Here is a 287,837-nt window from a genome sequence, read left to right on the forward strand (position 1 = left end):
AGCTAGCCATATATTCCAAACAAGTAGGCCATATATTCCATATAAGCTTGATTTTGGATCCACACTCCTTAATGCAGCCGTCCTCCAACAGCGATTATAAATAGAAAACTACCTACCCAACAAATATATAAATCATTTGAAGTCATTCTCAACGATACTTGAATAGCAAATTACAAAGTATTGAGGGAATATTTTATCTCGCAAGAATACTCTCGATTTTCTGTTTCACGTCGAACTTCAAGCAAGATTGGTGTATCTTTCACTGACCGGTCTTTCGCACTTTCTCATCATTTCATCCCAGCCATGATATATCAGCTTCGGTCTTGAGATCTTCTGATATTTCCCCACGTCATGGGTCCTTTTTCCCCCTGACCAGTTAATTCCTCTGATCAAGACGTCCCAGAAGATGGATTAGGATGCTTAAGGCGATGAGTAATACACCCAGACCAAAGGTTAGACCGACCGATAATGCTTAAATACAACCCAGTCATTCATTTTCGGCAGGTGGATAAAGTATTTATGAGAAACATTTACATCTCTCTCTGCTATGATCATGGTATCGGGAAAATACTCGTTGCACAATAGAAATTCATTAAAAATATCAGCACAGTGTCAGTGTATGAAAATCTTGCGGTTAGATCCAAAGTGCAAACAGTTTTATACTGCATGTATTCTACCCGCAAGAAATCAATGAACATCTGAACTAACAAAATAACACCTCCATGGATCCTCCACAGGACTCCATACATCACTGTGATATTTTCCGCCTCTGTCGTTTACTCGTTCGCTTGTGTTGATATTAAAGGCCAAGTTAAACATTAAGGAGGAATTTCGACCGGGAACCACGGTTCACCATAGTTGGACTAAATTTTGATCGAACGCACACTAGTCAGCATCGGTTGAACTAGCTTAATCGACTATGGCCATTAATCACCGGTCGGCTATATTAAATTGAAAGTGAGGTAAAATCTTCTTTTCTTAGAACTCCCGAATACAAAGAAAAGCAAGGACATAAAGTTAAGTACAAATAGATACCAGTCTGCTCTGATGAATAATTTATAATTTGTGATTAATCATACCATAATATTTGAAGCCACATTTGTATAACATTTGAAAGTGAAGCTTGGCACTCATAACTAGTCTGGCACCATCCCATTCAACAGTTCACAATTTATAAAATACATTCAGGGAACACGATCAAAAATGGCTTCCTCATGAATAGGCCATTACCATGTTGCGGCCATCTTGATTTTTTCTCATTCACATCAACGTAACCAAAGCGAGGCTGGAAGGAAAAAATAGTCTGGTTCGTTTTTGCACAACAAAAATCATTCAGTAGGCCTTCTGGGTGCAGGGGAACATGACTGAAATGGTGGCAGCATGATAAAGGTCTAAGGTCCATTATATGACGACCAATATTTACGTAAGCCTACTAATATTTTGACTACTTCAACGTGTTGTTACAGGCAAGTTTACATTAGTTTCCTTTCTAGTGATGCGTCACAAATCTTATAATGAATTTCAATTCTTTATTGAGCAAAGACATTTACTGGAGCTGGGTTTGAACCTACGACCTCCGGACAAGGGCGGATCCAGGGGGGGCAATGTGACATCGCAATAAAGGCAGGCAATGAGTACACCACCATCTTTTCCTCAAAAAAACACTGGTTAAAGTGGTCAGAAATTGCCTCAGATCGCACCACAGAGCATCTAGAATCGACCAAATATTTTTTGGGCCCCCCAAAAATTGTGTTCTGGATCCGCCCTTGCCTCCGGATTGCCGTTCCGGTGCTCTACCAACTGAGCTATGTAGCCCTGGTTATTGATACATTGTAGTGTTGATTTTTAGCAATCAGCATAAATAGAATTCACGCCATTTAGAAATCACCCCTGTGGTGAATTTAATTATTAGGAATACTGTTATTGTTACGTTTTAATTGACTTTGTGGTTGATTTAGCAACTTCAATGGGCGTTGGGACATGGTATTAATGGAGGTTCGTCATGCACGCAGGATATCATGCACATAATAAGAACTCGGCTGTTAAAATTCAATACGCATCCGTGAACGACGACGTCTCGCTCGGCGCTTTTGTGCGTTGTGTTGCTCTTGGGCATTCGCTGCGTTTTAATTTCAACAGTGAAGAGAAAATCATATTTCAGGGGAGCACTGCCGCGTATCCTTTGAAAAGGACGGCTAGCCGCTAACATTGAGTGTCCAAAGAAAATACCTGCTGGCCGGCTGCGTGGTCACTGACGTCATTCTGACATTGTCATTGCATTTAGGTGTCAAGCCGCTTTGGAGAATTATGCTGTTAATGAAAACACGGCGCTGTTTTCACAAACGGCTTCGCCCGTCCGACTGACAGGCACAGTATGGATTTAGCTGCAATTTGGAAAAAGCCCTCAGCGTTGTTTTTCTTCGCCGTGGCTTTTCATAAGTTGTATTATCGCATCTGGGTTATCCACGAATACTAATTGTAGCGTAGAAAACGTATTAAACAAATTCAGTTTGTGAAAAATCGTCCACAAATTGACCGATTCAGCACACGTTGTTGTTCTCTTAAATATAATTCCAAAAATGATAAACTTAATTTTATTTGTTAGATGAAACGGTCTTCTTCCACAAAATATTAATATTATCCGCAAAATAATGACAATCATGCACGGTTGAATAACATGTTGAAAGATTACTTAGGCCAAAAAAAAAGGTCTCCGGTTTCTGGTATGCGCGCGCGTCGCCGTAGCCATGCGCGTCGGCAAAATGAAAAAGTTTTTTTTCAATGAAAGATGATGTCTCAAAACCGCCAAACTCACTGGTTTGACTGGAATCCTGCTGCTGCACAATTTTAACGTGTTTTTAGATTGGGTTATGGTCGAGAATAAGCTTTATGTGGCCTCTCTGGACTCCCATATATTTGCACTAAGTTTAGTCGGGCACCATTTGCAGTCATCAGCACACATTTGAAGCAAAAAATCAGGTAAAAAAAAAAAAAAAAGCCGCGTCGCCGCATCAGCTCCATACCAGAAACCGGAGACTTTTTTGGGGGGGCCTTATCATTAGATTCTTTATTACAATCATCATCATCATTATCATACACTGTAGATTCATCCGCCAACTGTATTCATAATTAGAATAAGAAGTTAATCTGTACAGTTAGTACAAAATAAAAGTACAGTTCATAAATTCTGTTTCAGAATATATTTTGTGAAATCTAGGGTCAGTATGCTTAGATTTTCCCACCATTTTCCTCGACTTGCCGGTTGTAGTACACCGATTTATGATTTCTTCTTTTTTTCATCTGATTTCCGTTCAGAAAGTGATGGTATACCTGAGGCCCGACAGATAGCATCACGATTTGGTCCGAGACCGACGCTAAAACACAGCTTTTCCACCTACAGTCGGCCCGGCTATTAATTTCAACTCCCTACAGTCAGAGACGCGCTTGCGATCTTCTTAAAAGTTCCTCTCTTTAAGAAGCATGGCCGCGGGCCCCGGGGCTCTCCTTGAGAGAGGCCGCCCGAGTCGGCGAGTTACATGCTCACTCGATGGAACAGTTTTGCAGTGTGTTGTTGCCTCGCACATTTCCTTCAAAATACGGAAATGGAATTTATAATATCGAGTAGGATTTTGCGCCTAGCAAGTGTCCGTTCTGCTGGTTGTGTCATAATGCTTTTAAGAACCATTTTGAGATGTTGCCTGATGTATCAGAAAGAATTCATTTATGGTCTTCATTTTCCGGGAATCTGTCGACGATATGAAGACGAAACTCAAATACATGTGCCATTACAGCCAAAATGATATGGAATAGTAAGACAGCACTTTAAAAGACTAACTAGAATGAAAGTTTGAATAAGCTTTGGCAGTTGAACACCTACTTCATCAGATGTAATGCAGGGGTGCATACCTATGTTCCCCAACCCTAATCCTAACCCTTTTGGGGAACATAGGTATTGGGGAACATCGTAGACCCCCAATGAAGAGGGGCACCATACAAGGTTTATATAGGGGTACAGGTAAAGTCAAAACAGAGGGTAGTGATCAATCAATTATCAATGGTGTAGTGTGACTAAATAGTCAAGCACTCGCAATGTGTTACCCATATACAGATATGAGATATATTATAAATTAACATTATCCCAGCAAAATAATTGAATTTTTTTTCCAAAATCGAACACTGTATTCGTATTAATTGTCCTGCTATTTTTTGTTTTATTCAAACTAAGATGACACGAAAATTGTTGTCTCCCAAGTGAAAGCCATCTCTATAAGGTATATACAATTGTGCTGACATATGTAAATTTATCCCAGCTAAGAGACCCCCCTTTAAAAAAAAAAAAATAATCACACACTTTATTCGTATAAATTCTACTTTTTTTCCCAACACAACTAAGATGACAAGAAAATATTCTCTTCTAAGTGAACGCGATCTCTACGAAGTATATAAAAATGTGTTGAAATGTGTTAACTCGCTACAAATAAAAATATGGCCCTAAATGATTAACAGTTTACGATACACATAGCAAGTGAGAGTGTACGATGTTTTGTATTCCAATCAAGCCGTCGTTATTTAAACAATTAAACGGCGGCCATTCATTGCTCCCTAGAGTTGTGTGCTCATACGAAGAGCCGCGACATTTTGTAGCACTTATAAGCTGCGCAATGAAGACAAGCCGTGTCGCTCGGATGTGGGCCGAGTGGTCACAGCCCGGAGACAAATCGCTGAATATTTCAAGATGTGAAGAACCCTCGACCGGCTATACTGAATTAACGCAGGAGGGTTCCCGTGGGTTGCTGCGCCAAGCAACTGTCCCATAAGGCCTTCAACACTGACCAATAACACGAGATGACTTGGCCGAACTATTTTAAGACCTGCAGTTTAACATTGAAATCGTCCTCAGCGACGTTTTGTCACCGTTCGGTGTCTGCTGAATTGAAGTCGTGTAGCAATCAACCGACAGATAAATATCGTTTAACCTGTTTCATCTTTCACAAGTCATACAAGAATGAATATTTCATTTTCTAACGCTGAAATCAAGCCCAATTCAAAACATGATTCAGCAACTTTTAATTTGAAATCGAGATCCTAGAATGTTGTTTTTCTCGAAATATACAGCTGAAGCTGAGCTGAAAGGTTAGTTGTTCAGCATCCTTCTTTAGATTTTGAGCACGGTTCTTACTTCAAACGAACAAAATGCACTAATTACAAATGATGGACCATACCAATAAGGTACAACTCATCATGGAACGAATTTAAACGGAGATCACACATAAATTACTTCAATATGAGTATTTATTTATAAGCAACAACTTCGTTAACAATTGGGAACAGTGCATATCAGTCTAGCCTTATCCCCTTAATCAACTAAAATTCATTGAAATAATCATATGAGTGTAAAACGTAACTCTTACCCTAAACCCTGACCCTAACCCCAACCATATCCTAATCTAAAAACACGCACAGAAATTGCTAGCTGAATAAAACTGCACATGAAACAAGTCACTACTATATCACTCGACAAAAGATGTAAAACAATCAAGTACATTATGATGATTGGTATAATTAATGCGATACGTGATTGCACATTTGATGTGACTTCATGATTTTAATTCTCCGTTTATTTAAAGAAGACATTTTATTGTTCTGTACGGAGAGAGAACAAAACTAGCCGCGAGAAATTCCCTCAGATAGGCCTTTTAGGTATTAAAGTTTAATATTCGGTATACCTACAAGCTGGTAAAGTATTCTGGCGACAGGGCGATAAGAAGGCTTTAGTGAATTCCAGAAGGCCCTCTAAAGAGATTACCCATTCGCTATTTTGGCTGCTTTCTTTTCGATCCTTAAGGCTAGAAATTTAATCCGACAGAGAAAATAGATGCAAGATATCCTCAACAGGATTTAAATAATCTCGTGTTGCCCTGGCAACGGGTGTATTTTGTGACGACATGGCTATCTCTGGAGAACGTGTGCGATTTTAATAAGATTTTTTTTCAGCCATAGGTGGTTGACTTTTATGAAAGGGGCAATCACTGATACAAATACTGTGAAGAACCGATTCAATAATCATATTGCATTATATGTGATGGTATTAAAACACAGTCGAGGGGGGAACATAATTAAAAGATTCGACGGCATTCAAAAAATAGGATCAAGTATTTTGGTGCGTCGTACAGAATATGAATTGATGTCAATGTCAAATACGAAGCGTTCCTTGGGCATGTTAATTGTAAAGAGTAGAATATGCATTCGATTAATTCATGCTTACTTAAATAATAAATAGATAATTAATGTTTATGAGTGCAAAGGTAAGAATAATTTTATGAGGTGACACTTGGAAAGGAACATTCCATGTGTCACCGAATGAAATTATTCTTTCCATTGCACGAATGTGAAACATTCATTATTTGTTTTATGCAACACCTGATTAAATCCTCATCATCTGATTGGTCAGTACACCGTAGTGTGACGGTCCAAATTCGACAAAAAATATTGCCAGTCAAATACTCTGACACAATACTGATATAATAATAAAGTTTGTCATTTATACTTAATACATTTCGGCCTTCTTTTAAGTCAAAACGGTTTACAGTTCAACTAATTCAAGGCCAATCACACTTTTGTTAACGTCATAGATAAAAAACTGTTGACCTTTTTAGCCTTTTGTATAAATAATTCCTCACAGTGTGTACATCTTGTAAACAGCTATTCGTTCAATTATAGTCGCTGCTTATGGCTTCTTGTCATCAAACACTGAAGACGAAAAAAAAGTAGTTTCTCTGGATTCAACGTGCACGCCTGACAAGTGACGCCGATACAGAACCGACTAAAGACAGTATAGGGTCTAGGCCCGACATGAAATCGTGATCTACGGATGACAGCAAAGCCAGAAATCACAATCCGCTTGGATTAGTTACTAATTGCGAGGAGTAGCCCGATCCAAATTGCAATTACTGTTTACTCCGATCGGTTTGGGGCCAGTGTTTGTACAATGCGAGGGAGACGACGAACGTTCCATGTTTGTATTTTTTGCTTAAGATTCTCTGAATGTCCTTCCTACAGTGAAAGTTTGTACCTGCATTCTTCTGCATGTATTTTTTTCCATCTTCATCTGTCCACATTTGAGAAATAAGAAACCTTATAGCTTAATCAGAAGTAAAATGCTTTAGTAAACTGACTTTAGGATCGAACTACTTTAGTCAAAAGTTTTTCCGCAAAGTTGCTGGTAAAGCCTTTGTTTTGTTCCCTTTTTTTCTTTCTCCTCCCTCTTCTTTTGTTCTATCCCAAATGACGTCATAATGAATCATGTGATGTTATATAGATTTTGTTGTGTAGATTTTGAAGATTATCGCCGTATTTCACAACATGCTAAATTCAAAACAAATTTGTAGGTCATACCAATTTGCACAAAACATGTTTACAAAGTTAATTGTATTTTCGAAAACACATATTATAAGGGTAAGTCCGATCATAATGAAACTTGCTGGGTAGATAAATAATGTTATGAATTTTCAAATGTAAATGACGTCACGATGACGTCATCACTATCGTGACGTTATTACTTAATTAAAAACATATTTTTAACTGATATTACCTGCCCATACTCCCACAAAAAACATGAACCCACAAATAATCAGAATGCGGAAAAGTCCTAGTTCTGTTCATCGAACAGACACAGACCCCTAGTTTGATCCTAAAAGCTTTTTTTCATACGAAGATATGACGATTTCGCAGAATACCGAATTTCAAATGCACAAGCGATGTGTATTTTTTGTGTGTGAATGTTTTTTTCAAGTCTGTTTCCTAAAATACCTTTCGCAGAACTGATATAACGCAGTGATGGATGGGACCGGTTTTCAGCAAGCGTTTGTCGTTTCTCTCAATTTGGTTAACTTGAAGAATTTTTGAATAAAGATTTTTTTCGGTAGAATTTCCATAGGCTTTTTTTAACACGAGAATAGATCTTAAAAACTTTTACCATTCCCCCAAATTGTTGTTGTTGTTGTTGTTGTTGTAGTAGTAGTTGTTGTTGTAGTTGTTGTTTTAGTTGTTATTGTTGTTGCTGTGTTATTTGTTTCGTATTTTTGGCGGGAGGGATATGACTAGTGTTCGTTTTATTTGTCGTTAGCATTTTATTTCCACCTTACTTTATCGAATTATGACGTTTTGTTTAACAGGTGCGATTGGTTTTAATCGTTGGAATCAACACGTCTCGCATCACTGATTAATTATTAATGACTTAACGCACTCGCAGCGCCAAGTTATCTCTCCGAGGAGCAGTTCGCTTGAAGTGTTTTTCCACCCATATCTGATATTTATCAAAGTTCCTCACGCTAACACCGCCTGAGGCAGCCAGCTATCACTTCCACTTCTTGATATACAAAATCTGACTCCCATATCCTTGAACACCAGGACAGAAAAACCGATCGACCTCAGTCGAACCATTTAGCGATCAATAAGCAAATAATTACCGCAGTTATCATAGGGCACGCCGCGCTACAAGATGGCGTCGATTTAGCTAGCTGCGCCGCGAGACTCGTCCCTAGCAACCAACCGTGACGTCACTAGCCTTGGTATTCATAATGTCGCCTCTGCGCAGCATGCAGCGATGATGGGCTTAGCCGAAACCATGAGTCGTTGTACGTGCTTGCTCATCAGCGCGCTGTTAAGATGTAACTTGAAGAACAAAGCAACAGGACCGCTTGGCTTCGGTTTCTAGACAAGTGGATGAGTTGATACCGGTTAAGCAGACCTACTTAAAGGAAGCCACTGAGTGATGTCTCCGTCAGGGAAATGCCTTCATTAGAATAAACCAGTATCACTGTAACAACTATAGTGAAATTGCACCAAATATCATGACTGTAATTTTGCATGCACTGAATGGCAGTGTTTATAAATCCTAATGGTATTTCACAATGAACATCAAAAATTCAGCACACCATTCAGAGACGCAGAGCGTGCAGCTCTGCGTGTATCCGGCTACACGTATCAGCCAGCATGCCTTGTGTTAATCTGCTTGAGGAGAGCTTTCAATATTCTCAATACAGATCAGCCTGACCTCCGTGGTATTTGTCGGTTGTCGCCATCACACGTTTTTTACTTCGCATCTCCTTTGGGGCCTAGCCGAGCGTGTTAATGCTACGTGACTGTGAATTTATCCTCCCTCATTTAGGAGCTCGACCTACGCATTATAAAGTCTGTTTCGATTCTGACAACTCGCATGGAGGTGGGCAAATTCTCAATGCCGTGCATTCAAAGTAAATGGCATTAATTTTAAGCTGCAATGTCCTTTCGGGTCACATGGAGGCCCAAATATGACATGTGTAATGCATTAGAAAGAAAACAATATTTCTCAAATTGAATGTATGCATTTTTAAAGAATTGATGAATACGTTGCATTTATAAATTGTTATAAACATTCTTTGTAGGCAAACCCAGATTGTATTCCGACATGTTATGAAAAACGAAATTGCTAGCATGCTAATATCTATGCGATATTAGCTTCTAGCTGAAAAAGGCTAAAATATACATTATTGACAAACAGAATTCCCTACAAAACTCTTTTCATATTTTAAAAAGATTTTTGTTTTAAGCATATGCTGATCATTCAAACGTGCCACTTCTCTAAACAAAAGGAAATTATATTCTCTGCATTGATAAAATGTTTCTACTACTGACATTTAAAGTTTTCTCAGCTGTAATTGTCCATGTTCTTAAAACAACAAGAGCTGCAGTTAACGGTGTCCAACGAAGCGTTGTTATTCCTGGAGCCGTGAATGCGCCACAACAGTGTCACAGTAATTTGCAAGGCTGCGCGAATGTCTGTGATGATAAACACGTTATGACCAACGCTCCACACAGTTAACGCACAAACGCCCAGCGTATTAAAGCATGGTCATCCAACCAAGCGACAAAACCTACATCTAGCCTGCAAACAACATCTTTCCTACAAAACTGCCATTATAATCACAACGTGTGACGTTTTAATTAAAGTAACACAAGTGCAATCTTTCATGATCTATGCTTATCTAATTTATTCCAGCATTTGGCAAACCCAGCATTTCAGGGTTATGTCTTCTGAGTTCAACGCTGGAACATTTATGGATTAGCTGTTGTCAGTTGCAAGTATCTGGGGTGTTCAAAACCCGTGAATTTGTGGCTGTGAATTATTGAGATGGCGAAGCGGGGTCGGCGCCTCATTCAGGGGTAGGATGCAGGTGTCGAAGCCACCTGCTACTAAGAAAGACCCGGACTTTCGTCTCTCCACAAGGTTATCAAATTCACTTCGTGCTGACCATCGGTAGCTGAAATAGGACTTCCGTTTACATCAAATGACCTTTAGAGCGCCCTCACCGAGCACACGGAGCAGAAAGCGCCCTCAACGAGGTCAGGTCTTGTTATTTCAATCCATTGACGATGAAAGGTCACAGTGTCTACGCATGCGTATCACAGATGAGTAAAAACATGTCCTATGCAAAAAATACATAAACGTGCCTTCGTAAATGTTCAGATTGAAACTAAACAATTCATACAAATCTCGATCTATTTTGTTTTCTGCATGAGGTAAATTATTGTCCTTACGAATTTTCTAACAGTAACCCCTGATGGTTCAAACTACCAAGCTATAGCATGCAATGGTTAAAAAAAAAATTGTATAAATATGAAAGAAAGTTGGTGAGTTTAAAAAAATACCACAGATGTTGAAGAGAACGCACTAAATTATCTGATTATTTCTTTTATGCGTAACCCAATTCCGCCAGCATATACAACCATAACAAATTTGCTACAGCGGTCAATCACATCTCGCGAAAAATAAACACACTAAGAACTCACAGCATCAATTGGAGCGCCTTAATAATGCTTTGACAGGACTATATGTCTTCACAAAATCTGTTTATTTGTGACCCAGAAACCGTGACTCTTATTTCAGCTACAGTAAGAATTATTAGCAAGATTACTTGTGGTAGAATTGTCATGAAAAATGTTACACGTCACTTTCTAAACAAAAGTCTTCCCATCATGCGGCCAAAGTCTAACTGCTTTTTTTTTCTTGAAAATATATTTTCATCTTTGAAATAAATCGTAAAGAAATACAAACTTAGTTGGTTATAAATGTCCAGTGTCTTATTTTAATCTTGGTAACTTCAATAATATGTTTTTTTAAATGTAACGATACAATTCATTTTGATGAAAATCTCAAAAACAACGTCAATCTATAACTTTAATATAGAGTAACGATATCCTAAAAGATAAGACTTTTACATCTACAGAAATCAAAATACTCAACTTATTCAATAAGCTTTAAAAACATCGCAATATCGTATTGTTTTGCCTGGTTTCAAATTTCCTTTTCATATCAAATAAAAGCAGAATTTCATTCCATACGTGGGCTCACTGGGACCACATCAGATTAGGTTTTTCCATGCGTTCTGACGGCTGTTCGATGAACTGAATTTTCATGAGTCATGTTAAAAAGGTTTTCATGTTCGAAACAAGGATTAGAATTTAAAAACAAAATTAAGGGGAAATGGTATTTCTGACAGAATGTGGTATTAAATGGATAGATTACCCTCGTCACAACTGGAATGGAAGCAGAAAGCTTGTTAGTACGTGGCTTAAAATCCACACTGCTCTGCCTTTTTTCAGGGAAATTGCTCAGAATGCGATGTGCAGTTATAGGTCAAAGTCTAACTTTGGATTGACTGCCGTGAAAAGTGCACAGTACTGCAAATATGGCGCTTCCTTACTGATATGCTGTAGTCTATATCTATTTAGTTGCACCTCTATACATACGTAGCTCTCGTCCAGTGCAAGTATATTTTTGCAGTGGTTTGAAAATATATCAACCAAATATTGTGACTAATTTTGTTTTCGGTCGGAACTCCATGGTAGAATTTCATTGAGTTCGTGGAAATTTAAGTGAAAAATCTCTTCGAATTATAAACATTTTGCCAAATATTTGGTGGACTAGCTTATTTTATTAACGATAAATAAAAGGTCAAAACTAGAGGTTTTTTTTTCTAGGATCGAACATTTTATGCCGAAATATATACTCTTTTCTTGTAAACATTTTCGCGTTTTTGTAGTCAAAATCTAGAATGTTATCCATGGCCTTTTAGTATGTCAGACTTGTACATTTTTAGCCTCAATTTGAAGTAGAAAAAGACACATTGAATATATGACTATTGTGAACTTGTTATTGTTCTCGACTAGTTCATGAATAATAATAATAAATTAAAATTTGTATTGCTTGGTCTTCATCAGAATAAACGCACATTACATGATGTACCATAGAAATTAATATGAAACTACAAAGAATGAAAATAAATTTAATGCAATGTTTAAAAAGGGGATAAAAAGTAAGTACATTCCATGCACGTCTAAAATTACTGAACTATTCTGAAGATGGTACACCAAATAGTCGTCGGGAAACAACATCAGACGGAATGGGTGATGTAGGCTATCAACTGGACGGGCTGATATCGTACTCGTATTTCAAGTGTATAACGCTTGGGTATTATTTATGTTATTACTGCATACAGCTTCCTAAAATGCGTACCACGTGGTGTGTCAATCAAAGTCCCCTCGTAGAAAATGAGTGCTGTGGAGAGGGCATACATGTACACTGCATGCACTCTTCATGTCTACAAGCTCATATAGTAAGCAATACGCCAGACAATTTCGGCATACTGATTGTGCAGATATGCTGCACGTTACCGTATTTAGAAGCACTTTGGGTCGTGGCACTTGCAAATTGTGGTCTACATAAAGCACTGAAAGAAATGTGTATAAATCCAAAGACAAATAACGAATATATTTAGCAACTGACAAATATCTAACAATTGGGTGCTTGGTTTTACTCCGTGTCGAAGCAATTCAACTGTTAAATTCATTATGCTGTAATAAAGGAGAATACTTTATTGGTGTTTTTTTATAAGGATAATTAATGGTAGTATTTTCTGTGGTATTTTTTTTTTAAATCGCTTTATACCAATAAAAGGAATCATCTGGAATTTAGTTTAAGGAAGAGTATAGGCACAAAGAATGAATATGATTGGTTATGAGAACACTTGCCTAATTCTGATTGACTAACATAAATAACAAACTCTCCTTTACAATTTTTTGGGCGATACCTCGACCTGTGACCGAAATTCAAAAAGTAGGCTACCCCTACACCAAAAAAGAAAAAGAAAAAGAAAAGAGAAACACCTCATAAGCTTATAAAATATAACTAGTTATGTTTCAAATCATCACTTCTATGAGAAAATTCAATCTAAATTTTTAAATACAAGAAACAAACGCCACACATTTTGATTGGTTTACTGCCCTACGTCTATACACAACTTGCCTACTAGTGTTGGATACCAGTACCCAGAATGCAATGCGAATATTATTAAAAAAAGGTTTATTGCACCACAATTAAATACTATCCTAGCCATGGACCTCCAGACCTACATGTACGTCAGAGATTCCCGCACAGTGAGCCGACTACTCGGTAAATCATGTAAGCCATACCCTTGTCTTAACCACACTCTTGACACGAGTGTTCTCCACTAATACAACACCCCCGGTCACACGCAGTGAACAGTGGGCATTCATCACGCGGCACAAGGGCATCCATAAATTTCCTCCTGGTTTCATTAAGGTATCATATACATGACAAATATCTGCCTTACCCGCCTAAGTGGAACCAATCTGGTATAGAATTTTTAATATTTATAGCCCAACATAATCCATTTTGATCCATGTCATCGAAATTTTGTTTTTAAGGTTTAATAGAAGTAGTATTATATAATTGCATTTTTTTTTCAAAGCATAACATCAGTTCATTAGGCACAATGATCTTCGATACATATTTATTCAGGAAAATACTATTTCTTCAGCTATTATTTAAGAAAAAACCAGAAAAATTATATTTTATTAGTTTGTAGAGCTACCAGTTTGTTATATTTTTTGTTAAACTTGTGAATAAAACTGGTTACCCTTTTGAATTAGACTTTGTGAATTAGACTGGATTATATACATGATATTTGTCATGTATATGATACCTATCTCATTACTGACCGACTGCACTTGCGAATTAGACTGGTTAGTTATCTCACTGACTGATTCGCTCGTACGCCCGCCCTGCAAACAGGGCGCTGGGATACTCTGATGATCTTACAGAGTCTTGTGAAGGAAATGGCCGATGACCCATGTACAAAGCATCTGACTGCAGCTGCTCAAGACCGCAGTTAGACAATGTGCGCAAATGCTATACGAAAACTTCCCATAGAAATGCGCACATTCCATATCGGATGTGATTTCTGTTTCATTGCGGACCATGTTGACAAAATTTTGAACGTCGCATAATGCAATCCGACCGTTCGTGATTCGAAACGGAGCCTGAGCAAGTGACGGGAATTGTAAATTTACAACACAGATAAGTTTTACAGAATTTCCTACATTATTACGCTTTTCAACGAGAAAAAAACTCTAAACTGGAATAAAAGAGTCATGAATCACTCTTAACGGCCGTTTCAAACCTTGCAGAGTCACCTTGATGACGCGCAGGTCACTGGTCACGCAAAATCCAACCAATCAGAGCATGATTTCATCAGAGTATTCCAGCTTCCTATTTGCAGGGCGGGGGGTACGAGCGAAACTGACTATACTTGCGAGTTAGACTGGTTACCTATCGCACTGACTGACTGCACTTGCGTATTAGAAAGTTAGCCTACTTATCTCACTGACTAACTGTAACCTGTGAATCAGACTGATTATCATTATCTATCTCATTGACTGACTTTCACTCATGTTACAGTGGTTACATATTTCCATTACGCTACCACGACAGGTTATTCTACAAACATTGTAGCCATTCTTGATCAATTGAACAGAAGTTTGTGTGCTTTGAAACCACCTTTACGAGACTTTCATTTATTATCTTGTTTATTCCATTCAAACCAACTCATTGTCTTTACTATCTCGGAAGGCCATACAGTCAAGCGCAGGAGCCTGTGTCACGTGTCACACCTGCACGAAATTACCAGCGATTTCCAAAGATGAAACTCTTCATCAGAAATCATAATCGAGATGAGCCGGGTGGAAGGTCGGCCATACGCCACTGCCCGAGATAATTGTCGTGTATAGAAGATTAGCAAATGGTTTCTGAGTTAATGTATTCCTTTGCAGCGCTGTTGATAGCTCAATTTCCCAGTGGGAAGAAACGAAGAGCTACAAATTCACTGGACAGATAATTTGACCAGAAAAATCTAGTTTCATTGTGTAATATATCTAATTGGAAAGCGTGACTTAATTTATGATCACTTCATTAATAAAACAACGATCCAAATTGAATCTTTTCCCCTAGGCGCCATAAACCAAAAAGTATGGACATGTAACATTAAAATGTTAACTGGTAATTAGTACAAATAAGTTCACAGCGATCTTAGATGTGACACTGATGAAAGCTTATTATGTATGAAACATTTGGTCCATTTGCAGTTCCTTCAAATATATTGCACTGTAAGGTACACGCACGTACAGTCAATGAATATGAAGTCAATAAAACGAGACGAGACAAGCCTAGTAAAGCTGGTCCCAGAGTGCACTAAATTCTGTTCAATTGATTCAGAATCGCTATTCACTGGAATTCGTTTCATACATCAGCAGGTGTACACAATGGGCCGGTTTTAGCCCCATATGGGGTAATCCTATACAATAGCACTGCCCGGCTATCTCCACCATGCCAGCCAACAAGCAGACTAAGTCATAAGTTACAGTGAATCAGTCGGGGAGTCAGTCAGTCAGTCAGTGAGATAGGAACAACGAGGACACAATAGTATAAGACCTTTATCATACTGCATCATTTCAGTCCGGTTCCCTTATCCAATAACAGCACTGAATTGTGTTTTCGTTCAAAAAGGAACCAGACTATTTTCCTTCCAGCCTCGCTTTGGTTACGTTGATTTGAATGGGAAAGCATTAAGATGGCCGCAACATGACAATAGCCCTGTACGACCGGCATAAATTATCTTTATCGGGTTGATAAAAAAAATTGCACACAACACTCGCTTTTCAAAATATCGTTGCGACTTTTTTTTAAAGATTGGTTGGTTTTTTTGTTTAGTTTCGAAGACATTATGCCAAGTCTTCGGTTACCCGTCTTTATCACTCATTCACGCTTCGTTGGCTTTCCTCATCTTCGAATAAAACACGGGGGTTTGCATATCGATTGGCCGGTCGGAGCATCTAGCAAGCAGACAAGATAAGACTAGCGGTGTCTTTGTTCCTATTCCATCTGGCAAACTCAGCCCGAGGAGAACTGGTTGCTAAAATGGGACTACTAGGGTAACGGATGTTTGACGTATGGTAAAAAAAAAATACCCGGGTCACTTCAAATCGCAGGAGATTGAGCGTTATAAGATATGTATCTGGGACAAATACTTTTATTGGAGAGATACACTGAAAACGAATAAAACTGCTCCAAACTGCTTACTGAGTGGATTAACATGAACTAAACAAATAAGATAGTTTAATATCTCTACAAGCTTCACGAAGTTTGCGTCAAGATCGAAAAAAAAAACACGACAGAAATTGTGTTTTCACAGCAGATGAGAAGTAAAAGAATTTCAGCATTTCAAAAAGTGAGAGGACAGGTCGATCTTTCTTATTTTGCCGTGAGAAAGATCCCGCCAGTGTCAAAACGTCAGCCTTTATGCAACATTTGCTTTTGGTGTGATTTTCAGAAATCGATGGATTTGGGGTTAGTGTTTTACAGCAAATCTTGCTACACTGAACTGTTTAAAACTTTGTGTTCATAGATGCTGGGGAAAAAAGAAGAAAACAATGATGTTCTTGAAGTCTGGTTCCCTGACTCTATTTCAGACGAAATGGAGCAATTCACAGACGTCGGGGACTTTTCAGGTCTGGGTACCAGACTGGATTGCACGATTGCAAACAATATACTAATTAACTTGGGGCATCATTTGAAAAAAAGTAAATGTTTTCCAAAACGATGGTCGGCCGAACATCGTTGGAAATTGCTACAAAAATTTCCACTTTTCTTGAAAATGACCGCACGCCAGGTGCCATGATTTCACAGGATGCTTGAGATTAGTATTATTCACTTACAGTCAAGTAAAGTATTTCATAATAATTTGGTAGTTTTGTTTTTTGATGTTTCAAATGTTGTAGGCCTGTATTACCTTTAAACACGACAACAAAGACTGTTTCCAATTCATGATATACTTGAAATAGGTTGAACTGCACAAAAATATTTGGATATTACGAATAAGTTTTACAAATACCATGTCGCGATATCAGTGTACTTTCCAGTCAACTTTTATTTTTTAACGAAATGGTCTTTAAGACATCGGTGTATCAGAAATGTTTAACTTTCAACTGTTTCGTAAAATGACCAAACAGTCGTCGGGCGATTAGAAACCGCAGATGGTAATTCCGTTCTAACGCTTCGGGAATTTTTATATGAAACGCTTCGAGGGCGATATCGCCCACTGCCCTTTACACAATTAACTCAGTTTCTATAAGGAAACAAAAAAGGAATATGGATGGATTATGTGCAACATAGCTGTGTTCAAAGGGCAAAATATGGGACATAACATACGCTTGGATGAAATATTGGGAAATGCTTGCACCAACAAAATGAATTGCTTTTTTGAGCCTGTTTTGGTAGTTAATTCGCTTCAGATTTGGTCTCACGAAGCATAACTCCAAGGTTTTGTGTGTGAATGACCAAATGTAGTGTTGGTTCAGCGATTATACATTTCACTCCCAATTAATAAGCAAGATGACAATTTCTTTGAATACGTTAAGCTGAAAGAAAGCAGGCAAAACTGTGCTGGAATTGTGACCAATTAAGTAATAATTTAGAACTATATTAAATATAGCTCGATAACTCAAACAGGGAATAAAGGATGTCACAGTTATGTGTGCAGCCTTAGCACCATTTTATAATCATAAACGACCTAAAGTAATAGGTTGTAAAGTCTAAACAGCTACAATTTAAAAAAATATATTGAAAAGTTGGTTGAGGTTAAGGTTTTCTATGACTTGGTATGCCTAGATTAAGGCATTAATTTGTAGATCCTTTGTCCCCATATAACCAAATCTTAACCCCCATCGATACCATTTTATGGTGAATCACAAAAGCATGAAAAATATTGTCATGTTCAAAACTCTTTTTATAAAAAAAAATACAGGGTAATGACCCCTGAATCTAATTCACGTACTGGAATATATTAATTCTTTACAGTTGCGAGGTGCTTTCCAAATTTGGCTCCATGAAAATTTAACTTACAAAAACCTGAAATGCTTACCTAATACAGATGAGGTACGATAACTCTACTGACCAAACAAAGACCCATTTTGAGAATGCATAAAACAGGTTCATTATTGATTTGGGAATTGGCTCTAGAATATAAACACTTTTTAGAAAGCGAAATAAGAATTGTTTTAGCGAAGCAGGGTCATACGATATTTAGCCTTTCGGTAAAAAGATGTCTTTCAACTAACAGGTTAAATATAAGTTCTTCTACATAGTACGGCAGATAGGTGCAGGGATTGTGCCTTTGATGATACAAGCATGGAATTTGGAACATAGTCAGAGTTATCATGAGAAACATATTTGGCTCTAGGGCCATCGCAGATTTGTCCTTTGAAAAAATATAGGTAGAACAACAAGCAATGGCAGCCATTTTGAGAATTTTGAAAATTGCTTGTAATTTTACCTATATTTTTTTCAAAGGACAAATCAGCGGAGGCCCTATAGCCAAATATCTTTCTTAAGACATACTCTGACTGTGTGTTACATGCCATGCTTGAATCATCATAGGCACAATTCCCCCAAATATTTCCCCTATCTGCCCCAACATGAAGCTGAATTTGAAAAACGAGGAAAAGAAACTTATCAAAAATATCCGAATCCCCATTTTATCAACTTCGAGGAAATGTTTCAGCGAAGATTCAAATTTAGTAATGTATCGCGTGCTTAAATTAAAGTAAGTCTTATTAGTATGATGATATTTTAAAAATGGAAATAACGGCGAATATTATAACATGTCGCCGCAATTATTTAGGTACGACGAAGCACTAGCACGGTACAGCTCAACATGTATACGCTCGTGACTGCATAATTAGTGGTACGTGTCGTCACAGCATTCAGGGAATATAAACTGTATATGATACAGAAATATCATATCACTGTTATGTATGTCACTATAGTGAATACCGCAAATACCAAATATTGGCCTTTCGCACGCCGCGATTTTATTATGTCAAACTTGCTTTTCTGTGCATCAAACGCCCACGTATGGATAAGAGTGCAGCGTGTGCGTGGCTCACGATCGCTGGGCTTATGCAAAACGCGTATTGAATGCATGCAAAGTGATACATACATGTAGAATTTATAAATCACTTTATTTATGACAACTATGAACTTCCACGTCTGTCATAGAGCTACATATTGGTTCTGTTCGGAATTGGTTTTAAAATGGACTTTTACGAATGAAACAGTGAAAATGAATCTATGTTTGAAAGAACTGAACATGAATGTCTTCGAAAGCAAATGTATTATTGGTGCCTAGATATTACGTAAATGTAATAAGTGTATAGGGCCTGAGGGTTTATGTTACTCGCTTACAGAAACATGTTAGAAATGTGGTCATTTTATTATTGAAGAGCTACATTGTTTGTTCAATCTGTTTCAAACTGATTTCATTTACTTTCTGTTTATAAATGTAAGCTCAATATATAATAATGCGTGAGATTTTGGCTGTAGTGATCTAGTACTTGTCTTCTTTCGTTTCGAGTCGGTTGCGTTCGGTTTCATTCGGTTTCATTCGGTGTTCATTCGAAACCATTGTGTATTTTAGGAAGTGTCAAGCAAGCAACGCATCTTTTTTATTTTAAACCGCTTGGCAATAACAAAAAGACACAAATCGATATTTAAACAAATTGCCCTGCTGATTTTCTTGAATATTTTATTTCATGAATTAAAAGGGTACGATATTAAATTCGCATAAGGAAATTTTATAAGGCAGTCACATGCATAGGAACGCTTACATCTAACAATCAATTATACAATTTCTAAGTTGACCTATATCAAGGTTGTACACACACCACGTCCATGCAATCGATTTTTCACAAAGGAAGAGCATGCCGTATGCCTTCCGAGGTAATTTCGTTAAAAACCGACGTTCTGCCGCGATAAGCTGAAAGTCACTGAGTGTACATATGTTGCCCTTTTCGGAACATATGTTTGTCTGAAGTATTTGATGCAAAATGTCATTAGCGGTCGGGCTTTTTGTGTAGTGGTTCGCCGGCTGTACATGGAAAGCTAAGTGCATGGTATAGGTACGGGCCGCCATGTACATGGGCCGTGTTGTCTCGAGGGCCCTTGATAATTCGACAGTCAACTTAACTGCTGCGGCGGAACCGCGGTATGTAAGGTAACGCCGCATAGCGCAATTTGCAATTGGTCACAATCGGGCGCTGAATGTTGCACACACATACATGAACAATTACATTTATGCAGAACTAGCTGTATCGTGAATACATTCTCATAAAATCTACATAATGCAAATTAGTAATGCAGTATCATTCTTAAAAGGCCGATAAAATTAAAATAAAAAAAAGGAATGCAAACACTAAAAACGCTTGCTCCTAAAATAATTGTACGGAAAAACTCGACACACATTTCAAAGAATCATACAGTTATTTTTTTTTAATAAATAGATCCATGGTCAAACCCTCAAAATCAAATTGGCGTTCATATCGCATTGGTGAAATAAATATACATTGTAATTTTAATTGGGTATATAGCCCGTAGTGTTTATCGGCAATTTTTCCCAAGTTGACATTTTTGTATTTTTTGGCTCAAAAGAGAGTGTTTTTTTCTTTGGTGTACTAAAATGCATTTAAAATCCCCAAGAACAGCAGATCGTCATGACGAAAATGTTTAATTATACCATTCAAAGCTGAACATGATTCAATATATTTTGTCTTCTAAGTAATTAATCATTTTATATTTGTTTACATTATTTTCACCCCGTGTTATAATATCCGATTACATTCAAGTGTTCATTTTCTCAGAAGAGAAAATAATTATCAGTACAATAAAAACACAGCATGTAAAACAGTCATGTTTCCTTATTCGGTATAGGACCCGGTATGGACCTTGTTCAAACCCTGGTACCAGACTACAGGTGCATTTGTATCAGCGCCAGGGTCATATTCTATCTGGTTATAGCCGTGTTTCCCTGCAGGCGAAATCTACTATTAACATCTGCATTTGAAAGGACGCCGCCCGAGAGCTATTATGGAGATACAGCCATTGCCCGCGCACCAGGCGGTAATGTGGCCCTTGATTGAGGACGATATGAGATTAATTTGGTAGCAGCGGCATGCAGTATGCGTATATTAATACCCGCATTTATGCAGAGAATTTCCCTGAAGGCTATAACTGCCCTGTAGAATATTACAACAGTTGTAAATATAAGCAGATTGTTTATCATCAACTGTTAATTAATATTGTTAATTACTGTTATCCTTAATATGTATTCACCTCATCATCAGAATTCTTCGCTTTTATTAAAACAGTTCGGCGCTGAAATACTGCTGAACCACGTAACACAAATATTTATGCATCCATATTTTGTGAAATGCTTGTAGAAGGATATCTAAACCCCTAAAATATAGCATTCCACAGCATAATATTTCATTTTGATTTCTAAGAGAAACTGCGGATTTGTTTTTGTATGCATTATACTACTGTCTACCATAAGATACAATATTTGCTCAGTCCTGTACTACTAATATGGATACACTTTTATTTAGATTCGCTGCGGTAATAATACTGGTATGCGAAATATAATCGCACGTCAGATTATAATCGGCGATCGAGGTGGGAATGGTTGTAATAGAGTTGGCAAATTGCCAGTCATTTCTTGATTGTGCTAACAATGATAACAGAAACGATAACAATAGTGCTGATGATCTGACGATCATATTGATATCACGAAGATAGTTAAATAGTATTCCTTCCCCGTTATACACTGCCAGCAGTGTAAAACAACTGCACACAAAGTATCGCAGGCAGAATTTCATTAAACAGCCGCCTAATCTTAATCAAAGCAGCAGCTGCCAGCCACGTCAATACACGAATCTTGCAGTCAAGTTGACTAGCATTGACAGCAGTACAGTGGAATCATGGTCGTTATTTTCGCGCATCTAAGTAGATTTGTAATAACAGTCTGCGTTCAATGCCAGTGAAGATGCCAAATTAAAAATACCAAATCTCCACTAAGGATGCTCCCGTCAACACATTGTTGGCTGGCTTATTCTTTTTGTCCAACAGTTTTACTTGTTCCTAAAATGCCTAGTCCTTTCTGTTAGGAATAAAAGCCCTTCATTAGAAGTAAAATGTAACAGGCGCAGTATTTAATGGAACGGTAGTGAACGCTTGCCGTGCCAAGATACACAACCGATGTGTGCTCACGTTCTGTGCGCGACCTCTTACCATTGTGCGGTTGTCTATTTATAGCTGAAACCAATATCGGTCACAAAGTGGGCGAAACGATATTAATTTTGACAGGGCTGTAAAAAGATCGCGATCATATTTTATGAAAGACACCCCTGTCGGTTTCACTCGAATTCCAATACGGTGGGAAATCATCAATAGAAGCAATGTAACATTAAAAACTGACAAAATGCTACCAACTTCGAAAATACGGAACTGACGTTTCTTAAGATGAAATTGAAATAAAAAATAATGTTTGTGTTTGTGATGAACACATTTAACTTGAGTATTTTACACACACGTGTGCATGCCTTGAAATATCACAAGAACTGAATATTTGCTGGCGAGAAACCTTACAACATTCTGGAGTTTTTTTAAGGCTTTAAGACAGCTACAACCGAACAGCAAAAGGCGTTATTCACAAGTCGGCCATATTGAATTGATAGCGAGGTAAAATCTGATTTTTTTTTTAACTTGCGAATAGAAATGAAATCAAAAACATAGAATCATTAATGAATTAACACCAGTTTGCTCTGATGAATAATTAAAAAAATGTGATTTAACATACCGTAATGTTTCAAACCACAATAAAAAATGGAAGTGAGGCTTGGTGCGCGTATTAGTCTGGCACCATCCCATTCAACAGTTTAAAATTTATACAAAGCATTCAGGGGACACAATCAAAAATGGCATCCTCCTGAAATAGGTCTTTTATTTACAACTAAAATGTAAACAAAAAGAAATCGGTATGCCCATCAAGTTTGACTCAATTTTCTTATAGGTGCGTTGTATATAGGCGCGATTTATGTGTTGTGAGTACTATTCCTCACGAAAGTAAAGAAAACCTGTCAATTTTTTTAAGCCTTTGCTTCACTTGAGTATGCAAATTCCTTTCGTAATTATTAAAGTTTGGCTCCAACGTGGTATCCGTGTAACCTCGTGTTTGGCCTTGTAATACTTTTCAAGATGAATAAGAGAGGATCGATAAGATAAAAATGACTTCTAGTTGATTTGTGTGCTCTTACGCGGATCGATTGCATTTAGCTGTCACATTCGAGGTGTGTTTTATGTTGATTCATTAACAATGAATGCACAAGAGATCCCTGTTGAACAAAAACACAGCTCAAAGATGGCTGCCGTGCAAGCAATCTATAGTCATGTCGTGACTATTTAGGCCTGCTGGCATGGCTGAAGGCTAGCTGCCTATGGCATAATAGGTCTTAGATTTCTCACCATGTAAAAAAATGTAAGCACTCATCTTGTTGCCTGTTCTAAGACCCCTCTTTTAAGATATTAAAGATATGCCTAGGGCCTAAAAAGTATATTATTTAAAACTAAATAAATTGAGAAGAAGGGCCTAGCTAGGCCTGTAAGTAACATTCTTGCCGATAGAAACACGGTTTGGTCTTCGGTATAATTTGACTGTGTTTAAAAAGGAGATTGGGTCATTGGAAAAAAGTTAAAAGAAGACTGCCGCGGGTTGCAGACGTCATTTTGGAATGATGAAAACACTTGAAGGACCGAAGAGAAAGCGGGCCCGTAACTACACCACCGCTGTGTTAGTGCTTAATGTTATTAGATCACAAGTTCAAGTTTAAGTTGTTGGGTCTAGGCGGTTATAAGAGGGGGTAGGCCTATTTTCGAGCGGAGAGATTCAACCGCTCTTTAAGCACAGACTAGGATTGATGCTATGCTGAAAACAAAGTAGCCCTAGGCCCAAGTACAGGTACATGATCATGTTATAAAGTGATTATGGTTAAGATCTCCGACTCTCTCATTACACTAGGCAGTGGCAGTTTTCCTTATGTGGTCGAATACTCCCCGTTACAGTTAGTTCTACATGTTCTAGGCCCCTCCTATAGGCCTATATCAACACAATAATCCTACTTAGGAATTATTCTAATTTCTGTTCTTCAAATCTTTGAGCACTTACCGAAAAATGAAAAGAGTCGACTGCATCTGACGAAGCTATTTATCCAGCGAAATTGTGCGAGTTGCTTCATTATTCCTGCCGCACCAAGTCCGGGCTCTACAAAAACTATAAAATCCAAGGGTAGAACTGAGTATAAATCCAAGCAGAATGTGGTCTTTAGGTAGTGTCTCCTGATTCGATGTCGGTCCGTGATCAGAATTCCGTCCTTCATGTAGCCGCGAAAGAAGCGTAGAAAAATGTCAGTGATGAAAAATGCATCACCAACGTAGGTGAGGACCCAAAGTGCGACGAGTTTGGAGTCAAACGCGAACATGAAGAGGTCTAGGCTAAAGGAGAAGACCGCACTGACTATGACCAGGGTGTCCCAGACCTGCATCCTGTTGGTGTGGGGGGAGAGGAACCATTTCTGGGGCTGATCGTCCAGGGATGGCGATGCACGAAGCCCCGTCCTCTCACCGGCCAAGGGTTCCTCAACTTCCAGAGTCACCGATTCCGACGGAGTTCCCGACATCTTGCTTGCCGGGACGGTCGCTCGAAATTCAAGAAAAGATGAGGTTGTGTAACTCTGGCGTGCTGATGCTGCACGAGACCGTCCTCATCTCAGTCGGAATGCCTTCTGTTTGCCATCAATAACTGGGAAAGGCTTGTTTGAACTCTGTCAGTGTACATTCCATCGTCTGATTCTTAACGGTGAGTGTACTGTCACTGGCTCGCAGGTAGACTAGAGACACACAACCGAAGCTGTTGCTGGTGATCTGCAAGTGACGCGCTGATGATGTTTAAAGATTCGTGACGCTTTACTTTCAAATAAACGCGCTGCGTGCGCGTCCTGTTTTGGGATGGAAGCGTCACGCGCCCATTTTGCCGATTAAAACAAAGGCGCGTTGCTACTTCGACGCGCGCGCGGTGTGATTACACAGTCAAATTGTCGCACACACTCACATTACATCGAATTTATTTTTGCCACCCACTAGCATCGCGTAGAAAAAGACAATTTGCCGCCCACACGACTGTTCTGCAACACACGTTCGGTGCAGTGTCTCCGTGAGCACGGTTTATCTCCAATAGGTGTGCTACCGCTTGCCCATAATATATCAGATCCCTCACTCTGGAGATATTTGCGGCTGTAGTCTGACGAATTATGCTTCAGTCGTGCTTCGATCGCCACGAAATAAAAAAAAAACCGTCTAGCTTCTACAACGCTGATCCGGCGGCCGCGGGTCCAGCCTCTGCGCTGTGCAGCGCCCAGCAAATTGCTCACATGCCACACGACGCACGGATGGAGACAAAAAAAAATCCTGAAATTCCGGCAATGGTGGAACATCCCTGTAGGGGTGTCCACAACCGCGTTCCCTGAGGGGATCAAAATGAATGGAATTTATAATGGTATTGACAAAACATTTCGTGGATGGCTTTAAAGCGATCAGAAATTCACAATCGCCTTTGAAAAAAAAAATATCCCCAGTAAACCTGCTGGATAGATTCACCTTCCCAAACCGCTGATCCAATTTCGGTATTTTCTCAGCGCTTGTTTGACTTTTTATGTTTTCATTTTGAGCTTAGGGCTTCGGGTGACAGTACTATAAATCTTGTGGAGGGGATTTCGTCGCCCAAAATAAACGCCATTTAATTGTCTACATATTTAATAGACTCGGTGAACGAAGCTTTAAATTAGGAATGTGCGCATTTGTTAGATATTGATGTAGGTCTAAATCCAAAAAACAAAATATGCATTTTAAGTAAATGTATTTGCGATGATATATAATTTTGCTGAACTCAATATTGGGCAGGAAAAGCAATGCATGTCAGCTAAAGAATAAATATTTGGAAATACATGTTATCTGCAATGAACGTTGGAATGAATTATTTTATTATAAACTTTAAAATCATAATAATGAACAATATACTCTGATGCAAACATTTCAATATTTCAGAAAACCATATACAAGGAATATTGACACAAATTTATTGCACTTGCAACAACTCTATTAAACTGTTCTGTTTGCATGGGATGAAACAGCCAATGCCTAATTGTATTTTTTTTTCAATTTTCTATTCAAATTAAAAAAAAACTGTGAGAATAATGCGAAGTGCTTCGAGGGGTGATCGTACTATTTCGACCTCATAATGACAGAGCGTGATCCAGCTGGATTTTTTGTTATTAGACACAAAAGACTAAAGACAACTCTTTTGTAATGGAGTTTCGTAAAGGATTGTTCTGAATTCGTCCATTGTTTGCAGCTATTTTGCAGTTAGTACGTCAACCATGCATGTATGCACATTATTCTGGTATCAACCACAGTGTGGCAAAATGCTTATGGAATATTTATTTGACTAAATATATAACCAAATAAAGCAAGCGTCGAGTTTTAGGAGCGTTGTCAATCGAATTCGGTATTTGACCTATAGCTTTTTAATGTGTAAATTTTATTTTGTCTTCATTGTTACATAATATTATCTAGTTGCTATTTTATAAAGGGCATTTACAGGCCAACTTAAATAGCAACTACATTGGCTGACTAGACTCGACCTGAGACAAAATGACGTCAGTCTTTGTTTACATGCGCAGTTTCCTATGGGAGCTTGGTGGCTATCGTCCCAGTGTACAAAAAGCACGATGTCATAATGTCTTAATTTATTGTGAATTTTGTTTTTAGGATATTCTCAACAACAACAAAAGTCTTACAAAATTGACAGTTTTACGGGAATTTACTAGCTGACTTTTTGGTTCCAACAATATTGTGTAAATTGATCTCCAGTGTATTGTAATGAATGCAACAAAACTTAACCATGACTCGCTCGGGTGTGTAAAGAAAATTATAGAAAGAAAAAAAAATAATTTGAAATTTGAGGCTTCATGATAATGGTTAATAACTAAAACAATACAAAAATATCCCTTACCTTTCTAAGAATATCTACCAATGTTTAATGCAAATTATCAAGTTGACTAATTTTGCTGGTTTAACTGAAAACAATAATTGAGCGTAGAATGTTGACCTATGCTTGTTTTTATAACCATCAGATCAGATACTATATACACAGATGCAGTTTACCTACCTGCATTTTTATTACATGCAAAATGAACGCGTGTTGCCGGCTGATTTGCAATATGATGTATGCATGCTATATTATGCATGACGTTTCTAGTGCAGTGCAGGACTGCGTGACATTATAATGTGATGCATGAATGATCACAGCCAGAATGATAGGAATTTCAGGGCAAGGATAAACAGGGGAATTTTTCTCTTTTGTATTTGATTTGAAAAGAAGACAAATTGCAAAATGTACATGTAACAAAATGCAGTCCAGAACTACAATCGCAATGACATGACATATATTTTGTTTTTTTTTGTTCCCTTTGTTCCAGAAGGGCAGTTTAGTGTTAAAGTTGTATCTATGTCAATGACTGACTGACTGACTGTTACCTTTGGCCGGGCAGTTGTATCGTATAGGATTACCCAATGATACAATGGAAAGGGCTAAATCTTAGCCATTGTATAACCAGCTTTATATTAGGCTTGTTCTAGCATTACAAAAGTTCGCTTTTTGAATGAGACATCGAACGAAAATAATCGTTCCAGGGTTAGTTTGGAATAATCGAACTTTGAAAATTGCGAGTAATTTGAAGCCTGATAATAATTAAGTTCTCGCAAGCTAGACTGGTTCCCGCCCCTTATCAGCATCGATAATGAGGGACCGGGACCCAGTCTGTTCGCAGGGCAGACCTAAATGTTTTCACGCAAAAACACTCAAAATTTAAAGCCTTTCCCCGATCCCCCAGATAGTCCTAAATGACAGAATTTAAAATAAAAATGGCTTTTACTGTTTCAGGTAAAACAAACAAATTGGAATTTCCTTAGGAGAAAAATTTCACAGTTGTTTAAGAGCATGTTCGGTACACCTTTAAAAAGTATTAATGTCAGCAATGTAAACTGCAGCCACATTGCGGTCTATTCAATAATTGAAAAAAGCTAAGGTTTCGTTGATAGAGTCACAATCGACGCAAGTCGTTATAACGAGCATTGTCGTGCCCAATTAGAAAAACGTGTTCGACACTTTCTAAATACACCAGCTGAATGAGACGATCGCGTAAACAAACAGCGCGTCTGTTTGCCCTTGCGATTTGGTTTGGGAATGAACAATGCGAAGACATGACGAACGATGGCGAGTCAATCGTAATAAGGGAAACGGCTGAAATTAATTGGTTTGGCTTAGTACATACAGTAGATGCCAAGTCGTCCATTTGTAATTGTTTTGCCGAGTTGATGATCATTCAGTAAATGGCAATTAGAATATAAATTTATGATTTGTTTTTGGAAGACATGGGGACAAAATTCATTTTTCGAACCATTGCTACGTCCCCGGCGTCTGTTTCATGTCTGTTTCAGATTAATTTAGGAGCCTTGTAGTTTCAAACAAAATATAAAAACTTCGATTTTTGGGAAAAAAAAAAAAAAAGGTTTCGTAGTTTTGCAGCAACTTTTAAGTCTGTGTGAAGCCGGGGTCCGCTAAATTACGCGCCTAAAAGCCCTGAAACCGAACTGGATCCGAGTTTTCATAATCATTTTCCCTGGAATATTACTACTGTTAAGTGCGGTGAATATAACATTATATAAACAGATCAACTTTTAGGAAAGTCTCTTAGCGATGTCGTTTCAAACTGTACATGTTTCTTTGTAATAGGCTAGTTGTACAATATTTATAATAATTGCTTTACAATCATGCAGTAATCCCATGTGCTTTTATTATATTTCATTGTGTTGTATTGTATTTGTAATGTATTGTTGTATTGTATTTGTAGTCATTTTGTAGTGTCATGTTATATTCGAGTTGCAACTTCCCCAAAATTAATAGAAATTCGACTCTCCCCCCCCAAAAAAAACAACAACAACAAACAAACAAACAAACAAACAACGTATGGTAGGCCTCGGCCTACTCAATCACCTGCAGTAAAAAAGAAATTACAAAAAGCTTGCTAATTGTGATTACAACAGATGATTTTAATGATTCGCGTATTTTGATGATGTTTGCTTGTTGGTTTATCTAACTAATGTTTCCTCTTTTCCTCGCTTTGAACCAGTACGGATGTTCGTTCGTCCTCTGGTCAGTTTGTTGTCTTGTTTATTTTTTGACACCCCTTCAATAATCAATGGATATCTTCGCTTCTTGATAGACTAGCTCATATCTTTATCTGCTATCTCGTGTCTTGCTTTAAGTAGTATCTCTCTCTCAGAGAGCAGTCGATCTGTAATCTAGGTATATCCAGAAGAACCTTTGGCCATCATCAACAGAATTCATTACGAGTCAGTCTGGGCTTTGCTCTGCACTTCACGGCCCACGTCAACTCTGTTTACTTTGGACTCGTCTTCTGTAGCTCGCGGTGTCGTGCCGGTCGAGCCACTAATATCGTGGGATCGTCCTCCTGTTCTCTTCTTGTGGTTAATTGTAAGCAATCCTGTGACGGTTTGCCCAGTTGATGGGCATTCCAGAGTGCTATAATATCCTGACTAGGAGGGGACATACTACAGACTCCGTCCAGTTACTTCACCGCGACGCAGGGCAATAGTGCACATATACCACTAGAAACGGGCAACTACAGGGCGAGTAAAAAAACGAAACCCAAATGGCAGGACCAATTATTTAATAAAGTTCTGCATGTAGCACTTTCAAAATCTAGGATATGAAAGCCCAATTAACAAGCTCTCTTTCAGTACAAGAATCATTCAAATCACTTAGGTACTTTTTAAGTTACGGAATTTTGAACACAACCACCGTTTTAATGTTCTGTTCACGGATCACAAAAAAAAGGTAAGTGTTCTTTCAGAAAATCGAAAACACTTCACATAGGGATGTACATGTATGTGAATTGTTTTCGTTTTGCTGAAAGAACACTTTTTGTGATCCGTGGACAGAACTTTTAAACTGTGTTTATGTGATTACAATTCCGTAACTTGAGAAGTACATGAGTGTTTTGAATGATTCTTGTACTAAAAGAAAGCTTATCAATTAGGCTTTCATTTCTAGATTTTGATAGTGCTATATGCAGAACTTCAGATAAACACTCAAGTTGCGTTAACTTCCAATTCCAATGGTTCCATTACTACTTAATAATAATAATGTCTTATATAGCGCACCGTCTACCAACAATCAGGTACTCAAGGCGCTGGAAATTTAATGGCAGTGGGCGTGGTTTAAACTGAGTGACGTCACACTAACGAACCGGATTGGTCCCTGGGAGACGCGCAGTCTAAATCTAGGCATCATTCATTGCTCAGTTACTTCAACATGTGGGATATCTACCAATCACGAAAATGCTCAGTCATTATTACTCCGGCATCCGATGTACGTGATGAACGATACGCATTAGGCGTACTAGATAGGCTCGCTTTGATGAGGCAATGTACTACGGGAAATTATACATTAGGCAGCAATACATACATATTGGATAATTTCATGCCTTCGCATGGGTGTCTAGCTAGCATGCATATTACTGCTATATGCATGCTGGGCGAGTCAAAAAAAAAAAAGCGGAACCCAAACCCCAAAAATTATATTTCATATTCAAAAAAAAAAAATGTAGCACCAAACATGATAATGACTGGAAAGCCAATTTCATAAGCTACTTTTAGATGAAAAAAAAATACTGAAATTGCTCAATCCGTTCAAAGAATATCACCATTTAAACACAATGACCCTAAAACCTCTTTCGTCCAAAAATGCGGTTTCAAGAATCGACGTCACAATTGTCTTTAAATATCACCAGCGATAAAACCTCAGTTTAAAAGTTAAACATTAAAGTCCTTTTGAAGGCCTGTCCTTTTTTTCAAAACAGGTTGATTTTATAAATCATATTGTTAGCCCAACCTGGGTTGTTAATAAAAATATTGTGTACTACAGTTGGTGACAGTTGTTGAAACAAGTATTCTGTGTCAGTTTCTTTGTTGTTCCAAACAGTCAGAATACACAATAACTTTTTTTTTGGACGAAACAGGTGTTAGGGTCATTGCGTTTAAATGGTGATATTCTTTGAACGGATTGAGCAATTTCAGTATTTTTTTTCATCTAAAGGTAGCTTTATTATGTTTGGTGCTACATGTTTTGTTTTAAATATATATGAAATATATTTTTGGGGGTTTGGGTTCCGCTTTTTTTTGACTCGCCCAGTATATCAAAACCTCAATGTCATTCGTATAGGCTGTGGGTTCATTCCTGGGCCGCATTTGGGCAGGGACTGGGTTCATTCCTGGGCCGCATTTGGGCAGGGACTGAAAACCCAATCCATATATTGCCCAGGCGGGAATCGAACCCGGGTCACAGCGGTGGAAGGCGAGGATAGTACCGCTACGCCAACCCAACTCCCATGTACTGTATGTAACAAACTGGTGCACAGATATTTTCACGACGGTAGGCATTATAAAGTACGGTTATATCAATGACATGGATTGTACAGTTAGAATGTTAATAGAGGAGAGGATTTTACTACGATATCCTCACAATAAGCTCAAATAAATAATCTGACAAACTCATGATCCAGTGTCGTTCAGATTAAATTTAGCTCTTAGTAAAGTCTTAATGAAATCGTGAATCATGCACTTTGCATTAGTAATTACACACTTACATGACTCATAGGCGGTAACATCCATTTAATTAATGAATTAATTAGACGCAATTCTAGGAAACAATTTACATTTTCTTGAGACAAACAAAAACAAAGACATTAAAAGGTATTTCTTTTGAGAAATGATACTTTTATAAAGTATCTATCTCCAAATACATTTATTATACCAAACCCAACCAAAGTACAGGCAATGTATCAAAGTGCACTTCACATAAATAACCAAATACCACTATTTACAAATCAATCTATGATACACTTTTAAAATATAAAACAAATCCTTCAAATACTTCACACTAAATTTTGGATGTCGTCTTTGATATTTGATTAAAAAAAACGTGGATAGTACCTCTTGCATGGGTTAAAATTCAAATAGCAAATTTTGATGTAATTTACATTCGAATTTGGAATGAATAGTGGACGGACTGATACTTTCATAGATTAAATATATGTCAAGATATATCAAAATACTAATGACGCTCAATGACAAACTATCAATGAAAAGTAGTAGTAGCAGTAGTAGTAGTAGTAGTAGTAGTAGTAGTAGTAGTAGTAGTAGTAGAACATGAAGTAGTACAGGGTGTAGCAAAAAGAAGGAACCCACTTTTGGCAGGAATTTTAACCTACTTAACTTATTCGAACTGTATTTTTTTTTTAAATGTAGTGAAGTATAGCTCTTCAACCAAACGTGGTGAAAAAAAATCTTTAAAAAATCGCAAGAATAGCGTTATTATGCTAACGTGAATAGAAGTCACCAAAATCACTATTGTCCACATTAAGTCTGGTGTACAATGTAGTGTTTTTCGTCTTCAAATCAGGCTCCGGAGCTCAGTCAAGCAGATGGAATAAAGCCGTCCGTGGACAAAAAGGTTTAGCGAATGACATTTTTAAATTACCATATCTCAGTGACAAAATATGCATTTGCAATCATTTTGTCATCACTTATGCTTTAAGATCAATATTTTAATACCATTCAATTAAATTTTTGAAATATGCTCAACAAGTACCGGTAGGTCAAAATTGCTGACAAAAGTGGGTTTCCTTTTTTATTCACCACGTTGTTGTTGTGGTTTGTTTGTTGTTGTTTGTTGCTGTTTGTTGTTGTTTGTTGCTGTTTGTTGTTGGTTGTTGCTGTTTGTTGTTGGTTGTTGTTGTTATTGTTGCTGTTGTTGCAGTGATGATTTAAACCCAACAGCTGTGGTAATTTCTTGGCAACATGTATACATGTGCAATTACACCCATGTTTTTGAAAATGTGCAATTTTCATGATACGGATGGTGAACAAGCAATATCTTCAGCTATAAAACCATTTGAGAAAAAAAGTAATACTAAAATGTTGGTAGATTGTGGTAAAAATCTATAGGTATAGGGATAAATTACTGGGGAGACATTACTGACCAGTGCCCCCGCCCAAAAAGTATTGGAGGATAGTCCCCCCCCCCCCCACTGAAATTTATGTTGGTATCTACATGTATGTGGGAATGTGCACCACTATAAGATTAATTTTTTTCCGGCTACATAGCACCAGAGCACAGTTCAAAGAAAAAGACTGATGATTCAGGCACAAACTTCACGTTATAATGCATTTGGCCAATTTTATTAACCCTAACTCCCTAGACCTTTTTGCTAGGATGTAGCCTCAATCCTGCAAAATCCTCCAACTGGCCTCATGGAAAAATAGCATATTGCCTCAATCCTGCCAATTCCTCCATTATTTCTTGAATATGGTCAGTGGAGGGGTGACCACTGCCTGAATCCTGCAAAATCCTGCGGCAGTGACTGTCAATATGTTGAGGCTTGGCCAGTGACATCCTGGAGCAGTACGGAGGATTTCAAGCATAATCCAGGCCTATATTCATGCATGACTGAGCAAAAACAAAAGGTCCGGCCCAAGACCTTGACAAAGTGCATCATACAAAATCAGTAACGCACTTTTGAAATGTAACCTCAATCCTCCAAATTCCTCCACTTTGGCGTTATCCTCAGCACTTGCTCACAATAATGCAATGCACAACAATTCAGCGCAGAATTGAATAAAACTGGCCTAAAGAACCACTATCTTATTTCTTATTTACGAAGAAAACTTATTTTTGAAGAATACATTTCTGTTATGGTTTAACTGTTTGCTTGGCAGCACCACAACACTGACCAATGTTTTTCTAGAAGTAACAAAACACACCGCACGTATAAACTACAGTTCAGAACCAATACATACAAAATATTTCAGGTAATTTGTGACACAGTTAAATATTTATATAATTATAAATTAAATCATTTGAACTCAGTACAAAGTCAAACATTTTCAAATATGAGGAAGTATTATAGCCCTATAATTAATATTTTAACTGGCACTCAATCGTAGCTGGAAAGCATTTTGATAATTCAACAGAGTCTTACAAGTGAAAAAGACAGTTGTCTTCGAAATACTTCAATCGCACAGGACACACGAGTAATGTCAAGACTTGCCGTTCACAAGTTGCCAAATGTAAAAATTCGCTTGAGAAAAACAGTTGAGTCTTGTCCGAGTCATAATGTGAACAGGATGTTCCCATCGTGTAAAGACTATTTATAGAGACTGACACATACCAGTTTTCTTAACCAGTTTGCGCCGGGATTATTTCGCCTGGACCCAGGCGTGGGATTGTTTTTCACGAACCTCAAGCCAAATGGGTTCAGACTGTCATCTGTGATTGGCACACCCTGATATTTGCAGCCTCGCTCGCTGCGAGCGGGTCGCTGACAGATATTTCCGGCCTGGCTCGTTACGTGTTTATCCGTTATCCGTTCCGAATATCGCAAAACCTGTGCCTGTATACACGTCATCCAACATGAACAGCTTAACCAATTGACGACGAGATTATTTTTGGCCGAAAACACAACTTTTGATAAAGACAATCAGCCAAAAATATAAAAATGAAAGTCCAACACCACAAATACTGACTCTTGAGAGTCATTTGTACAATATTTGTACGGTACTTCTCACCGTAACTTCATATTTTGCAACACCCAAGCCCTGCCACGGAGCGATATTTGCTACAGCGACAGGCCATGAACAGCGGCCAAGTTCAACACACGGTGTGTACACAAACAAATGGGAACCACTAATGTGTATACACGTCCACTGCCAGAGATTCAGGGAAAGCTTGATAATTTAACCCGTCACCTGCCTCAGCGAATGTACATTGCGAGATCGTGTTTACACATATCCTCCAGCTTTAACTGGTTAAAAGTGCTTTTGAATATCACACCAAATCTGAATACTTTATCACACAAAGAGTTGAATACATATATTTACAAGTGGATAGAAGCATAATTTAAAAAACAATCGCTGAAACTGGCAACAAAATTGGACAGTATACAAATAATGCATGTTTATGAGTGCAATGGTAAGAATAATTTCATAAGGTGACAGGTGGAATGTTCCGTCCGTCACCAAAAAAGATTTTTTTCAAACTTTCACTCCGGAGGTAAAACACTGAGTATACAGTGTTTATACATTGGTGAAGGGCAAAAAACCTAATTTGATTTACATCACCCCGACGCAAAATTCCATCTTTTGAATAGTTAATGCAGTACCCGCTGCTATGTACATCAGATTCGAACCAGCCAACCGATCCTGTTAGCTCGGTGGTCGAGTGGTAAGACATCTGCACTACAAAGCAGGAGGTCGTGGGTTCGAGTCCCACCCGAGTGATTTTTTCCAACTTTCACTCAGGAGGTAACACACTGAGTGTACAGTGTTTATACGTCGGTGAAGGACAAAACCTAATTTGAATTACATCACCCCGACGCAAAATTCCATCTTATGAATAGAAATTATTTTTCCACTGCATGAATGATTCATGAAATATTCATTGTTTGTTTTATACAACACCTGAATAAAATTCTCGTCATCTGATTGGTCAGAATCACCAGTCATGTGACCATGGAATCGAACTTCTATTTTTGCAGTGTGGCCGGGCCCCGGATGGGATGAATAATTCATTGACATGTGATCAACGACCCACCAATTAGATGACTGGGATTTATTCAGGCATTGAATAAGACTTGATATTTGATTCACATACCAAACGCTGCATTACATCAGTTCCAAGGATTCGCAGAGGAGGCACCGTTACTTGGATTAAGTTTATCAATGGAATCTGTATAAGTAAAAAATAAAACAAAATTTAACAATAACCAAAATCATATCTTCTTCGACATTGTTTTGACTTCCAATGCAGTAGCATAGCGAGAAATTGTCAGCTACATTTCGTGAAAGTTTCCGACCTCAGAAGAAATTAGAAGGGTAGAAGACTGGAGACAATCTGACACTAGATGGCGCTCTTCATGGTAGAAATTTGCACACTTTTTTTTTTAAAGCTTGTTTCACAATTTACTGTTTACTTAATATTTCAATTCTTATCTTAAGTAGCTGCTTAGCCACAATCTATTTAAGTGCTTTTCTTTTCCCTTTTTTTCACCTTTTTCCATCCTTTTATTCAAAATTCTCCAATTCTTTTTTTATTATTTGGGGCAATTATTCCAAAACTAACTTACCTGCGACTAAAGACGCTTGACTGGCTCCGGATCTACGAACAGACAGCTCTGCAGCACTGTGCAACAGAAATTTAAACATTATTGTCACAATATACCTGAAGTCCAAATATTTTTTTCCGGCAATATTATTTCAATATTTTACTTTTTCAGTTTTTTAAGCACAGCTTGTAATATATTGTTTGTTTTAAAAAGAGATAAATCTGATGACCGAAATCTGCCCATGGTGCTTTGCATTTCCCACGATGCTTTGCACTTCCCCCAAAGCTTTGCATTTCCTAAATGCATTTCTTGAGAAACTTTGCATTTCCAATAATACTTTGTATTTCCCATAATGCTTTGCATTTCCCATAATGCTTTGCATTTCCCATAATGCTTTGCATTTCCCATAATGCTTAGTATTTCCCGAGATGCTTTGCATTTCCCACGATGCTTTGCATTTCCCACGATGCTTTGCATTTCCCGCGATGATGTGCATTTCCCACAATGCTTTGCATTCCCCAAGTTGCTTGCATTTCTGCAAATGCTTTGCATTTTACAATGCTTTGAATTTCCCAAGATGCTTTGCATTTCCCAGGATGCTTTGCATTTCCCACAATGCTTTGCCTTTCCCATAATGCTTTGCATTTCCCACAATACTTTGCATTTCCCATGAACCTTTTTTCCCCTTGCTATTTTGTAGAAGTGATTAACCATCCTTAGATAGGAAGGACGGTATGAATGAAGCCGGGCAAGGAACCAGACTATTCCAGTCAACCTACCTGAGTTCCCTGACTTCTCTCCTTGATTTCCTTACAGGCGTCACGCCCGGTCTAGTCTCCAGACTTCTGTCAAAGTCGTCATTTCCTGAGACGAAAAAAACAAATGGACGTATAATTGTTGTATAGGTTTGAAAGACAACCAACAGATATAACAAATATTGACTTATTTAACTTGAGGTATAATAAAAACTAGCCTTAAATTGTTTCAACTATACCACTTGAAGCAGTCAATATTTGTAACTATATGGATGTTCTTGTAACATAGTGACCAACCTGTCCCATTGGGGCCACTAGAGGGCGCCCCATCAGTCAGCACCTGACGTAATTTCTTTTTGAGTTCCCTGCTGGTTTTCTTGTAGTAGTAAAGATCCTTCTCTAGATCAGCAATCTGCTTGTCATGGGCACTGTGTAGACCAAGAAAATGCAAATTGCAAGTCAATCGCAAGTCCATCACAAGTCAATCACAAATCAATCACAAGTCAATCGCAAGTCAATTACAAGTCCATCATAAGTCCATCACAAGTCAATCGCAAGTCAATCACATGTCAATCCAAAGTCAATCACAAGTCCATCACAAGTCAATCACAAGTCCATCACAAGTCAATCACAAGTCAATCACAAGTCAGTCACAAATCAATCACAAGTCAATCGCAAGTCAATTACAAGTCCATCATAAGTCCATCACAAGTCAATCGCAAGTCAATCACATGTCAATCCCAAGTCAATCACAAGTCCATCACAAGTCAATCACAAGTCCATCACAAGTCAATCACAAGTCAATCACAAGTCAGTCACAAATCAATCACAAGTCAAACACAGTCAATCACAAGTTTGTCAATGTCTTTGTTCAAGGGGCGCTAGTCAGAAGCCATATACCCGCATATGCCATGTAGCCAGGGATCATGCCCAAAGTCATGATGCTAGCAACATTAGCAATGCTGCAAACCTGAGAAATAGCAAACGGGGATCACTCAAAGAGGATACAGCTTTTTGGTTAAAAATGTTCAAATAAACCACAAAGCAAAACTGACCAAGACAGAAACAAATAGGGCTGGATAGCTCAGTTGGTAGAGCACCGGAACGGCAATCCGGAGGTCACAGGTTCAAACCCCGCTCCAGTCAATTCCTTTGTTCAACTTTGAAAATTATAATAATCTACCCAGTCAGTTTCTCTTTATACTTTATTTAAAGGGGAAAAAAGCAATAAATTTACACAGCCATAATTTCAGCTCAGCTGTCGCACTGTGTTATTGGGTTTTGTTAGATAAACTGGTGATGACATAATTACCGGCTTAGCTGTGAATTATCACATTCCCTAGACGCTAAGTGGCAAATGATGATGGGCGCAGGTGTGTACATGGTTTATGGTAATTATTCTGTCACATTGTGTTCATGTTATAACAGACCATAAGCTATGAGGATCAGATGACCATACAATTCTAATTACAACCATACACGAACCTCTTGGGCATAAACTAGCCAAATTCTTAATTTTGTTATCAAATACAGTAAAAAAAAAATGGATTGATCATCCCTTAACCCTCCGGCGCAGAATCTAGCCCTTTTGGGGACCCAATTTGGTTAATTACCTTAATTAAAAAAAAAATTTCAAACCAATTCTTATGATCTTCCATCTAATCCTAGCAAGAGACACCCTCTACGGATATATGCAGTCACCTTTAGTGTGTGACCCCGGGTCAGGCATATCTGAGCATGACAACCTGGGCTAAGGACCGATGCAATTTCTGCCCACCCGGGGACCCATCATATACACGTGCACAAACAAGGTCACTTGCGAGTAGACAGTGCACGGCTTGACCACAGACTATGTATACAAATACACCTCCTTAGTCTACAGACATAGCAAGATTGTGTTCATGTGGATACAGTGTGTGTAGCCTCAAACCGGGGCGCTAAATATTTGGGTCCCCGGGGGACCCCTTACTGTAAGTGTGTTACTAAATGGGCTTTCTGCGTCGGAGGGTTAAAGGTAATATACAACATTTGCAAAGATAAAAAAACATAACTACCAAATTATTATGAAATACCTTACTTTGATTATAAGTGAATAATATATCCCGCGGCTGCATGAGGAGTCGTCATGAAACTTTAGCAACTGATGGTTTTCCCTTTTATTCCTTGGGGAAATAATAGCCATCTATCGCTCTTCAACATTCAAACACGATGTAACTATGGGTCGTTTGATGTTCGGGAATTGAAAGTGGCCCAAATAGCATTTAATACAACGGGTAGATTTTTGTGTGAATCTGTTGACTCTTCTCAACAACGATGTTCGGTACGTTTTGTACATTAAAACCGGGAGCCAAGGATGATGTTCAGTATAGCCGAATGTTCGGTACAGCGGTGTTCGGTATAGCAGCGTTCCACTGTACATGGGTTCGAATTCTGACCTTGGGAACATGGAGCTTGTGCTCTTCAGCAAGGCACTTTACCATTATTACTTCGTCCTTCGGATGGGACGTAAAGCCGTAGGTCCCGTGTGTTGTGTCATGCACGTTAGAGAACCCAGTAACACTTACGCTAAAACAAGGGGTTTGCTTTTGTGTTTCTAGCAGTGGCTGCAATATGTGCCGCAGCACCTTGTAAACCCTTATAAGGTGCTACATAATGGGTCTCTCATATTTCTCATTAAAGGGAATATACATCATTTGCTTTTGCTGTAATTTTCAGAAATGGATGTAATTGGGGGGTTGGAAATATATAGCAAATATAGTTACACTGACTTTTTTGAGGTTTTGGGTTCGAAAATGCTATAAAAACCAAGAAAAACAATCATTTTCCTGTAGTCTGGTTCCCTGGCTCCATTTAAGAAGAAACAGAGCAGTTTACATACATTGGGGAATTGTAAGGACAGGGAACCAGTCTAGCTGGTTTGTACCTGTTCATAGGTGTAATCGATTGCAAACAAGTGCGATGGTCAACTGGGGCCAGTTTTTGAAAAAAAAAGCCATTTTTTTCCCAACGCTGGTCGGCCGATCAGCGTTGGAAATCGATACAAAAATACCACTTTTCTTGAAAATGACAGTATACCGGGTGCCATGATTTTACAGGATGCTTTACACTGTCATTCACTAACAGTCCAGCAAGGTATTTCAAAGTGATTTGGTAGTTTTATTTTTTGATGTTTGCAAATGTTGTATTTTCCCTTCAATTACCTGTCTTTTATACAAGACATAATTTCCAGCGCCTTGAGTACCTAATTGTTAGTAGATACGTGTGCTATATAAGACTCCGGTAGTATTATAAATAGATTACCTTATATTACCACCATCGCCGTCGGCCTGCTGCCTGATCAACATCTGAACTCGCTGCTCGTGTTGTTTCTGCTGAGACATCAGTTTGCGATCCAGTTCCAACCTGGATCGCTGCAGCGTGTTCTCTAGCTCCCGTAACAGCCGCGATTGCTCGTCGACTTTCATCTAAAAGGTCGAAAGGCACATATTGTGACCCATTAGCACTTGTATTAGGTTGGGGTAATTTTTATTCCTAAATACCTGAGACAGTTTAGCCATTACTATTGGTCAAGAGCCCGTCATGTGGGTAGTATACAAATATTGAGTGGCTCAGCGTGGAATGGGAGGCATATTATCGCAAGGTAAAATCTGGACTTTTCCATTTCACGAGGCAAAGCCGAGTGAACTGGAAAAGTCCAGATTTTACCGAGCGATAATATTCCTCCCATTTCACAATTTAAAGCCACTCAATATTTGTTTTATATAACTGACATATAGATCCTTGTCATTTGATACATTTGAACTCTTTTTCAATACGAAACTGGAGGAAAATCTATTTCTCTAGTCCAAACCACCCCTTCACGAAAATGTTTGAACCCAACGCTGTAGCGCTGGCTCTTTGGAACAATACGCGCTACGCGCAACACTGAACGTGCACACCAGCATGCATTTGCACACAAATACCGCGTCATGATCTTAACTGTTGAATAGTATTTCCCATTCCCCATGGGCGGATAGTACTTTTTGAGCCGCGGCGTGAATGGGAGCAATAACGAATGTCATGTGATGTGAGTTCCACCAATCAAATGACTAGGATCTGTATGTCAGTTATATAATTTTAAACAATTGATAAAACACCGGCTGGCTGGTTTTAACTCTTTTCCAGTATCACATGAAATTTTGACTCCTATGAAATCTAGTGCCTTTTACCCTTTTATTGGTTGAACGTTCACAATCTTCACTAAGGCATGTGCAATACTACCAGTGAATCTGTATTTCATAGTCCTAAATTCACACTACACCGGCACAGCTGCGCTCTGCGCCACATTGCGCAGTATAAAGTGCCACACATGTCAATCTCCATATAAGGAGATTTTCAGCACTACTCTCAAGAGGCACATACCATAAAAATAGCTACAGGGGTGTTTAAAAAACTTTAAGTAAAATTGTTAAACAAAATCGTTGGAAATATAATCTTTTACTTGTTTTGATTTTTGACCTAAAGGTATTTATGAATGGGAATAAAATAAAATATGTACTTGGCCGGTAGTAAACAAGTATGTTTAAAACCAGCCAAGCACATATTTATTCCTTTATTAAATATACCACACGTGTAACAAAGTCCTGCTGGCAATCATGTAGCAATGTTTCCCATTATGCCTTGCTTTGAATTCCTACCTCCATCTCGGTAATGGTAAGATCCTTCTTCTTGTCCGTCTCACGGAGGTCGACGACCTTTTCAAAGTATTTTATGAGGAGACTAGTAGCATCTGCTGCAGATAGTGACTGCAACCTTCCTGATAATGCCTCATCAATCTGTGAGCACAAACAGGGGAATATACAGATATTGACTGGTTATGAGTGGTATAGTAAAACTACTGCCTTCTGAGGCAACCTTCCTGATAATGCCTCATCAATCTGTGAGCACAAACAGGGGAATATATAGTTAGTATAGTAAAACTACAGCCTCCTGAGGCAAACTTCCTGATAATGCCTCATTAATCTATAAGCCCAAACAAGGGAATATTCAGATATTGACTGGCTATGAGTGGTATAGTAAAACTATAGCCTCCTGAGGCAACCTTCCTGATAATGCCCCATCAATCTATGAGCACAAACAGATATTTACTGCCTTGAGTGGTATAGTAACAACCTTCCTGATAATGCCTCATCAATCTATGAGCACAAACAAGGGAATATACAGATATTGACTGCCTTGAATGGTATAGTAAAACTAAAGCCTCCTCAGGCAACCCTCCTGACAATGCCTCATCAATCTATTTGCACAGTTAACACACAAATATTGACTGCTTTGAGTGGTATAGTAAAACTATACCCCTATTCCAACTATACCACCCCTCCTGACTTACTGTTGTGAGGCCGGCTTTGCGCAGTTCTTGTTGTCGGCTTGCAATGACTTCATTTTTGAAATCGATGGCCGCATCTAATGCTTCGATGCCTTCATCCATCTCTATCAACCTACACAACCAAAATGAAACAACCACAATTTAGAAAACTGACATCATTTGTTTTTTGATAAAATGTCTTTAAAGGTAGGGTAGATCATTCGTTATTTGTGCCTTTTTTGGCATTTGAAGCACCAAAAGTGCTTAAGATCTAAAGATGGGTGCTTAACAACTAACCACATGAATTTAAGCTCAGTAAATGCTGTATATTCCAAGACAACAATATTCTTGGATCTCGGTTTCAATTCAAAATGTGCCGATCATGTTTTGAATTGCGTCCGAAATCAGCGTCTGGGACACATTCTCATTTAGCCGATTGAAGCTATGCGATGTAACGCACTGAACTGAAGAATAATAGCAACTGCAAGGGCAGTTGCGTTGTTGGGTCAACTCTTCACTGACCCATTCAAGGATTCGCTACATTACAAACCAACTGCTAACCCATTTTTTTTTTAAAAATGTGTCACATGACACATCTTTGGAAATGGCATTCTTTTACTGTTTCTTCAAAATGACAGCATGCCAGAAGGAATAACTTCACAGAGAGTAATACCGTTAATATCTTTAAACCAAGTAAGCTTTTCAACAATAATTTCTTCAGTTACGTTTTGGATAGCTGCAAATGATCTACTCTAATCATAATACGTAAAAATCTCTCTAAAACGGTGCGCAATAAACACGTAAATTACATTTGCGACCATTTTCAAGAGGTCCAGTGGAAGGAACACACCGCGTGCATGTACTGGTTCGCGCACACTGCGCGAAGTACACGGGATTACTTTAAACCGAATATGAACAACCCTTGGCATCTTCACGTGGGTCAGGCTTACGAGCAAACGTTCCTTCCAGTGGTCCCCCAACTCTCTCGTTGTAACCGTTGAGGGGTACACGTGCAAAGAGTCTATTCCTGAACTGAGTACATAGATTATTAAATTTTGCAAATATTTTATACCTTCTTTCTTCTGTTGGGGATAGAATAGCTCCCTGTCCTAGCTTGGAGTCCAGAATTTCTCGTTGCTTAACAAGACGATCTCTGCAAACAGTTGAAACAAAAAATACTCTTTAACAATGGAGCACTGTTGTCTAATGGTAACAGTGTTTGATTCATGTGTGACTGTGCGTGGGTTTGAACTGTGTTTGTGTTCTTGGGCAAGACACTTTACTTCAATTGTCTCTCTCCACCCAGAAGAAGAAATGGGTACCTTAGAAGAAGGATGCCCTGTAACTCTCAACATTAAAGTACGGTTCTGAGTCAAAGCTGAAGTCAAGGTTTCAGAAATGGCATGAGAGGAATTGGTCTGGCACCTATCTCATTTGTGTGTCTTAATATGTGTTTGGATATCCCTACTGACTACCCTGTATATCTCAACATTAAAATATGTTACTGGGCGGAAGCTCATGCCGAGGTTTCAGAAATGGCATAAGTGGTACTGGTCTAGTACCTATCTCATTTGAGTGTCTTGATATGTGCTTTGATATCACAACTGAGTCTGACTGCCCTGTAAGTCTAAACATTAAAGTATGGTTCTGGGCCAAAGCTGAGGCCAAGGTTTCAGAAAAGGCACGAGAGTAATTGGTCTGGTACCTATCTCGTTTGAGTGTCTTGATATGTGCTGTGATATCACCACTAACTGCCTCCACGCTGACCCTCAAATCTTCATGCTTTGCTGCTAGCTGTTTATCGACGCTCTCAATTCTAGACGACAACCCTTTCAAATCCTGCAGAAAGAAATAACAGACTTGGTCATAACACAAAAAATGTAACCATCATACCTCTGGCAATAAATATTCCATGAAATATTCTGGTCAATATAACCGCCTGGAAGTAATATACAAATGTTGACCGCTTTTGACATGGTATAGTACACTATACCACTTTGCCAACTATAGAGTCAAAAACTGCCTTTGGCGATAACTATTTCAATGTAAATGGGCCTTTTTCACGAGTTGGCCATATTGAATTGAAAGTCAGGTAAAATCTTAAATTTTGGAACTTGCGAAGAAAATGAAAGCAACTTAATTTATAATAAATTTTAGTCTGCTTCAATGAATTATTTAAAAATTTGTAATTAAATATTGCCTAATGTTTAAAACCCCAATTAAAAAAAAAATGACAGTAAAATAAGGCTGCATTGTGCCTGCATAAATTCGCCATCCCATTCAACAGTTAACAATTAATGAAATACATTCAGGGAACTCAGCAAATATGACCAACTCGTGAATCAGGCCCATTCTGGTCACTATAACCTCCTGGAAGTAATATACAAATATTAACCGCTTTTGGAGTGGTATAGTAAACTATACCATTACATCTAATGTAGTGCCCAACTATGCCTTTGGCAGTAAATGTTTCAGTTTATATTGAGGTCAAAATACAATCACCTACAGGTCATATACAAAATATTGACCGCTTCCTGAGTGGTATAGTAAACTATACCATTATACCAACTGTAGCGCCCTCAAAGAGCTGTTGGCAATAAATATTTCAGTTTATATTCTGGTCAATATAACAGCATAAAAGTAATATATGAATATTGACCGCTTTAGAAGTGTTATAGTAAACTATAGTATGATAAACTATACCACTATACCAACTACAGTGCTTGAAACTGCCCGAGTACTCAATGGTTTTCTTGATTTTTCAGTGAATAAATTCAACATTATAGAATGTTATTTAGTTCCTTAATTCTCATTATCATCCTGTGATGTTTGAGTGAATATTGACCGAACTTGAAACTTGAAAATTAAAAAAACAAATATGTTTCTCTTTCAAACAATTGCGCCAAAAGGCTTGAACGCCATTAAAAAAGTTACATGAAAATACAAAAAAGGCAAAACTGTAGAAATATAAATTTACATACATTATTAATTTTCAAGTTTTTGAGAAATCTCAACTCAAGATACCTTTGTCAATGTCTGGCTGGAACGTAATCTCCTTATCTCCAGTTCTCCTTTCTCCCTAAGAAGATGTTCTTTTTTGGCGACAATTTCCTCTCGTTTCGCAAGCTCCTAAATACGAACAAACAAAAGTACTTTTCAAACTACTTGACAAATTCTCGTGATTTTTGTATTTGTGTGAAGTATTGTTTTTGGTCGGTACGCCTTAATGCTGGATCATCCAATACACCATCCTGAAAGCGATATACTAGTTATTGATTTTTCCCCGTGCCTTTCTAAACAAAACTCTTACTTCTTCTAACTCCTTGACTTTGCGTTTGCGTTCCAGAACCTTGTCCACTTCATGATCCATCCAGCGTTTCTGCTCATCTAATTTAGCGTGATCGTCGCCATGAGCACTACCCTGACGTAGCTTACGCTGGGCAACTACAACCTAGAAGACAGAAATGAACATTGACGAGTAAATAGTGAGTCACAGAATGCGCGAGTTACAATACTCAGTGAGTACAGACTGAGTAATGTGACCCATGAGTAACTCATCACATTGACGAATACAAAGTGAGTCACACAAGAGTTGAGTTACAATACTCAGTGAAACAGACCAAGTAATGCGAGTTTACAATACTTACATAAAAACGTCGGTGAAGGGCAAAAACCTAATTTGATTAATGTGAGTTTCTTATGACTAATTCATAACATTGACAGGTACAATGTGAGTCACACAAGGAGTGAGTTACAACACTCATTGAGTACAGACTGAGTGACAGGACTCATGAGTAACTCATCACATTGCCAAGTACAAAGTTAGTCACACAAGAGTTGAGTTGCAGTACTCGGTGAGTACACACTGAGTAATGCGAGTAATACTCATGAGTCACTCATCATATTGACAATTACAAAGTCATTCCACAGTGGGTGAGATACGAAACTCAGTGAGTACAGACTGAGTAACGTGACTCATGAGTAACTTACCTCTTCAGTTTTTCTCTTGAGTATCTTCTGCTGTTGCTCCATTCTAATCTCCAACTCACGGATCCTCTGTTGGTCTTTTTGCATTTCTTTCTGTGTACGAAGAAAAAAAAGATGATTTCAGCTCAAAACATTACATGTCAAATATGCATAACCATAACTTATATTCACAGTTAGAGCACTCTGCTCCAAATAAACTGATGTGTAACTGTCATTTCAAATTGGGAGCGTGGGATATTTGGGTACTATATCCCTCGTGCTGCAAACCAACTGGGCAATAGTATGTTTCTAGTGCCCAGGATATCTATTTCCACCTCTAGTTTCACCGGATGAATTGGAACATATTGCGTTTGGGAGTGTGGGATATTTGGGTACTATAACCCTCGTGCTGCAAACCAACTGGGCAATAGTATGTTTCTAGTGCCTGGGATATCTATTTCCACCGGATGAATTGGAACACAGTGCGTTTGGGAGCGTGGGATATTTGGGTACTATATCCCTATTGCTGCAAACCAACAGGGCAATAGTATGTTTCTAGTGCCCGGGATGTCTATTTTTACCTCTTGTTTCACCTGATGCATTGGAACATAGTGCGTTTGGGATTGTAGGATATTTGGGTACTATTTCCCTCATGATGCCACCCATTGGGCAATAGTATGTTTCTAGTGCGCGGGATACCTCATGAATATGCATGAGGTTCAATAATCGCATATTACTGACCTCTAGTTTGAGTTTCCTGTCTGCTTCATCCTTCAGTCGCTGCTGCAGTAATTCCTGATGTTGCTTCATTCTGCCGACCGCCAGCTCCAAATCCAAAGCTTTCTTATCACTCTGATTCTGAACCTTCAACAATTTCTCCGTATCCTGAAAAAACAAAAAACCCAAGACAATGTTTTAGAAAATAAGACAATAGTGCCATTCACTCCATGCATTAACAGCCGATTGCATTTTTTTGCCAAAGGTTGTATAATATCTTTAACCCCATGCGCACGGGAAGCGTTCGTGGCCGCGGCCGCTAATCCTCATTGGAATGCAGTTGCCAGCTGTGGTATGCTGTGGCACACGGCTAGTGGGTAGTTCCACAGCTGCTGCTTTTGTGCAGTCCCGCTACCACACAAAGGCTGTGCAGTCATGCGGGCCACTTGCTCTATGTGTGGAGGAATGTCCCCATTATAACCCGTGCTTAAGGGGTTAAGAACGGTGAATGCTACTTACGTGTTGTTTACGTTGTAGTTCTTTCATTCTGTTCTTCGCTTTGTCCATTTTTCGGCGGTACTCTTCGCCGAGTTTATCCTTATCCTGTGTCTCGTGTTGTTCTTTGGCTCCTAGGCGATGCAATGCTTCTTGGGCCTCGTGTAGCTCCGTCTTGGCACTCTGGGCCTCCTGCAAACAAATCATGAAACAAATTAACAGTGCAGTCGTGAAATTTCATTGCTTGAGAAGCGTTTCTTTCAGAAGTTCTTGTATAAATGGTGGATCGACCCATGTGAGGCCCCTTGGTCTGTTAGATGTCCAACACATGCATGACAGTAAAGATGTGCATTATGTTTGTGTTCTTAGGCAAGACACTTTACTACAATTGAATCTCTCCATACACTGATCTCCATACTTTATTCAAAATACTTTATTTCAAGCAATGGGGAATTTTTGTATCAATTTCAAAAGATGGTCGGCCAACCAATGTTTTTTTAAATACTGCCCCCGATTTGATTGCAATTGGTTACACGGGTGCAAGCCAGCTAGTCTGGTTCCCTGACCAGACCATTTCCAGAATTTTACTGGGGAGACTGCCAGATGGGACTTGAATGCACCTTCGCCACACACTTCACCAAAAAAATACAGTTCTGTGAAGATTCAGAATAAAATTACATTACTTCCAATTAATCAGAACAGTTTTCTGTTTTGTAAACCTTACCGTTTCAAGCTGCTTGATTCTCTCCGTGTATTTCTTGTTAGTTGTCTCCGCTTCTCGGCCCGTCTTGACCAACTCACGGATTAGTTCCTCCTTCAACCTGGAGAAAAGCAGACACAATGAAGTTGTGATGAACAATACTTGCGGTGATCACGGACCTGTGCGGATTAATGTTGTTCAAACCCGTCCTGAAACCGAAACCGACTCGACCCGAAACCAACTTCGGGTCGGTGGGTTTTTCCATCATTTCATTGGGGTCGGATCATTTTCAGTTTTGCATTTGCTTTTTTTGGGTCGGGTCGGTTCTGTCGAGCCATCTTTTCAATACTGAAAAAAAAATATAATAAACCACAAAAAAAAATCAAAACAGTTGGGAAATTCACGAGGTACAATATTGCCGAGTTACTGTGCCTGGTACGACCAACGTCAACCCACTGCGCAAATGTGCATGTGGTTTGCGGTCTATCACGCACAGTCTATAATGTGTAGGCCCACCAGGAGAACACGCTGTAAAGTCTTAACAATACCAGACGATATGATTCAGTTACTGAGAGACAAAGATTTTCTCGCGGGTAAGTTCAGGCACAAAAAGTGGACACAGTTCCCCAAGCTAGATATTTGAGGTTTTCTGAGTCGATTCGGTTTAATAATAATAATAACGGGTTCTTATATTATAGCGCTTTTAACTAAGATCAAAGCGCCTTTATTATTACCCCTGATCATTGGGCCAATTAAACATTCTAAATACCATCTCAGCTCCCTGGGGAGCATACAGCTCGATGCTGCATGTTAGGCGCAAGGAAGCTAAATCAATCACATAACAATCTCTGCCCTCACAGGTACCCATTTACTCCTGGGTGGAGAGAAGCAAAGACTGACAAAGTACCTTGCCCAAGGGCACACGCACCATGACCCCTGGCTGGAATTGAGTCAGATTTTGCTTGAATTTTTGTCCGAATTTGTGGAGTTCAGATTGATTTCGGTTCGGATTCGGTTTATATCTATACTGTTACGAGTCAGTTTGGCCTGGTCAGCCCGACCTGATGAACAACATTAATCATAATACAGCAAAGGTCACATATCTTCTAGACACTAACAACCAATCGGATTTGAGGATCACTGAGACATTGCCTGTCCTCAGATACCTGTCATATGAGGACAGGTGGTCAGTCTACTGCCATGTCACCTGATATTCAGAGCTAAATCTCTCATCTTTTGTTAAGCTTCTTGAACTCGGAGTTTGAACTCTCTGACTTTGTGCTTATAATCTACCAATCAGATTTCAGGATCACTGAGGATGTTGCCTGTCCTCAGATACCTGTCATATGAGGACAGGTGGCCAGTCTACTGCCATCTCACCTGATATTCAAAGCTAAATCTCTCATCTTCTGTTAAGCTTCTTGAACTCGGAGTTTGAACTCTCTGACTTTGTGCTTATAATCTACCAATCAGATTTCAGGATCACTGAGGACGTTGCCTGTCCTCAGATACCTGTCATATGAGGACAGGTGGCCAGTCTACTGCCATCTCACCTGATATTTAGAGCTAAATCTCTCATCTTCTGTTGAGCTTCTTGCACTCGTAGTTTGGACTCTCTGACTTTGTGCTGGTGGTCCACGGTGCTGGATCGCAGCGCTTGCATCTCGTGGGATGTCACGTGGGGAAGATCCTTCAGATCGGACACGGCTGACGCTTTGGTCATAGTCCCTCCAAACTCTGTAACGAGACGAGGTAAGACTAGTAAAGCTGGTGCACAACATTCTATTCAATCGATTCAGAATGGCTATTCACTGGTAGTCTGTTCATGCATCTGGTCTGCACAATGGGCCAGATTGCGCCCATTCATTAGCGTTATGGTGATCCTATACAACAGCACTGCCCAGCTCACGAGTGACGATCAGTCAGTCAGTCAGTCAGTCAGGTAGGTACAAAGAGGACAATAGGCTAGCCCTCTGGGACCAGCACAAGACAATTGCAGCAATGAACATCATTCCAAAATTTGATTTCATAACTTAAAATTTAGTATAATTTGAACTATCTCTGTGTTAAAGGGATTGTGAATTTCACACTGGAAATATTGTTGTGCAAATTTCCATTCTTCTGAAATGTATGAAAACTTTGAGACATCCCTTTTGGTTACAATTTTTTGTACACATTCAGAATGCTCCATTTTTTCCCCTGACAACTGAGGCCGCTGTTGCTGTGATGTCATTATAAGGCACACACTCTTCACTTTAGAGTTTTTTGTTGAAATTGTAAACCCAGAAGTATTTGCTCTAAGTTTGACTAAATGATATGTACTGAAACAACAACGAATTTTAAAAACATAAAACTTGTCCCTGCAAAAGAAAAATTAGAATTAGGCAACTTTTAGTACCGAGGTAACACTGAAGTTCTACCTTAAATGATGTCCCAGTTTTGCTCATGAATATGGAAATTCGCATTAGCATAAAAACCAAAAAGTTACCAAAACCGCTCGAAATGGCAATGTGAAAATTGAATTATAAAGATGAATGGAACACAATGTGCTTTTTCAATGACTGTCTTAAAAGATTATTGTTTCTTTGGCCGTTTCATTGAGATCATGACTTACTATTGTTGCTGTCATTATTGGACAACCGACTCGCCGATTCACTCTTTTTAGAATCCGACTTCTTCCTGGAGAGGCGAGATTTACTCCAAGTATGGCCCAAGACCCTGCAAAGAAGACGACAAAAGACACATTATTCGATGTTTTGGGCGCTGTTCATAATACAAATACGTAGAATGTATGGGCTCTGTATACTCTAGTACTTTTTGTAGAGTACGCATACTCGAAATGACGGTACTCGTACTCGGGCAGCAAAGTACTCGTACTCGACATGTTGAAATTGTACTCGATCATCAAAGTACTCGTACTCAAATAGCAGTACTCAAAAAAAAAGAAGTATAGCTTGACATACCAAGGCCTTATTTTATTGATACTTTATGCTTGAAATTGTTGATTGGCTTGCGGAGAAATCAAAGTTTCCTGATTTTCCACTGTGTACGTCCGGACAAACACATTCAACAGCTAGCTGTGAGTCGGTCTGTATATCGGTCTGACTGGGCCTGGGCCAATTACGCACAATGAACCAACTGCCGTATGGCCGTATTCGGAAAAAGAAGTACTCGTACTCAAAATACAAGTACTCATACTCGTAAGTACAAGTACTCGTACTCGGAGACCTGTACTTGTACTCAAAACTCGTACTCGATAACCTAAGTACTCGGCATTACTCGGTACGTGGAAAAAAGTACTCGACTACAACACTGCTAAAAAGTCGTCAAAAAGCACCTTCTATTGTTTGGGCATGCTATGAGAAATGAACTAAATTGAACATACCCTGACTTGTCGTCGTTTTCATCATTGCTACTGTCACTCATCTCCCACAACATGACTTCATCTTGCTCTTCAAGACGCTTGAGGATGAGATGGCTTCTGGCTCGGAAGCCTTGGACGATTCGCTCCAAGGAGAACTACAGAGAAGACAACAGAGAATAAGAATTTTCAGCTGGGTTGGGGAAGTGGTCTCGTTGCTTGCAAGTTTCGTACAATGGAATCCCTTCAATGAAAATTCAAGAAATAGAGGGCGCTGTTAAGAAATAGAGGGCGCTGTTCAAGATGGAAGATTGCTCTCATTTTCCCTGTGTTACTTGAGTTTTTAATCCAATTTTATCACCTTTCCTGTGAGCCATCCATCAATTTTTTAACAACTGCTGTCCTTTTGAGGAGTCATAGATCAAAGTAGAATGTATTTTGACAGGAATCTACAAATCCCAGCCCCGATTTTTGAGATTTTTGTGATTGATATTATTATTATTATTAATGGAAATGGCATGCACTGATCATGCTTGTAATGTTATGTAAGGGGACATTGGTGTTTCTGCATGCTACAGGGGGAGTAAAAAAACCGCAGGACCAGTTTTTGAATGAAGTTTTGCCTGTAACACTTTCAAAATCTAGGATAAGAAAGCCCAAGCTTTCTTTTAGTACAAGAATAATTCAAATCACTCATGTACTTTTCAAGTTACAGCACTTCAAGTTACGGCCTTTGAACGCAAACACCGTTAATCCGTTATACAGTTCATTTCCCGGATCACATGTTCTTTCAGCAAAATGAAAACAATTCACACACATAAGAGTTGTTTTCGTTTTCCTGAGAGAACATGAACTTTAAAATGGTGTCTGTGTTCGAAATGCCGTAACTAGAAAAGTACATGAGTGATTTGAATGATTCTTGTACTAAAAGAAAGCTTAATGACTGGGCTTTCATGTCCTAGATTTTGAAAGTGCTACAGGCTAAACTTCATTCAATAATTAGTCCTGCGATTTGGGATGGGTTTTTACTCACCCTGCATTTGGTAAGGTATAAACATTAGGGATATGAGTTGCTACATTATGACATGCAGAATTTATACATTTAAATGAAAACACTTATTTATAGTTACGCCCATTGTTCAATGTTCCGTCCTTCACAAGTCAATCAAAATGTATCTAGTGTCAAATCAAGTCACACGTTAAACTGTGGTAAAAGCATTACTTAGTTATTGTTCATCCATGTAGCTTGCATTATGTCACTTTGTACTCTGGATTGGAATTATACATTGTACATGTACACTCTTCTTTTCTGGAAGTTGTTTTCGCGAACTTCTTCAGACACATTCTTAACCACTTCTCGCCGGAGGCCGTGACAACACGCACTGGCTGTTTTTGTACCCAGGCATGGCTGACGGGTTAAGACGTCAAGATTGCCTCGACTTGCCTCTGGGTGACGTCTTAACACGCTAATCCCTCATGCCTTTTGTACACACACACAAAACTTGTCTGTGTAGTCTGTGGAGGCGGACCGTGTGTTGACCATTGTGTGGGCCGTTGTGCACGGCCTACTTTTGTACAATTACGCTCAGTGCACACCCTGGAGTATTGATACATATATATGAGGTTTCGGCAAGAAATATTGTACAAATACTGTTGAGATTACTCTTGTGAATCAGTACTTGTGGCATTTGGCTGTACATCAGAAGTTGGCTGGGAAATTTTGCCTTCAAAATTTTTGGCAAGGGCAGCAACAACAAGCAAAGCTTTGTCTAAACATTTATTAGGCACAAAAAGCTTCCAGAAAGTGTCAGAGATCGGTAAGAGATTGGTTAAGTTGAATACAAAGTACACGTGTTGTTCCTCAGTTTAAATGACTTTGCCATAAAGGAAAGCTGGGAGATGAGAGATAGGGGATGTGGGTGGGGATAAAGAGGGGTTGGGCAATATGGTTGAGGTTTAAGATGGGGGTGGGGTAGGGATTGGGGTGCATGGGGTTGGAATGGGGTAGGAGTGGGGGTGTGTGGGATAGGGTGGGGTTGGGGTAGGGTACCCTAGGAGAGGGGTTGGGGTATGGATGAAATTGTTTCTGCATTCAATAGAGGCCATTGAACAATAGAGGACAATAGGGTCCCCAATTTGGATTCGTGTATGAAACATATGGGAGGTCTTCCTAAAAAAGTACAGTAGGCCTACAAACAAAAGAGGGACAATAGGGGGTATCAGATTGCAGGCAAATACACACTTGCATGGGTTTGGATGAGGTTGGGTTGGGTTGGGGTGGGTTGGGGTGGTGTTGGGATGGGGTTGGGATGGGATGGGATGGGGTTGGGTTGGGGGGAGGGGGAGAATGCGCTGGGGGACTGGGTTTAAGAGGATGGAAAAACTCCAGCGGGCTGACAAAGAATTTTAACAGGACGGTTCCCGCAAAGCCACTCATAGAGAGCTTGTATGGTTTTACATGCAATTAATTCATTAATATTCCATTCTGTCTTCAAATATAGGATAGTAAACATGGTAAATATGGGAATGATGAACAAATAAATGTAAAAACAAATTAAGCAAATATGCCAACAAGCTTTTTTTTTATCTAAAAAAGGTATTTTCCACTCCACCTTGCCGCACACGATGAATTAAACTTGTGAAGCAGACTCTGATAATGGAGAAAAGGTTTTTTAAATTTGGAATGATAACAATTAGCACACTGTTTAAACGTGAATGCCATGATGTCCATGCAATTTGCCATGACGATGAAGCTGAATTATTCATGCCATGCAGACGTTCTTTAGCAGGCACGAACATACCAAAGTGTTCAGAAATTGATTGTAGACGTGAGCGGTGGAAACGGAGACGCGGCTCGTGATAGAAGGACCGGATGAAAAGACGGAAGTCTGCTGACTAGAAAACTAACGAAGTAGAGGAGAAATTACAGGTAAAGTTAACGAGGACGTACATCAGACATGGAACATGGACACAGACATGGAACATTGGACTAGGACAAAGTTTGATTAAAGCTACAGTCCATCATTTGCAGCAATCCAAAAAGTAACTGACGTAATTATTGTTGAAAAACATACTTGGTTGATAATTAGTAAGAGGACTAAACTCCCTGTGAAATTCTTCTTTCTGGCAAGCTGTCATTTTGAAGAAATCAACTAAAGAAAGCCTTTCCAACGTTGCGTCTAAGACGCATCGTAGAACATTTCTGTTAGCAGTTCGTTTTTTTTATTCGGCGAAGCACGCGGAAGCGTTGACACGATGCACACACGAGGGTGGTTGCTATAATTCGTCGGATCAGTGCGGGACATCGCGTAGCTGCAAATCAGCTCAGTGAGAACGTGTCTCGGACGCTGAATTCAGGCCCAATTCAAAACATTTTTAAGCAACTTTTGATTTGAAATCGAGATCCTAGAATGTTGTTTTTCTCGAAATATACAGCTGAAGCTGAGCTGAAACTTCATCAGGTTAGTTGTTCAGCACCTTTCTTTAGATTTTGAGCACTTTTGTTGCTTCAAACGAACAAAGTGCACAAATTACAAATGATGGACTGTACCTTTAAAAGTAATATACAATATTTGGAAACATTCAAACACAAAACTGCCAAATTGTTATGAAATATTCCACTAGACTGTAAGTGAATATTAGTTTCACGCATCCTGTGAAATCATGGCACCTGGTGTGCTGTCATTTTCAAGAAAAGTGGAATTAATGCATCAATTTCCAACGATGGTCGGCCCACCATTCGTTGGATATCATTTTTTAAAATTGTGCTTTTGCTATTGCTATTTTGACAGTTTCAAGTTTGATTGTTTGCAAATGGTGTCTATTAGCTCCAATTAAGATAGAGAATAAAAAGAAAAGTAACGTTAAAACTAGGAACAAACCTGTAAAATGTAACATACCAAACACTGGAAAAGAAACAAAAAGCGAGCAGAAAGAAGCCTTACAAGTTAAAGATGCTTTCCAAAACATTGATTTTCTCTTAAAGGGAAGATACACCACCAAAAGACGAAATGATCAAATTTTGACGAAATACCTTACTAGGGAATGACTGTTTAAAGCATCCTGTAAAATGGTGGTTCCTGGTGTAATGACATTTTCAAGAAAAACTGTGTTTTTCCAATGCTGGTCGGCCGACCAGCGTTGGAGAAAACTGGCTATTTTTCAAAAACTGCTCCTAATTTTTCTTATTTAGTTATTCTGCATTTTCTTTGCAATTGATTACACACCTGTGAAGGGGTACAAGCCTGCTAGACTGATTCTCTGGCCTAACAATTCCCCAAAGTCTATACGTTGCTTCAGCATCTACAAACCCAAAACGTGAAACATGTCATTTTAAAAATATTTGCTATATCATACTTATCTCCAAATCCATTTATTTCTGAAAATTGCAGCAAAAGCAAATGTTGTGCATTCCCTTTAACAAAATATGACCCTTGAGGGTTTTATTTAGTTATTTTTTTTGTTTTGTTTTTTAAAGGGCTACTTATACTTTTTCAATACAACTGATGAAGATAAATATTCCATTTCTTACCAATGGCGGACTGGTATGCAACTTCCTAGACTGCGGCCTCTCTCCATGGATAGTCTCTCCTCCAGCCGCTGATTTAGCTCTCATCAATCCAGTCAGATGGGCTGGCACTGACATGGGTCTCCTACGGCCTGTCAGAGGCGCTTCAAAGTTGTCACCTGCTGGTGCAGAGTCTATCACCTACAGAATAAGAGTGAAGTCTGTGAACTTTTTGTAGCCCTACAAAGGTGTCTGCTAAACTATAGTATAAGTCTCTGGTGTGCACTTATAAAGGTGATCTTATACAGTGTTTACCTTTCTATGCACATGTCCTATAAAGGTGTCAGCTTCACGCATACGAGTGTATACCAATTTGTGCACCTATCTGTGTAGTTCCTATAAAGGCGTCAACTCTACTATAGTGTACTCATTCTTCTCCACCTGTAGTTCCTAGGTGTCTGCTTTACTGCAGTGCAAACCCATTTGTGCTCCTGAAGTACCTATGAAGGTGTCAGCTACAATACAGTGTATACTTTTTGTGCAACTGTGGTTCCTATAAAGGTGTCTACATTACTACATACCTTTTCCATGCACCTGTAATTCTTATTAAGGTGTCTGCTATACTACAGTATACATATTTTTGGCGCACTTATAAAGGTGTTCTGCAATGTATACCTTTTGGTGCGCCTGTAGTTTCTATTAAGGTGTTTGTATAGTACAGTCTATACCACAGTACATATTTTGTGCACCTATAAAGGTGTCAGCTATACTACAATGTATACCTTTTGGTGCGCCTGTAGTTTCTATTAAGGTGTTTGTATAGTACAGTGTATACCACAGTACATATTTTGAGCACCTATAAAGGTGTCAGCTATACTACAATGTATACCTTTTCATGCGCCTGTAGTTTCTATTAAGGTGTTTGTATAGTACAGTACATATTTTGAGCACCTATAAAGGTGTCAGTTATACTACAATGTATACCTTTTGGTGCGCCTGTAGTTTCTATTAAGGTGTTTGAATAGTACAGTCTATACCACAGTACATATTTTGTGCACCTATAAAGGTGTCAGCTATACTACAATGTATACATTTTGGTGCGCCTGTAGTTTCTATTGAGGTGTTTGTATAGTACAGTCTATACCACAGTACATATTTTGTGCACCTATAAAGGTGTCAGTTATACTACAATGTATACCTTTTGGTGCGCCTGTAGTTTATATTAAGGTGTTTGTATAGTACAGTCTATACCACAGTACATATTTTGTGCACCTATAAAGGTGTCAGCTATACTACAATGTATACCTTTTGGTGCGCCTGTAGTTTCTATTAAGGTGTTTGTATAGTACAGTGTATACCACAGTACATATTTTGTGCACCTATATAGGTGTCAGCTATACTATAATGTATACCTTTTGGTGTGCCTGTAAGTCCTGTATGATAGTCTGTTGTTCTATCAGTTCCTCTTCTTGGTGATGGAGTCTTGCCATAGCAGTCTCTAGTCCATTTGCTGTTTCTTCATTTGATTTTTCCTGGAACGTTACAATTACAATCAATGATTGAAATCATCAATAAAATATGGCCTTTGATCATTCAAACTTTCTTTCCGTAGTATGGACAAAACACAATTGTAACTCCAGAAACATCTAACAAAAGCAAATCATATTTTGCGGGGACGATTTGGTTCAGTGGTTGTGTCCAACATATGCAATGGTATACCAGTTCATATTCTGATGGGAGACATGGTGCTTGTGTTCTTGGGCAAGCTTCTTTACCACAATTGCCTCTCTCCACCCAGGGGAATACGATAGCACTATCTCGAACTCCTACAGAAAACAGTTTCCAACTCATGTGCAATGATACATGGGTTCGAACCCTTACAGGAAGCATGTGCTTGTGTTCTCGTGTAAGACACTTTACTACAATTGCCTCTCTCCACCCAGGAGTATAAATGGGTACCTGTGAGGGTAAAGACCAATTGCGCTGATCTAAAGCTGCTGCAGAAACTGGTCTCATGGCCTGATAAACAGGGGTAATAATTGCAAAGCGCTTTGAAACTTTGAAACTGGCTTCTACCTTCCTCAAACTTGTAATATCGTCAAACAAAATCTCTGTCTGATTTTGAAGAATTTGTAAGGGTTTAAGGTGTATGAAGAATACCAGTTGCTTGATTCGTGCCAGCAGTTCGTTGTTCTCTTTCGTCTTCGCACTGAAAATTTCTTCATCACTGGCCAGATCATCAAGTGCCTAATAAGACGAAAATGACAAATACACACAGAAATAGAAAAATAATGTTGGGAAAACATCTTGGATATTACGGATACTTTGGTGTAATTTTTAATAGGGGTTTTGACCAATATTGACCCATGTAAAAGCATGGCTCATAATGCATGTTTTCATAGGAAGGTAAAATGATCTTGAATTTTTCTTGAGTAAAAAAAAAGTGTACAATTTTAGGAAAACAGTTAATTTCAGTGAAAAAGTACAAAAATTACCAGAAGACATCATTTTTTTCTCCAAATGTGGAATATGTTGACATTAATTCATAAAAAAGGGTTTTTAATAGTCTTTTTAAAATATGATTACAACAAGAAATGAATATATAATACCAATATTTCAAAAAACTGTTAAAATTTTTTTTTCTATACCTTTTTTAGTTTCTGTTGCAAGTCTTCAATAGTCGCCTGTTGATCGCCGAGCATCGCGGTTTTCCCATCGTCGTTATTAGCGTCCTGAGCCTCCTGGGCTAAATCCAACCAATTCCTGATGGCCGTTACTTCATCGTCCGTCAGTCCCTCGTTATCCTGAAGAACGTTGAGTAATTTCACGGCTTCCTCCGTGCAGACTTGGTAGTGAGCGGACTGGGTTTGTATCCTTCAATTCAAGACAAAATAGCATATTTTTGTAAAGTAGAGCTCATTTGACGCTCAGGCACTCTTTTCTCTTTTTGTTTTGCTCTTTTTATCGGCTCTAAGCGCCAACAAAAGAAGGCGCTTTTCTGCCAGTTTTGAAAGCTCTTTGGACGGGGCTCTGAGCATGTGCACACTGGTTTGCGCGCCAAGTACGCATGACTTCCTGAATGTGCCAAAGCTATCAGCCAAGCTATTCGTGTGAGCGTCAGGCATTGTCTGCGCGCGAATGCATTCAAATCAAACTTGCGATGGTCTCCTAGACTAATCCCCACCCCAATAACTTTAGATCATTCGAAATCCGCAGTGGATGGACCAGGAACCAGTCTAGGTCTACCCCAACTCTCCTTTTCTGGCCGTTGAAATTTCGATGTTTGATGTAATTTCGTTTAATTTATTATTTTACAGGGATCATGTAACTACACACAAACTAATAAAGTTAAAGGGAATATACATCATTTGTTTTTGCTGTAATTTTCAGAAATGGATGGAATTGGGGGGTTGGAAATATATAGCAAATATAGTTACACTGACTATTTTGAGGTTTTGGGTTCGAAAATGCTATAAAAACCAAAAAAAAAACCAATCATTTTCCTGTAGTCTGGTTCCCTGGCTCCACTTAGGAAGAAACAGAGCAGTTTACATATATTGGGGAATTGTAAGGTCAGGGAACCCGTCTAGCTGGCTTGTACCCGTTCATAGGTGTGTAATCGATTGCAAACAAGTGCGATGGCCAATGGGGGCCAGTATTTGAAAAAAAGCCAGTTTTCTCCAACGCTGATCGGCCGATCAGCGTTGGAAATTGATACAAAATACCACTTTTCTTGAAAATGACAGTATACCAGGTGCCATGATTTTACAGGATGCTTTACACTGTCATTCACTAACAGTCCAGCAAGGTATTTCAAAATGATTTGGTAGTTTTATTTTTTGATGTTTGCAAATGTTGTATTTTCCCTTTAATACAAATCAAGTAAAACGACAAACAAAGATAGGAAACAATTAAGCTGGCAAAGAAACTAAGATAAACAGAAAAATAACACAAGCATAATAGTACCAATAACTTGCAAATAACAATCACAAGGGGGGGGGGGGGAATGAGCATTACCTGATAATACTTCCTTCTAGATCCTTGACTCTCTGTGAATCCACTCCGTCCTGGTGAAAAAAAAAACAGAAAAAGTTGCTGGATAACGGCCAACTCCAACATCCATCAAAATTATCCATAGATATTTACAAACATGATTATTGCCCTTACATAGTTGCGGTCTGATTTCGCAGATTGGTGGCGCTGTAACTCCTCTCGCAACGCCTCTATCTCTGTCTGCATGGCCGCGATACGACACGAATTCACATCGCGATTGATAATCGGCTTATTCTTGATGTTACGTGCCTACGAGAAAAGATAACAAATAGCAAATAATATTCCAATTATTCGAAATATTTTCACCTGTATAGACTGTTTGCACTGCGGCCATGTTGAGGTGTGTGCTTTTGTTCAGCAGGGGTACGTATGTGTACACCTGTTGTGCTTTCATTGTTAATGAATTAACATAACAAAAAATAATCTCCAAGATGGCACCCTAATGCAATCAATCTATTGTACAGTCAACAGTTTGACAATCTCACTTTTACCAGTTGCCCTATGCTAGGGGTGTACATTTACGGTTAATACGGGAACCGGCTACCCGATTAAAAAAAAATCGGGTACCCGATCTTAAGTTAGGGTTAAAGACAAGTTGTATAAGACACCAAAATCTAACTTCAGTCTTACAAGACTATATCTTACCCTGTTGGCGTACTTGAGAGCGTTCAGCGTTTCGTCAAAACTGACCGCGGACGGACTGATGCACGTGATCATACACGTCTTAGCGTTGCCTCCAAGTGAGTCCTTCAAGATTCTCGTAATCTTGGAGTCGCGGTACGGGATGTGTGCGCCTCGTCGTTTGGGATCGCTCAGCGCACTGATCACGTTACCCAGGGATAGGAGACCACTGTTAATATGGACAGATTCTGTAGTAAACGATAAAAAACACAAAATGTAGATGGAAATCAATTTCCAAAAAGTTAATAGTCGGTGACGGAAAAGTAAAAAGTCATGTGCAGTGCAGTAGTCTACTAAACATGACAGCAAAAATGAAACGGAAAGTTATTTTGTTTTGTGCATTACCTTTGAATCTTTCGCCAGCGTTGCCAGTTTTGTGAGCGCGCTCAGAGCCGGCCAGATCCACAAAGTGGAATTTGGCGGCCATGGTGTGTACGCTGGCTTCTGATTGGTCGTCGTCTGCCACCGGTTCCCCGTTTGCAACATTAGCTGGGTCCTCCCATCTTTGTTCTGGTAACATCAAAGAAAAAACACAAAATATGTCCTCATCTTTAGCCCAACCAAGTTTCAAGACTATCTCTACAGTCTGTTAAGTTCTGAATATGCAGGGAAATGCATTACTAGATATTTAAGCAATACAGTCTTTGGAAAATTTGAAAGTGGTATATTGCTTCATTAAAAGGACTCGGACAGTGCAGAGAATATTAAACCTAACTTTCTCAAGTCCTCCAAAATCCTCTTTGCAAACAAAGGAGGATTTTTGCAGGATTGGGGCTATATGGCAAAAATGCGCGGCTGATGAGGATGCACTGTGTCAAGGTCTTGAGCCAGACATTGTGTTGTTTATGCTCAGCCGTGCGTAAATTTAGGCGTAGAGTATACTTGAAATCCTCCGCACTGCTCCAGGATGTCACTGGCTCTGCCTCAACATATTGACAGTGATTGCTGGAGGATTTTGCAGGATTGAGGCAGTGGTCACCCCTCAAAAGACCGCATTCAAGAAATCACAGATGATTCTGCAGGATTGAGGCAGTATGCAAAGGAGGCAGTGGGAGTATTCTGCAGGATTGAGGTTGCATCCTAGCAAAAATACCTAAGGAGTAAGGGTTAATTGAAAACCACAACATATGTCCTTATCGTTAGCCCAACCAAGTTTCAAGACTATCTCTGCCTTCTGTTAAGTTCTGAAGAGGCACGTACATGATTTGCTAGATTTTAGCAGAACAGCGTTGGACAGTTTAAAAGTGGTATACTTCCTTATTAAAAGCCACACAAAGGACACAGACGGTGACTTACGTAATGCTATAGTGAAGATAGAGTGTGATCGACTTGAGACTTCGTTCATGTTTGTAGCTCCGGTGTGCCGATGAGCTGAACCAATCGCCAGGCAGTTCAAGACTTCGTCAAGACTATCACAGGCGACCTCAGTCGCACCAATGACAACTGCATAATGACATCACATGACAATGACACATCATAATGACGAACCTTGGTGACAATTATCACACTGACAATGACACATTTAAATGAAAATGCCACATCATAATAATGGCACCACAGGGTGGAGATGACAAATGGGGCAATTCCACGGTTACTCACGTTACATTTTTGATGTACTTTTGAGTTTCCTTGGGCTGTAATTACCTTCCTGAAAAGGTTTAATAACTGTTATCCTCATGGTAGATAGAGTAGACCTAGACCTACCTACCAGTGTTGTAGGTCTCGAGACCGGTCTCGGTCTCGAGACCGGTCTCGAGACCACTTTTTGCTGGTCTCGGTCTCGGTCTCGGTCTCGGAAGCTGTGGTCTCGGTCTTGGTCTCGGTCTCGGTCCCCTTTGGTCTCGATATTTTGGCTGGTCTCGGGTCGAGACCGGCAATATGTAGCTTTTACAGCTTGATCGATTACTTTGTGTTCACTTCGTTCAGTACCGTTGTTATTTAAAACATTTGCTAGCCCGTAGATCAAGCTTGTTATATATCGCGGTCGATTTGGACTCGACTGCACGTTGGGAAGTCCCCAAAGTACATGTAAAGCTGCAGCAGTACCAGTCACTGAACGATTTGGAACAAGTTCGGCATTTATCTGTTGAGTCGGCCACATAAAGCAAAGTATAAACTTGTAACAATTTATGCAATAAGGGTCAACCATTTTCGGGGATTGTGTAGTTTAGCCCACCCCTGTGGGCGTAATCACTTGCATTTTGTATTCTGATAATAAATGAGGTGCTTCAAATTAGTGATATTTTCGACCCCACACAATGTTCTCTTTAATTTGGGACAGTATTTTGAAGAAAAAGTGAATTTTTCTACCTGATTTTCCAGCTTTGAACTCACACACTCTTACCAGTTACCACTCACTGTTGCCATGAGAGTGTATGATGAGACCCCATTTTCTGGCTGCTCATTTTGAAGTACCCCATTATTCCTCAAAAATTAAAATCCCGTTCAGAAAAAAATTAAAAATCCATATCTGGCACATTCTGGCTACCACCTTGCAACTTGTGGGTCTACATGTACAAGTCCACATTCTATGACACAAATTTAAAAATTAATTCAACATTTTCTAGCTCCCATTTTTAAAATCAAGTACACAAGTCTTGTTAGAAGTTAAGTCCTAAATTTATTTTAGGAAAAAAGAGGCAATGTAAAATTAAAATTGCATCTTTTATATCCGTTAGAAGTCATAGCTGAAACCAAGGGGTGACTGTGGAGTTTAGGATCCGAGTTCCTATAACAGATGAAACATCTACCTTTAACTTTTTACTTTTGTCACGATTGGGTGCAGACAACATGTCAAAGCCCATATTTCTTAAGTGTAACTACTTTTTGCTCAAGTAAGGTGTCATGTATCAATTTGTCAACACTGCCACTGGTCAAAATTTTGGTCTGTATTCTTTGTGAATAGAAAGGTTACATTTTTCAACTATAATAACGTGTCTTGTTTTTTTTATTTCGACTATTGTTATTTATTATCAGCGGTCTCGGTCTCGGTCTCGGACCATATTGGTCTCGGTCTCGGTCCGACTTGAAGGGGCTGGTCTCGGTCTCGGTCTCGAATCTTCAGGTCTCGGTCTTGGTCTCGGTCTCGGACTATCCGGTCTCGACTACAACACTGCTACCTACGCACCAAAGATGACATCCAGAAAAATGTGTTATGTATGATAAACAAGACGCGCAAAATCGGTTATGTTACAACTACGCTAGTGAACTATTTGTGACCAACCTACTGCGGCTGGTCGCGCAACGATTTAGCTGGTTATCAACAGCAATTTCTATAGCATAGTGCAGAGGGGACCAACTATCTACGAAAATGGCGGAAACCGAAACTGAAGCGCTAAATTTCATTTTTCATTGCACAGTTTTTCCATGTTAGTTTACGATTATGTCACTTTTGTCATCATTGTACAATAATACTGGCGATAATGTAAGATGTCCTAAACTATACAAAATCACTATTATTGTGTAAATAAAGAGAAACAACAAGTGTTGAATAATTGCGCGACCGCCATTTTTTGACGGTCGTTGACATGACAATAATTCCACTAGAGTCGTTCGCAGTTCAACTTCAGCGCGTATGCGCTAGGTACGTCACGAACCAACCACTAGATAACCTTGGTCCTTGATCCAACTCGCCCCATGATGACAATTGTTAGTTTTGTTTCAAGCCGTTACTTACCAGTGTTTCCGTGCTCATCTTCCCTGATATGCATCTCTTTGCTGCTAGTCTCCAAATCCAGCAGGTCTTTGAGCTCCTCCTTATAGATCTCAATGTACGACACGTTCAGGTTGTATTCCACGTTGTGGTTTTCCTGATGCAAAGAAATTGTAAACAGATTATTTGTTCACAAAAGTTTGTAAACAGGTACGACATATAGATGGGCTCCACGCACAAGTACCCCCTCAACGGTAAGAAAGGGAGAGTTGGGGGAGACTACTGGGAGAGATATTTGAGCGCGTTGCTCAAAACGCCCGCCACTCATGTGAAGATGCTACGGGTTTGTGAACATTCAGAATAAAATAAGTCGTAAATACTTCGCGCAATACCTGTGAACCTCTTTGAATGTGTTCTACATAACCCCCGAGGACCGGCACACAAAGGGAGAACAACAAATCCTTTCAGTCCTCGGGAGTCGGGTCTTTTGTTGGAAACGGTCCCCTGTAGTAAATTTGTGTGCTTAGTCAATGGGAGAGTGTTGTAATACAGGGACAAAATGAAACACAAAGCATTGTCCTCGAGAGTATAGTAAAACAAGAGAGGGTACACATGGTGTGTCTCTCCTAGTGGGGCTTTTGAATGGTTTTCGAATGGTTTTCGAAACTGTATGCGTTCGTGGGAGAATCTTAGACATATGTACCTTAATGATGTTGTACATTTGTTGCACAGCTCTGGGGATGATGCCTTGTTCATCTTCGGTCAAGGCAGCCGCCGTATGTCCCCCGACAGTGTAGGTTTTGCCAGAACCCTACATAAGCAAGCACGTGTATAACTGTTATCTGTGAAAGTCTTCATTGTCTAATGGGTGAGTGTGGCCTAGTGGTTAGGGTTCGTTACTCGTAATCAGAGGGTCAGGGGTTTGAATCCAGCTGCTGGTCATGTTGTGTCCTTGGGCAAGCCACTTCACCCCACTTGCCCCTCTCCACCCAATAGTATAAATGGGTACCGGCAAAAGCAGACTCATGATCAGGGGGTCAGGGGTTTGAATCCAGCTGCTGGTCATATGTTGCGTTCTTGGGCAAGCCACTTAACCCCTACTTGCCTCTCTCCACCCAGGAGTATAAATGGGTACCGGCATAAGCTGGGGAGTAACCTGCGATGGACCGGCACCCAATCCAGGGGGAACAGAAATATTCTCAGTCGTTTCATGCCACAGAAACTGGAGATAAACGCCGGCCTGACGGTCCATATTGGCTCGTGACAGACTTTATTTCTCAATAGGTTTTTACAGGCTTTCAAACCACAGTGCTAAGAGTATTTTCGAGGAAAACTTAGGTGCAAGAAAATTACAATAAGAACTTACTGTTTGTCCATATGCAAAGATTGTTGCATTGTAACCTTCAAAGAAACTGGCCACTAAACTGCTCACACAGATGTTATACACTTCTTCCTGTTAAGAACAAGAAATGGGGTTGATTGACTTGTGATTGACTTATGACTGACTTGTGATTGACTTGTGATTGACTTGTGATTGACTTGTGATTGACTTGTGACTGACTTGTGATTGACTTGTGATTGACTTGTGATTGACTTGTGATTGACTTGTGACTGACTTGTGATTGCCTTGTGACTGACTTGTGATTGCCTTGTGATTGACTTGTGACTGACTTGTGATTGCCTTGTGACTGACTTGTGATTGACTTGTGATTGACTTGTGACTGACTTGTGATTGCCTTGTGATTGACTTGTGATTGACTTGTGATTGACTTGTGACTGACTTGTGATTGCCTTGTGATGGACTTGTGATTGACTTGTGATTGACTTGTGATTGACTTGTGATTGACTTGTGATTGACTTGTGATTGCCTTGTGATTGACTTGTGATTGACTTGTGACTGGCTTGAGATTGACTTGTGATTGACTTGTGATTGACTTGTGATCGACTTGTGACTGACTTGTGACTGACTTGTGATTGACTTGTGATTGACTTGTGATTGACTTGTGACTGACTTGTGATTGACTTGTGATTGACTTGTGACTGACTTGTGACTGACTTGTGATTGACTTGTGATTGACTTGTGATTGACTTGTGATAGACTTGTGATTGACTTGTGATTGACTTGTGATTGACTTGTGATTGACTTGTGATTGACTTGTGATTGACTTGTGATTGACTTGTGATTGACTTGTGATTGACTTGTGATTGACTTATGATTGACTTGTGATTGATTTGTGATTGACATGTGATTGACTTGTGATTGACTTGTGATTGACTTGTGATTGACTTGTGACTGACTTGCGATTACCTAATACTCGATTTGTGATTGGCATACAATAAATCTCAAACCTGGTTTATCTTTGAAGACAAAACATGGTCAAACGTGAATGCGCGATCCCTTCCGACAATCACTTGATTGGAGTTAAGAATCACGCGCACACAACTCTCGTGATGATGCAGCTTCTCTTGAGGAAGAAATGGGCGGATCTAAACAAAAAAGAAAACAAATTTGGGACGAAAAAAAAAAAGCTTTTAATTTCAGATATGCTAATAACATTCTTTGCAAGATATTTGCCAAGCTATGAAGAAGACAGACCCCAAAAAGTGAGTTACATTAACATGAACCCTCCTTTGCAAACATACATTCTGCGCCAAGTTGTCCTTTCAATCAAAATCAGTCAAGAGACTATTCTCAACAGTTAAGAGCTCCCAGTCTACATAAAGCAGGATTGGCTGGCTGTGACTGTGTATGTAACTTGATGCAGCTATGCTTTGACTGTAGGTGATTGATAAGCCAGCTGTGCCTACCAGTCACCTGCTTTTGTCTGTTGACTGAGTTTGACTAGTCACAGTGCTTGCTTGAAATATGATCTGACTGTTGGTGACTAGCCTGTGTAAAAGGCATGGCAGGGAAGAGGATTGATTTTTGACTGTCTGTGACTGTTCAGACAGCAGGAGGGTTTAATGCTGCTACCAAGCGCTTCATTGCAAAACAAAATACGAATATGTCGGTATGAATTTAAAATCCATATTGAACTCGCTTTCATTATCACTCGGGTGAAAAATTGTCTGGTAGTTTATAAAAGTTGAATTGAGATCTCAAACTTGGCTGGCGACATACTGATGACCAACTTTGATTGAATGAAGGATGTTTGGACTGCTCTAGTTGACTTTTGGGACCGGAGCATGGAGCATGGTTCCATCACTGGTTACCAACAGCAGCCCATCGTAAAGCACCGTGGGAACCAGCGCCTGATTTCATGAAACTCATCGTAACTTACGATGCATTGCAGCATGTCGTATCCCTACAATGCAGTTCTGCGATCCATTTCACAAAACACATTGTTTTATGTACATGTAGTCAGCGTACAGTAAATAGTTGTCTGATATTCAACAAAGAGATGTTGCATCTGATTCTCCTCTCAAAACTTTGTAAAACGTAAAAAAGAAATGGTGGATGTGTAATGTAATTTTAAAGGAAAACAAGCTCTCAGTGGACTGTAAAGCAACTTTGGAATTTCAACAGCAATTTTCCACGCTAATTCATAATTATTCAATGCAATTTCTATTTACAACTTTATACACAATGTCTCAGTTTTCGTTTATGTAATTTTACGGCATAAAACTGGCTAAGAAAAGGACGCTTCTTATTTTGCGATGACCACTAGACACGTCGTAATTTGCGACGTGTTTTAAACCGTTGTCAAGGAACTTTGTGAAATCGGGTGCAGAAACATTCGGTTTTGCGATCATGTTTTGATCAGCGCTTGCACTTTGCTTTTATGCACAGGTGCAAGTGATATAACAAATCAACTGCTAACATTAGTCAACTAATGGTCCTCATCTGAACTTGTTCTCTTCGAGTGCATACTCACCCTAACGGCCACACGGACTGGTACTTCCTGCATTGTTGCCGTTTCAGTGACAAAAGCAGCCAGATTCTACAAAATTACTAAGGATATGGCACCTAGACCATCTCATCATTTTCCCATATAGTTTGTTCTGAAAAGAAAAGAAAATTAAATAAAATAAAATTTATAAAATTTCAATTAAGGGAATGTACAACATTTGCTTTTGCTGCAATTTTCAGAAATAAATGGATTTGGAGGATTAGGCCTAGTTTGTTATAGAAAATATTGTTAAACTGACGGAAAAAATTCCGTACTCGGACGTCACTTTTTTCAATTAATTTTCTAGCGCCAAAAGTTACATCTTTTTATGGTTATTCCTCCACTTTCCCTCCTCTGCTCTCACCCTCTCCTTTCCTCAATTTCTATATCAGTCAGTTACTTCATCGGGATTCGAACCTCTGACGCTTGCTTGATACACGAGACTCTTAACCGCTAGGCCGCGCACGATCGCTGTTGCAATAATCAATCTTTGGACGTATTTGAAGTATCCATTGAAATAAACTAAATATTCATGAGAAAATAAATATTCATAATGACGTATTGCACTATCATTGGCAGGCTCATGCGACGTCATGGTTGTTGATGTCACGTGTATAACGTTCCGCTGTCAATTCAGCCACTACAATCAGTTTTGACCGGCTGCTTCAAGTTAGTTCTCCACGACGTATGCATCCAAAATGTGCTCTAAAAACACATTTTGAGTAAATTTTTTCACCTTTACACAGCTTCCTGGATTTCTCTTGGTTCAAATGACAAGGTGAGGTGACAATTAATATGTTTGGCAGCAGATAAATTGGCATCCGAGTATGGAACTTTTCCCAAACTGACTTGTTTCACGTTTTGGGCTTGTTGTAGATGCAGGAGAAACCAGGAAAACCAATTATGTTCTGAGCATCACCGAATTTGTAAATGCGATAACAAAACTAGAAATTGGACGACAGAGGGCGTTATTGCATAGTTTCGGTGGATTCCTAATTTCGTGCACAACTCCATATAGCAAAAAACACGAACGGTAAATGTTCAATTTTCGGGTCCTAATAATATCACGGCGTCCTTTGACATATCCTGCCGACTACGCCAAATTGTAACGGGCAAGAATACTGCTGAATTTGTCTAAACAGGAACTTGAGTGAGATATGAGGATCTTCGGTCCGTGTTGTGTGAATTGAAAAAAATACGACGAGCCAAGAAAGTTGGTTGCGCGAATACTGGGCAGCTGCAGTGTGAACTTGGGGCATGCACCGCACGATCTTTCCCTACACAGTGTTTCCAAAACGATCACTAAAGTAAAAGTTGTGGAAAGATTTCCATATACTATATAGTATATATACGAAGTTCACTCAACCATAGAGCAAGGACAGACAACACCCTGTGTACAAACCCTATGACTGTATGAGATTGGTTGGACTGAAAAATTATAAGTGTTTTCATGGTTTTCTAAGAAAATGCTTGTATTTTCTCACTGCTCAAATTGACTTTGATGACATGAAATTGCTATCTGGGGCTTGTTAGTCAATACAGAGGAAAATTAGTGAACTTCGTAAATGGAAATCTTTCCACCATGAAAAATTTAGAACGTTTACCTCGGCATCGGTGTCGATATCAACAAAATGTGTCAAAGGTTGCACAAAGGGCGCCCTCTATATCATTCTAAAATTTAGACTGACACAGAGGGCGCTCTTTCGGTCAGTTTAATTTTCATCAGGTTCATTTGAGGGCGCACTACACAAATAGTGGTCCCCACTTAAGAATTTTTGTCAACAGGGAAAAAAAGGTATTTCTTGGCTCGTCCACTGAACGAGTGCTCTGGTTTTGTTCAGGAGTTAGGCCGGTTGTCAGTAGACTTTAACTTAAATTAAGCCGGTTTTTTTTTCTGTACGCTGGTGACCAAGCTTTGTGTAGCGCGCCCTCTTTTGAAAGATCATTTAAGTACTACGGGCTTAATTTCGGTTTGTTTTTTTCGCGCAAATTACATTGTTATGGTTATATCATTTTAATTAAATAACCATTTCTCCCGAAATACAATACCATTGTGTTATATGTGACGACAAATATATAAGTAAAATTTCAGCTTGTTACAATAGTTATTTCGTGAGTTATCGTCCGGAAACCAAGTCCGTTGTTTTCATTCCATTAAAGTTGACTTCAATTCGGCCGGGTTGCGTTTTTCGTTAATACAACACTACATTTTTATTATTTTTGTCAAATGACCATTTTTCCTGAAATTCAACAGAAATGTGTTACATAGCACCAAAAAAAAAAAAATTAATGACAACCTTAATTTCCATCCATGTATAATGTTTGGGGAATTTGTACTGAACACATGTCCAAAAGTTGAGATATAGACCTCCATAAAGTTCGGGATTTGACCTCATTATCGCGTTCGCTGCGGACTGACTGGGTATGCGCGGGGTGGCAGGTAATTCTGTCCCCCCTGGTAAATGTGTCCCCCCGGACAGATTTACTGGGTCGTGACCCTGTAAATCTGTCCGGGGGACACTTTTACCTAGGTAAACCTGTCCCCCTCTAGGTAAATCTGTCCCCCTGCACGACGTTAAATGTGTCCCCCCTGGTAAATGTGTCCCGTGCAACGTCACAAGTCTAGCACCCAGACTGTATATTAGTAAAGTTATTAACTTTTTTTGCGCGGCGCCTTGCTAAATTCGGGAATGGTGCTTACGTCAAAGCACAACTCCCGTTTTGATGACGACTTCGGGAGCGAGCGAATTGCATGGTGGGCAAAAAAAGACTTGAAATGCACATTTATATTAAGCCGCATGGTAGCAAAAATAAAGACAAAATGGAACTCGAACGAGCAAGGAACACGGACCAAGGAGTTCGTTCTTAATTATTCCTCCATGAACACACACACACACACACCCATGCATGACGCTGGGAACACAAATCAGAATGCTTGCAAGACCATGCGGGAAGTGTTACATAACACATTCTTGGATGTCCCTCACTGCGCTATTAATAGGCTTGGTAATACAGCCCGAGGAAAAGTAAGCTCAGCGGACACATCACATCAGCATGTATCGTGCTCATGTAACGTGCTCTGTAACGTGCTCAACTGTCCGCCGAATCCTACTGAGGGCGTGCGCGCTAGCCGTATAGGTTGAGTATTACTACGCGTGCCTTTTCTGCTTTCTTGCAGAAACATAGATCGGTTGATTAACATCTAAACGTTAATTTCATTTTGATAATCATTGAGGAAGGGTGGAAAAATCTAAAAATGTATACCCTGTGCGCTGAATTCATTATAATAACATCAATATAACAACTTATGCGTGCAAAACCAGGGGGGACAGAATTACCTGGAGGGGGACAGAATTAACGGGACAGGGGGGACACTTTTACCTAGGTAATTCTGTCCCCCCGGACACTTTTACCGGGGGACAGAATTACCGTCCACACGGGCCAAGGCCCTCCGAGGGGCAGTCAAGTGAAAAATAATACACACAGAGAGAAACTCGGCACAAAGTTGTAGCGTATATCGCATTTTTCTCCCCAATATTAGGGTGGCTACAGACTTCAAACTTGCTGGAGGTTGTTGCCACAATAACAAACTTTCCATCCATGTATAATGTTTGGGGATTTTGCAATGAATGAACACACGTCCAAAAGTTGAGATATAGACCTCCAGATTTGCGCGGGCCAAGGCCCTCCGAGGAGCAGTCAAGTGAAAAATAGTATATACACAGATAAAAACTCGGCAGCAAACTGTAGCGTATATCGCATTTTCTCCACGAGATTTGGGTCTACAGACTTTAAACTTGCTGGACGTTTTGCCACAATAACAAGCTTTTTATCCATGTATAATGTTTGGGGAATTTGTACTGAACACATATCCAAGGTTGAGATATACACCTCCAGGTATGCGTGGACCCAAGGCCCCGCCTCCGAGGGGCAGTCAAGTGAAAAATAGTATACACAGATAAAAACTCGGCACAAAGTTGTAGCGTATATCGCATTTCCTCCACGAGATTTGGGTCTACAGACTTCAAACTTGCTGGAGGTTGTTGCCACAAGTTTTTTGTGTACGTTGGTGACCACGTTTTGTGTAGCGCGCCCTCTTTTGAAAGAACATTTTAGTTGGCTTCTTCGCTCGTTCTCCCGCCCTGCAAACATGACGCTGGGATACTCTGATGAATTCACGCTCTGATTGGTTGGATTTTGCGTGACCTGTGACCTGCGCGTCATCCCGGTCATGACTCTGAACGGTTTGAAACGGCCGTTAAGACTGATTCATTACTCTTTTATTCCAGTTTAGAGATGTTTTTTTTTCATTGAAAAGCGTTATAATGTAGGAAATTCTGTAAAACTTATCTGTGTTGCAAATTTACAATTCCCGTCACTTGCTCGGGCTCCGTTTCGAATCACGAACGGTCAGATCGCATTATGCGGCGCTCAAAATTTGTCCACATGGTCCGCAATGAAAGAGAAATAGTGCATCCGGTATGGAACGTGTGCATTTCTATGGGAAGTTTTCGGATAGCATTTGCGCACATTGTCTAATACTGCGGTCTTAACTGCAGCTGCAGCCAGATGCTTTATACATAGGTCATAGGCCACTTCCTTCACAAGATTCTGTGAAGCTCATCAGAGTATCCCAGCGTCCTGTTTGCAGGGCGGGGGGTACGAGCGAAGTGCATTTGGCAAAATGGGACATCGATCTTATCGCTGTATTCTGATTCCAAATTATTTACTTTAAATTGTTAGCTTCTTAAACGTAGTTTAGACTTTCATTAGAGAAACAAAGACATATATACAATATTCTTTTCTGTAATCTTTTTCATTTATTAGATGCATGTACATGCAAATGTAATTAGTGACAAACACAAGTTATAATGTACTACATAATAAAAGCTAACAAGATATACAATCTCAATCACTTTCTCTGTTTTCATTCAAAAACAAAACACGAGAAGTTTTCCCAGCTAAAAAATTTGTTGTACAAAAAGGTTCTTATCTGTGCATGACTATCGACTATCAACCAGGTTTTATATGCAAGCAAAATGCTGGGCACCAGTTGAAAGTGATATAAATAATAGTACAATTTTCATTGGCGACCACTTTTTAATGCGCAGAATAACAGAAAAAAGCATAGGAAATTTTATAAAAAACTGGGGACCAGTCACGGGTGATATAGAAACCATTACATTTTAGCTGGTAACCTATTTTTGCTAAGCATATATTTCCCATGCTAGGAAATATTAGCTGGGGACCAGTCACAGGTGATATACAAACCATTACGTTTTAGCTGGCAACCTATTTTTGCTAAGCATATATTTCCCATGCTTAGGAAAAATAAGCGGAGGACCAGTCACAGGTGATAAAGAAACCATAACATTTTAGCTGGTAACCTATTTTTGCTAAGCATATATTTTCCATGCTTAGGAAATATTAGCCGGGGACCAGTCACGGGGGATGTAAAAACCACTACATTGTAGCTGGTAACCTATTTGTCTAAGCAAATATTTCCCATGGTTAGCATATTGGCCAAAAAGTGTCCTCAATCAATGGTGTATCATTTGTCCAACTTTGGCTTTTTCAAAACTCCAACGGAAGAAATGACGGTGGTTTTTGTGACGGTCGGCGCTGGTATAACGGGAGCCATGGTGACGGGGTTGGTTACTAAGGCACTCATCATGCTGACCTGGGGTCTGGTTACCATGGTGATAGGGAATGGCTGGATGGGGGTAGGTAGTGGTAGAAGTGGTCGAATTGTGTCCGTTGGAACGACGCCCCATTTTGATTTACGCTTCCTTTCTGGTTCGTCTGCGAAAAAAAAAACCCATTTCAAACAATGTATAGCAATAAATAATGTGACGCTTATTTTTCACTTCACACCAAAGTCTCACAGCACTTCATAAGTATTACCCCTGTTCATCATGCCATGAGGTATCAACCCTCACAGGTACCCATATATATTCCTGGGTGGAGAGAGGTAATTGTAGTAAAGTGTCTTGCCCAAGAACACAAGCACACTAGCAACTGTAATTCACAATATAAATATCAAAGGCACCCATTTATACTCGTGGTTGGAGGTACGCAATTGTAGTAAAGTGTCTTGCCCAAGAACACAAGCGAAGTAGCAACTGCAATTTACAATATAATAATCACAGGTACCCATATATACTTCTGGGTGGAGAGGCAATTGAAGTAAAGTGTCTTGCCCAAGAACACAAGCACACCGGCAACTCCAATTTGCAATATACTTATCACAGGTACCTATTTATATTCTTTGGTAGAGAGAAGCAATTGTAGTAAAGTGTCTTGCCCAAGAACACAAGCACAGGCAACTGCAATTTGCAATATGATTATCACAGATCCCCATTTATACTCCTGGATGGAGAGGCAATTGTAGTAAAGTGTCTTGCCCAAGAACACAAGCACAATATGCGACTGCATCAATATGATCATCCGCCTGTACATTTACTTGAAAACCATCAAATATTTAATTTAAAATCTAGTCAAAAAGTAAGAAATACAGGGTGAGCAAAAAAATTGAATCCCAAATATCTGGACCAATGTTTTACTGAAGTCCTACTTTAAAAATATAGGATACGAAAGCCCGATTCATAAGCTTTCTTTTAGTACAAGAATCATTCAAATTACTCATGTACTTTTCAAGTTATGGAATTTGAGACACGACCAGTGTTTTGAGGTTCTGCCCACGGATCACAAAAAAGTAAGTGTTCTTTCAGCAAAACGAAAACAAATCACATAGGGATGTGTGTGAATGGTTTTCGTTTTGCTGGAAGAACGCACACCTTTTTGTGATCCGTGGACAGAACCTTAAAACGGTGGTTGTGTTTAAAATTCTGGAACTTGAAAAGTACATGTGAATGATTCTTGTACTAACAAAGGTTATGAATTGGGCTTTTATATCCTAGATTTTGAAAGTGCTACATGCAGAACTTCATAAAAGCAATAGTCCTGACATTTTGGTTTCATTTTTTTCACTCACTCTGTGTACACAAAATTTTAAGCTACATACCTGAAGTAGTGGCTGGTAACGAATGGCTAGTCGTGATGGACAGTAGCGGTACTGCGGTGGTTGCAGGTTGTGTAGTCACAGCTGTAGATGTTGTAGTTGCTACCCCTGCAGTTGTTGTGACCGTCGGGGCTAATGCTGATAATGACTTTTTGGCCATCCCCATCTTGAATTCTACTTTGGTTCGTTCTTTCTTTTCCTTTTCACGTTTGGCCATATCTTCCTTTTGTACTTTAGCTGTAAAAATCAAAGGTATAGAAGGAATACAGTTGAAAGTCAGTGCAGTCAAAAATAAGTAGAGTGTGGCCTAGTGGTTAGGGTTTGTGACTCATATTGAAAAGGTCAGGGGTTCGAATCCTGCTGCTGGCCATTCAGTGTGTCCCTGGGCAAGCTACTTCATACCAATTTGCCTCTCACTACCATTAACACAACACTGCGCTGAACCACAACACTGCGCTGAACCCTGCGCAGCGTTTTTAAAAAAACTTTACAACAACTCCTCAACTGCTGCCCTCTGGGCAGCAGGTACTTTCCTGCACTACGCAAGACCCTATTCATAGCAATACAACAAAAAGCCACGTGCCAGACAGTGTCCAGACAGTGCGCTGGAAAGATAATTGACTGGCGGCTGTGGTATGCAGTTATGAAGGGAGATGACTGTGTCAAGTTACAGGTCTTTGTTGATGTTTCAATGAGACTTGGCAGGAGGCCTGGTCGAAAGTTTGTTAACACGGCCTGGGTGTAGCCCTGGCTGCAAAGTTCATTGAACCAGCTGATTTGGCAAGGGTTGAATGAGGATTAGATAGGAGGTGAACGTTATTGGCCCTCAACTTTTTTTTTTTTCAAAAAAAAAATCGGTTACCTGGGGCCTAAAGGGTAGCAGGTCACTCTGCGCAGGGTTAAGGGGAGTGTGGTCTAGTGGTTTGGGATTGTGACTCGTATTTAAAAGGTCAGGGGTTCGAATCCTACTGCTAGCCATATATTGTGTCCTCAGGCAAGCTACTTCACACCAACTTGTCTCTCTACCCACTACCTTCTCAACCAATCACAGAACACAACGCTGATTACCTAATGGGAGTGTGCCACATTGGTTAGGGTTTGTGACTCGTGATCAGAGGGTCAGGGGTTCGAATCCAGCTGCTGGTCATATGTTGTGTCCTAGGGCAAGCCACTTTACCGTACTTGCCTCTCCCCACCCAGGGGTATAAATGGGTACCAGTATTAGCTGGGGAGTAACCTGCGATGGCCTGGCATCCAAGGGGAGTAGAACTGTTCTCAGTTGTTTCATGCCACGGAAATGGGTGATAACACAACCACAGTTCGAAGTTGCTTTTAGTTGGAACACTTACCGAGCGCTTCGTAGTAGGAACTTTCATCCCAGCCATGAGGGTTGAAGACGTCACTCGGGAAATTGCTGCCTTGCTCATCAATGTGGAGATACGTAATCAGCTTTTCATAAATACTGCAACCGAAAAAACAATGAAACGTTTGTGAGGCGTTCCGGAAAAATGAGACGTATCTAGGATGAGGTCCAAATGAAAATTTACTGGTATCAGGAAAGAGAATACAATTCTCCTTGCAGTACTGTTTGTTGCACTTGAATCGGATATTCCATTGACAAGTTATGGCTGTTTAAAGTTCCCATTTATCAACATGTCAAAAAAGTAGAATGCTGAGAAAAAGGCCTTGAAATGTTTCAAATTTTTCCTTAAAAACTCTTGTTTTCCAAAATTTTATATTTTTTTTCTCTAAAATATATGTAGTAGACATACCAAAAAGTACAAACATCAATAAATCTGAAAATTGTAAACAATCACCCAACTTGTTTTTGTTTTTTGTTTTGTTGTTGGGATTTTGTGTCACTACTGCCCGTGCCCAGTTCCGTTTCTGAAAGTGTACGTAAAGAGCCCTCTATTGATTGCCATCTGCTCCGTTCACAAGTACCCCCTCACTGGCAAAGAAAGTACAGTTGGGGGTGACCGACCGACGCCATCTTGCCTGACTGAAATTCATTTGCCGCGAAGCGCGGCCACTGCGTGTACATAGCACAAATCCCCTAGTACGCAACAACCCTCACATAGTTAAAATGCCGCACTGCCGATAACTTTGCGACTCTGACTTACCTAGGGTTCCGTAAATCTTTCCGTGCCTGAATGCGGTTCAGATTGAAGCGTTTCTTGTAGAAATTTGAAATCTTATCCTGAAACGCACCAAAAACATAAACAAAATGTCGGTATGAGTACATACAGTGTACATGGGTACAGACCAGTAAATCAACTGTCATAGATGTCAGTGATAATTACGTGTACTTCCAAAAATCATTTTTAAAATACACACAATTGTCCAAGGTGTTTGAGACACACATCAAATTAAAGCATACTTTATCATCTTTAATTTTCTGTTAAATTTTCAGGGGTTAATCTGAAGACTTTTGGGACAAAATTCCATCCAAAGATGATAACCCCTAATAGCAGTCCTGTAACCAATTGCCTTTTTGAAAAATGATGCCTCACTCCATTGCAAAATAGAGCAATTTTAGTGCCCAATTTCATCCAAATTTCACAGAAGTTGAGCTCGCAGTCCTGTGCACAGCTTTCAACCTTCTTTTTTACAAACCTCGAGTTCATAGCCCACAAAATGCTCTAATAGCAAAAAATTATTTCTTTTGAGTACGATTATGAGTAAAAGTACATTCTCACGAATACATGTACGACTCAAAAAATATTCTTCAGTATGAGTTAGTGGTGAGATTCAAATCCGGATTTTTGGACATTCGGTTTGAATTCCACTTTTTCGTTTGATTAAAAAAAAACCAGATACTCAAAACCGACTTGAAAAAAATTTCAGCCTACAAGTTTTCGTGACACACGCTAACAACTGGAACATCCTCCAATTTGCTCCATGATCTCTGATTGTAACTGCATTCACAAGCCAGTGGTCTTCTTGGTATATGAAAAGCCTGCCCATTCGACTTATCAGAGAGTTCCCATCCATTTTGTCAACATTACACATCTGGAGTGTTTTTGTAAAGGCCCAGTGGTCATTGAATCCTGCAAACTATACCCAGTCATTGGGAGGGCATTTCGTGCGGCACCTCACTCGTCACTTTTTGTTGGCGTGACTGTGAGCTGAATGGGAACTTCCAGTGAAATCAGATAATGGTTACTCAGTTTAAAGGGAAAATACAACATTTGCTTTTGCTGTTATTTCCAGAAATAAATGGATTTGGAGGATTAGTGTGCTATTGAAAACATTGTTCAACTACCGTAATTTTCGGAATATAAGCCGCGGCTTATACGTTGATTTTGCCCATGAAAATGTTTACTGCGGCTTATACACAGGGCGGCTTATACGCCGAGCCTTGAAGAATAAAAATGACATTTACATGTGTATTTAATGTTGTGGTATAAGAAGAGATGTGTTGCTGAAATACAGTGTAATTATCAATTAAGAAAGTCATTAACAAACCGAAAGCACGTCCCACAAAAAGGTACCGAGCGGTAAAAACGTACGGCTAGTAAAAGCTATCTCTTCGACATCAACAACCGGCCGTACGTGATGCTGCATGCATGCTGCATGGATTCCCCATGGACCACACCATTTGTGGTAATAAAGGGGTGTACTTTCTTGGGGAACAATAATTACCAATATTTTCCCTGTTTAAAAAATGAAAAAAAGACAACTAATACTTTTTATGGAGTTCGAAACATATCTTAATTTGATAATCAGTTGTTCAACATCACAATATATTTTTTTTCTTGAAATGTATTCAAGAAATGATGTAAAACTCAAAACAGGGGTGAAATCACCCCTTATGAAATTAATGGCTTCGTCCACAAAAATTTCAGCATCGTGTTGACTGTTTTCGAAGAAAATTACGATCCAAACTTGAATTTTTGACGTTACTACTCATTAGTAATCACAACAATTTGATAAGTTTTGCTGTAAAAACGGACTTGTTTATTCTTAGGGCAAAACAACTCAGCGTCTGTTGCCACAAAGCAGGATTTGTAGCACTCCAGTCTGACGACACATGGTGGGTTGCATGCTCTTTCAAGTGCTGGGGGAAAATGTTATCATTCGCCGGCGCAGGCTCACTGACGAGCCAGCCGGCAGCAATTCCCATTTTTTATTTCTTATCATCAATTTCCATATTTGTTTGTAATAGTATCGACTGTAAATGATTTGATATAACTTTTGTGGCCCTTTTTTATAGCTTTCGTAGTGTAAATGGAAATGGTTCAGAGCATTTTGACTAGAATTTGGAGGCCTTACAAAATTTAAACCGCTGCGGTCGGTGCGGCTTATACGCCGGTGCGGCTTATACGCCGACTTCAAATCTTAATTTGCAGATTTTTGCGTGCTGCGGCCTATACGCCGCGCGGCTTATATTCCGAAAATTACGGTAGCTTGTTTCCCGTTTTCCGTTATGAGATGCTGGAAAATCTAAAAAAACAAAACCATGTTTTTGTAGTCTGGTTCCCTGACCCTGGTTAAGATGAGACGTTGCAATTTATAGACTTTGGGGATTGTAAGGTAAGGTGTAATAAACCAACTATGTTCTTGTAGTCTGGTGCCCTGACCCTGGTTAAGATGAGACGTTGCAATTTATAGACTTTGGGGATTGTAAGGTCAGAGAATCAGTCTAGCAGGCTTGTGCCCCTTCACAGAAGGGTAGTCAATTGCAAAGAAAATGCGGAATGACTAAATATGAAAATTAGGAGCAATTTTTGAAACAAGCCAGTTTTCTCCAATGATGGTGGGCTGACCAGCTTTGGAAGTTTTCTTGAAAATGTCAGCACACCAGGAACCACGATTTTACAGGATGCTTTAGATTGTCATTCACTAACAGTCCAGTAAGATATTTCATTATAATTTGATTATTTCATTTTATGATGTTTGCAAATGTTGTATCTTCCCTTTAAAGGGAATGTACAACATTTGCTTTTGCTGCAATTTTCAGAAATGAATGGATTTGGAGGATTAGTATGTTTTAGCAAATATTGTTACACTGACTTGTTTCACGTTTTGGGTTCGTAGATGCTGGAAAAGCCAAGAAGACCAATCATATTCTTGTAGTCTGGTTCCCTGACCGACTTAAGATGAAATGGAGCAATTTATAGACTTTGGGGAATTGTAAGATCAGAGAATCAGTCTAGCAGGCTTGTAGTCTTCACATGTGTGTAATCAATTGCAAAGAAAATGCACACAAACAAAATATAAAAATCTAGGAGCACTTTTTGAAAAAAAGCCAGTTTTCTCCAACGATGGTCGACCGACCAGCATTGGAAAAATACAAGTTTTCTTGAAAATGTCAGCACACCAGGAAGTTTTTACAGGATGCTTTAGACTGTCATTCACTCACAGTCCAGTAAAATATTTCGTTATAATTTGATTATTTCGTTTTATGATGTTTGCAAATGTTGTATCTTCCCTTTAAATAAAAATGTGATAACCGGATTTAGAAATCTCGGATTTCTCACACCACTAGTAGAGTTTGAGTTTGTACGAAAAGGAGTGTGAGTACGACAACATTGCCATGGGGATTTGAGTGTTTGTTACCTGTAAGTGTTTCGAGCATCTGCCCGTCGGTTCTGGGGGGAGCCTCACGTCGCCGTCGTCCATGCTACACGAGCGACGGATACTCTCCGACAACGCAACCGCAGATTCCGAGTTGATTGATGCGTTAAGATAGGCATCGTCTCCTACCTGAACCCAACAACAAGGAATCATTTCAATTAAGAGAAAGAGAAGTTGCGAAAACTTCATCGGGTATTTTTGTTGCAGGGTTCTGAACACTTGGATGTTTGAATACTGCCCTCATGTGATCAAATTTTGGACATCAGCATCAAATTTTGAAGAGAAAAAAATCATACTTTTCAATGTTTTCTCAAACAACATTTCAAGGAAAGTTTGTTAACCCTAGGCCTTTTAGCTACGATATAGCCTCAATCCTGCAAAATCCTGCAATTGGCCTCATGGAAATAAAGCATATAGCCTCAATCCTGCAAATTCCTCCATTATTTCTTGAATATGGTCCGTGGAGGGGTGACCACTGCCTGAATCCTGCGGCAGTGACTGTCAATATGTTAAGGCTAGGCCAGTGACATCCTGGAGCAGTACGGAGGATTTCAAGCATAATCCAGGCCAACTTTATGCATGGCTGAGCAAAAACAACACAATGTCCAGCCCAAGACCTTGACAAAGTGCATCCTACGAAATCAGTAACGCACTTTTGCCATGTAACCTCAATCCTCCAAATTCCTCCACTTTCGCAAAGAGGATTTTGAAGGATTCAGGGCGGTTAGGGTTAACATTTTTCTTCTAACGTTAACAATATTTTCTGCAAATGATTCTGCTGGCTTTTAATTAATAGAATGTTGAATAACCAAATTGGAAAATGGGGGATTTTCCGTGGCAACTTACCTTCGCCAGTCCTTGGATTTGCGGCATTTCGTCATCGCTGATGACATCAGCATCACGGGAGTCTTCCGCGACTTCTGTAGGTAATCTCTCCTCGTCGCCCGCGTACGCCACAAGACCTGCGGACACATGATATGTAAAGACGACTCAGACGAGAGAAACTAGTAGAGCTGGTCTCAGAGTGCACACATTCTATTCAATTGATTCACAATGGCTTTTCACTGGAAGTCTTTTCGTACATGGTCTACACAATGCGCCAGATTCAGCGGTGTTACTGGGTAACCCTATACAACAGCACTGCCCGACTGTCAAGTAACAGCAGTCAGTTAGACAATCAGCAGGACCATTACAAATCAGAAAAAGTACCAGTCAACAGCAATATCAATCGCACAATATTTGGTTGGTAACCTCTCCTTGCTCACACTAGTCTTGTTGACAGGATGATTATCAATGCCATGTGGTGAGGCTGGCTAGACTCACAATATGGATTTTGTTACACAAACATGTGGTTCTTGTCAGAGGGCTGATGTCTGGCTAGGATTTTCAGGGTCATTAGTTTAACCCTAACTCCCCAGGCCTTTTTGCTGGGATGTAGCCTCAATCCTGCAAAATCCTCCAATTGGCCTCATGGAAAAATAGCATGTAGCCTCAATCCTGCAAATTCCTCCATTATTTCTTGAATATGTCCGTGGAGGGCTGACCACTGCCTGAATCCAGCAAAGTCCTGCGGCAGTGACTGTCAATATGTTGAGGCTTGGCCAGAGACATCCTGGAGCAGTGCGGAGGATTTCAAGTACAGTCTAGGCCTAAATGTATTCACGGCTGAACACAAACAACAAAAGACCTTGACACAGTGCATCCTCCAAAATCAGCCACACATCTTTGCCATATGGCCTCAATCCTGCAAAACCCTCCATTTTGCAAAGAGAGTTGGGAGGATTTGGGAAAGTTAGAGTACAAGGAGCACTCACATGGTTATTCGGCTATGTTTGAACGTGGAACTTATGAAATATGAATTAGTTGATTGAAAATGTCACAGTAATTAAACAAAATTAAGCAACTTGACCTTTATTGAGTGTTTAACAAATCTTTTCTCTGCTAGTGAAATTCTAACATAGCCTACCCAGGCTTGCCCTGTTTTCATCTTCCGAGTCTGGTTCCGAATCTTCTCCTCCATAGCTCACGAGCGAGGCAATGGCTGCAGTCGAATCAGTCTTAGTGAGACTCATAGTCCGAAATCAGTCTGTTGAGTGAAAAAAAAAGGAAAATAGTTTCAGGGTAATGGTTGCAGATGAAAAGTTAAGAAAGGCAGTGTATTCCCATTGTTATTCCTCCATGATTTTAGCCGGCTCCGGCTTTCTTTAAGAAAACCAAATTTTGCCAAGAGTTGGACTAGCTCTAGCTACTTCCAAAACTGTATGTAAGTTTTTACAATCTGTCGACTGAGGGCACTTTAATTCTCTTGACCAACTACAATGCGGTGTTCATTCCGAGAGTGTTTTTGTGCCTCGTGGGATGAAATGAAAGCCACGCTGTAGTTGGCCAAGAGAATTAAAACGCCCTCAGTCGAAGCAAATGATTAGAGACAGCCGAGTGCGAGACTCCTGTGATCCTGGTGAATGAAATTCTTGTAAATTTCATATTTTTGTTTGACATTTGAGGGATTTCAACCCACCCTAGCGGTACCTATCCACATCATGATTGTGAAATATTGAGGCCGAACATTTTTTTGACAGGAGAGTTTGGAGATTTGAAACAATTTGAGCATTTTCTGCTACAGCAACTTCTATTGGTCTTTCTTTAAGGATTGTAGGACTAAGGAGTAACTGCAGAATACCCCGCCACTCGGAAATACACCCCTAAATTCTATGGCTACAAAGTTGGAATCACTGGAAAAGAAACAATTCAAGTCCATTGCCAGCTACGCGGATACTGAGCGGGGGTCCCTTGAGAACGAAGCAACACAAAATGAATGGGAGTTGCTGACAAAATTGTAAGTCCAAACCAACTACCCTGTTGCCGGCTACGCAACAGGGTAGTTTCAGGCCCCTCGAAAAGGAAAATTAGCGTGTAAAAGTCAGAGTTTTTGGAAGTAGTTTTGGTACATTGATTTCTTAAGAAAATTACCCTCGGAATTTTATTGAAACTAAAAATTTTTGCATGACGTGAAGGAGAAATATTGTGCCAAAGATTGACCTCTCACTTCCGAGAACTTCCGTGTGGACTTGAAAAACTCGGTCACTCGCTCAAGCATGACAATTTTTAAAATTATTTTGGGGTGGTCATTGGGTAAAATCTTATATTAGGCCTAATACTTAAACAGGAGACTCAAATGGCTTTTGGGAAGGACAACTTTTCCAAATAAATTTGAAGGATTTATTTTCATTTACAAATAAATCACGAAAATGTTCGTTGATAAAACTGTATTAAAATGTGATCCAAACGAGCCTGAATAAATCTAGAATCCATCAGATGTACGCAGGTAAATCTTCGCGTCGTTATCATTTTCGTTCTCACGCAAGTATGTGATGTGAAAATAGACGTGATCCATAAGGGCGACTTTGGAACGAATATAGGTCGTAACTCGTAAGTAAAATTCGTTTTCCCCAATTCCAACTGATTTCTGATCTATTCTGAGGCAATCTTGTCGGTGTTTTTAATAACGAAGTGGCTATCGTTACGGCAGCCGTTGTTTAGCGCCTTCTACGATACTTTTTTGATACGCATGCAGGTATATAATTATTTGTTTCCCCACGTTTTAGCGAGCAGTGCGACAGCTCAGTTGATAGAGGGTAGGATTTTGCACCGCGAGGTTGCGGGTTCGCATCTCAGTTTTGCACTCGAATTTTTTTCCTTTTCTAACCCAAGGCTTTGGAGGATTTTTTTTAAAAGGGAAATAAAGTCCGAATTTCATAACGTTCAAATTCACTTTTTTCCTTCTAATTTTATATTTTCTTCTCATGTTTTTATAAGTTGCAGTCTACCGTAACGATAGACAATGGAAATGCGTTACGGCTGCCGTAACGATTGCCACTGCATTTTAATAAACAGATCTAATACTGTAACCCGCATAAAAGTATACACCAGTTGATACATGTTTGCTTTCTCAATTTAATGATTTCTATTCCTGTCCTTTCATCTTTGCCGTATCCCAATTTTTTGACTTGCCAGCCGGGCTACTTAACATGCTTAAGGAATAGTTTGACTAGCCCGCCGCAGTTTTGACTAGCATTTGGCTAGCGGGCTACTGCTAATTTTGAACACTGATACATGTAGCGCTGAGGTTTATTGAGGGCAATCAACCGTGACACTGTAGCCGGCTACGAGTACGACTACAACATGTACGAGGTGCAGCATAAATCAAGTGGCGGGGTAGGGCCTATTCTGCAATTGTGCCGGTTTGAAAAACCTTACAGTTACAGTTCTGGATTTAAGGCCTAGCATTTGACTAGGCCAGGTACATTCTTTTTGATTATTTAAAGGCAGTGGATATTTTGCCGGAGACGGCAAACCTTTAGTAAACGTTAGTTTGCCGGATATGCACTGAACATGCGCAGTTACTGTTTTTTTGTACTTAAACATTTTCCGGTGACAAATTTTAGTCTGGCTCCATGCCAAAATTATCGTTGTTACCTCGTATTCACAAGATGGGATTCAGACCATTTTATAATTTCGGACTTTATTTCCCTTTTAAAAAAAATCCTCCAGAGCCACAAATCTGAAAAAGAAAATGTAATACTCTGCAAAAAATGTTTGAGACATGTTAAAATAATAAAAGAAGAATATTCTTATTTATTTGGGGATGAGAAAAAAAACTTTAAAATGTGGTGCGGTCGGAATCGAACGCGAGTCATCCCGCTTACAGTCTTTGCTTAACCATTACACCAAACGTGCTCCACAACTTTTGGTGGGAATTTAATACATCTTATAATTCAGCCCTATTTTAACCCTTACCCTACTAGACCCTCCAACGCATGACAAAATGTGCCTCAAGAAAATCTCCTATGTTTTTTGCATGGCCCTCCAATATCTGCCATGTCATTTCAAGGGTAACTGGACAGGCACTCCAATACATGCCACAGAGAACAATGAGAGTCCTCTGATAACAAAGTGAGTGCCCCCAGCTGGTCAGTATCAGGCACCCTCCAGGGCCTCCAACTCCTGCCAATTGGAGCCTTCACTGTTAAGACAAACTATCTGCCAATAAACTGCAGCTGGAGGGCATTGGCATAACCAACTGACATGCAGTAAACTACCCTCAGAGAGTAGGTTAAAGAGTACAGCGCCCTCTGTAGTGTTGATATGGATTGCCGCCGGCAAACCTTTAGTAATCGTTAGTTTGCCGTCATTACCTCCGGCAAAATATCCACTATCTTTTGATTATTTAAAAAGTGAATTTAATATAATAAACTCTGAGATTGAGAACCAGGTATTTCATAGTCTGGTTCCCAAGAGCCAAAGATCCTGACATAAATGTCAGGAATGATGTCAGGGAGCCAGACGGTCAAACATTTTGTCAAAATCGACTGCCGGCGTAACGATAACCACTTGCTAAATGTTCGCGTGGTTGGTTAATTTACCTGTACTCATTTGTTGGAATCACAGCGTTGATGATGAAGAAGATGATGAGAAATGCTTGATCACTGAACGAACACTACGGCGAAAGTAAAACGTTCGTTCATGTCATTTCACACACGCTGTCTAATCGATAGCAGTAATTAGAATGGTTCCCGTCCCCTGATTTAATCATATTCCTCTTGAAATAAGCCAGGAACCAGTCGGTGTTGAAAATAATACGATGGCCCATACACGACACAGCAGTACAACTACTATATTCTTCTCTGCTAATAATATGGCTAGGGCGCCCTCTGTAGGCTAGTTTATCATTATGCCGTAATTGTAGCGAGCGCGCAAAGCACTTTTGACGAATCGATTTCAGATTTTACAAAATAGTACAAATATCACAATTATTGAGGGTACTTCTTTAGATAAAATCACTTTATTCTTATTTTACAAAGAAAATATTAATTTATTATAGGAGACTTTTGAAACATTGGTGGCAGCAGACTGGCTGTCCTTTTTTATTGTTGCGTTATTTCTGAACATGCGCACATTAGTTTAAACATGATGTAAACAATCGAAGAGGACATGGTGTGTATGCTGCCCTCAATCGCCCCAAAACGTCTCCCCAATCTTCGTTTTAACTTTGCTCACCTTGTGTTCAATGACCCCCCCCCCCAAAAAATAATCAATATTATTTACAAGCTGCATGTTCAAATATCAATTCGGTCTTTTTATATTGAAAAAAAAAAGCGAAATAAGAACTTCATTTACTTGTCAGTTTCGTCATAACCATCTTTTGATTATTTTTTTGGTTCGAGTTCGCTTATTTTGTACGTTTTTTTTTGTTTTACACGCAATTTGATTGAAAGATCAAGATCAGACGAAATAATCAATTTTCAAACAAATTCTTATAGTGGTACAAAAAGGCCTCCGTAAATCAAAGCTTTTGTAAACACAGGCTCCGTTTAAGATGTGCTTCATAATATCTTTTTTAAGACCCATGAGAAACACCGGCTCAATTTAGCTTTGTAGATCATTTTAGGAAAATATAAATGTTATAAAAAAAAACTAAACTTGGAAAAGTTACATTTGGATTGGAAATTTAGGACTGAAATATGACATTTTAGCCGGATTTGGAGGCAAAGCTGCAACTAAGTTTGGATTTGAAAACGACTGAATAATATTATGATAATGCACGTGTGTATAAAAAAAAGCTACGTACAGAATTTAGACACACAACTACAGGTGCGCCGGTCGTGCCAAATTTGCGACGCATTCATCATGATCACGATGTATTATTGAGGAAAAATAGCCTCTTCGCGATTGTAAAACGGCAGCTTGTTGCAGTAACCAGTTTACTTCGTCGTGAACTCACAAAGGTAGGCTCAAATTTAGATGGATTTTCGTCCTGTTTGCGAAGTTGTTTATTTTCATTGAGATGTCGATGCATGAACATGATGAATGTCAACTTCAATATGGCTTCCACGCTTGAGTGATAATCATATTGCCTTGGTCATTGGCGATTGTAAAGTAACGGGCCTTCTTTTAGAGTGTTTTTATCACTCAAAAATGACTGTAATATGAAACCTTAATCAACTTCTTTTAAATTTAATTTTGATACTCAGTCAGTGATAAAGGCCCTAGTCATGTTAGTCGAGTCATGATTGTCTTGTGATATTCGTTTTCCAAGTTCCGGATAGCAAGCATCATTCAGGCTGCTTTCGGCTCAACTACTCCACGAATTCAAGTGACATGGATTAAAAAGTTTATCTTCAGTGATGGACAGACCACGAAATAATTTTCAAAATTTAAGCTCTTTTTATTTTGATTTTATGACGTCAAAAGTACCGATGTCACTTTTCCTAGTTCCGGATCGGTTCAATCAGTTCCTAATCGATCAAAACTGCTTCACGCGAAAAAAAAAATCATGCGAGAAAATCTATTTTTTTTTCAGCCAGAACCAACCGAATCAAGCATATTTTTTTGATTAAGTACTATTTCATTTTCCAAAAATCATTCAAGAGAATTCCAGCAAATTTTTAAAAGAGAAAAAACTTAAATGATTTTTAAACTTTTGTCTGCAGCACAATGGCTCGAACTCATGCACCGACTGAAAATCTTTGATCCAGCACAGAAAACGTCACACAAAATTGATTAACGTGCGTGTAGTTGGGTCGCAAGTGCTCGTGCTATCCAGAACTAGGCAACAGCATACGAACATTCTTTGGCGAATTTTTAAAAATTAGAGACTTTACAACTTATTTTGATTCAACAAGCATTCGATGGAAGAGTTTATACGACTGTAGTGTAAGAAAAAAATATTCCAAATATCATGCTGTCTGTATGCTTGAACCATTGAAGTATGGTATCGTTCCTTTCACCCAATTTTGTTGGTGTCAGCCTTTATAAAAGTTGTTGGTGTTAACCATTTGGTAAAAAAAAATGGATAGCACGCTGTGTTTGTTTTATTTAAAGGAAATACATCTTTTACTTTTGCTGTAATTTTCAGAAATGGATGGAATTGGGGGGTTGGAATTATATAGCAAATATAGTTACACTGACTATTTTGAGGTTTTGGGTTCGAAAATGCTATAAAAACCAAGAAAAACAATCATTTTCCTGTAGTCTGGTTCCCTGACTCCATTTAAAAAGAAACAGAGCAGTTTACATATATATTGGGGAATTGTAAGGTCAGGGAACCAGTCTAGCTGGCTTGTACCCGTTCATAGGTGTGTAATCGATTGCAAACAAGTGCGATGGTCAACTGGGGCCAGTATTTGATAAAAAGCCAGTTTTTTCCAACGCTGATCGGCCGATCAGCGTTGGAAAAAACTGGCTTTTTATCAAATCGGCCGATCAGCGTTGGAAATTGATACAAAAATACCACTTTTCTTGAAAATGACAGTATACCAGGTGCCATGATTTTACAGGATGCTTTACACTGTCATTCACTAACAGTCCAGCAAGGTACATGTATTTCAAAATGATTTGGTAGTTTTATTTTTTGATGTTTGCAAATGTTGTATTTTCTCTTTAATTTTGTTTAACTTTCTTTTATGTACCTGCTTATTTATTTATTTATTTTTTGGGGTACTTTTTGGTATTTTACTCGGACTCGGACTCGGACTTAGGTTCTCGGACTCGGCCAAGTACTCGTCCTTGAATGTACTCGGACTCAGTGCTTTGGACTCGGACTCGTCACAGTGTACTTGGACTCGGCCCTGGTTTCGGTACTCAGCTTTGAGGACTTGACTCCAACACTGCTCTTACCCCCGGTTGAAAATACCCCAGTTTTACCCTATATTGAAAAAATTGGCAAAATATTTTGCAAATGATGTATTTCAAAACAAAAAAGTGCGGGCTGAAAAAAGAAGCAGGCTTAGACAAGAAACTATTTGTTTTTTTTACAAGTTTACATTGTAAATGTCTGAACTACAAACTATGGCCCATTGAACATTGTGCGTAAAGGTGTTTTTTTATTTTCAGGGCATTGTGGGATTTTGTGCGGACGAGCGATGTCGTTGGTAACCAGTCACATGGGTGGGTCCGGGCACAGACGAGGCAGCACGGTCAGTGAATACACACGGAACCGAACTGTTCACATTGGACGGACAACCAACTCGAAATGGCTTGTTCGAACAGGTATGTGAATTTTTGAGGGGGGGGGGGGGGGGGGGCCTGGGGGGGGGGGGAGGGTTCGCTAGACTAATTTGAATCAGAAGCTGGGGGGAGGGGGGGGGGGTCATATGTTTGACAGCTGTAGATGCTTTTGGGCTCTGGTCATTAAAATTTTATTTGGAAAAATGTCTCTTTAACTTCTAAGGCCCAAAAAAATAGGCCTAAGTCTCCGGTTTCTGGTATGGAGCTTGCCCAAAAAGTGGTGCAGCGACGCGGTTTTTTTTTTTTTTTACCTGTTCTTTTTGCTTCAAATGTGGGCTGATGACTGCAAAGGGTGCCAGACTAAATATAGTGCAAATATATGGGAGTCCAGAGAGGCCACATAAAGCATACTCGATCGTAACCCCATCTAATAATACGTTAAAATTGTGCAGCAGGATTCCAGTCAAACCAGTGAGTTTGGCGGTTTGGAGACATCATCTTGCATTGAAAAAAAAACCTTTTTCATTGTGCCGACGCGCATGGCTACGGCGACGCACGCATACCAGAAACCGGAGACTTTATTTTTTGGCCTAAAAGAATAAGGCTAGGCCTATTTCAAGCAAACTGTGAATTAGCTGTTTGGACTAATTTCAAAGCAAAATGGTTTTTCAAGAGAAGTATGTAGGCCTATGTATAATGGTCAAGTTGACGTGTCGTGTTGAATGGCAAAAAAAATTAAATAAAAAAAAAAGTGTGTTTCGTAACCATACTTCTGTACTTGGATTTTTTGCAGCCAAATTACCAACCTCAACATTTTTATTGTCAAATGTAAATTTTTTCAAATATTTTTTTTTTTAAACAAACAAATATTTTTTTTGCCATCATTTTTGTTTAAATGTGTTATTGGTTTCTTAAACAATTGACCTATCGCGTTAGAATCGCGTTAGAATCTTGCAATACAGCTTGTGAATTATTGTCCAATCACATGATATTCAAATTGACGCGGAATGCGCAACATCTGAAACAAACAAAACTAAGCGTACAAAAATTCCCTGGGGGTGTCTAAGGGGCGTGGCTAACTCGCAAACGGCGATAGGTCAATTAGTAAACATGATAAAGTTACAGGTACAATCCTTATTAAATGAACAAAGTAAGTATCAAAGATCGAGAAACAAACATAACAAAAAGTTACAAGATTAAGTCTCCTACATATCTACCTACCCGGATAATTAAAAGCCTTTGTGTCATCAACCTGTTATTTTCTGGGTTTTTGTTACTAGATGCGTGTATCAAAAAGTGACAAACTTATCATTGCCCAAACAGCAATTAAAAAAAAATGTATTTTTCGGGGTTGTGAGGTTTAGAAATCATCATTTTATCCTTGAGTTCATTTTCAAGGGCCCATGCACTTAAATTTTTTAATTCAATCCTTGAAAATGCACATTTGTGTCCCATTTAAGCTTATTTTCAATTTTCATTTTGTCTTTTTCAAGGGTATTTGGTGCCTTTTTTGTTGTGATGCTAATGCCAATTTCCATATTCATGAGCAAAGCTGTGATGTCATTTCGGGCAGAACACTGAAGCTCAATAATGCAGGCTTTGTTTCATCACAAAAAAAAATGCTAGAATTTTTTTCAATTCAGTTTTAGTTACAGAAAAGCATGCAAATGTTTTAAATTATTAAAAGAATTTTCAATAAAATTAATCAAAATGTGCCAATAATTAAAAACAAACAAACGACACGTGCTGTAAGTAGGCCTAACAATGCCAATGTGGGCATAAACAGACATGAATCATTAGGCCAAAAAAAAAAAAAGGCTCCGTTGACGTTTCTGGTATGTGCGCGACGCCATAGTCATGTGCGTCAGCAAAATTAAAAAGTTTTTTTTTCAATGTAAGATGTCTCAAAACTGCCAAACTCACCGGTTTGACTAGAATCCTGCTGCTGCACAATTTTAACATGTTTTTAGATGGGGTTATGATCGAGTATAAGCTTTATGTGGCCTTTCGAGGCTCCAATACATTTTGCACTAAATTTAGTCGGGCACCATTTGCAGTCATCAGCTGACATTTGAAGGGAAAAAAGTAAAAAAAGAAAAAAGCCGCGTTGCTGCACCACTTTTGGGGCAAGCTCCATACCAGAAACTGGAGACTATTTTCTGTTGTTCTTACTGCATTAGACTGAACACACTTTTAAAAAATTAAATTTTTCGCAATCTATAATTTTCCAGATTTAGATGATATATAGAAACTGCTTAAATAAACACAATTTTTTTGACCCAAAAATATTGACATTACGTGCCTCGTTCGCATTTGGCCTGTAGGCCTATGTGTGTATCATTGCACGTAATGTACATTAACACGGTCATGGGTAGTTGGAGATATTTACATCACACATTGTTTGCAGTTGTTGATGTGTACGCACTTTGCATTTTTGTGTTTGATACATGTCACGTACAGTTCACTTGGACACGATCATCTGTATTCATTGCATTTAAAAAATGTATGTACCATAGGTTTTGCATATAAAACATGTGTACATGTACATGTTTGAAATTGTTATGGCATTGGACATAGGGACGACTCATACGTAGACAATTTACACAGCTGCTACTGGCTGTATTTATAGATTGCATGTAAATGTCAAGGTGCAATATGGAAAGAGAAGCCATACAATCACAGCATGGGCTGGTGAACTTAGACGATTCGCCCTGGAATTTATGCAAATGAGCGCTGTGATATATTCCACCTTGTGGTCCAACTGGCTGGAGAAAAAAATAATCATGTTTGTGGTGCATTTATTGACAGAATTTAGCCAAATTGTTATTATTTTTTATTATTTAACGTGAGGCAGAAGAAAATTTAAAACAAAATTATGCAAATTTATGCAAATGACCAAAGTGATGAGTTGTGGTCTAACTGGCTAGATCTATTTTCATGTTTGTGGTGCTTTTATTTAAAACTTACCCCAGTTAAAAAAACAAAAAAACAAATTGTAAACACATTATGCAGAAGAAATATGCAAATTTATGGAAATTATTTGCTTGAAATATTTAACATATCCTCCGTGGCCTTGTACCGGTATATTCACAAATTTTAACCATTTTTGGGTGTAAACACATGAGAAATTTTGAAAGAATGCAAATTTATGCAAATGATCTGGGTGAGGTAACCATGGTAACTGTAGTCCTATTGCACCAATACATGAACAAACAAATTGTTAAATAATATTACACAATATAAAAAAAATAGTTGATGCTATGTCATCCAGAGATTTCAATACAAATTTTGCTGCAGAAACAAGTTGTTAAAATTTTGCAAGAGCATTTTATTGATCAAAAGGTCACGTCTCTATGTTTTGATGAAAAGTAAATGTTAGCTTGTAGATGAAGGTCAACATGTAGGCTACGGTAGACTGCGTATGGTATAGTGCTTTGTCAACTTTATTAATTTACTTGAATTATTAATTCTTCACTGTTGCCAAGAAGAGACACAATTTATGTAGTATAGGTTGATAAATAATCAAAATCGCAACAATTATTATTTTTCCCTGTTAAAACAATACATACACATGGAAAATTAAGTACAAGGAAAAAATGTATTTTTCTTGAAGAGCACAGGGCATGCATCTTTATGAGGATTATGATGAATTCTTGAGGATAAAAACCCAGACTAATTAATTGATCTTGTTGACTCCACAGTTGCAGAATTCTGCCAGCAGATTTCATTGCTGTACGAACACTTTGCCATCAATCTGCAGTCGCTGGTGGAATCCTTCAAAGAGCAAACGCTCAGCAAAGATGGGTAAGACAAACAACAACAAGCAAACAAACAACACAACAACCAACAAACAAACACCCCAGACGTCCACATGAATGTCTGCTAGAAGAACAGAAGATATGGCTTTTCTGCATTATGAAGTTTTATGAGTCTATGAGCTGTCTGGTAAAATTATCAATTTCATACACGAACAAAGTTCCATGGCTTATTAGTTGTGTCTTCAAGTCTAGTATATCTTTATAGGACTTTAAAATAGGCACCTTTAAGATGACATCACATGACCCATGATGACATCATCATGACGTCACGTCTATTTTCACCTATAAACGCCCCTGTTTACATGTACAAAGTTTTAACCTAATTGCACTTGCAGTTCTTTAGATAAAGGAGTTTAAAACAAAGCAGACTGACTGGCTGACTGACAGTCATTTGCTAACATTAAACGCCTGTTCAAAACGCGGAAGCGAATGCAAATTAGTGACCTCATAAATTTGCAAATGTTGAACACATTTCAACTCGGGCATATTTCGGAGCGAATGTTTCCTGACGTCAAGATTGCTTCGCATTCCTAGGAAGCAGCCTTTACACTGATCACAGCCTAGTGAAGAAAACCAGGCAGTGCTATTGTATAGGATTACCCCGTAATGCCAGTGAATAGGCTAAATTCAGCCCATCGTGCATCAGGTGCATGACAATTAAGACAAGTTCTTGGTAGAACTAAGCAGCACCCGATTTCACGAAGCGCTGCGACGCGTCGCAACTCGAGTTACGACGTGTAACACGTCGCAACTCGCGACACGTCGTATCTTCCATTTCACGAAAGTTGCGATGTGTTGAACGCGTCGTAAGTTTCTTGACAACGGCTTAAAACACGTCGCAAGTTAAGACGTGTCTAGTGGTCGTCGCAAAATAAGAAGAGTCATTTCTAAGCCAGTTTTATGCCATAAACATTACATTAACAAGATTATATTACTGAGGCAATGTGTGTAAAGTTGTAAATAGAAGATGCATTGAATAATTATGAATTAGACCGGAATATTAGAATTGAAATTTCAAAGTAGCTACATGTATACAGTCCAATGAGAGTTTGTTTTCCTTCAAAATTGCATCGCATGGCTGCCATTTTGTTTTACGTTTTAACAAATTTCGAGGTGAGATCCCACGACTCTTTGTTGAATATCAGAAGACTATTTACTGTACACTGACTAAATACATAAAACAGTCACCGTCGTAAGTGCGACGCGTCGTGGGTGTATTTATAATACACCCACGACGCGTCGCACTTACGACGTATTTTGTGAAATGGATCGTAGAGATACGACGCGTCGCATCGCTGCGATGCATCGTAAGTTACGAAGAGTTTGATGAAATCGGGTGCAGGACTGTTTTTATCGAATTTAAATGTACTAAGCGACAGTAGTTAATACCACATGGTGTTACCGCAAACCAAAAGTTTGTGTCTTGTCATTTGTTTTTCCTCCGAAAAAGCATCAACTTAAAATAAAGTGGTATTTTTTCTCTTCTATGATTGTCTTTTCCACAGCATGTCAGGACATCGTTGGTTTGTTGGGGCCTGGGAGAAGTTACTGGATCAGTATGCCGTCGTATCATCAGTAAGTTAGTCTCAGACGACTCTGACCAAATTTTATGTAATTTAATCTAAGCTGGATCTGCCGGTTGTTTTTTGACCACCCAAAAATGCATTGCTTTATTTATTCATCAGGGAGCATTGTGTACAGGCGAGTCAAAAAGAAAGTGACTAATTTTAATAATAAATTTGTTTTAAAATATATGGTTTCGTCTGTTTAATAAAAAATAACAAAGGAATAAAGTATGTTTGTCATTGACTTGTTACTGTGAACATGTCACGAAATTGGAAACTCTATTCCCCAGTCATGCCAGTTATGTATACTGCTATGTTTTACACCGCAAAATCCAGATGTCCACCACTGAGCATTTAATGATGCATTGATAAATACCTTTTAAATGCAATGAACCAGGGGGTTTGCCTACCGCCGTGAATGAATGAATTAACTTGCAAAGGAAAACTGACAAAAAACACCATCATCGTTGCAGAAAATAAATTAATCTAGGTCGTTTTCTTTTTGACTCACCCTGTAGTGCGTCTGTGTCCTATTTTGGCGATTCCAGCATTCTGAAAGGAATTGTTATGTTCGTGACAGAGCCAATTAACCATGATATGTAATTAATGATTCAGAGAAATGATCCAAAACTCCTAGTCTGTAATCTCCTTGACCATTACTAGATGATGGATGTATAAGATTCGAAAAATGCATTTTCAGGTTTATTCACTGAGCTCTTAAAAGCTATACAGACTTTCCCTTAAGCCTTGGAATTTGCCCCTATACCACTCAGCCAAAATATGGAACACGAATGCACTTCATTTTTTATGTTCCACGATTGCTAGTTTAATAAGTTTATTTTCAATCCAACTTTATATCAGCCTAGTAAAGATGGAACGCGTACACTGCGGTAATGTTTCAACTGTTAAACCACTATGCAGGAGTGAAACGTGTGCAAGTATAGCGCGCAACCAGCAGTGCAATATAGACTATTATCTTCAAGTAAACTTGAATCCTCGATCCTGATTGGTGGATCTATGGCAACAAGCCGTGCTACATATAACCATGTAGCACGGCCTCGGTCCATACCGCTCTCCGTGTATTACGCTTTTCTAAGATGCGAGGTGTGCGTGTTCCATCTTAACTGTGCGTCAAGTTTGCTTGAAGATAAATTTGTTATCACGCTCGCGCTCGTGGAACACAGAAAATGTAGTGCGTCTGTGTCCCACATGTCACTGGGCCTTTGGCCTCGTGGTATGTGGGACTCATGGTGGAGTGTCATGGCCTAGCGGTTAAGAACACCAGACTCATGTTCTGGTGTTTCAGAGGCAACAGTGACGTGGGTTCGAGCCAGCCGGCGGACACTTGTGCTCTTAAGCAAGGCACTTAACCATTATTGCTTCGTCCTTCGGATGGGACGTAAAGCCGTAGGTCCCATGTGTTGTGTAATCCAATGCACGTATAAGAACCCAGTGACACTTATCGCTACGAGAAGGGGTTTGCCCCGGTGTTTCTGGCCTCCTGTATAAACTCCCACGTGGAGTATTTAGGAGAATTAAGAACCAACCAAGAACACACTACAGCACTACATTACTCCGTGTTCCTCTCGCGCTCGCGGGATAACTTACATGTATATAGTATAAGCTTCGTGCGCGAGCAAGAGTGCATTTTTTTACCACTTTTCAAGAACATTGGAATGGGATGCAATGCTTGCGCGTATTAGTTCGTGTGCGTATGGCGCGAAGTATACTTTTATTCTGTTTGTGCATAGACCCATAGTGTCTTCGCATCAGCGTCAGGCGTCGTCGGTGATTCGTTCGAATGTCTCTCCCAGTGGTCTCCCCCAACTCTCCCTTTCTTACCGTTGAGGGGGTACTTGCGCACGGAGCCAACACAGTATAACACCATGCCATAGATCGACCAATCAGGATTGAGGATTCAAGTTTGCTTGAAGATAAAATGTAAAAATTGTAATTACATGTACAATTTAATACATCGGGTTAATAATTAAGCACATAATTTTGAACTTTTATAAACAGGACTATTTTGATCTGGCGCACAATCTCGAGTGCGGTGTGAGTAATTCGCTTCAAGAGGCTACGATTCACAAACACGCGGTACTTGACGACATCGTTCATTATCGCGACACGCTCCGCCAGGAGATGAAATCAAAGGACGCCAACCTTCTTAAGGTAACTGACGAAAAGCAGGAAGAGATGGGAAAAAGAAGAAGAAAAAATTAGCGTAAAATCCCAAACTCCCCCCCCCCCCATTAAGAACCTTAACCCTAACCGAACTCAACCCATCAAAGCCCAACAGCAGGTTTTGTTTAAATCTGTTGGGATAGGTACAGTTCCCCTAAACTGATGGTCTTTTACATTGGGTTTGGCATACCTCCAGAAACTAAGTCCAACAGTGTGTGTGTACAATTTCCTATGTGGGTGTTGGAATTTGCCTGAATGGGTACGATTCCTAGTAAATTATGCCGGGGAGTAAGGGTTAATGTAGGCAAGAGGAACAATAGAGTTAAGGCCCGTCTCAATTTGTATCTGAGATGATTTCCGGACAAGTTGCGGACATTGTATCAGGTACAAGTCGCAGAATTCTGAACAACTTCCCTGCAATCTTCCTGCAATGAAGTGATCAGTATTGGTGAGTCAAGCAGCTGCTGATGAAAATCTCCCCGGAACATGTCCGGGACAAATGCAGAGCTTCTTCTGGTCAAAGTGAATGATTCTACCTGCAACTTGTCTGGAACTCGTCCCGGATTTGAGTTGAGACCGGACCTTAAGTTGAACACAAAGGATTACATTAAACATTTCTAGTTCCTGGGCCCTTAAAGGCATATAGGATCATTTTATTTATTTATCCCAAAAGTTTGCTACAAAATTATTATCAAAAAGCTTACTTGGATTGAAGATCGAACCAGTACTAAACACCCCGTGAAATTATTCCGTCTGGCTTGCTGTCATTTAGAAGAAATCAAGAAATGTAGGTGATTTCCAATGATCAGTCAACTGATTTTTGATAAAAGAGTGCTATTGAAGAAATCAAGTTTAGTGATCAAAACGTTGTGCATGGTTTTAACTGTTTTCTCAAATAGTGTAATATCCACTGGGCTGAAACTTTAACAGGTTAGGTTTTGAGCATTCATCTGTGGATTTTGAGGTTCTTTTTTATTGAAAACAATCAAAAGGCGAGAAAGGCAAATGATTCTATGTGCCTTTAAGAGAAAAACATGGTTTTTCTAATAACGTGTGTTATTTATTAACAGACAGAGAAAGAATATTCGGAATCGTGGAAGAAAATGGAGCATGATGGTATAAACAACATTCAGGTATGTGAATAAATATCACAATCAATTACATTACCATATTTGCATATTCATGAATATCTGCGACAGTTTGCCTGTTCCTATTGGTCAAGAGCCCATCACTTGGGTGGTGTTAAACTGCCATTTAAACACATGGTTTTAAAACGGCAATGTTTATGACCGGTTGCGTTACCCTGTGTTTCATGTCACTAAAGCCCAGTTCATACTCGGCGCGAAAGCGAAAGTGAACGCGAATTTGTGACGTCGTGTCAAATATTTGCACTGCGAATTCGTAAAAGTTGAGCACATTTCAACTCGGGCGAATTTCGCAGCGAACGTTTCATGACGTCAAATTTTGCTTCGCATTCGCATTGGCGTGGAGTATGAAACGGGCTTTAGGCATAGTACATGCACCATGCTACAATTGAGTGTTTGATATTCATTGATGTGATTTATAAGCAAGGAGATGTCGAGCACATCGTGCACGCATTGCACACCATCTAGAAGTGGTCCAAACGTGCCGTAAATATCGTAGACAAAATCTTTGGAAGCCGACAACTTTTTAATTTTTTTTTAATGATTTTTCACTGAAAAGGCATTTATGAATGGGGAGATAGTGTAGGCAATTGTGTAGCTATGGACCCTGTTCCTATAAGAGAACAAAAAAACACTTTAAGATTATTGGATTTTCCAAACTAGTTGGCGACATTTAAAACCAACAGGCATGTCGTAGAGACCGGCAGGGTTTTGAATTTTTGAGGGAAATTATGGGGTAAAAGACGACGAAGACTACAAAATGCAACATGAAAATAAAGACAGCGATCACCATGACGCACAGTTAGTGCGCAAAATTGCGTTTGATTCGCATGGTACTAAACGAAATTGTTCAAAATTACAAAAATTGTGTCATTGGAATAATGAGAAGTCTGCTTTAGGTTTTGAAACAGTCATGTTGGAATGATAAAAGTATCTTTGAAATTAATTTGACGATTCGATTATGCGTTGATTTTTTATTTACGACAGAATCCAAACACTGCGGCGTGTTACAACAAGCACAACGGCTACATACTGGAGTTGGCGGGTCTCAACAAATTCAACGAAGGCGTTTGCGGCAACGTGTTACCATCGTTAAGCAAAGTGAGTTTTCAGTTCGCACGTATGTGGTCAGTTACGCAACGGGTTCCGTGCTCAAATACCCCCTCAACGGTAAGAAAGGGAGAGTTGGGGGAGAGATTTTCAAACGCATTGGCGACATTTCGTTGTGCGTACATCGCGTATTATACGCGCAAACCAGAATTAGCGCACACGGTGTGGCAGACTGAGGGTCCAATTAAGTAAATATACTCCCATACACACAGTGATAAGGCCAAAAAAAAAAAGTCTCCGGTTTCTGGTATGGAGCTTGCCCCAAAAGTGGTGCGGCGACGCGGCTTTTTTTTTTTTTACCTGTTTTTTTTTTTTTTTGGGCTTCAAATGTCGGCTGATGACTGCAAATGGTGCCCGACTAAACTTAGTGCAAATATATGGGAGTCCAGAGAGGCCACATAAAGCTTATTCTCGATCATAACCCCATCTAAAAACACGTTAAAATTGTGCAGCAGCAGGATTCCAGTCAAACCAGTGAGTTTGGCAGTTTTGAGACATCATCTTGTATTGAAAAAAAAACTTTTTCATTTTGCCGACGCACATGGCTACGGCGACGCGCGCGCATACCAGAAACCGGAGACTTTTTTGGGGGGGCCTAAATCCTCATACTTCAAAAATATTTTTAAAATACTCAAAACTCTCACAGGTGTTCAGGCTGTACGGACAAATGACAATCAATATGTCGTCTTTCATTTTCCTTTCAATTTTTGGTGGGTTGACCATTGAGTTTTTGGAGAAATTCTCACGAGGACCACCCCTAAAACGAATGATATTTCCCAAACTGGAAAAGCAGCCATTTTTAAAAAGATCCCTCCACAACATGGCTAAAAAGCGCCACTTTCAGACCCAATTGCATCTGAAATGCTCGGAATTGGAAGCCCCAAGTTCAGGCCAGAGGTTCATTGCCATATCTCTTCAATTCCCCAATTCCATGGCTCTCAGAACTCTCTAATATAGAATTGGATTGATAACAATTATTCTTGAGCTTGGTGGACGGATCTTTGGCTTATTTACTTGGTTTTTTCCAGGGGCTAGCTCTCAAAAGTGGTGCAATAGCGCCCTCTATGTACATGCACTGTCCTCATTAAAAAAATCTGTCAGAAATTATTTCATTTCTAGTGTCCCATGTTCTTGTGCACATACAGTTAAAAGGAGTTACAACATTTACTTTTGCTGTAATTTTCAGAAATGGATGGATTTGGGGGATAATATTTTATAGCAAATAATTATTGTTGCACTCACTTGTTTGATCATGTTCTTGTAGTCTGGTTCCCTGACCCAACTTTAATTGAAATGGAGCAATTTATAGACGTTGGGGAATTGTAAGGTCAGGGAACCAGTCTAGAAGGCTTGTTCCCCTTTGTATGTGTAGCGATTTCAAAATTCTGACAAAATATTGTAAATTGGGGGCAGTATTTGAAAAAAGCCAGTTTTTTTTCCAGCACTGGTCAGCCGAAATTGATACAAAAAATACCACATTTCTTGAAAATATCAGCACACCAGGTGCCATGATTTTACAGGATGCTTTAGACTGTCATTCACTAACAGTCCAGTACGGTCTTTCATAATAATTGTGTAGTTTTGATATTTGCAAATGTTGTATATTCCCTTTAACTTAGGATCACACGATGTTTCATTTGTTTTTTCTTTTGTTTTTTTTTCCGCATTCCCCCCCCCCCAAGGAAATTGAGAGAGTTCACGCCGAGATTGCGGAGTTGGTGATTCAAGGCATTATCAAACATGCGCAACTCACCAAATCTAAGGTAAGGATTCTACGATTTAATTTTTATCAGGACCGGGATATTTTGGGTCTCCCGTCAATTTCCTCAACTTTGGCAGAAACGTTGGTTGGCTAGTAATCTATAACATGATGTAATTTGGTTGTACTAGGGTAACCACAAGAGGGCGCTTTACCATATTTTTGCCCAGTTTCGGTCAAAAACAGTATTTTTGGCCCAATTTCTAGATACATGTTGGTCATTCAAATGATTTCAAATTTGGCAGAAACATTCTTGAGGTCAAATTTGAATCAATTTAACAATCTCTGGCATCTGAAGCTTTATAATACACTCTTATGACATTTTTTATGCGATTAATTTTTTAAAGCGCATTCAGATTTTTCTTTTGATGTAATGCGCTAGATAAGAATAATTATTATTATTATTATTAAGTAACCGCTAGAGGGCGCTTTACCTACATGTACATTTTGTGGCAAATTCGTTCTCTATCTTTTGTATTTGTCCCCAAATTTGATTGTTTTCTATCAGAATCTGCCCAATAATGCGGTAATATATATCGTAAATTGCAAGCCATTTTTTCAAGTGTTTGGTCTCGGTAAAGTGTACTGTTTTGGGTAAATTCATCATTTCTTGTGGTTTTGTCCCAGAAATTGAATCTTTTAAACCAAAATCTGCACAATAATGCTTTATAAATACTCCGCAAATATCAATTCAATAAGAGTATGTAAGTATTTCTTCAACATCTCATTAAACACCCACTTGTAAATTCCCGACATACATCCGCTTTGTAGGGCTGTGCCGAATATTCGGATATTCGGTTATTCGATCGATAAACGAATATTCGAATATTTATTTTCGAATAAGAATATTCGGTGGTGATATGCAATGAAATAAAAAGGTGGAAAAAACTTTTTTTTTAACAACAAAAGTGTATTCTCAAAGTTAAGTTTCAAGTTGCTGCCAAAAAAACCCATAAAAGTAGCTTGTATATATGCCAAGCAATAATGCCATACATATATTACTTCTGCTTTGGGAGTGCTTGCAGTAAAGCCAACCCATTTTTTTAACGCCGGACTGCAACACCAATCGCTGATGCTTCCGACAAGATAAACAAGATTTTGTCTTTCATGTCTTCACAAAACACTTCCTGACACCTTTTCATATCAAACTTCTAGCATGAGTTGTAACGTTTCCGTTGTCCGTATTTTTGTTTGTTGTTGTCCTACTTACAATCCCTACTTTCAAAAGAAAACCGCCGCTGTTTTTCCCCGATGCGATCCTGGCAAGTTTCTCCGCGCGTTGGTGTTACATGTACATGTGTGCAGCATAGGAAAATGCAGCGTGGCATTGGAGAGGAGCACGTGCTAATTTGCCCACGTGCGCAGTGGGAGGGGCTTTAATACTGGATCGGCTATTGACATCGCGAAAATGGCATGCCAACATCGATGTAGGAGACCTCTGCAATCTCATGCAAAGAACTTGATTTCTTTTTTTCTGTGTGGGCCTTTGTATTTTCCGTTTTCATGTACTTATTTTGAGGACGTACTGCTCGCACAGGGTCGCACAAGAAGCGGTACATTACACTGATACAGCGAAGCCAATTCCCCCCAAAGTTTTCCATCGCCTGTTCAATCGTGTCGAATGCACGTGGTTATAGGGAATCGCCATGCACGCAGTATGCTGCTCACAGCACATGGCGGTGTTGTAGAAAACTTGTCATGAACCCCAACATTACATTAAAACGTTTTGAAAACCTTGGTTCATTTACATTACGGACTCTGGGATTTTTCTGAAAGAATTTCTTGTTTACTTTTAGGGGTAAATTTACTATGGCTGTTAGTACAATGCCTCCGTAATTATATACATGTACATGTACAAAATAATCTAGTTCTCTCAACTGATCAGAGCACCCTTTTATCGAACACATTTCGTTCGCTGTCCGTCAGCTTTGTTCGCTGGGTTAGTCTGCTAATTGCACCCAATATTTGCACAAATAAAATATACATAAACACTTCAAAAACTAGTTCAGCAATTATACACTCAGTAATAATAGCGGGAAACTCTGGCTCATGTCCTCCAAGTCGAGCAAAACGCAAGAAAAAGGGCAGACAACAGAGAGGATTTCAAACTCAAAAGAGCTCTCATTTATTTCGCCAGACAGACTTTGCGGTCAACTCACCGCACCGTACCCCTGATTCCCAGCATAGAAAACCACAGCTAGACAAAATGTATCAAAATGTTGCAAGTTGGAATATCCAAACCTTTTAGTGGCCTATTTGTTAGAAAGTTATCTCCAGAGCACGCACTTAGCCAGACAAAAGAACCGGGTCAGCGCACCTGTGCCCTAATTAGCCCGCCAACAATGCGCCCGCCGGAGCTCGGCTGGCGATTTTTTTTTTTTTTGGCTGAAATGTCACCCTTCATGTTTTGGGTACACAGCTTATAATACATCCCCTGTGGGCAAACAAGGAAATACTGCTTTGCACGTGTCAAGCTGGGGCGTGTGTATGCCGCGCCCACGCCCATTATTTGCATAAACTTAAATATGCATTTACAATTCAAAGACCCATATTTCATTGAATAAAGACATTAAATATCATAGGTTTTTTTCTTGGAGTTTTTGGTTGTTGAGAATAAGTTTATTTAAAATGATATAAAATCATTTCCTCAATTCTTGGTGACAAAAGTGCGAGTTATTATTATAAAAGTGATTTTTTTATCCTCAATACTGTGACTAGGAAGTACACCATTTTGTAGACTTCAAGAAGCTTCCAGTAATAGATATGCTCGGTTCCTGTTTGCGAGTTAAGGGTCGGAGAGTCACAATAGCTGACGCCATCCGCCGTGTTTGGGGTTCACGGCTTAATACGTCCCCCATGCAAACAAGGAATCCTTCACTCTAGCTTCTTTGGTTATTGTTAATCTTTAAATTACTGACGACTGAAGAACAACTGATTGTTGTCAAATACCTGACTTACCTGTGAAGAAATCATGCATGGCATGCTGACGTGCGCACGTACGTTGACTACATGTACATGTATGGCATATTTTTGCTTTTGAGGGAATTTGGAATGGCCAAATAACCGAATATTCGAATATTCGATCGATTTGAAGGTCGAATATTCGAATATTCAATTATTCGAATTGACTCAGCCCTACCGCTTTGTCGTCTTTTGCCATCAATATTGTCTATGTGCAGTGACTTTTCATCATGATTATTTTTCGTAGCTGAACGCGCACGGTCAACATATGGACTGTATGATCAGTGCGATGCAAGGCATCGACACATCAGGAGAGGCCGTTTACTCATCATTTGAGCGAGAACCGAGACAGTATGGTTTTGTCAAACCTGATCAGAATGCAACGGGGGTAAGTCTTGACTTTGTCTACTTTGATCATGCGTCCACTGCTATTACATGGTTTGTGGCATTTTAATAATAATGTGTATTTATAAAACGCACCAGTATTTGTTACCAAATGCGCTACATCATTATTACCCTGCTCATTGGGCAGATGAAACATTCAAAAGACAATCTCAGCTCTCTGGGGAGTATACAGCTCCATGCTGCCACCACCTTGCAAAGCAGCTACAATCAATCACAATAACCATCTCTGCTCTCACAGGTACCTATTTACTCCTGGGTGGGGAGAAGCAATGAGTGACAAAGTGCCTTGCCCAAGGGCACACGCACCATGACCCCAGGCTGGACTCGAACCCACAACCTGCAGAATTACCTGCAGACCACGAATTCAATGCTCTGGACCACGAGGCCACGGCCCTATGAAGAGCGTCAGGCTGGTTCACGATTGCGAACTCAACACCATTAAACATTCACTGCATAATTTGCTTGAGTTGAAATGTGTCAAACGTGGGCAAATTCGCAGATCACAAACTTTGAATCACATTACAAATTTGCATTGGCGTTCACATTCCTGCGGAGTATTAACCAGTGTCCTATGAAATTCGGACTCCTATGATATCTGGTCTTTTTTACCTTATATTGATTCTTACCCTCGTCACTGCCCTATCTAATTAATTTCACTCAGGCATGCGCAATACAACCAAGGCGTCCGTATTTCATAGAGTGTAAATCTCACACTGCGCCAGTCTTAAGGGTACCATTCCACACGACCCACCCCTCAAATAAAAACAAACTGCAATCGTGTAACTTGTTACTTTTTGTGCGTTTAAAGGATCTTGCAGGGACCAAATTGGTAATGAATGCCGCAACAGAGAATGTCTTACGAGAGACACACAGCACTCTGCTTAGAGAGGTAAGAGTCAAATTCAGATATTGAAATTTTGTTTTAATTGGAAGTTACAAATTACATGGCTAATTGCCTTTCAAAAAAGGGCTAGAAATGTCAGAAAAACAGACGATGGACAAAAGGGTCTCTTACTCCTGCACCCTTAACCCTAACCGAACTCAACCCTTCAAAGTCCAACAGCAGGTGTTGTTTAAATCTGTTGGGATAGGTACAGTACCCCTAAACTGATGGTCTTTTACATTGGGTTTGGCATACCTCCAGAAACTAAGTCCAACAGTGTGTGTGTACAATTTCCCATGTGGGTATTGGAATTTGCCTGAATTGGTATGGTTCCTAGTAAATTAGGCTGGGGAGTTAGGGTTAAAGTACCTGAGCGGTTCGGTAGAGGTACTGCTTTACTTGACCTAATTTGAAAACATCCACTTTATGTTAGTTTGTCCCAAAGGGCCAGCCTTTAGACCTCTGTCTACCTGACAGACTGACTAACCGACTCACTGGCACTTATGAGCCGGGCAGTGCTGTTGTATAGGATTACCCGCAAAGTCAATCATTGGGCTAAACCCGACTTACTGTAGATTGGTGCATGAAAAGACTCTAGTGAATGGCCTTTTTTAATCAATTGGACAAAAACTTTGAGTGCTCAGGGATCAGCTTTAATGGACTGGCCCGCTCTGGTTTTGTTAAGTTCTGTGGTTCAATGTCAGAATTTGTTTTCAATTTTAAAATCCTATGTGAAGTGTTAATAGTATTAATTCACAGTGTCAACCATTTCAAATGCTATTATTTTATGTCAATTGTTTTCAGGCAAGTGAATTGGAGAAGAAAATCAGCGCAGAGAAAGAGATTGTGACAAAACTTACGAAGCAGCATGAAAGGTTTTGCTAATATTCCCACTTCCAACGTAAAATATACTCATATTGACTGGCAGTTTGGTCACTAGTACTCGTTATTGACTAGCAGTGAGGTCTCTAGTAGTTCATATTGACTGGCAGTGAGGTCACTGGTCCATATTGACTGGCTATGAGGTCACTAGTGGTCAATATTGACTGCCAATGAGGTCGCTAGTTTCCATATTGACTGGCAGTGAGGTCACTAATTCATATTGACCGGCTGTGAGGTCACTAGTAGTCCATATTGACTGGCAGTGAGGTAGTCCATATTGAGGTCACTGGTCCATATGGACTGGCTATGAGGTCACTAGTGGTCAATATTGACTGGCAGTGAGGTCGCTAGTTTTCCATATTGACTGGCAGTGAGGTCACTAATTCATATCGACTGGCTGTGAGTCATCACTAGTCCATTTTGACTGGCATTGAGGTCACTAGTCCATATTGACTGACTTTGAGGTCACTGGTAGTCCATTTTGACTGGCAGTGAGGTCACCAGTACCCCATGAATTGTCAATTCAATAGTCAATTGAATAGATTTCTATGTGCTCTGTGACCAGCTTTACTAATCTTTCTAGTCTTGAAAACTTTGTCAGCCCATAAATAATGATATCACTTCATTCAGCAGAAACATTGCAAATTAAGGAGTTTTTTCCCCTATCATTTTTTTGTCTCTCTCAGCATCAGAGCCAGCCAGCAGCATGCCAAGTCCGCCGAATGTCTGAAGAAGATCGTCAATCACAAATATGATTTGCAACGAAGTGAAGTATCTCTGGAGAGCAAGAAGGCACAGGTTTGGAGAAAATATTAGGCACCATCATCTCGTTAAATATACTGGAGAATTTGGGAAAACGTTCATCCGCAATTAACGGGCCTGTTGTATCAGGCAAAAGGTGCAGGATTTTGAGCAACTTCACCGAATCTTCTTGTGTGGAGTAATAGCATGATGTACAAACCAGTAACTTCAATGCGAGAAGATACCGGGAAAGTTGGTCAGAAACCTGCAATTAATACCCTTTGGAACTTCGGCGCTTCTACCCAAGAAACTTTGAGCACCTACCACATGCATGCCGTTTTCAAGCTAATGCGTGCACTTCTGCTTGGTGCGCTTCAAATTTCTTGGGTCACTGTGTCAAAGTTCTCCAGACTGGATAAGATCAATAGCGCCCTCTATGGCCATGATGGCTTGACTGCACAGGAATGGACTCTTTGGACTAACACTAGAGGGCGCTTTTCGACCACTTTTGAGTGCCCAATGGACGTACTGGTTTGCGTGCGTATAGCCCGAAGTATGCACGACTCCTTTTTATTCTGATGATGCACAAAATGCCATAGCATCTTCACTTAATAGGCGTCGGGCGCGTCAGCAATGCGTTCAAGTGTCTCTTCCAGTGGTCTCCCCCAACTCTCCCTTTCTTACCGTTGAGGGGGTACTTGTGCACGAAGCTCATTTGGATCGGCTAGTATGGCAACAAAATCCAAATGCAGTCTTGAACCGAAGCTAATTGCAACTTTCCCAATTCACCGTGTTTTTTAATTAGAATAAAATTTCTGTTTATTTTTTGGTACCAGCTACGACTGTTTACACCAGACATACTAAGCTGGAAGTTGAGTAACGGCCACGCAAGGATAACTGTCAACGATCCCCTAAAGCCGAAAGCTGACCAGTCTTTGATTTCTTCGGAGGCTAAGGATTCCTTCTCTGATTTGCTTGACAACGGAAAAAGAGTTCACTGTTTTCAGGATTATAACTTCAAGAAGCCGACGTTCTGTGACCACTGCCGGGGTTTACTGAAAGGTGAATCTTCAAAATTGTTATGCTGTGTCCATAGGCAAGCTAGTTTATCCCTAGTTTCCTGTCCTACTTTTTTTTTTAGCGTAATCAGAAAGAGTAGTGATAGTGTCAGGGTTTGTGACTTCAATCAAAGGGTCAGGGGTTTGAATCCTGCTGCTGGATATTTTATGTCCCTAGGCAAGCGACTTTACCCTAACTTATCAGTACCTGTCCTTGTCCAATTTTTTTAATGGTTAGGATTCAGGACTTATGATTATAGGGTCAGGGGTTCGAATCCTGCTGTTAGTGTATGTTGTGTCCATAGGCAAGCTACCTTACCACTACTTGCCGGTCCACACCCCCTTTTTTTATAAACCTAATCAGAAAGGGGAGTGAAGTGTAGTGATCAGGGTTTGTGACTCTTGATCAGAGGGTCAGGGGTTCGAATCCAGCTGCTTGTTGTTTTGTGTCCTTGGGCAAGCTGCTTTACCCCTACTTGCTTCTTTCCACCCTGGAGTAGTAGTCGGTACCAGAATTAACTGTGGAGTGTAAAATGTAATCAGAAAGGGGAATAAAGCTTAGTGGTCAGGGTTTATGACTCGTGATCAGAGGGCCAGGGGTTCAAATCCTGCTGCTGGTTACTTTGTGTCCCTAGGCAATCCACTTTACCCCTACTTTCTTCGTTCAACCTTGGAGTAGTAGTCGGTACCAGAATTAACTGTGGAGTGTAAAGTGTTATCAGAAAGGGGAATGAAGCGTAGCAGTCAGGGTTTGTGACTCGTGATCAGAGGGCCAGGGGTTCATCAAATCCTGCTGCTGGTTATATTGTGTCCCTCAGCAATCTACTTTACCCCTTCTTTAACCCATTTTTTTTAAAAACCATATTCAGAAAGGGGAGTGCAGTGTTTTTGGTCAGGGGTATTAATCATGCTGCATATCATTTTGTGTTTCTAGGCAAGCTATTTTACCAAAACCGCTATATACACCCGCAAAATGCAAACTTTAAACTAGAAGGAAAAGTTGAGTGATTATCTCTTTCTTTTTTTGCATTATAGGAATTTTAAAGCAAGGTCTCCGATGTAAACTTTGCAAAACAAACGTCCACCATAAATGCCAGGACGGCGTACCGGAGTGCAGAGGAGGTGTGGTAAGTCTAAATCACCTTCATTGTTTTAAGGCTTTTAAACAACGCACTTTTTCTTGGTTTGATCGGGAGTTTACCCATTCCTATAGGTCGAAAGCCCGTCACATGGGATGTTTTAAACCGCTGGTATCTGCTCCATATTGCACAATACGCACCGGGTGAGCGCCAATCTCCATATAAGGAGATTTTTAGTGCCATGCGCACAAGGCACATACCATACCATAAACTTGAAGTAAACTTGTTGAACATAATCGTTGGAGTTTTGTCAATTTGTGACTTATTTAGACCTTTTGACCGAACTATGAATGGAAAAAAATATGTGCTTGGCTGGTTTGAAACAAATACTTTTAAAAAAAGCTCAGGGACTGGTCACTGATAATGCCCCTCGCCTTAGGCTTAGACCATTTTCGGCAACCAGGCCCATAGCCGGTTTTAAATGTACGTACTTGTTTAAAATAAGCCCAGCACACATTTTTTGTGCTAAAGCTTTTAAAGAGGTTGTGGAATGCTCAAAGACATTTCCGTCATTTTTCGGGTATATCCGAAGGTGTGATGAAATAAAAATGACTATTGTGTCTGTCATGAAAGGAGTACAACAGGTACTTTTGAGAGCTGTTTTTCAGGTCCTGTTTCGACCCGAGCGTGCAATTTGTGTAAAAGTCGTCGTTGGGGGCAGCAAACAAACCATAGTAAATCGTGACGTAATAAACAGGACTCGTTTATACTACGCTGCATTGGGCTGCACTTTTACACAAATTGCATGTTCGGGTCAAAACAGGACCTGAAAAACAGCTCTCAAAAGTACCTTTTGTACTCATTTCACGACAGACACAATAGTCGTTTTTATTTCATCACACCTTAGGCTACATATACCCGACAAATGACGGAAATGTCTTTTAGCATTCCACAACCTCTTTAACAAAATTCTCATTTTATTCACATTTTCATCTCATGTAGGAAAAGCCCAACAAGGTTTTCCGTCGGCAGGCAAGCGTTCGTGACATCAAACCGCTGGTACGTGTTTCCATCATATTTGTGAAAATTAAGGTTAATACACAGATCAGTTAAATACCGCTTTGATAATGAATCTCGTAGGTTCGGACATTTGTGCGTGGCTTTTGAATCTTCAAAGAGCCAGTAGCAGAAAATCCGTCACGTGACCTCGACACATCAACCAATGAAGTGCCATGGCCTCGTGGTCTGGAGCATTGAATTTGTGGTCTGCAGGTAATTCTGCAGGTTATGGGTTCGAGTCCAGCCAGGGGTCATGGTGCGTGTGCCCTTCGGCAAGGCACTTTGTCACTCATTGCTTCTCCCCACACACTAGTAAATGGGTACCTGTGAGGGCAGATCAAGAGATGGTTATTGTGGTTGATTTAGCTGCTTTGTGCGGAAATGGCAGCATTGAGCTGTATACTCCCCAGGGAGCTGAAATGGTATTTGGAATGTTTTATTGGCCCAATGAGCAGGGCAATAATGATGTAGCGCCTTGAGCACTAATAATGGTGGATATGTGCCATTTATAAATAAACATTATTATCAATGTGCATTGTTATCGACTTACATGTATGTACTGTTTGGCCTTTTGACATGATCATGACTTTTTTGGGTCAAATTCTTTGTATTTAACGCAAGGGGCACAAGCCCTATGTAATGTAAAATACTTGCTTGTTGTTTCAAGGTTGACAAGAAGAAGCTTCTTCGTCGCCAGAAAAGTTCTTCCGAACTAGAGATTCCGAGACAATGCGACACCAGTGAGTATACCCTTTCCTTACCATGGGCGACTTTTGTCGACAAGGAAGTATACCCCCCTGCTGGTTCCCATGGGCGACTCTAGTCGACCAGGAAACCACACATAGAACACCCTCAACACACATATATTCACTACTTTTCAGAAAGGCGGCATGTTGATATGTTTGGCCGCCCATACATCAACCATATACCAGGTGAAAGAGTGTTTTCGGATCGTTCTAATGGTGCAGTTTATTCACAGTGTTACCATTACAAACATTTAAGAAAAGTGCTTCAGAAGTATCCACGCACAATTCTGAGGTATGGAGTGCCATTTGGTCATGTGGTGAAATGGCTTGCAGTTTAATAAATGAAACCAGATGAACAAACAGGTTGCTTCAAACTAACATAATGCACAAATTACAAATGATCTATCCTACCTGTAAGGCAATTAAGTTTACATGTGACAGCGAAAGTAGATTTTTCCATTCCACCACGTTATCACTATAGCTTATTCAATAAACTGTTGAAGCTGTAGTCCATCATTTGCAGCTATCCAAAAAATAACTGGCGTAATTATTGTTGAAAAACATACTTGGTTGAAAAAACTTGATAGATAGTAAGGGGACTAAACTCCCTGTGAAATTATTCTTTCTGGCAAGCTGTCGTTTTGAAGTAATCAACGAAAGAAGGCTTTTCCAACAGTGCTTCTTTAGATGCACCGTAGGAAATTTAAATTAGAAGTTCGTTTTTTTTTTCCGGCGAAGCGCGCACAAGCATTGGCGTGACGCACACGCGCGCGGTTGCTATAATTCATCAAATCAGTGTGTGACATCGCGTAGCTGCAATCGGCTCAGTGAGAACGTGTCTCAGACGCTGTATTCAAGTCCAATTCAAAACATGATTCAGCAACTTTTGATTGAAAATTGAGATCCTAGAATGCTGTTTTTATTGGAATATACAGCTGAAGCTGAGCTGAAACTTCATCAGGTTAGTTGTTCAGTACCCTTCTTTAGATTTTGAGCCCTTTTGTTGCTTTAAACATACAAAATGCACAAATTACAAATGATGGACTATATCTTTAAGCTGTTCTGAATCAGTTGAATAGAATTTAAGGCACTCTAGTTACCAGCCAACTTCACATGCCTTTTGTTGTCGTTCGTTAGATGTAGAAGAAGTCGATCCCATCTATGAGGCCATCAAGTGTGCAGCGAGCCTATCTAGCGGTGCGTCCGTAGACACCTCACCTCGTCAAAGTCTGGTACCTTGCACCCCATCAGTGACTAGCACTCAACAGTCAGGTTCTTCTCTCAGCGGCTCTAGCGGGAGTACCAGTTCACTGGTCCCAGAGGGACGCGATCCTGATAAGTCCAAATCAGCTCCTCACAGGTAAAATAATGTTAGTTAGTGAAAAGTGGCTTGCTCAAGGACACATGGTTGGGCCAGATTCGAACTCCCAACTCACCGATCATAAGTCACAAACCTAAACTACTTAGTGCCATTCCAAACTAACACCTGTACCATTTATCATGGGTGGTGAATTACAAAGTTGGGTAAAATGGCTTGCCCAAGGACATTACATATGGCCAGCAGGAGGGTTCGAACCCTGACCTCTTGTCATGAGTCACAAATCCTAACCACTACTCGACATACCCAACTTATGCCTGTACCCATTACTTATGGATAGAGAAAGGCAAATTATGGTAAAGTCTATTGCTCAAGGACGCAAGATATGGCCAGCATCAGGATTCGAACCCGGACCCTCAAATCATGAGATGGTGTTGTCCGAATGGCATTCGCAACACAAACACAATCCTTTTTTTTCATATTCCACAAGCGCGAGTATGATAATGAATTTGTCTTCCAGCAAACTTGACAAACAGCAAAGATGGAACACACATGTTGTACACAAACTTTTCAGCGGTTATCCTATTATACGAACGTGCAGTAGGAATAACGCGCATATCTTAGAACGTGGAGTTGTTGCCATGGATCGACCAATCAGGACCCAGGATTCAAATTTGCTTGAAGACAAAGAAGAATTGTAAAGTACACTCTTGAATAATGATAAATTTGCTGATATATTTGTACATTTTTTTCTATGAAATGTCTAATTTTTGCAGTCCGAGTACAGCATCAACGCGACGCAAAATACTGGAGACTTACGGCAAGAGCATGTCATTGGATACCGAATCTTGTAAGTTATTCACCATGTGATAGATACAGGTTCTATGTGCGCCAACAAAAGAGGGCGCTCTTTTTCCAATATTGAGAGCCCTGTGGACGGGACACAGTGTGTGCCAACCTTGTCCCCAGTGCTTCCTTTATTTCCAACCTCGTTTCCAATTGTAAACCCTGGATAGGAAACTTTCTTCCTGTATCCTGATTCGATACCGCAATTTGCTAATAATGGATTTATATCGTGTAGTTGGTGGTGTTATTTCCAACGTGCATTATGTGGTTTCACGATTATTGTAATTATAATGTCCACGTCTTCTCAATAATACTCCTGTTCTTTCCAGTTTGCTCATGTAAATACGAAATGTGATACTGCATAGTGGGGGGCCAGATTGTAACATTTTAACTTCCAAAAAAATTGCGTTGTCCTTGCTCCATGATAGTGGGAAAGTTTTGTTATTTAAATTCAGTATCGTTTCAGTATGCGGTAACACCATGTGGTAATAACTGCTGCTCAGCCTAACAAAGACTATAGCAGGCAAGTCGAAACGTTGAGATCAAAGACAATTCTTTTAGAACTTAAAGCAGGACTGTTCTTATCGGAACTAAAACTACGTAGCGAAAGTTGATAATAAGCAGGACAAGTTCTTTTCAGAACTAAATAGCTGCTGCGCAGTAGTTAATACCACATGGTGTTACCGCAAACCGAAAGATACTCCACCATGTAAAGCCTAAAATCTTACATTTAACTTCAGGTGCAATGATGGTATAAAGTACTTAATGAGGTGTATCAAACAGGAACTAAGCCTGCCCACTGTCATGGGGCAATGTGCAAAGGGTCAATATACAGTAAACTCTGGCTAAATTGACATTGTACAACTCGTCAAATCGCTCAAGTCGGCCGTCTGACTAAAGTCCCGATTGTCTGTAATGCATTTCCATTGAATTTTATATTTCTAAGTCAGCTTTTGTAAGTCGCCATTTTGCTCAAGTTGTCGTGTTACTCTGGGTCCCCTTTCCATAAAAAGCATTACAAAATCCTTTGTGTAAGTCGGCATTCAACAAAGCACGCATTGGCATCGACTTCCTGTACTGCGGTTGGCAAAGTGTCGAGTAAAAAGTGGTTTCGCACGGCCCGTGATCGTTGTCGAAAAAGGGTGTCCTACTGCATACCACTATGCGGCGCTATAGGATCTTTGCTGTATACATCGCATGCATCGTGAGTATATCAATACCAGTACCCCCTCTAGGCTGTACGCATGCACTCTGTCTATTTTGGGGGTCGTCTTATTGAATGACTACTGCTGCAGTCAATATGTGCGTGGTATATACCGGACCATGCACGCATTTAATTTGTTACTGTGCACGTACATACATGTATGTATCGTGGTCTCCATTATCAATACCCCAAATGGGATGATACAAATTGAGGATTAATTTGCTGGATTCAACTCAAGCATAAAGGAGATAATCCAGGATAAATCGAAGCCAATTAGTGCAATGGATCATGTGTGCAAAAGACCATTCATGTAAGTCTGCAAAATAACAACTTACAGCAGATATCTGCATTCGCGTAAGTCGTCACAGATTCTCGGGTCCCGAGAGTGCCAGTTTAGCCAGAATTTACTGTACAATAGAATATGTGCAATAGAGTTCAGCGGATTAAACACTGTCCAATTATTTTCTCTGTAGCGTATCGACAGCAACACATGCATGGCAGAACCAGTGAGCCGTCAATGAGGGTAAGTCTTCAAAGTCCAGTTGTGAAAGAATTTTTTTTGTTTTTGGCATCATTTCAGTTGCATGTTCTTCAGTTTATGTAGCCATTTTCTTTATTTTGTTGGAAGAATTCAAAGCTGACTTTTTATCACACGCTTTGCATGCTTGCCTGCATCAGCCGTATGGGAGATTCTCACCCGTGCATCCTTTAGTAGGCTGCGTGAGTCGTCGAGTAGTTAGGCCGCGAGGGCGTGGTCGCGTTTCGTTTGCTGACCAGGTGTAGTAGTATATGTGGTGTTGCGCTAGCCCTGTTCTGTGTGATGTGGTGCATGCTTAATGTCTTTCAATATGATTGTCGATAACCTATTCCTATCGGCTCTGTGCCCCAACAAGAGAGGGCGCTTTTAACACTTGTTTAACCTATTCCTATCTGCTCTGTGCTCCAACTAGAGAGGGCGCTTTTAACACTTTCGAAAGCCCTGTAGCATGTAGCGCGAATTATGCGCAACTAATTTTATTGTGATTGTGCACAAAGCCATATCGTCTTTGCGCGTCGTCAGTGCGTTTGAATGTCTCTCGTAGTGGTCTTCCCCAACTCTCCCTTTCGTACCGTTGAGGGGGTACTTGTGCACGGAGCCCATTGGTCAAGAGACCGTCACGTTCAGGGTGATTTTAAACATCAATTCATAACAACGTTTACCCATTCCTGTTGGTGGAGAGCCCGTCACGATGGTGGTCTTAAACTTCTGGTTAAACACCAATCAGCGATGATTGAAATCAGTCGCAAAACACTGCATGTAATGTTTCAAACCGGTTAGGGGCTGGTCACCAATAGCCATCGCTTTTTATTCAAGCCGTTACCGGCAACCAGGCCCTTATAGGTTTTTAACTACACACGTGTAATTGCTCTATCACACTATTATCCCCTTCATTTTTTGTTGTGTCAGTTATTGTTAACGAATTAACAAAAATTGACAAAACTTTTCAATCTCCTCCTTCAGAATGTGTACAATGATAACCCAGCGTTTCATTTTAGAGTCATGTAGGTTTTTTTAGTGTGGTACCACTAACAACCTGATTTGTGATTGCCTGTTGCATGGTTGGGAGTCCAAGAGCTAACCTTTGGGTACCGCTACTCGAATCCTTTGACATTCTTGGAGATTGGTTGCGTGTTGCATGCCCCACACATAGCAACCTGTAGTTCTTGGAAGTGATACATCATTAACCAATGAACAATTGCTTTTGGCTCATGAATATGCAAAAGCAGCAACTAATTGGCATGTTACGGGACGAGTTCTGGACAAGTTGTGGGTAGAATCATTCACTTAGTCCAAAAGGAAGCTCTGCATTTGTCCTGGACATGTTCCAGGGACATTTTTCATAACTGCTTGACTCATCCATACTGATCACTTCATTGCAGGAAGATTGCGGGAAAGTTGTTTAGAATCCTGCAACTGATACCCGATACAATGTCCGCAACTTGTCAGGAACTTGTCCCTGATATGAATTGCGAGAGGTTCTATTAAAGTGATTAATTCTAAGCCTTTGTTTTTGTACGTGTCACAGTCGTCTAGTCCGGCCTCCAGCGATCACGACTTTGTAGCGCTGTATAACTTTGAAGGCATGATGAGAGATGATCTTTCACTCAGGTAATTTTTTGTAACATATACAAAATCGTTTTTAACATCCTAACAAATAGGTAAAAAAAAAGTTCCTGAATTGTTTGTCTTTTTTAACAAAGCCAAATCTGTATAGACCGATGTGAATAAAAGCTGAATAATACAAGTTTACTCAATACTACAACTCAAAATTACATTTTATCATCGTTAATGTTTAGGTTTGTATAAAGTTTATACATTTTTTACAAGCCCCCCCCCCCCCTTAGTCAACAATATTGCCTTTTGCAACTGGACATGCGCACAAGTTTTGCTCCGAGAATCCAGATTAAAAAAGCATATTGTCAAAAAATGAAGAAAGAAAAGTTCTTGAGAACAAAATGTCAAAAGAAAATTGGACAGTACTGTGTTTTACAGTATTTATAGTCTCAACCAGTGTGAAGTTTGTTTCCAGAATTATAAAATCTTAAATGTCAGATGTAACAGCGACAGGAAAAAACTGGACCCACAATTTTTAGGTTGACGACCCTTATCATCATAAGGACATTCTGAAATTGAGCTCAATATTTGGTGTTAATTTAAATTTTTGCTATTTTTTTTTCTAGAGCCGGTGACCGAGTGCATATGATCGATAAGAGGAGTACAGAATGGTGGAAAGTAAGTTTCAATTTTCATATTAATTATTTAGGTTTGTTCATTTCAAATTGGAATAGTTGGATAATGTCTTGATTGAAGACGTTAGAAACTTTAATGTTTTTGTGCCATTCTTTTATCAGGGGGAGTTGCATGGCGAGTGTGGTTTCTTTCCGTCGTTTTGTGTGACATCATTGAAACCGTGGGAACAGGTCGTCAAGGTGACGCGTACTTACAAGGTTTCGCAAGACGTCAAAGATGGAATGACTCTCAAGAAAGATCAGGTTAGTCCATCAGAAGTCAGTCACATGTCAATCACAAGGCGATCACAAGTCTATCACAAGTCAGTCACAAGTCTATCACAAGTCAATCACAAGTCAATCACAAGTCAATCACATGTCAATCACAAGTCAATCACAAGTCAATCACAAGTCCATCACAAGTCAATCACAAGTCCATCACAAGTCCATCACAAGTCAATCACAAGTCAATCACATGTCAATCACAAGTCCATCACAAGTCCATCACAAGTCAATCACAAGTCCATCACATGTCAATCACAAGTCAATCACAAGTCCATCACAAGTCAATCACAAGTCCATCACGTGTCAATCACAAGTCAATCACAAGTCCATCACAAGTCAATCACAAGTCCATCACAAGTCCATCGCAAGTCCATCACAAGTCCATCACAAGTCAATCACAAGTCCATCACAAGGCAGTCACAAGTCCATCACAAGTCAATCCCAAGTCAATCACAAGTCCATCACAAGTCCATCGCAAGTCCATCACAAGTCAATCACAAGTCAATCACTAGTTCATCACAAGTCCATGACAAGTCAATCACAAGTCTATTCCTCATCAGAAGTCTATTCCTCTATTCCCCTTATGCTGTATTTGTGACTTTTCTTTTTTTCTTTGTTTTATTCGACAGGTTGTGATCCAGACTTCTAAAGAAGAAGGCGGTTGGGTCCACGTTTGTAACCGAAAGCAGAATGGCGTGTTCCCATCGAAATATCTGCAACCGATCTAAAGAACCTTACCACACTGCATGTCTGCGTTCTTGTATTGGGTCTTATTCCTGAGCGCACGAGGGCACTCTGAAGACGCCATTTTAAGGTATGATCAGTCGTGAATTCAAGGTTATAGATGTAAGTTTCGAAATTAAATCAAAGTTACTTGTGATTAGTCTGTTTGTGAACTATGCCAGTCTGCCGATTTGTCCTACGTGGAGAATGCACAATCACAATTTGGACTCCATGCATGGACTCTAGAGGGCGCTTTGCGACCATTCTTCGCAAGCCAAAATGAAAGGAATGTCCTCTGCATATTGCTTTGTTTGCAACGTACGCACAACTAATTTTATTCTGAGTATTCACAAAGCCATCTTCGCGTCGTCAGGCGTCGTCAGCAATGCGTTGGAATGTCTCTCCCAGTGGTCTCCCCCAACTCTCCCTTTCTTGCCGTTGAGGGGGTACTTGTGCACGGAGCCATACGCATTCTTTGAAATTAGGTTGAACATAATGTCATGTGAATATTTCCTACCTCACAATTAGCAAGCCATCTGTACAATATACCAACCAAATTTTAAGCTGTGTTACTTGACCGTGGCTACGGTAACACACACATGCCAAATTTGGACAAGGTCCTCGTTATCAAATAAAGTCTGACATCATAACATGAAAGGTGGAATTATAGAATAATTGAAAATTATAGAATTTATTTATTGATTGATTATGATATATACTTTGTACTTTGTATTATACTGTTTCCAAGCGATAAGAGTATTGATTTTTGCCATGTGTTAGTTTTAATCGGCTTTGTGCAATCTGTGTTTGAAATGTTTCAGTATTCTGTTGATAATTTACAAGATAAGTTTTTTGACGTGTAATTCATTGGAAAGCTCAGTATTATTGCCAGGTTGGCTCCATTTAATGGCCCTCTCAAAGGCATTGTATTATTTAACACATACGCAAATTTGAAGTAAATCAGATGTGTCAAGAAATTTGCAGCAGTGAAATGTGCTCAAAAGTGACGTCAGAAATTTGTATTCACATTTGCTTTTTGGTTTGAAAACCTTTTTGCTACCGGTAACTGTACCAGAGAAAGAATGCGTTCCTTTACTTCTCTTGCGCTTAACCGTACTTTCATCTTGAGTGTAGATGCACATGAACAATCTGTGCTAAGCAATAAACGAACGATCTTGGGTTATTTGAGGTCATGAGGCGATTGAATCCCTTCGCAAATGCATTAAATGTACCGGTATAGTCCATCATTTGTAATGTGTGCAATTGTTCATTTGAAGCAACAAAAGTGCTCACGATCTAAAGAAGGGTACTGAACAACTTACCTGATGAAGTTTCAGCTCAGCTTTAGCTGTATATTTCAAGAAAAACAACATTCTAGGCTCAGTGAGATCATGTCTCGAACCCTGAATTCAGGCCCAATTTAAAACATGATTCAGCAACTTTTGATTTTAAATCAAGATCCTAGAATGCTGTTTTTCTGGGAATGTACTGCTGAAGCTTAGCTGAAACTTCATCAGGTTAGTTGTTCAGCATTCTTCCTTAGATTTTGAGCACGTTTGTTGCCTTTAGGAACGAAATGCACAAATTAGAAAAAAATTGGACTGTACCTTTAAGTGTGAGAAGTCACATGACAGATAGATTTAATGCATTCGCGCTTGAACGAGTAAGCGTGGAGAAGTAATAGATCGCGTTCGTGTCCTCTGTGAAATGGATGGATGTGCGCAGTGGTGCATATGGCTTGTGCGTAAAATGTGTAGTACGCACAATTAAGCGTGTCTCCACATGAGCGCCAGACACAGCGGAAATGCATTCAAGTCCCTCCCAACTCTCTCTCTGTAACCAAGCGAGGGGGTATTGTGCACAATGTCTATTACGATATTCAAATCTCTACGAAGACACTGAAAAAAAATTTGTTGTATATAATTGATAATTACTATTTTGAACAGTACAGTCAAATGCGTACCTCAAAACTTGTATATGAACTATACCATATGTATTATTTATTGCACTTTAACAGATATATCGTGAATTCTTGCCAAGGTGTACATATTTATTTAGTGTGTGAACGTGCAGATTTTTTCCCATTGATTTATTGATTTAATTTGATTTCGATTCTCTCTGGTATTGAAATCAAGAGAGTATGTCAGAAGTTTACAGGCATGTGGCTTGCATGTGGGTAGGGCCTCTCAATGGTCTTGACCAGGGTGATTTTACCCATGTTCACCGCCGGACAAGTGTCGTTTTGACTTGCAAGTACATGAAAGGGTTTCCTGAAATTGTGAAATGACCTGTTCTGATTCCTGGCTTCTGAGCGCCACCAATATTTTTGATTTATTGGAGATGGATATGCAAAGTATCCTTCAGATAGAGGGTTGCATGAAATGTTTAAGACAAGAACGCTGTTAGGCAGTAGGTTAATCCTCAGCCTCCCAGATGCTTCATAATCCAACAGGATTTTGTAGGAATTTGTAGAATTGTGGAAGAGAGTGCCTAACCACTATTAGTTTACATGGGGCTTGGTGCCACTTGAAACTTGGTAGTTACAAAGATGGTGCCATAGGGTTCCTGCACAGTCGAGGGTTTTTGAGGTGGTTGCAGGATTTTGCAGGATTGAAGGGCCCAGCTACAATTACCTTGTTATGTGAGGCTTAATATGCACCACTTGAAAATTGGTAGGTACAAAGAGTGTATGTGCCATGGGGTTCCTGCAGATGTGGAGGGTTTTTGAGGCATATGGAGGATTTTGCAGGATTGAGGAAGGTAGAGCCCATATACTATCAGGGTAGCATATGTGGGGCTTAATTAGCACCACTTTAAACTTGGTAGGTACAAAGATGGGGCCATTGGGTTCCTGCAGATGTGGAGGGTTTTTAAGTTTTGTAAGATTTTGTAGGATTGAGGGATAAAGATACTGCCAAACAACTACAAATTAAGCTTACATGTACATGAGCTTGATGCTCCTTGGAACTTGGTAGGTACAAAGAGTGTGCCATTGGGTTCCTGCAGATGTGCAGGTTTTTTGTGGTATGTAGGATTTTGTAGGATTGAGGCATTAAGATACTGCCAAACCACTACTAATTAAGCTTACTTGTGCATGATGCTCTTTGAAACTTGGTAGGTACAAAGAGTGTGCCATCGGGTTCCTGCAGATGTGAAGGGTTTTTGAGGTATGTAGGATTCTGTAGGATTGAGGGATTAAGATACTGCCAAACAACTACAAATTAAGCTTACATGTACATGAGCTTGATGCTCCTTGGAACTTGATAGGTACAAAGAATGTGCCATTGGGTTCCTGCAGATGTGGAGGTTTTTGAGGTATGTTGGATTCTGTAGGATTGAGGTATTAAGATACTGCCAAACAACTACAAATTAAGCTTACATGTACATGAGCTTGATGCTCCTTGGAACTTGGTACGTACAAAGAGTGTGCCATTGGGTTCCTGCAGATGTGGAGGGTTTCTGAGGTATGTAGGATTTTGTAGGATTGAGGGATTAAGATACTGCCAAACCACTACTAATTAAGCTTACATGTGCTTGATGCTCCTTGGAATTTGGTAGGAAAGAGTGTGCCATTGGTTTACTTCCTGCACAGGTGAGGATTTTGGAGGATTGAGGAAGATTCCTAAAATGCCTAGGAAATGAAAAGGCTATGAAATGTTTGATTTCAGGAAAATTCTTGCCATTCCTGAAAGATTTTAATGATTTGTAAATAGCACATACGTGTTAGTAGGTTTTGTGCTGGCACAAGTTAAGACATTAATGTTTTTCACATTAAAAAAAGTCCCATGCGTAAATGTGGGCTTATATTTTTGGCAGTATAAACACGTATGATTGTATGCAATAGTACTGTAGGATTTTTAAAAAATTGTGAGGAAAAATGTGTCTTTGAATGAGATAAGTATGCATTTATCTAATGATTGTTACAAGGTAATTGGAAAAACATCACAAAGTTTCCCGTGTGAATCATGTTGTTAGTTTCGAAGCTTGGTCCGCGGAGATTATTCGGTAACCTTTTGTTTTTGGTTTGATTAATTGGAATCTATTCTTTAAAAGAAAAGCCAACTTTTAGTAGATGCACCCAGCAAAATTTAAGGGAAATCAGAACGAAAAAACTCTTGCACAAAACTTTAAAAGTGAAATGAATACAAAGTTGTTCTTGACGAAAAAAGATTTATCTTCTTGTTCCATCGCCAGAACAGAAACTGTAAATGAACCTTTTTCTGGGATACACTTGTTGTTTTTTTCTTGGGGGGGGGGGCTTTTGGGTTAGGACTATTTTTTAGGGGGGGGGGGTGGCGAAGGAGAAATTGTGGTGTCTACTTTTGGTTGCTAGAAAAAAATAATGTACATTTGAAAATAAAATGTCAAAAGAAGCACTAGAATGCATCTATTTGAAGCCATTTTAAGCTGGACTGGTGTTATGCCCAAAATTTGACAACGAAATTTAATTGTTAGTACATATGTAGATTTATTCATGATTGATTGAAATTTATGCAAATGAAATATGTGCACTTGTAAATGTGTGTGTGACTTTGTACCCGTTTGTAATAGAACGTGGTGTACCAGGGAACGTTTAATTGAAAAAAAAAAACAATTTTAAACAAGTGTGTTCTTGCCATAAACGTGTAGTTATTTACATGTACAGTATTATTGTAATGAGGTCACTCAAATGTACGTGCCATAAGTTATACATTGTATGTAATTAAATGCTTACACAAATAATTTTGCCAACATTATATGCAAGTCATATACATGTATAGGTATCGGATCATTAGCGGTGTGATTATTAGGGGCTATTTTAGAAAGTAATTTGCGATGGAGGTTTATTGTGACGAAACTCTCTTTACAATAAGAGTAAAGTTTAATCTCAAGGAGAATGCTACGTTAGGCTATCGGAAAGAATGTTGCATCCTGACGCCACTTTCTTTTTCATCATAACATCTCAATGAAGGTCCCTTATTGCAAAGACGTTAGAAAATCTGGGTCTAATAAACATTTCAATCTTGTTAGAAAGTACTTCGGAAATGCACTAGACTCTCCATAAACTTTTGCCCACAACCAACAAGTGGCGTCTGGATACTGTACCATCTTTTCCAAAATATTTTTTAAGGTGGTAACGCTTTCATCTGGTAGATAAGTGTGCTCGTACCACTGATAGGCAGCATAACTGTCTTCTTTGGTGACACAGCTATCAGTGAACAAACATTGTTTGTTTTTGCCTTTCAAGTAAGGCCCAGTGTTGTAGTCGAGTACTTTTTTTCCGAGGACCGAGTACTGCCGAGTACTTAGGTTGACGAGTACGAATACGAGTATTTGTACCTCCGAGTATAAGAACAGGTCTCCGAGTACGAGTACTTTTACTTCCGAGTACGAGTACGAGTACGGGTAATGTACTTCCGAGTACGAGTACTTGTATTTCCGAATACAGCCATATGGCAAATTCATTGTGCGTAATTGGCCCAGGCCCAGTCAGACCGATATACAGACCCACTCACTGCTAGCTGTTAAATGTGTTTGTCCGGACGTGCACAGAGAAAAATCAGGAAACTTCGATTTCTCCACAAGCCAATCAACCATTTCAAACTGAAAGTATCAATAAAATGAGGCCATGGTGTATAAGGCCAAAAAAATAAGTCCCCGGTTTCTGGTATGGAGCTTGTCCAAATAGTGGTGCGGCGACGCGGCTTTTTTTTTTTTTTTACCTGACTTTTTTGCTTCAAATGTCGGCTGATGACTGCAAATGGTGCCCGACTAAACTAAGTGCAAATATATGGGAGTCCAAAGAGGCCACATAAAGCTTATTCTCGATCATAACCCTATCTAAAAACACGTTAAAATTGTGCAGTAGCAGGATTCCAGTCAAACCAGTGAGTTTGGCGGTTTTGAGACATCATCTTTTACTGAAAAAAAAACTTTTTCATTTTGCCGACGCGTATGGCTACGGCGACGCGCGCGCATACCAGAAACCGGAGACTTTTTTTTGGGCCTAAAGTCAAGCTATACCATTTCCCCCGAGTACTGCTATTCGAGTATGAGTACTTTGATGATCGAGTACAAGTACTTTGATGATCGAGTACAATTTCGACATGTCGAGTATGAGTACTTTGCTGCCCGAGTACGAGTTCCGCCATTTCGAGTAAGAGTACTTTGATATTTGAGTACGAGTACTCCAAAAAAGTACTCGAGTAGTACTTGAATACGAGTACCGAGTACGAGTACTACAACACTGGTACGGCCTGGCTGTCATTTTATTCTATTGATTTGGCACACGTACACTAAAAACCTGGCAAAATGTACAAAATGTATGTCTTAACTTACGATCACAATTTAAGGCACAACAATCATGTGCTTACTTCTGAACCCTGTTAAATCAGATTTTTTTAAATTGTGGGATATAAGTATTTGGATGCCAAAAGCCCTTGCCGACTTGTAAAATGGAGTCATTGTTAGAATTATTTGTTATGCGTTATAACGTAAATATTGGGTGATTTCAAAGCAAAAATGGGAACTTGCATTATGTTTTGATTATATATTGCATTCTATAATGACAGACACAATCCGGTTTGTAAGTGTGACGTCATTTCAACTTAAACCACGCCCACTACGCACAGAGTAGCATTGGAACCAATGAAAGTAATACAAAGTGACACGTTTAGCTAATGAAAGCTTGTAATCAGTGGTGTGCGCGTGTATGACGTATCACTATACAAACCGGATAGTATATGCCAATCGTATGACCACTGAAATTTCCACCGATTATATATTAATTCCTGCAGTTAAAATGAGAGAACCAAATAGACCTTTATCATGCTGCCACCATTTCTGTCATGTCCCCTGTATCCAATAACAGTACTGAGTGATAAGTTTGTTTGTGACAAAAAAAATAAAAAAAATAATAATTATGACCCTGGATTGGACATTTGGGAGACATCCCCATAGACCTGTGCACAAAATTGTTCAAACTTAAATGTGCCCTTACCCAATATTTTCTTGTACTTTTACCACGAATTTCAGTATGTGTACTAATTAGACCACGAGTAACAAATTTATTATTTGCGACATCAAAATTGTGCCTCTAAAGGGGAGCTGTGATATTAGGGAGACATGAAAATGTCTCCCTAATGACCGATGTCTCCCATCGTGCGAAGAAATTACGATACCGTGTCTCCTTATTGGTACCATTACACGTATAGTGGATATTTATAAAGCGCACGTATCCACCAGGACTGGTGCTCAAGGCGTTACATCATTATTACCCAAATTACCGGACTATTTTCCTTCCAGCCTCGCTTTGGTTACGTTGATTTGAATGGGAAAAAAATCAAGATGGCTGCAACATGATAATGGTCTATTCCTCGCTATATCAATGAATTTTCTATAATCACCATGTTTTATCATATTTGTATTTTCTGACATTTGAAAATATAAAATAATAGAAAATCTGCACATGTCAAGTAATCTTCAGACTTATGCACATTTAACCTTTAAAGTTGAAGCTTATATAATTGATGTTTCAATTTGTTCGTAAACTTTTATTTTTCATAAAAGCAAAATTTTTCACTTTTGATGCCCCACCAATTTTTTTCAATTACATCTCAAGAAGTTGTGTGCAAACACACGGAGGTCAATTCGCATCATTTAAACTCTCCTATGCAAACACACATTCTGTGCCAATTGTTCTTGCAGTCAAAATCAATCAAGTGACTGTTTTCAACAGTTCAGAGCTCCTAGCTTACATAAAGCATGATTAACTGGCTGTGACTGTTTATGTAACTCGACACAGCTATGCTTTGACTGTAGGTGATTGATAAGCCAGCTGTGCCTACCACTTGCCTGCTTTTGTCTGTTGACTGAATTTGACTAGTCACAGTGCTTGCTTGAAATATGATCTGACTCTTGGTGACTTGCCAGTGTAAACGTACAATGCATTGTAGGGAAGAGGATTAAATTTTTGACTGTCTGTGACTGTTCAAACAATAGAAGGGTTACTAAATTTATATCGCTTGGCAAAAACAAATCGGCAAGAAGACCCTCCGGTACCAGGTTTGTTTAATTATTCAAATAATAATGATTAGAATCTATGCATTGATTGTACTTATTTATTAAATTGTATTCGTTATCATGTGAATTTTTAAAATGGCAACGATTAGAATTTCATGTCTAGTTAAAGTAAGTGACACCACCGTATAGAATTAAACCACACAAATTATGTATGCAATAGAGGTTGTCATTTTGGTTATTTATTTTTGCCTTCAATAATTTTCTAGAAAATCCCCAAAAGCGTGGAAGTCAAGTGAAATATTAGCAAATTTCGATAAAAATATGTGTTAATAATTCAGAAAATTGCATTTTGCCCAATATTAATGAAAACAATATTAAAAAGGAAAATTCCGTCAAAAATTATCAGGTAAAATCGCTCAAAAAGGAGCACAGAAAATTGATAAATGTGCATCTCATGCATCGAGATGAATTTCTGCCTTGTTTTGAGAAAAGTCAATTTTTGGCCAATTTTGACTAAAAATGAAAGGCTAACCCCTTGCATTTTTTTCAATTTTGGCCAAAAAATGAAATTCCTGGAATCTTGCTATCGATTGAATGAATCGATTGTTGGATAGATGTGCTAGTTAAGGGATAATTCCGGAAAAATATTAAGGTAAACTTAATAGGGGCTACCAATAACAATCATGTTAGAGTATTGATTGATGTTCCTCTTGCATCCAGATTAATTTCTGCCTTGTTTTGAGAAAAATCAAATTTTGGCCAATTTTGACTAAAAATGTCTGGTAAACCCCTTGCAATTTTTCAATTTTGGACAAAAAATGAAATTCCTTGAAACTTGCTAGAAAGATGCTTTCGGGACCCTAGAACGCATTCCAAATCGATTGTTGGATAGATGTGCTAGTATAGGGATAATTCCGGAGAAATATTAAGGTAAAATTAATAGGGGCGACCAATAACAATTACAAGATATAATTTTTATTTCCGCTACATATGGATGATTCTTGCCCAAATCATCAAAATTCTGTGTGTAACAGTATTGATTGATGTTCCTCTTGCATCCAGATGAATTTCTGCCTTGTTTTGAGAAAAGTCAATTTTTGGCCAATTTTGACTAAAAATGTAAGGCTAACCCCTTGCATTTTTTTTTCAATTTTGGCAAAAAAATGGAATACTTTGAAACTTGCTAGAAAGATGCCTTCGGGGCCCTTAAACGCATTCCAAATCGATTGTTGGACAGATGTGCTAGTTAAGGGATAATTCCGGAGAAATAAAGGTAAAATTAATAGGGGCGACCAATAACAATTACAAAATATTAATTATTTTCGCTACATATGGATGATTCTTGCCCAAATCATAAAAATTCTGCGTGTTAGATTGATGTTCCTCTTGCATCCAGATTAATTTCTGCCTTGTTTTGAGAAAAATCAATTTTTGGCCAATTTTGACTAAAAATGTCAGGCTAACCCCTTGCGTTGTTTTTCAATTCTGGCCAAAAAATGAAATTCCTTGAAACTTGCTAGAAAGATGCCTTCGGGGCCCTAAAACGCATTCCAAATCGATTGTTGGACAGATGTGCTAGTTAAGGGATAGTTCCGGAGAAATATTGAGGTAAAATTAATAAGGGCGATCAATAACAATTACAAAATATCATTTCTTTTTTCCGCTACATATGGATGATTCTCGCCCAAATCATCAAAATTCTGCGTGTTAGAGTATTGATTGATGTTCCTCTTGCATCCAGATTAATTTCTACCTTGTTTTGAGAAAAGTCAATTTTTGGCCAATTTTGACTAAAAATGTCAGGCTAACCCCTTGCATTTTTTTTTCAATTTTGGCCAAAAAATTGAATTCCTTGAAAATTTGCTAGAAAGATGCCTTCGGGGCCCTAGAACGCATTCCAAATTGATTGTTGGATAGATGTGCTAATTAAGGGATTATTCCGGAGAAATATTAAGGTAAAATTAATAGGGGCGACCAATAACAATTACAAAATATTATTTTTTTCCCGCTACATATGGATGATTTTTGCCCAAATCATCAAAATTCTGCGTGTTAGAGTATTGATTAATGTTCCTCTTGCATCCAGATTAATTTCTGCCTTGTTTTGAGAAAAGTCAATTTTTGGGCAATTTTGACTAAAAATGTAAGGCTAACGCCTTGCATTTTTTCAATTTTGGCCCAAAAATGAAATTCTTTGAAACTTGCTAGAAAGATGCCTTCTTGGCCCTAGAACGCATTTCAAATCGATTGTTGGACAGATGTGCTAGTTAAGGGATAATTCCGGAGAAATATTAAGGTAAAATTAATAGGGGCGACTAATAACAATTAGAAAATATTAATTTTTTTTCCGCTACATATGGATGATTCTTGCCCAAATCAGAGAAATTCTGCGTGTTAGAGTATTGATTGATGTTCCTCTTGCATCCAGATTAATTTTTTACCTTGTTTTGTGAAAAGTCAATTTTTGGCCAATTTTGACTTAAAATGTAAGGCTAACCCCTTGCATTTTTTTCAATTTTGGCCAAAAAATTAAATTCCTTGAAACTTGCTAGAAAGATGCCTTCGGGGCCCTGAAACGCATTCCAAATCGATTGTTGGACAGATGTGCTAATAAAGGGATTATTCCGGAGAAATATTAAGGTAAAATTAATAGGGGCGACCTACAACAATTACAAAATATTAATTTTTTCCCGCTACATATGGATGATTTTTGCCCAAATCAGCAAAAATCTGCGTGTTAGAGTATTGATTGATGTTCCTCTTGCATCCAGATTAATTTCTGCCTTGTTTTGAGAAAAGTCAATTTTTGGCCAATTTTGACTAAAAAAGTAAAACAAACCCCTTGCATTTTTTCAATTTTGGCCAAAAAATGAAATTCCTTGAAACTTGCTAGAAAGATGCCTTCGGGGCCCTAGAACGCATTTCAAATCGATTGTTGGACAGATGTGCTAGTTAAGGGATAATTCCGGAGAAATTATTAAGGTAAAAACAATAGGGGCGACCAATAACAATTACAAAATATTAATTTTTTTCCGCTACATATGGATGATTTTTGCCCAAATCATCAAAATTCTGCGTTTTAGAGTATTGATTGATGTTCCTCTTGCATCCAGATTAGTTTCTACCTTGTTTTGAGAAAAGTCAATTTTTGGCCAATTTTGACTAAAAATGTAAGGCTAACCCCTTGCATTTTTTTCAATTTTTGCCAAAAAAATGAAATTCCTTGAAACTTGCTAGAAAGATGCCTTCGGGGCCCTAGAACGCATTTCAAATCGATTGTTGGACAGATGTGCTAGTTAAGGGATAATTCCGGAGAAATATTTAGGTAAAATTAATAGGGGCGACCTATAACAATTACAAAAAATTAATTTTTTTCCCGCTACGTATCGATGATTTTTGCCCAAATTATCAAAATTCTGCGTGTTAGAGTATTGATTAATGTTCCTCTTGCATCCAGATTAATTTCTACCTTGTTTTGAGAAAAGTCAATTTTTGGCCAATTTTGACTAAACATGATAGGCTTACCCCCTTGCATTTTTTTGCTATTTTTGGCCAAAAAATGAAATTCTTTGAACCTTGCTAGAAAGATGACTTCGGGGCCCCAGAACGCATTCCAAAGCGATTGTTGGATAGATGTGCTAGTAAAGGGATAATTCCGGAGAAATATTAAGGTAAAAATAATAGGGGCGACCAATAACAATTACAAAATATTAATTTTTTTCGCTACATATGGATGATATTTGCCCAAATCATCAAAATTCTGCGTGTTAGAGTATTGATTGATGTTCCTCTTGCATCCAGATTAATTTCTACCTTGTTTTGAGAAAAGTCAATTTTTGGCCAATTTTGACTAAAAATGTAAGACTAACCCCTTGCATTTTTTCAATTTTGGCAAAAAAATGAAATTCCTTGAAACTTGCTAGAAAGATGCCTTCGGGGCCCTAGACCGCATTCCAAATCGATTGTTGGATAGATGTGCTAGTAAAGGGATAATTCTTGAGAAATATTAAGGTAAAATTTATAGGGGCGACCAATAACAATTAGAATATATTAATTTTTTTTCCCGCTACATATGGATGATTCTTGCCCAAATCATCAAAATTCTGCGTGTTAGAGTATTGATTGATGTTCCTCTTGCATCCAGATTAATTTCTACCTTGTTTTGAGAAAAGTCAATTTTTGGCCAATTTTGACTAAAAATGTCAGGCTAACCCCTTGCATTTTTTTTTCAATTTTGGCCAAAAAATTGAATTCCTTGAAAATTTGCTAGAAAGATGCCTTCGGGGCCCTAGAACGCATTCCAAATTGATTGTTGGATAGATGTGCTAATTAAGGGATTATTCCGGAGAAATATTAAGGTAAAATTAATAGGGGCGACCAATAACAATTACAAAATATTATTTTTTTCCCGCTACATATGGATGATTTTTGCCCAAATCATCAAAATTCTGCGTGTTAGAGTATTGATTAATGTTCCTCTTGCATCCAGATTAATTTCTGCCTTGTTTTGAGAAAAGTCAATTTTGGGCAATTTTGACTAAAAATGTAAGGCTAACGCCTTGCATTTTTTCAATTTTGGCCAAAAAATGAAATTCCTTGAAACTTGCTAGAAAGATGCCTTCGGGGCCCTAGAACGCATTCCAAATCGATTGTTGGATAGATGTGCTAGTGCAGGGATAATTCCGGAGAAATATTAAGGTAAAATTAATAGGGGCGACCAATAACAATTACAAAATATTAATTTTTTCCCGCTACATATGGATGATTTTTGCCCAAATCATGAAAATTCTGCGTGTTAGAGTATTGATTAATGTTCCTCTTGCATCCAGATTAATTTCTGCCTGGTTTTGAGAAAAGTCAATTTTTGGGCAATTTTGACTAAAAATGTAAGGCTAACGCCTTGCATTTTTTCAATTTTGGCCCAAAAATGAAATTCTTTGAAACTTGCTAGAAAGATGCCTTCGAGGCCCTAGAACGCATTCCAAATCGATTGTTGGATAGATGTGCTAGTTAAGCCAAGGGATAATTCCGGAGAAATATTCAGGTAAAATTAATAGGGGCGACTAATAACAATTAGAAAATATTAATTTTTTTTCCGCTACATATGGATGATTCTTGCCCAAATCAGAGAAATTCTGCGTGTTAGAGTATTGATTGATGTTCCTCTTGCATCCAGATTAATTTTTTACCTTGTTTTGAGAAAAGTCAATTTTTGGCCAATTTTGACTTATAATGTAAGGCTAACCCCTTGCATTTTTTTCAATTTTGGCCAAAAAATTAAATTCCTTGAAACTTGCTAGAAAGATGCCTTCGGGGCCCTGAAACGCATTCCAAATCGATTGTTGGACAGATGTGCTAATAAAGGGATTATTCCGGAGAAATATTAATGTAAAATTAATAGGGGCGACCTACAACAATTACAAAATATTAATTTGTTCCCGCGACATATGGATGATTTTTGCCCAAATCAGCAAAAATCTGCGTGTTAGAGTATTGATTGATGTTCCTCTTGCATCCAGATTAATTTCTACCTTGTTTTGAGAAAAGTCAATTTTTTGCCAATTTTGACTAAAAATGTAAGGCTAACGCCTTGCACTTTTTCAATTTTGGCCAAAAAATGAAATTCCTTGGCCAAAAAATGAAATTCCTTGAAACTTGCTAGAAAGATGCCTTCGGGGCCCTAGACCGCATTCCAAATCGATTGTTGGATAGATGTGCTAGTTAAGCCAAGGGATAATTCCGGAGAAATATTCAGGTAAAATTAATAGGGGCAACCAATAACAATTACAAAATATTAATTTTTTCCCGCTACATATGGATGATTTTTGCCCAAATCATCAAAATTCTGCGTGTTAGAGTGTTGATTAATGTTCCTCTTGCATCCAGATTAATTTTTGCCTTGTTTTGAGAAAAGTTAATTTTTGGCCAATTTTGACTAAAAATGTAAGGCTAACGCCTTGCATTTTTTCAATTTTGGCCAAAAAATGAAATTCCTTGAAACTTGCTAGAAAGCTGCCTTCGGGGCCCTAGAACGCATTCCAAATCGATTGTTGGACAGATGTGCTTATAAAGGGATTATTCCGGAGAAATATTAAGGTAAAATTAATAGGGGCGACCAATAACAATTACAAAATATTAATTTTTTCCCGCTACATATGGATGATTTTTGCCCAAATCAGCAAAAATCTGCGTGTTAGAGTATTGATTGATGTTCCTCTTGCATCCAGATTAATTTCTACCTTGTTTTGAGAAAAGTCAATTGTTTGCCAATTTTGACTAAAAATGTAAGGCTAACCCCTTGCATTTTTTTCAATTTTGGCCAAAAAAAGGAAATTCTTTGAAACTTGCTAGAAAGATGCCTTCGGGGCCCTAGAACGCATTCCAATCGATTGTTGGACAGATGTGCTAGTTAAGGGATAATTCCGAAGAAATATTAAGGTAAAATGACTTTTGCCCAAATCTTCAAAATTCTGCGTGTGATACTTTCGATTGATTTTTCTCTTGCATCCAGATGAATTTCTGCCTAGTTTTGAGAAAAGTCAATTTTTGGCCAATTTTGACTAAAAATGTCAGGCTAACCCCTTGCATTTTTCAATTTTGACCAAAAAATAAAAATGCTTGAAAGTTGCTAGAAAGATGCCTTAAGGGCCCTGGAACGCATTCCAGATGTGCTATTAAAATTGCTCATTTTTTTCCCTCTAAAAATGGTAGATTTTTCCCCAAATCTTCAACATTCTATAGTATAGTGGTACATACCGCTGGGGGCGACCATTAACGGTCGCCCCTAGAGGTACATCCCGCTGGGGGCGATCACTAACGGTCGCCCGTAGAGGTACATCCCGCTGGGGGCGATCACTAACGGTCGCCCCTAGAGGTACATCCCGCTGGGGGCGATTACTAACGGTCGCCCGTAGAGGTACATCCCGCTGGGGGCGACCATTAACGGTCGCCCGTAGAGGTTCATCCCGCTGGGGCGACCATTAACGGTCGCCCCTAGAGGTACATCCCGCTGGGGGCGACCATTAACGGTCGCCCCTAGAGGTACATCCCGCTGGGGGCGATCACTAACGGTCGCCCCTAGAGGTACATCCCGCTGGGGGCGATCACTAACGGTCGCCCGTGAAGGGTGCATCCCGCTGGGGGCGATCACTAACGGTCGCCCGTAGAGGTACATACCGCTGGGGGCGATCACTAACGGTCGCCCCTAGAGGTACATCCCGCTGGGGGCGATCACTAACGGTCGCCCGTAGAGGTACATCCCGCTGGGGGCGATCACTAACGGTCGCCCGTAGAGGTACATCCCGCTGGGGGCGACCATTAACGGTCGCCCGTAGAGGTACATCCCGCTGGGGGCGATCACTAACGGTCGCCCGTAGAGGTACATCCCGCTGGGGGCGATCATTAACGGTCGCCCGTAGAGGTACATCCCGCTGGGGGCGACCATTAACGGTCGCCCGTAGAGGTACATCCCGCTGGGGGCGATCACTAACGGTCGCCCGTAGAGGTACATCCCGCTGGGGGCAACCATTAACGGTCGCCCCTATAGGTACATCCCGCTGGGGGCGACCAATAACGGTCGCCCCTAGCTGTATCTGTACCTCTAGGGGCGACCAATAACAATTACACGATATAATTTTTTTCCGCTACATATTGATCATTTTTGCCCAAATCATCAAAATTCTGCGTGTTAGGGCATTGATTGATGTTCCTCTTGCATCCAGATTAATTTCTGCCTTGTTTTGAGAAAAGTCAATTTTTGGCCAATTCTGACTAAAAATGTAAGGCTAATCCCTTGCATTGTTTTTCAATTTTGGCCAAAAAATGAAATTCCTTGAAACTTGCTAGAAAGATGCCTTCGGGGCCCTAGAACGCATTCCAAAACGATTGTTGGAGAGATGTGCTAGTTAAGGGATAATTCCGGAGACATATTAAGATAACATTAATAGGGGCGACCAATAACAATTACAAAATATTAATTTTTTCCGCTACATATGGATGATTTTTGCCCAAATCATCAAAATTCTGCGTGTTAGAGTATTGATTGACGTTCCTCTTGCATCCAGATTAATTTCTGCCTTGTTTTGAGAAAAGTCAATTTTTGGCCAATTCTGACTAAAAATGTAAGGCTAATCCCTTGCATTGTTTTTCAATTTTGGCCAAAAAATGAAATTCCTTGAAACTTGCTAGAAAGATGCCTTCGGGGCCCTAGAACGCATTCCAAAACGATTGTTGGAGAGATGTGCTAGTTAAGGGATAATTCCGGAGACATATTAAGATAACATTAATAGGGGCGACCAATAACAATTACAAAATATTAATTTTTTCCGCTACATATGGATGATTTTTGCCCAAATCATCAAAATTCTGCGTGTTAGAGTATTGATTGACGTTCCTCTTGCATCCAGATTAATTTCTGCCTTGTTTTGAGAAAAGTCAATTTTTGGCCAATTTTGACTAAAAATGTAAGGCTAACCCCTTGCATTGTTTTTCAATTTTTTTCAATTTTTGCCAAAAAATAAAAATGCTTGAAAGTTGCTTGAAAGATGCCTTAAGGGCCCTAGAACGCATTCCAGATGTGCTATTAAAATTGCTTATGTTTATTTTCCTCTAAAAATCTCAGATTTTTTTCCTAAATCTTCAACATTCTATAGTATAGAGGTACATACCGCTGGGGGAAATCAGTAACGGTTGCCCCTAGAGGTACATACTGCTGGGGGCGATCACTAACGGTCTCCCCTACACCGCTGGTGGCGATCACTAACGGTCGCCCGTAGAGGTACATACCGCTGGGGGCGATTCCTAACGGTCGCCCATATACCGCTGGGGGCGATCACTAACGGTCGCCTGTAGAGGTACATACCGCTGGGGGCGATTACTAACGGTCGCCCCTAGAGGTACATACCGCTGGGGGCGATCACTAACGGTGGCACCTAGAGGAACAAACCGCTGGGGGCGATCACTAACGTCGCCCCTAGCGTTATCTGTGCCTCTAAAGGCGACCAATAACAATTACAAAGTATTATCCCCCCCCCCTAAATATGAAATGATTTTTGCCCCTTGACTAACCCCTTGCATTTTGTTTTCAATTTTGACAAAAAATGAAAATTCTTCAAAGTTGCTAGAAAGATGCGTTAAGGGCCATAGAACGAATTCCAAATCGATTGCTGGACAGTTGTGCTAGTTAAGGGGAAATTCTGAAGAAAAAAATAGGTAAAATCGCTTTAAAAATGTTTTCTTCCCTCTAAAAATGGATGATTTTTGCCCAAATCTTCAAAATTCTGCGTTTTAGAGTATCGATTGATTTTTCTCTTGCATCGAGATGAATTTCTGCCTTGTTTTGAAAAAAGTTTATTTTTTTGCCAATTTTGACTAAAAATGTCAAAAAATGTAAATTCTTCAAAGTTGCTAGAAAGAGCCCTGGAACGCATTCCAAATCGATTGCTGGACAGATGTGCTGTTAAAGGGTACGTTCCGAGGAAAAGTTTCAGCTAAAATTGCTCCAAATTAAAAAGAAAATCTCCAAAAATGGATGGTTTTTGCTCAAATCTTCAAAATTCTTCGTGTTAGAGTATTGATTGATTGATGTTCCTCTTGCATCCTTGTTTTGAGAAACGTTGACTAAAAATGTAAGGCCAAGAAATGAAATTGCTTGGAAATTGCTAGAAAGGTGCTCTAAGAGCCCTAGAACGCATTCCCAATCGATTGTTGGACAGATGTGCTATTAAAGGAGAAATTCCTTTGAAAAACTTAAAGTAAAAAGTATACACAACAATAGTAACCAACGGCCAACAGTATGCCTGGACGCTCCGTACTTTTGGCTAAAATATCTTTTTCTTCCTGTAGAGGGCGCCCTACACAAAGCCTGATCAGCACCGTTAAGACTTCTGTCAATGTCTTTGTGGAGATGATAACTCACGAACAACATATTGCACTGGGTTGAAATTGCGTCCGATTATTGGCCATCAAATTTGACACAACCAGTTTGAAAATTGACGTGAACCGCGGAAGAATACATTTAATATGATTTAAAGAATAAAGGCGTAAACATTTTAATTACGTAAATGCATTCCGAATTTTTGTTTCTTTTGACACTCTTCGTGGAGACAATAACTCAAGAACAACATATTGTATTGAATTGAAATTACGTCCAGTAATTGACTATGAAATTCAACGCAACTAGTTTGAAAATTATAGTGAACTTTCGAAGAATACATTTAATACGATTTTAAGAATAAAGGCCTAAGCGTTTTAATCACAATAAAAACATTCCGAAGTTTAGTCTGTTTTTACACTCTTTGTGGAGACGATAGCAAAAAGAACAAACTATTGCATTTGATTGAAATTGCGTCAAATAATTGGCCACGATATTTGACACAAGATGTTAGAAAATTGATTGGAACCGTGGAAGAAAAAAGTATACACAACGTCAATAACCAACGGCCAACAGTGTGAAAGGACGCTTTGTACTTATTGCTACTCTCTATTTCTTCCTGAAGAGGGCGCCGCTGGTCAGCATATTGATCGCCCCTAGAGGTACAGATACCGCTAGGGGCGACCATTATTATACAGTTAGGGGCGACCATTATTCCAAATGAGACACATCATTTCAAAATGCCGGACGAAGTTTCAGTAAAATGCATTAGCTGGTATTTACAAGTTTTGGTCTAAACAACGAGTGGTTTATATTGTATTGAACCTTGACTCATTCGGATTGTTGTTTACGATTAAACACTAAGTTGTTTCGGTCATACTAGTTTTGTTGTTTGACGAGTTCTCGTGAAATTACACTGGTATTCGTGATACATTATAAACAATTACTCCATGAAATATTTAGTAAATACATTTATTAGTCCTGGAGATATTGCCCGAACCATGAGTGTCTTCTTTTTACTCAATATTGTGTATGCAATGGTGACCAATGTGTATGTGGCGCGCCCTCTATTGAAAGAAAATTATAGTATTAAACAGCTTGGTGCATGTCTCCGTGGTAAAAAAACCCCAGAAAATTTTAGTTGCAAAAAGAGCCTGGGTAAAATTCAGTTTTAAAAACAAACTAAGTAACTTCTTGGGAATTTCTTGGGCTGCTGCACAAAAAGGAGTGTGACTTTTTTGCAATAAACTTTGCTTCCCGATTCAGAGTTTATTTTTAACGATTAAAACACTCAATTGTTTGGATCTCATGTTCTTTCTTGTTGGACGAATTCCCATAAAAATACACACCTGAATTTGATACATCATTAAAAATTATTGGACGGAATTTCAATAAGATTAAATCAGAAATTCCTGACTTAAGACCCGAACCATGAAATATTTTTGTTATGTAAGATGAGCGATGACATTCATTCGGAATGCGCTTTGTAGGTTTGATGCACTAACTTCTTCTGCTCACAATTGTATTGTTTTGTGAAATCTCGTAAAATAAAAATTTCGAACGTGACACCTCATTAAAAATTACTGAACGAAGTTTCAGTATAGTACATTTGTATTTATTATTATTACTATTTATTCGGCCAAATTACAAAATACAACAAGCAATTCACACAAAAAAACACAAATAAACAAAACCAGCCCAATACAAGCTAGCCAGGATTGACAAAAGTATAATAAAACACTGTGACTCGAAAGCCAGTCAATCTTAACTTGAATGGTAACAAAAATACATTAAAAAAACATAGATACAAAGTTGAATGAAAAATATGACCCATTAAGTAAGTTATTGATCTAAACAACGAGTGGTTGGTTGTATTGGACGTTGACTCATTGTCTCATTCGGATTGTTGTTCACGATTAATTACAGAATAAAAACTATCCGTCTACTTGCAAGTTCCTGCGAAAGAGGGCGCACTTCATAAACACTGCTCACCGCGCGCCAACTTCTATCCATTCGTGATGTAAACAGAGTTAATGTAACGACCAAACCTCAAAATAAACAAATTTTATTGAAAGTGAATTTCGTCCAATATTTTGCAATGATATTAAGACACAAGAATCTAAAAATTGACAGGAACAAGTATTTTCTTCACTCTTTTTAGTTTCAGTATGTGGTAATAGTTTGTCCTTGTCTCTCAAAACATGAATCGTAAAAATCAAATTTATGTCTTCATACATGATAAAAAAACATTGTTTTGCGCGTAACGGGGACACCAAATTCGATGTCCTGGTTACACGTGAAGTCACTGTTTTTTGTCACAAATATCCTGCATGATTACGCTAAAACAGTTTGAAATTCATTTATTTCATAAACTAATCGGTATGAGTACATACTGATGGAAATTGAGACATTTTGAATGAAATGCCTTGCTGGAGCGCGCACCTTTAATGTTTACTATCCAATGACTGTATGGAATGTGGTTTCTACAAAATGTAATTTGAGCCACCCGACCCTCACAACCAGCCCATCACCCCTGATTAACCTCTGGCATGTCTGGAGTATCTCTCAGGCCCCAAACAGCCGTTAAAACCACAGACATAACCCCATTTGACATTCCATTTTGGTAACAGGGGTGATCGAATAATCCCAATGTATATAGTGCATTTGTACACAAGCCTATGTAAATGTGCACAAGCACACAGGGTTTTCCCGCCAATTTTCAACCCCTCCAGTAGGATCACAAGACTGACACCCCCTCTGAAGGAGGTACTATGGTCCATAATACGATCTGGTGAGAGATGGCCCCGGGTGTGTTTACCACGTGGCCAGGAAAATATAAAACATAAAAATGTGTAGAGTCAATATTCCCTCCTGAATCCAGGTATAATGTTCCATAAAAGCTACTGGTTTCACGTGTAATGGGGAAACCAACCTCTAAATAGGGAAATAATCACTATTTGTGCAAAATATCCATTTGTTTTTGTCTATATGTTACAGAATAATAAGTACATTAAGTTATGGATTTATAGAAATCAGAAATTTTCAAAGAATGCTAACAGATATATGGCACAAAAGGTATTTTGCTTCACATTGTAATGTGACATTTGGGGGACACCATGGTTTACCCTGTTACGCGTGAAACTAGAAACTTATTTGCGCTATATTTCTTAAGCCTGCCTTTGAACATTCAAAAGTTCATAACAGACACAAGCATGGGCGTCGCCAGGATTTTTTTCTAGAGGGGGGCAAAACATTTTTTGCCCAAAAATGCTTGTATTTCTCAACACATTCTCGATTTATCAGTTTTAGAGGGGGGCAGGGACATTTTGCCCCCCCCCCGAACTCATTACAGTTACACCACTTTGTCTTCGCGCCTCTTTATCTTTTCTTTTCTTTTCTTTTCTTTTCTTCCTTTTTTTTTTTTTTTTTGCTTTTCCAGGGGGGGGGGGGGCAAGTGCCCCCCCTTGCCCCCCCCGCGACGCCCATGGACACAAGTATCTTCACTGCTTTATATAATATATAAATTTGTGATGAAAACCAAGAGAAATATGGCACAAATGAGTGACCAGTTTCACTCACGTGTTACATATGAACGGTGTCCATGTTACACGTGGAAAGATTTTTTTGTCATGTAAGAAAAAAACAAGTCCGAAAAAGAAAAATGTATGTTTTAAGTACTAAGATCAACCAGTCCTACAAATTTATACAGTAGTTTTAAGAAAACATATATAACAATGTCACACTTTGGTACCCTTATCTATGGAATGACCCATATACATCAATTAAACATAATGTACGACTGCTCTTTCAGATTGAACGTTTTTTGTGACATGATACTGTTGTTAAAAAGGGTAGATTATTAGAGGTATTATTGTAGGAATCTAGAGTTTACTGTTGATTCATGAATTACGGATTATTGTAAAAAAAATCGATTAATGTACTGTGGAATGAGGTAAAATGGAAAATAAACTGAAAGCGATAATGATGCCAAATGGTACAATATTGTACTTCGGTAAGATTTTGTACCAGGAATAATTTAGAATGTCAACTATTTGACACTTGTCAAACTGATTTTCGAGACAATGGAATTGATAAATCTTGCCATCGTATAACTGGGAATGAACAGTCAACAGATAAAACGGGATAATATTTAGTCTTGAAGATGTTTTATGAAAAAGAATACCACACTACATTGTTATTCTATATTTATTTAAAGACTTAATCACCTAATATATAACAAAAAATATTTACATTAATTATCATCTGCTCTAGAAACACTACTAATTTTACACACAACAAAACACATAAATACGTTCAATTCATTATGTCGAAGCTGGAGTTCCTGCTCAAAAGGGACGACAAGGTTAGAGCACTGGCCATATTTACAACGACTTACTGTCTCTGTACCTGTATTTATTAGAGTATTTAAAAACCGATAGCTATTAAATGTTTCACGCACCCCGAAAAGAGTGATCGATTTACCATTTTTTTTTAAGGCAGCAATCTTTTTGTTTCGTTCCAAATGGGCTTAACCGTTTTACATGACAAGAAAAAGTGCTCAATGTAATCTATTGTACCATGGCAAAATGTACAAATATCTGTATCGCTCTTATTCCTTTTGTAAAGCCAGACTTGCGTCGGGTAACAAATATGTATGATTTTTCGAATAATTGAAAAAGGACTTACTATCAGGACAGCAATAATTGAGCCATTTCCATATTGCATCCCAGACAAAGTTATACCTTTTTCCAGAAAAGTCTCTGTAATAAATCTTACTACATACGCGTTTATTTTATGTTCTGTACATACATGTCACATGACATGTCACACTGAGAGCTCAAGAAAACTCTTCTTGTTTCAATTGATTAATTATTCTTTCAGGCGGAGCATAGACTAACCTCTGACAATTGTGTTTCACAATACCTGTAGTGAATATTTACGCAAGATTTTATTAACTTGTCATAAAGTTTCACTTGCTTAGAACAGCGCTGTGTGAGTCATTATAATTATGACCGCGGCAATTTAAGGTCCGATCGAAAAATGCAAATGACGAGTTGTTGAGCTGTACGCCTGGAATTTTGAACAGATTTTTGGGAATTAACCAAAATATGTTGAAATCTTCATGATATATATTTCATGTGGTTGCCTTGGATGTGTTCAGGAATGTTCAGCGTTTTGTCTCTGGCAATCCTCAGATGACTCGTTAGAGTTAAGAGAAAATAAGGAAGGAAATTCAAGTCTAAGAAGCAAGAGAGGGATGAGAGAGAACAGTTCTTGGCAGAAACCACGTGATGCAGCTGTGGCATTTGCCCTTGACGGGAATCGAACCGAATGGTTGTGCAATGGGAGTACACGGCCACCACCTCAAATGTCCAGACATATACATCTAATACAAACAGCCATGATGCAGAGTCAATCAGCCTCAAAAAAATCCCTAGTTGGATGAGAACCTCGCCGAAACAGACAAGAAACAAAAAGTGGTCAAGCGGATATAGAAAGATTGAGCAAAACGAGCATCCAAGGAAAACAACAAAGTAGCCATGGTTGGGTTCGAACCCTGGAGAAGATGAAAGGAAAGGGAAGTACGTAGCACTATAAGGATGAATCATTTCACATTGCAAAGATGTGAACTGGGTACCGATTGTGTAGTGGCAAGCAAGCACTGCAATGCCAAGCTCCGTTCATAGACATGCTGAGGTGGAAGGCAAGGGGCGTGAATTCACGAAGTCCTGGGATATGAACAAGGTACAAGAGGACAGAGGCAGACCTTGAACCAAGTTACTAAGCTTACAGTCAATCTTGGATGACATCTGTATTTTATCTTTTCTTTGTAATTTTGTAATTTTACTTGGGAAGCTTTTGGGCAAGTTTCTTTAGTGTTCCATCGTAATTAACAACAATGCATTCGCCAAATCCGCTGAAAAATTTCTGATACGTGGTGTATTTCACTCAATTTTATTTTATAATACTTCTCAACAGGGGCGGATCCCGAAATATTTGCGGGGGAATCATGCCCGTCAAATTTGTTTTATTTCCGATTGTTGCAGACAGGCGGACATAATAGACAATTATTAATATTATAATTATTATATGTTTTGTGTGTCAGAGCAGGAAGGGGGTTTCGACCTCCACCCACCCCCACCCCCCCCCCCACACCCCCGCCCTTCTGCATCCGCGCCTGTCTGAACGTGTATTTTTACGGAATTTTTGTCCTTCTTTTGCTTTCCAACGTTGTTATTTACATTAGGAATGTAATACGAATATGTCTCTGTAAATAAATGTTATCCCTTTGTATCATATAATTAGCATAATTGGACATTTGGTTTAAGATTTTGCTTGGCCACCTGCTGGACACGCTCTCTATCGGGACCTTTGTACTGAAGCTCAAGCACGATTAGTATAGGCAGATTCTTGAGATGAGCAGTAAGAGTATCCACTCCAACCACACTGAATGCATTGCCACGAACATCAAGCCACACCAAAAAATGCCCGGCAGGGAAAATGCTGATCAGGTCAGGGACGTCATCATCATTCAGTTCACATGAGTTTAATCTCAACCGACGCAGGGATGGAGGAGCAAGAGGGGCTACACCAGCCAGATGGCCGTGAAGGTTGGTATCGAACACATCTACGTATGTCAACCTATCACAACCAGGCAGTGCATTCGCTAGTCTAATGACGTCATCATACGTTTTATTCCACAGTGCGACTTCCCTAATGATCTGCTTGTATACACGAGACAGAGATCCTAACACACGCTCACTAAGAAGAGACCACGGTCGCATATTCACTATAAGCTCTATTTGATCACAAAGCCTCTCATCCACCCCTGAAGTTGCCAGTATCTCGTCGTCCGCTTTTTCCGACAGGGTGTAAGTGACAGTCACCCGAAATCTCCTGATTGACATGATGTCATCAATCGGTAGTATCTCTTCCAGCAGCTTCAGCCATTCATCCAATCTGCAGTTGATACTTATTTCAGTGTTTACTGTAGTTTCATCATGCAGTAGGCTATCAAATCTCCTCAACGGCGCCAATTCTTCATGCGAATTTACCCTGACTTTTAACTTCTTAAGTTCTACTAGTGGCAGACGGAGACACTGCAAGTAATAGCGCATTGCTAACAGATCCTCCTGACTATCACATTGCGCTTCAGTTGGTCGGTCCAGCTTATCAGCCAGATCGTCACAACCCGACTCAAACAATGATAGGAGCGTCAGTTTCTGCAGTTTAAACCCGTGACGCATTCTTCTGTCCTTACATAGTTTTTGTACGTGCTCGAGGATGAGCGCAGTAGCCTTAGACCCCGATGATATGCCGCATGTAAACCGAAGCAGATATTCCATTGCTTCGACATTGTCTGGATTGATCTGCTTCAACCTTTCATGAAACTCCTCTTCGTTTTCGTGATGCAAATTGGCAAAGTAGTATGCTGCGAAGTATTCTTGCTTAGACTTGTGTAGAAAAGCTACTACTTTCATCTTCTTCAAGCCACTCGTGAAACTTTCTTGTTGAAGGAAACCCAATCGACACCCATCCTCCAAGGCTTTCTCTTCAAATTCCTGTGAGGAGAACACGAGCCTTTCCCCCTTGGTTTTTAGTAACCCATCAAGAGCGACTGGTCCCAGTCCACGCACGATTGATTTCATCAGCGCCACCTGATTCTCACTTTCATCGCAACAGCGACTGACTAGAACCTCAGTAAACTCTGTGTAAAGTTCCGTTAATTTCTCAGGCAATCTTGAAAGATTCTCCCAAACTATGCACATAAAGAGTACAAGGATTGGAACCTGGGTCAGTGTGCGCATCAATGAGCTGGATTTTACGTGTGAAATTAATGATTCACCATTTTTAGCGGCACCTTTTGTAGCAAAGTAGGATGTTATGTATTTCTTTGCAGTGTCGATTGTGAAACCCAACGTTTTAACGTGGGTGTAGCGTGGGTATCCCTTGATGGCAAAGTCAACCATGTGTGGTCGAGTTGATACTAAGACAGTACTGCGTCTCAACACCTTGTTATACAAGATGTCCTTGATCCCATAGCCACCTTCCGGGGCCGGAGAATTGAGAACATGGGATGGAATCTCATCCAATCCGTCCAATAGGAAGGCTGTATCCGCTTCGTTATTTTCAATAACTTTCTTCAAAACTGCTTTCTCGATTTGAGGTAAAATCTGGTCGCGTATGGCCTCAAGGACGCAACTTGTCTGTTGCATTTGCTTCAGTTTTACAGGGAACACAAGTTTGAACTTTGCCATCACGGAATTGGGATCAGTGCTCGCATTTGCAACTCTCAATGAAAGAGTAGACTTGCCAAATCCCGCCCTTCCTGAGAGAAGGACCCTCAGCTTTGTTACTATAACGTCAAGCATCTCTTCAAAAGAGCAAAGGGGCTTTGTTATTACTTTATCTAAATTCCGTGTCCCCTCCGGTAAATGAATGGGTTCTTGTGTAGTCTCATTACCTCCTACGTTCTGAGTGAGTTCTAGTTTAGAAAACCGGTCAATTTCCAAGGTCCTTGAAGGATCCAAAGGGTGTGCAGGAATGGTGCTTGTTACATCCTTGTTGTACTCCATAACAAGCTGCTGGATATTCGTCAGATCAGTAAGGGATGCTATTCCACCAGTAGGCCCTGAAACGAAGTCACAATTAGCAGAAAGTGTAACGAGTTCATAATCACCGGGCCAAATTTCCAAATGTTTGCAGTCACTCTTTAAACAACGTTAATTAATTAATCTCGAATTTGAACTGTACCTGCTATTTTGAGATTTTTCAGAAACCATTCTTTTGCTTTTATCACGCTTATGGTTATTTTGTTTTCCCAACAACCCATTATTCCATTACTTCATTCATGCATCAATGCAAAATAAATGAGTGACGTAGCTTTTGTTTTAGACATGGTGTTCAAAGGGAACGCTTTTTGGCATGCGTAAAAAATGGGGTTTCAGACCTGTAAATCGACACCTAAAGACCTCAAAGATAATTACGACCACTTTTTTTAAAACGTACTCTCCAAGATATTCAGGACACCTATCAAATGAAAGAAATTAGAGTTAATTTAATCGTCAACAATTTCCTACTTATTTTATGAATACAAAGATGATCACCCCTTAAAGTAGTCACGTGGCCTGCGTAAAAAAAAAAACAATTCTAGGACCAATGTCATGATCCGAATTTTATAGAAATACGAGCTGCAGTCCCGTGCATGGCATTAACCAACATTTTTTTACAGAGCTTAAGTTCATGGCCCACAAAATGCTCGAAAAACAACAAGTGGGGGCCTGCCAATTGTGATTTGGCCTGCGTAAGCAGTTGTGGGTCTATATACAGGTCTGCACCGTGCCCATAAAGAGACAACTTACAAGATTTTATCCACTATAAATAGCGCCCCCATAATTGTGTCCATCATATACTGTAATGCAATGGCCTAAAGCTGTACCAAGAAAATTGGTGACACTATCTCTAGCCTGCAGAACTGGAAAAGTAGTAAGGGAGGCGGGCGTACGGGACCAAAATCGAAAAAATCTGCGGCGAGCTTGGGCACGCCGCTCTCGGTTTTGGAAAAATAGGGGAATCCCCAAATCTCCATAAAAAAAAAAAAAAAAAAAAAAAAAAATCCTGACGCCGGGAGAGAGAGAGAAAAAAAAAAAAAAAAAAAAATCCTGACGCCGGGAGTACGGAGCTTTTAAAGGGACATAGGTGAAAAAAAAATGAAAAAATCATCGTAAGAATGAAAAAAATCTGCGTTCGAACGAAAAAAAATCTGCGTTCGAACGAAAAAAATCTGCGTTCGAACGAAAAAAATCTGCGTTCGAACGAAAAAAATCTGCGTTCGAACGAAAAAAATCTGCGTTCGAACGAAAAAAATCTGCGTTCGAACGAAAAAAATCTGCGTTCGAACGAAAAAAATCTGCGTTCGAACGAAAAAAATCTGCGTTCGAACGAAAAAAAATCTGCGTTCGAACGAAAAAAATCTGCGTTCGAACGAAAAAAATCTGCGTTCGAACGAAAAAGCTGTTTGCTGTTTGCTGTAAGCTGTTTGCCCTCCCTGTGCTGCCCCACCACTTATGTGGGTGATTTGGTCATGTTTTTTTCAGGTCCAACATGCATGACATATGTGCCCAATGTAGGTCCGTGGCCCAAGTGCAGGAATTTCAATAACTGGTCTTAAAGCAGTCTATGAGCTTTCAAACGGTCTTACTAGGGCTTGCTGTTAGTTGGTCATGAAGTTTAACCATTGCAATGAAGATCTAGCTAATTGTCCTTCTTTTTTGAAGAGTCCCTATCCTGTTACAATACTAGCTACAACACAACCCCCCCCCACCCCATCAGTCCCACCCATTATGCTATGCTGAGGCAACACACTTATGAGACATTTTTAAAAGTAATTTGCCTTTTTGGTTTCTTTTTATAAAGTGAGGCAAGTTTAAAAAAAATAATTAAAAAGGCTATATAATTATCTTTCTAATTTTTCAGGTAAAACAATATAACTGGTCGTCATTGTGATTTTCAGAAATTTGTCTATCCACAAATCCTTTACAGTATAAATTTTCATTCCTAATCCTTGTAATAGTTCCAAACTTTAGAAGCGACTGACATGTATATATTGTTTGATCATTTCTGGCTTTCAATAAGCCTATTTTACTAGTCCAACACTTGTACATGTACATGTACTTTCTGCTTCCTCACTTTCAGATACGGGATGCACTAATTAGCTGATTCCTACTCATACTCATAGCAATTGACAAACATGTCGGGCTATTCTAATAGCCATGGCTAGCCCGACATGTTTTTGGTGGCCCAGGGATAACCAGTTAAATGTGGAGAAACTGTTGCACTTACAAGAGCATGATATGAGTCACATCATGATTGATACGTTTTACATGTTTGGTACAACAGTTTTCAGGGCAAAGAATGTTTTGACCCACAAAAATCAAAGTGGTGGGGCAGCACAGGGAGGGCAAACAGCTTACAGCAAACAGCTTTTTCGTTCGAACGCAGATTTTTTTCGTTCGAACGCAGATTTTTTTCGTTCGAACGCAGATTTTTTTCGTTCGAACGCAGATTTTTTTCGTTCGAACGCAGATTTTTTTCGTTCGAACGCAGATTTTTTTCGTTCGAACGCAGATTGTTTTCGTTCGAACGAAGATTTTTTTCGTTCGAACGAAGATTTTTTTCGTTCGAACGCAGATTTTTTTCGTTCGAACGCAGATTTTTTTTCGTTCGAACGCAGATTTTTTTCTTTCTAACGAAGATGTTTTCAATTTTTTTTTTCATCTATGTCCCTTTAAAAGCTCCGTACGGGAGAGAGAGAGAGAAAAAAAAAAAAAAAAATCCTGACGCCGGGAGAGAGAGAGAGAAAAAAAAAAAAAAAAAAAAAAAAAAAATCCTGACGCCGGGAGAGAGAGAGAGAGAAAAAAAAAAAAAAAAAATCCTGACGCCGGGAGAGAGAGAGAAAAAAAAAAAAAAAAAAAAAAAAAAAAATCCTGACGCCGGGAGAGAGAGAGAGAGAGAGAGAAAAAAAAAAAAAAAATCCTGACGCCGGGAGAGAGAGAGAAAAAAAAATAAAAAAAATCTGTCGTCGCTAAAATGAGGTGATGTCACCACCACGTGACCTTGAAAAATGTGTGAGTCACCACAACGTGACCTTGAAACGTGTTGAGGCACGATAGAAATTTGGCGTAAACAACATGACCTTGAAAAATGAGGTGAGTCTGATTGCTTATAAATCTAAAGTCTGTCTTCCAAAAAAAATGAGAAAAAAAAATATTATATTTCCTATAATAAATGGAGAGTAATATGTTCAGACCGACCGTCAAAGGATATTCTAAATGGAACAAAGCCACGCTGCGTGATTACGTGCAGCGGTATAATATACCGCACAATGAAAATGTTTCTCTTACTCGTAAAGTTTACATCGAGGGGATAAAACATTATGAAAGTAAATTTAAAAACTTGAGGAAAAAGAAACTTTATGAGCTCAAACAGATTGTAGACGAACAAAATCTAGAATACGTACCGACGGGTTATAAAGGACGAGTTTTGAAAAAAAATTTAATCTCGGCGATTAAAACATACAGACAACCCGAATACTTTACAGAGTCAGCTTTTAGAGAAACGAGAAGGTTTAGAAATTACTACAGAAACTGGGAATTAAACCCCAGACTTTATAACCACGATTTAATCAAGTTTTTTGATTCGCACAAGGAACAAATAGTCAATAAAATCAAGTCAGAATTGAGAGAGCTGAGAGGTTTAAAAATGGAGCTCACAATCAAAATAAAATATGAAAAAACCAAACCGGATGGTACGAGCGATACGATCGAAGCTATTCATTATAGCAAGCCAAAAGCCGTTTTAAATCAAAGTCAAATAAAACAGGCTTTAAGAGAAGAGATCGAAGAGCTATTCAAAAAGGATGAAAGGTATACGAATCAAGGATCGGGTTGGGTTTTAAAAAAGATAATGGCGTTATACATCAACATCAACAGATATAATCCAGCGAGAGGTAGTTCTTACATAAACCTACCCGAACATCTTAAAATTAAACAGGCGATGATCAACATCAAAAACAAAGACGACGAGTGTTTGAGATGGTGTTTGAGAGCTGCTCAAATAATTTAATAATTATTATAATAAAATAATAATTATAATAAAATAATTTATCGATAAACGTATACGGTTATGAGGGTGAGATATATCCATTATACGTGTCTAAAAACTATGGGTCACGAGAGATCGATCTGCTTTTGATTTCTAAAGGTGACAAGCATCACTATTGTTGGATAAAATATTTTACGAGGTTGATGTACGACGTTACCAAACATAAATGTAAGAAATATTTTTGTCGAAGATGTCTATGCCATTTACCAATCAAAACAAATTAGACAGACATATCGCAGATTGTAAGGGTATAGATGCGCATCCATCAAAGATTGTATTTCCTTTGGGTAAACCAAAATACATAGACGGGCAACCGGGCGAAAGAGACGTACCGATATTAGAATTTAAAAACTATAGACACAAACAAAAAGCACCATTTGTCATTTATGCTGACTTTGAATCCATACTACAAACAACAACAACACCCACACAGACACTAACATCTAAACCTACTCACTCAGACAAAGAGACAAACACAAAAAAGATTAACGTTCACAAAGCTAGCGGTTATTCGCTAGTTGTAGTTCGATGCGACGCTAAAAATGTGTATCAAGAGACTTATAGAGGCAAAGACGCTTCAACTAGATTTATAACGACGTTGTTACAATTACAAAGCGATATTAATTGCATATTTGAAAAACCCCAAACCATGAAATTTAACGAGCGAGCTAAAGACCATCATGATAAAACAAACGCGTGTTGGATTTGTGAAAAAGCAATTTATCCCAATTACTCGAGCAACTGTCAGTGCCAGAAGCCCAGAGAACCCAAGACGATAAAACAAAAGAAAGAATATCAGTACAAAAATAGTAAGGGATTTACCGAGTCTAAATGTCTTGACTGTAAAAAGAGAATCAACAAATTTAGAAAGGTGAGAGATCACTGCCACGTCACTGGTAAATATAGGGGTGCTGCACACGCTTATTGTAACCTCAAACTACAAATTAAACCCGGTTGTACACCGATACCGGTCTTTTTTCACAATTTACAAAATTACGACGCTCACTTGATCATGCAGAGTATTTCAGAATACGATAGTCAAACAGAAATACAAGTGATCGCTAAAAATTCAGAAAAGTATATTTCGTTTTCAATAGGAAATCTACGATTTTTAGACTCGTTTAGTTTTATGGCATCATCGTTGGATAAATTAGTGAAAGCTTGTCCAAAAGAGTCGTTTCAGCTACTCAAAAAGCATTTTAAACATCCTGACTTGCTATTACAAAAAGGAATTTATCCCTACCAATATATGAACTCGTTTGATAAGTTTCAAGAGACCAGCCTACCACCCATCAGCAAGTTTTATAGCAGACTAAAAGACGAACATATATCGCAACAAGACTACGACAGAGCTAAACGCGTGTGGAACGAGTTTAATATACACAATCTAGGAGAATATCACGACTTGTACGTGACCACCGATACGTTATTACTTGCAGGCGTATTTGAAAACTTTAGAAGAACGTGCATTACAAACTACGGGCTAGATCCAGCCAATTATTACACCGCACCCGGATTGTCCTGGGATGCTCTATTGAAACACTCGGAAATTAAACTTGAACTATTGCAAGACGTCGACAAACATTTATTTTTTGAAAAGGCAAAACGAGGAGGCATATCGAGCGTGGGTGGAATGAGACATCACAAAGCCAATAATCAATATCTCGATGACTACGATTCAAACAAACCCTCGAGTTATATCGCTTATCTGGATGCCAACAATCTGTACGGTTGGGCTATGAGTCAATATCTACCGTACAGCGATTTTAAATGGACACCCTCGAAACCGTTTACCGAAGAAAGAATATTAACGCTTAAGAAAACGTCCAACACCGGCTACTTTTTGAAGTAGACCTCGATTACCCGCACGATCTACACGTCAAGCATAACGATTATCCACTAGCACCCGAAAATATGGTCATACCCCAAGATTGGATGTCTGATTATCAAAACGAGTTATTGGATACCGAACCTAGTAGCGACGTACAAAAATTAACGTGTACGCTTAATCCAAAACAAAAATATGTGTTGCACTACGTTACGTTGCAGATGTATCTCAAACTCGGTTTGAAAGTAAAAAAGGTACATCGCGTGTTAAAATTTAAACAAGCGCCTTGGATGAAATCTTACATCGATAAAAACACGCAACTCCGAACAAAAGCGACCTCTGATTTTGAGAAAGACTTTTTTAAACTGATGAATAACAGCGTGTTTGGTAAGACGATGGAAAACGTTAGAAATCGAATAGACGGTTACCTACTGAGAGACAATAACGAGAGCGATCAAGAAAAATACAAAAAAATAATTCAAAAACCGAGCTATAAAACAACAACGCCGTTTTCAGAATGTGACCTGTCGTTTGTCGAAACGTACAAGACTAAAACCTTGTTAAACAAACCCATTTACTGCGGAGTGAGCATCTTAGATCTCTCAAAGACGCTGATGTACGATTTTTATTACAACCGATTGAAAGACAAGTACGGAGATAAAATCAGGTTGATGTATACGGATACGGACAGTCTGTTGATTGTCGTTTACACGGATGACATATACAAAGACATGCAATCTCACGGGCAACACTACGACTTTTCAAATTACAATCTGGATCACGAGTTGTACGATCCAACCAATAAGAAAGTGATCGGTAAATTTAAAGACGAGTTTGGAGGTAAGGTCATTCAAGAAGCCGTTTGCATAAGACCTAAGATGTACTCGATTTTAGCGGATGACAACAACATCACTCTTAAAAAAGCCAAGGGGGTCACAAAATCGGTCACTGACAAAAAATTAAAACACCGGCACTACTACGACTGCATCTTTAAAAATAAATCTAAAACAGAAACGATGACTCAAATTAGATCTGAAAAACACATCCTTTACACAATATCTCAAAATAAACTATCGTTGAGTCCGTTGGATACCAAGAGGTACATTTTACCGGACGGTATAAACACGCTCGCTTATGGTCACCGCAATCTAGATATTAATTAGGCGGTAATTGCGTGTCCTCGGGTACGACTTGAAGCTCTTGTCTCACAAAACTCCTTTTTGGGCCGTTTTGCAGGTAATAAAGAGTAGGACCCGTCGTGACTTTTTTACCGTTAATCATTTTAAATTGACTCGTTCTTTTTTCCACGTTATAAATGTCTACGCTCCAAATGGGATCCGTGGCTCTTCTCGAAGTTCCACCCTCTTGCTCGCCCGGGTAATATAAATATCTAACCATGGCGTCTTGCGGTAATTGTTGCTCTTTTGTTTTAACGGGGTTAGCCGGCAATTGACGGACCTGTTCTAGTTTAACCGCCTCTGACGGTGCTTTAGCTATTAATCTCGTCGTTTCGTCATTTATTGCCTTGATCACGCTGGGTAATCGCTCGACCCATTGCGTGTTTCTACTCTCGGGATTTAACATTTCTTGAGCGTACTGATGACCAAATAGTCTCTCGGCTAGCGTTCGGTTAAATCTTTCTACGATACCCTGCGATCGGTGGTTTCCTGGTTCACGTTTTTTGAGGTCATCCATTTTTTAAATGCACCTTTAAATTCGGTACCGGCGTCTACTCTCAACGTTTTAGGGTAACTCAAAGGAGATCTCGCGTAAATCTTGACGATAGCATCTTGGGTGGAATCCGCCGTTTTAGAAACCAAAGGTTCTGCTTCGTGGTATCGACTCGCTACGTCGACAACCGTCAAAGCGTATTTATAAGTCTTGCGTTTTACTTTATCCCAGGGTAGGTATAACACATCCATTTGGTGAAAATCGTTTGGTGTTTCAAACTCTTGCGATGTACTCGTAGGTCTGGGTACATACGCGGGACCCGGTAGATAAATTTGCCAGATCGCTTGTTTTTTAAGCCAATCTCTGATTACCTTTTTATCGATTTTTGTTTTATCGTGTAAATGGTCGACGGCGCTTTCACCTCTCCAATAACCGCTCGGGCTATAATACAGTTTTTGAAGTTTATCCATCATTTACTATAATAATAATTTTAAAAGGCTTTATACATTAAATAGATGGCGTCAGCTGTTGCTATGATGATAGGAGGTGCGATCATAAACGCCTTAGCTTTTTCGGGTTCAAACTTTTTATTTTCAAGTCTAAGGGATGATGGCAGCGAAGAGCGTAAGAGACACGATTTAGCGACAGAACAACTCTCGGCCGCCAAATATCAGTGGCAACGAGAACGAACAAAACGACTCGATTTTCTCAACGAACGTATCAGAAAACAAAATGCCTCTAAAGAAACATTTTCCAACGTAGACCAAGCGTTGCGTTACTACAACGAAATGACCGGAGAAAACGTCGAGTTACCCCGCGAACCCAAACTCGAAGATTTTTACGAGCCTAGCGACCAACAAATAGAAAAAGAACTGGCGTTTATCGCGGGAGGAACGCTATTGGTGGGCTTCTTGGCTTACAGATACCTTTAAATTTAAAACTCGTATAAATAAAATGAATGCGTACGGAAAAAAGCTCAATCCCAGCAGGCTATTAAAAATACCCAGATCTATCAAGGGTGAGAGAAAAGAGGTGGTCATTACCCACAATCCTAGTAGTATATCGGCGGGGCAAACGCTGAGAGTTAAGTTTCCTCAATTGGGCGTAGACGACGTGATCGTACCCGGCACTTGTAAATTAGCTTTTAGTTTAGAACTCGACGGTGGAAGCGACGACAATAGAACCATTTTTGGTAATTTGGCCAGAAATTTAGTCAGCGAAATCAGCGTCAGGCTTCAAGGTCACGAAATCGTAAGTTATCGTCACGCCGACGTGTATCACAACTTTAAAGACAATTGGATCAACAGCTCGACAACTCGAAACATGGCGTACTCGGGCATAGAAAAAGAAAACGTGTCTAAACTAAGAATTGGGGCTGGAGATGCTAACGCGGGCGCCAACAGCGGTAAAGATCAGGCTATCGCTGATGCCTATGGTAACAGATATTGTATTCCCCTAGACATTGACATACTGACTTCGCATCACCCTTTTTACCCCAGCGGTTTAAAACAACCTCTGACGTACGAGATAAAGTTTAACGATCACGAAAAAGTAGTCAACAGTTCAGATACGGCGGCGATGTATTCTATCTCAAACTTGTCTCTCGAATACGAAGTGGTGACCAACAGAGACCTAGCTATCACCATCAGGAATAAACACAAGGGGTTAATGCAATATCTGTTTGATAAAATCCACTCGCTAGAAGTTAGATCCGTCAACAAATCGGACACGCTTTGGAACGTCAGCGTCAATCAACCCATCAGGAGTCTCAAGGGTATTTTGTTTTTGTTTAAAGATCCCGCGGTCAAAAACCCGCAGCGATTTTACAATCCAAAACTAACCAAAACATCAGTGACCGTAGAAGGTAAACCCAATCAACTCTACAGTCAAGGCATGTTTCAGTATCAACACTGGAATGAAATTAGCAAGTTCTTTGGAGACAGCGATACCGAAAGCGGGCGCGGAGTAGCTAAAGACTTAAATTTGACGGGTTTTGACCTCGGAGACTACCTAAAAGACAAGTACGGTCTGTGGCTCGATTTTAGAAGTAACGACGACAATTCCGCTCACGGATCCGGTAGGAAACTCGGAGACGGAGGAGGCATCAACATTCAATTTAACAGAGAAGCCGAAAGTCAAGGTGACCTCACGATGTACGTATTTTTGGTCATGGATGCTCAATTGAACTTGGAAGACGGGAATTTTAAATCTCTGTTAAGTTAAAATGACACAACCGCATTGCGCTTTAATCGTCGGCAAAACAAATTCGGGTAAAACCAAATGGATTTTGGATCTGTTAGAGTCAGACTATAAAAATACATTTGAAGCGATAGTCATCATTTGCCCTACCATATTTAAAAACAAAACGTACATCGAAAGAAAGTGGATTCAAGCAGATCTCGAGGTATACCTCTGCGATCCGGAATTGTACAAGATGACGCTCAACGAAGCGATCGATTTTTACAGTAAAATATTCGAAGGTGTTGCCACGCTGTTTATCGTGGACGATTGCTCTTCGGATCAAGAGATTAAATATCGTAAAAAGACGTGCGCTTTAAGCAAAATGGCGTTTAGCGGAAGACACGTAAATCACAGCTGTTGGTTATTGACCCAAAAGTACAATAGCGTTTTAAAAGATTATAGAGAAAACACGGCTTGGTTGGCGTTATTTTACTGCAAGGATAAAACATCGTTTGATCAAGCGTTAGACGAAAATGACGTCGTACCCATTGAAGAACGAGATTATATAAAACGACGTTTAAGAGATGTGAAATATAGTAAATTGGTCGTATACACCGAACCTCCAGTTAGTTACGAGCTACTTGAGTAGGTCAATAACATAGCTCATCAACAAATATGACCTAGCTGCTTAACTAAAATAACCTAGCTGCTTAACTAAAATAACCTAGCTGAGTAATAACCTATTCAACAAGCTACACAGGTATTACAATTTGTTAATCAACAAACGTCAACAAAATACATTTTGCTGTTAGTAAATGATAGCAATATTCGAGTATTTGCAGTTTTTGGCTATTATCGTCATATCGATTAATTTATCGTTTTACACCTACGAGTACCTTTGCCTTTGTAACAAAGTTGCAAAAGCTACAACAAAATTAAATTCGTTTCTAATTAAATGGAGGACCTAAAACTGACTTTAACGAACGAACAAGATCACAACGCAAAACACAAAGATCGTTTGTGCGGTGTCGTAGCAGCCGGAAACTCTAGAAAGTACTTGGGAAAGGAATACACCGTTAAACATATCGAAGCTCTTGACAGTAAAGAACTCGACAAGCTGTATCATCTGTACGAAACTAAATTTGGAAATGAAATTGTTAAAACCGTTGGTAAATACACTTTAAGTCTATTTTCGAGAGTGTTAGCTGTGGTTACACCCGTACAAGTTTTAGGATATAACGTCACTATAGATTCTGAAGAAGAACTCACCAACGACTTGAGTTCCGATCCTATTATCAGCGCGAGTATGGCTGGTATGTTGAGCGACGTTTGTTACAAGTACGGAACTTTTATATCACCCCTAGTTGCTACGATTATCACAACAAAACATTTGAAATTTAATAAACCTAATATAATAAATGGAAGATCAGAAAGCAACGATCACAGCTCAACCAGCAGAGACAGAGACTCCCCAACCGATAAAAACAACGTCATCACCGACGGTAACGAGAGTGACCAAGACTAAAAATCCTAAACGAATACAGCAGGGTGAAGCTTTAGCCGAGCACAATAGACAGATGAAATTAAAATTAGCAAAAATGAACGTAACATCGGACGAAGCTACGAGCTCACCGGACTACAACTCTTGGGCGATGTGGGGGGCTATAGCGTCTATAATAGGAGTGGGGCTGCTGGTACTAAAAAGTAAGGTGACTGCGCCGGTTGTACAGCCAGTGCCGATAGTCACGCAACCCACTACACCCATCGCCCCCAAAACGCTAGACATGGAATAAACCAGCAATTTAAAAATTGTTATATTAAAAACGATGAGTAACTTTGACACCAACGGAAGAGCTAATACGATTTATCACGGAGCCGTCATATCGGGTCTTTCGATGGGATACGCCATGGTAGGAAATAAACTACTCAAAATGAAAGCGCCAGATTTAAGCAAACTAAGCGTAGAAGATGCGGCTAAATTGACGGGCATTATAAGTGGAGCTCTGGCCACGCAAAATTGGTTGGTGACCCAGGGTATACTACCGGGTAGTATAATGAAAACGGCATAATTTAAATAGGTTTATTAAATAAATGGCTGATGGTGGATTTGAGACAGATCCAGACTACGAAAGAACAGATGATAACCATGATGATGATGTAGCAGAGACCAATCTAGATTGGGAAGATACTTTTGATACTACTACACCACCGGTAGACACAGAAAGCGTCCTCGGCACGGGTACAATAAGCAGTTTATCTATAGAACTAATAAAAGAAGATGTTGATTCATTTTACAAAAAAAATTAATATAGACCCCGCGTTTATCGACCCCAACGATTTTGAAATTGGTAAAGACAGAAATCTATACGTTAAAACATATAAAGGTCGAGAACCATTATCTTATAGACGAGGTGGTCAAAAAATATATTACAAATTAAGTACCTTACAAAGTAAATATGGTACCGCATTTATTCGCGACACCCTCAAAATCGCTGACTATAAACCAACACTACTTGCCAAACTAAAAGATAAACTCGAAAAAGTACAACCTGAGAGTATCCCCTTGACAGAACTACCCAGAGCCACCGATGAGGTAACCGAGATTATAGACGATTTACAACGCGACACCGGCGCTCAAACGGAGGGGTTAAATTACAGAGAACTCCAGGGTTTAGACAAAAGTCTTCAGACGTTGAGAGGTAACCTAGAACTTAATTTATCGCGTCTCGCAGAACTGGACCAAGAGATATTTGATGCCGAACATGAATTAGGTGATCATAGGATCAGCGAAGAAGAACGACGAGAGTTAAACGATAAATTGAGCGACTTAGACGCTGAAAGATCCGCCAGATTAGAAGCCGCAAAAACCAACAAACGAGGGCTCAAAAGTCAGATCGCTAGAATCAAAGAAACGATTAATAAAATTTTAGGCGACGACACGACTCTGGCAGAAAAGATTAGAACTCTGTTTAGAGAACAAGGTGTGACCGTAGTGAGTATTTTAGCCGCTTTGAGTTTAGCCATCAGCACCATAGTGAGTAGCATCGTCGCTAGCGTGAGAGGTGCGGGTGCCCCACCCGCGCCATCGCCAACACCAACACCAACACCAAAAGGTGGTATCAAAGAGTGGATTTCAAAACAACTCGCTAATTTTGCATCTGCTCTTCAAAAACTCGGAGTGAGCGCGTTGGGTGCTCTGCCGGGTATCATAGGCAGCGTATTGAGTTGGATATTAAACGCGCTGAGTAAGTCCGTATCGTGGTTGGCCGAACACGTGTGGGCTTTGTTTTTGGGTGTGGGAGCCTTGGTGTTTGCGTACCTGCAAAAACGATGGTAGTAATAGTTGTAATCAAGTTTAAAAACAAAACAACAACAAAAAAATAAGCCTTACCAGCACAAAGTTGGTAAGGCTTATTTTTTTTTGTGAGATTAGAGTGTGACTTATCGCGTTGCCTCGTAAGCTAAAATACCCATGCCAACGATAGCTAATATTCCTACCGTCAACAATAATTTTTCGTCTTGGTGAGTTTGTAGTTTCGTGGGTTCTTGGGTTAAAACTGTAGGTGCTGGTGTTGGTGAGGGTGTAGGTGCTGGTGTTGGTGAGGGTGTAGGTGCTGGTGTTGGTGCTGGTGATACAATATCGTTCGTCATAGGCTCTGGGGGTGTTGGTGGCGCGACGTCATCGGTGTCATCAAAAGAGTCGTCCGGTTGAGGTTGTGAGTTTAAATCTGGCACCAAACCAGTTTTCATACTCTGGGTAGCGATTTGAAGATTGTTGTTATAGCCGTCGTGCGTTCGAACCCTCAAGTTCATATCCGATGGAATTAAATACAACCCCGGTTTCACGACAAAATTTAAAGGCGTTCTGGCATACTGCAAAGAGTCTTGAAATTGATCGATACTCGTTTCCATGTCGTCTACTGCATTGATGATATCTTCAACGATGATGTTAAATTGTCTCTGAGCGTCTAATCCGGTGCCTGGTGATAATACACTCGTTTTTGTTTGAGCCTGCGCACCGAGTAAAGCGTACACGTAAGATCTGATCGATTCGTTGATCTTTATGATTCCCGCGGAGGTAAACGAACTCTTGGCGGGTATAAAATCTAACCAAGCCATTTTGACGATGTCGTCTTGTTCGAGATAACCCTTCCAATGCTTAAAAAAAGCATCGTGTTTTTTTGGATCGTCTAAACCCCAATTTTTATCACCCGTGGGGTTGATAAAATCGTCGAGTGTGGTCGTGTTTTTATCATAGTCTAACGGCAAGAGTAAAAATGATTTTGTTTTTTCGTTCCAAAGAAAAAGCCGACCTAAGCCATAAGTCTTTTGATCTCTCGTCTGTTTAAAAGACTTATTTTGATCGATGGCAAACGTCCGACAGATATTGGTAAATGCTCCACGATCATAGGTGTTGCTGAGAGCGTCAAACGAGTCTTCTCCCGGTATTGCTACGGCCATGTCGTTTAATATCCTTCTCACCGTAAAGTATAGATGAAAATTAAATAAGGCTTTAACGTAACGGTTGTTCGAGTTTAAAATATCGATTCCAACACCACAGCCCGTTGTAGCGCAATAGATCGCAAAGTTTAACTGATTTTGATAAAAAGACATGGGGTCTATTTTCCAACGAAGTACAGCATCGTTGGTATTGAGGCGAGATATTTTATAGTCCGAGATTAAGTCGGGAAACGGGGTTAAAAACGTGTTAGACGCGTTGACCGTAATCTCGAGTTCGCCAGTGAGATACGGACTGTCTAGTACATGCGCTGGGGTGGTAGCTTGTCGTTTAGCTACATTTTGATTTACTTGTCTCGTTACCTGATCAGCTATCGATTGTATCTGCTTTTTTAACAACATAAAAGCAGCCATTATTTTAGTTTCAGTTTTAATATAAAAAGACTTTAAAATAAATGCATTCGTTTCACTTGTTTCAAAATGAGCAGACGTTTAAATTAGAAGACGTCGTAGATAATTTAAACGGTCAAAAATGTATACGCGTAAAAAGGGTGTTGTTTAACGCCGGATATTTTAATATTTCCAGCGCCACGGAGATTGATTGGTTTACGCAAATAGATGGGAGACCCGCGTTTACCACAGATAAGCCTTCCCCCATACCCGCGGAGTTTCTTTCAGATGTACACATAACAACGCCGGATAGAGATTTTATAGAGCGATTGTTACCCGATATACCATACCACTATTTATTTAACGATGAAAATGTTTTACAAAAAACTATAAACGATCTTATAAAAGCGTACGAAGACGATAGACTAGAATCCGTTTTAGAATCAAACAAAAGAAAAAGAGCTATTATAGCTGAACGGCGAGGGTTGATTTTAGCCGCCATGTCTTCAGAAATACCAAAAACTGAATTAGAACTTAATACGCTTCAATCTTTAGTAAGATTATTATATGTTAGAGAAAGAAAAATCTTTGAAGGTGAGGAATTGGCTTCAAAGTTTATTGAAGGAGAAATGGGTGCGAGCGAGTTGAGCGAGTTGAGAGATAGTAGGGAAGCAGGGGTAATTATAAGGGGAAGTCTTATCGTGACGGGTGAGGATTTAGATTTTATTCCTCCGAGTCATTTAGCGCCGTTACCACTCGGAAGTATCGGTTCGGTCATCATAGCACCGGGGTGGTACGACGTCGATTGGTTCGATTTCATTTTAAATTCTATACCCGGGGTAAGTTTTCGAATATTTAGAGAATCTAAAAAGGTGACGTTGGTGATAACCGACGTAAATCTCAAATTGCGCTTGAACAGAGAAGTATCTCGATTACTCAATTTACCCAAAGGAAGACTGGTACCCAAAGTGGTGTATACGGGGTCTTACGACGTTAATCCGTTTAAATTTTTGTTTATTCACTGCCCGCAATTAAGTACAAGTGAAAACTTTTTTAATGGTCGTCCTTCTGACATCTTAAAAATCGTACCCGTGGCTACGCGCAAACCCGATATTGATAGAGCCGAGGGATTCAAAAATCTTAAAAACGGTATAATCGACAAACTGACATTTTCTATCAGCGGTGAAAAAGGACAGGTATTCAACAACAAGGGTGAGGGTATCATTATCGAGTGGGAGATCTTTTAATTTTAAAATCTTTTTATATTAAAAACATGAGTGTAGATGGTAAGGCGTTATACCCCGATATTTCTGGAGATGTACTCCGATTAAATAGTAACGAAGAAACAAATGTGTACAGACTTAAAAAGATTGAAGAGATTCGATCTTTAATCTTGAAAGAGAGAGACCACCGAGAGCGCACTTATAAAAAAATAAAGAGAGTGATCGACACTATTAATTACGTAGAGATAGGATTAGAAGGATTGGGGGCTGTAGCGGGGGCTGTCAGTATTCCCGCTCTCTTGGGTGTTATATCAGCCCCCGTTGGATTGGTGCTAGAAGGAACGTTTATAGGCGCTTTTGGTGTAGATATTCTGCTTAGAATCGCGTCTAGGCGATTATCCGCCAAGCTAAAAAAGCACGACCAGATTAAAATATTAGCAGACTCCAAACTTAACACGATTGAAGAATACGTGTCTCAAGCCATCAACGACGGAGATATATCGCACGAAGAGTTCTTATTGATTACGAGAGAGCTCGCCAAATTTAACGAGCTTAAGCAGAAAATTAGAGCAAAGACCAGCACAAAGCTTCAAAAGATTAAAAACGATACAGACTTTGAAAAAGAAGTTAAAAAACGGGTAGACGAACGGCTGGCAAAAGAAAAAAAAATCTCTTATCGAAAAACTTACAAGTTCAAATTCACGGTAAATAAACATAATGAAAGCGAACCACCGAGTTATACCTCTATTTCACCTCTTAGGGCTACACCCTCGGCCCCGCCTTTATTGTAGTGGTCATCGTATCTTTTTAGTGCCTTATTAAATTGATTTTGAGTCACTTTAAATAAATCTCTAACTCGTTCTTTGTCTAATCCAACGACGTGATGATAACACGCCGCTATTAATGATCGTTTGACGCAACCATTTCCCCTCAATGTTTTGTAATTAACGAGCTCGTTATATTTATTGATTGTTTCTTGGACATCTTCTGAGCCTTGCTCTGGGCACACAGACAAAACAAGTTTGTCCACAGTTTTTCTTTTGTTTCGTTTTAAAATTGACCAATTGATACGATCTTCTTGCGCATTTTCGGCCGAAAAATCAAAGTAACGTGAGACTATTTCACCGCACGTTTCACAAACTAAAAAACCATTCTCGATGATTATATGATGATCGCACTGATCTGTTTTATTAGATAGCTCGAGGTTTTCACTCATTGATATATTTAATAAAAACCGATATTATTTTTTATTAATTTTTCAAATACTCGTCGGTCTAAACATATTACTCTCCATTTTTATATTAAAAAACAGCTCCTCTACCTTTTTTACAGGTAGAGGAGCTAATTTTTTTCTTTCTCTCACTCTCTCTCCGTTAGATTTATTTTTTTTATTTTTTTTTTCTTGAGATCGGGGGATTTCCCATTGGCCCTGTACTACCCACAGACCTATGACAAAGTCTGGTACCCTGACTTCTCATTAATGGCCCTGTACTACCCACAGACCTATGACAAAGTCCAGCACCCCCGCCTCCCTTACTACTGGAAATGCTTTCATTTGTATACCACCACCCTGCCCCTTCCACTCCAAACATACATTAACACTTGTTCATCCAATAAGAATAGGCTTATATTTACCAGGTCCCTCCAACGGCAAGTTGTAATTAGTGATATAAACTTCACTTGAACCAACAATGATAGGATTGTGGCTACCGCTGATTGTGCCGATGCTTCCTATGCTGGCTTCACTTCTTTGTGGGTAACCTACAATCACAAGAAAGAAAAACAATTGCGAGTGGACAATAAGCTCTAGCGAAAAACGCGACGCAGATGGCACATATGGAACACCATACCTTTAGTCAATTTTGGAGACATTAGATTTCCAACTTCTCGGTACCGTCAAACTACTACATAGAATACCACGCGACCATAATATTACTTCCCACATTTTGCCTCCATTTACAAACAGTTAATAAACACCTGTCGGAATTGTTACAAATATTCTGTTGGCTTTTTTTTATTTCAATTTGGTAGTTATAATTTATGGGACAATCAGGGGATATATTTTTGTAATTCTTTAGTGACAAACGTAAGCCAAATAAACGTACATATAGTCAATAAGTTTTGGTAAAATACTTTTGGTAAATTTTCGGGGACAGACATACAGACCAACTGACAGACCGACCACCAAGTGAAGCTCCTGCGCTGCCAGAGCTTAAAGCTATTCTTCGTATCAATTCAGTTTAATTCAATTCAATTTATAGTGGTTATTAAAAACATTTCTTGCAGGTGGAAAATGAACTGTAAATGTCAACATCAAAAAATTAATTTTACTCGTAGAAGTAAGTATCGTTTATTGAGATATAAACGCAAAGTGGTCGGGCAGCCAATAATTTCATTACACACTGCCCAGTTTTAGCTTAGTTGTGAATATTTTTTTGTCAGAACAGAAGTAAATCACAAAAGTTTGCTTTTCAAGTACAACTATTTGTTTTGTTTTGAAAAATATCATCTATTGGGTATGATCCATTTCAGTTTACATATATTTTAGGTAAACGTGCAAGTTATTTCCCGTTTAATGACGTCATCAGTCAAAACTGGGAAGGAATACTGATTTAGTTCGGAAAGGAAACATGTTTATCATTAAGTAAAAAAAAACATGATGACTTCACAGTATTTGGAAGCAGAAGAACAACATTAAATGTAACACATTTGTTTTTCATCTATTTACTATTATTTTTCAGTCAGATTCTGTTTTCGGTCAGAAACAAATGTTTCTTTGTCCGATTGTGGCTCTTTCTTTTTCTTTATTCGTTTTAAACTCATAACAATAATTAAATACATGGAAATCAAATCACTTGATGACGTCATCTTGCTTAAGTTGTACCTGACTTTTTCATTACCTGCAAAGTTGTAAGCCAATGGGGCTTGTATACGAGTTTGAGAAATTCACCTTCAATAAAGCGTCGCACACATGATGACGTCATCATGACGATACTCGACAACTTTTACATGTATAATGCGGTCGTGGTTTGTGTCAATTGCTGGCTTGATACAATAAAAAAAACAGTGTCAAATTTCCGAAGCAGAACAAAAATGTAACATTAAAAAAAATCGGTTAAGGTCAACCGATGACGTCTTCATGACGTAATTTTTTTATTTTACATAGCAGTGACAAAACCTATACTGTCTGTCGAGTTTCGTGTCGATCTGATTTTCCGCTTATCTATGTTTTAAACGGGCACACATTTATTCCGTTGTTTTTGTTGGAGTGTGTATCGCCTGAAAACCTATTACAAACACAATTATATCGTCGCGTGTTGCGTTCGTGAGATATGGCGAGATTTTAAAGTTAAAACATCCATATAAAATCACATATGGCGCCATCATAACTTCTTATCAAATTGTGCATATAACGCATCCCCGTATAGGTACATACCAAAATTCAACCCAATCAGACAAGTAATTCAGGATATATTGTCCTGAAAAGATTGCATCTTAACGGTTGAGTCACGTGACCAGCAATGACGTCATCGTGACGTCATGAGTTAGTGCACGTCTTCAGATTGTGGTCTAGGAGCATGCAAAGGTGGACGTAGATCGGATTAACAACAAGTGGTCTGTGAACCGCATGTGTTTTTTTACAGGACATCTTCCAAGTGACATTAAAATCCATCAAATTCTGTAGACAAAGACACTTTGAAGCATATTTAAACAACCACCACCAATGACCCCTACATGACCGTTGACCTCGGTAATCTGATGGAGAATTGTGTCTGTTCCCCAAAAGGTCACTATATCAAAGTTAAGTCGAATTCCATGAAAGCGTGTAGAAGTTATACACTTGTTTTTTAAAACCTAAATAGGCTATACGGTTCGTTTTGGTCGATCATACGGGGAGATGTCCCCAAAAGCCTCGCTTAGGCGACACAAAGGAGGGCAAGAAAAGTGTCAACTCCGGCGTGCAGAAAAATCGATAATAAAAAAACACGGATATATTGGATATTGTGAAGTTTAGACGTCATATTAGTGTCTGGGGTGTTTAATTATTATCAAATGCTTTTAAGACAAAAAAAGTTACTTCTCTGAATACAGATGACAGTCACCTGCTTTTGTACTTAAGAAACGTTTGTCAAAGTAGAACATGCGATATTTGTACGCGTGCTTCGATTTGGATTTATTAGAAATAACCGATAATCCCGCCAGCAGTTGCATTGATGTGTATAGTAGGGTATTGCGCAATCTCGTATTTTGTGTTTTACTTCTTAACGCCAGATTTTCATAAGACACAGTTTACGAAGATAACCCGACTTAAAAAAGTTGCTATAATGATAAAAGTGAGGAAAAATGACGTTTTACGTACAAATTTAACAAAGATTTAAACTGTTTCTACAATGAGAACATTGAAGAAAAATGACTTGATACGTACAAATTGATGCGTCCTCTGAAACTCCAACGCCATGACTTGTAGACGGCCTGGTGGAAGTACCAGCATCATCAGCAGGCTGAGTGAGAACCTCCTCCCATGATGTAACTCCAGATGTTTGGGGGATCTGACTTGTAGACGGGCTGGTGGAAGTACCAGCATCATCAGCAGGCTGAGTGCCAACCTCCTCCCTTGGTGTAACTCCAGATGTTTGGGGGATCTGACTTGTAGACAGCCTGGTGGAAGTACCAGCATCATCAGCAGGCTGAGTGCCGACCTCCTCCCTTGATGTAACTCCAGATGTTTGGGGGATCTGACTTGTAGACGGCCTGGTGGAAGTACCAGCATCATCAGCAGGCTGAGTGCCAACCTCCTCCCTTGATGTAACTCCACATGTTTGGGGGATCTGACTTGTAGACGGCCTGGTGGAAGTACCAGCATCATCAGCAGGCTGAGTGCCAACCTCCTCCCTTGATGTAACTCCAGATGTTTGGGGGATCTGACTTGTAGACGGCCTGGTGGAAGTACCAGCATCATCAGCAGGCTGAGTGCCAACCTCCTCCCTTGATGTAACTCCAGATGTTTGGGGGATCTGACTTGTAGACGGCCTGGTGGACGTACCAGCATCATCAGCAGGCTGAGTGCCAACCTCCTCCCTTGATGTAACTCCAGATGTTTGGGGGATCTGACTTGCAGACGGCCTGGTGGAAGTACCAGCATCATCAGCAGGCTGAGTGCCGACCTCCTCCCTTGATGTAACTCCAGATGTTTGGGGAATCTGACTTGTAGACAGCCTGGCGGAAGTACCAGCATCATCAGCAGGCTGAGTGAGAACCTCCTCCCTTGATGTAACTCCAGATGTTTGGGGGATCTGACTTGTAGACGGCCCGGTGGAAGTACCAGCATCATCAGCAGGCCGAGTGCCAACCTCCTCCCTTGATGTAACTCCAGATGTTTGGGGGATCTGACTTGTAGACGGCCTGGTGGAAGTACCAGCATCATCAGCAGGCTGAGTGCCAACCTCCTCCCTTGATGTAACTCCAGATGTTTGGGGGATCTGACTTGTAGACGGCCTGGTGGAAGTACCAGCATCATCAGCAGGCTGAGTGCCAACGTCCTCCCTTGATGTAACTCCAGATGTTTGGGGGATCTGACTTGCAGACGGCCTGATGGAAGTACCAGCATCATCCGCAGTTTGAGTGCTAATGGGCTTCCTTGATTTCTTGCGACGTCCTGGTAAATTTTCCATCATAGGTTCTTGATCCTCAGCTAGTAGTTGTCATCTAGGAAATAGAAATCAGTCGACCAGTACAAGGGTACACCTGATGGGAATAAACGATGAGTAGGTGTTTCTGTTTGATGCCATGGTCATTAGTAATCAATGTGGTTTAGTTTGTTTGGCATGGACCAGATGTGAAGTAAACGTCGTCGTGAGGGTTAACCGTTTCCAAGTTACAGCGAGTACCATTGCAGGAATTTTGCCAAGTGTTATATACATGCCCTCATATTGAGTTATAGAGAGTGGACGAGGAACTGCAAAGTCGTACACGTCTTACAAGATTCTACAATCAATTCTTTGAGTCTATACTTTGACTAAAACTATTTTGTCTCAAAACAACAAAGGTTTATACAATTGAGTCCAATATGCATCACCCCACTCTCCGTATTATTGTCCATTTTGATGTCTTAAATGGTGATTACAAAATCTTACCAAATTACAGGGGTGTATACATATGTTCCCAAATATATATGTTCCCCACCCCTAACCCTAACCCTAACCATCTATAATACTAGCCCTAACCCTAAAGATTTTTGGGAACAAAGGTATTGGGTGAACATAGGTGTTGGGCAACATCCGATAGAGCCCAATTACAGTATGGTACTATTTCTCAACATTATCTCTTTTCAATTTGTTTCCCATTTTACCTCATTGCCGCAGTACAATAATTGTAAATTTACAAAAATCCGGAGTCCGTAGTATCTGTGGTTGGTTACAAATTTACAGTTGCTGTAAATTCGTTACGAATACACAGTTAATAAAACAATCTACACTTTTAACAATTGTGTGACGTCAAAAATAGTTTAATTGGTAATAATCTGACCCCGCCCATCCTATACACCCGAACACTTAAACGTGTCTGGTCAGATTCAACCAAGGATCTAGGTCAGTTTTAAACTTAGACGTTTATCAAAACGACAAAGTCGTGTTTCTAAATCAGGACTTCAAGAGTGCTTGTTTCATATAATGTTTTCGTAATAAAAGTGCATATAAGATTTAAGGTTTTGCATGATGGGGTGTCGATAAAGTTTCGGTTTGCGGTAACACCCACTGTCGCTTAGTTAACTTAGTTCTGATATTATTCTGATAATTCTTATTATCTACTTTCGCTTAGTTTATCTGCTAAGTGTAGTAACCATAAAGGTAAGCATGAATCATGAATCAGGTCTCGGATCCCTACTGATGCCAATGAGTTGGATCAAAGCTAAGTTTGTCTGCTAAGTGTTGTTGACACTCAGCCTCAGTGAAGATACTTGCGAGAAGTACCACCGCCTTCTGAACTGCTTAGCGAAAGTAGATAATAAGCAGGACAAGTTCTTTTTATAACTAAGCAGGACTGTATTAATCAGAAATGAATATATAATAAGCGATGTAATTTATTACCAAATTGTGTTACTGCAAACCGAAACTATAACAAATTAAAGTACAGTTTTGAAATAGAAAACTAATGTGCACTCCAGTGGCATGAGACTCCCCCCACCAGCAATTTCCGCGATAGCCTCTGATTTTTTTTCGCGACCCGAGCTGATATGATTTTTTTTAGCCTCGAGCTTTGCGCATCTTTTGATACAACAACATAAAAATCGGACCACAGGTTGTCGCGTAGCGCAAAATTTTCTTCACACATGTATTTTTTTTCAAAAACAGGCCTTCAGAACACACAATTCCTGTTGCCATCAATACGTGCATTCGTAGCCCATACTACCATTGTATGCAATAGCAGCTGAGGTTATCTTACAGGTCAAAGTTGTGAATTATTAACCACAAGTAGGTTAGCATGAAGCAGGTCTCGCATCCCTACTTCCACTATGTCAATGAGTTGAATCGAAGCTAAGTTTGTCTGCTAAGTGTTGTTGACACTGGTATGAAAGTCCATTGGAACGCAATATCATAGAAGTCCTGCAATGGTGCTTCGTACAGCAGGCCTCGTGCGCCGGGCCTTTGTACGCAAACCCACCGCGTTCAACAGAAATTGGTATTTCGCAATGGTATTAGGCAGTGTAAGAAGCCTCGAATATACCTCACGTCACTTAAAGATAGCTGATGCCTTAATCTTATCTTTACAAAACGTCATTACACACTCTCCAGCACGTTTGTTTATGGTGTAAATCGAGGATTTTCTATTGTTCCTCTTTCCTTTTCCTTTGTTTAAACTTGTTTGCAACAGCTCTTATTGTTTTTCTACATGTATTCCAACCGAGGAGTCCTCGATTTGGTTCCTATTCTCAATTCGTCGATGATGTTGCACGTGTGTGTTCTCGGTTTACACCATAAACAAACGCAAACAATATGTATTATATGCGTTTTATCTAACGCATATAATACAGTACCTTCAATATGTCTATCCAGTTTCCTTTTAGAAATCTGAGTGTGAACAAGGTATTTATTTGGGGGGGGGGGGCGTGGAGGGCACCCTGTAATCATGTGTGATTGTGACTGTTTTTGTAACTTTCCATGATGACGATTATACTGTGCATCATGATGAATGAAACACAGATGTGCACTAATCCGAGTGGCAAACAATAGGACCTGGTCATGATGCAAGCACAGGGCCATGCAGGCAAAGTTGAATAGATTGTACGAATCTACACTTATTCACAAACGTGGAAATTGTGGTAAACCAGAAAGCTTGTTTGCATAAACTATTGTTGTTTTAGGTAACAAGGAGCGCCCTCAGAGATATGAAATTTTGAATAAAAAAACAAATTTCATCATTGTCTTATGGTTTTCCCAGTTTTTGTCTCCTTTAGTTGGTTACTTCATGGATATTGATATTGATTACGCGTATTGATATCAGCTGTTGTTATGCTTATACCAAACCTGTCATTATTATTCCGAGTTAATCATTAAGAGCGATACTCTGGCATTTTTGGGCAATACTTGAAATGTAACTTTATGTTCCAGTTAACTTTATATTTAAAGTTGAAATTACTGGTTTAAGGGCTTGTTGCCTTTATGATTTTTATACAAATACAAATTACCATATTCATGAGCAAAATTGTGACGTCAAGGCATACATTTCAGTTTCACATCTGCTTAAGCCTAAAATGTCACCAGAATGCTCGGGGTTAGCTGTGAATATGTTGACTGCTTGCAGTGGTTTATTGTCGTTTCAGACTGTATATGACAGTAAGAATTTAAAAAACCCAAAATATGCACTAATAATAAAACAGGTTTAAGGAAGTCAGATACTGCCATATGAATGTCATAACATTATGATAGAACGATTCGTGAGTAATATTTAATATTTAATGTTTCCTATAAAAGTACAGTATCGACATTTAGAAACCCACATAAATTAATTGTTCCAGATGAAGGAAAATTATAGCTCAGTCTAAATCTGGTCGATAATATTACATATCAAGATGTTACCCCTTTTCTTCCGCTTACAATGACAGTATATCGTAATGGCAATGGTAATCATTATTTTGGAAAATAACAAGTTGTTTCTCTTACTTTTTATTGAAATCAAACTAGAACAGTTCCTACCTTTGTTTGTTTGACTTGCTATACCGACGGGCTGTGTGTTGCAAACAGCTACCGAGACTGTGCCATCACAGTCTCACAATGAACGGGTCGGTTCACTGCGTTCTGGGCCTGATTCTGGGTACGAATTCAGACACAAACCGACCGATGTTCATCAAAGAACGAGGTTCAGTTTCACTGGGTGTATAGCCAGTATGAAAAGGAAAGCAACATGTGAGGTTGTTGCAGTGCAGAACAATTGTAAGGGTGTGCCGTGCCAGTGACGCACGCGATAAACAATGTGTGCAGATAGACTTGACAAACGTCGTCACAACGTACAGTACAGGTACCGGTACACTGAACACTGATCCACAGCACGCACCATGTGAATACGACCGTTTATCACAGACTGGAATTGCCGTCTACGGAACGTAGTGAGAATGTATATGTCTGCTGCATACGTAGACTTGAACAATACACTGCTTAATACAGTGCCCTGCGCTATGAGTACATGAAATCATTGTATTTCTTGGCAAATTCTCCATAGTCGCGTGCGTTGATTACTTGTTGCCCAACTGTGATATCGGTCCCCATGTATTTTGGTCGCCCAGACGTGAAGTACGCATAGTACATGTATATGTTCTCTTTTGTAATTTCAGAAACTAAATGCAGATAAAATTGTATGGGGTGGACATATCTGACTAATGACGATTGGGAAACTGTGTTGTACCCTTAATTACGCTTATATTCCCTCACCTAACACAATTTGCTTTGTCTCAGAAAATTAGGTCGGTCGGGTGATCAGAGCCGAAGGTATGTTTTCTTGGCCTTAATTTTTCATGAAATTTTCAGATTTGTTTGCACACGTTTGCGTATCAATATTTCAACTTGAAATTTCACGAAAATTAGACATCTGAAAAGGCAGCACTTTCTGATTAGCCTATGAAGAGGGTGAGTATGCGTCTAAAGCAAAGACAAACTACAAACTAAGCCTAAATGTGAAAATAAAAATTTGACAAAGTTCGACATTTTTTGTACAAGGTGGAAGAGTGGCCTTTATTAATGGAGGTAGTCCAGTAAATTGGCCACATTTATGGGGCTATGTACCGGGGTGCAAGCCTTTACAATAAAGACAATAATGACATTTCGGCGTAAACTAAAATACATGTATCCATGATTATCGAGCTAGACACTAGTAGTATAAAAAAACGGATGAATGCTTACGGTGAATTAAATGTTCAGAAATAAACAGGATATAAATTAAAGTAACAATACTTACAAATGGTCGGCTACAGAAATGTGTAGTGAGTTGATCGGGAGCGTGGAGGCAACTGATTCGAATCTCCCGCACGCCGGGGTGGCGCCAGCAAAGATATGACGTAATTGCATACCAGAGATGCCTAAGCGGGGTTGGTCGGGGGACTGACTAGATTAAACTTATGTAATAAAGGCTCTATTGAAAATAATGGAAATAGGTACTCGAAGGGAGAAAATAAATAACGGAATAAACACATAGCGGTGACGATAGCAGGCCTATATTGCATGCTTCCGTCCGAGCAAGGTCGCGTTTACACATCCATATCGTTTACAATCCATAAACAATGTTTGGAAACACCGTGCCAGAAAACGAGATTTTGCGAGAATGCCATGCCCGATTTTATTCAGAACTTGTACAGGTTTCTCCATAAGAAATAGTCAATTTAGCAGCCTACTTACACAGATTTAACGCCTGGCTTATTTGCGGGCCGGACGCAGTGAAAAACTCAACCTGGAGGAGGGGCAAGAAATTGCAAGATGAATGAGACGTCAGCCCTTCAAGGAATTCCTGCAATGAATCTTCTCCTGACTCTTCAGCAGGTGGGTCAACTGCAAACAGCTTCTTGTAGTTCAACGCCTGATTGTTTCTAACCCGCGAAATATTTTGAATCGACCTCACGCGTAGCGGCCATCTTAGAGGGCGTCTTTTGTTCTGTAATCTAGTAGCAATGAATGCATGAAAGGTTGACTCATGCATATCCCAGCAAAACAAATGCATTGCCCTCCAAGATGGCTGCTGTGCAATGTCTATAAAGAAGCAGCGATATACATGTAGTTCCAGTGCTGAAATGGGGGCGCTGTTATTGTAGTCTATTGCAAACATGACAAGGCAGGGCAGCAGTGTAAAGTCAACTACTAACGTTTAGTATTCTGTGCACAAGGGGGGGGGGCGGGGTCTTCGCTTTAGTGGGGGTTTGAGGAGATATACAGTCAAACGTCATAGAAGGCGATGGATTTATAAAGAAAGAATTTACCTGAACTTGTACCGACACATCCTACTATTGCACTCCCGTATCCAGCAGGTTTGCAGAGATAACAGCAAGGGTTAGACCCAACGAGCAAAAGGAAATGCGTAAAACAGAATATTTGACGATGAAAACTTGGCTTGATAATATGTCTTTTGTATTAACAAAGAAAATATTAAAAACCAAGATATACAATAACTCAGATATCATTTATTTTTGTTCACTATATGTCCGAAATAATGCAGCTGCAAGTATATAAAACAGTTACAAAAATAAGAAGTCCATACAAATATTCCCGTCATGCAGGTTAAATTTCAGGTAAAAATTACAAATTAACCGATAGTTTTTAAATGTAAACATTTATTGCATCACTACTAGTGATTAACTTTGATCGAAGCCATTTATCTTTGAGTTTTTCGTAAAGCCAAAGATTAACAAAAATTATGTCAAGTCCTTAATCACCATTGACATTTAGAGTAGCGAGTAGTTCTATATAATACATTTTACTTGTCCTAATTGACGTCATTGGGCAGGAAGATCGATTTTTGTTCCAAAGGAGGGGTCTCTGGTGTCTAACAGTTGAGAGGTGTAGGGATGTTCTAACTTTATTAAGATGAAGCTTATTTGATAACCTAGTGTTGTAATTACGAATATCTGTGTTTTTTACAAAACACGATTTTATATTCAAAGACAGTATATTTTTCTTGAACTAATACATCAGAGCACACAATTTATATGTATAAAAATCATAAACAGATGTGTTGAACTTGACAAATAGCGGAGCAGACTGATCTTTAAAGCTTGAACTAAATCTTAAAGATTTCTTCGAAATAACGAGCAACTTTTCAAGGTATGAGTATTTCCCCAGGCAAGTATACCATATTCAAGATGAGGCAAGGATAACGTATTATAAACTGAAAATAGAATAATGGGATGGGACGAAATATCTTAGTTTTCTAAGAATGCCAAGGTTGAGAGATATAATTGTAAGAATTTTCTGACAATAATTTCTCCACGTTAACTTATCATCAATAATGACACCCGAAAAATTACAGGAATCAACCTTTTCAGTTTAGTTATCGTAAAAACGAATGTGAAGTTTTTAATCTACAGTTTGATTTGTAAAAAATATATGTATATGTAAACAAAATATTGTTTAATTCTTCATTATTTGTATTTCATGTGGTTGCCTTGGATGTGTTCAGGAATGTTCAGCGTTTTGTCTTTGGCAATCCTCAGGTGACTCGTTAGAGTTCAGAGAAAATAAGGAAGGAAATTCAAGTCTAAGGAGCAAGAAAGGGATGGGAGAGAACAGTTCTTGGCAGAAACCACGTGATGCAGCTGTGGCATTTGACGGGAATCGAACCGAATGGTTGTGCGATGGGAGTACCCGCCACCACCTCAAATGTCCAGACAACAAATCTAATACAAACAGCCACGATTCAGAGTCAATAAGCCTCAAAGAAGCCCTAGTTGGATGTGAACCTTGCCAGACAAGAAACAGACAGGAAACACGAAAAGATCAAGCGGATATAGAAAGATTGAGCAAAACGAGCATCCAAGGAAAACAACAAAGTAGCCATTGTCGGATTCGAACCCTGGCGAAGATGAAAGGAAAGGGAAGTACGTAACACTATAAGGCTACGTACTTCCACATTGTCAAGATGTGAACCGGGTACCGATTGTGTAGAGGCAAGCAAGCACTGCATAATTGTATACAAGCAAAACATCAACAAAATTAGGTAAACAAAATCAATATGAATTAATAAACAAACTAAACAAATTAAGGTAAGCACCGGAAGAGCAGAAAAAAAACCAAAATAAACATAAATGCAAGGGATTAATTGAAAGCTAACGACATGAGGTGAGTTTTGAGAGCTGTTTTGAAGGACTGGATGGTTTCAGAGGTTTTGATGTGAATAGGTAGCTGATTCCACAGACGAGGTGCTGCTACAGAGAATGACCTGTCTCCCCATATTCGGTGTGATTTTGGCTCACGTAGTAGATGCTTGTTACTGGATCGGAGAGTGCGGGAGGGTCTGCAAGTGGAAAGCACGTCCATGATGTATGACGGGGCTTTGCCATTCAGAGCTTTGTAAACCAACAACATCATTTTATAGATTATCCGAGAGGAGACTGGTAACCAGTGTAGATTTTTCAAGATTGGGGTAATGTGGGAGGATTTTCTGGTTAATGTGACCACACGTGCAGCAGTGTTCTGAATACGTTGGAGCCTGGTTAGTTGTTCTTGCGGAAGACCAAACAAAAGGGAATTCCCCATGTCTAGCCTCGACGTAACAAAGGAATGTATGATTTCTTCAGTTGAGTTGCGGTTGAGATATTTTCTGATTTTGCTGATATTGCGAATATGAAATGAAGCTGAACGAACAATATTGGAGATTTGACTTTTGTGTGACAATGACGAATCAAATATACCAACTGCAGTGATATATGGCCAACTGCAGTGATATGAGAATCGCCTATACTAATGAAGGGAATATTGACTTTTGAAAGTTGTTGTGGGGAGCCAATCATCATAAATTCTGTTTTATCATCTTTTAACTTCAAGAAATTATCTTGCATCCACTGGCGAATTTCACAAATGCTAGTCTCTATTTGAGAGATTCTAGAATCGACTTGTTGTTGTGAGGGTTCAAAAGTCAGATATAATTGTGTGTCATCAGCACACATATGATAATGTAATTTGTGGCGCACGATAATCTCTCTCAGCGGATAAATGTACAAAGTGAACCATTGAGGGCCTAGAACAGAACCTTGTGGTACAGACAAATCGACAGAGACGGAATTAGAAGTAGCGTTACCTACACGCACATACTGCTGCCTGCTCTCAAGATAAGACTGGCACCACTGAAGAGCTAAACCCCGCAGGCCAACAATATCATGGAGTCTAGACAGCAGTATGGTGTGGTCCACAGTGTCGAAAGCAGCACTTAAATCAAGGAGGACAAGAGCAGTGATCTTTTGCTGATCTAATGCATTCAAGAGATCATTTTGAACACGCAACAGGGCAGTCTCAGTGCTGTGATTAGGCCTATTAGCAGATTGAAAAGTATCCAAGAGATCATTGTTCCGCATCAGAGCAGACAATCTTGATGACACAATTCTTTCGATTGTCTTACCCAAAAATGATAGGTTGGAGACTGGTCTGTAGTTCTTGAACACGTCCTTGTCTAAGCCAGCTTTTTTCAACAAAGGACGAACACAAGAAACCTTAAGAGACTCGGGAAAGGTACCAGTGGTGAAGGACTCATTTACTATATTGGTGATAAAGGGAACAATTTCATCAATACAATCCTTTAACAGACTAGTTGGGATAGGGTCGAGCTCACAAAACTTGAGGAATTCAAAACTAACTGTTTAACCTCAGTCTCGCTGGCAGAATGAAAAACAGTAAGACGTGCCTCATGCGAATAACACAAAGGGTCATTACTACGTTGTGGAGAAAAACCATTACGTATGGTAAAAATTTTGTTGACGAATAATTAGAAAAGTGTGTCGCAAGAGTGGCTTCAGATTCAGAAGATGGTAATATGGGCTTTTTACTCTTATTCAACAATGTATTGACAATGCAAAACAGTTTTCTCTGATCTCATGAGCACTCATTGATTTGAGAAGAAAAAGCAGTTTTTGTTTTACTGATTGACTCAGTCACAATGCGTCTCTGAATACAGTAATTCTGCCTGTGGATTTCGAGCTTGGAACGACGCCATCTTCGTTCGAGTTGTCGTCGAGTGCTTCTGGCAGCACGAATGTCCTCATTGAACCACGGTTTGTCTGCTCGTACTCGAACACGTCGGGTGCGAAGGGGGGCATGCTTGTCCAGCAAACCGCCAAGTGCTGACTGATATTTACCAACACAGGAATCGAGGTCGACACTCTCGAGGTTGATTTGAGTAAATGCCGATGCCACGTCATGGCGAAAGTCTTCGATGTTGATCGACTTCAATCGACGGGTGGATATCACTGTGGTGGGATAAGCTGGTTGATTAAGTTGCAGTTTAGTGTGACCTGTCGTGTTTTACAACAGACAGGTCTCGGTAACATTTCTAATATAATCGTAAGCATAGTACATAGGCTGTACAATATGATGAGCCATTATTTTGATAACATAATTAGCGCCCTCTGTAGTTACAGAAACTTTTTATTGCAACGCCCTCGCTTGGTTCCTTAACTTTCCTGCAATCACATTCTAGCATAACTAGCTGCATTGGCCAGGAACATTCCAACATACCTTGCATTCCAGAATATTGTTAACACTTTCTGAGCTGCATTGCGTGCTGCATAACTTAGCTTTCGTGTAATGACAAGGCATTGCTAGAGACACTCAACCACTAAAACTAAAGCACTGTTTCAGAGACCATGGGCAGTATTATGCACCATGAGGCTACGCCAAATATTAGTTTAAATGTCAGAATTATCTTATTAGTTTTGTAACTGATTGGATTTTGTTAAGCAAGGTAAAATTAAATGGATGACAACCAGTTTCCACGATGGCAAGTTTTACAAATATATGTACACATTCCAAATAGCTTCAGTTAAATAATTAAATTCCTGGATGTTGAAGTTTTTCCAATTTTATCAGCTAAAGCTAAGATTAAACATGCAACAGTCGTTTTATGTACCCGACATGAAACAGTCGTTGTGTACAACCATGTGCTTTACCCGCAAACGTTTTCACCAGATTGATACGATAAATGAATCCCAAATTACCCTTTTTCGATTCAGCACATGGACTTGAGATTTGCACAATGGAAACAGGGATGATAATGAGAGAATATGGCATAGTAATTATGTAATATATCTAGCAAATTTATCCTTAATAGTTAGGGTTTGGGACACAATTTAATCTAACTACCTACACGTTTGGTGGCGGACCCGTAAAGGACCGTTTTGCACAGCGCATTATAAGATGGCAAGTCACATGTGTTATAAATAGACATGATGGAATCACGGTTTTGCATAAACACTACGGTGTGTCCTAAAGGACACGGACTCTGACAGTAATAATTATTCGCTGGCCTATTATTAATGGATGGATTTGGGATTTTATAATGCATTTATTGCATATCCTTGGAACTTTAATAAGAAAATATATTGAACCTCTTTCAGGATTGTATGGTACAATTGTTACATATAAATTAACGTATTTACATTGCGGAGATAAGCTGTAAATGCTGAATTGAATTGCTTTTTACATGTACTTTTAAATGATAACAAACTAATGAGATGTCCATTTTGTTTTCTTTAATTCCACAGACTTACAACTGTATACCCATTTGACTGTCGTTTTTTTGTATATATATTCGAGAGAGCCACAACTGTATATTTTGTATCTTCATCCGAATAAATTAATCAAATCTAGTCATCTCTCCGTGTCCACTCGCTTCAGATCAATATGTATTAACTATAAGTAGCCTTCGACCACATGAGGAGTTCCCTGCTAATCCAAACCTATAACTCTTCCCTTGGCTACATTAGCCACAATAGCAAAGTCTTCAGAGAGACCCGGATGCAGGTGAAGGTCCAGAATTAGTGGTACATTTTCACGCGTGATCAGCAGATCTAAGCAGTGACCATGGCGATGAGTGGGCTCGGTGGTATGTTGAACTAGACCGTATGACGTGATGAGCAGCAGATCTGCAGCAGAATCTTGAGGGTTGTCAACATGAATGTTGAAATCACCTGTAATTATGTTGTCGGATGGGTGCAAAAGATACAACTCAATCATGTTCTCGAACTCATGAAGGAATGAGGTCACACTGATGTGGCGACCAGATGCATCTTTTCCAGGGCGATAAACGTTCACAAGCCGAACTGATCTGGAGTTGGATGTGATTTCAGCGTGAAGGGATTCAAATGTAGTATATTCTCCGATGTCAAATTTTATAGTTACAGATAAAACTGGCTGGACTTAAAGAGAAGTCCGACCCTTCCTTCTTTTTTGTGAGGTCTTGGGATGTGTTGAAAAGTTTAACCGGCTGGTGTTAACTCAGCGATTGTCATATCATCCCCAGATTTCAACCAAGTTTCGGAGATGTCCAAATGGTTTTCAAGAACAAATTAAACAAAGTCTGTAGCTTTATTTCGGATGGACTGGACATTCAGAGAAGAGAACTGTAGGTTTGATTCCAAGTTTCTCAAATTTGCCAAACAGACTCAATTTGTCTCAGTGGAAGGTTGCTTCCACCGTTCAACTGAGCAACCTGTATTTTTCGTTGTTTCCTTCTGCCACCACGAACACCTCTATGGGTAGGGGGTCGCCTATTAACCCTTAGGTGTAACAGATTTTTCCATAAATCAAGAGGTAAAGCACCTATTTTGGTGTTTTTGCCACAGAGTAGTTGGGATATGTCATATTGGTGAGCAGTTTTAGTTGGATTGGGTTGAATTTCTCTGTGCGCATGGTTGACATCCCGATCAGGACCGGGATTAGAACTAACGTCGCCACAAGACAGTAACTCAATATTAAAGGTGGCCAATGTATTGCAGTAATAGGTAACTCTGATCTTCAAGTAACACTTGGATTGCCACTGCAGGTTGAGTCTGTAACTGGACTTCAAATCACTAAGTGAGACGTTCTGCGAGTTCAGGCAAACACAGACACAAAGGCCAAGTAGGAGGAACAGTTTGCGCAAAGCAATTGTTCGAGAAGTCACTGTTACCTAATAGTTATTGTGAGACAGGTATCATCCCTTTGTTAACAAATCGCGTCAAAGTGGCGTCTTGTGGATCCCATTGTTCAATGACAGTCCAGATGGACAGAGTCAATGGTGGATCCATGTATCTGCTCAGTGCAATGTACATGGAGTCAAATCAAGAACCAAGAAATGACGAAAAAAGATTATTATCGGCGATCTTCATTATCCAGTAGAATCCATGGTATATGCATACACAGTTGGATGTAGAGGAAGAGCAGAATCGTGTGGCAATCATGGTCAAAAATGAGAAATTACTCTGAGCACAAATTTCGTGTGTAGCAGCCTGTTAGGCGCTCAACAAAATTACACTTTTAAGCTACAAGAGGTACAAGAGGACAGAGGCAGATCAGGAAACAAGTTACTAAACTTACAGTCAATATGGATGACATCTGTATTTTACCTATCCTCTGTAATTTTGCTTGGGTATTTTTTTGCTCTGTTTTTGTTGTTGGTGTTTTATTGTAATTAACACCAATGCATTCAATATTGCGCCAAATCCGCTGGAAAATGTCTGATACGTGATGTACTTAACTTAATGTCACTTTGTAATACTTGTCAACAGGGGCAGATCCAGGTATATTTGCGGGGGGGGGGGGGAGGGTCATGCCCTTCACATTTTTAATGTCCAATTGTTGCAGACAAGCAGACATACATGTATAGGTAATAATTTTACTTTAATTGTTATATTTTTATTTTTGTGCGTCAGGGCAGAGAGGGGGTTTCAACCTCCAGCCCCGGGATCTGCAGCGACTGTCTCAACGTGTATTTTCACGGAATGTGTGATTTTTAAAAACTTTCCAACGTTGTTATTTATTTACAAATATAAAGGAATATGTCTCTGTGATGATGTCGACACCATGATTTGGAGATTTAAGCGAAATAGCCCAACGGCCCAATTTCAAATTTTGGTGGTGTAACTGAAAAGAAAATCAACACAATTATGTTTTGTAATCTTGTTGTATCATTTAATTAATATACGGGGACATTTGGAAGATTTTGCCTGACCACCTGTCTGACACGCTATGAATCGGGACTTTTATAAAGAATGCAAAACGAATGTAGAACGATTCTTGGGATGAGCGCTGAGAGTCTCCTCTCCAACCACACTGAATGCATTGTCATTAACATTAAGCAACGTCAAACCATGCCCGGCAGGGAGGATGCTGATCAGGTCAGGTATGTCATCATCATTCAGTCCACATGAGCGTAATGTCAACGACTCCAGGGATGGAGGAACAAGAGGGGCTACACCAGCCAGATGGCCGTGAAGGTTGGTATAGTGCACAGATACGTCTGTCAACCTATCACAACCAGCCAGTGCATTCGCTAGTCTAAAGACGTCATCATACGTTTTATTCCACAGTGTGACTTCCTTAATGATCTGCTTGTATACACGAGACAGGGATCCCAACACACGCTCACCAAGGTGAGACTTCGGATGAATCTCCAGCTGCAGCTGTATTTTATCACGAAGCCTCTCATCCAACTCTGCAGTTGCCTCCATCTCCTCGTCCACGTTTTCCGACACGGTGTAAGTGACAGACACCCGAAATCTCCTGATTGACCTGATGTTATCAATCGGTAGTATCTCCCCCAGCAGCTTCAGGCATTCATGGAATCTAGTGGTAATACTTAAATCAATGCGTACCTTTGTGTCATCATGGAGTAGGCTATCAATTCCGCTCAACGGCGCCAATTCTTCATGCGAACTACACTTGACATTTAAGTCATCAAGTTCTACCAGTGGTTGATGGAGACACTGCAAGTAATAGCGCGTTGCTAACAGATCCTCCTGACTATCACATTGCGCTTGAGTTGGTCGGTCTAGCTTATCAGCCAGTTTGCCACAATCAGACTCCCATAACATCAGGTACGTCAGTTGCTGCAGTTTAACCTTGTGAAACAATTCTTCCTCGTTAAGTTGTTTTTGTACGTGCTCGAGGATGAGTCCAGTAACCGGAGACCCCGATGATATGCCGCATGTAAACCGAAGCAGATATTCCATTGCACGGACATTGCCTGGATTGATCTGCTGCAACCTCTCATGAAACTCCTGTCCGTTTGCGTGATACAAATTGGCAAAGTAGTATGCTGCGAAGTATTCTTGCATAGACTTGTGTAGGAAAGCTACTACCTCCATCTTCTTCAAGCCACTCGTGAAACGTTCTTGTTGAAGGAAACCCAATCGACACCCATCCTCCAAGGCTTTCTCTTCAAATTCCTGTGAGGAGAACTCGAGCCTTTTCCCCTTGGGATCTAGTAACCCAGCAAGAGCGACTGGCCCCAGTCCACGGACGACTGATTCCATCAGTGCCACCTGATCCTCACTTTCATTGCAACAGCGACTGACTAGAACAACAGCAAACTCCGTGTAAAAAGCCGTTAATTGATCAGGCAATTTGGACAGATTATCCCAAATTGTGCACATGAAGAGTACGAGGATTGGAATCTGGGCCAGTGTGCGCATTAATGAGCTGAAAGACAGGTGTGTTATGAATGACTGCCCTTTGTTGGCGGCATCTTTTGTACCAAAGTAGGATGTTATGTATTTCTTTGCAGTGCCGAGTGTGAAACCCAATGTTGTTATTCGGGCGTAGTGCGGGTATCCCTTGGTGGCAAAGTCAACCTTGTGTGGCCGAGTTGATACTAAGACAGCACTGCCTCTCAACACCTTGTTATGCAAGATATCCTTGATCCCATAGCCACCTTCCGGGGCCGGGGAATTGAGAACATGGGATGGAATCTCATCCAATCCGTCCAATAGGAAAGCTGTTTCCGCTTCGTTATCATCAATAACTTTCTTCAAAACTGCCTTCTCAACATTAGGTAAAATCTGGTCGCGTATGGCCTCAAGGACGCAACTCGTCTTTTGCATTTGGCCCAACTTTAACGGAAACACAAGTTTGAACTTTGCCATCACGGAGTTTGGATCAGTGCTCGCATTTGCAACTCTCAATAAAAGAGTAGACTTGCCAAATCCCGCCCTTCCTGAAAGAAGGACCCTAAGCTTTGTTACTAAAACGTTAAGCATATCTTCAAAAGAGCAAAGGGGCTCTGTTATTACTTTATCTAAATTCCGTGTCCCCCCAGGAAAATGAATGGGTTCTTGTCTTGTCTCTTTACTTTCTACATTCTGAGTTAGTTCTAGTTCAGAAAAGTGGTCAATATCCAAGGTCCTGGAAGGATCCAAGGGGTGTGCAGGGATGGTGCTTGTTTGGTCCTCGTTGTACTCCATAACAAGCTGCTGGATATTCGTCAGATCAGTAAGGGATGCTATTCCACCAGTAGGCCCTGAAACGAAATCACAATTAGCAGAAAGTGCAACGAGTTCATAATCACCGGGCCAAATTTCCCAATTTTAGCAGTCCCTTCAAAACAACGTTAATTAATTAATCTCGAATTTGAACTGTACATGCTATTTTGAGATTTTTCCGAAACCATTCTTTTGCTTTTATCACGCTTATGGTTATTTTGTTTTCCCAACAGCCCATTATTCCATTACTTCATTCATGCATCAATGCAAAATAAATGAGTGACGTAGCTTTTGTTTTAGACATGGTGTTCATTAGAAGCGCTTTTTGGCATGCGTTAAAAATGGGGTTTCAGACCTGTAAATCGAAACCTAAAGACCTCAAAGATAATTACGACCACTTTTTTTTTAAAACGTACTCTCAAAGATATTCAGGACACCTATCAAATGAAAGAAATTAGAGTTAATTTAATCGTCTATAATTGTCCTAATCATTTTTTGAATACAAAGATGATCACCCCTTAAAGTAGTCACGTGGACTGCGTAAAAAAACAACATTCTAGGACCAATGTCATGATCCGAATTTTATAGAAATACGAGCTTGCAGTCCCGTGCATGGCATAAACCAACATTTTTTTACAGAGCTTAAGTTCATGGCCCACAAAATGCTCTAAAAACAACAAGTGAGGGCATGCCAATTGTGATTTGGCCTGCGTATGCAGTTTTGGGTCTATATACAGGTCTGCACTGTGCCCATAAAGAGACAAATTACAAGATTTCATCCACTATAAATAGCGCCCCCATAATTGTGTCCATCATATACTGTAATGCAATGGCCTAAAGCTGTACCAAGAAAATTGGTGACACTATCTCTAGCCTGCACAACTGGAAATGCTTTCATTTGTATACCACCACCCTGCCCCTTCCACTCCAAACATACATTAACACTTGTTCATCCAATAAGAATAGGCTTATATTTACCAGGTCCCTTCAACGGCAAGTTGTAATTAGTGATATGAACTTCACTTGAACCAACAATGATAGGATTGTGGCTACCGCTGATTGTGCCGATGCTTCCTATGCTGGCTCCACTTCTTTGTGAGTAACCTACAATCACAAGAAAGAAAAACAATTGCGAGTGGACAATAAGCTCTAGCGAAAAACGCGACGCAGATGGTACATATGGAACACCATACCTTTGGTCAATTGTGGAGACATATATTTCCAACTTCTCGGTACCGTCAAACTACTACACAGAATACCTCGCAACCATAATATTACTTCCCACATTTTGCCTACATTTACAAACAGTTAATAAACACCTGTCGGAATTGTTACAAATATTCTGTTTGCTTTTTTTTTATTTCAATTTGGTAGTTATAACTTATGGGACAATCAGGGGATATATTTTTATAATTCTTTAGTGACAAACGTAAAGCCAAATTAACGTACATATAGTCGATAAGTTTTGGTAAAATACTTTTGGTAAATTTTCGGGGACAGACATACAGACCAACTGACACACCGACCACCAAGTGAAGCTCCTTCGCTGCCAGAGCTTAAAGCTATTCTTCGTATCAATTCAGTTTAATTCAATTCAATTTATAGTGGTTATTAAAAACATTTCTTGCAGGTGGAAAATGAACTGTAAATGTCAACATCAAAAAATTAATTTTACTAGTAGAAGTAAGTATCGTTTATTGAGATATAAACGCAAAGTGGTCGGACAGCCAATAATTTCATTACACACTGCCCAGTTTTAGCTTAGTTGTGAATATTTTTTTGTCAGAACAGAAGTAAATCACAAAAGTTTGCTTTTCCAGTACAACCATTTGTTTTGTTTTGAAAAATATCATCTATTGGGTATGATCCATTTCAGTTTACATATATTTTAGGTAAACGTGCAAGTTATTTCCCGTTTAATGACGTCATCAGTCAAAACTGGGAAGGAATACTGATTTAGTTCGGAGAGAAAACATGTTTATCATTAAGTAAAAAAAAAACCATGTAAATATTGTAAGTATAAGTGTATGTATTAATAAAACCTAACACCAGTTTGATGACTTCACAGTATTTGGAAGCAGAAGAACAACATTAAATGTAACAAATTTGTTTTTCATCTATTTACTATTATTTTTCAGTCAGATTCTGTTTTCGGTCAGAAACAAATGTTTCTTTGTCCGACTGTGGCTCTTTCTTTTTCTTTAATTGTTTTAAACTCATAACAATAATTAAATACATGGAAATCAAATTCTTTGATGACGTCATCTTGTTTAAGTTGTACCTGACTTTTTCATTACCTGCAAAGTTGTAAGCCAATGGGGCTTGTATACGAGTTTGAGAAATTCACCTTTAATAAAGCGTCGCACACATGATGACGTCATTCTGACGATACTCGACAACTTTTACATGTATAATGCGGTCGTGGTTTGTGTCAATTGCTGGCTTGATTTAATAAAAAAACAGTGTCAAATTTCCGAAGAAGAACAAAAATGTAACATTAAAAAAAATCGGTTAAGGTCAACCGATGACGTCTTCATGACGTAATTTTTTTTATTTTACATGGCAATGACCATACCTATACTGTCTGTCGAGTTTCGCGTCGATCTGATTTTCCGCTTATCTATGTTTTAAACGATGATTTTTTGGGATGACGTCATATCATGACGTCACACATTTATTCTGTTTTTTTGTTGGAGTGTGTATCGCCTGAAAACCTATTACAAACACAAATTATATTGTCCCGTGTTGCGTTCGTGAGATATGGCGAGATTTTAAAGTTAAAACATCCATATAAAATCACATGGCGCCATCATAACTTCTTATCAAATTGTGCATATAACGCATCCCCGTATAGGTACATACCAAGATTCAACCCAATCAGACAAGTAATTCAGGATATATTGGCCTGAAAAGATTGCATCTTTACGGTTGAGTCACGTGACCAGCAATGGCGTCATCGTGACGTCATGAGTTAGTGCACGTCTTCAGATTGTGGTCTAGGAGCATGCAAAGATGGACGTAGATCGGATTAACAACAAGTGGTCTGTGAACCGCATGTGCATTTTTACAGGACAACTTCCAAGTGACATTAAAATCCATCAAATTCTGTAGACAAAGACACTTTGAAGCATATTTAAACAACCACCTCCAATGACCCCTACATGACCGTTGACCTCGGTAATCTGATGGAGAATTGTGTCTGTTCCCTAAAAGGTTACTATATCAAAGTTAAGTCGAATTTCATGAAAGCGTTTAGAAGTTATACATTTGTTTTTTTAAAACCTAAATAGGCTATACGGTTCGTTTTGGTCGATCATACGGGGAGATGTCCCCAAAAGCCTCGCTTAGGCGACACAAAGGAGGGCAAGAAAAGTGTCAACTCCGGCGTGCAGAAAAGTCGATAATAAAAAAACACGGATATATTGGATATGGTGAAGTTTAGGCGTCATATTAGTGTCTGGGGTGTTTAATTATTATCAAATGCTTTTAAGACAAAAAAAGTTACTTCCCTGAATACAGATGACAGTCACCTGCTTTTGTACTTAAGAAACGTTTGTCAAAGTAGAACATGCGATATTTGTACCCGTGCTTCGATTTGGATTTATTAGAAATAACCGATAATCCCGCCAGCAGTTGCATTGATGTGTATGGCAGAGTATTGCGCAATCTCGTATTTTGTGTTTTACCTCTTAACGCCAGATTTTCATAAGAAACAGTTACATTCGTAATATAACCCTGTTTAAACAAGTTGCTATAATGATAAAAGTGAGGAATAATGACGTTTTACGTACAAATGGAACAGAGATTTAAACAGTTTCTATTATGAGAACATTGGAGAATAATGACTTTGTACGTACAAATTGGTGCGTCCTCTGATACTCCAACGCCATGACTTGTAGACGGCCTGGTAGAAGTACCATCATCATCAGCAGACTGAGTGCCAACCTCCTCCCTTGATGTAACTGCAGATGTTTGGGGGATCTGACTTGTAGACAGCCTGGCGGAAGTACCAGCATCATCAGCAGGCTGAGTGCCGACCTCCTCCCTTGATGTAACTCCAGATGTTTGGGGGATCTGACTTGTAGACGGCCTGGTGGAAGTACCAGCATCATCAGCAGGCTGAGTGCCAGCCTCCTCGCCTGATGTAACTCCAGATGTTTGGGGGATCTGACTCGTAGACGGCCTGGTGCAAGTACCAGCATCATCAGCAGGCTGAGTGCCAACCTCCTCCCTTGATGTAACTCCAGATGTTTGGGGGATCTGACTTGTAGACGGCCTGGTGGAAGTACCAGCATCATCAGCAGGCTGAGTGCCAACGTCCTCCCTTGATGTAACTCCAGATGTTTGGGGGATCTGACTTGTAGACGGCCTGGTGGAAGTACCAGCATCATCAGCAGACTGAGTGCCAACGGGCTGCTCTGATTTCTTGTGACGTCCTAGTAAATTGTAATACACAATATCTTTATTAACAACCCTGGCCAGGCAAACAATATGATTTATTGATCCCTTTTTTTTTAACGGGCCTTCAAAAGGACTTTTTTAAAATTTTGTTTTATTTGTTACTTTTAAACTGAGGTTTGCTCGCTGGTGATGTTTAAAAATAATTCGTCACCAGTTTCACGAAGAGACGGGCATGTGGATTTTGAAATACCGTTTTTGAGATAATCGCAAGAGAAGTTTCTTCGTTTTTAAAACTGCAAAAACTACTACTTTGCAACATCTTTATGCAATAAGAAAACCTTGACGTAATTCTTTGATAGGTAAGCGTTAATTTGAAACCAGTAATTATATTTAATATAGTGGTTAAAAAGCCAAAATTAATTAGTAAAGATGCCAGTCCCTTCGTGAAAACGAAAATGACACTTTTCCACATTAATTAATAACGCCCTTTTTGTTCAACGTATTTTCCCCACAGGAATAAAGAGACTAGATCGGCAATGCGTATATAGACGCGCATTCTACCATGGGCGGTGCCATTTTTCAGCTCTTTGGGCAAAAGTTGCCTTATGCTCACCTTTATTTTCGTAGGTTTGCATGAAAAGATAAATGTTCATGTCCCTAAAAGTAATATTTTTGACCTGAAGTAGTTATTTCCCCAACAAAATTCAAAATGGGTAATCTAGCTACATAATCATTTCGAAGTTTGGTCCATTATATTTCTCGTATTTATTTCCCGTTTTAAAACGCTGGTGCGCGTTGCTAAAAAAAACACCTTGCATCCAGTTGTTTAAGTGCTATTTTTTTCATTTTTAAAGGACAGCACCCAGAACATTATTTTCTCCCTTGTCCCTGCTCAGGACATTACATACGCCATTATCAGATACACTTTTGTACTGTTGGATACTGGGGGATTCACGCCCCTCTCCAAGCCCTTCACCAAAAAAATAGAACAAAACAATTTGTGTTATTGTGTGCACTCCTTTAGTGGAGTATCCAGCATCTCACAATCTTCAAGAAGGCGCAAGAATCTCACAACGTTGAACAAAGTAATGGGTAGAGCACATGAAATAAACTTGAGGAGTTAATTAGATTTTTTGTTTTAAATTGTTCGTACGGTTTACCCATCTCGTTTGCCTATGAGTAGCAGTGGTTTTGTTTATTGCTCGTTGCAACTTTTACCGTCCCGATTTCGCTTCTATCATCTTTCTCGATTTCGCTTTTAAGATCTTCATGATGTTGCAATCTACCAATGCTCCCCTCCCAGCCTGGTCACGCCAGATATTGTTCACCCAGATAATGTTCACTTAGTGTTCTTCAAGGCAAGACAAGTGCCATAAGCACTGAGACCCCAAGTTGAAGCTGAACTCGCCAAGCTTCAACAGAAGAACATTAAGAAGACAAGATAAGTTTGCGGTTACATCATGTGAATAAATCTCCTTTGTGAGTATGTGTGGTCCTGAAAAGAACCGGAGGGACTCAATGTTTGGAACAGTATAATCTGCCCGTCGTAAGAAGAATGGGGGATCCAACGATGATGCGATGTTATAAGGATGGGTGCGGTGAGGCGTGAGGATGCAAACTGGTGAAGCTCGAAACCAGTGAAGCTGAGAAGGATGCAAGTTGACTGAGGGACGCCCTGGAGCGTGTCAGTACTTAGTGAGGGGGCAGAGGGGAAGGAGCTCAGGGTATAGGTGACCCATAGGCGAGAACTGAACCTAAGTTGGACTTTTGATCTTTGTCTGGTCCAGCCAGAATGCGCAGTTTAATCGGATCGCCCTAATGTGGTTTCAAATGGAAAATACCGTCATATGATATAACCATTTATACTCTGTATCGACGCCAACGTTACAGAGTTAGCTGTACCAACGTTAGCTTTGGCACTACAATTTTCTTGGTGTCACCATCTACACATTAGACAATATTTTGTATTATATACCTGTTGTCATGTACGACTCCTTCGGCTTTTCTGTATCAGCAGCGTGTTCGGCTGGATCGGAACTAGCCATCGTTGCTGTGCTACTTTTTCCACGTTGTGTATACTGTGCTTCTGTCATTCCCATTGAGTCCTCTTCATATGTTAAAAAAAAAAAAAAAAAAACAAGGATAGGGTTAGTTGCTCGACAAAACTTAGAAAAAGGTTTGCATTTTTGTCATTGAGACTGGTTATTGTATAGTATTCAGGTACCTCTCTGTTTGCCTTTTTCCAACTCGTCAAAGAATCTGCAAGCCCGTTTGTGATCGCTTTCCAGTATAGTCGCATGGATAGCCAAGTCACTCGTACTCTTATCTTCTGTTGTAGGTTTATCCATGATGAGAATCTCTGTTAGTTTCTCGGCGAGTTCTCCAGTGGTGTACATACTCCAGAGTTTGTTCAGACCCTCCCGACTCTTGATACAAACAACGAATGTCACAGACCCAGATCTTACTCCCTCAAGCTCTGAGTCACATGAGTTTAAGAAAGCTACGAATTGCCTAAGGATATAATCCCTTCCTTCCTTTTTATACAAGGAAGTCATGGCTTCCCAGAAAGTAGCAGTCAGGGCATCGTTCTTCTTTCCCTTCCTTGTGACGTCCGTTTGTATTGTCAATCGTGGACACTCTGAAAAGAAACAAGAAAAGTAGTGATAAAAAAACACAAATGGCTCGCAACCATGCCTATTTCCATGACATAACACCACTCTATTAACATCAACTTACCTGGGTCATATGGAATGTTCATTGACATGTAATGTATTGATGCCTATGATCCAATAATAAATTTTGTTTTTGGCTTCTCTGTTGGGAAGTCATTGTATATGATTTAAGCACACTGACTGGATATTTTCAGTCTTAAGCAAGACATTTCTCAAAGGCAAACCCTTTTAGCATAATCCTTTGAGCATTTAAAAGGCCTACGTGGAAAAAAGAATTTTTGAATAATCAAAAGACAATATGGTTATTTGAGTTATCATCATGACATCATTCTGTGTTTTTTAATAATGAGAACAGTTGGCCTATTGGATCCTAAAGTGACTCAAAATTCTAAAAACAACCTATAGAGCTGCATAAACATGTACATGTACATGTACTACGGTGCAAGTCTCAAGTTTTAGTAATACTTGTACATGTGTTTGTTTTCTGTTGTTTCAATTAAAAATATGACTGTTCAAGAAAAAAGGGCGGAGAAGCCACATTGATTATACAAAAGACATGTATAAACAGTGGTACAGGCCCCCTTATATTTTAGTGAGTGATTACATTTGCAAATGTATACTGGTTTGGTAAAAAAAAGAAAAAATCTATACGCTCGAAGACAATGCTTTGTGTTTCCCTTTGTCCCTGTAATATAACACTCTCCCATAGACTAAGCACATAACCGTTCGATAGAGGACCAGCTTCAACAAAAGACCCAACGAACGAGGACTGAGAGGATCTTTTGTTCTCCCTTTGTGTGTCTGTCCTCGATCGTAAGGCCATACAAGAGCGCACAACCCGTGCATAGTACTGCAGTAGGGATAAATGCACACACACACACACACCGTCGTTTTTTGCTATGCTTCCGAGGATTGGCTTTGTGTTTTCCTTTGTCCCTGTAATATAACACTCTCCCATAGACTAAGCACACAAACCTGCGTTCGAGGACAATAGGCACCTTCCTTCGAGGATCAATGGCCCCTTTGTGCTCCTTTTGTTGTCTGTCCTCAGGCGTAATGCCATGCAGGAACACACACACACACCCATACTTGTTTCACATGACTAGTGTGGACTTTCCATTGCTTTCGTGTAGTTAAGAAAAACCAGTGAAAAAACTCATTTTTCTCAAACTGTGAAAACTCTTTCAACCCAGTTTTTTTTCTATGATTCCCTTTAGTGTTTCTCTTCATTCTGCTACAGATAAACCTAACCCCAAAATGCCTCTAAACCTGTTTTCCAGAAATGGGGAAACACTGTGTGGACGTGGGGCAAGTCCACACAACGTCGGTGCTACCTACATTATGTGGACGTCTTTTGTTCGGAAGTCCACACTGCGTATGTAAGACAAACTCACACACACACACACACCATTTTACGTTACATACCAAGTGTGGACTTTCCATTGCTTTCGTGTAGTTAAGAAAAACCAGTGAAAAAACTCATTTTTCTCAAACTGTGAAAACTCTTTCAACCCAATTTTTTTCTATGATTCCCTTTAGTGTTTCTCTTCATTCTGCTACGGATAAACCTAACCCCCAAATGCCTCTAAACCTGTTTTCCAGAAATGGGGAAACACTGTGTGGACTTGCCCAAGTCCGCACAGTGTCTCCTCTACCTGGTTTATGTGGACATCTTTTGTTCGGAAGTCCACACAGTGAATGTAATGCCTGTACACCCACACACACACATACATGTACTTGTTCTGCATACCATTTGAGGCCCTAAGCTCAATACCTACATTTCGAGGCGGTCTCGAACTGTACCAATATTTTGACCTAATGTGCGTGTGTGTGTGTGATCTTGCCCGCGTAAACAATTTTGGGCCTGTTTACAGGTCTGCACCCATAGAGGAACGACAAGACTTTAACCACTATAAATAGCACCCACATTTTGTGTCCACAGTTGTACCAAAGAAAAGTGGTAACTCTCTCGAACGTGAAATATGTTAATCAAATTAGGTTTTGCCCTTAACCGACGTATAAATACTGTATGCTCAGTGTGTTACCTCCCCAAATCGAATCTGATGTACATAGCATGAAATATGTTCATGTTAATACCATCCCCTGATCCTTCCCCCTAAAAAATAAACTAACACTCGATCTAAGATATTAAACTACTTTATTGTATCGATCAAGATTATATTTACCTGGTCTCTCCGACGGCAAATTGAAAGTGATAATATTAACTCCACTTGAACCAACAATGACAGGGTTGTGGCTACCGCTGATTGTGCCGGTGTTTCCTATGCTGGCTCCACCTCTTTGTGGGTCTGCAATCAAAAGCAAGAATAACAATTGCAAGTGGACAATAAGCTCTGGTGAAAAATGCAACGCCAATGGCACATATGGACAACTATACTTTTGGTCAATTTTTGGGGACAATATATCTCCTCCATCTGTCTACCGTCCAATCACTACACAAAATACCACGCAACCATAACATAACTCCACATATTTTGCCTCTATTTACATACTGTTCATAAACAAAGATTTTGTTTGCTTTTTTTTTTATTCAACTTGGTAGTTATAATTGATGGGAAACGTAGGGGGGTTTATTTTGGGAAATCTGTGGGGACAATCGTATGCAAATTAAACGCGCATGCGCATCAATAGAAACAAAACCCGTGTTCCGAAAACGTTTGTATGGCAATTAGTCAACTGGTCAATTAGTCAATTAGTTTTGGTCAACAAGTTTTGGTCGATTTTTGGGAACAGACATACAGACCGACGGACTAAGCGACCACCGAGTGACATGTAGAAGCTCCTGCCAGAGCTTTAAACTATATTTCAAATCAATTCAATTTCATTCCATTCAATTCAATGGTGGTTTACTAAAAACATGTATTGTAGGTAATACTGAATTGTAAATGTCGACATCAAAAAAGTAATTACACTATTATTGAGATACAATCGTAGAGTGGTCGGGCATACAAATATTTCATAACACACTGCCCAGTAACTGTTCTAGTTAAGTCGTGAATATTTTTGTTAGATCAGAAAAAAAATCAGAGAAGTTTGTTATTCCAGTACAACCATTTGTTTTGTTTTGAAAAAAAATCATCTGTTGTGGTAGGATCAATTTCCGTATACGTACATTTTAGGTAAGCGTACAAGTTATTTCCGGTTAATGGCTTCATCATTAAAAACAGGGAAGGAAAAGTGATTTAGTGGTACCTGTTTAGCAGTAAGTAAGAATAACCCAGGTTAATATGGTAAGTAAAAGTGTATTTATTGATAACACCTCACTTCCAGTTTGATGACTTCACAGTATTTGGAAGCAAAAGGTCAACATTAAGTGTAACAGATTTGTTTTTCCTTTATTTACTATAATGTGTCAGTAAGATTCTGTTTTCGGTCATAACTATTTTTTTCTTTGTCTGATTCGTGGCTCTAGAGGAGTTTTCATTATTTTGTTTAAAACTCATAACAATAATAACATTAATCAAATAAAATCACTGGATGACGTCATCTTGTTTGAGTTGTACCTGACTTTTCATTACCTGCAAAGTTGTAAGGCAATGGGGCTTGTATACGAGTTTGAGAAATTCACCTTTAATAAAGGGTCGCATATATGATAACGTCATCACGAAGACACTCGACAACGTTTACATGTATATTGCGGTCTTTGGTTGTGTAAAAGGTTGGTTTGATACAATAAAAACAGTGTCAAATTTCCGAAGCAGGACAAAAATGTAACATTAAAAAAAATCGCATAAGATCAACCCATGACGTCTTCATGACACAAATGCTGATTTTGCATAGCAATGACAATACCTTTACTGTCTGCCGAGTTTCGTTTCGATCTAATTCACGCTCATAAAAAAGAATTTCTTTTTATGACGTCATATCAGGAAGTCACACACTTATTCATTTTTGTGCGAGTGTGTATTGCCTTAAAACCTATAACAAACACAAATTAGATCGTCGCGTGCTCCGTTCGTGAGATATGGCGAGACACTTTAAAGTTACAACATCCATATAAAATCACATATGACGTCATGATATTGTCATCTCAAATTTTGCATATATCGCATCCGGGAATAGGTACATACCAAGATTCAACCCAATCAGACAAATATTTCAGGAGATATTGGCCTGCAAAGAATGCATCTTAACGGATGTGTCACTAAACCAACAATGACGTCATCGTGACGTCATGATTCTGTGCACGTCTTCAGATTGGGGTCTAAGAGCATGCCAAGTTGCAAGTAGATCGGATTAACAACAAGTGGTTCGTGGACCACACGTGCATTTTTAAACAACGAAACGACCCCTACATGACTTTTGACCTCTAATGTCGGGAGAGTTGCGAGGTACCCCCCACCATTGCATCCAAGTGACATTAAAATCCATCAAATTATGTATACAAATAAACTTTTAAAGCATATTGGCACAATGACAACTAATGACCCCTGCATGACCTTTGACCTCAGTAATCCAATGAAGAATTATGTCTTCCTACTCAAGGATCACTGTGTTCAAATTTCATCAAAATCCATGAAGCATTTAGAAGTTATACATTTTTTTTTAACTTTAACATATGGTTCGTAATGGTCTACGGATCTACGATCATAAGGAAGAGTGTCTCCCGAAACCTCGCTCAGCAGGCTGAGTGCCAACCTCCTCCCTTGGTGTAACTCCAGATGTTTGGGGGATCTGACTCGTAGACGGCCTGGTGGAAGTACCAGCATCATCAGCAGGCTGAGTGCCAACCTCCTCCCTTGATGTAACTCCAGATGTTTGGGGGATCTGACTCGTAGACGGCCTGGTGGAAGTACCAGCATCATCAGCAGGCTGAGTGCCAACCTCCTCCCTTGATGTAACTCCAGATGTTTGGGGGATCGGACTTGTAGACGGCCTGGTGGAAGTACCAGCATCATCAGCAGGCTGAGTGCCAGCCTCCTCGCTTGATGTAACTCCAGATGTTTGGGGGATCTGACTCGTAGACGGCCTGGTGGAAGTACCAGCATCATCAGTAGGCTGAGTGCCAACCTCCTCCCTTGATGTAACTCCAGATGTTTGGGGGATCCGACTCGTAGACGGCCTGGTGGAAGTACCAGCATCATCAGCAGGCTGAGTGCCAACCTCCTCCCTTGATGTAACTCCAGATGTTTGGGGGATCTGACTCGTAGACGGCCTGGTGGAAGTACCAGCATCATCAGCAGGCTGAGTGCCAACCTCCTCCCTTGATGTAACTCCAGATGTTTGGGGGATCGGACTTGTAGACGGCCTGGTGGAAGTACCAGCATCATCAGTAGGCTGAGTGCCAACCTCCTCCCTTGATGTAACTCCAGATGTTTGGGGGATCTGACTCGTAGACGGCCTGGTGGAAGTACCAGCATCATCAGTAGGCTGAGTGCCAACCTCCTCCCTTGATGTAACTCCAGATGTTTGGGGGATCTGACTCGTAGACGGCCTGGTGGAAGTACCAGCATCATCAGCAGGCTGAGTGCCAACCTCCTCCCTTGGTGTAACTCCAGATGTTTGGGGGATCTGACTCGTAGACGGCCTGGTGGAAGTACCAGCATCATCAGTAGGCTGAGTGCCAACCTCCTCCCTTGATGTAACTCCAGATGTTTGGGGGATCTGACTCGTAGACGGCCTGGCGGAAGTACCAGCATCATCAGCAGGCTGAGTGCCAACCTCCTCCCTTGATGTAACTCCAGATGTTTGGGGGATCTGACTCGTAGACGGCCTGGCGGAAGTACCAGCATCATCAGAAGGCTGAGTGCCAACCTCCTCCCTTGATGTAACTCCAGATGTTTGGGGGATCCGACTCGTAGACGGCCTGGTGGAAGTACCAGCATCATCAGTAGGCTGAGTGCCAACCTCCTCCTTTGATGTAACTCCAGATGTTTGGGGGATCTGACTCGTAGACGACCTGGTGGAAGTACCAGCATCATCAGCAGGCTGAGTGCCAACCTCCTCCCTTGATGTAACTCCAGATGTTTGGGGGATCTGACTTGTAGACGGCCTGGTGCAAGTACCAGCATCATCAGCAGGCTGAGTGCCAGCCTCCTCCCTTGATGTAACTCCATATGTTTGGGGGATCTGACTTGTAGACGGCCTGGTGGAAGTACCAGCATCATCAGCAGACTGAGTGCCAACCTCCTCCCTTGACGTAACTCCAGATGTTTGGGGGATCGGACTCGTAGACGGCCTGGTGGAAGTACCAGCATCATCAGCAGGCTGAGTGACAACCTCCTCCCTCGATGTAACTCCAGATGTTTTGGGGATCTGACTCGTAGACGGCCTGGTGGAAGTACCAGCATCATCAGCAGGCTGAGTGCCAACCTCCTCCCTTGATGTAACTCCTGATATTTGGGCGATCGGACTTGTAGACGGCGTGGTGGAAGTACCAGCATCATCAGCAGGTTGAGTGCCAACCTCCTCCCTTGATGTAACTCTAGATGTTTGGGGGATCGGACTTGTAGACGGCCTGGTGGAAGTACCAGCATCATCAGCAGGCTGAGTGCCAACCTCCTCCCTAGATGTAACTCCTGATGTTTGGGGGATCTGACTTGTAGACGGCCTGGTGGAAGTACCAGCATCATCAGCAGGCTGAGAGCCAACGGGCTGCTCTGATTTCTTGTGACGTCCTAGTAAATTGTAGTACACAATATCTTTATGAACAACTCTGGCTAGGCAAACAATATGATTTACAAACTCCATTTTTTTTAAGACGGGCCTTCAAAAGGACTTTGTTAATTTTTTTTTCTTTGAAACCGAGATTGTATCACTGGTGATGTTTGAAGACAATTTTGGACGAAAGAGGTTCTATGGTCATTGTGTTTAACTGGTGATATTCTTTGAACGGATAAAGTAATATTGGTTTTTGCCTAATTGAGAAGTAGATTATGAAATTGGTTTTCCTGTAATTATTATATTTCCTGTCATTATTATTTTTTTTTTAAATATGAACTATGATGTTTTTGGTTTGTTTCCGCTGTTTTTGACACACCCTGTAGGTGTCCTACTATGTGAACGAAGATAAAACGCAAACTGCACGAGCCTTACGATAGAACGGATTTGAAAATCGTTTAATAATACAGATTTACGCGTTTGATATAGACATACTCGACTGTCATTTTGTGGTGAAAAACATAATTTATGTACCAGTTATATGTACATTTCGTAGTCCTGTGGAAAATGAATTAGAAATTTTAACCACTTTGGTTTATCATGCAACAAGTATGGTTCATTAAAGCATTGCGCACTGTTATAGTTACAACACTGAAACAGACTTACTGTGTCGGCAGTTGCGCCTTGTTAATTCTTGCCGCATGGTGGCGCTGTTATGTTCTGTGCATCGTACATTATCTTCGTCTGATCACATTTTGTGAATCGTTAGCGAATTTCGACTACAAACAATTGAGGTTCTTCCTCAAAACTTGACATAGGGACAATGGTTATTTAATTACAATATATTTTATAGTTCATAGAATTATTGTGAGGTAATTTTGAGTCATTGAATAATGTCATTTGTAATGTTTTGAGGATCATGAATCGCTCGATAAATCAGTTTATATGAATGTGTTTGTTTAGCGATATTTCAACGACACATGTACACTGCACCTCATGCAGTCGTTACAGTTTTATGCCCCTGGTCAATAATGGATTTAGATCTGGGTATCATTCTGGGTTTTATTGTATGATAAATCCTCTTCTTGTTTATTATAAACCTGGGATTTATTTGGGGTTATATAATAACATGTTTTTGGGAGCAACATGTCAAATTATCCCACATGTTAATTACATGTATTCCACATGTCCACTTTACATGAAAATGTACATGTACTTTTATATCCCTTTGTGTTGGTTATTTTCCAGTTTTTACGTGAATGATCTGAATCAAGTGAAAAGTACTGATCTGAATCAAGTGAAAAGTTAATCAACTGAACTAGTGAACACCAATGAAGTGACAGCTATTGAACGCCAGAAAAAAATCAATCGAATAAATAAAATTTGGAACTTTTAATTGAACCTTAAGAGAACTTTAATTTTCTGATAACCGCCACACTTACCTTGAAGGAACGAGACGATGTCATTTCTGTCGATCCTGGCCAATGCTGCACACAACACGTCCATCTGACCTCCAATGGTCGGCTGCCTGTTTCGCCATGCTACCAGCATCTGGAATGTGTGATGGTTGACATTGCCTGGGTTGTCGGCCTCGAAGGTCGAGATGTCTGCGGATGTGAAGCCAAGGTGTATTGCAAGATCCTTCCAATCGTGACCAAGCTTCCCGGCGACATCGGAGAGAGTCAGCTCTGATATTTCCGCTACAAGAACAAAAAAAAATATATTACTCCAAACTGTATTCATCAATGCCTGGGAAGAGTCCGAAATACAATGTAGCTTTCCCGAGACCTATTTCTCGGGTATTAAATCGTTGCAGAGCTGACATACAGACGAATAAGCGAAAACCTTGTTTCGAGTAATTCGCGTTTGAAGTTGGACATTTTCTGGGCGCCGTATTTTACCCTGAATGTTTCGAGAAAAAAAAGGTATATATTCGGAATAAAATAGGAAACTAAGTATCAAACTGGTCACTTAGTTAATCGGAGAAGTTGTGCGATATGATGACCGTAGGGTCATACAGAATTTAAAACTGGTTAGTGTCTCAAAAAACTTTGTTAAGGCGACATAAAAACGTATGTGCTCAGGCATGATTAGTTTGATAGGCGGATTTGGCATCCCAAGATATATTATTTTACTTTACCTTTTGGTCCACCGCCCAGTAGGCCATCAGTACACAGGCGGAGTGAGATATTCTCGTCCTGTTGTATTCCATAGTCATGAAGTGTCAGCAAGTTACAAAGCTGAAACCAATCAACATTTTTAAATTTCAGATCTTCACAAAATACTCTCTTAACTTAAACGGAGGTCTTTTAAAGACGAAAGTCTCGTAGTTTGGATTAAAACATAATGAAGGAAACATTTTTTTTCAGTGGTGAATTTTAAAATTGAGACTATTTAAAATCTTTGGTCTTTAAGCAACCATTTCCCCCAGTAATTATGTTTTTATTGTTCCCTGAACTTTAGTGCAACAACATAATTGTACCGATATCAGAGCAGCGTTTGTACGCAAATGATACTGCTGCTTCTGATCCACGGCCTCTTTTATAATGAAATATTGAATGATACTTTACAACATGGTAATTTTGAAAAATGTGGAGCCATTTTTACCTCGAAGTTACGAAAGTTTCTTCGGATGAACAATCGTTGTTGTTGAGGATGGACACTGATGATCTCGTTTAATATAAGTTTTAAGCACCAGACAGATGTCTCTGGATCCAATTGAAAACAAAGCGTTCTGGGCTTTTGTGTCAGGTGACATCGGATGAAGAAACTGTCAGAAAAACATGTTTTGCATGTTAATGTACTTTTATTAGGTTGAATTGGCAATTACAATATAGTAATGAAAGTAAAGACCATGGACCATTATTGTAACCATTTTTGTACACCAATGTTTAAGTGAGGAAATATTGTTTTTTTTTTTCAAATAAAAAGTTTAGTTCTTTACAAAATAAAATGTGATGCCTAGGTAATTCTTCAAACACAATGTGCAGTACAAATAGCAGCATTTAATCACGTTTTACAAGATGCGCCGAGGTTTGTCTAACTCACAAATGTCTTACTTTTTCTGTGTCTTTTCCTTTGTTGATGCCGCCTTGCTATCTTTGTTCTCCTCGTCAACTCCTGCATCTTGACGCCTGTCTGGCTCGGGTCCAGCTGCTTCGTCTCTTGATTCATTCGTTACTAATACAAGCAGGAAAACAGAGTGCATCATAGTATTTCTAATTGTTTTTTTTTTTAGCAGCAGGTTTTGTAATGGCCTATTTGCTGTCAAATGCGTGAGGTGTGATTTAAAAAATTGTTCCTCACTTCTAGCGTACCTGGTTCATTTTGGGCCAAATCAGTCAACCCAATGGCCTCCAATGCTAGTCTCAGCTTCTGGGCTGCTTCGTCGTGATCTGTCGTTTTTTCCCACCAAGTGAGTAGCATGTGACGGCCAGCTTCATTGCTGCCTTCGTTGCTGGATTGGATGTCTGCAATTTCCGCTTCTTCATATCCTAGATGTTCAGCTAGTTCCTTCCATGATGTTTCACTTTTCGAAGACAAGTCCTTGAGGTACTCATCATCAATGTTGGCTTTGTCTATCAAAATAAAGATTACCTTTAGTGAAACATTCTCAAATGCGTCCACCACCGTATAAGTTACCAAAGTAAAGAAATTATATTATTACCTAAAGCTAAAACAAACAAAAAATGCACCTTTCTTCTTTATTAATATATCAAATAAAGATACAGTTTATTTAATTGAAAATTATATTCCCACATTTTGTAGTTTACCTTTTGATACATTGTCATCCTTTGGACCATCTACTGAAAGATGGAGAGAGATGATTTCATCGTTGCCGACACCATTCTCCTCAAGTGTGAGTAGGTCAAAGAGCTACCAAAGTGAATATTGTTTGAAAATAAGTTAAACGATCAGGGGAAACACAGTGGATTTTCGTTAATTGTGAATTGAAATTATGTTCGTTTAATTTAGTATGGAGAGATTAATTGTAATGTGTTTGTGTATTTAACGTGTGTGTATCATCAATACAAATAACATTGATTAAAATATTTAAATGTCCGATTTTACGTTTTATATTACCATTTGGAAAATCACATCACACCAATATCTAAGATGGGATATTTCAAATTATACCTGAAAGTTTTTCCTGATGTACAGACGTTGATATCGTGCCTCAACACCAATTCTCTTCTGGATTGTTTCTTTGAGAGATGTGACTGATGTCTCGGGATGAAGTTCAAAGTAAAGTGTCTTGGTTTTTTTTGAGTGGGAAGTCCAGACAAAGAGATGCAGTTTCTGTTTTACGTCTTCGGTATTACTGTGAAAATAGGGGGAAACACTGTGTAGTTTTAGAAATAAATTATTAAACAATAGAATGAGATCAACGAAGAATTTATTTTGAAACTACAATTGTCACTGACATTTTTCTAATAAAGGTGTTGCATTTAATTGTACAATTTTTTAAAAACTTTTAAACAACTATTTGTAAAGAATCAAACATCAAATAAATCCTTCAAAATAAAGTTACAATTCTCATATAGCTTCTATTTGTCTCAATGTATGACTCTGTAAATGTCAGTGCTGTTTACCTTTGACTTTGGCGAGTGCCCCTCGATTCTCTTCGAATCCATCGTTTCAATGGTCTCTTCTTTGCATAGGAATCATCAGAAGACGTTTTCCCGAAATGCAGTCCAGACAGAAAAGCTTGTTTCCTGCTTGGTTTGACTTTAGTCTTCCTGCTGATGAGTTTGGTGTTGGAGTGGTCGTACACGACGGCTGTTGCCTTAATGTATGCATCCAACCGCTGAACGGTCTTTCTCGGCATCTTGGTAGTAACAAGGTAGAAGTACTCTCACTGAACGAATATGAAGGAAAGGCCTTGTAATAAACACAGATGGACATTATTGCTATCAAGGTGCGTCTGAGCTACGACCGTCGGGAACAACTCAGTCGCCGATTCAGTGCGACCTGAGTGTAACTGCGACGATATTAAAATGATCGGCATAAGGCGGCGCTCAACAAAAATCAATAGTGGCAAGAGTAGAAAACTTTCAACTGCTGCGACGTGTTCCGCGACTATCACACGATTTTTCAATTTTGTGACTTTAGCATAACTTTTGTATTTGATGCCGACGGTTCCGTCGTGGCGCAAACGAATCGTGGGTCGACCTGAGGCCGGCTTTAGAGGGTCTTGATGTCATTGATCCTAATTAGTCTGAGTGGCGCAGAATCTGGGCAGATGCGAACACCAACAATGGAGAGATGGCAAGTCCACATAGTTTTCCCCCTTTCTGGAAAACAGGTTTAGAGACATTTTTGTGTTAGTTGTATCAGTGGCAAAAGAAAAGAAAAGAAACACGAAAGGGAATCATAGAAAAAGAATGGATTGAAAGAGTTTTTACAGTGAGAGTAAAATGATTTTTTTTAGAGATTTTTCTTAACAACACGAAACCAAAGGAATTTTAACACTTGGTATGTTACGTAAACATGTGTGTGTACGTGTGTAATATTAAACACACACAACATGTATCGTACATTGTTTGAAAACGACAGGAAACACGTATCATACTCCGACATGTGCGATGTAAACAGCCGATTTTGTTTGTCTTTTCTCGGGTACGGTAAGGCATGAGGTTGGTTTCTTTTCAACCAGGTGTTTCAAATAGGATAAGTAAAAATCCAAAACATAAAATTTTCGGGGATTTCAGGACGCAGTGCCCCTCTAAACATTGAACATGTTTAACCGTGGTTTTCTGGTTCTCTTAACAACTGAGGACGCTCTAATTGCTGTGATGTCATTATAGGAACACATTCTTAAGTGTGTTTGTTCATATTTGAACGTCAAGATTTACTGATTGATGTGAACCACAACTTGCACGTATACAAAGGTGCAACTGTTTTCGGTACCATTTGTCATAAACTGCATAAATTCGTACACATTATCACTGTTTTGGGCCAAATAAAGAGTACAGCTGAAAATAAGGAGCTTCTGTACGGATTAGTCATTATTTGAGCGAGAGGTGCTCAATAGTTTTTGAGTTAAACAAAAAAGGTATTTGAAGGGGGGGGGGGACTTTCTTTGTTGGTTGAGTGTAGGTTTAACACGGTAAGGTAGGATTATGGATAAGGCTGATAATTGGTACTTATTTCATGCGCGTATCAAATATTTCATGGCTGCGGTGGGGCGTGCATAGACGCTAAATTCCTTTCAATCTTTCCCAAACTTTGTGAGCGTTTGTTAATCTCACACAAGGAAATTGCATTAGTTGTGACGTGGCGTTTATCAAATTCAGACTCGGTCCTGACGTGTGACTTGGGGAGGGGGTCGTCAACGCTGACGACAATTTTTCTTCACAAGTACATAATAAAAAATCCTTCAAATTGACGTTCAAGGCGCTAAAAAATCATTAACAAAAAAAAATAAATTAAATAAAATTACAAAAACAAAACAAAATTTCAAAATTACATATTGTTACACTAAAAGTATTAATAATAAAATAGTAAAAGTACAAGCACATTAGCATTAAAACGTAAGAACAAACTAATCAAGTAAAAGAACATGCTTAGGGAAAAAATGGCATATGAAGGACCTAGATTAATATAATAAATGATAAAAAGACAATACAAATGTAAGAAGGTGACAAGTACAATGTATAACAAGACCATTATGGGAAGACAGAAACAATCAAAAATGAGCAACTAAACTAAAACCTATCAACAGACCAACAACTAATGACAGACAGACCAGGAACAGTAAGTACAGTAAGTACTTGTTGTATTAGTTTAAAAACAGCTCCTCATCCATACAATTCGTGTTGCACCTATACGTGCAATCGTAGCCCATACTACCATTGTATGCATTAGCAGCTAAGGTTATCTTACAGGTCAAAGTTGTGAATTATTAACCACAAGTAGGTAAGCATCTAGCAGGTCTCGGATCCCTACTAATGAGTTGAATAAAAGCTACGTTTGTCTGCTAAGTGTTGTTGACACTGGTATGAAAGTCCATTTGAACGCTATCGAAGTAGTCCTGCAATAGTGCTTCAATATACAGTGGGCCAAGTGAGCCGGGCCCGTGTACGCAACGCCAAGCAATTCAACAGAAATTGGTATTTCGCAAGTGTAAGAAGCCTCGTATATACCTCGTATATACCTACAAAGATTTATATTGCCTTAATCTCATCTTTACAACACGTAACACACACATCAGCAGACCCAGCTCGTTCTTACTATTCTCATGAGGACCTGCCCCTTTCCTACTTTTGTTCCCTTTTGTTTGTACTACATCTATTTTCTCGACAGCTCCCATAAGGTTTGTACACGAAATCCTCCTGAGGACTAGTACCCAGGTCCTCGGGCCCACTGAAATTGCACACACCCATATATATTTAGAAATATATTTCTAAAGATTTTGCTGAACAATTTTACCTCATGTTCTTGAAACACCCTTTTGCTCTGTTATGGTATGTGCCTTTCAATTTCGTAGTCCCAATTGCAAAATGTTTATGACCAACCCTCCGGTGTTAAAGCAACCGTTTAAACCACTCTTTACCAATAGGAACGGGTCAACCGTCTAAGATATTTATGAATGAATAAGAAATGTTTCTGAATTAAATTTAGTAACACGGAGTCTTGTTGATAATTTTACACAACCTTGTGCCAGTAAATCGTAATATTAATATCAGTATTTTGGCAATAACTTGTTTCAATTATTTGTTTTTTTGACTAACGTTTCCTACCTGTTGCACTCATCACGGACGACTCGATCGTTGCAAACAGCTATATCACATCCTCGGTAATGGACGGTTCACTGGGTTCTGGGTACAAATTCAGACAAAAATCCACCGATGTTCATCAAAGAATAAGGTTTAGTTTTCCAATATAGCGTTGTCGTTGGCTGACTGTTAGTAGGGCCTGAGTTATGACTTCGGCTTTACTGTGTGAAATGATCGCGTGATGCAAGAAACGTCACCTGACGTTTGACGGGACTATTATTTCAGATCGAAAATAGTTCGCAAATCGTACTGCGTATTGCATGTACGCGTATTGATATTGGCACTTGTGATGCTAACCGAACCTATCACTATGAAGGTAATATTAACAGGTAACAAGGGGTCGTCTTCAGAGATATGAACTTTTCGAACAAACTAAACAAAGTTCAGCAATGCATTATTGTTTACAGAGTTTTTGTCTCCTTTAGTTGGTTACTTCGTGGATATTGATATTGAGGACGCGTATTGCTGTCGGCTGTTTAGGACAAACATTGCCCTCCATACCTGTCATTATTATTCAGAGATAACATTAAAGGCCTTGAAATGAAAATCTTCATGTAATCATTGAAATGTAATTGTATGTTCCATTTAATTTTATTTGTAGGATGCTTTTGGTGCTTCTACGTTTTTCAATGTATTGCCAAAAAATTTCAATTTACAATTTGTATATATAAAGAAACGTTCTAGATTACACTACAGCAACAGCGCCCTCTTTTTTAAATACATTTTAATAGCTGACTACACATAGGGGTGTCTCTATAGGCCGACTTCACCTAGCCAGAGACATGTTCGATCTTACCCTGATATTAGCATTTTAACCAATCAAAATATTTACCAAATTTCAAATACACCTTCCGAATTATTGCTCAAACTTCTTGAGAATCCTGGCTTATTACCAGCACTTCCCTTTGTTGCGTAATCGCTACATTATATTAGTGTTTACATCCAAAATGACAATCCTTGTAATTGAAATTGTTACGGATTTTGACATCGGCTAACATATTTATTATTGGTAGGGGTACATTGCATTCCAAAGCGATCCTCACAAACAGGGAGATTTCTACACAAATAAACAAATCAATATTGTTTATCAAAATAATAAAGTGGGCCTATTTCATCCTTTGAAGTGTTTGATGTAGGGCAAGCCATTATTGTTAGCTTATTAGTCACTTCGGCTTGGAATTAATTGCTGCAATAGCTGCAGACGAAGGAGCGAAGTCTGTCGTTATCAGCAGCTAGGTGTCGATAACGCCTGTAGAGTAGACCTCTTAAAAATACCCTAGTTTAGATTTGTTTGCTCACGAAAAACAATAAAACAATAAATAAACCTATGTCTGTCTTTATGTAAGACAGACGGCATTTTTGTTATCTTAGTCCCTTTGACCCGGGGAGACCAGTGAGCGAAGTCTGTCGTTGTCGATGACGTCTTTGATGTATTTGAAAAGACCTATAGTTTGCTTACCGGTCAATGCCAATAAAACTATCAAATATGGAATTAAACGCGATGCTTGCTCATACAATCTGTGGGTATGGGGGAGGGGAGGGGGAGTAAAATACTAATTATGCATTTATTTAGACGATTCAAAGACTTGAAGGGAAAGGGGGAGGGTAGTGGTTGACCATCAATGATAGGGGAGGCTTGAGGGAGGAATATTGTTTGAATTTTCCCTCAGATTAATGCATCCGTGAGCTCAGTCTTAGGCCTAACCCTAATAGTACCAGTTATTGTTCTCATCTTATTACAAGGGAGGCTCTTTTGATCCTGGAAGTGCCATGACCGATGTTTCCCCTATGCCATGCTGGTAGGAATATTCAAACCAAGTTCGTATGTCAAATTGGAGGTATTAGGCCCTGTCACTGTAAGCACCTCTGGATGTATTTGCACATCAAGATGGATGTATTCGCTATGGAAGTTTAAAACTAAAGCCGAATACAAAAATTCATAATGCAATCATATAAGCACCAGACTCAATTATTTAACAATTATATAAATAGCTTTAGAGGGATCATTAGACCAATTACAAATGGGCAGCACCTTATCGACAATATCATCGGTAGTGGAGGAGACAACGATTTCTTTAATACAATTAATCCAATAAATTATTTAAATAAAGTAACCACTGATATTTTATAAACCTACAATGGTTCCCGGGGTAAGGAAACGTCAGCGCACACAGTGAGGTAACGGGTTTCACGGTTTGGCGTACAGGGGTTTACTGCGGCATTCTGGGGCTATGTACAAATGATATAAATAGCAAATAAATATACATACAACATTGATGCACAGTTCAACGATATAAATCATAATATTACTTTAAATGTTAACCCAAATAAGAATCCATACTTTGTATTTCCATGTACCGGGGTGAAGGCCTGTAAAATGAAGGCGTTGGCTCTAAGGAATGATAGACATTTCGGCATAAACTAAAATACATGTATCCATGATTATCGAGCCAGACACTAGTAGTATAGAATACGGATAAATGCTTACGGTGAATTAAATGTTCAGAAATCAATATGATAGAAATTAAAGTAACAATACTTACAAATAGTTGGCTACAGAAATGTGTAGTGAGTTGATCGGGAGCGTGGAGGCAACTGATTCGAATCTCCCGCACGCCGGGGTGGCGCCAGCAAAGATATTACGTAATTGCATACCAGAGATGCCTAAGCGGGGTTGGTCGGGGACTGACTATATTAAACTTATGTAATAAGGGCTCTATTTAAAAGAGGGGAAATAGTTACTCGAAGGGAGAAAATAAATAACGGAATAAACACATAGCGGTGACGATAACAGGCCTATATTGCATGCTTCCGTCCGAGCAAGGTCGTGTGTACATAATCCATATCGTTTACAATCCTTAAACAATGTTTCGAAATTTGGTAAGAATGCCATGCCCTTTTTTATTAAAATTTTTTCAGGATTTCCCGTATGATTCAGAACAGTTTGCAGCCTACTTTCACACATTTTACGCCTAAGTTATTTGCGGGCTGGACGCAGTAAAAAAAAATGACCCTGGAGGAGGGGCAAGAAATTGCAAGATGAATGACGAGATGAGAAGTCAGCCCTTTCAAGGAATTCTTGCCACGAATCTTCTCCTGACATTTCAGCATGTGGGTCAACTGCAAACAGCTCCTTGTAGTTAAACGCCTGATTGTTTCGAGCCCGCGAAATATTTTGAATCGACCTCACGCGTAGGCGCCATCTTAGAGGGCGTCTTTTGTTCTGTAATCTAGTAGCAATGAATGCACGGAAAGTTTACTGTCTTAAGACCCGAACCATGGAATATTTTATGTACGATGAGCGATGACATTCATTCGTAATGCGTTTTTTTAGGTTTGATGCACTAAATTATTTTGCTCACAATTGTATGTTTTGTAAAATCACGTAAAATAAAATATCCGAGCGTGACACATCATTAAAAATTACTGAACGAAGGTTCAGTATAGTACATTTGGTATTTATTATTATTATTATTTATTCGGCCGAATTACAAAATACAACAAGCAATCAACAAAAATAAACAAAAATAAACAAAAACAGCCTAATCCAAGCTGGCCAGGATTGACAAAAGTATAATAAAACACTGTGACTCGAAAGCCTGTCAATCTTAACTTGAATGGTAACAAAATTACATTAAAAAAATAGATACAAAGTTGAATGAAAAATATGACCAATTAGGTAAGTTATTAATCTAAACAACAAGTGGTTTGTTGTATTGGACGTTGACTCATTCGGATTGTTGTTCACGGTTAATTAGAGTATAAAAACTATCCGTATACTTGCAAGTTCCTGCAAAAGAGGGCGCGCTTCATAAACACTGCTCACCGCGCGCCAACTTCTATCAATTCGTGATGTAAACACAGTTATTGTAACGACGAAAACTCAAAATAAACATATTTTATTGAAAGTGAATTTCGTCCAATATTTTGCAATGATAATAAGACACAAGAATCTTAAAAATTGACAGGAACAAGTATTTTCTGTTCTCTTTTTAGTTTCAGTATGTTGTAATAGTTTGTCCTTGTCACTCAAAACATGAATCTTAAAAATCAAATTTATCTTCTTCATACATGATGAAAAACATTGTTTCGCGCGTAACGGGGACACCAAATTCGGTGTCTCATTACACGTAAAGTCACTGTTTTTTGTCATAAATATTGTGCATCATTACACTTAAAAAGTTTGAAATTCATTTATTTCATAAACTAATCGGTATGAGTACATACTAAAGGAAATTGAGAAATTTTGAATGAAATACTTAAGATTATGGGGCATAAAAGTTACTGGTTTCACGTGTAATGGGAAAACCAACCTCTAACTAAGGAAATAATCAATATTTTGTGCAAAATATCCATTTGTTTTTGTCTAAATGTTACAGAATAATAAGTACATTAAGTTATGGATTGATAGAAATCAGAAATTTTCAAAGAATGCTAACAGATATATGGCACAAAAGGTATTTTGCTTCACATTGTAATGTGACATTTTGGGAACACCATGGTTTACCCTGTTACGCGTGAAACTAGAAACGTATTTGCCTTATATTTCGTAAGCCTGCCTTAGAAAATTAAAATGTTCATAACAGACAAAAGTATCTTGACAGCTTTATATAATATATGATTTTTTGATGAAAACCAACAGAAATATGGCACAAATAAGTAACCAGTTTCACTCACGTGTTACATATGAACGGTGTCCATGTTACACGTGAAAAGATGTTTTTGGGTCATGTAAGAAGAAAATCAAGTCCAAAAATTAAAAAAAATGTATGTTTAAAGTACTAAATCAATCAGTTCTACAAAATGTACACTGCAAAGTTTTAAGAAAACATATATAACAATGTCACACTTTGGTATCCCTATCTATGGAATGACCCATATACATCAATTAAACATAATGTACGACTGCTCTTTCAGATTGAACTTTTTTTGAGACATTACTCTATTGTTAAAAAGTGTAGATTATTCGAGGTATTATTGTAGGAATCTAGAATTTACTGTAGATTCATGAATTACGGATTATTGTAAAAAAAGAGTCGATTAATGTACTGCGGAAATGAGGTAAAATGGGAAACAAACTGAAAAGCGATAATGTTGCGAAATAGTACAATATTGTACTTTGGTAAGATTTTGTACCGGAAATAATTTAGAATGGCAACTTAAATGACACTTGACAAATTGTTTTCGAGACAATGGAATTGATAAATCTTGCCATCGTATAAATTAGAATGAACAGTCAACAGATAAAACGGGATGATATTTAGTCTTGAAGATGTTTTATGGAAAAGGATACCATACTACATTGTTATTCTATTTTATTCAAAGACTCAATCAACTAATAAACACTAAAAATTATGTACAATAATTATCATCTGTTCTACACACTACTAATTGTACACACAACAAAAACACATAAATCCGTTCAATTCATTGTGTCGAAGCTGGAGTTCCTGCTCAAAAAGAACGACAAGGTTAGAGCACTGGCCATATTTACAACGACTTAATGTCTGTTTACCTATATTTATTAGAGTATTAAAAAACCGATAGCTGTTATTTGCTTCATCCATCCCAAAAAGAGTGATCGATTTACCACATTTTCAAGGCAGAAATCTTTTTGTTTTCGTTCCAAATGGGCCTAACCGTTTTACATGACCAGAAAAAGTGCTCAATGTAATCTATTGTATCATGGAAAAATGTACAAATATCTGTATCGCTTTTCTTCCTTTTGTCAAGCCCGACTTGCGTGGAGTAACATATTTGTATGATTTTCCAAATAATTGAAAAGGACTTACTTTCAGGACAGCGATAATTGAGCCTTTTCCATGTTACATCTCAGACAAAGTTATGCCTTTTTCCAGAAAGTCTGTGCAATAAACTATACTACATACACGTTATTTTATGTTCTGTACATACATGTCACATGAAATGTCACATTGAAAGCTCGAGGAAACTCTTCTTGTTTCAATTGATTAATTATTATTTCAGGCGGATCATAGATTAATCTCTGACAATTGTGCTTCACAATACATGTAGTGGATATTTACGCACAATTTTATTGATTTGTCATAAATTTTCACTTGCTCAGAACAGCGTTGTGTGAGTCATTATAATTATGACCGCAGCAATTCAAGGGCTGATCGAAAAATGCAAATGACGAGTTGTTGAGCTGTACGCTGGAAGTTTAAACAGATTCTTGGGACTAAGCCAAAAAATGTTGAAATCTTCATGATATGTATTTTCTGTGGTTGCCTTGGATGTGTTCAGAAATGATCAGCGTTTTGTCTCTGGTAATCCTCAGGTGACTCGGTAGAGTTGGGAGAAAATGAGAAAGGACTTTCAAGTCTAAGAAGGGATGAGAGAGAACAGTTCTTGGCAGAAACCACGTGATGCAGCCGAGGGAATCGAACCGAATGGTTGTGCAATGGGGGTACCTGGCAACCACCTCAAATGTCCGGAACACATCTAATACAAACAGCCACGATTCAGAGTCAATAAGCCTCAAAGAAATCTTAGTTGGATGTGAAACTCGCCGATACAGACAATAGAAAGATCAAGCAGATAGCTACATTGAGTAAACCAAGCATCCAAGGACAAGACGAACAAAGTAGCCCTGGTTGGATTCGAACCGAGGACAAGGGAAGATCGAAGACAATGGAGGTACGTAGCACTACGGAAAGCTAAGTCATTCCACATTGCCAAGATGTGAACCGGGTACCGATTGTGTAGAGGCAAGCAAGCACTGCAATGCCAAGCTACCTTCGTAGACATGCTGAGGTGGAAGGCAAGGGGCTTGAATTTGTTTTGCTGCAATTTTCAGAAATAAATGGATTTGGAGGATTAGTACGTTATATAAAATATTGTTAAACTAACTTGTTTCATGTTTTGGGCTTGTAGATCTTGGAAAAACCAAGAAAACCTATCATGTTCTTGTAGTCTGGTTCCCTGATCCCACTTAAGATAAAACGAAGCAATCAATACACTTTGGGGAATTGTAAGGTCAGAGAATCAGTTTACCAGGCTTGTACCCCTTCACATGTGTGTGATCAATTGCAAAGAAAAGTCAGAATAACTAAATATGAAAAATTAAGAACAGTTTTCTCCAATGCGTTGGAAAAATACAGTTTTTCTTGAAAATGTCAGCCCACCAAGAGCCACGATTTTAGAGGATGTTTTAGACTGTCAGTCCCTGACAAAGTGGAGTACTGTGGCCTCGTGGTTAAGGGCACTGATTCGTGGTCTGCGGGTAAAGCTGCAGGTTGTGGGTTCGAGTCCTGGCGGGGTCATGGTGCGTGTGCCCTTTGGCAAGGCACTTTGTCACTCATTGCTTCTCTCCACCCAGGAGTAAATGGGTACCTGTGAGGGCAGAGATGGTTATTGTGATTGAATTAGCTTCCTTGCGCCTAACAGGCTGCATCGAGCTGTATACTCCCCAGGGAGCTGAGATGGTATTTGGAATGTTTCATGTGCCCAATGAGCAGGGGTAATAATGATGTAGCGCCTTGAGCACCAGTCCTGGTGGATACGTGCGCTTTATAAATATCCACTATTAATTCGGTAAGGTATTTCTTGATAATTTGATCATTTCGTTTTTTGATGTCTGCAAATGTTGTATTTTCCCTTTAACTATTACGCCACATCCGCGGGAAAAAAATGGCTGATACATTATGTATTTCACGTAATTTCATTGTGTAATACTTTTCAACAGGGACGGATCCAGGGTTTTTGCGGGGAGTCATGCCCATAATAGGCGGACATACAAGTAATTATATATTGTTTTGGGGTTACAGGGCAGGGAGGGGGTTTCGACCTCCATCTCCGGGATCCGCGCCTATCTCAACGTGTATTTTCACGGAATATGTGTCTTTTTATGCTTACCAATGTTGTGATTTACATATAAATAATTATAATAGGAATATGACGTTGTATTCTGTAATGCTGACGACAACACTACTAATTTGCAGATTCGAGCGAAATAGCCGAACGGTCTTATTTGAAATTTGATGAAGTAATTGTTGAAAAAATCAACAAATTAATGTTTTATCTTTTAATTAGTAAACGTTGACATTTGGAAGCTTTCGCTTGACCATCTGCGCGACGAGCTTTGCATCGAGACCTTTGTAATCAAGACTAAACTCGCGTAGTTTAGGCATATTCCTGAGATGAGCAGTAAGATTCTTTACTCCAACCACACTGAATGCATTGCCACGAACATTAAACCACTCCAAACCATGCCCGGCGGGGAGGATGCTGATCAGGTTACGGATGTCACCATCATTCAGTCCACATGAGCGTAATGTCAACGACACCAGGGATGGAGGAACAAGAGGGGCTAAACCAGCCAGATGGCCGTGAAGGTTGGTATCGTACACATCTACGTATGTCAACCTATCACAACCAGCCAGTGCATTGGCAAGTCTAATGACGTCATCATACTCTCTCTTATGCAGTCTGACTTCCTTAATGATCTGCTTGCATACAATAGACAGGGATCTTAACACACGCTCAAAGTGAGACATCTCATCAATCTCCAGTGTAAGCTTTATGTGATCACTATGCCTCCCATCCACCTCCTTGGCTGTCTGTATCTCGACCTTGTCCGTTTTTTCCGACACCTTGTAAGTGACAGACACCTGAAATCTCCTGATTGACGTGATGTTATCAATCGGTAGTATCTCCCCAAGCAGCTTCAGCCATTCATGCAATCTACCGGTGATTCTTAAATCAATGCGTACCTTTGTGTCATCATGCAGTAGGCTATCAATTCCCCTCAACGGCGCCAATTCTGCATGCGATCTGCAGTTGACCGTAAAGTCCTTAAGTTCTGCTAGTGGCTGGGGGAGACACTGCAAGTAATAGCGCATTGCTAACAGACCCTCCTGACCTTCACATTCCGCGTCAGTTGGTCGATCAAGCTTATCAGCCAAATTGTCGCAACCTGACTCATACAACAACAGGCGCACCTGTGTCTGCAGTGTATTCTCACTAAACCAACTTTCTTCGTTACGTTGTTTTTGTACGTGCTCGAGAATAAGCGCAGTAGCCGGAGACCCCGATGATATGCCGCATGCAAACCGAAGCAGATATTCCATTGCTTCGACATTGTCTGGATTGATCTGCTTCAACCTCTCACGAAACTCCTCTTCGTTTGCGTGATGCAAATTGGCAAAGTAGTTTGCTGCAAAGTATTCTTGCATAGACTTGTGTAGGAAAGCTACTACCTTCATCTTCTCCAAGCCACTCGTGAAACTTTCTTGTTGAAGGAAACCCAATCGACACCCATCCTCCAAGGCCTTCTCTTCAAATTCCTCTGAGGAGAACACCAGCCTTTCCCCCTTGGGGTCTACCAACCCAGCAAGAGCGACTGGTCCCAGTCTACGCACGATTGATTTCATCAGTGCCACCTGATCCTCGCCTTCATTGCAACGGCGACTGACCAAAACATCAGCAAACTGTGTGTAAAGTGCCGTTAATTTCTCAGGCAATTTTGACAGGTTATCCCAAATTATGCACAGGAAGAGTACAATGATTGGAATCTGGGCTAGTGTGCGCATCAATGAGCTGGATGTCACGTGTGAAATTAATAATTCACCATTTTTGGCGTCACCTTTTGTAGCAAAGTAGGATGTTATGTATTTCTTTGCAGTGTCGAATGTGAAACCCAAAGTTTCTAATCGGGTGTAGTGCGGGTATCCCTTGATGGCAAAGTCAATCATGTGTGGCCGAGTTGATACTAAGACAGTACTGCGTCTCAGCACCTTGTTATGCAAGATGTCCTTGATCCCATAGCCACCTTCCGGGGCCGGAGAAATGAGAACATGGGTTGGAATCTCATCCAATCCGTCCAATAGGAAAGCTGTTTCCGCTTCGTTATCATCAATAACTTTCTTCAAAACTGCCTTCTCTATGTTAGGTAAAATCTGGTCGATTATGGCCTCAAGGACGCAGCTTGTCTTTTGCATTTGGCTCATTTTTAATGGGAACACAAGTTTGAACTTTGCCATCACGGAATTTGGATCAGTGCTTGCATTTGCAACTCTCAATAAAAGAGTAGACTTGCCAAATCCCGCCCTTCCTGAAAGAAGGACCCTGAGCTTTGTTACTAAAACGTCAAGCATATCTTCAAAATAATATAGGGGCTTTGTTCTAGGTTTATCTAAATTCCGTGTCCCCTCCGGTAAATCAATGGGTTCCTGTGTCGTCTCATTACCTTTTACTTTCTGAGTGAGCTCTAGTGCAGAAAACTGGTCAATATCCAAAGTCCTGGAAGGATCCAAGGGATGTGCAGGGATGGTGCTTGTTGTATCCTTGTTGTACTCCATAACACGCTGCTGGATATTCGTCAGATCAGTACGGGGTGCAAATCCACCAGTAGGACCTGAAACGAATCAGAATTTTCAGAAAATGCAACATTAAGCGTAGGCAAAGTTCTCACTTAAGAAGCCACTCTTCTTAAAACAGCGTTAATCTATTAAGCTGGAATTTGGATGATGATCAAAGTTGAACAGTACTATACATGCTATTTTGAGATGATTACGAAACAATTATTTTGTTTTGACCTTTGGACTACTTTTTAGCAATACAAAAAAAGTATGTACTTTAAACTAATCATCGAACAAATCAAATCCGCAAAACTGGACTAATTACGTGACAAACTGTTTTGCGGACTGATTAAATAGTTCTCGCGGGGAAGGCCGGCTCTAGCCGCCCTATCAGAATAGCAACAGGGGCGTTTTCTTTGGGGTTGGTTATTTTAATTTGCCGACTGACATCCGACCTGTATTATGATCCAAGTCTGTAGCAGACGGGGCAAGTGGACAACATTCAACACTAGATTGCGCTATTTCCCTAAAAAAAATGCACAATAAAAGGGGAATCTCCGACGACATTTATTTGACGGTTAGTGAAGGGGCGGATATAGCTTTCAGTAAGTGGGTGATATGGGCGGGGAGGGGGGGGATTGAATGAAAGAATAGGCACGCCTTGCAAGAGGGATCCGGTGACCTGGTCCCCCCCCCACAAAAAAAAGAGAATAAATAAATCTGCGAGGCTTTCTCCTGCATTGTAAGGCAATTTGAGAATAAATGTATTAACTTTAGCATTCCTTCATTATTACCTTTTTACCCTGTATCATGGGAGGGGGGTGGAGTATGAGGATCTCATGGATTTCTTAAAGACAAACAGAATGAAAACCTTATTCGAGGAAACACACTGCCAAAATAGAAAAATCATCACAGTTTTCTGTACAAATGAATCACACAAGTTAGACAATCGTTATATGAGAAAAAAGGAGTACAAAGAAAACCATGGATAATACCTCTAACAAAACTTTCTATCACGATGTATTTAAGTTTCATCAAAGATCAAGTCAATGCGTCTTGGAGCATCCAAAAAAGCCTTTTTTCACAATGTCAAAAACAAAAGTGCATTGAAATCAGACAACATTTCTGTTGTAGAGTATTCAAACATTTGTGTCTATTACTTTTCTATCAGTTCGACAAATATAAAGGCATACAAGTAAACAGTTACAGATTTTGATGGACGCGACGAGAAAACGAAAGTATAATATACCAGATTGATGTTCAATTTCTTTTCTAACAAGTAACTTGAGGTTTCCTACTGTATGAACTTGATTGCAATAAACGAAGATGAAACCAAAACTGCACAAACGGCGATGGACTGGATTTGAAAAATCGTTGAATTCAGACACACTTGACTGCCATTTTGTTGAAAAAATCTTGATTTTCATACGCTTGTTACGAGTACATTTCGTAGTCCTACGGAAATTGAATTAGAATTTTCAATCAGTTCCTACGTTAATCGGTACGTACGTTAATTAATTCGTGCTTTAAGCAATCATGGTTGATGAACGCAAACCAGACTTACCTTGAAGGAACGTGACGATGTCATTTCTGTCGATCCGGGCCAATGCTCCACACAACACGTCCATCTGACCTCCAATGGTGGGCTGCCGTCGTCGCCATGCTACGAGCATCTGGAATTTCTGATCGTAGACATTGCCTGGGTTGTTGGCCTCGAAGGTCGAGATGTCTGCGAATGAGGAGCCAAGATGTGTTGCAAGTTGCTTCCAATCGTGACCAAGCCTCCGAGCGACATCGGAGAGAGTCGGCTCTGATATTTCCGCCACAAGATCAAAAAGGATATTACTTCAAATTATACTCAAAAATGCGTTGGAAGAAAAAGTTGATGCATTTCTCATGTCAGGTTTACCCGGAATCCAAATTAGTCTTCTTTTTTTCTCGGCTCAAAATCGATATTTTCTGGGTCAAAAAGCTCTGAGCTGGCAAAACGTTATTTTTTAAAGAGAAAAAAGTGTCATTTTGAACTGGAAAAGTGTCTTTTTATGACCCGGAAAAGTGTTACGCCAATTGGGACGGACTACGGGTCAGTCTAACTAGGCAAATTTTAGATTGTGAAACAAATAGGACAAAACATATGAGAAAAGTGAAGAGTTACGGCTCTGTTCGTACAACTTGAGGTGTCGTCTGATACGCCAACGCCATGGCTAGTAGACGGCCTGGTTGAAGTACCAGCATCATCAGCAGGCTGAGTGACAACCTCCTCCCTAGATGTAACTCCAGATGTTTGGGGAATCTGACTGGCAGACAGCCTGGTGGAAGTACCAGCATCATCAGCAGGCCGAGTGCCAACCTCCCCCCTTGATGTAACTCCAGATGTTTGGGGGATCTGACTTGTAGACAGCCTGGTGGAAGTACCAGCATCATCAGCAGGCCGAGTGCCAACCTCCTCCCTTGATGTAACTCTAGATGTTTCGGGGATCTGACTTGTAGACGGCCTGGTGGAAGTACCAGCATCATCAGCAGGCTGAGTGCCAACCTCCTCCCTTGATGTAACTCCATATGTTTGGGGGGTCTGACTTGTAGACGGCCTGGTGGAAGTACCAGCATCATCAGCAGGCCGAGTGCTAATCTCCTCCCTTGATGTAACTCCAGATGTTTGGGGGATCTGACTCGTAGACGGCCTGGTGGAAGTACCAGCATCACCAGCAGGCTGAGTGCCAGCGGCCTGCTCTGATTTATTGTGACGTCCTAGTAAATTGTAGTACACAATATTTTTATGAACAACTCTGGCTAGGCAAACAATATGATTTACAAACTCAATTTTTTGTGAAGACGGGCCTTCAAAAGGATTTTGTTATTTTTTTTTTTTTTACTTTGAAACTGAGATTGTATCGCTGGTGATGTTTGAAGACAATTTTGGACGAAAGAGGTTCTATGGTCATTGTGTTTAACTGGTGATATTCTTTGAACGGATAAAGTAATATCGGTTTTTGCCTAATTGAGAAGTAGATTATGAAATTGGTTTTCCTGTAATTATTATATTTCCTGTCATTATTATTTTTTTTTTTAAATATGAACTATGATGTTTTTGGTTTGGTTCCGCTGTTTTTGACACACCCTGTAGGTGTCCTACTATGTGAACGAAGATAAAATGCAAACTGCACGAGCCTTACGATAGAACGGATTTGAAAATCGTTTAATAATACAGATTTACGCGTTTGATATAGACATACTTGACTGTCATTTTGTGGTGGAAAACATAATTTATGTACCAGTTATATGTACATTTCGTAGTCCTGTGGAAAATGAATTAGAAATTTTAACCACTTTGGTTTATCATGCAACAAGTATGGTTCATTAAAGTATTAAGCACTGTTATAGTTACAACACTGAAACAGACTTACTGTGTCGGCAGTTGCGCCTTGTTAATTCTTGCCGCATGGTGGCCCTGTTATGTTCTGTGCATCGTACATTATCTTCGTCTGATCACATTTTGTGAATCGTTAGCGAGTTTCGACTACAAACAATTGAGGTTCTTCCTCAAAACTTGACATAGGGACAATGGTAATTTAATTACAATATATTTTATAGTTCATAGAATTATTGTGAGGTAATTTTGAGTCATTGAATAATGTCATTTGTAATGTTTTGAGGATCATGAATCGCTCGATAAATCAGTTTATATGAATGTGTTTGTTTAGCGATATATCAACGACACATGTACACTGCACCTCATGTAGTCGTTACAGTTTTATGCCCCTGGTCAATAATGGATTTAGATCTGGGTATCATTCTGGGTTTTATTGTATGATAAATCCTCTTCTTGTTTATTATAAATTTGGGATTTATTTGGGGTTATATAATAACATGTCCAAAATGTCAAATTATCCCACATGTTAATTACATGTATTCCACATGTCCACTTTACATGAAAATGTACATGTACTTTTATATCCCTTTGTGTTGGTTATTTTCCAGTTTTTACGTGAATGATCTGAATCAAGTGAAAAGTACTGATATGAATCAAGTGAAAAGTTAATCAACTGAACTAGTGAACACCAATGAAGTGACAGCTATTGAACGCCAGAAAAAAAATCAATCGAATAAATCAAATTTGGAACTTTTAATTGAACCTCAAGAGAACTTTAATTTTCTGATAACCGCCAGACTTACCTTGAAGGAACGTGACGATGTCATTTCTGTCGATCCTGGCCAATGCTGCACACAACACGTCCATCTGACCTCCAATGGTGGGCTGCCTTTTTCGCCATGCTACCAGCATCTGGAATGTGTGATGGTTGACATTGCCTGGGTTGTCGGCCTCGAAGGTCGAGATGTCTGCGAATGTGAAGCCAAGGTGTATTGCAAGATCCTTCCAATCGTGACCAAGCTTCCCGGCGACATCGGAGAGAGTCAGCTCTGATATTTCCGCTACAAAAAAAAAAAAAATATTACTCCAAACTGTATTCATCAATGCCTGGGAAGAGTCCGAAATACAATGTAGCTTTCCCGAGACCTATTTCTCGGGTATTAAATCGTTGCAGAGCTGACATACAGACGAATAAGCGAAAACCTTGTTTCGAGTAATTCGCGTTTCAAGTTGGACATTTTCTGGGCGCCGTATTTTACCCTGAATGTTTCGGAAAAAAAGGTATATATTCGGAATAAAATAGGAAACTAAGTATCAAACAGGTCACTTAGTTAATCGGAGAAGTTGCGCGATATGATGACCGTAGGGTCATACCGAATTTAAAACTGGTTAGTGTCTCAAAAAACTTTGTTAAGGCGACATAAAAACGTATGTGCTCAAGCATGAATATAGTTTGATAGGCGGATTTGGCATCCCAAGATATATTATTTTACTTTACCTTTTGGTCCACCGCCCAGTAGGCCATCAGTACACAGGCGGAGTGAGATATTCTCGTCCTGTTGTATTCCATAGTCATGAAGTGTCAGCAAGTTACAAAGCTGAAACCAATCAACATTTTTAAATTTCAGATCTTCACAAAATACTCTCGTAACTTAAACGGAGGTCTTTTAAAGACGAAAGTCTCGTAGTTTGGATTAAAACATAATGGAGGAAACATTTTGTTTCAGTGGTGAATTTTAAAATTGAGACTATTTAAAATCGTTGGGTCTTTAAGCAACCATTTCCCCCAGTAATTATGTTTTTATTGTTTCCTGAACTTAAGTGCAACAACATAATTATACCGATATCAGAACAGCGTCTGTACGCAAATGATAGAGCTGCTTCTGATCCACGGCCTCTTTTATAATGAAATATTGAATGATACTTTACAACATGGTAATTTTGAAAAATGTGGAGCCATTTTTACCTCGAAACTACGAAAGTTTCTTCGTATGAACAATCGTTGTTGTTGAGGATGGACACTGATGATCTCGTTTAATATAAGTTTTAAGCACCAGACAGATGTCTCTGGATCCAATTGGAAACAAAGCGTTCTGGGCTTTTGTGTCAGGTGACATCGGATGAAGAAACTGTCAGAAAAACATGTTTTGCATGTTAATGTACTTTTATTAGGTTGAATTGGCAATTACAATATAGTAATGAAAGTAAAGACCATGGACCATTATTGTAACCATTTTTGTACACTAATGTTTTAGTGAGGAAATATTGGTTTTTTTTTTCAAATAAAAAGTTTAGTTCTTTACAAAACAAAATGTGATGCCTAGGTAATTCTTCAAACACAATGTGCAGTACAAATAGCAGCATTTAATCACGTTTTACCAGATGCGCCGAGGTTTGTCTAAATCACAAATGTCTTACTTTTTCTGTGTCTTTTCCTTGGTTGATGCCGCCTTGCTTTCTTTGTTCTCCTCGTCAACTCCTGAATCATGACGCCTGTCCGGCTCGGGTCTAGCTGCTTCGTCTCTTGATTCATTCGTTACTAATACAAGCAGGAAAACAGAGTGCATCATAGTATTTCTAATTGTTTTTTTTTAGTAGCAGGTTTTGTAATGGCCTATTTGCTGTCAAATGCGTGAGGTGTGATTTAAAAAATTGGTCCTCACTTCTAGCGTACCTGGTACATGTTGGGCCAAATCAGTCAACCCAATGGCCTCCAATGCTAGTCTCAGTTTCTGAGCTGCTTCGTCGTGATCTGTCGTTTTTTCCCACCAAGTGAGTAGCATGTGACGGCCAGCTTCATTGCTGCCTTTGTTGCTGGATTGGATGTCTGCAATTTCCGCTTCTTCATATCCTAGATGTTCAGCTAGTTCCTTCCATGATGATTCACTTTTCGAAGACAAGTCCTTGAGGTACTCATCATCAATGTTGGCTTTGTCTACCAAAATAATGATTAACTTTAGTGAAACATTCTCAAATGCGTCCACTAACGTATCAGTTACCAAAGTAAAGAAATTATATCATTACCTAAAGCTAAAACCAAAAAATACACCTTTTTTCTTAATTAATATATCAAATCAAGATTCAGTTTATTTACTTGAAAATTCTATTCCCACATTCTGTAGTTTACCTTTTGTTACACTGTCATCATTTGGGCCATCTACTGAAAGATGGAGAGAGATGATTTCATCGTTGCCGACACCATTCTCCTCAAGTGTGAGTAGGTCACAGAGCTACCAAAGTGAATAATGTTTGAAAATAAGTTAAACGATCAGGGGGAAACACAGTGGATTTTCGTTAATTGTGAATTGAAATTATGTTCGTTTAATCTTTAGTATGGAGATATTAATTGTTATGTGTTTGTGTATTTAACGTGTGTGTATCATCAATACAAATAACATTGATTAAAACATAAAAATGTGCGATTTTACGTTTTATATTACCATTTGGAAAATCACATCACACCAATATCTAAGATGGGATATTTCAAATTATCTGTATTGATATTAAAGTATACCTACCTGAAAGTTTCTCCCGATGTACAGACGCTGATATCGTGCCTCAACATCAATTCTCTTCTGGATTGTTTCTTTGAGAGATGTGACTGATGTCTCGGGATGGAGTTCAAAGTAAAGTGTCTTGGTTTTTTTTGAGTGGGAAGTCCGGACAAAGAGATGCAGTTTCTGTTTTACGTCTTCGGTATTACTGTGGAAATAGGGGGAAACACTGTGTAGTTTTAGAAATAAATTATTAAACAATAGAATGAGATCAACGAAGAATTTATTTTGAAACTACAATTGTCACTGACATTATTCTAATAAAGGTGTTGCATTTAATTGTACAATTTTTTAAAAACTTTTAAACAACTATTTGTAAAGAATCAAACATCAAATAAATCCTTCAAAATAAAGTTACAATTCTCATATAGCTTCTATTTGTCTCAATGTATGACTCTGTAAATGTCATTGCTGTTTACCTTTGACTTTGGCGAGTGCCCATCGATTCTCTTCGAATCCATCGTTTCAATGGTCTCCTCTTTGCATAGGAATCATCAGAAGACGTGTTCCCGAAATGCAGTCCAGACAGGAAAGCTTGTTTCCTGCTTGGTTTGACTTTAGTCTTCCTGCTGATGAGTTTGGTGTTGGAGTGGTCGCACACGACGGCTGTTGCCTTAATGTATGCATCCAACTGCTGAACGGTCTTTCTCGGCATCTTGGTAGTAACAAGGTAGAAGTACTCTCACTGAACGAATATGAAGGAAAGGCCTTGTTATAAACACAGGTGGACATTATTGCTATCAAGCTGCGTCTGAGCTACGACCGTCGCGAACAACTCAGTCGCCGATTCAGTGCGACCTGAGTGTAACTGCGACGATATTAAAATGATCGGCATAAGGCGGCGCTCAACAAAAATCAATAGTGGCAAGAGTAGAAAACTTTCAACTGCTGCGACGTGTTCCGCGACTATCATACGATTTTTCAATTTTGTGACTTTAGCATAACTTTTGTATTTGATGCCGACGGTTCCGTCGTGGCGCAAACGAATCGTGGGTCGACCTGAGGCCGGCTTTAGAGGGTCTTGATGTCATTGATCCTAATTAGACTGAGTGGCGTAGAATCTGGGCAGATGCGAACACCAACAATGGAGAAATGGCAAGTCCACATAGTTTTTCCCCCTTTCTGGAAAACAGGTTTAGAGACATTTTTGGGTTAGTTGTATCCGTGGCAAAAGAAAAGAAAAGAAACACGAAAGGGAATCATAGAAAAAGAATGGATTGAAAGAGTTTTTACAGTGAGAGTAAAATGATTTTTTTTAGAGATTTTTCTTAACAACACGAAACCAAGGGAATGTCAACACTTGGTATGTAACGTAAACATGTGTGTGTACGTGTGTAATATTAAACACACACAACGTGTATCGTACATTGTTTGAAAACGACAGGAAACACGTATCATACTCCGACATGTCCGATGTAAACAACCGATTTTGTTCGTCTTTTCTCGGGTACGGTAAGGCATGAGGGTGGTTTCTTTTCAACCAGGTGTTTAAAATAGGATAAGTAAAAATCCAAAACATGAAATTTTCGGGGATTTCAGGACGCAGTGCCACTTTAAACATTGAACATGTTTAACCGTGGTTTTCTGGTTCTCTTAACAACTGAGGACGCTCTAATTGCTGTGATGTCATTATAGGAACACATTCTTAAGTGTGTTTGTTCATATTTGAACGTCAAGATTTACTGATTGATGTGAACCACAACTTGCACGTATACAAATCCTTCAAATTGACGTTCAAGGCGCTTAAAAATCATTAACCAAAAAAAATTAATAAAATAAAATTACAAAAACAAAACAAAATTACATATTGTTACACTAAAATTATTAATAATAAAATAGTAAAAGTACAAGCACATTAGCATTCAAACGTAAGAACAAACTAATCAAGTAAAAGATACATGCTTAGGGGAAAAATGGCATATGAAGGACCTAGATTAATATAATAAATGATAAAAAGACAATACAAGTTTAAGAAGGTGACAAGTACAATGTATAACAAGACCATTATGGGAAGACAGAAACAATCAAAAAAGAGCAACTAAACGAAAACCTATCAACAGACCAACAACTAATGACAGACAGACCAGGAACAAAGTACAGTAAGTACTTGTTGTATTAGTTTAAAAACCAGCTCTTCATCCATACAATTCGTGTTGCACCTATACGTGCATTCGTAGCCCATACTACCATTGTATGCATTAGCAGCTAAGGTTATCTTACAGGTCAAAGTTGTGAATTATTAACCACAAGTAGGTTAGCATCTAGCAGGTCTCGGATCCCTACTAATGAGTTGAATAAAAGCTGCGTTTGTCTGCTAAGTGTTGTTGACGCTGGTATGAAAGTCAATTTGAACGCTATCGAAGTAGTCCTGCAATAGTGCTTCAATATACAGCGGGCCAAGTGAGCCGGGCCCGCTTACGCAACGCCAAGCAATTCAACAGTAATTGGTATTTCGCAAGTGTAAGAAGCCTCGTATATACCTCGTATATACCTACAAAGATTTATATTGCCTTAATCTCATCTTTACAAAACGTAACACACACATCAGCAGACCCAGCTCGTTCTTACTATTCTCATGAGGACCTGCCCCTTTCCTACTTTTGTTCCCTTTTGTTTGTACTACGTCGACTTTTTCTCGACAGCTCCCATAAGGTTTGTACACGAAATCCTCCCGAGGACTAGTACCCAGGTCCTCGGGCCCACTGAAATTGCACACACCCCATTGTCTCAAGTCCCCAGTCTGAATGGATAACCAACCAACATATGTTTACGTTACAAACACACACTAGCATACAATCGGGGACCCCCTATTGTCGCTCTTTTGTTTGTACTTTTTAGGAAGACCTCCCATATGTTTTGTACACGATCGCCAAATTGGCGACCTCTCGGGAATTGGGGACCCTATCTACTGTTCAACGTCCCTCATTGAATGCAGAAACAAACTCTAACACACGAGCTTTAATGCTGTCAGAGACTAGCATATTCATTGACAGAACCGTTATTGTATCGTATCGTATCGTATCGTATCGTATCGTATCGCATCGTATCGTATCGCATCGCATCGCATCGCATCGCATCGCATCGCATCGTATCGCATCGTATCGCATCGTATCGTATCGTATCGTATCGTATCGTATCGTATCGTATCGTATCGTATCGTATCGTATCGTATCGTCTCGTATCGTCTCGTATCGTCTCGTATCGTCTCGTATCGTATCGTATTGTATTGTATTGCAAATGCAACAGTTTATTTACTACAACATTTAAACTAAACTTAATCGAATGCTAATACATGTCAACACTTTGATCAATTAAACATAAATGGTGACAGATGGGGGAAACAAGAAAAAAGCCTAAGCTTATACAGAGCCTGGTCCCGTTTGTGAACAAATTATAAAGTATTATAATAAGAAAATAAATATGAACTTGGCTGGTTTGAACAAGTACGTTTAAAACCAGCTCGTGCCTGGATGGTGATAATGGTCCCAGTCGGTCCAATTTAGAAATACGTTTGGGTCAAAAACCAGAAAAAAATGAAAAAAAAATAAAAAAAATATATTTCTAAAGATTTTGCTGAACAATTTTTCCTAATTTTCTTGAAACACCCTTTTGCTCTGTTATGGTATGTGCCTCTCAATTTCGTAGTCCCATTTGCAAAATGTTTATAACCAACCCTCCGGTGTTTAATCAATCGTTTAAACGACCCACGTGACGAGCTCTTTACCAATAGGAACGGGTCAACCGTCTAAGATATTTATGAATGAATAAGAAATGTTTCTGAATTAAATTGAGTAACACGGAGTCTTTTTGATAATTTTACACAACTTTTCCTCACCCTTACAAGACAACTTGTGCCAGTAAATCGTAATATTAATGTCAGTATTTCGGCAATAACTTGTTTCAGTTATTTGTTTTTTTGACTAACGTTTCCTACCTGTTGCACTCATCACGGACGACTCGTTGCAAACAGCTATATCACATCCTCGGTAATGGATGGTTCACTGGGTTCTGGGTACAAATTCAGACAGAAATCCACCGGAGTTCATCAAAGAATAAGGTGTAGTTTATAAATAGCGATTGTTGATGGCTGACTGTTAGAAGGGCCTGAGTTGTAACTTCGGCTTGTCTGTGTGAATTGATCGCGTGATGCCAGAAACATCACCTGGCGTTCGATGGGACTTTTTTTCGATCACAAATAGTTCGCTAATCATATTGCGTATTGCATGTACGCGTATTGATATTGGCACTTGTCATGCTTACCAAACCTATCATTACGAAGTTAATATTAACATGTACCACGGTGCGCCCTCAGACATATGAAACTTTGAATAAACAAAACAAATTTCAGCATTGTATTACGGTTTTCCCAGTTTTTTTTTCTTGTCTCCTGACGTTGGTTGCTTCATTGATCTTATATTTTTTACTAGTATTGATTATGCTTATACCAAACCTGCGTATATTATTAGGAGTTAATCATTAAAGGAGCATACTCTGGCATATTTTGGGCATTCCTTGAAATGTAACGCCATGTTTCATTTAACTTTATGTTGAGTGTTTAAATTGACATTTTAGGGTGCCTTGATATATTAATTTTTTTATACTAATGCAAGTTTCCATATTCATGAGCAAAACTGTGACGCCATGGCAGAAATATCAGTTTCACATCTGCTGAAGCATAAGTGTCCCTAAAAAGCCCCCATAATGTAAGGGCTTTGCTGTTGATATTTTGATTGCTTTCAATTGTTCAGTGTTGCTTAAGTATATGACAGTAAGAATTCGAGGAAACTGTATGCACTAATCTTTTTTTTTTACAATTAACAGAATTTGGATTTACTATTTGAAGAGAAACTCTCTTATCTGACGAGTGTGTTCATCTAAGACATCACGGCAACAGCGCCCTCAGTTGTCAGGGAAAACATATGACACTTTTGATTGTTACAAAAAGTGTAAACGTTTACAACTATACGGATGTCTAATATTTTTTGTATACATTCCAGAGAAATAGATATTAGCAAATTATATGGCTCAAGTATTAAGTTCATTTCATTGACCCTTTAAAGGCGCAGTCCATCATTTGCAGCTATCCAAAAAGTAACTGACGTAATTGATGTTCAAAAGCATACTTGGTTTCAAGATAGTTTTAAAAATGATGGATTGTTCCTTTAAAACATAATCAAGAAGAGACCTATTCATTTCACTTCACACAAGCTAGAACAAACCCGAAAACTAATTCTATTCTGATGTCCCTTCCCAATGTTGAAACAACTGGGAAACCTATACTAGTTCAACAAAAGTCCTTCCGCCCACCAATGGAGGCGTGTCAGTGGCGTACCAAGAAGGAGGGGTGTTGCAACCCGCCTTTCAGCCACTGACTGGGGTCACAACTAATAAACTGAATGGCAAAGTTCCTAAATATAATTTTCACTGCCTTGGAATGCAAAAGAAAGTATCACATATTTCAAACCTTTCCGGGGCATGGCCATGGCACCGTTTCCTTAAACTTTAAAAGCTACATCGGCGCTGCGTGTTCCCTACTTACATTCATCGCCCATACAGACTACCATTGCAGGCTATAGCTGCTGAGGTTATCTTACATGTCAAAGTTGTGAATTATTAACAACAAGCGTGCTTGAATCGGGTCTCGCTTCCTTGCATTATGTCAATGAGCTTGATCAAAGCTAGGTGTGTCTGCTAAGTGTTTTTGACGCTGGTATGAAAGTCCATTGGAATCGAATATCAAATGACTCCTGCCATATGGTGATTGTACACGTACACGTAGATATACAGTATGCAGAGTATTACGAAAACAGATCATGAATCGCTAATATATTCAGACGTGGGTAGGGTTGCAAAAATGCCTTAAAACAAACCATGGTTTCGCTGTTGGTGATATACAGAAGTTTTGAGTCCAAATGTGGGCAGATGGATGACAGTTTACCATCGAAGGACCACTTTTAGTCCCCAGACTTTGAAGGTATTACCCTTCATAAAAACAATGTGTAGCATATATAATGCTGTTATGTGCTGAAAATGAGTCGGAGCTGAAAAGAACATTTTGAATTAAACCAATCTTCCAAGACTCAGTGGTTTGAATCTTACGCGTTGTAAATAACTCAGAGGATGACCTTTGCTATTTTAATTTACATGTAGTAACAATGAGTGCACAAAAGGTTCACTCACGCCCGTGCACGCAAAACAAAACCATTGCCCTCTATGGCTTAAGGTCTATTTCGAAATCGTAATAAGCAGTGTAAAGATGTCCTAGTCGTATGGTTGTTTTGAACGCGAATGACGTTATTTTATGAAATCCTCGGGCGGAGATTCATGTTGCCTAAATCTCATCTTTGCAAAAAGGAACACACGTATACACGAAAACAGGTTAAACGAAGTCAAATACCGCCATATGAATGTCATAAATATTATGATATTACGGTTCGTGAGTAATATTTAATATTCAATATTTCCTATAAAAACACAATATCAACATGTAGAAACCCACATAAATTAACTGTTTCAGACAAAGGAAAATTATAGCTCAGTCTAAATCTGGTCGATAATATTACATATCAATCTGTTACCCCTTTCCTTCCGCTTGAAATGACAGTATATCGAAATGGCAGTGGTAATCAATATTTTGGAAAATAACAAGTTGTTTCTCTTACTTTTTATTGAAATCAAACTAGAACAGTTCCTACCTTTGTTTGTTTGACTTGCTATACCGACGGGCTGTGTGTTGCAAACAGCTACCGAGACTGTGCCATCACAGTCTCACAATGAACGGGTCGGTTCACTGCGCTCTGGGCCTTGGTTCTCCTTGCGAATTCAGACACAAATCTACCGATGTTCATTAAAGATTAAGGTTCAGTTTCGTTGGGTGTATAGTACATGTTTATGTTCTCTTTTGGAAATTCAGAAACTAAATGCAGATACAATTGTATGGGGTGGACATATCTGACTAATGACGATTGGGAAACTGTGATGTACCCTTAATTACGCTTATATTCCTCACCTAACAATTTGCTTTGTCTCAGAAAATTGGGTGGGTCGGGTGATTCGAGCCAAAGGTATTTTTTTTTGGCCTTAATGTTCATGAAATTTTCAGATTCGTTTTTCACACGTTTGCGTATCAATATTTCAACTTGAAATTTCACGAAAATTAGACATCTGAAAAAAGGCAGCACTTTCTCATTAGCCTATAAAGAGGGTGAGTATACTTCTAAAGCAAAGACAAACTACAAACTAAGCCTAAATGTTAAAATCAAAATTTGACAAAGTTCGACATTTTTTGTACAAGGTGGAAGTGTGGCCTTTATTCACGGAGGTAGTCCAGTAAATTGGCCACATCTATGGTGTTATGTACCGGGGTGAAGGCCTATACGATAAGGATAATAATGATAGACATTTCGGCGTCAACTAAAATACATGTATCCATGATTATCGAGCCAGACTACTACGGATGAATGCTTACGGTGAATTAAATGTCCAGAAATAAACATGATATAAATTAAAGTAGAAATACTTACAAATAGTTGGCTACAGAAATGTGTAGTGAGTTGATCAGGAGCGTGGAGTCAACTGATTCGAATCTCCCGCACGCCGGGGTGGCGCGAGCAAAGATATGACGTAATTGCATACCAGAGATGCCTGAGCGGGGTTGGTCGGGGACTAAACTTAGATTAAACTTATGCAATAAGGGCTCTATTTAAAATAAGGGACATAGTTACTCGAAGGGAGAAAATAAATAACGGAATAATCACATAGCAGTGACAATAACAGGCTAATATTGCAAGCTTCCGTCCGAGCAAGGTCTTATGTACATAATCCATATCGTTTACAATCCTTAAACAATGTTTCGAAATTTGGTGAGAATGCCATGCCCTTTTTTTATTCAATTTGTTACAGGTTTTCCCGTATGATTTAGTACATTTTGCAGCCTACTTTCACAAATGTAACGCCTTAGTTATTTGCGGGATGGACGCATCAAAAAATGACCATGGAGGAGGGGCAAGAAATTGCAAGATGAATGACGAGATGAGAAGTCAGCCCTTCAAGGAATTCTTGCCACGAATCTTCTCCTGACACTTCAGCAGGTGGGTCAACTGCAAACAGCTGCTTGTAGTTCAACGCCTGATTGTTTCTAGCCCGCCAAATATTTCGAATCGACCTCACGCGTAGCGGCCATCTTAGAGGGCGTCTTTTGTTCTGTAATCTAGTAGCAATGAATGCATGGAAGGTTTACTGACTTAAGACCCGAACCATTGAATAGTTTTGTTATGTACGATGAGCGATGACATTCATTCGGAATGCCCTTTTTAGGTTTGATGCACTAAATTCTTTTGCTCACAATTGTATTGTTTTGTAAAATTTCGTAAAATAGAATTTCCGCACGTGACACATCATTACAAATTACTGAACGAAGTTTCAGTATAGTTCATTTGGTATTTATTAATATTATCATTTATTCTGCCAAATAACAAAATACAACAAGCAATCCACAAAAATAAACACGAATTAACAAAAAAAAGCCAAATCGAAGCTGGCCAAGATTGACAAAAGTATAATAAAACACTGTGACTCGAAAGCCTGTCAATTTTAACTTGAATGGTAACAAAAATACATTTAAAAAAATAGATACAAAGTTGAGTGAACAATATGACAAATTAAGTAAGTTATTGATCTAACAACGAGTGGTTTGTTGTATTGGACGTTGACTCATTGTCTCATTCGGATTGTTGTTCACGGTTAATTAGAGTATAAAAACTATCCGTATACTTTGCAAGTTCCTGCAAAAGAGGGCGCACTTCATAAACACTGCTCACCGCGCGCCAACTTCTAATCATTCGTGATGTAAACACAGTTATTATAACGACAAAACATCCAATAAACAAATTTCATTGAAAGCGACTTTCGTCAATATTTTGCAGTGATATTAAGACACAAGAATCTTGAAAATTGACAGGAACAAGTATTTTCTGCACTCTTTTTAGTTTCAGTATGTGGTAATAGTTTGTCCTTGTCACTCAAAACATGAATCGTAAAAATCAAATTTATCTTCTTCATACATGATGAAAAACATTGTTTCGCGCGTAACGGGGACACAAAATATACAGAAATATGGCACAAATAAGTAACCAGTTTCACTCACGTGTTACATATGAACGGTGTCCGTGTTACATGTGAATTTTTTTTTTGTCATGTAAGAAGAAAATCAAGTCCGAAAGTGAAAAATGTACGTTTAAAGTACTAAATCAACCAGTCCTTCACATTTATTCTGCAAAGTTTTAAGAAAACATACATATCAATGTCACACTTTGGTACCCTTATCTGTGGAATGACCCATATACATCAATTAAACATAATGTACGACTGCTCTTTCAGATTGAATTATTTTTGTGACATCATACTTTTGTTAAAAAGTGTAGATTATTCGAGATATTATTGTAGGAATCTACAGTTTACTGTAGATTCATGAATTATGGATTATTGTAAAAAAAGAGTCGATTAATGTACTGCGGAAATGAGGTAAAATGGGAAACAAACTGAAAAGCGATATTGTTCCAAAATAGTACAATATTGTACTTTGGTAAGAATTTGTACCGGAAATAATTTAGAATGGCAACTTAATTGACACTTGTCAAACTGATTTTCGCGACATTTTAATTAATAAATCTTGCCATCGTATAACTGGGAATGAACAGTCAACAGATAAAACGGGATGATATTTAGTCTTTAAGATGTTTTATGGAAAAGAATACTATACTACATTTTTATTCTATTTTATTCAAAGACTCAATCCACTAATAAACAACAAAAATTATATACAATAATTATCATCTGCTCTACACAAGCACACACTACCAATTTTACACACAACAAAACACATAAATCCGTTTAATTCATTATGTCGAAGCTAGAGTTCCTGCTCAAAAAGAACGACAAGGTTAGAGCACTGGTCATATTTACAACGACTTACTGTCTGTTTACCTATATTTATTAGAGTATCTAAAAACCGATAGCTATTATGTGCTTCATCCATCCCAAAAAGACTGATCGATTTACCATTTTTTTTTCAAGGCAGCAATCTTTTCGATTTCGTTCCAAAAGGGCTTAACCGTTTTACATGACCAGCAAAAGTGCTCAATATAATCTATTGTATCATGGCAAAATGTACAAATATCTTTATCGCTTTTTTCCCTTTTGTAATGCCAGACTTCCGTGGGGTAACAAATATGCATGATTTTCCAAATAATTGATAAGGACTTACTATCAGGACAGCGATAATTGAGCCTTTTCCATATTACATCTCAGACAAAGTTATGCCTTTTTCCAGAAAGTCTCTGCAATAAACTATACTACATACACATTTATTTTATGTTCTGTACATACATGTAACATGACATGTCACATTGACAGCTCAAGAAAACTCTTCTTGTTTCAATCGATTAATTATTCTTTCAGGCGGAGCATAGATTAATCCTGACAATTGTGCTTCACAATACATGTAGTGGATATTTACGCAAGATTTTATTGATTTGTGATAAAGTTTCACTTGCTCAGAACAGCGCTGTGTGAGTCATTATTAATATGACCGCAGCACAGTTCAAGGTCTGATTGAAAAATGCAAATGATGAGTTGTAAAGCTGTACGCTGGAATTTTGAACAGTTTCTCGGAACTAAGCCACAAAAAATTGAAATCTTCATTATTTGTATTTCATGTGGTTGCCTTGGATGTGTTCAGGAATGTTCAGCGTTTTGTTTCTGGCAATCCTCAGGTGACTCGTTAGAGTTGAGAGAAAATAAGGAAGGACATTCAAGTCTAAAAAGCAAGAAAGGGATGAGAGAGAACAGTTCTTGACAGAAACCACGTGATGCAGCTGTGGCATTCGCCCTTGACGGGAATCGAACCGAATGGTTGTGCAATGGGAGTACCTGGCCAACACTTCAAACGTCCAGACAAAAACATCTCTTCAAACAGCAACGATTCAGAGTCAATAAGCATCAAAGAAAGCCTAGTTGGGTGTGAACCTCGCCAATACAGACAAGAAACAAGAAGAAGTCATAGAAAGATTGAGCAAAACGAGCATCCACGGAAAACAACAAAGTAGCCATGGTTGGATTCAAACCGTGGAAAAGATAATATCGAAGGCAAGGGAAGTACGTAACACTACATAATTGTTTTGGTGATTCTACATTGTCAAGATGTGAACCGGTTACCGATTGTGAAGAGGCAAGCAAGCACTGCAATGCCAAGCTACGTTCGTAGACATGCTGAGGTGGAAGGCAAAGGGTGTGAATTCACGAAGTCCTGGGATATGAACAAGATACAAGAGGACAGAAGCAGACCATGATCCAAGTTACTGAGCTCACAGTTATTTAATGACATCTGTATTTTATCTGTCTACTGTAATTTTGTAATTTTGTTGGGGTAATTTTTTTTTGCTTTATATATATATATTTTTTTGGGGGGGGGGGGGGGCGGGGCGGGGAGAGGGTGTCAGAGCAGGGAGGGGGTTTCGACCTCCACCCCCGGGATCCGTTCCTGTCTCAACGTGTATTTTCACGGAATACGTTTTTTTTATGCTAACCAACGTTGTGATTTACATAGAGATATAATATGAATATGTTTTTGTAATGATGTCGACAACAATACTCATTTGGAGATTCGAGCGAAATAGCCGAACGTCCCATTTTGAAATTTGGGTGATCCAATTGGTAAGACCATCAACAAATTAATGTTAGGTTTTTGTATCATTTAATTAATAAAAGTCGACATTTGGAAGATTTTCCTTGACCACCTGCTTGACACGCTCTGCATCGGGACCTCCGTAATAAACCTTAAACACGTCTAGTTCAGACAGATTCTCGAAGTGATCTATAAGCAGCAAGAGTCTCCACTCCAGCCACACTGAATGCATTGCCACGAACATCAAGCAACACCTCACCATGCCCTGCAGGGAGGATGCTGATCAGGTCAGGGATGTCATCATCATTCAGTCCACATGATTGTAATGACAACAAATCCAGGGATTGAGGAACAAGAGGGGCTACACCAGCCAGATGGCCGTGAAGGTTGGTATCGGACACATATACCCCTGTCAACCTGTCACAACCAGCCAGTGCATTCGCTAGTCTAATGACATCATCATACATTAGCCGCCACAGTGAGACTGTCGTAAGGATCTGCTTGCATACACGGGACAGGGATCCTAACACACGTTCATCAACGTGAGATTTCTCATCAATATGCAGTTGAAGATCTATTTGATCACGAAACCTCTTATCCACCTCTGCAGTTGCCTCCATCTCCTCGTCCGCTTGTTCCGACACCTTGTAAACAACAGTCACCCGAAATCTTTTGATTGACCTGATGTTATCAATCGGAAGTATCTCCCCCAGCAGTCTCAGGCATTCATGGAACCTACCGGTGAAATTCAAACCAATGCTTACTGTAGTGTCATCATGCAGTAGGCTATCAATTCCCCTCAACTGCGCCAGTTCTTCATGCGATCTGCAGCGGACACTTAAGTGCTTAAGTTCTACTAGTGGCGTATCGAAACACTGCAAGTAATAGCGCAGTGCTAACAGATCCTCCTGACTATCACATTCCGCTCCAGTTGGTCGGTCTAGCTTATCAGCCAGTTTGCCACAACCAGACTCCAATAGCAACCGGTACGTCAGTTGCTGCAGAAACAATTCCTTCTTGTTAAGTTGTTTTTGTACGTGCTCGAGGATGAGCGCAGTAGCCGGAGACCGCGATGATATGCCGCATGCAAACCGAAGCAGATATTCCTTTGCACGGACATTGCCTGGATTGATCTGCCGCAACCTCTCATGAAACTCATCTTTGTTTGCGTGATGCAAATTGGCAAAGTAGTCTGCTGCAAAATAATCTTGCATAGTCTTGTGTAGGAAAGCTACTTCCTCTATCTTCTTCAATCCACTCGGGAAACTTTCTTTTTGAAGGAAACCCAATCGACACCCATCATCTAAGGCTTTCTTTTCAAATTCCTGCGAGGAGAATACGAGCCTTTCCCCCTTTGGGTATAGCAACCCACCAAGAGCGACTGGCCCCAGTCCACGCACGACTGATTTCATGAGCGCCTCTTTATCTTCGCCTTCATTGCAACGGCGACTGACTAGAGCCTCAGCAAACTCTGTGTAAAGTGCCGTTAATTGATCAGGAAATTTTGACAGATTTTCCCAAACTATGCACAGGAAGAGAACAAGGATTGGGATCTGGGCCAGTGTGCGCATCAATGAGCTGGATGTCACGTGTGAAATTAATGATTCACCATTTTTGGCGTCACCTTTTGTAGCAAAGTAGGATGATATGTATTTCTTTGCAGTGTCGAGTGTGAAACCCAAAGTTTTTATTCGGGCGTAGTGCGGGTATCCCATGATGGCAAAGTCAACCTTGTGTGGCCGAGTTGATACTAAGACAGCACTGCGTCTCAACACCTTGTTATGCAAGATGTCCTTGATCCCATAGCCACCTTCCGGGGCCGGAGAATTGAGAACATGGAACGGAATCTCATCCAATCCGTCCAATAGGAAAGCTGTATCCGCTTCGTTTTCTTCAATAACTTTCTTCAAAACTGCCTTATCAATGCTAGGTAAAATCTGGTAGCGTATGGCCTCAAGGACGCAACTTGTCTTTTGCATTTGGCTCAACTTTAACGGGAACACAAGTTTGAACTTTGCCATCACGGGATTTGGATCAGTACTCGCATTTGCAACTCTCAATAAAAGAGTAGACTTGCCAAATCCCGCCCTTCCTGAAAGAAGGACCCTGAGCTTTCTGACCATAACGTCAAGCATATCTTCGAAAGAGTCAAGGGTATTTGTTATAGCTTTATCTACATTCCGTGTCCCATTCGGTAACCGAATGGGTTCTTGTGTAGTCTCGTTACCTTCTACGTTCTGAGTGAGTTCTAGTTCAGAAACCTGGTCCATTTTCAAGGTTCTGGTAGGATCCAAGGGGTGTGCAGGGATGGTGCGTGTTTGGTCCTTGTTGTACTCCATAACAAGCTGCTGGATATTCGTCAGATCAGTACGTGATGCGAATCCACCAGTAGGCCCTGAAACGAAGTCAGAATTACCAGAGAATGCAACATTTAGCCTTGCCAAATTTCTTACTTTAGTAGTCACTCTTCTCAAAACAGTGGTAATCAATTTAACTGTAATTTGGATGATGACAAAAGTTGAACAGTGTTTTACATGCTATTTTGAGATGTTTGCGAAACAATCAAATTTTTGGTGACCTTTTGGAATACTTTTTAGAAAAACAAAAAAAAGTATTTACTATTAAATTCTTGCGGGTAGTCAAGGGGCGTATAATATACGAGGGGTGATATGGGGGCGGGGTAATGAAGGCGAAGGAACGCCTTGCCGGGGGATCTACGATCCTTTTTCCTGCATTTTATGACAATTTGAGAACAAATTCATACATGTTATTCTTCCTTCAATCATTATCCTTCCTTTAATCATTATACTTCATCATATTAACTTTAGTCGGCAGCTGAACGGGGGAGTTGCAACCTCCACCCTCTCTTTATCCGCCACTGTACAGTGGCCGACAGACGCTCTAAATTCCGAGTTAAAAAATATTGGCTGTCGGGGAGGGAAGTATGTAGATATCATTCTGTTTGTTCACAAACAATTTTGGAGTAACATACGGCACAAATACAAACAAAAATCTCTTTCGTAAAAAATGGATCATACTTGTTGAAAAATCTATAGGAGAGGGAAAAAATCGATTACTTTGAAACACGGACAATACATCTTTCACTGAAATCATCACTCTATAACGATGTATGTATTTATTGTGAACTTTAAGGAGGGTAGTCCATTTCAGTTACACAAGTGCTTTTTAAAGGAGCAGTGTTTATTTATCGAAATTCAGGTGAATTCGTCTTGGAGCATTTCAACACGCCTTTTGTTTTATTTTTTGCACAATTTCAACAAAAACGGTGCATCAAACTCAGACAACAAGTTTTGTGATATTATTTTGTAGTGAATTTACACATTTCTGTGAATCAAATTTCTATTTTCTCTACATATACAAATGTATAATAAACAATTACAGTTTAGACGGAACGCGGAAAGAATTAAGTAAAATGAACATGATTGGCAATCACAAAACAATGTGGAAAAGAATGTCGATATCATGAAAAGGATAAAAAAAAAAACCTACTGATAAAGAAAAGGTTAAATGATAAACAAGATTTATGTCTGTTCGAGGAACAGAACATAGGGCTTTCCGCATTACAAGTTATTCCCGAGCGCGAGTAGAACACGAAATGATGTACACGTAGTGAGTGTATGTCCCACATACCATGAGGCCGAATGCCGAGTGGTATGTGGGACACAGCTCTAGACGCACTACATTATTCCGTGTTCCAGAACGCGATAACGAATTTATCGTCAAGAAAACTCGACGCACAGTATAGTTGAAACTATAGACGATAACAATTATCTTCTTGCGGTAATCACTACAAAACTCCAAATAAGTTAAATTTGGTTGATTCTATTCTAATTGAAAAAAGAAATCGGCTTTGCCCTAGAGCTCACTTTGAGGATTATTCAACTTTCCCCAACAGCCCATTACTCCATTCACTAATGCACTAATGCAAATTAAATGAGTGACGTAGCTTTTGTTTCAGATGAGGTATACACAGGGAGCGCTATTTGGCATGGGTACACGAATTGGGGTTACTGACCTGTAAATCGACACCCATAGAGCTCAATGATATTTACGCGCACTTCCAATTTTGTTTTATACCTACAACTCTCCAAGAGTTAGGACACCCATCAAATTAAAGAAATTCAAGTTATTTCATCATCTTTAATTGTCTATTAATTTTTTGAGTGGTAATCTGATGATTGTAGGGAGGAAATTTCATCCAAAGATTATCACCTCTAAAAGTAATTATACGTGGCCCATCGCCAATTTGAAAAACTATGCCTGCGCTCTATTGCAAAAAGAAAACCCAACAAACCACAATTATTATAGGACCCCATGTCATGATCTGAATTTCACAGAAATACGAGCTCGCAGTTTGTGCTCTGCATACACCCAATATTGCATACACACCCTCAAGTTCATGCCCACAAAATGCTCTAATAGGCCTTAACAACAATTGAGGGCATACGAATTGCGACTTGGCCTGCGTGAGCAATTTGGGCCTATTTACAGTCCTGCACCCATAGTAGAACAAATTACAAGACTTTAACCACTATAAATAGCGCCCCCATATTGTGTCCACCATATAGTGCAATGCAATGGTCTACAGTTGTACCAAAGAAAATTGGTGACTCTCTAGCTCGCGGAACTGGAAATATGTCCATGTTAATACCACCCTCCCCATGCCACTTCCGCCTAAAAGGTACATTAACACTTTATCTAAGTTTTTAAACTACTTTATTGTGTCCAACAAGATTATATTTACCTGGTCCCTCCAACGGCAAGATGAAACTGATATTGACTCCACCTGAACCAACAATGATAGGGTTCTGGCTACCGCTGATCGTGCCGATGCTTCCTGTGCTGGCTCCACCTCTTTGTGGGTAATCTACAATCAAAAGCAAGTATTATAGTATCCTTCAATTCAATTCAATTTAATAATGGTTCACTAAAAAGGTTTACACAGATGACCCATTTAACAAAGGTCAAGAAAACATAACTGTTTCCTTAAAAATTGCACAACAAAAGGGGAATCTCCGACGACATTTTATTTGACTGTTATTTAAAGGGCGGATATAGCTTTCAGTAAATGGGGTGATATGGGAAGGGGAAGGAATAAAAGAATAGGCACGCCTTGCAAAAGGGATCCGGTGACCTGGTCCCCCTCCCCCAAACAATCTGAGAGGCTTTCTCCTGCATTGTAAGGCAATTTGAAAATAAATGTATGAACTTTAGCATTCCTTTATTATTATTATTTTTTATCCTGTATCATTCGGGGGGGGGGGTTGGAGTATGAGGATCTCATGGATTTTAAAAAACAAACAGAATGAAAGCTTTATTCGAGGATAAACAGCCAAAATAGAAAAAAAAGTCATAGTTTTCCTTAAAAATAAATCATACAAGTTAAACAATCGTTGTGGGAGAAAAAACGAGTACAATGAAAACCATGGATAATACCTCTTACAAAACTTTCTAACACGATGTATTTAAAATTTACTTCATCAAAGATCAAGTCAATTCGTCTTGGAACATCTAAAAGTGTCTTTTGTTTTTTCCTCACGATTTCAAACACAACAGTGTATTGAAATTAGTCGAGTATCCCCCGGTATCCACGGAGCATGTCTCCTGTATAACGTCTGATATGTCTGGACAGTCATTTCTAAACGTCATTTCATTCCCAAATCAGGACTAAATGGTTTAATTGGTCAATTCGAATGCAGTGTTTTATAATACAACAACAGCCGGGCGCGATATCCCGTAACATGATACAGAGCGCGTGACACAGACTTTTTGTATCCATTGTCTATGATGCACAACAGGGGAATGACCGAATACCCGATATAGAAAACGCCCGCTGATTGGTCAAAATTTAGTGGGCAAGAGGCGGTTGTCTTGCCTAATTAATCAGCGAATCTGGTCACATTTTGTAGTGGTCACAAACTTGTCCGTGTATTACTTTTCTATCAGTTCGATAAATATAAAGGCATAAACAGTTACAGATTTTGATGGACGGAACGCGAAAATAAAAGTAACATATACATGATTGACAAACACGCATCAATGAGGAAAAAATGTCGATGTGATGCAAAGGACACAAATAAACTGCTACGAAAGGAACAGTTAAACAATAAACTAGAAGAGTTTAAAAGTGATGTTTAATTTCTTTTAACAAGTAGCTTGAGGTTTCCTACTATGTGAACGTGATTGCAATAAACAAAGATGAAACCAAAACTGCACAAACGGCACGACGGACTGGATTTGAAAATCGTTTAATACAGACACACTTGACTGCCATTTTGTTGAAAAAAAACCCTTGATTTTCATACGCTTGTCACGAGTACATTTCGTAGTCCTACGGAAATTGAATTAGAATTTTCAATCAGTTCCTACGTTAATCAGTACGTACGTTAATCAATTCGTACTTCTAGCAATCATGGTTGATGGACGCAAACCAGACTTACCTTGAAGGAACAAGACGATGTCATTTCTGTCGATCCAGGCCAATGCTCCACACAACATGTCCATCTGACCTCCAATGGTGGGCTGCCGTCCTCGCCATGCTAAGAGCATCTGGAATTTCTGATTGTTGACATTGCCTGGGTAGTCGGCCTCGAAAGTCGAGATGTCTGCGGCTGTGAAGTCAAGGTGTATTGCAAGCTCCTTCCAATCGTAACCAAGCTTCCGAGCGACATCGGAGAGAATCGGCTGTGATATTTCCGCTTAAAGAACAAAAAGGATATTACTTCAAATTATACTCAAAACTGCGTTGGAAGAAAACGTCGAAGCATTTCTCATGTCAGATTTACCCGGAATCCAAATTATCCTCTCTTTTTTTCTCAGCTCAAAAACTATATTTTCTGGGTTAAAACGATCTGAGCTGGCAAAACGTCCTTTTTTTTACCAGAAAAAGTGTCATTTTGACATGAAAAAGTGTCATTTTTGACCCTGAAAAGGGTTACGCCAATTTGAACCCGACCGGACTAAGGGTCAGTCTAGCTCGGGAGATTTTGGATTGAGAAAACAAAGAGGACGACACATTTGCTACATGAGAAGAGTGAAGAATTACAGCTCTGATCTTTACGTACAACTTGAGGTATCGTCTGATACGCCAAGGCCATGGCTCATGGAAGTACCAGCATCATCAGCAGTCTGAGTGCCAACCTCCTCCCTCGATGTTAATCCAGATGTTTGGGGGATCTGACTTGTAGACGGACTGGTGGAAGTACCAGCATCATCATCAGTCTGAGTGCCAACCTCCTCCCTTGATGTAACTCCAGATGTTTGGGGGATCTGGCTTGTAGACGGCCTGGTGGAAGTACCAGCATCATCATCAGTCTGAGTGCCAACCTCCTCCCTTGATGTAACTCCAGATGTTTGGGGGATCCGACTTGTAGACGGCTTGGTGGAAGTACCAGCATCATCAGCAGGCTGAGTGCCAACCTCCTCCCTTGATGTAACTCCAGATGTTTGGGGGATCTGACTTGTAGACGGCCTGGTTGAAGTACCAGCATCATCAGCAGGCTGAGTGCCAACCTCCTCCCTTGATGTAACTCCAGATGTTTGGGGGATCTGACTTGTAGACGGCCTGGTGGAAGTACAAGCATCATCAGCAGGCTGAGTGCCAGCGGCCTGTCGTGATGTTTTGATGGTCCTGTCAGAATCGTGTTGATGTGAAGACTTTCGCTTCATTGTAACATTCTGCTCTTTATAACGAGTGCCAACGGGCTGCCTTGATTTCTTGTGACGTCCTAGTAAATTTTAGTACACAAAATCTTTATTAACAACCCTAGCTAGGCAAACACTATGATATATTAATCCGTTTTTTTTAAGACGGGCCTTCAAAAGGACTCTGTTTAATTTTGTTTTGTTTTTTGCTCGCTGGTGATGTTTGAAGACAATTCGTCACTAGTTTCACGAAGAGACGGGCATGTGGATGTTGAAGAAAAACCGTTTTCGAGATAATCGCAAAGGAAGTTTCTCCGTTTTTAAAACTGAAAAAACTACTACTTTGCAACAACTTTATGCAATTAGAAAACCTTGACGTAATTCTTTGATAGGTAAACGTTAATTTGAACCCAGTAATTATATTTAATATATTGGTTAAAAAGCCAAAATTAATTAGTAAGATGCCAGTCCCTTCGTGAAAACGAAAATGTCACATTTCCACATTAATTAATTACGCCCTTCTTGTTCAACGTATTTCCCCCACAGGAATAAAAAGACTAGATCGGCAGTGCGTACAGACGCGCGTTCTACCATGGGCGCCGCCATTTTTCAGCGCATGGGGCAAATGTTGCGTTATACGCACCTTTATTTTCGTAGGTTTGCATGGAAAGATATTTGTTTATGTCCGTAAAAGTAATATTTTTGATCTGTAGTAGTTATTTCCCCGACAAAATTCAAAATTGGTAATCAAGCTGCATAATCATTTCGAAGTTTGGTCCATTTTATTTCTCGTATTTATTTTCCCGTTTTAAAATGCTGGTGCGCGTTGCTAAAAAAACCACACCTTGCATCCAGCGGTTTAAATGCTATTTTCTTCATTTTTAAGGGACGACACCGAGAACATTATTTTCCCCATTGTCCCTCCTCTGGACATTACATACGCAGTTGTTAGATACACTTTTGTACTGTTGGATACTGGGGGGACTCACGCCCCTCCCCCAGCCCTTCACCAAAAAATAGAACAAATACCTTTGTGTTATTGTGCACTCCTCTAGTGGAGTATCCAGCATCTCAAAATCTTCAAGAAGGCGCAAGAATCTCACAACGTTGAACAAAGTAATGGGTAGAGCACATGAAATAAACTTGTGGAGTTAATTAGAATTTTTTTTTAAATTGTTCGTACGGTTTACCCATCTCGTTTTCCTATGAGTAGCAGTGGTTTTGTTTATTGCTCGTTGCAACTTTTACCGTCCCAATTTCGCTTCTATATCAGCTTTCCCGATTTCGCTTTTAAGATCGTCTTGATGTTGCAATCTTCCAATGCCCCCCTCCCAGCCTGGTCACGCCACCACTCCTAGCGTCAAATTGAGGTCAAATATCCCTGACGCTTATTTCGAAATATGCACAACAACACACCCATCTCCGCACCCCTCAACCCATCCTCCCAAAAGGTTCGAATCCGCAAATGCATTGAGAAGACTGGAACATTGTAAGGTCCGCTCATAAGTCCAACGCCTCATAGCTCCGACGCATCGTAGGTGCGACAAATTTTACGCTTCGTTTTTCCGAAGTCGGACTTATGAGGCTTCGGACTTATGAGGTGTCGGACTTGGTCGGAATAAAACAATCTTATGCCTCATAAATCCACCGCCTCATAAGTCCGAATTGGCGGAAGCAAAATAGTGAAAAAAAATCGAAATCGAAAAAAAAAATTCTGACATGCCCGTCCCTTCGTGAAACCGATGAATTGTTGCGACGATTCTTGAAATCGCATTTTTGGACGAAAGAGGTTCTAGGGTCATTTTTCAAAGATGATATTCTTCGAACGGATTAAGGAATTTCAGTTTTTTCTTTAATTCGAAGTAGCTTATGAAATTGGCTTTCCAGTCATTATTATTTGTGGTGCTTATTTTTTTTTTTTTTAATATGAAATATAATTTTTTGGGGTTTGGTTCCGTGAACAGTGATTAACATTGTATACATGCAGCTTGAGGTCTCATACTATGTGAACTTGATTGCAATAAACCAAAATGAAAAGCAAAGTGCACGAACCGCACGATGGACCGGATTTGAAAATCGCTTAATACAGATTTCTGCGTTTGATATAGTTACACACTTGACTGTCATTTTGTGGTTGAAAACATAATTTATGTACCAGTTATACGTACATTTCGTAGTCCTGTGGAAATTGAATTAGAATTTTCAATCACTTCGGTTTTATCATGCAACAAGTTTGTTCATTAAATAGTTACCACACTTACCAGACTTACCTTGAAGGAACGTGACGATGTCATTTCTGTCGATCCTGGTCAATGCTCCACACAACACGTCCATCTGACCTCCAATGGTGGGCTGACGTCGTCGCCATGCTACGAGCATCCGGAATATCTGATAGAAGACATTGCCTGGGCTGTCGGCCTCGAATTTCGAGATGTCTGCGGATGTGAAGCCAAGTTGTCTTGCAAGATCCTTCCAATCGTGACCAAGCCTCCGAGCGACATCGGAGAGAGTCGGCTGTGATATTTCCGCTACAAGAACAAAAACGATATTATATCAAATTAGGTTTTGCCCTTCACCGACGTTTTTAAACACTGTATACTCAATGATTACCCCACGTGTGAAAGTTGGAAAAAATCACTCGGGTGGGACTCGAACCGACGACCTCCTGCTTTCTAGTGCAGATGTCTTACCACTCGACCACCGAGCTAACGGGAGCGGTTGGCCGGTTCGAATCTGATGTACATAGCAGCGGGTACCGCATAAAAACGTCGGTGAAGGGCAAAACCTATTGATTTATATCAGCCCGACGCAAAATTCCATCTTAAAAACGATATTACTCCAAACTGTATTCATAAATTCGTGGGAAGAGTCCGAAATACAATGTAGCTTACCCTAGACCTATTTCTCGGGTACAAAACCGACACTTTCTGAGTCAAATGACCTGGCAAAACGGCGTTGTTTACCCGAAAAAATGGTCAGTCCAATTAGGACCCGGAAAATGGGTCAGTCTAGCCAGGAAGTTTCAATAGTGTGAAAACAAAGATGACAAAAGAAACATTTGCTATAATATGAGAAGAGTGAAGAATTAAGACTCTGTACGTACAACTGGAGACGTATAATATCATCTTAAAACTTGGTATTTTTGGTTTGTCAGGGGATCGTTCAGAAACCTGGCACCTGTTGGACGCCTTAAGGCAAAAAGGTCAAGATAGTAATGATTACAAAACAGAACATACACATGCACTCATGGCAAGCTTGACATCAAGTTGAGACTGTTAGTACATGTATACGCAGCTACGTGGGTTGTTTTTATGATTGCTAGTCACTTTCGGACCCCATACGCTAAATGTGAAACAGAACATCATAACAATCTGGAGTTTATTTTTCTGTATTGCGCGATCGAATATTGCGTCTCAACAAATCCAAATGTGATGGTAGTCTTTAGTGGTCATGAAACTGAAGCACAAGGATTGGACAAGCCACATGACAAGATCAACACGGTCAATAATGCCACCGACCTTACTAAAAATAGGGTAGGGGAATGTACGGGAAGACAAAAGTGAAGTAAATGGAAAATAATAGAAATATCAAACTAAAGACTATCCGTACAATGAATAAGAAACAACTGGAAATTACTAACAGACTTCTTGAATTGGACAAGCTAAACACAGTCATACTGGTCAATTCTGAGATTTTTGGGATGTAGTAAAACATTTTGTGACTTAAGTCGATTTAAGCCCTACGTGCTGATATATATTGGGGCCTTGTTGTGTGCTCATGCAAAAACGTCGTATCTCGACGAATTACGACGTTTTGAAAACACTTTACATAGCGCGTCGTCTCATGTTGATCTCATTCATTTAAAAGTTCTTTTATCCAAAACCACGTGGGATAACCAAAGTTCAACATGCTTACATGTTTCTGACTTCTGATTTTTTTCTTTAGGTTATTATTTTTTCCTTTTTATTTAATAAAACGCAAACATTTAACGAACCATCGCATACCTATTTATGCTTTTTTCTTCTGGATACTGAGTTACGACGTTTTTGCACTAACGCGACGATTATTCTTGTAAAAGATTAAATCTGAGGAGGTGGTGCAGCCATTAATTTAAACTACAATTATTTCCTACTCACTTAGCTTGCAAAATCGGTCAATCCCTTTATGTCTTGCGTTCTTTAAAAAGTCAAATTTTGTTCAATTATAGACAAAGACCTCAAAAGACCCTTATATGACCCTTGACTTCCAATTTGGAAGAGTTGTAACGAACCCCTACCCAAGGATCACTCCATCGTAGTTACATTAATATCCATCAAATTATGTTGACAATGAAACATTTAAAGCATATGAACAATGATCTGTAATGACCCATACATGACCTTTGACCTGAGGAATCCGATGGAGAATATTGTCTTCCCACCCAGGGGTCACCGCATCTAGGTTTTATCAAAATCCATGATAGCCTGTAGAAGTTATGCATTAAAAAAAAAACTTAACTTACACTGTAACATACATACGGGTCCTAAATTCTGTATGACCGTAGGTTCATACAGAATTAAAAACTGGTAAGTGTCTCCAAAAACTTTGTTTAGGCGATATAAAAACGTATGTGCTCAAGCATGAATATAGTTTGATAGGCGGATGTGGCATCGCAAGATATATTATTTTACTTTACCTTTTGGTCCACCGCCCAGTAGGCCATCAGTACACAGGCGGAGTGAGATATTCTCGTCCTGTTGTATTCCACAGTCATAAAGTGTCAGCAAGTTACAAAGCTGAAACAAATCATTTTATTTAAATTTTAAATCTTCACAAAATACTTTCTTAAACGGAGGTTTTTTAAAGACGAAAGTCTGGTGGTTGGGATTAAAACATAATTAAAGAAAACTTTTTTGAGACTAATTAATTGAGACTTTTTCTAATTTGTGGCTTCAAAGCAACCAGTCCCCTCAGTAATAAATTATTTATTGTTTCCTGAACTTTAGTGCAACAACATAATTGTACCGATATCAGAGCAGCGTTTGTAAGCAAATGATAGTGCTGCTTCTGATCCACGGCCTCTTTTATAATGAAATATTGATTGATGCTTTACAACATGGTAATGTTGAAAAATGTGGAGCCATTTTTACCTCAAAGTTACGAAAGTTTCTTCGTATGAACAATCGTTGTTGTTGAGGATGGACACTGATGATCTCGTTTAATATAAGTTTTAAGCACCAGACAGATGTCTCTGGATCCAATTGGAAACAAAGCGTTCTGGGCTTTTGTGTCAGGTGACATCGGATGAAGAAACTGTCAGAAAAACATGTTTTGCATGTTAATGCACTTTTATTAGGTTGAATTGGCAATTACAATATAGTAATGAAAGTACAGACCATGGACCATTATTTTAACCTTTTTGGTTCACCATTGTTTAAGTGAGGAAACATTGTTTTTGTTTCAAACAAAAAAAATAGTTATGTACAAAATAAAATGTGATGCCTAGGTAATTCTTCAAACACAATGTGCAATACAAATAGCAGCATTTAATCACGTTTTACCAGATGCGCCGAGGTTTGTCTAGATCACAAATGTCTTACTTTTTCTGTGTCTTTTCCTTGGTTGATGCCGCCTTGCTATCTTTGTTCTCTTCGTCAACTCCTGCATCTTGACGCCTTTCTGGCTCGGGTCCAGCTGCTTCGTCTCTTGATTCATTCGTTACTAATACATGCAGGAAAACAGAGTGCATCATATCGTTTATAAATTGTTTAAACCAATATGTTTAATTCGGTTTTGAAATGAGCAGGTTTTTTTTAATGGCCTATTTGCTGTCAAATGCGTGTGGGCTGATTTCAAAAATTAGTCCTCACTTCTAGCGTACCTGGTACATTTTGGGCCAAATCAGTCAACCCGATGGCCTCCAATGCTCGTCTCAGCTGCTGAGCTGCTTCCTCGCGATCTGTCGTCTTTTCCCACCAAGTGAGTAGCATGTGACGGCCAGCTTCATTGCTGCCTTCGTTGCTGGATTGGATGTCTGCAATTTTCGCTTCTTCATATCCTAGATGTTCAGCTAGTTCCTTCCATGATGATTCACTGTTCGAAGACAAGTCCTTGAGGTACTCATCATCAATGTTGGCTTTGTCTACCAAAATAATGATTAACTTTAGTAAAACATTCTCAAATGCGTCCACCACCGTATAAGTTACCAAAGTAAAGAAATTATATTATTACCTAAAGCTAAAACCAAAAAAAATACACCTTTCTTCTTAATTAGTATATCAAATAGAGATTCAGTTTATTTACTTGACTATTCTATTCCCACATTTTGTAGTTTACCTTTTGATACACTGTCATCATTTGGACCATCTACTGAAAGATGAAGAGAGATGACTTCATCCTTGCCGACACCATTCTCCTCAAGTGTGAGTAGGTCACACAGCTACCAAAGTGAATAATGTTTGAAAATAAGTTAAACGATCAGGGGAAAAACGCAGTTGATTTTCGTTATTTGTGAATTGATATTATGTTCGTTTAACCTTTTGTATGGAGAGATTAATTGTAATGTGTTTGTGTATTTAACGTGTGTGTATCATCAGTACAAATACAACTGATTAAAACATGAAAACGCGCGATTTTACGTTTTATATTACCATTTGGAACATCACATAACACCAATATCTAAGATGGGATATTTCAAATTATCTGTATTGATATTAAAGTATACCTACCTGAAAGTTTCTCCTGATGTACAGACGCTGATATCGTGCCTCAACACCGATTCTCTTCTGGATTGTTTCCTTAAGAGATGTGACTGATGTCTCGGGATGGAGTTCAAAGTAAAGTGTCTTGGGTTTTTTTGAAAGGGAAGTCCGGACAAAGAGATGCAGTTTCTGTTTTACGTCTTCGGTATTACTGTGAAAATATGGGGAAAACACTGGGTAGTTTTAGAAATAAATCATTAGACAATAGAACGAGATCAACGAAGAATTAATTTTGAAACTACAATTGTCACTGACATTATTCTAATAAAGGTGTTGCATTTAATTGTACAATTTTTAAAAGCTTTTAAACAAATATTTGGAAAGAATCAAACATCAAACAAATCCTTCAAAATAAAGTTACAATTCTCATAAAGCTTCCATTTGTTTCAATGTATGACTGTGTAAATGTCATTGCTGTTTACCTCTGACTTTGGTGAGTGCCTCTCGATTCTCTTCGAATCCATCGTTTCAATGGTCTCCTCTTTGCATAGTAATCATCAGAAGACGTTTTCCTGAAATGCAGTCCAGACAGGAAAGCTTGTTTCCTCCTTGGTTTGACTTTAGTCTTCCTGCTGATGAGTTTGGTGTTGGAGTGATTGTACACGACGGCTGTTGCCTTAATGTATGCATCCAAATGCTGAACTGTCTTTTGCGGCATCTTGGTAGTAATTAGGAAGAAGTACTCTCACTGAACGAATATGAAGGAAACGTTTGTTATAGAGTGCAAGACTGCACATTAACCACATGTGGGCGTTGTATTGCAATCATAGGAACCCGCGTCCCTTAAAGGGCATGTTAAATACTATGCGATCTCATAGGAGACCTTACGGCGACCAAAAATATTTCGATCTCAAGTGGCCAGAAAGCAGCTCAAGCTACGCTAGTCGCTGCCGCTGCGCTGTCACTGCGCTCACACTATGCTCTTCTCGCTGTTGATATGTCCTAGTAGCTCGCGTGGCGCTCTCTATCCAACCAAAATACGCTCACGTGACGTCACTTGCGCTGTATAAATACCACGACAAAACGGTCAGTCCGCAGTCCAGTTTCAAATGTATTCGACAAGTTTATCGCAGTCTAGCCTTGACCAAGGCGTTGGGCTTATCGATTCGCCGATAAAAAAAAAAATCGCCGATAAGAAAATCCCTAATCAACTTGGCAAGGCATAATTGCGTGCACATATCGATGCCCGTACGCTGCTAGTGAGAAAGTAACTTGTACCATACAGCAAGGCTATGCTTGTACATGTACATGTACGTACGCACGTACATCACACACGTACTCGTACAACAGCCATGCACACACAGTACTGTACATGTACAATGTACATGTACATGTACATCTACATGCATGAGCCAGTCCGCGTAACCCAACGCCTTGATGGTTTTGAGTTGACCCAGCAAAACCTATTACGGTAATGAGGTACCACCCCCGCGTATATACTGAATTCTCATTGGTCAGCCCGCGATAGGCTAAGGCGGACAGGCTAAATACCCCCTGTTCACTTACCGGGAGCCGCTTTCAATTGAGCCCCTCTTTTATCGGCTCCCGCTTGAAAAGAAAGCGGGTGACCTGTTTCTACAAACCGTCCCACGGTTGGCACTCCCGGCTCCCGCTACAAATAACCATTTTTATAACAATGAATCCTGCGGTTTCATACCCCTCATTGGCGGCTTCTACTCACCGACCGCAAAGACCTGGTACATTGCTAATCCTCTGATCTTTTGTCTTCCCTAAACATACAAGCCCCACTGCAAACCGTCACCATGCACGGCTGTACCGTGTGCGTTCATGCGTGGACCGTCTCCCGCTTTGGCTTGAAGGGTCCCACACTTCCTCAATAACAATACCGTCCCACGGTAAATGAACAGGGGGTATTTAGCCCGCCTGCCTAACAAACACGTCGCATCCGCGAAGAAACGCTGCAATGGCGGCCCGTTGCTGTGGGTGAAAGTCGTTCAGTCCCAGTCTGTCCGAAGCAGTATTGAAGGCTCCAACGAATTCTGCAGGTAATGCTGTCATTAGACGATCGTTGCCCACTCAAATGGATTCATTACACGAGCCGAAAAACTCGAATCAATGTCAAATTGTTGAAAAAGTGACGAACATTTCGCTCTCGCTAAAAAGACATGGAAGACGCCATGATGACTAATGCATTATGCATGCCGCGCGACGTCACATGATTCTTGTGAAGCTTACGATTGGTCAGCTTAAAAATGAATTAATCATACTATTGGGAAGGTTGTTTCATGTGATTGGTCCAAGACGAACCTACATAATCATCACGGCATACCCGCATACCTGAAGCCCGCCCATTTTTTTCCAAAATTGGACGAAAAAGTAAAGAAACACATTAAACCCGGAAGTTGCAGACCCAACAAGGCGGTCGTTCGACAGGCCACGCGGCGCGTATATCCCCCCCCACGTACGTACGTACACCCACACGCAGAACATAGTAGGCCTACATTTACTGCCTTATTACACCATGCGTACAGTCCGTACTCACGTGTTTGTGCTTGCTGGTTGTGTTAGTACCAAACCGTTCGTACGGACAAGGGTCGGTGGTACGGTACACGCACGGACAAGGGTCGGTGGTACGCGCACGTAGCCGCGTTGATTGTGGGTGCAGGGCCCGATTATCTCCCTTCGACAAAAAGCCGAGAGACCGCATTGAACAAGGCTAATCGCAGTCGAGTTACTTTCTGCTTTGCGCCAAGGCTGCGTCAATGCCAGGTCAATGTCGCACGATTCACGCTCGCACAGCGCCCGAGTTGCGTCATTTCGGCGTCCTGGCCAGAGCGCAGAGGTGTTGCAATTGTTTTGAGCATGTTCGAAAACTTTGGCGCTCATCGGAGACCATTAAGACCCTCCGGCACCCATCAGGCGACCTATGTAGTTCTCGTTGCGATCTTGTAGTTGTTGTTGCACCCCAGCCATTTTCCAAGGACGCAGTGAGAGCACATACATGATCGCAGACAGTCTGACACAGCCCTAAAGGTGCAATAAATCAGCCTCGATAGGCCTACATTTTGCCTGCTTGCGCATAGTTTGGCCCTTGCTTAATTCTCTTGACCTCGTGCGCACGAGACGAAATTAAACTTGCCAGCTAGCTCTATCTACCTTCACGATTCAATGAAACGTGACGACTAAACTTGTTTATAGCAAGGTGGAAAACAAATGAGAAAATGTATTCAATTCAATTCAATTCAATTCAAGAAAACATTTATTCCATACTCCTTTAGAGAATACATCCATCAATAAAAAAGAAATCTGGTAAATAACAACATAACAAAATCAATAAATATGTCTCAAAAAAAGAAAGAAAATTAATACCAGTAAGATACGCTATGAAGAAATGTTAAACTTATTTCGATTTATGTACAAAAGAAACTAAGGAGTATGGGGCTGTTTAAGTAAGCCGAGGCTTGTAGGAAACAGCCCTTACAGACAACAATAACAACAGAAGAACAACATGATAACAACACACGGACGAGACAGACAAGACAAAAGACAAAAGACTTACACGACGATAGCTAACGGCAAAAAGAACCCCAAAAAATGAGCAGACGTACATTTTGTTTCGCGGGATATCTGAAATTTTCTTGCCATAACTATCTCTTTTTTGACCGGTGCATCGTCACATTTTAACCTTTTTAAGTTGTTTTTAATGATTCTTGTTGCGATTTTCAATTTCGACGACGATTTTGGATGTTTTTAAAGACTTTTCTTGTTTGTGATATTGACGACTTGCGCGACAGTACTTTTTTAACCACATGCCAGCATAGTACTGTCGCGGCGCACGGCCGCATAGTGGCGTATTCACCAAGCTGGAACTGCAGTTTTCTGCACTGTTTTCGACTATTTTCTGCCGATCTTTGATTTTTACATCGAGCACGGAGAGGAAGGCATGAACGTAGATCATCAAGTGGTGAGTAAATCCCTTGTCTGATATTTAACTTTTTTATGCCGGAATCTTTTTATGCCGGAATCTTTTTATGCCGGAATCTTTTTATGCCATCATTTTTATGCAACATTCTGGTCAGTTGTATGTTTCATTTATTGCCAGAAATTATGGCCGACAAAACAGAAACGGCCGGAAATTTGCCTTGTGATCACGACTGATTAATAACTTTTGAAATCTGTTTATCGTGATTTGCAAGTATTTTTTAAATCAGCTTTTTCCATATGATTTTCTATTAAATGTGGGCATGACTGGCATGGCAAAAAGGATTTTCCGTTGGCTTTGAAGATTTCGTGTAAACACCGTCGATTTATTTAAACACATTATTTCCTACTAATTTAATATTTTTTCGGCAATTCCGGAAAAAAATGTTATCAGGTACTTTATTTTTGTGAATCTCCATTTTTCCTTTTGAAACAAATTTGTGACTTTTGCGCAACACCAGCGCTCAAACTTTAACTCAATATCTTAGCGTTGCTATAATATTCATTTTCACAATTTTTCTTTGAATTAGACTTTCCCATTTCCCCCAAACTATCGGTTTTCTTTAAAGTGTTATGCTCATTCAGAAATGTATTATTAGGGCATGGTATATATTTTTACTTCATCATTTTATAACATTATTTGGTGAATAATTCATTTCTAATTTCGGATTAAAAATTGCACTACATGTATATAAAATATTTATATTCTTGCATAATTGCCATTTGAATAATTCTTCTATTAGGGCAACGTGGTAATTGATAAAAACTACGTTATTCTTTGATTTACAAATAAGGAAAACTGTGTTTCCCCAAATTACTTTGAATTAAATATCGTTAATAAATGTATTTTGATCTGGAAGTTTTCCTATAATTCATTAGTCATTTATTGTTTTTATGCATTTCAGATCATATCCTTGGAGTGACAGTTCAGCCTATTTTCCCTTTTGACTGTCGTTCTTTATATACCCAACTTCTTTATATACCCAAAGTTCATATATTCTGTAATTCTTTTGTAAATGCCTAATAATTTGTATATATATATATATATATATATATATATATATATATATATATATATATATATATATATATATATATATATATATATATATATATATATATTGTCTCATATTTTTGCTGTAAATAAAACGTTTGATATTATTGAGACAAACAGAAAACTTCGCTCCACCCACATTGTTTTTAAGTGGAACCACTCGGTTGTAAGGAGAGTGCCACATTTTAAAACTAATAAATCCCACTCTCCCGGTTACACTGTATATTACAGAAACTTCTGACATATTAATCAAATGATGAAATGCAGTACATGTACATGTACATGTACAAAGATTTATAATCTGCTGACATACCTTAGCTTTTTGAGTTATCTCATTAAGTTGGCAAACTTCTAAACTTCAAACAACAGTCATTATCATGACCACCACATACTCAGTCTTTACCATCGTGGAGACAAATATTAAGCAAATTGATTAAAATGTTGATTAAGACAAAAAGTTCTTGTTTCGTAAAAGGGCCACATATCACACTGCTCAAAGTGTTTTTTTTTTCTTTCTAAGAAATATTTTATTGTGTCTTTCCTTGGAAAAATACTGAGGGGCAAGACAGGTTCAGGTTTCTTTAATATTCCCCCTCCCCCCTGGAAAAAAAAACTTATTTTAAAGAAAACCATCTTTGGCAGTGTATTGCAACCAGTGTGCATTAGTACTTTCGTTTCTCTACACACTTTCACAAATATGTACGGTCTGTGACTTTCATTTCGTTTCAGGAGTGTACCCTAGAGATTTAGCAGTTCGGTTTGAATGGCAAGGTTTGTGCATAAAATGGCCACACGGACAGATTTACACAAAAATATTGTTTGTCGAGAGAATATAATTTCTAAAGCTCAAGCCCGAAGGCATTGCCATACTATTGAGTCAAGGCCTAGTGCGGCAACAATGACTCTTTTCTTATGTTAAGAGCCTGTATAGGAAATCATTGATACGTGTCAAACAACAACTTCCATACGGTTAAGGCAATGGTACAGTCAGGATTTGCCGTGAAGCCGCCATTTTGAAAGCTGGGCCATATTCTAAACTATATTAGGCCTACGGGTGGTGTACACCAGTAATTAAATAGGCCCAAAATGGCATATGCCGGCCAAATCACGATTTGATACACAAAGAAAACATCAGTGACATGGCCCGGCATGCAGATTGTTTGTGTGTACTGCACCGGGTTCCTACGCCGATAAAGAAACATATGACGGTGTGCCAACGCCCAGCGGCCCAGGCATGCGCAGTAGACCAGTTCACAATGAAGTCAAATTCATACACGCATGCGCATTGATTGGCCCATGCTGATTTCCCTTGACCTCGAGCGCACGGCACGAAACCAAACTTGTTTCAGCTTCATCTACCTTCACGATTCCATGAAACGTGACGACTGAACTGTTTTATAGCCAGGTGGTAAACAAAATGGGAAGATGTATCATTACAGAAACTTCTGACATATTAATCAAACGATGAAATGCAGTACATGTACAAAGATTTATAATCTGTTGACATACCTTAGCTTTTTGAGTTATCTCATTAAGTTGGCAAACTTCTAAACTTCAAACAACAGTTATTATCATGACCACCAAATACTCAGTCTTTACCATCGTGAAGACGAATATTAAGCAAATTGATTGAAATGTTGATTAAGACAAACAGTTCTTGTTTCGTAAAAGGGCCACATACATGTATCACACTGCTCAAAGTGATTTTTTTTTCTTTTTAAGAAATATGTTATTGTGTCATTCCTTGGAAAAATACTGAGGGGCAAGACAGGTTCAGGTTTCTTAATATCCCCCCCCCCTGGAAAAAAAGTCGCTTATTTTAAAGAAAACCATCTTTGGCAGTGTATTGCAACCAGTGTGCATTAGTACTTTCGTTTCTCTACACACTTTAACAAATATGCACGGCCTGTGACTTTCATTGCGTTTCAGTAGTGTACACTAGAGATTGAGCAGTTCGGTTTGAATGGCAAGGTTTGTGCATAAAATGGCCACACGGACAGATTTACACAAAAATATTGTTTGTCGAGGGAATATAATTTCTAAAGCTCAAGCCCGAAGGCATTGCCATGCTATTGAGTCAAGGCCTAGTGCGACAACAATGACTCGTTTCTTATGTTAAAAGCCTGTATAGGAATTCATTGATACGTGTCAAACGACAACTTCCATACGGTTAAGGCAACGGTACAGTCAGGAGTTGCCGTGAAGCCGCCATTTTGAAAGCTTGGCCATATGTTAAAGTACATAAGGCCTACGGGTGGTGTACACCAGTAATTAAATAGGCCCAAAATGGCATATGCCGGCCAAATCACGATTTGAGCGTTGGTGGAAATAAAGGGCCCTAGCTCTGAAATGGTCTTGGAACTTGTATTTCTAGAAAATTTGGGATGAATTTGGACACAAAGTAGCTCTAATTAGGAAAAAAGTGTCGGAATATTTTTTTTTTCAAAATGGCGATATGGGCTTCAGGACTGCTTATCCGCGAGGTGACATTTTCTGTAGTGAAAAATCAGCCACTGTTAACTCCGAATGGAAAAGAAAGTGAAAGAGGGTAAACATGCTTTAATTTGATTTACATGTAAGTGTCTCGATCATCAGGTAGAGTAATCAGCATTTCCTCGAGCTACTTTGAGATAGTGGAGGGACTTTTTATTGTTGCCTACATTTTTACTGGTCTGCACCCACACACAAACGCGTACACACATAGAATATGGGCTTCGGTTGTGTGGCCATTTGAAAAGACTTAATTAAACGATACTTTTAGGGGGTGAGGATTAAATAATTTCTTTGAACTTATTTAAGCACGAGAACACCATGCGCGTAGGAAGCTCAAAATCATTGGCCAGGCTCATCGGAGCATTTGGCCAAATCTCTCCTAAATGAAACGGTACTTCAGCCACTATCTCAGGGGCGACCTAGTCCGAAAATGTTGGACTCAATATTGTGTATGAGAGTCCCACAACTAAGGTACTGACAACATGCAAAAGGGTCATTCCATGTCAGACCAACGCACTTTTTTACCTCATGTCTTCTGATTTTGATAAAAATTGCTGTGTTTGTAGGTCCTGACGAGCAATGAATGCACACCAATTTTTAGCCCGATCCGACCTACCATGTGGTCAGGGCAGAAAACCACAAAAACCGGACATTTTTAGAGTAAAATACCATCCTTTTGGTAGAAATATGTCAAAACCATGTCAATTTTCATCGAATATATGCGAATTTGGTATTGAAATAATAAGAATTGCATGCTCAAATCAACTCTTTTTTCAAAATTAAATTTTGTGAAAAGGAGGTCACGTGACCTTTAATATATTATCGTGACCTTTGACCAAATGTATGTACTAATGTATCATTCCGAAAATCAACGAAATAAAAATGACTTGATAGAGCATGTCTTCCTCCATCAGAATCTACTAAAAATCAATTGGGGTCTTCAAAATTTACAACTTTATGACTATTTTTGTACAGTTGGTGGGTTACAAATGGGTCAATTTATAGACTTTACATTAGAAATCCACCCACACAACTTACTATTCTGTTTCTAAAGCTACTTAAATTAATCTTGGTTTGTGAATGTCTCATGATCAGGGCTGATGAGGTCTTACCAGACTCATAATATAAATTATCAGCAGTGGCGCACCCAGGATTTTGCTTTGTGTGTGTGTGTGTGGGGGGGGGGGGTCCTAAATTGTTTGTTTTCGAATTTCTGTAGAAGATTGAAAAATTATAATTATAAAAATTGGTGTGCATTCATTGCTCATCAGGACCTACAAGCACAGCAATTTTTATCAAAATCGGAAGACATGAGGTAAAAAAGTGCGTTGGTCTGACACGGAATGACCCAATACAAGTAAATAGACTGGCATCTGAAACAGCCAGTCCAATAACTCTTCAGTACTACATCAATCAACTGTGCTAAACAAATATATAGGATGTGAGGTACTAGTCTGTATTTCCGCACATTTCACCATAGTCAGCCACCAGACTATACATGACAATGGATGAAGAAGTCAGTCGTTTCGAACAGTTGGACCATGGAAGGACATAAATAATTCTAGTCTATAGCCTCATTTTGAAATCCCTTGACTTCCCTCTCATGTGCAAAATATTGAAGAAAACTCTCCTTTGAAATTGAGTTGAGTTTTCTAACTTGGTTGGTGAACTGCTGAGGACCTTTTTCTTTGCCCAGTGAAAATTTGGAGAAATGTGCTGGCTAAAGAGTGAGTAAATACGTTGTATTGCTTTTATTTTGCATGTTTTTGAGCACTCAAATTACAAGTCTGGGTGCATCCCCTGAACATTAAACATACTTGTACAACAGACATGTGCAGGTACATTGGGAATTTGATTGATCGTACAGCTGTGTACTTTGCTTTATGCTCAGATAAATACAGTACCGACTCAGATAAATACATTACCGAAGACAAACAGTTGACGGAATACAGTCAGCTCCACACGAAGTACAAATGTACCTTGTGAGAAAAGACATACTACTAGGCAAAACAAGATCGGGGAAGACACCATTTTGGAAAAAAAAGAGGGGTGATTTTCACAATTCAATATTAACAAATGACAAAGTCAATCATACAGTGCAAGAGACTCAAACACTGTGTGAACAAGAATCTACGCTGAAAAACACAATGGCATGAATGGAGTTCAAATGTTGACATGTGAGTGTACGTGTACGGCTGGCTATGCGCTGTGCATACGCATATATACAGCGTGTGTATTACATGTTATATGCACGATTCGACAACGACGTTGGGCTCCAAAGGGTTCGAGCGAAAGTGTATTCAAATATACACGAGCATTGACAAGTTCCCTACCAAAATATACAAAAGGACACTCACCACAGGTTCTGGAGGAGCCTACTTTTCCACTTACAGCATAATGCGAGAAAATACCCCGGCCAAAACTAGAACGTCGCGGCTAAAACATGTACACGTACTACTTCTTGTGAAAATATGGACTCCAGCTTTGTGGTATTGCGCATGCTCATACATAGATAATTGTAGAGAGACCGGTCACGTGAGAACCAATAAAAGGGAAAAAGAGGTCCGATTTTCATACGAGACCGATTTTCATAATGACATGTCACCAGCCGCGCCCCATGCATGACAAGCTTCTTTTAAATTTAATTCTGATCAGCTGCTGAGTGATAGTGTTAAAGTGATTGTCTAGTCGAGTCATATTGTCTTGATGGTGATACATGTAACTTTATATTATTACACTTAAGTTAATCCTTGTCATTTGATTGGAGGATTGTAGGTCACGCGGCTTTCATTGATCGAACCAAGCAGCGTCAAGTTGCACAATTTTTCCGGAATTAATTTAGCGAATGAGGGTAGATGTGAATCAAAGTTATTGACGTAAATTTACGGGCGATTGTGTATTCAATACAGCCAACTACCCAATGTTGGGTAGTTGCAGTTTTCACCCTATGCTTGGTTTAATTTGAACCCATTTGGGTTTAAATTTAACCCAGGTTATTTTCAGTGTGTGGGCCTGAACAGAGCTGAATCGTTACTGACATTAGTTTGAACACACTAATAAAAAAATACATTTTTTTGCAATATTATATTTTTCAGATTTAGATGATAAATTTAAAAACTGCTTCATTAAACAGGACGTTTGAACAAAACATTTTTACAGTACGTGCCTCATTCGCATTCGGCTTATATATACATGGTGTATGTATCGTTACATAATTACAGTGTTTTGCAGTTGTTAATGTGTATACTTTGCATACTGCGTGTCACATTATTCACGTACAGTACATGTACACGATCATCTACATGTACTGTAGTCCTTGCATCTGAGGAAAAAATGTATGTACCATAGATTTTGTATATGTGTAATGTGTACGTGCATGACTCATACGCAGACAATTTACATAGCTGCCACTGGCTGCATTTATAGTTTCCATGTAAAAGTCAAGGTGCAATATGGAAAGGAAAGCCGTGCAATGACAGCATGGTCTGGTTAATTTGACAATATGAAGTGGAGTTAATGCAAATGACCTAGGTGATATATTCCACCTTGTGGTCCAACTGGCTGAAGAAAAAAATATATATTTGTGGTGCATTTATTAAAAATTTACCCCAGTTAAAAAGAAAAAAAATATTATAAACACATTATGCAGCTAGGAAATATGAACATTTTCGCAAATTATTTTCTTGAAATATTTAATATATCCTCCAAATGTAGCCGTTTTTTTGTAAACGCATGTGAGCAAATTTTAAAAGTATCAAATTTATACAAATGATCTGGGTGAAGTATTGCATCAATACAGTAACAAGGGCGGATCCAGAACACAATTTTTTTGGGGGCCAACAACAATTTTGGTCCCCCCCAAAAAAATGGGTCAAAAAAATTACGGCGTGGGGTTTGGGGCCCGCTTAAGGGCCCCGAACTTTTTTGGATTCTAGATGCTCTGTGGTACGATCTGAGGCAATTTCTTACCACTTTAACAAATGGGTTTTTTTTGAGGAAAAGATGGTGGTGTACTCATTGCCTGCCTTTATTGCGATTTCACATAAAAAAATAAAAAAAATTGGCCCCCTTTGCCCCCCCCCCCCCCCTGGATCCGCCCTTGTACAGTAAAAAAGGTTAATTGATATTACACAATATTAAAAATATATGAACAAGTAGGGGCGATTTTCACAATTCAATATTGACAAATTACAGAGTCAATCACACAGTACAAGACACTCAAACACTGTGTGAAACAGCATCAATGTTGAAAACACGAATCCACCGAGCACGGATGTCACAGAGGCCAAGCGAACTGATTGCAGATCCAAGATCGTTCACTTTCACATTCGACACAGCGCCTGCAGTATACGTACCTGTTTGACTCTGGCCTTGTCTTTGCTTTGGCTGATCTCCGGACATGTACCCGGCGGATTTCAGGAACTTTCTCCTCAGATTACAATATACGTGCCAAGAAGTGGTGTGCTAGATCTTGAATCGGGATCAGGGTAGATACACAAAGAAAACATCTGTGACATGGTCCGGCTTGTAGATTGTTTGTGAGTAGTGTACCGGGTTCCTACGCCGATTATTCCGTTTCGCTTGTACAGCCAGTATAAATCAATATGCAACACTGCCTTGAGTTTGGCAGGCTATGAAAGAAACGTGTGAACGTGCGCCAACGCCGAGCAGCCCACGCATGCGCCAAATGACCAGTTCACAATAAAGTCAAATTCATACACGCATGCGCATAGATTGGCCCCTGCTGATTTCCCTTGATCTCGTGTGCACGGGACGAAATCAGTTTTATAAATGCTATTGTTCGCCCCCCAAAACCACTTAGACCACAAAATGATACGAATTCAGGGACTTTTCAAAAGACAGATGGGACAAATCCTGGAGAAATTGAGAGAAAATGACAACACTGTTTGGACCCCAGGGCTTCGCTTTTTCCCTCGGGCCAATTGATGCGCATGCGTGCATGAATTTGAATTTATGAAGGAAGTTATATATAAACAGTGTAGTACTCGTACTCGTACTGAGCTTATGTCGAAAACGACAATCGTTGTTTGGGCCAATAATCCTAGAAAGACCAGTAATAATTAACATTTTTTATAGACTCATTTTGGTGAGAAACCGCCAATCATTTAAACTTCAATGACAAAAACAATATCGTGTTTAAACGATATGCCGGAGACAAACCGGCCTAACGGTATTCTTCAATTTTCTTTCAATAGAGGGCGCCCCACATCAATAGTGTTGCAAACAACAGTACTGACGAAATATCATTTCGGATGCCTCACTCATGGGAGTCTTTAAGTGGGGGGAAATGGGGCCGCTTGCCACCCCCTCCACCCCACCCCCCCCAACCGAAAAAGGAGGGGGTGGGGAAGAGGGACAGAGAAGAAAAACAGAAAGAAAACGAGTTGTGAAGTCAAATTTGTTAATACACATTTAACAAATGTCAAAGGGGGCAGGGTGGCAAATGTCCCCCGCACATCCTCAAAAAATGATACATTGAGAATATGCTAGAGAAAAGATTTTGGGGGAAATGTGCTTTGTCCGTCCCCCCCCCCCAAAAAAAAAAAATAAATAAATAAATAAATAAGAATAAAAAAAAAAATACTGGCGACACCATTGGCCTCACTGTTGAACAGAAAGAACACGTTTGTTTGGGCAATAACTCAACACATAGCAAATGTATTGAAATTGAGAATTCGTCCATTGATGTGTCATGATGTGTTACATTGGGATTTAAATTCATGAGAAACCGCAAAACAAAAATAGTGTTTAAAAAGCGAAAATACAATCTGAATGAAAGTTAACGTTCAGGGAACAATAACACATTCGTTTTGGCAAAAACCCGATATACACCAGTTGTATTAAGTTAAAATATCTTGCAGTTATCGGTTGATGTGTTAGGGGATTCCATTTCGTTAGAAACGTTTTCAAATATAATGACCGCAACATTTTTTGGGTCATCTGATTAGAAGGGAGGAGAGGTCGTTATTCCCAACCTGGAAGTGCAATGACCGATGTTTTCCCTATGCCATGCTAGTAGGAATAATCAAACCAAGTTCGTATGAGAAATTTGATCAAAGAAAGCATTTTGTAATTATGGTCATGTAAGTATTAAGCTATGAAGGTTAAAGCTAAAGCCGAAGGCAAATACAAACATTCGTATTAAACAATACAATCATATCAGCACCAAAATACACGATGAAACAATTATATCGATAGATTTAGAGGGAACATCAGACCAATTACGAATAGGCAGCACCTTATCGACAAAATCATCGGTAGTGGAGGAGTCCACAATTCCTTCAATACAATTAATCCAATTAATTATTTTAATAAAGAAACCAACTGGTATTACATCAACTTACAATCGTTCCCGGGGTAAGGAATCGTCAGCGCGCACAGTGAAGTAACGGGTTGAAACAGTTGGATGTACAGGGGTTTACGGCGGCATTCTGGGGTGCTGTACAAATGATATAAATAGCAAATAAATATACATACAACATTGATACATAGTTCAACGATATAAATAACACCATTATATTACTATAACTGTATCCAAATAAGAATCCATACTTTGTATGTCCATGTACCGGGGTGAAGGCCTGTAAAATAAGGGCATTGGCGCTAAGGAATGATAGACATTTCAGCGTAAACTAAAATACATGTATCCATGATTATCGAGCCAGACACTAGTAGTATAGAATACGGATGAATGCTTACGGTGAATTAAATGTCCAGGAATCAACATGATATAAATTAAAGTAACAATACTTACAAATAGTTGGCTACAGAAATGTGTAGTGAGTTGATCGGGAGCCTGGACGCAACTGATTCGAATCTCCCGCACGCCGGGGTGGCGCCAGCAAAGATATTACGTAATTGCATACCAGAGATGCCTGAGCGGGTCAGTCGGGGACTGACTAGATTAAACTTATGTAATCAAGGCCCTATTGAATATAAGGGAAATAGTTACTCGAAGGGAGAAAATAAATAACGGATTAAATACATAGCGGTGACGATACAAGCCGTTATTGCATGGATTCGTCCTGGCAAGGTCGTGTTTACATATCCATATTATTTACAATCCATAAACAATGTTTCTAAATCCCGTGTCAAAAATTGACATTTTGTGAGAAGGCCATGCCCGATTTTTATACAAAAGGTATACAGGTTTCTTTGTAAGAATTAGTCAATTTAGCAGCCTACTTTTACAAATTTGACGCCTAGCTTATTTCCCGTCCGGATGCAGTGAAAAACTCACCATGGAGTAGGGGCAAGAAATTGCAAAATGAATGACGAGATAAGAAGTCAGCCCTTCAAGGAATTCTTGCCACGAATCTTCTCCTGACACTTCAGCAGGTGGGTAAACTGCAAACAGCTCCTTGTAGTTCAACGCCTGATTGTTTCTAACCCGCGAAATATTTTGAATCGACCTCTCGCGTAGCGGCCATCTTAGAGGGCGTTTTTTTGTTCTGTAATCTAGTAGCAATGAATGCATGAAAGGTTGACTCATGCATATCCCAGCAAAACAAATGCATTGCCCCCCAAGATGGCTACTGTGTATAATGTCTATAAAGAAGCAGCGATATACATGTAGTTCCAGTGCTGAAATGAGGGCGCTTTTATTGTAGTCTATTGCAAACATTACAAGGCAGGGCAGCAGTGTAAAGTCAACTACTGAAGTTTAGCATTATGTGCAAAAAGGGGGCGGGACGTCGCTCCAGTGGGGGCTGGAGGAGATATACAGTCAAACTTCATAAAGACGATGGATTTATAAAGAAAGAATTGACCTGAACTTGCACCGACACATCCTACTATTGCACTCCCATATCGAGCAGGTTTGCAGAGATAACAGCAAGGGTTAGAACCCACGAGCAAAAATACAAGGAAAATGCGCCAGGCAAGCTGTGACAATATATTCCAAGGAGAGAACTTTGGATTGATAAAGAAGAAAGTATTCTGTAATAAACAAAGAAAATATTACAAATCAAAATATACAATGTCTTTGATATTTATTTTTGTTCATTATGTCCGAAATAGCTGCAAGCTCATAAAAAAAGTTACAAAAAATAGAGAAGTCCATAAAAAAAACTCTGTCATGCAGGTTAAATTTCATGATAAAAAGTACAAAATAAGCGATAGTTTTTCAATGTAAAAATGCAAATCAAAATATACAATGTCTTTGATATTTATTTTTGTTCACTATGTCCGAAATAGCTGCAAGCTCATAAAAAAAGTTACAAAAAATAGAGAAGTCCATCAAAAAAACATCTTTGTCATACAGGTTAAATTTCAGGATAAATATTACAAAATAACCGATAGTTTTTCAATGTAAAAATGCATTGCATATCTACTAGTGTTCAACTTTGATCGAAGCCATTTATTTTTGAGATTTTTGTTGAAGGCAAACATAAACAAAAAATGATGTCAAATCTATAATCATCATTGACATTTATCATAGCGAGAAGTAGTTCTTTATAATACATTTTACATGCCCTTATTGACGTCATTGGTCAAGAAGATCGAATTTTGTTCCAAAGGAGGGGTCTCTGGTGTCTAACAGTTGAGAGGTGTAGGGATGTTCTAACTTTATTAAGATGAAGCTTATTCGATAACCTAGTGTTGTAATTACGAATATCTGTGTTCTTTACTAAACACGATTTTATATTTAAAAACAGTATATTTATTTTGAACTTATACATTAGAGCACACATTTTATATTTATAAAGGTCATTATACAAATATAACATGGTTTATTTCGGGTGGACAGTCGATATTCGCTCCCCGAGGTATTGGAAGTTGACAAACTAGTTTTACTCTACCTCATGCATATTCAGTTGCCTATTTTATTTTCTATCTAATCATGCACCCAAACAAAATTTTCGGAGAAACTTGTACAGCTCACCAAAATAATATTGTTGCATGAATTCACTAGTTCGGTTCGTTTGCAATATAGTAACTACAGTTGTAAATAGAGTTGTTTCTTGTAAATAGAGGCATCTTTATTGTCCATATATTTTGTCCAGTTCATGACAAGTCAACTAACGCAAACCGTGCAACCAACTTCTCTCCTGGGCGATGTTCGCGCGCACGGGTAACCAGTGCGACAGTCTACTACGCATGCGTATTTAGCCTGTGCGTGAATCATCGCGCGCGCGTTTGGTAAACAGCAAGAATAACATCTGGCACGTGATGGTGAATTGACCAGTGAAAGTTTGGCTCTCGGTCATGAATATGTATGAGGTATAGTAAATACAGATAATGTATTGAATGAGATAAATAGCGGAGCAGAGTGATATTTAAAGCCAGAAACATTAATCAATCTTAAGGATATCTTCTGATAATAACGAGCAACTTATCAAGGTAGGTTTTATGAGTATTCCCCCTGGCAAGTATAAGATGAGGCAAGAATAACGCATTATAAGTTGACAATAGAATACGGGATGGGACAAAATATGCAAGTTTTCTAAGAATTCGAAGGTTGCGAGATATTAGTGTTAGAACTTTCTGACAATGATTTCTCCACGTTATCTTATCATCAATAATGACACAGGAATTAACCTTTTTAATATGATTATTGTTACAACGAATCTGAATGTTTTTATCTACAGTTCGATTTGTAAAAACCATCGTATGTGTTTTCTTAAAATTCTAAGATAACTTATTACATGCAGACCACTCAAGTACATTAGTAAGTTCACTATTAATTATGTCAACAGCATCATTTAAATGTTTACCACTGTAGAATATATTTGTATCATCTGCAAATAAGATGAACGTCAAAAGTCGAATAGGATTACACATCTCATTAATACAAATACGAAATAAAATACTAGAATACATACACATCCATATTAGGTTCTGTACATGCATGTCACATGGCCAGGCACATGACATGTCACATTGAGAGCTCAAGAAAACTGTTCTTGTTTCAATTGATTAATTATTCTTTCAGGCAGAGCATAGATTAATCTCTGACAATTGTGCTTCACAATACATGGTCTGATCGAAAAATGTAACTGACGAGTTGTACGCTGGAATTTTGAACAGATTCTTGGGACTAAGCCAAACAAATGTTGAAATCGTCATGATATGTATTTCATGTGGTTGCCTTGGATGTGTTCAGGAATGTTCAGCGTTTTGTCTCCGGCAATCCTCATGTGATTTGTTAGAGTTGAGAGAAAATAAGGAAGGAAATTCAAGTCTAAGAAGCAAGAAAGGGAAGAGAGAGAACAGTTCTTGGCAGAAACCACGTGATGCAGGTGTGACATTTGCCCTTGACGGGAATCGAACCGAATGGTTGTGCAATGCATGGGAGTACCTGACCACCACCTCAAATGTCCAGACAACACGTCTAATACAAACAGCCACGATTCAGAGTCAATAAGCTTCAAAGAAACCCTAGTTGGATGTGAACCTCGCCAATACAGACAAGAAACAAGAAGAAGTCAAGCGGATAGAAAGATTGAGCAAAACGAGCATCCAAGAAAAACAACAAAGTAGCCATAGTTTGATTCGAACCCTGGAGAAGATGAAAGGAAAGGGAAGTACGTAGCACTATAAGGATGAGTCATTCCACATTGCAAAGATGTGAACCGGGTACCGATTGTGTAGAGGCAAGCAAGCACTGCAATGCCAAGCTACGTTTCTAGACATGCTGAGGTGGAAGGCAAGGGGCGTGAATTCACGAAGTCCTGGGATATGAAAAAGGTAAAAGAGGACAGAGGCAGACCATGAACCAAGTTACTAAGCTCACAGTCAATCTTGGATGATATACGTATTTTATCTTTACTCTGTAATTTTGCTTGTTTTTTTTTTGTGCTCTGTATTTTTTGTTAGTGTTCTATTGTAATTAACGCCAATGCATTCGATATTACGCCAAATCCGCTGAACAAAATGTCTGATACGCGATGTACTTCACTTAATGTTAGTATGTAATACTTATCAAAAGGGGTGGATCCAGGAATATTTGCGGGGGGAAGGTCATGCCCTTTACAGTTGTTTTTATGTCCGATTGTCGCAGACATACATGTATATGTAATTATATTACTATAATGGTTATATTTTTCTGTTTGTGTGTCAGAGCAGGGAGGGGTTTCAACCTCCACCCCCGGGATCCGCGCCTATCTCATTGTGTATTTAACGGAATGTGTGTCTTGTTATACTTCCCAACGTTGTGATTTACATAGAAACATAATGATGATGACGACATGTAATGATGACGGCATCAATACTAATTTGGAGATTCGAACGAAACAGTCCAAAGGCCCAATTGGCAATGTTGGTGATGTAACTGGTACGAAAATCAAAAAGTTTATTTGTTTGTATCATTTATTTAAAATAATTTGACATTTGGAAGATTTTGCTTGACCAGCTGCTTGACACGCTCTGCATCGTGACCTTTGTTATTAAGCAAAAACGTGGCTAGTTTGGGCAGATTCCTGAGATGAGCAGTAAGAGTCTCTACTCCAACCACACTGAATGCATTGCCTAGAACATCAAGCAACCGCAAACCATGCCCGGCAGGGAGGATGCTGATCAGGTCAGGGACGTCATCATCATTCAGTCCATATGAGCGTAATGACAACGACTGCAGGGATGCAGGAACAAGAGGGGCTACACAAGCCACATGGCCGTGAAGGTTGGTATGGTACACATACACGTGTTGCAACCTTTCACAACCAGCCAGTGTATTCGCTATGCTAATAACGTCATCATACATTCTCCCCGACAGTGAGAGTTTCGTACGGATCTGCTTGCATACACGAGACAGGGATCCTAACACACGCTCATCAATGTGAGACCCCTTTTGAATCAACAGTTCCAGCCTTATTTGATCACGAAGCCTCTCATCCACCACTACGGCTGTTTGCATCTCCTCGTCTGGTTTATCCGACACGGTGTACTTGACAGACACCCGAAATCTCCTGATTGACCAGATGTTATCAATCGGTAGTATCTCCCCCAGCAGCTTCAGCCATTCATTCAATCTACCATCGATACTTAAATCAATGCGAACCTTTGTGTCATCATGCAGTAGGCTATCCATTCCCCTCAAAAGCGCCAATTCTTCATGCGATCTACAGCTAACGGTTAATTCCTTAAGTTCTACTAGTGGCTGAAGACGGGGACACAGCAAGTAATAGCGCATTGCTAACAGATCCTCCTGACTATGACATGCCGCTTGAGTTGGTCGGTCTAGCTTATCAGCCAGCTCGTCACAACCAGACTCTAAACACAATAGGCGGGTCAGTTGCTGCAGTTTAACCTCGTGAAACAAATTTTTCCCTTTTATTTGTGTCTGTACGTGCTCGAGGATGAGCGCAGTAGCCGGAGACCACGATGATATACCGCATGCAAACCGAAGCAGATATTCCATTGCACGGACATTGCCTGGATTGATCTGCTGCAACCTCTCATGAAACTCATCTTCGTTTGCGTGATGCAAATTGGCAAAGTAGTCTGCTGCAAAGTATTCTTGCATAGACTTGTGTAGGAAAGCTACTACCTTCATCTTCTTCAAGCCACTCGTGAAACTTTCTTGTTGAAGGAAACCCAATCGACACCCATCCTCCAAGGCCTTGTCTTCAAATTCCTCTGATGAGAAAACGAGCCTTTCCCCCTTGGGATCTAGTAACCCATCAAGAGCGACTGGTCCCAGTCCACACACGACTGATTTCATCAGCGCAAACTGATCCTCGCCTTCATTGCAACAGCGACTGACTAGAACATCAGCAAACTCTGTGTAAAGGGCCGTTAATTGATCCGGCAATTTTGACAGATTATCCCAAACTATGCAGAGGAAGAGAACAAGTATTGGGATCCGGGCCAATGTGCGCATTAATGAGCTGGATGACAGGTGTGAAATAAATGATTGCCCTTTGTTGGCGGCACCTTTTGCAGCAAAGTAGGATGTTATGTATTTCTTTGCAGTGTCGAGTGTGAAACCCAAAGTTTCTATTCGGGCATAGTGCGGGTATCCCATGATGGCAAAGTCAACCTTATGTGGCCGAGTTGATACTAAGACAGTACTGCGTCTTAACACCTTGTTATGCAAGATGTCCTTGATCCCATAGCCACCTTCCTGGGCCGGAGAATTGAGAATATCGGATGGAATCTCATCCAATCCGTCCAATAGGAAAGCTGTATCCGCTTCGTTATCATCAATAACTTTCTTCAAAACTGTCTTCTCAATATTAGGTAAAATCTGGGCGCGTATAGCTGCAAGAACGCAGCTTGTCTTTTGCATTTGGCTCAACTTTAACGGGAACACAAGTTTGAACTTTGCCATCTCGGAATTTGGATCAGTATTCGCATTTGCAACTCTCAATAAAAGAGTAGACTTGCCAAATCCCGCCCTTCCTGAAAGAAGGACCCTGAGCTTTTTGACTATAACGTCAAGCATATCTTCAAAAGAGTCAAGGGTATTTGTTCTAACTTTATCTAAATTCCGTGTCCCCTCCGGTAAATGAATGGGTTCTTGTGTAGTCTCATTACCTTCTACGTTCTGAGTGAGTTCTAGTTCAGAAAACTGGTCAATATCCAAGGTCCTGGAAGGATCCAAGGGGTGTGCAGGGATGGTGCGCGTTTGGTCCTTGTTGTACTCCATAACAAGCTGCTGGATATTCTTCAGATCAGTGCGGGGTTCGAATCCTTCAGTAGGACCTGAAACGAAGGCAGAATTACCAGTAAACGGAGAAAAAACTTCTCAATTAAGCGGTCACTCTTAAAACAGCGTTAATCAATAATTTTATCTCGAATCGGATGATGATAAATGAAGGTTGAATCGTTCATGCTATTATGAGACATCGGCCGAAATTTGGTTTTGGATTGCATGAAAACTATCGAATCATTTTGCAGCCAAGCTATAGCTATCGCGGGGTAGACCGGTTCTTGCCACTCTATATCAGAATAGCAACAAGGGAATATCTTAATGGGTTGGTGAAGTCAAGTTGCCTACTGACAGGGGGTGGGGGGGGGGGTAATGAAGGCGAAGGAACGCCTTGCTAGAGGGATAGTTTGCAATGCTTTCTCCTGCATTGTATGGTAATTTGAGAATAAATGTATGAACTATAGCATTCCTATATTACTACTATTACTGTAATAGGGCGACAGGTTTTGCGAACTCCGTCCACAATAGGGAGATACACCTTATTGAGGCGACAAAATAACTGTCGCCCTTTTATGAAAACGACCCTTAGGACAAGGAATTTTGATGTCGCTAACCATATAGATTGATTCCTCATGGTCCAATTAGTATAAATACTTAATTTCGTGGAAAAAACATGAGGTGAACTTGGGTTAGGTGACAGTTTAGGTTTGTGCACAAGTCTATGGGAAAGTCACCCTATTGGGGCGAAAAGAGTTATTATTATTATCATTGTTATTCTTATGAAGCTAGTCTGCAGTTTTGACCTCCATCGCCTCTAAATCCGCTATTGTACATGTGAAGTTGCCGACTGACGCTCTATTTTTTTCGGGGGGGGGGGGGGTTTAGGAGTTTGAAGACCTCATTGATTTTTTTAATAAGCACAATTAAAGTCTTATCGAGCAAACACTGCCAAAATAGATAAAACATTATAGTTTTCTTTAAATTAAAATCAATTGAAAAAACGAAAAATCGCTCTAGGAGAACAGAAACAAGGACGAAAAAACGTGCATAAAATAAACAAAAAAATTCTATTGCGATGTGTTTAGGTTTTTCTTCATCAAAGATCAAGTCAATGCTTCTTGGAGCATCGAGAAGTGCCTGTTTTTTCACAGTTTCAACCACAACAGTGCATTGAAATCAGAGAACATTTTGGTGGTATTATTTTGTAGTACATCCAAATATTTGTGTGTATTACTTTTCTATCAGTTCGACGAATAAAAGGCAATCATAAAAACTAATTACAGTACAGGTTTTGATAGAAGGGGTCAAAAGTGATTGACATTGTATACGTGTAGCTTACGGTGTCCTACTATGTGAACTTGATTGCAAAAAAAACCGAAGATGAAACGAAAAGTGCAAGGAACCTTACGATGTACTGGATTTGAAAATTGTTCAATATAGATTTACGCGTTTAAAACAGACACACTTAATTGACTGCCATTTTGTCGTGGAAAACATAATTTAGGTACCAGTTATAATTAAATTTCGTAGTCCCTGTGGAAAGTGAATTAGAGTTTTTCATCAGTTCGGTTTATCATGCAACACTTAACCAGACTTACCTTGTATGTACATGGCGATGTCATTTCTGTCGATCTTGGTCAATGCTGCACACAACACGTCCATCTGACCTCCAATGGTGGGCTGCCGTCGTCGCCATGCTACGAGCATCTGGAATTTCTGATAGTAAACATTGCCTGGGTTGTCGGTCTCGAAGTTCGAGATGTCTGCGAATGTGAAGCCAAGGTGTGTTGTAAGTTGCTTCCAATCGTGACCAAGCCTCCGAGCGACATCGGAGAGAGTCGGCTCTGATATTTCCACTACAAGAACAAAAAGGAGTTTACTTCAAATTATACTTAAAACCGCGTTGGAAGAAAAAGTCGATGTATTTCTCATGTCAGATTTACCCGGAATCCAAATTAGCATAACTTTGGTTTCTCGGCTCGATGAAAAATATCTGAGCTGGCAAAACGTCATTTTTTAACCAGAAAAAAATGTCATTTTGACCAGGAAAAGAGTGATTTTTTACCTGGAAAAGGGTTACGCCAAATTGAACCTGACCGGACTATGTATGGGTCAGTCTAATTCGGGAGATTTTAGATTGAGAAATCAAAGAGAACGAAACATTTGCTACATGAGAATAGTGAAGAATTACGGCTATGTACGTACAACTTGAGCCATGGCTTGTAGACGGCCTGGTGGAAGTACCAGCATCATCAGCAGGCCGAGTGCCAACCTCCTCCCTGGATGTAATTCCAGATGTTTGGGGGATCTGACTTGTAGACGGCCTGGTGGAAGTACCAGCATCATCAGCAGGCTGAGTGCCAACCTCCTCCCTTGATGTAACTCCAGATGTTTGGGGGATCTGACTTGTAGACGGCCTGGTGCAAGTACCAGCATCATCAGCAGGCTGAGTGCCAACCTCCTCCCTTAATGTAACTCCAGATGTTCGGGGGATCTGACTTGTGAACGGCCTGGTTGAAGTACCAGCATCATCAGCAGGCTGAGTGCCAACCTCCTCCATTGATGTAACTCCAGATGTTTTGGGGATCTGACTTGTAGGCGGCCTGGTGGAAGTACCAGCATCATCAGCAGGCTGAGTGCCAACCTCCTCTATTGATGTAACTCCAGATGTTTGGGGGATCTGACTTGTAGGCGGCCTGGTGGAAGTACCAGCATCATCAGCAGGCTGAGTGCCAACCTCCTCTATTGATGTAACTCCAGATGTTTGGGGGATCTGACTTGTAGGCGGCCTGGTGGAAGTACCAGCATCATCAGCAGGCTGAGTGCCAACCTCCTCCCTTGACGTAACTCCAGATGTTTGGGCGATCTTACTTGTAGATGGTCTGGTGGAAGTACCAGCATCATCAGCAGGCTGAGTGCCAATTGGCTTCTTTGATTTTTTTGTGACGTCCTTGTAAATTTCCCATCATTGGTTCTTGGACCTCACCTAGTAGTCATCATCTAGGAAATAAAAACAGAAAATCAGTCGACCAGTACAAAGGCACACCTGATGAGATTAATCGATGACAAGGTGTTTCTGTTTAATTCCATAGTCATTAGTAACCAATTGTCAATGTGGTTTATTCTGTAGCGTCTAGTTTGTGTCGCATGGACCGCGTGTGATGTAAACGTCATCGTGAGGGTTAGCCGTGTCCAAGTTACAGGGGGTATCGTTGCATGAATTTTGCTAGTGTTATACAGTGTAATGTCCCTCCACATTCACTTATAGAGAATGTGCGAGGAACTGTAGATTCGTGCAAGTCTCACATGAATCTACAATCTATTCCCCAAGTATTTTTACTGACTTAAACTATTTTATTTCAAAACAACAAAGGTTTATACGAATGAGTCCCATGCATCACCCCACTTTCCGCATTATTGTCCATGTTGATGTATTTTGTTTAACAATCTCTTAAATAGCGATAAATCTTACCAAAGTACCGGGGTGTATACATATGTTCCCAAATATATATGTTCCCCACCCATAACCCTAACCCTAACCATCTTTATCCCTAACCCTAACCCTAAGGATTTTTGGGAACATAGGTATTGGGGAACATAGGCATTGGGCAACATCGGGTAGAGCCCAATTACAGTATGGTTCTAGTTCGCAACATTATCGCTTTTCAATTTGTTCCCCTTTTACCTCATTGCCGCAGTACAATGATACCGGAAACCAAGGTATCTGTGGTTCATTACGAATCTACAGTTTGCTGTACATTCGTTACGAATCTACACTTGTGAAAATAATCTAAACTTTTAACAATAGCGTGATGTCACAAAATGATTTAATTGGTAAAGATCCAAGCCCGCCTATCGTATATACACCCGAACTCTTAAACGTGTCTGGTCAGATTCGAGCAAGGATCCAGGTCAGTTTTAAACTTAGATCGTTCTGGGTCCAAGCGATCGAGTCGTGTTTCCTGACAACTCGAATGGGAAAAAGAATGTCCTTTTTAAACAAAAATTTGTCATGTATACGCAGAGGCGTGTAAGGTCAATTCTAAATCAGAATAAGGGTCGATTATGACTCAGGGCTTGTAGGCTTGTCTCATATAATTAATTGTAATAAAAGTGCATAATTATAAGATTGTATGCTTTTCATGGTTGAGTGTCGATGAAGTTTTGGTTTGCGATAACACCATGTGGTAATAACTACTGTCCCTTAGTAGACTTAGTTCTGATAACAACAGTCCTGCTTACCTCTAAACTGAGAACTTATCCTGCCTATTGCTTACTTTTGCTAAGTTTTTCTGCTAAGTGTTGTAACCACAAGTAGGTTAGCATGAAGCTGGTCTCGGATCCCTACTTCCATTTTGTAGTAACCATATAGGTTAGCATGAAGCAGGTATCGGATCCCTTCTGATGTCAATGACTTGAATCAAAGCTAAGTGTTGTTGACACTCAGTCTCAGTGAAAATAATTGCGAGAAATCCCACAGCCTTCCAACCTACTTAGCGAAAGTATATAACAAGCAGGACAAGTTCTTTTTAGAACTAAGCAGGACTGTTAATTCTTATCAGAACTAAATCTACAAAGCGACATTAGTTATTACCACATGGTGTTACCGCAAGCCGAAACTATAACAAAAGTGCAGTCTTAAATTAAAACAAATGTGCTCTCCGGTGGGAGAAGACTTTCATGTCGTTACAGTGACGTCAGATCCATAGGCGACATGACTTGTGTTTCGGGTATAAAGAGCGGGCTTATGGTGTACGAATAAAGACGATTATACCTACTTATTTCATACACGTCAGAAAATATTTTAGGACAGCGGCTGGGGCGGACATAGATGCTCCCATCGTTCAAACTTTTTTAGCACTTATTATAATGTCACGCAAGGAAATTGCATTAGTTTGTGACGTTTAGTCATTGGTGACTCAGTCCCGAAGAATAACTTCAGGGGCGGGGTGGAGGTCGTTAAAGCTGACAATAATTATTGTCTTAACAAGAACATGTATTTTTTTTTCAAAAACACGCCTTGAGAGCACAAAATTCCTGTTGCCACTTACACATGCATTCGTAGCCTATACTACCATTGTATGCAATAGCAGCTGAGGTTAACTTACAGGTCAAAGTTGTGAATTATTAACCACAAGTAGGTAAGCATGAAGCAGGTCTCGGATCCCTACTTCCATTATGTCGATGAGTTGAATCAAAGCTAGGTGTGTCTTCTAGGTGTTGTTGACACTGGTATGAAAGTCCATTTGAATGCTATAGCAACGCAGTCCTGCAGTATTATATACAGCGGGCCAAGTGCGCCGGGCCCGCGTACGCAACGCCACCCCATTCAACATAAATTGGTGTTTCGCAATGGTATTAAGCAGTGTAAGAAGCCTCGTATACACCTCATGTCACCAAAAGATTTCCGTTGCCTAAAACTCATCTTTACAAAACGTAACACACACATATGTACGGGCAAATGATTTTCATTGTCAGAACCGTTGTGAGATTAAAGTTCATGAGTGTAATACTAAGGGAATACATATGAACTTGGCTGGTTTTAAACAAGTACATTTAAAACCGGCTAGTGCCTGGACGCTGATAATGGTCAGAGCCATTCCCATTCATAAATAACTTTTTGGTTAAAAAGTCAAAAACAAGTAAAGAGAAAAATGATATTTTCAACGATTGTATTGAACAGTTTTACTTCATGTGTTTTGAAACACCCCTCTAGCTATGTTATTGTATGCGCCTCTCAATTACAGTAGTCCCAATTTCAAAATGTTTAAAACCATCCCCCTGGTGTTTAATCAACCGTTTAAACCACCCACGTGACGAGCTCTGTACCAATAGGAATGTGTTAACTGTCTAAGGTATCTATGCATGAATTTGAAATGTTCCTGAATTAAATGAGAAACACGGAGGTTGATAATTTTACACAACCTTCTCTTCCCCTTACGATGACAATTTGTGTCAGTACATCGTAATGGTAATCGTTAATTTGGAAATAACAACTTGTTTCAGTTACCTTTCTAAACTAACGTTTCTTACCTGTTGCACCAATCACAGACGACTCGTTGCAAACAGCTATATCACAGCCTTGCAATGTATCGGTTCACTTGGATCTGGGTAAAAATTCAGACAGAAATTCATCGATGTTCATCAAAGAATAAGGTTTAGTTTTGAAATATAGCGTGGTCGTTGGTGTCACGGCTAGCGACAGTGTCCACTATTTTCAGCCGGACAGGGAACACATACAAAATCAAAGGAAATAAAGTTAGCCAGAATAATGGACAAACAAACTCAATTTCTCTTTCGGATGATCTTATTTCCAATAACCCACAAAAGTATTATTTACACGTTCACGCAATCAAGTCCAATCAAATCTTTAATGTAAAAGTAATCCAAATACTCAATTCAAAATCTTCAAATGTACGTGAATCAGTTTCTCTTACAACTGGGTTGTCTCAATACAATTAAATGTAATACAGTCCCAAAACTGGTCAAGTCAAACCTCCATCTTTTTAGCGTGCGCTATCTGGCATGGAACTCCAACCAGTCTTTGGCAAACGAGGTCTTAGCAACCCAGTAGCCTGCGGTCAAGCCTCAAAGGGGTCCCATCTAGTTCTGCCACAGTAGTCGCTCAAGGATAAGTACAACAATGCTCGCTCATATACTTTGCCAAAGTTAGTCTCTTCTCAGTTCACTTTGCCGTCGCCCGTCGCCTGGTCCAACTCTTCACACAAGATGCCCAAACTGGCATAAATGTATGGAACGCCAAAGCCGCCTTCTATAGTTCGATTTCATTCCATAATCAATTTCATCATTCCATTCGGCGATTCCATCATCGATTCCATCATTCCATTCGGCGATTTTATCATTTCATTCGGCGATTTCATCATTCAATTCGGCAATTCCATCATTCCATTCGGCGATTTCATCATTCCATTCGGCGATTTCATCATTCCATTGGGCAATTCCATCATTCCATTCGGCGATTTTATCATTCCATTCGGCGAGTCCATCATTCCATTCGGCGTTCATCCTTTCATTCGTCTATTTCGCATTTGATTAGCCATTCTACATTTCATTCAGCAATTTCGCCCCTTTTGCACTTCATGCTATTCTGTATTTCGCATTTCATGCAGCTATTTCGCATTTTATGCAGCTATTCCGCATTTCATTCGGTCCGGCAGCGTCCATCCGTACGGAAGCGTTAAAGGGATATAAACATCAAGTAAAAAAAAGAAGTCATTAATAGGACTTATTATTAAGTCATTGTTATTACTTATATCTTGATATATCTCATAATTACGACTTAGTAATTGTTAAATCATAATTATGACTTATATCTCATGATTATGACTTATTATTAAGACATATTTATGACTTATATGTTATAATAATGACTTATTATTGAGTCATGACATATCTTATAATTACGACTTAGTATTAAGTCATTATTATAACATATAAGTCATGAATAAGACTTAATACTAAGTCATAATTATGAGATATAAGTCATAATTATGATATATATCATAATTATCATAATTATGACTTCATAGTCATTATAATAAGATATGTCATAACAATGACTTAATAATAAGTCATAAATAAGACTTTATTTTTTTACATTGTCTTATGTCCCTTTAACGCTTCCGTACGGATGGACGTTGCCAGACCGAATGAAATACGGAACAGCTGCATGGAAAGCGAAATGCAGAATAGCATGAAGAGCAAAAGGGGCCAAATTGCTGAATGTAATGTAGAATGGCTAATCAAATGCGAAATAGACGAATGAAAGGATGAACGCCGAATGGAATAATGGAATCGCCGAATGGAATGATGAAATCGCCGAATGGAATGATGAAATCGCCGAATGGAATGATCGAATTGCCGAATGGAATGATGAAATCGCCGAATGGAATGATCGAATTGCCGAATGGAATGATGAAATCGCCGAGTGGAATGATGAAATTGATTTTGGAATGAAATCGAACTATAGAAGACAGCTTTGGCGTTCCACTTAAATGAGTGCCAAACTGGCATTGAACTTCACGCAGAATTTCACGCATAATTCTTGGCAAAAGCCAAAAACGCACACAGCACTGCTTCACACAGAAGCAAAAGGTGCCCAAATTGGCACAAAATCACAAAGTCAAAATATCTCAGCTCCAATCAAAATATACAGGTGAACTAACTGACAGGGCGAACAGGTCATATACCTCTGGCGTCTAGTGAGTGTTCTGAGATGTGGGACTACGCCCAAGCTTAAATATACCAGTTAAAGAACAATATAATTCCTAGCAATCTCGTCTACACTGTACGTGGTTCACTAAATTCCTTAAGTCCCTATTGCAACAAAGATCTAATTTGACTAACTATGGCCCTACTGCAAAACCCTAAAGGCACTGGATGGGAGAACATAATCTAAAGACTATTGTGTTTCTTCACCTGAGAATGAAATAGCTATACTGCGGGGAGACATACAGGTATACAAGATTGAAGGAACAGTCTATATCTACATTTACAGAAAGAATAAACATAAAATTACAACAGGGAAATCAAGTTACTATGACAGTTGGCTTACTGTTAGTAGGGCCGGAGTTGTGACTTCGGCTTTACTGTGTGAAATGATTGCGTGATGCCAGAAAATTCACCTGACGTTCGACGGATTTTTTTTCAGATCGCAATTAGTTCGCTAATCCTACTGCGTATTGCATGTACGCGTATTGATATTGGCACTTGTCATGTTTACCAAACCTATCATTATGAAGTTAATATTAACAGGTAACAAGGGGTCGTCTTCGGTGATATGAAATTACCCTACCGCCCCCCCCCCAAAAAAAAAAAACACGTCAGCATTGCATTATAGTTTCCCCAGTTTTTGTCTCCTTTAGTTGGTTACTTCATTGATATTGATTACGCGTACTGATATCGGCTGTTGTGTGCTTATACCAAACATGTCATTAATATTCCAAATTAATCATTACAGGCGCATATTCTGACATATTTGGGCATTCCTTATAATGCAACTTTATGTTCCATTTAACATTATTTTTTAGGGTTTAAACTGCAATGTTTAGGTCGCCTTTGATTCCTTTATGGTTTGTATACAAACGCGCGTTTCCATATTCATGATCAAAACTGTGACGTCAAGGCAGACATTTCAGTTTAACATCTGCTGAAGCCTGAAAATTCACCAGAATGTTACGGTTTTTTGTGTGGATATGTTGACTGCTTTAATTGGTTCATTGTTATTTCAGACATCACATGACAGTTAGAATTGAAGAAAACGTTATGCACTTAGTAATGTTTTCAATAATCAGAATTTTGGGTTTACAACTTGAAGCGAAACTCCCTAATCTGACGAGTGTGTTCATGAAAGACAACACGACGTTTTTTTCGTTCGAACAAACAGTTCAAAACTGTAGCAAGACTATAAGATTATTTGAAATAAATTATTCAGCCAAGGGCGTCAATCGCTTCTCAAAAGTAAGGGTTCATACCTTGATCAGAACTAATGCGAGCGCGAAGCCCGAACAACGGGTTTTTTTTGGGGGGGGGGGAGGATTGATTCTTAACGCTCTGTGGTAAAATCTGAGGCAATTTCTAACCACTAAAACCAACTTATTTTTAGCAAAGACATTTTCATTAAAACATCATTTTCGAGTTGGAAGTCATTAAAACAGCTATTGAGAGCTACAGAATTATATGCTTCAAGTTTTATTCTGGGACGAAAAATGTGGCAGGGGGGACAAACGATAATTTTGATGCACCCCCTCCTACTTCAAAAAGTGGGGTTTTAAAATATTATCTTTCAAAAAACAAATCCGCTGGTGCCCCCTGTCCCCCCCCCCCCTCTGAATACGCCACTGCAGTGACGTTTGAATCAGCTCCATTTGTTTGCAATTTGGAGATACAACCATTTCAAAGGTCGAATTTGTAGTTTCAATTCAACTAAGCAGTGTAAAAAGCCAAAAGATTAATTTTGCCTAATCTCATCTCGCAACACATACACAAACCCAAGCACGTTGTTTATGATTTTAAAGCGAGGATTTTCTATTGCTCCTCTTCCCTTTCTCGTTGGTTTATACTTTTTTGAACAGCTCTTATTGGCTTTGTACACGTTTGCTAACCGAGGAATAATCGATTTGGTTTCTGTCCTCAATTCATCGATATTGGTGCACGTGTGTCCGCGATTTACACCAAACACACACACACACACACACACCCACCCACACACACAGACTTGTTTCACATACCTAGTGTGGACTTTCCTTTCTTTTCGTGTAGTTAAGGAACACCAGTGGAAAAACTCATTTTTCTCAAACTGTGAAAACTCTTACAACCCAATTTTTTTTCAATGATTCCCTTTAGTGTTTCTCTTCATTCTGCTACAGATAAACCTAACCCAAAAATGCCTCTAAACCTGTTTTCCAGAAATGGGGAAACACTGTGTGGACGTGGGCAAGTCCACACTTCGTCGCTGCTACCTACATTATGTGGACGTCTTTTGTTCGGAAGTCCACACTGCGTATGTAAGACAAGCTCACCCACACACGTACAACCAGCTTTAATAAGGTCAGAGAATAACATTAATTATCGGAATCATTGTGATATTAAAGTTCATAAGTATAATACTAAGGGAAAAAATAAGAACTTGGCTGGTTTTAAACAAGTACGTTTATAACTGGCTTGTGCCTTGACGCTGATAATGGTCCGAGCCGGTCCCATTCACAAATATCTTTGGGTCAAAAAGCCAAAAAACAAGTTATAAAAAAAAGATATTTCCAAAGATTTTGTTGAACTCTTTTCCTTCATGTCTTTTGAAACGCCAATCTACCTATGTTATGGTATGTGCCTCTCAATTTTACTAGTCAATTTCAAAATGATTAAAACCAACCCTCCGGTGTTTAATCAGCCACGTGACGAGCTCTATACCGATAAGAATGGGTAAACTGTCTGAGTTATTTTAATGAATGAATATGAAGTGTCAGAATTAAATTAGAAACACGGAGTCTGGTTGATAATTTTATATAACTTTTCCTTCCCCTTACAATGACAACTTGTGCCAGTATATCGTAATGGTAATATTTATTTTGGAAATATCAACTTGTTTCAGTTCCTTTTTATAACTAACGTTTCCTACCTGTTGCACCGAACATCAACTACTCGTTGTAAACAGCTATAGCACAGCCTTGCCAATGGACGGTTCACTGGGTTCTGGGTTCATATTCAGACACAAATCCACCGATGTTCATCAAAGAATAAGGTTTAGTTATCAAATATAGCGTTGTCGTTGGCTGACTGTTAATAGTAGGGCTTGAGTTGTGACTTCGGCTTTACTGTGTGAAATGATCGCGTGATGCCAGAAAAGTCACCTGGTGTTCGACAGGACTATTTTTCCGATCGAAAACAGATCTTTAATCCTACCGCATTTTGCATGTACGCGTATTGATATTGGCAACTGTCATTTTTACAAACCTACCATTATGAAGTTAATATTAACACGAGCCAAGGTGCGCCTTCAGAGATATGAATCTTTTGAATAAACAAAACAAACTTCAGCATTGTATTATGGTGTTTCCAGAATGTTCTCCTTTAGTTTGGTCACTTCATGGATATTGATATTGACGACGCGTACTGATATAGCTGTTGCTATGCTGATACCAAACCTGTCATTGTTATTCCGAGTTAATCATTAAAAGCGCATACTCTGACATATTTTGTACATTCCTTAAAATGCAACTTTATGTTACATTCAACATTATTGTTAGTGTTTAAATTGCCATGTTTAGGTCGCCTTGATGCCTTTATGGTCAACATACTAATGCAAATTACCATATTCATGAGCAAAACTGTGACGTCAAGGCAGACATTTCAGTTTCACATCTGCTGAAGCCTAAAAAAGTAACAGAATGTTACAGGTTCAGTTGCTGTGGATATTTTGACTGCTTTTAGTTGTTTTTGACAGTATATGACAATACAATTATGACAAAACGCTATGCACTTAAAGTTTTCAATAAACAGAATTTGGGGTTTACAATTTGAAGCGACACTCCCTTATCTGAGGAGTGTGTTCATAAAAGATATCACGACGACAGCGCCCTCAGTTGTCAGGGAAACATATGAAATCGTTTCATTGTTACAAAAAGTGCCTTTTTCGAAAACTGTTACCATTATACGGATGTCTCATATTTTTTTTTAAACATTCCAGAGAAATAGGAATAAGCAAATTATGTGTCTCATGTGTTCGATTCATTTCACCGAGCCTTTAAAACATAATCACGACGATGCATAATCATTCTACCTCACACAAGCCGATACAATCACGAAAATTATTGCTATTTTGATAAAAAAAATATCTGTCAGTTGCTTCTAAAACTCTTCCATTTGCGACGGATCAACCCACCTTGGAAATTCCTAGTTTTTTGGTAAAATCCATATATCTATTTTGTAAAAAAAAATTGTGGGGTACCAAAACGGTATCCTGCAAATCGGTGGGCATTCCTTGTGGGGTACCTCCCATTGTTCCGGTACCCCACAAGGCAGTGTTTGTACAAGCACACCCACACCCACCCAAGTTTACGTTACATACCAAGTGTGGACTTTCCATTGCTTTCGTGTAGTTAAGAAAAACCAGTGAAAAAACTCATTTTCTTCAAACTGTGAAAACTCTTTCAACCAAATTTTTTTTCTATGATTCCCTTTAGTGTTTCTCTTCATTCTGCTACAGATAAACCTAACCCAAAAATGCCTCTAAACCTGTTTTCCAGAAATGGGGAAACACTGTGTGGACTTGCCCAAGTCCGCACAGTGTCTCCTCTACCTGGTTTATGTGGACATCTTTTGTTCGGAAGTCCACACAGTGAATGTAATGCCTGTACACCCACACACACACACATTTGTTTATGGTAAAAATCGAGGATTTTCTATTCTTTTTCTTTTTTTCGCAATAACTCTCATTGGTTTTGTACAACCAACCGAGGAGTCCTCGATTCGGTTGGTTTCTGTCCTCGATTCATCGATGATGTTGAAACCATGCTGAAGCAACTGGAAAACCTATACTTTAGTTCAACAAAAGTTCTTCGGCCCACCAATGGAGGCGTGTCAGTGGCGTATCAAGGAGAAGGGGTGTTGCAACCCGCCTTTCAGCCACTGACTAATGTTATGATACTATTAAAATGGGGTCACAACAAATAAACTGAATGCTTAAGTTCCTCAATATAATTCTCACTGCCTTGGAATGCAAAAGAAAGTATCACATATTTCAAACCTTTCTGGGGCATGCACCCTGCAGGGTGTACCGTCAGCACGCGTCATATCACCCACCGTTTCCTAAAAGTTAAAAAACTCCATCCGCCGCTGCGTGTTGCCTACCTACATTCATCACCCTTACAGACTACCATTGCATGTTATAGCTGCTGAGGTTATCGACGTTGTGAATTATTAACCACAGGTTCGCTTGAAATGGGTTTCGGATCCTTCCTTTATGTCAATGAGCTTGATCACAGCTAGGTGTCTGCTAAGTGTTGTTGACACTGGTATGAAAGTCCATTCCATTGGTGCGCCGGCGGGTTCAGCGTACGCTACCCCTCCCCGTTCAACCAAAAAGGAAGGTATTTCGCAATATAGTCAGTGAGCTTGTGGTAGCCCATATGCATTTTCGGGTACATTCTTTGAAACTCTCAGGATCACTTATAGATACCTCAGGTGTTCAAAACCACTCGATGCCGTTTTTTTCTGACCCTTATATGGGTGGGGTCATGACTTTAAAAAGTGTGGGGGGGGGGGAGCTTCGTGTGCAAAAAAAATGATTCAGATAATTTCATTTTTTCTTTAGCATTTGGACAGCTCACTCACGTGCTACATGACGAGAACAAAAATATTCCAGAATTTTGCCTCTTTGGGGTGGGGCTTATTTTCTTTAAAAGCGGGGGACAAATGTTATTTACAGAAAATTGAGCTGTTATTGGACATTTGTGTTAGTGTTATGGGTTTTTATTTCCGTTTAGTACAGTTAACCGGATGGACACAATGTTTATCTGTCAAATTAAAAAAAAAAAGAGTGTTACACAGCACCTTTGGGGTGTGTCACATTTTTTTTGTCATATAAAGGGGGCAAATTCCAAAAGTGGGCTTGCGTATACATTCTTTGAACTCCCAGGATCACCTATGGACACCTCAACAAGTCCAACAAAATTGCTTGGTCCCATTTTTTCCAACGCCACTAGGGTTGCCATTTTGAATTTCCAAATGGCAGACATGTAAAACGTGTACCCCACATAATGTACAAATATCTTGAATATAATACTGACCACCTTGACAGTATACTCAAACTGTAACAACCATTTTGAACCTCGAAATAGCCACAACTTACCGTTAATATTGAATATATTATTTGCACTTATTAGAAAAAGTCTTAAAATGACAGAGTTCAATGAATCCAAGAGCATAGTAATTAAGCTCAGATGATTAAACGAATGAAATATAAATCACTTGTAATTGGACACAAGTTGATGAGGCATTTGATGATATCTATGACCTTATATTTCAGAAAAAAAAGCTGGATACATACAGGCATCTGTCCATAATTTCACTTTGTCATTTTTTTTTTAAAACACCAGTATTTTTGCAAATACCGGTAGTACTTTTAATACAGGGTGTTTCATAAAAAAAGGAAACCGTTCTTATTTTGTTGATTTCTCGGGTATGACTAATTATTTAGGAAAATGGTAACAACCATCTGTTACATAACCATGTCTTCTTTTTCTTGACACCACAAACTCAATTTTACCGTCACGGATGACTGAGCATGAAGTGAAGTGATGTAACTGACATGCCAGAAATGGCCTTGTACCACATGCACCATAAGACCAATTGACAGTTATCAGAGAGAGAGACGTTATTAGGAATGCGTTCACAGCAACACGAGCAAGGGCCGAGATTTGCGTTGAAAGGAATGGGGAGGGGGGCATGTTGAAGGACAGTTGGGTTAACAGGGACAGTGGTAAACCTTGATATGTTTTAGCAATTGAATAAATTACTTTGATTATGTACGGCCTGGTTTTTGTTATTTTCAACATGCTGAAAACTGTCAATTGGTCTTATTAAGCGTGTGGTACAAGGCCATTGTTGGTATGTCAGTTACATCAATTGGTGCTCAGTCATCCGTGACGGTAAAATGTAGTTCGTGGTGTCAAGTAAAAGAAGACATGGTTATGTATTACAGATGGTGGTTACCATTTTCCTAAATTATTTGTCATACCCGAGAAATAAACAAAATAGGCTCGGTTACCTTTTTCTTAAACACCCTGTATAAACTGTAAGTGGCGGCCATTTTGAAGTTTAAAGAAGTTGTTACAGTTTGAGTGTACTGTCAAGGAGGTAAGCATTGTATTCAGGATATAAAAATCAAAACATAAATATCACAAAAGTTGATTATTTTGTCAATATATAAGTGTAGAATATGTAGGATAGATGTTTAAAATGGCTGCCATTAATAAATTCAACCGCCAACCCTAGTGGCGTTGGAGAAAATGGGACCAAGCAATTTGGTTGAACTTGTTGAGGTGTCCATAGGTGGTCCTGAGAATTTCAAAGAATGTATACCTGAAATGAATTGGGGCTCTCACAAACCCACTTGGAATACGCCCAATTTTTAATGAAATAAAAAAGAGTGTCACACCCCCAAAAGGGAACATTCGTTTATTGTTTTGACAGGTAAGCATTCTGTTCACCAGGTTTGCTGTACTAAATGGGAAAAAAAAATCCCCCCAAAACGGACAAAAAATGTCCGTTACATCTCCATTTTCTGTTACATTTTCCCCCTGCTTTTATAAAACGTGGCCCCACCCCCGAAGAGGCAACATTCCGGATTATTTTTTTTCGTGATGTAGCACTTGGGTGAGCTGTCCAAATGCTAATAAGAAAAGTGGAATTATATGAATCATTTTTGGCGCACGAAGCCCCAACTTTTTTAAAGGCAAACCCCGCTCATAAAAGGGTCAGAAAAAAATGGCATTAAGTGGTTTTGAACTTCTTGAGAAATTTATCAGTGATCCTGAGAGTTTCGAAGAATGTACCGGAAAATTGCAACTGACAGGTCGTTTTCGACCGTGATCCCACTGACTAAATAGCACTAAGCAGTATAGGAAGCCTTGAATACAGTTGACGTCACTAAAAGATTAATTTTCCTCAGTCTCGTCTTTACAACACACTTACATACACGTTTGTTTATGGTAAAAATTGAGGATTTTCTATTGTTCCTCTTCCCTTTTTGAAACAGCTCTTATTGGTTTTTTACAACCAACCGAGGAGTCCTCAATTCGGTTGGTTTCTGTCCTCGATTCATCGATGATGTTGCATGTGTGTGTCCTCGATTTGCACCATAATTAACATCAAAATACACACACGCACAAAAAGCTTTAATACATTCAGAGACATGCAAAGTATTTGTCAAAACCGTTGTGAGATTAAATGAATGAATATGAAATGTTCCTGAATGAAATTAGAAACACGGAGCTTGGTTCATAATTTTGTATAACTTTCCTTCCCCTTAACGACAACTCATGACAGTTAATCGTACTCGTGATTATCAATCTGGAAAAATCAATTTGTTTCAGTTATTTTTGGAACTAACATTTCCTACCTGTTGCACCCATTACCGAAGACTCCTTGCAAACAGCTATATCACAGCCTTGCAAATGGACGGTTCACTGGGTTCCGGGTACAGATTCAGACACAAATCCACCGATGTTCATCAACGAACAAGGTGTGGTTTTCAAATATAGCGTTGTCGTTGACTGACTGTCAGTAGGGCCCGAGTTGTGACTTCGGCTTGACCGTGTGAAATGATCGCGTGATGCCAGAAAAGTCACCTAGCAGGACTATTTGTCCGACCAAAAATAGTTCCCTTATCCTACTGCGTTTGACATGTACGTGTATTGATATTGGCACCTGTCATTCTTACCAAACCTTTCTTTATGAAGTTAATATTAACAGGAGCCAAGGTGCACCTTCAGAGATATGACTTGTTTGAATAAACAAAACAAACTTCAGCATTGCATTATAGTTTCCCCAGTTTTTGTCTCCTTTAGTTGGCTACTTCATGTATATTGACGACGCGCACTGATATTGGCTGTTGTTATGCTGATACCAAACCTGTCATTTTATTATTACGAGTTAATCATTAAAGGCCCAGGTAATGAAAAGCATCTTGCAATACTTGAAATATAACTTGTTCCATTTCACTGTATTTTTAGTGATTAAATTGCCATTCTTAAGGCCACTTCATGCCTTTATGTTATTTATTCTAAAGCGAGTTTCCATATTCATGAGCAAAACTGTGACGTCAAGGAAGACATTTCAGTTTCACATCTGCTGAAGCCTAAAAAGTCGCTAGAAAGTTAGGTGTTTGCTGTGTATATTTTGACTACTGGCATTGGTTCATAATCGTTTCAATTATGACACTAAGAATTTGAGAAAACGTTTTGTACCAATTAATGTTTTCAATAAACGTAATTTTGCGTTTACAATTTGAAGCGAACCTCTCTTATCTGACGAGTGTGTTCACAAAAGACATTACGATAAAAGCGCCCTCAGTTGTCAACCGTTTGAGTGTTACAAAAGGTGCACTTTTCGAAACTGATACCATTTTACGGATGTTTCATAGTTGTTATACATTCCAGAGAAAAAGGAATTAGCCAATGATAGTCTCAAGTGTTAAAGCCTTTTGAGCCTTTAACCCTAAAAGGGCCTTGCTATTTTGATCATCTCTCAGCGGGGGGGGGGGGGGGGGGGGGGGGATTCCGCACCCCCTCCCCCAAGATTTCGACCCTCAAATGAAGAACATTCTCAAAACTCGGTACATGCATAGAACGACCCTTCATAAACATACCCAAGAAATGTATGACTTTAAGTGATAGGATTTTGGAATAATGGCTAAGTAATTATTCAAATGCATGAATGGGTATTCTGCATGAATGGTTATTCTGTGTACACTACGTAGATAGGGAAATTCAGTTTGGGAAAGTTTTTCGTTGTGCGGCAACACGTTGTCCGATTTTTGTGTCTTTGGTATCGAAAGATGCGCATGGCTCGAGGCTAAAAATTCAGAACAGTTTGGGTCGCTTTTTTGTTAAAGCTATCGCGGAAAAAGGTGGGGGCGATTCTGCCCGGCCCCTTTAAGGTTAAAACATAACCACAAAGAGCCCTAATCATTTTACTTCACACAAGCTGGAACAACTCCGAAAATTATTGCAATTTTGATAAAAACAATCTTTCATTTGCTTTTCATACCGTAAATCAATGACTAAAACTGTCCCTTTACCATGCTGAAGCAACTGGGAAACCTATACTAGTTCAACACAAGTCCTTCCGCCCACCAATAGAGGCGTGTCAGTGGCGTATCAAGGAGGAGGGGTGTTGCAACCCGCCTTTCAGCAACTGACTCTTGTAGGGATACTAGTAAAATGGGGTCACAACAAATAAACTGAATGTTAAAGTTCCTAAAAATAATTGTCACTGCCTTGGGATGCAGGAGAAAGCCTTATATCAAATCATTCTGGGGCATGCCCCCTAGCAGGGCGCGCCGTCAGCACGCGTCATATCAACCACCGTTTATTAAAGCCCATAAAAAAGCTACATCGGCGTTGCGTGTTCCCTACCTACATTCATCGCCCATACAGACTACCATTGTATGCTATAGCTGCTGAGGTTATCTTACATGGAATCGGGCGTGAATCGGGTCTCGGATCCTCAATGAGCTTGATCACAGCTAGGTGTCTGCTAAGTGTTGTTGACACTGGTATGAAAGTCCAACGGCATCAAATATCAAAGGACTCCTGCAATATAGTGCTTGTACACGTAGATATACAGTGTGCAGTGTATTACGAAAACAGATTTAAGAATCGTTCATTTTGTTCAGATTCGGGTATGGTTAAAGATTCATTAAAACAAATCATGGTTTCGCTGTTGGTAATATAGGAAAGTTCTGGGCCCAAATCTAGGCAGATGGATGTAAGTTTGTGATCGAAGGACCACTTTCACGCCCCAGAATTTGTAGGTATTCCCGCCCCTTCATAAAAACAATGCAGGGGCGTAGCAAGGTCATTTCTAAAGGGGGAGGGGATGTCTTGAAAAGGGTATTTGCACATCCGTGTTGAAATTTACACACATTTTTTTATCCGGACATTTGGCCTCCGTAAACTTAAATAGTGGGATGGGATGGGATGTGGGGGGGGGGGGGGGAGGAGCAGCTGATACCATCTGTCAATGGGGGCTCTGTTCAAAACCGACGATTATGCACACTAACGGACAATATATGGTGCTTTTGTGGGCGATACATACTCGAAATTCTAAAAAAAAAAGCACACGTAACGGCAGAT

General features: G+C 39.4%; 7 protein-coding genes across 9 annotated transcripts; 1 reads left to right on the forward strand and 6 right to left on the reverse strand.

Moving 5' to 3' along the window:
- Nucleotides 1–24,414: 24,414 nt before the first annotated feature.
- LOC119725782 (cyclic nucleotide-gated channel cone photoreceptor subunit alpha-like) lies at nt 24,415–25,732 on the reverse strand. Its single transcript, XM_038197354.1, has one exon. The coding sequence runs from the start codon at nt 24,958–24,960 to the stop codon at nt 24,430–24,432; it is 531 nt and encodes a 176-aa protein (XP_038053282.1). The 5' UTR covers nt 24,961–25,732; the 3' UTR covers nt 24,415–24,429.
- Nucleotides 25,733–35,832: 10,100 nt separating this feature from the next.
- LOC119725783 (kinesin-like protein KIF27) lies at nt 35,833–70,370 on the reverse strand. 3 transcript variants are annotated; one of them, XM_038197355.1, is made up of 34 exons: nt 70,308–70,370; nt 68,689–68,815; nt 67,163–67,300; nt 66,180–66,266; nt 65,517–65,624; nt 64,838–64,970; nt 62,458–62,604; nt 61,507–61,671; nt 61,126–61,349; nt 60,595–60,729; nt 60,445–60,494; nt 59,076–59,301; nt 58,588–58,674; nt 57,840–57,959; nt 56,452–56,628; nt 54,722–54,823; nt 51,945–52,078; nt 51,174–51,277; nt 50,113–50,296; nt 48,584–48,680; nt 47,884–48,051; nt 47,389–47,532; nt 46,672–46,761; nt 45,992–46,132; nt 45,706–45,810; nt 44,387–44,520; nt 43,754–43,834; nt 42,706–42,814; nt 42,014–42,151; nt 40,638–40,801; nt 37,635–37,765; nt 37,362–37,446; nt 36,604–36,659; nt 35,833–36,206 (listed from the first exon to the last, which is right to left on the reverse strand). In XM_038197355.1, the coding sequence occupies exons 2-34, from the start codon at nt 68,719–68,721 to the stop codon at nt 36,148–36,150; spliced, it is 4,056 nt and encodes a 1,351-aa protein (XP_038053283.1). In that variant the 5' UTR covers nt 68,722–68,815; nt 70,308–70,370; the 3' UTR covers nt 35,833–36,147. The 3 variants fall into 3 exon arrangements, with proteins under 3 accessions (XP_038053283.1, XP_038053284.1, XP_038053285.1); XM_038197356.1 differs by lacking the exon at nt 54,722–54,823; XM_038197357.1 differs by lacking the exons at nt 35,833–36,206; nt 36,604–36,659; nt 37,362–37,446; ... (1 more) ...; nt 40,638–40,801; nt 42,014–42,151 and adding an exon at nt 42,398–42,511.
- Nucleotides 70,371–73,500: 3,130 nt separating this feature from the next.
- LOC119725784 (SAP30-binding protein-like) lies at nt 73,501–86,905 on the reverse strand. The gene is made up of 8 exons (XM_038197358.1): nt 86,728–86,905; nt 83,271–83,390; nt 82,151–82,266; nt 81,287–81,433; nt 77,848–77,924; nt 77,074–77,186; nt 75,728–75,961; nt 73,501–74,505 (listed from the first exon to the last, which is right to left on the reverse strand). The coding sequence occupies exons 2-8, from the start codon at nt 83,374–83,376 to the stop codon at nt 74,255–74,257; spliced, it is 1,044 nt and encodes a 347-aa protein (XP_038053286.1). The 5' UTR covers nt 83,377–83,390; nt 86,728–86,905; the 3' UTR covers nt 73,501–74,254.
- Nucleotides 86,906–87,923: 1,018 nt separating this feature from the next.
- On the forward strand, nt 87,924–119,130 carry LOC119725785 (SH3 and cysteine-rich domain-containing protein-like). The gene is made up of 23 exons (XM_038197359.1): nt 87,924–88,089; nt 90,197–90,352; nt 94,012–94,114; nt 95,634–95,703; nt 97,713–97,865; nt 98,948–99,010; nt 100,010–100,123; nt 101,815–101,895; nt 105,100–105,240; nt 106,066–106,146; nt 106,945–107,015; nt 107,709–107,820; nt 108,600–108,825; nt 109,857–109,948; nt 110,903–110,959; nt 111,627–111,699; nt 112,843–113,065; nt 113,800–113,873; nt 115,547–115,596; nt 117,140–117,222; nt 117,795–117,846; nt 117,966–118,106; nt 118,757–119,130. Exons 2-23 carry the CDS (start codon nt 90,226–90,228, stop codon nt 118,853–118,855), a joined length of 2,286 nt encoding a protein of 761 aa, XP_038053287.1. The 5' UTR covers nt 87,924–88,089; nt 90,197–90,225; the 3' UTR covers nt 118,856–119,130.
- Nucleotides 119,131–142,905: 23,775 nt separating this feature from the next.
- Nucleotides 142,906–165,686, reverse strand: LOC119725786. The gene is made up of 3 exons (XM_038197361.1): nt 165,563–165,686; nt 162,772–162,897; nt 142,906–145,354 (listed from the first exon to the last, which is right to left on the reverse strand). Exon 3 carries the CDS (start codon nt 145,296–145,298, stop codon nt 143,025–143,027), a length of 2,274 nt encoding a protein of 757 aa, XP_038053289.1. The 5' UTR covers nt 145,299–145,354; nt 162,772–162,897; nt 165,563–165,686; the 3' UTR covers nt 142,906–143,024.
- A 30,071-nt stretch (nt 165,687–195,757) lies between these two features.
- LOC119725414 lies at nt 195,758–199,059 on the reverse strand (the record flags this gene model as incomplete). The annotated part of the gene is made up of 5 exons (XM_038196819.1): nt 195,758–195,829; nt 195,964–196,268; nt 197,694–197,951; nt 198,392–198,491; nt 198,859–199,059. Coding segments are annotated over 5 exons (936 nt in total), but the record flags the coding sequence as incomplete, so codon positions are not given.
- A 247-nt stretch (nt 199,060–199,306) lies between these two features.
- Nucleotides 199,307–200,292, reverse strand: LOC119725415. Its single transcript, XM_038196820.1, has 4 exons — nt 200,284–200,292; nt 200,025–200,127; nt 199,569–199,829; nt 199,307–199,431 (listed from the first exon to the last, which is right to left on the reverse strand). Exons 1-4 carry the CDS (start codon nt 200,290–200,292, stop codon nt 199,307–199,309), a joined length of 498 nt encoding a protein of 165 aa, XP_038052748.1.
- Between the last annotated feature and the right edge of the window lie 87,545 nt (nt 200,293–287,837).

Source organism: Patiria miniata, unplaced genomic scaffold (genome assembly GCF_015706575.1).
Source record: "Patiria miniata isolate m_02_andy unplaced genomic scaffold, ASM1570657v1 HiC_scaffold_19, whole genome shotgun sequence".
Taxonomy (NCBI): Eukaryota; Metazoa; Echinodermata; class Asteroidea; order Valvatida; family Asterinidae; genus Patiria; species Patiria miniata.

Bases quoted from the DNA above. Each gene is read 5' to 3' on its own strand.
- LOC119725784 (XM_038197358.1), bottom strand. From the start codon at position 83,376: ATGAGTCTCACTAAGACTGATTCGACTGCAGCCATTGCCTCGCTCGTG. The intron at 77,187-77,847 runs GTAAGTCAGAGT...TTTCGGTTGCAG, and splicing joins AAAGATTTACGGAACCCTAG to TATTTATGAAAAGCTGATTA. The intron at 75,962-77,073 runs GTAAGTGTTCCA...TGATTTTTACAG, and splicing joins TTCCTACTACGAAGCGCTCG to CTAAAGTACAAAAGGAAGAT.
- LOC119725785 (XM_038197359.1), top strand. From the start codon at position 90,226: ATGTCGTTGGTAACCAGTCACATGGGTGGGTCCGGGCACAGACGAGGC. The intron at 94,115-95,633 runs GTAAGACAAACA...TCTTTTCCACAG, and splicing joins CAAACGCTCAGCAAAGATGG to CATGTCAGGACATCGTTGGT. The intron at 105,241-106,065 runs GTAAGTCTTGAC...GTGCGTTTAAAG, and splicing joins CTGATCAGAATGCAACGGGG to GATCTTGCAGGGACCAAATT.
- LOC119725786 (XM_038197361.1), bottom strand. From the start codon at position 145,298: ATGGAGTACAACAAGGATGTAACAAGCACCATTCCTGCACACCCTTTG.
- LOC119725783 (XM_038197355.1), bottom strand. From the start codon at position 68,721: ATGCAGGAAGTACCAGTCCGTGTGGCCGTTAGG. The intron at 60,730-61,125 runs GTAAGATATAGT...CTTTTCTCGTAG, and splicing joins CTCTCAAGTACGCCAACAGG to GCACGTAACATCAAGAATAA. The intron at 50,297-51,173 runs GTAAGTCATGAT...GTCTCGTTACAG, and splicing joins CAATAATGACAGCAACAATA to AGTTTGGAGGGACTATGACC.
- LOC119725415 (XM_038196820.1), bottom strand. The intron at 199,830-200,024 runs GTAAACTACAAA...TTATTTTGATAG, and splicing joins GGATGACAATGTATCAAAAG to ACAAAGCCAACATTGATGAT. The intron at 199,432-199,568 runs GTACGCTAGAAG...TGCTTGTATTAG, and splicing joins TTTGGCCCAAAATGAACCAG to TAACGAATGAATCAAGAGAC.
- LOC119725782 (XM_038197354.1), bottom strand. From the start codon at position 24,960: ATGTCGGGAACTCCGTCGGAATCGGTGACTCTGGAAGTTGAGGAACCC.